This window comes from Mauremys mutica, chromosome 6, assembly GCF_020497125.1.
Source record: "Mauremys mutica isolate MM-2020 ecotype Southern chromosome 6, ASM2049712v1, whole genome shotgun sequence".
Classification (NCBI taxonomy): Eukaryota; Metazoa; Chordata; order Testudines; family Geoemydidae; genus Mauremys; species Mauremys mutica.
In genome coordinates this window covers 43652257-43896214 of record NC_059077.1, presented here as the reverse complement: position 1 = coordinate 43896214, position 243958 = coordinate 43652257, and the positions used below count along the sequence as shown (strand labels likewise).

The 243958-nt window shown below is 42.9% G+C and overlaps 2 protein-coding genes and 1 long non-coding RNA gene across 5 annotated transcripts; 1 reads left to right on the top strand and 2 right to left on the bottom strand.

The window, feature by feature from the left end:
• Nucleotides 1-34792: 34792 nt before the first annotated feature.
• On the top strand, nucleotides 34793-188120 carry PDE8B (phosphodiesterase 8B). Of its 3 annotated transcripts, none has more exons than XM_045020592.1 (22): nucleotides 34793-35086; nucleotides 113606-113665; nucleotides 124319-124509; nucleotides 127398-127457; nucleotides 129185-129242; nucleotides 133486-133574; nucleotides 141554-141632; nucleotides 143068-143208; nucleotides 146584-146672; nucleotides 147506-147566; nucleotides 156319-156370; nucleotides 166902-166979; nucleotides 169236-169312; nucleotides 170008-170172; nucleotides 171212-171257; nucleotides 171708-171843; nucleotides 174787-174985; nucleotides 176138-176355; nucleotides 177306-177441; nucleotides 183727-183894; nucleotides 186319-186448; nucleotides 187077-188120. In XM_045020592.1, exons 1-22 carry the CDS (start codon nucleotides 35036-35038, stop codon nucleotides 187190-187192), a joined length of 2400 nt encoding a protein of 799 aa, XP_044876527.1. In that variant the 5' UTR covers nucleotides 34793-35035; the 3' UTR covers nucleotides 187193-188120. The 3 variants fall into 3 exon arrangements, 2 of the variants coding, with proteins under 2 accessions (XP_044876527.1, XP_044876528.1); XR_006580312.1 differs by having other exon boundaries at nucleotides 186269-186448; nucleotides 187077-187209; XM_045020593.1 differs by lacking the exon at nucleotides 34793-35086 and adding an exon at nucleotides 89225-89330.
• On the bottom strand, nucleotides 79811-86005 carry LOC123372483. The gene is made up of 4 exons (XR_006580313.1): nucleotides 85956-86005; nucleotides 84195-84364; nucleotides 83408-83523; nucleotides 79811-80325 (listed from the first exon to the last, which is right to left on the bottom strand). It is a non-coding gene; the product is annotated as an uncharacterized LOC123372483 (long non-coding RNA).
• A 528-nt stretch (nucleotides 188121-188648) lies between the features above and the next one.
• Nucleotides 188649-225842, bottom strand: WDR41 (WD repeat domain 41). The gene is made up of 13 exons (XM_045020594.1): nucleotides 225608-225842; nucleotides 221385-221500; nucleotides 216362-216410; nucleotides 214001-214132; nucleotides 213578-213640; nucleotides 211490-211601; nucleotides 207824-207886; nucleotides 206740-206850; nucleotides 204396-204580; nucleotides 197391-197512; nucleotides 196297-196385; nucleotides 193646-193779; nucleotides 188649-190936 (listed from the first exon to the last, which is right to left on the bottom strand). Exons 1-13 carry the CDS (start codon nucleotides 225656-225658, stop codon nucleotides 190784-190786), a joined length of 1380 nt encoding a protein of 459 aa, XP_044876529.1. The 5' UTR covers nucleotides 225659-225842; the 3' UTR covers nucleotides 188649-190783.
• Between the last annotated feature and the right edge of the window lie 18116 nt (nucleotides 225843-243958).

Here is a 243958-nt window from a genome sequence, read left to right as displayed (position 1 = left end):
TTAAGTTCCTGGAGTGATGTTTGCCAGGCCCCCAACTATTGCAGGAAAATCTGAGCATCATGAGCTCAGGTCTTGGCAGAAAAGTAGAGGAGGGTTTGGTTTTTAAACATGTAAAATGTTCTAAGAAAATGGGTTGGTAGTTTTTAAGTCTACATATCCCAGACGTGTTGGGGTCTGCAGCAGTTCATGCAGCTGTTTCAGATCTGTCATTTGGAATGTTGTACCGATGAAGAAAAAGCTTGCGAACGTGCCCTAATTCATTATCTTTGGTCATTACTTTTCACAACCTATATCAACTCAAAGCTTGGCTTTATGGGGCAGATGCTGGATTGGGGCTCAAGAGAGCTGGGTTCAATACCTCATTGAAACTGAAGATAGCAGGAGCAGACACAGATGCAGCCTCAGGAACAGAGGTCCCCTGTAGGGTATGCCCCCCTGGCGGGGCATAGAGGAACATGGGGGAGGGTGTGGTTAGGGCTCAGGCCAGCCCCCATGCGGGTCAGGGATGAAGCACCACCTAGCTCTGCTCATGACCCCAGCCCCTCACCTGGGGCCCTGGCTGCTGGCCCTTCCCCCAGCCTCAACCCCCTTACTCCTCTTTGCATGTTCCCCACCCCCTGGATTCTGGGCCCCAGGAGGGAGGCTAGGGTTGCCAGGTATCTGTTTTTTTACCAGAACACCCGGTCAAAAAGGGACCCCATTGGCTCTGGTCAGCACTGCTGATAGGGCAGTTAAAAGTCTGGTCAGAGGCGCAGCAGGGCTAAGGCAAGCTCCCTGCCCGCCCTAGCTCTGTGTGTCTCCCGGAAGTGGCTAGTATGTCCCTGTGGCCCCTAGACGCAGGGGCAGCCAGGAAGGCTCAGCGGCCTGCCCCTGCCCTGAGTATAAGGTGACCATTTTTTTCAAATTTAAAACCAGGACATTTAAAATAGCTCAGCCAGCATGAGTAATAGTCGCTGTCGTAGAATATAAGTTGAAAAAATATTGCAGAGTATGCTTATCTTATTTTTTCTTTAAGTGAAAGAATACAATAAAATGTACTTCTTTTATTTATATTATATATTATGAAAGTAATTTTGCAAAAAAAACCCCAAATATTTGATATGGGTAGATTAGTACATAATTGTATACTTAGGATTTTGGGATCCAAGTAATAAAGAAACAAGTGTAGCAGTAAAACAAAATGGTTTTAATAAAAAATGGTACAAAAGTACTTAATCTACATTCCTAATTTTGCTTCTTATATTTTTGTGAAGAGTGGATTGATTTTAATAATAATTCGTTTTCCTGGATGTTTTTATAAAATTCCATGCAAGTTTGGTTAAAATTATATTTAGTAATTAGCAAACATTTCAAAGTTTCAACATGTAATTGAGTTTTATCACTGGACCAGATATTGTTCATCAAAGAAAAAAGATGTTCGGCAGGTGCATTGGTTCCTGGTAAACAGAGACAATATTCTACCAATTTGCCAATATTTTTGTAGGAAACATCATTTTCACTGAAGGCTTTGAATATTTCAATCCATCTGTTCGATATTGGTACAGAATTTTGTCTCCAGTGAGTAATTTTTTCATCTGTAATGTAGCACAGGAAAAAGCAGGTTTCATCAAACAGTTCATCTTCTACTAAATTGATTTCAGAAAAATACTGAAGAATGTAATCACTGCAAACTTGAATGTTGTCATGGGTGAGTTTAGTGTTTAACAAAACCCAGTTGAATTTTTCGGTATGCTTAATAGGTCCTTCCCATTCCTCTAGATATTGAATACATGTGTCATAAAATTCTACCACTTTTTCTTTGAAAATAGCAGGTTTTAATATGCCTTCTTCCTCAAGCTGCTTCAAATTTTGCCGCACCTGTAACGGCAAGAAAACGTTTGTTTTTCTTTCAGCTAATTTTGTTTTTAAGTCACTGTAAATATTGCTAGTTTCTATAATAGAAATCTCCTGTCCTTCTATTTTCAAAATAGCATTGTGGAACACTGATGACACGTTATGCAAAAAGTAAAGCCAAGACTCTGTCTCTGAATTATCAAAATAATTTGTGATAATTGTGGGGCTCTTCTCATTTGAGGCAAAATATGATTTTAAGGCAGGATATATTTGTACGACGCGCTCAATCGCGGGTCGTAACGCCAACCATCATGTGGCACTGTATCCCAAGACTTTCTTATATTCGATGTCCACGAATTCACAAAATTCTTTCAATTCATTAACACGCACTGTATATATATAAAAGTATGAATAAATCTTGGTGATGAAAGTTTGCACATCAATTGGTACACAGTCGGCTGCAGTTTGTATAGCATTGTTCAAAATATGAGTGGCACAACCAATTCCCACAAGCTCTCTTCCACCCAAATTTGATTTCAGCTTGGTAAAAATGTTATTTTTCCCACTTCTTCGCATTCCTCCCAAGTTAGTATTGGTGTTGTCAGCACACAATCCAAGTACCTTGGTATCTAAACGATACTTTTTTAACACTTCCAAAATATAATCAGTAACTATGTCAGATGTTTCGCCTGGCAAATCTCTTACTTCCAAAATTTTGACGTGTATTCCAGACTGGTATGAAAAATATCTTATTATTATGGGAATCAACTTTACTTCCTTGTGGTTTGATGCATCCGAATAAATAGAAATAAAATTTGCAGCATCTAAATCCTCTTCCAATAACTGTTTCGCATAAGGCACCAGCACATCGGTAACTATTGCCTCGCATTTTGTTCTAGAACATGTAAACCTGGCATCAAAACATGTTTTAATCAGTTTGCAGGTACAATCCATTGATCGGAATGAGTGATTATGCATTACTGTGTGGTACGCCCATAAACCTTCAGCTGCAGCTAGTTTTCTTTCAGCATCTTCAAATTGTTGTTTCTTAAAATATGATGTCACACTCGTACTTGCAATTGCTGCAGACACGGCCCGTTTATGTTTGACTGTTTGTATGTGGTTTTCAATGTTGGTTTTTCCACTGTTTGCAATAGAAAATATACTTCTGCATTTTACACATTCCACCTCACTATTGTCATTATTAGTACTTGCTTTGATGAATGTATATTTCGATTTTAACTCGTCATTGAAGACACACTTTCGTCATTTTGGCGCCATGGGTGTCCAAAAATAAACAATTATTACAAACTTCGTCGGATGTCGGTCTTGGTCCGAGGGGGCGAAGACGCCGGTCCTGGTCCAAAGGGGCGAAGGCGTTGATCCTGGTCCAAGGGGGCGAAGTCATCAGGTCCTGGCGAAGCAGCGAGGTGCGCCGTGAAAACGGCGGAGCGAAAAGCTCGAGTAACCGAGAGAGCGCGGAGCTCTGAGGGCCAGTGTCACAGTCCGAAGATGCCAGATCACTGGTGCCTTTCCTGTGCTGCGGAGGGCCTTTTATAGTCCGAAGCTAACACCGAATTGGTCGATTTTGGCGGGCTCTGTGTGATGACGTCATCATCGAGTTCCCACGGTCGGGCTGTATGTAATGCGCGGAAGTATTATCGAAGAGTCGCCGCGGCCACAATATAGTGAGAGTGCGTGTGCTGAATGCCGAGTATTGCCGAGATCCAACGACGAGAACCGTCGTGTAAAATAAAACTAAAACTAGGATAAATTAATAAAATTGATTTAGGCTGGTTTATCAAGGATTGATTTGATGTACTCAATCTTTTGATAAATTAATAATTTTTGATTTTGTAGTCCTAAACTGTACTGGTTACATCTCACGACTAACCAGACCAATGTCCAAAAAACCAGTACTGTACTGGTAAAACCAGTACGTATGGTCACTTTACCTGAGTACCAGCTCCGCAGCTCCCATTGGCCAGGAGCCACGGCCAGAGGGAGCTGCAGGAGTGGTGCCTGCAGGCCAGGGCAACGCGTGGAGCCCCCTGACCCTCCACCGAGGGGCCGCAGGGACATACTAGCCACTTCCTGGAACCACCTGAGGTAAGCACCACCTGGCAGGAGCCCATACCCGAACCCCCTGCCCCAGCCCTGAGTCCCCTCCCATACCCAAACTCCCTCCCAGAGCCTGCACCCCACACCCACTCCCACATTCCAAACCCTTCGGCCCCAGCCCAGAGCCCCCTCCCGCACCTCAAACCCTTCATCCCTGGCCCCACCCCAGAGCCCGCACCCCCAGCCAGAGCCCTCCTCCTGCACCCTAACCCCCTGCCCCAGCCTGGAGCCCTCCCCCACACCCTGAACCCTCATTTCTGGCCTCATCCCGGAGCCCACACCCCCTGCCCCAGCCCAGAGCCCCCTCCCACACTCTGAACCCCTCTGCCCCAGCCCAAAGCCCCCTCCTGACCCCAATCCCTTCATCCCTGGCCCCAACCCGGAGCCTGCACCCCCAGCCAGAGCCCTCACTCCCCTGCACCCTAACCACCTGCCCTAGCCCTGAGTCCCCTCTCGCACTCCAACCCCCTCATCCCTGGCCCCAGACGGAGCCCTCAGCCCCTCCCACACTCCAACCCTCTCCCCCTGCCTGGTGAAAATGAGCGAGGGTGGAGGAAAGCAAGCGACGGAGGGAGGGGTGTTGGTGTGAGTGAGGATGAGGCCTCAGGGCAGAGCAAGGGTGTTTGGTTTTCTGCAATCAGAAAGTTGGCAACCCTAGGGGAGGTGCAGACTGGAGTAAGGGGGGGTTTGACCCTGAAAAGTTTGGGGACCACTGCTCAGGTGGTACTGTAGCATTTGTGGGGGTTGGGAGAAAGGTAAGGTGAACTGTTTTCCAGCTCTCTCCAGGCCTACAACAGTGTGGGATGCCCTCCCTCGCGTCCCCTATGGGAGCACTAGGATCCAGGCAGTACCAGTGGCAATGGAACAGTTTTTATAGTGGGGGGTGCTGACAGCCATTGAACAAAATTGTAAGCCTTATATATGATGGAAACTACTTCAAGCCAGGGGGTGCTGCCACACAGCACCCCTCATTCTAGCAGCCCTGTGCAGTACTCCCTGGCACTTTGTGGACTGGGAGAAGAAAGCGGTGTTCCCAACTCACAATTTTATCACAAGTCTTGCTATATTCAATGTTTTTCTAATACCCAGCTCCTGGATGCTTGTGATTAGGCGAGCATCTCCACTTATTGAAAAAGAAAGTTTTTAGCTCTCATGATTGAAAAGCTTCGAACTGTGACCCACGTGCATCCTGAAGGCTTGGAAACCAAAAGACAAATAAAATGAGCCCCAGATTTTTTTCTTTTATCTCATGATTTTTGAGGCCTCATCCATGATTTGTGAACACTTCTTGTTGGCAATACTGAGTGAGAAAAATTCCAGGGAGGAGCCAGCCCAAAGTACAGAAGCAGCCTCACCAGGTGCTGCAGCAGGGACTGGCGATAGTGAGTGTCAGACTGCTTTCCACAGCTTTCACTCTGGATATTCTTTCCCCCTGGCTGCCTGCTCCAAACCCCTTGCAGTCTCTTCACCTCAGCCTCACTCCCCTTGCCCTCCATGCTTACGCTTGTCTCTCTCCTCTTACCAAGATATATGGTGAATTCTCTATTTCTTGATGTCTTCAGCTCAAGACAGGATGCCTTTGTGGAAGACATGTGTCAGTGATACCCAAGTTACTGGGCTCAATACAGGAGTAGCTGGGTGAAATTTAATGGCCTGTGATAATCAGGAGGTCAAATCAGATGATCTAATGGTGTGTTATGGCTTTAAAATCTATTAATCCCCTATCCTGATCTCTCATCCCCTCACTTCAACATCCCCTCTCCGTTTCTTTGTCTTTCAGTTTAACTAATCTCTTTCCCCCAAAAAAGTTTGTTTTTTAAAAAAATAAAATTGTAGCACTAACCTGACATTTGCCACTTCACATTGTTCTGCTTGTGTGTTATAAACTTTCCCCTACCCCTTGTCTGTCTTGTCTCATTAGATTGTAAATTCAACAGAACAGTTTAGCATTTGTATGATGTCTAGCACAATGGAGCCCCATTCTCGGTGAGTCTGTAGGCATTACTATAATACAAATAAAAGTAATAATAAAAGTAATAATTTTCTGCCCCAGGACCTTGGGCAAGTCACATAATCTTGCTGCCTTACAAAGATGTTTTATTTTGGCCGGGGGGCGGGGGTGTATGTTTGTTTCTGTCGAGGGCCTTGAGATCCAGGTTCTTTGCAGAGTTTCCTGATAGGATTGTTGTGTGAAAAATGGAGATTATGGTTGCATGCCCTGTTTGATTATTATGGATTTTTATTGTGGGGGCCTTTACAATGTAATAATAAATTATCTTAGGGAAGGAAATGGTATGTGCAGTGGATTTGGTTTTGGGTGTTTTTTTCCAGGGCACAGATAGTTGGGTGAGCCAGTTCCCTTCCCATCCCTTTAGGATTTAGGGTTCGAGGAATTTATTAGGGAATGGAATGTACAGTTGATAGGTAGATGTTTTCTGAGAGGGTTGTTATTTAGTCATATAAATACTTTTTTGAGATCTTTCAACTGTCTTTATATAGCAACAATTTGGTTTTGGAATTTATCATTTTTTGAGTTGTACGATATGCTTCATGAGGCAATTGTAGATTCTTTAGAATAGCTTTCGTTAGTACACTTAGGTAGTGTTACAATATTTTTCTTTATTTTATTTTTATTTTATCAAGTGTTTGGGGTCTTTTTAGCCTTTTCTAGGCAACTTGAAGTCCTTGGGGACCATGATGGGTTAATATATTCCACCGGTCATGGATTAACAAATTCCTCAATGGGGCTTTGACAGCCCTTCAGATGTATCTAAGTATTCTCTATATGGAGTACTCCTTAGGGGCTCTGCCACATCCTCAAATCCTAATTCATTTTTATCTCAGACCTCAGGCCAAATTCCCATTAGTCTTGAATTGGAATTTGGCCTAAGTACTGAGTAAAAACTGAACAAGGATTTCAGAATTTGGTTTAAGGATTGTAATCATTCTCTGCTATGGCAACTGCTTTTTTCCTCCAATATTTTAGTTGGTTTCAAAACTAAGGTTAGCCATTTTGTACCTGACAGAGATTTTGCTTTCTCCCCAGCTGTGTATATCTGCACAGGAGACTGAGGGAAGGTTCTAAAAAGATTTACACTTTAAAAATTGTGCTGAGATTTGATCTGTATGCTATTTTCTTCGGCAGTCCCATAGCTTGTGCTCAAAAAGCACTGGCTTTCCTCTAGATGCTATCTGTGGAAAATTCTAAACCCCAATAGTCACCATTTTAAATTACATTTTAGATTTGAAGCTTAGTGAAATTGTTTTCACCATCAGAAATAATGATTAGAAGGCTTGATTCAATGTCATATATTGTAAGGTTTAGAAAATGATGAAATGTGTGCATATTTAGGAAGACTATCAGTTTTAATTCTCAGCACCCTTTCAGCCTTCTGTAATTGTTGACATAGTATTATTATTAGCTGCCACAACTAATTTAGCTAAGCTGCTGTGAAGTGTGCCTTTCTTTGTAAGGATGTGTTCTCCTTGGGACTTTAACTGTTGTGTTATGTAATTTTGCTCTCTTTTTTTAGTTTTTATTTGTTTTGCTTTGGGAAGGAAAAGATTATGCCACGTGAATGTGACAAAAATGAGTCACATATATGGGATTTGAAATTCTGGAAGCTAAAACAGCTTGCAGATTGAGTGCTCCAAAAAACAGGAGCCAGCTCCTCAACTGGTATAATCAGCTCCAATGACTTCCATAAATACATGCTGATTTACACCTGTTGAAGATCTGGCCCCAAATGTTCAGAGACCAATATTAGTAAATAAATAATAAACTGAGCAGATGTTGAAATACACACACCCGCTAACTCTTCATACCACTGAAGAGATTAAAATATTTGTTCCTGGCATCAGAAGAACAACATGACCACAGACAAGAAAATCACCCCATCTCCCCACCACCCCCACCTCCTTGATTGTCCAAATCACTGTAATTAGCTAAGGAAGAACATTCTATTCTTACATGTTTAGAAGCCATGAAATGTGTGTGCACCTAAATGAAGCATTTGCCCCCTGCTTGGATTCTGAGATTTTGGAATGTCAACTTAGAGCTGTGATAATCATAATGATTTACCCAGTCACAGTCCAATTACAGAAATGTTTACAAAAGTCAGTATGGTGTCTGATTTTCAAAACACTACTAGTCTAAGATTGTGCAATTCTAATTTGAATGATTACATGTTTTAGTCTTTTAAATGCAGTTAAAAATAGTCCAGAGCTTTAAAACAGATAAAGCCGACACCTGAAGTGATTTGATTTTGATTGGCTTCATAAGAACATAAGAATGGGCACACTGGGTCAAACCAGTGTTCCACCTAGCCCCGTGCCCTGAGTTCTGAAGGTGGCTAGTGCCAGATGCTTCAAAGGTAATGAACAGAACAGGGCAATTATTGAGTGATCCATCCCCTTTCATCTAGTCCCAGGTTCTGGCAGTTGGAGATTTAGGGACACCAAGAGCATGTGGTTGTATCCCTGACCATCTTGGCTAATAGCCATTGATGGATCTATCCCCCAGGAACTTAGCTAGTTCTTTTTTGTATCCAGTCTTTTTTGGCCTTCACAACATCCCCTGGCAATGAGTTCCACAGGTTATATGTGCATTGTGTGAAGAAGTACTTCCTTATGTTTATTTTAAACCTGGTGCCTATTAATTTCATTGGGTGATCACTAGTTCTTGTGTTATGTGAAAGGGTAAATAACACTTCCTTATTCATTTTCTCCACACCAGTCATGAATGTATAGACCTCTATCATGCTCCTCTTTAGTTGCCTCTTTTCCAAGCTGAACAGTCCCAATCTTTTTAATCTCTTCTCACATGGAACCTAATCATTTTTGTTGCCCTTCTCTGTACTTTTTCCAATTCTAATATATCTATTTTTGAGATGGGGCAACCAGAACTGTATGCAGTATTCAACATGTGGGCGTACCATGGATTTATATAGTGGCGTTATGATATTTTTTGTTTTATTATTTATCCCTTTCCTAATGGTTCCTAACATTATCTTTTTTTGACTGCTGCTGCACATAGAACAGAAGTTTTCAGAGAACTATCCACAATGACTCCAAGATCCCTTTCTTGAGTTGTAACAGCTAATTAAGCCCCATCATTTTGTACGTGAAGTTAGGATTATGTTTTCCAGTGTGCATTACTTTGCATTTATCCACAGGTGCTGTAACTCTTCGCAGTCAGCTTTGGACTAAACTATCTTGAATAATTTTGCATCATGTGCAAACTTTGCCACCTCACTGTTCACACCCTTTTCCAGATCATTTCTGAACATGTTGATCAGCACTGGTCCCAGTACAGATCTTTGGAGACCCCACTATTTACTGCTCTCCACTGTGAAAACTGACCATTTATTCCGATCCTTTGTCTCCCATCTTTTAACCAGTTACTCCATGAGAGGACCTTCCCTCTTACCCCATTACTGCCTACTTTGCTTAAGAGCCTTTGAGGAGGGACCATGTCAAAGACTTTCTGAAAGTCCAAGTACACTATATCAACTGGATCACCCGTGTCCACATATTGGACAATAGATTGGTGAGGTATGATTTCCCTTTACAGAAGTCGTGATTGTTCCCCAGCATATCATGTTCATCTATGTGTCTGATAATTTTTTTCATTCCTATAGTTTCAGCGAATTTGCCATGTACTGAAGTTAGGCTTATTGCTCTGCAATTGCCAAGATCGTCTCTGGAACCTTTTTAAAAAAATTGGAGTTACATTAGCTATCTGCCAGTCATCTGGTACAGAGGCTGATTTAAGCAATAGGTTACATACTGCAGTTAGTAGTTCTCCAATTTAATATTTGAGTTCTCATATTTGAGAACTCTTGGGTGAATACAATCTGGTTCTGGTGACATTACTGTTTAACTTATCAATTTGTTCCAAAACCTCCTTTAATGACACCTCATTCTGGGATAATTCCTCAGATTTGTCACCTAAAAAGAATGGCTCAGGTGTGGGTATCTCCCTCACATCCCTGCAGTGAAGACCAATGCAAAGAATTCATTTAGCTTCTCTGCAACAGACTTGTCTTCCTTGAGTGTTCCTTTAGCACAGGGGTCTCAAACACGTGGCCCCCGGAGTTATTTCCTGCGGCCCACCATAGGCTCTGACTCTGGCGGCAGCCAAGCTCCCTCCTCTTCCCCTGCCCCCACCATCTCTTCTCACCCCAGCACGCTGCGTCCCTGCTCCTCCGCCTACTTCCCAGCATTTCCCACTGCCAAACAGCTGTTTGGCGGTGCTTAGGACTTTCCAGGGGGGAGGAGCAGGGATGCCACTTGCTCAGGGGAGGAGACGAAGAAGAGGTGGGGCAGGGGTGGGGATTTGGGAAAGGGGTTGGAATAGGGGCAGGGAGGGGGCGGAGTTGGGGCAGGGACTTTGGGGAAGGGGTTGGAATGGGTGCGGGGAAGGGGTGGGAAGAGGCGGGGCCACATATTTGAGACCCCTGTGATAGACTGTTAGGGGCACCAGGCATTATCCCCCATCGCCCAGGGGGTCTCTCTGTTAGGGGTGCTGGGCACCCAGAGGTCCCCCACATTGCCCGGGGTCTCTCCGTTGGGACACTGGACAGTGTCTGTGACGAAGTGGAAATTTTCTGTAACATTTTTATAATTCCTAGGTGAGCCTCCGTTTCTCTCTCGACTTTGGGCTGTGACGGGGTGTGTGTGTGTGTGTGTGGATGGAAAGGGTTACGCAGTGCAGGAGAGAGTCGGCACCTATGGCGGGCCACAGGAAACGGCCCGTGGGCCGCGTGTTTGAGACCCTTGGTGTAGATCATCATCAGTGTTACTGATCACATAAGAAATAGTTACAGGTGTTTATATTTTATTAAAACCCCTCTTTGCATTACAATTTAAAAAAAATTAATACATTAACTTTTAATAGCATATTATATTACTCTTCATTTTTTTCATTTTTGACTATACTTTTGTATCGTTGTATGAAAAGGTTTCAATGATACAGCCCTCGGGCCAATGTACTAGTCCTCATGTGGCCCTCGTGGTGATCTGAGTTTGAGATCCCTGCTTTAGCACCTCCATCATCCAGTGGCTCCACTGATTGTTTGGCATACTTCCTGCTTCAGATGTACTTGGAAAAAAATTGTTTTTGCTGTTAGTTTGTGTCTTTTGCTAGTTGCTCTTCAGATTGTTTTTTGGCCTCCATAATTATACTTTTACGCTTGACTTGCCAGAATTTATGCTCCTTTCTATTTTCCTCGGTAGAATTTGACTTCCAGTTTTTGAAAAGTGCCTTTTTGTCTCTAACTGTCTCTTTCACTCTGCTGTTTAGCCATGGTGGCATTTTTTTGGTCTTCTGGCTGTTTTTTTTTTTTTTTTAATTTCAGGTATACATATTGTTTGAACCTCTATTATGGTGTTTTTAAAAAGTTTCCATGCAGTGTGCAGGCATTTCACTCTTGTTCTGTCACTCATTCCTTTTAATTTCCATTTAACTAGCCACCTCATTTTTGTGTAGTTCCCCTTTTTTAAATTAAATGCTGTTGTGGTGGGCTTCTTTAGTATTTCGCCCCCCCCAAGAATGTTAAATGTAATTACATTATGCTTGCTATTACCTAGTGGTTCACCTTTCACTTATATGCACCTCTTGGACTAGATCCTGTGCTCCACTTAAGACTAAATCAAGAATTGCCTCTCTTCTTTTGGGTTCCAGGACTAGCTGCTCTATGAAGCAGCCATTAACGGTGACTAGAAATTTTCTCTCTGCATTCCATCCTGAGGTGACATGTTCCAAGTCAGTATGGGGATAGTTGAAATCCCTCATTATTATTGGGTTTTCTGTTTTTGTAGTTTCTCTAATCTCAGATCACCATTTCAATTCACCATCACCATCCTGGTCAGGTGATCAGTAGTATAGTCCCACTACCATACTCCTATTATTCAAGCATGGAATTTCTATCCATCATTCCATATTTTTCCTATATTTGATTCTATACTTTATTTCACATATAATGCCACTTCCTCACCAGCACGACTTACTCTGTCATTCCTATATTTTGTATCCTGGTATTACTATGTACCATTGATTATCATTATTCCACTAAGTTTTTATGATGCCTATTTTATCCCAGTCCTCATTTAGTATTAGGCACTCGAGTTCACCCATCTTAGTATTTAAACTTCTTGCATTTGCTTTCAAGCACTAATGAAATTTGTCAATATTTAGTCATAGGTGCTGGAACTAAGGGTGCGGGGAGTGGGGGGCTGCAGCACCCCCTGGCTTGAAGTGGTTTCCATCATATACAGGGTTTACAGTTTGGTTCAATGACTCTCAGCACCTGCACTGTAGAAATTGTTCCAGCACCCCTATATTTAGTTGTCTGCCTTCATGTAATGTAATTGAATATGATTCTTTTTCATTTGACTGTTTCTTGTCAGCTCCTTCCTGTACTTTATCAGCTTCTCCTGTTGAGTAGGAAATAGATCGTCCCCTTTAATAAATCCTCCTCTAAGGTATGTCTCTGTCTGAACACTGTGCTCCTCTGAACCTGTCAGCTTTACCCCAGCCCTTAGTTTAAAAACTCCTCTACAACCTTTTTAATTTTACATGCCAGGAATCCGGTTCTGTTTTGGTTTAGGTGGAGCCTGTCTTTTCAGCATAGGCTCCTCCTTTCCCAAAAAGTTCCCCAGTTCCTAATAAACATAAATCCCTCCTCCGAACATCACTCTCTCATCCATGCATTGAGACCCTGCTGTTCTGCCTGTCTAACTGGTCCTGCGCTTGGAACTGGAAACATTTGAAAGAATGCTACTACCCTAGAGTGACTTCAACTGGAGTGATTCAATTGTCTGACAGTTGGAATGCCTACTTTGGTATCTACAATGCTAGCTACAAGTAAAAAATAATTTTACACCATCTACTTGCTCTTTTAGGTTTCCAACAGTTATATAAATATAGTGTCAGTTTCCTCTCCTGTACACCAGTTTTTCATCAGTGTGGCTCAGTGGAGTTCCTTCTGATTTACACTAGTGTAAGAGAGGAGAAACAGAACCCTAGCTATTATATTACACACACAAAAAGTACATCAAGAGAACAGTTCAAGTGTAAAGTCAAGCACTCGAAAGATAGGAAATGTCAGAATTAAGGTTGCCTGTGCTTCCTTGCCCACCCAGCCCCAGTCTCCCACCTCTAGCTTCCAGGCAGTTTCTTCTCCCCTACAGTTCCAGTCTCACCAGAGTCCTTGTTCCAATCTACTCCTTTCCCTCCTCCTGGTCCAGCTTTTGTACTCCCCACCCCCCAAACCTCGCATTCAAATCAGGTGGCTTCCGCCTCCATGCTGCCTGGATGCCAGCAGAGGAATCATTTAGAGCACAAGATAGACAGATTCTCTCCTCTCAGTTACAGTGCTCAGCCCCCCTTGGCCTGGAGTAGCCATGACAGGGAAAGTCCCACTTTATTCCTCTAGCCCTGGGCTGGAGCATGCTCAGTAGCTCCATGGGGGCGGCACATACACAGTCTGGTCAGTATTAGCAGCTGTGAGAGACTCAAGCATGCTTTGGAGGACAGACTCTTTGGAGATTTTAGCTGTTAGACTCTAACAAGTCTCTGCTGATCATGTGCAGCCTGTGTTTCCCAAAGGCTTAAAACTTGGCTAAATTTTGGTGGATTTTCATAGGAATGGTAAAAGGCACATCCCTGACACAAAGGCCACCCCCTGCCCATTTCAAATTCCTGCTCCGAAGCATGAGTATTTAGTAGAGTATTTCAAAGAAAAGGTCTCAAGAATTTTTTCACATGGGACAAAGAATGTATTTTTCTCCAGGCTTGTTCTCAGAAATAGCTGAACCATTTTGCTGACATTTTCCCCCAAGAAATTCAGTCTGAGGTAAACATGAGGCATGGAAAATTTCAGCTCAAAGGGTTAGAGTTTTGCAAAGTTATAAGCAACTGAAAGCAGATGCTTATGATGGGAAGTGTCAGGGAACCTTAATAATACGTAGTGCTACCAGTCCCATCTATAATAAATTCTTCAGCGCTATTATTTCATTTTCTTTCTTTTAATGGATTTTGGCTTGATTACTGTATCAGCTCCAGGTTTATGCCAACAGCCATAGCAAGGACGTTGGTGTTTTGGTCCTCTTATCTGGGATTTAATAACCTACTTTAACCCTCACAAGACTCCCAGATACCAGGGTGATAGTACCTTATATGTGTTTGTTATAATAATAATGTAACTCATTGTTTTGTAAAGCACTTGAGTCTGAAAGTCACTATGAACTATGATTGCTAACTGGGTAACTATTAACTAGTAACATTAAAACACTGGAAGTATTATCTTCAGGAATCAATGGGCCTGATTCTTCCCTCACACTATTTTTACACCAGTGTAAACCCATCCATTTCAGAAAGTGGAGTAAGTTCCTGGGGGACAGCCATTTTAGACTTGATTCTGACCAACAGGGAGGAATTGGTTGTGAATCTGAAGGTGGAAGGCAATTTGGGTGAAAGGGATCATGAAATGATAGATTTCATGATTCCAAGGAAAGGAAGGAGTGAGTGCAGCAGTATAAGGATAATGGACTTTAAAAAAGCAGACATTAACAAGCTCAGAGAACTGGTAGGTAAGGTCCCTTGGCAAGAAGATCTAAGGGACACAAGCAGTTTCTAAAGCAGACAATATTAAAGGCACAACTGCAAACTATCCCAATGAAAAGGAAAGATAGGAATAATCTAAGAGGCCAATATGGCTCCATCAGGAGCTCTTTAATGACTGAAAATCAAAAAGGAACCCTACAAAAAGTGGACTTACGGACAAATTACTAAGGAGAAGTACAAAAGAACAGCATAAACTTGCCGGGACAAAATCAGAAAAGCTAGGGCACATAAAAGGCAATAAGAAGAGCTTCTTTAAATATATTAGGAGCAAGAGACAGACGAAGGACGGTTTAGGTCCTCTACTTAGTGGGGAAAGAGCGAATAACGGATGACATCAAGAATGTTGAGGTGTTTAATATCTACAGTAGAACCTCACAGTTATGAACATCTCAGAAATGGAGGTTGTTCATAACTCTGAAATATTTGTATCTCTGAACAAAACATTGCGGTTGTTCTTTCAAAAGTTTACAACTAAACATTGAATTAATACAGCTTTGAAACTTTACTATGCAGAAGAAAAATGCTGCTTTCCCTTTACTTTTTAGTAGTTTATGTTTAACACAGTACTGTACTGTATTTGTTTTTGTTTGTTTGTTTTGTTTTGTCTCTGCTGCTGCCTGATTGTCTACTTCCAGTTACATATGACGTGTGTGGTTGACTGGACAGTTTGTAACTCTGGTATTCATAACTCTGAGGTTCTACTGTATTTTGCTTCAGTCTGCACTACAAAGGCTAATGCTGACCAGATACTCAACACAATTAATATTAACAAGAAGGGGAAAGAAACACAGGCCAAAATAGGGAAAGAACAGGTTAAAATTTTTAAATAAGTAAGATATCTTCAAGTCAGCAGGACCTGACTAAGTTCATTCTGTGGTACTTAAGGAACTTGCTGAGGCAGTCTCGGAAGCATTAGCAATTATCTTTGAGAACTCCTAGAAGACAGGTGAGGTCCCAGAGGACTGAAGGAGGGAAAACATAGTACCTACCTTTAAAACAAAGAGAAACTGGGGAATTATAGACCAGTCAGCCTGACTTTGATACCTGGAACAAATCATTAAACAATCAAATTGTAAGCACCTGGAGGATAAAGGGGTTAGAAAGGAATAGCCAGCATGGTGCTGGTAATTCGATAAATGGCACTCTTCCCTGATGGCTTTAACTCTAAGTATGTGAGGAGTCCTATTGACTTCAAGTCCCATTTACTACTCACATGCTTTTAAGATAAGCTAATGATTTTGATGCTTTTCTGTACTGGAGCCAGAGCGCTCAGCCCATCATAGGATCATCACCTAAGTCAGTATTTGGACAATGTCCCGGTGCTGCTGGAAGTGCCCTCTTTCAGAGGAGATGTACAACCAAGGTCCTTGTCACTTGGTGGTGGTTAAAGATACTATGGCACTCTTTGTAAGAGTAGAATATATTGGCCAAATCCCATCTCTGAGAACTACATTTCCTCTACCCTTTCAACTGTATAGAGTGTTCTTCCCTTCCTGTCTTAGCTGTGCACTGGAAAACTGCTGCTGCATTCCATCATGGAGATGGCTGCATTTCAGAGTTCGCCATCTCTTCCTTTTCTACCTCACAGGGGTGTTGTGCAACTTAGGGCAGGTCTACACTACCGCTTAAGTTGATCAACTTGTGTCACTAAAGGGGAAGTGAGCAACGCAAGTTACAGTGACCTAAGCACTGTCCACATCAGCCCTATGTCAGTGGGAGATGCTGTTCCGCTGATGTAGCTTCTGCCTTTTGTGGAGGTGAAGTGATTTTGCTGATGGGAGAGTGCTCTCCAATCAGCATAGAGTGTCTTCTCCAGACACACTGCAGTTGCGTAGCTGCATCAGCGCAGCTGGACCGATGTAATGCTTCTAGTGTCGACCTGCCCTTGGTTAATGTTTGTTTGTAAAGCAGTTTGAAACCTTGGGATGTTGAAAAGTGCTATATACCTGCAAAGCATTATTAAGTGCTAAGTATTTCACCTTTTATTTTTAGTGCTTCTTAGCTATTTTCAGAAAAGCACTGAACACCAGTGGAAGGGGAATATGAGGAAGGAGAAAATAGGCTGCATTCACACTGCAAAGGCTCAGTACTTATCCCACAGCTAGCTTAGTCCTAGTAGCTCTCAACAAGGATAGATGTCATGATGGTAAAAATGTCTGCATCCTGTCTTCACTAGCACTTCTGTCATTGCTACCACCGGTGCTAGACCAACAGTGGGGAAAATGCTAATATAGATATAAAACCAGAAGAAGGCACTCTTCTCTGAGTCAGTATTGAACCAGAGCCCCAGGATGGTTTCAGGATGCACCTTGGCATTCTGTTCATTCATTATATCTGCTTTAGGCTAAGCTTGCAGCCCACAATTCACTCATACTGCCATTTGCTTTGCCTGTGCTTGAATAATTCTAATGCCTGCACACATGCAAATGTTAGGATTTGAACCTGCAAAACTTTCTGGGTAAAAAGTGGGTTTTGTGGGAGCAGCTTGCAGTCTGGGCCCATGTAGATGAATGTGCAACTTTGCATGCACCTAGATGGAGACCAGCTAAAAGTCTAGCTGAAAATGTAGTCCACAGTTGTCTGAAGTGCATGGAATCCATCCAAACACCCATTCCATGCTTACATTGTCAGGGTGCAAGTAATCTAGGTATCGGCATGATTGTTATAAAATCCACCCCAGTGTGTGAATGAGGAGCATGTTTCTAGAACTGCAGTGATGTGGGTCTAGAAAGCATACACTTTATGCAGCTCCAAAAGCACCAATGGGGAAGGACTTGGAGACCTACACTCTCCCTTTTCTTTTTTTTCTTTAAAATGATTGGCAAATGAGTGAAAAACATTATTTTATTAACCTTAATCACAAGTGTCAGGGAATGGAAACAAAAAATTACAGCATGTAACTGGGCCAGGTGCCACACAAGAGATTCTCTGTAGCTATTTTTGTGTTAAGCAGGAGACAAGGTGGGTGAGGTAATATTTTTTTTATTGGACTAATGTCTGTTGGTGAGAAACCTATGTCTACACCACAAATTACCCGCATTCTGCCATATATTTCATGTTATAGCAGTCTTGAATGATGACCCAGCACATGTTCGTTTTAAGAACACTTTCACAGCAGATTTGACAAAATGCAAAGAAGGTACCAATGTGAGATTTCTAAGGATAGATACAGCACTCGACCCAAGGTTTAAGAATCTGAAGTGCCTTCCAAAATCTGAGAGGGATGAGGTGTGGAGCATGCCTTCAGAAGTCTTAAAAGAGCAACACTCAGATGCAGAAACAACAGAACCCAAACCACCAAAAAAGAAAATCAACCTTCTGCTGGTGGCATCTGACTCAGATGATGAAAATGAACATGCATCGGTCCACTCTGCTTTGGATCGTTATCAAGCAGAACCTGTCATCAGCATGGACACATGTATTCTGGAATGGTGGTTGAAGCATGAAGGGACAAATGAATCTTTAGCACATCTGGCACGTAAATATCTTGCGATGCCAGCTACAACAGTGTCATGCGAACATCTGTTCTCACTTTCAGGTGACATTATAAACAAGAGGTGGGCAGCATTATCTCCTGCAAATTGTAACCAAACTTGTTTGTCTGAGCGATTGGCTGAAGTAGGACAGAGTGGAGCTGTAGGTTCTAAAGTTTTTACATTGTTCTATTTTTGAATGCAGTTATTTTTTGTACATAATTCTACATTCATAAGTTCAACTTTCATTATAAAGAGATTGCACTACAGTACTTGTATTAGGTGAATTGAAATATACTATTTCTTTTGTTTTTTACAGTGCAAATATTTGTAATAAAAATAAATATAAAATGAGCACTGTACACTTTGTATTCTGTGTTGCAATTGAAATCAATATATTTGAAAATGTAGAAAACATCCAAACATATTTAAATAAATGGTATTCATTATTGTTTAACAGTGCAATTAATCACGATTAATGTTTTTAATCACACAATTAATCGCAATTACATTTTTTAATCGCTTGAAAGGCCTAGTATTTAGCTGACACTCTGAGTACAAGATCAAACATATACTTTAGCAAGTAGTTAGCACATAGTAAGGGACCATTCAAGGTTTAGTGGCCTGTTAACACCCTTGTAGTCACAGGACAAAAAGAGGGGGTCAGTGGTTACAGACTGTTGTAATAAGCCATAAATCCAGTGTCTTAAGACCATGATTTAGTGTTTAGCAATGCTCTGAATTTAAGCTCTTAGGCTCGTCTTTTGTCTGTTAAACATCATCCTTAATACTTTGTGGTTTATTACATGTAACATACCAAGGGGCCAAATTCATCCCCAAATGTGCTCGAAGTCACATTGCCTTCCACTGGAGTTCCACATGGAGATCTGGGCAAGTTAGTGGTGCTGTTGCATTTAATACAATAAATCAATCTTTATTGGTGGGCAAGTAACTTCTGAAGCTGTAATTCACCTTTGGTGAAGGGGGCCCAGAGCCGGTCCCTCCACACCATTTAGGCCCTACATTGGGGCTGTGCAATGGGGGACTGCAATTAGAGCAATGGCACAGGGGAGGATGCATGGCACTGGAAATATCTCCGCACTGACCTGGCGTGGGCTATTGCAGACAGCCATGCTGGAGACAGCTCCAGGGAGAGTCTGCAAATCTGTTTATACAGATCCACTGGCCTCAACATCTTTTGCAACTGGCATGGGCGGCGGGAGCGGTGGGGGAAGTGCAGCCACTACTCCACTGAATGGGCTGGGCTAGCAGCCATGATGAGGGAAGAGGGAACCCTGTGCCCCTTCTGGTTGGAGGGGGGATTACACATCCCCTACTTCTCTGTTCTCTACCTGCATAGAGCCAGATCTCTTGGGCACCATGTAGGGTAGAGTGGATTCTACCTGACTGCAAAGATTCTGTCATCAAATCACTGGCAATGGAAATAGACTATGTACTTCTCTGCAGTTTCATTTAATAGCCCCATAATTCATCTTGGTCTGCTGAAATCTTCATCCCACTTCTGAACAATTCTCCCTGGACCAAAGCCAGATAGGTACATTCTATTTACTTCCATTTCTTTTGCTATCATTCTGGAATCTCTCTGATCTGGCAGTACTGCAGTCTACAAACTTCACACAGACTCCTGTGGTGTTCTCAGTAATACTTCATAGTAAATAAATTAGCACAACTTCACTGACTTCCATACTGTGTAACACTTGCATCTTTTCTTGACTGAGCCAGGCTCCCTGTTCTCTGCCTCACTTCAGTGCATTCTGCAAAACCTAAATAGGACTTACTGTGAAATTGAATTTTTTAAATTATTTTTCTAATTTAGCCTCCGTGATCATGTTTTCCAATTCTTCTCCAATTTCACATCTCTCCATGCTCTGTTTCAGTTTTTCCTGCTGAGTGCTGCCAACTGTGTGCAGCATACATTTTTCCTAGGGAAACAGAGCTAAATGGTAAATGTTTCTCCTACGTTTTTAAGGTGTGGATGGATAGACTATCTTCATATTAATCAAGGGTGAACGTGTCCCAAGCAATTCCTCTTCAATCTGAGTCCCACATGGTGGTTGATATAATAATAGTGTTAACCCACATGACTGAGTTAAGTGCTGCATTTATTACTAAGGGGAAAAAGATCCTGGAAAAAATGTACTTTTTTCAGGATCTGCTTACAACTTCAAAACAAAGAGGGTTAGATCCTCAGCTGATGTAAAACAGCATAGGTCGAATGACTACAAAGAGCTATGCTGATTTACAGCAGCTGAGGATCTGGCTCAGGCTGTCTCTTACTATGTATATTTATAGCGCCTGGCAGAATGCAGCCCTGATCTTGGCTGGAGCCTCTAGGCACTACCAGAACAACAGGTCAAAAACTCTGTACGAAGATTTTGTTTGTAAATGAATCTCTTGTACTATCTCCTACTTCAACTTTATTAAGCGTTGGCAACTAGTCCTCTAGCCTTGCTCAGGAAGAATTAGTTCACCTCTTATTAGCTGCTAGGATTATTGTTGCTGAGGTCTGGAAGAAATCTTAATGCTCCATTGCTGTTCAGATTGCTAACAAAAATTAGGGAGGTCTTTGCTATGGAAAAAAATGAGTAGGATGATTCACATGACAGGTATCTGAACCCATGGCTTCATCACTTTGGCGGAAGCTAATAGTTGGATCAAAACCCCAGTGCTCTGCCAGAATTCTTCTCTTGACTCAGGTTTGTCTACACCAGCAGTTCTCAAACTGTGGGTCAGGACCCCAAAATGTGTCGTGACCCATTTTAATGGGGTTGCCAAGGATGGTGTTAAACTTGCTGCGGCCCAGGGCCGAAGCTGAAGCCCAAGCCCTGAAGCCCTGGGCAGTGGGGCTCAGGTTACAGGCTCCCTGCCTGGAGCTGAAGCCCTTGGGCTAAGGCTTTCTCCCCCTCCCCCACACAGGGTGGTGGGGCTCGAGCTTTGCCCCCTTTGCCCCCCCATCTGGGGTGGTGGAGCTCAGGTGGGCTCCGGCTTTGGTTACCCCCCCTTCTGGGGTCATCTAGTAATTTTTGTTATCAGAAGGGAGTCGTGGTGCAATGAAGTTTGAGAACTGCTGCTCTAGTCATTCCACCCAGACAGGGAGATGACACCCATCCACCCCTCCTGTCTCCTTCACTGTTCCAAGAGCAATGTTAACCTTTGGCACCCACTGGGTAGCAATGCAATATACAGAGGGTAACTGAACCATGCCTAGGATTCATAAATATATTACAGACAATTCCTACTTTGTCACAGGACTCAAACTGGTTCTCTTTTGTATTAAGAGGAACCCCTAGATATTGAACCTGGACCTTGTACCTGCTGACCCCACTTGCAGATGGACTATCTCTTAAGCTTTATTTCTCTATTTTAACCTAAGGACTCCTGGTGCTGTGTGCCAGTTGACTAACAAACCCTACCCGTTTTTGAAAAGGGAGGAATAATACACATAGTACATACTGTCTCCGATGTTCCCCCAAGACTGGGAAGAACGTCAGGGAGGAAAAGCCAGAAATACCTATAAAAGAAATGCTATCACAACTTCCCCAGAATATGAACAATAACCACTAGTCATATTTTTAATAATAATAAAGCATCACACCTTTTTGCTCCTTTGCTCTCCTGTGCAGGGACAGGCACAATCAGGACCATAGGGAAGCCAACCACGATACATCTTTTTGAAACTGTATCTTATGTGAGGGAAATCCCACATTAACCCACTAGCATATAGAAATTGTGAGGTGCATAAAACATCACAACCCTATTATGCCTTGATCATATCCAGGTGCCAATTCTTTCCGACTGTAGGCTGCTTCCTTCCAGTTCCTGCTGCACAAAGATATTCACGACTATTCCATGAATGTCTCCTGGGCAGCTGGGTTATTCATCACTTCCCTTCCCTTCCCTAAGGCGAGATGTAGCCATGTAAAAATATGATCCTCCACACTGGTAAGGCTTTCAAACATAGCCTATGGTGAACCTAGAAATACTACTGGTGCTCTTGGAGAGCCCAGAACCCTTTCCTTTGAGAAGAGCTTACACAAAAGGACATCTGGGATGAAGGATTAAATCACATTCAGCAGCAGCAAATTTGCAATGTAAAATGGTGAATATTTGTCCTAAGACAAGCCCCACTCTTTATACTGGGGTGGCCAACCTGAGCCCGAGAAGGAGCCAGAATTTACCAATGTACATTGCCAAAGAGCCACAGTAATATGTCAGCAGCCCCCCATCAGCTCCCCACCCCAGCTCCCAGTGCCTCCCACTCATCTGCAGCTCCACTGATCAGTGCCTCCCTCCCACCTCCCTCCCTGTACCTCCCGCTCAGCTGTTTTGTGGCATGCAGGAGACTCTGGGGGGGGGGGAAGGAGGAGGAGTGAGGCATGGTAGGCTCAGGGGAGGGGGCAAATAGGGGTGGAGTGGGGGCAGGGCCTGTAGCAGAACCTGGGGTTGAGCAGTGAGCACACCCCCTCGGCACATTGGAAAGTTGGCACCTGTAGCTCCAGTCCCGGAGTTGGTGCCTATACAAGGAGATGCATATTAACCTCTGAAGAGCCGCATGTGGCTCTGGAGCCATGAGTTGGCCACCCCTGCTTTATACAAAACTGAACAGTGTAAGTCAGGCAAACTGTGGGAAAGGGCATAACATAGTATATTTTAAATACATGTGAAGTATATTGAAAATTCAGCTGCAAAATATGAATCCCTGAAGCTGAGGTCCGTAGTCATTGCAAGATTAAACCATTTTCTACTCATTTGCCAAACAAAATAGAAGAATGTCTGGGGCAGACCCTAATATAGAGTAATAAAGAGCTTGCATTATATCTGTGCCTTCAAAAATTCTCCACAGTATGTGACTGCAATTCACATAATTAGCAGTGTATAGCTTAAATCTAATTAAGGGTCAGATAAATTAATCTTCTCTCTCCGTGTTTATGGTGGCCTGTGATGTTAAGTTGACTAAAAACCAAAACCAAAAGAGAATTACTTTACAATACCATGGTAGAGTACTTCAGAACCACCAGCCTTTATCCAAAAAGCCATCATTAAAATCAAGAAAATGTTGGAAGCACAGTACCAAAACAAAAGTTTAAAAATATGTTCACTAAATGTTAATTGCTTCACTGTGCCTTTTATAATGCATAATTCACATGCAGTGATTAAATGTCTAAACAAAACCAACCAGAGATACTTATCCCACAATAATACATCTGTTGCTTATTTTTGTAGTGGCATAATGTTTTAGTCATGGAGTTGTTTGCTTTAAAATGTTACCACTAGAGGGTGCCCACATAGCAGTATTGCCAGACTCAGAAATTGCTCTTCTTATCTTGGCTAGAATTATCTGCTTTTATGCAGTTATTAGTGGCCTTAGGTTTTACGTTCCTAGTTGTTCTATTTTTCCTCCCATCTCTTTATTTAGAGCTTCTGTATGCTGAGACGGTCCTGCTGAATCAGCTACAAGTGGATCATTTACATGAAAAACATCCCAGGGCTATTTTAATGGTGTTTGTCAACCCAGTGCAAATGGCACATCCTCATTGTACCTCACTCCATGTCAGCATCACATATTGCTCACCGCTTCCGGAAATGAAATCTGCATTAAATCAAAGGATGAAAATAGTTGTGGTGCACTACTGGGAAGAAGATTATTTCCAAGGGATCCTATATGCACAAAACTGTAGTACTATCCCTTGTATGGGAAAGCAAACATGCATTCTTTCAAATAAATCAACATACATTTTCTTTGCTATGGTATATTCCAGGTCACGGAGTTGCTTCATCAGCCTAGCTAAAAGTGCTAAGCAAATATACCATCCTCACCTACATCTCATGCATGTCACAATTATTACAATAGGCACACTGCATTACACAACACTGTACAACATCCCTATGCTGTGTTAAGATACACTGATATTCATCCACCTTTTGTAGAATCTCTAAGGACCTCTCCTGCATACTGTTGTGTGCACTGATGGATGAGTAGGGGAAATCCTCCTCCTCAATCTGTGAATACATGGGCAGCAGGTGAAGCTTCCTCTTGGGGAGGCTAGCCCCCTGCCCTGCCTCTTCCAGCCATGGCCATGCCCCTGCTTGCTGCTCTCAGCCAGGGGCGGCTCTAGGAATCGCACCGCCCCAAGCAGGGCGGCACGCCGCGGGGCGCGCTCTGGTGGTTGCCGGTCCACAGCTCCGGTGGAACCTCCCGCAGGCATGACTGCGGAACGTCCGCCGGAGCCGCCTGCCGCCCTGCCGGCAAAATGCCACCCCAAGTGTGCACTTGGCGCGCTGGGATCTAGAGCCGGCCCTGCTCTCAGTGCCACCTGTGGCGCTAACTGGGGTGAAGGGGCTGAGAGCTTGGCTCCTCTCCCCCATGGCCCCAGCTGGGGAAGAGGGGGGAGCGGAGAGCTCGGTTAGGGCCACAGGAGGGGGGCTGAGAGCTTGGTCCCAACTGGGGTTGAGCACTCAACCTCAGCTGGGATCATGGTGGAGGTCTCAGCCCTTGCTGGAGCTTTGAGCCCAGAGCCCCTCCCAGTTTTGCCTCTTCCGCCTGCGGCCCCACCCATGTCCACACCCTGTTCCACACCTTCCCCCATGGCCCCGCCCCATTCCACCCCTGCTCTGCCTCTTCCACCAGAAGGCCTCACTCCCCAGTCGCTCCTCCTCTGCGCTATGTGGCTCTGAAACCAGAAAAGCTCTGTGTCCCCACCGTGGCCCCAGGGTCATGGAAGGGGGCAGATTTTTCCAGGGGCTCCAAATCCGCCACTGACCCCACCCCATCCGCCAGTGGCACAAGGTTTGGGGAGGCTTAGACTCCCCCAGCCTCCATTACGCACCACCCATGTGTGAATATAATAAAAACATCTAACAACCAGCATTTTACTGAAGCTGTCAATGAGATAAGGAGATTTCTAGAATAAATGGCTTTCAAGAAGAAATTTGAAGGAGGGGAGAAAGAATACTTGGTAGAGAAGAATTAAAACGTGATAGCATGAAAGAGGATTCACAGACAAGGGGGAGAAGATGAAAGGAAATATGAGAAGAGAGGAGTGAGACGAATGTAAGCAATGAGAGAGAGCAGGACAAGGTTATGTACGACCATGAACATGAGCATCCGGAGCTTGAAACTGACGTGGTAAAACAGGATGCCAATGAAGAGACTGAAGGAGAAGATGGAGGTTGGATCAGCAGGATGGGAAGATGACTTTAGCACCAGTATTTTCTAGGGTTTTTCTATGTATTTTTAGGCTTCATGGGATTCCCTGATTGGTTGGGAGGATGATTGAAGGATGAGATTTGTGAATAATGGTGATTGGTTATCTGAACAATGAGGTCCTGCCATCTCCTTAGCCCAGATCATTTATTTTGTGCTGATTTTCCATCCATGTCAGTAACTATGAGGGAACAGGAGCAATTCCACCTGGATCCTGAGAGTGAGATGCTCAGGGAGCAAACACAGGTACCGTGGAAAGATCTGTTTAGCAAAGTAATTAATTCTGGGGAATGGAGGGACCCAGGGGCTGGATAGGCAGTGGTGGAATAGATGTGTGTGGGACTGGGAAAAGTGAATATATAGTTTGTGCTTTGGTTACATTCCGATGCTTATCTGGTTAGTATTTAATGTCCTGACCTCAGTGGCAGTAAGAATGATATAAACAAGTGCCTGATAAAACTGGGACTGTTTGGATATCAGAACATGTCTAGACAGGCTCCTGTCCTCCCCTGCTTGGGGCTTGACTCCAGCTCTGACCACTAGGCTTGGCTGCCTGCCTTCTCTTCCGACTACAGGGCCTGGTCTCCTGCTGCTCTGAGCACTGGGCCTGACCACCTACACCCCTGTCGGTGACACTAGTAATGGACAAGAATTATTATGTACATACATATACTGATTTTTATCAGCTGCATTTGCCACTATTGGCCAGAAATAGTGTAGGTATTTCTGCGGTCACTGACAGAAATAGATAGAATCACTTTAATTTGCCAGCTTCACTCCTTTTTGTTCTGGTTCACTCTTTGTTCCTAGATGTTTGACCTTCTGTTTGGCTGGATTAGGAACATAGCATTTGATTGCACTCATTTTACCAAGCAAGCCAGAGTGCCTGATATAAGTGAGCAGTCATCATTGTTATTTACCACTCCACCAGTCTTTGGCATTTAGTTAAAACAGAGGTCTCCAAACTGTGGGGCGCGGAGGAACATTGGAGGTGTCGGGTGTGCAGCAGGGCCTGGGCCAGCTCCCCTCCCTGCCCCCAGCTTTGCTCCAGTCCCACCCCCAGCCACATCCTGGGCTCCTGGCACCACACCCGCCCCCAGCCTTGTGCCATCCCTGACCCTTGGCTACTGGCTGCAGCTCTATTCCTAGCCCAGGGCGAGGCTGGAGGTGAGGCTGGGAGCAGAGCTGCATCTGGCCATGGGCCCAGCTGTCAGCCCCCACCACAGCCTAGCTGTGGCTCCAAACCCACCCCCAGCCTCAGCCCCAGGCCATGGCCACGACTCCCAGCCCCAGCCTCACTTCCAGCTGCAGCCCCAGCCTCAGCCCCCTTACTCCCTCTATGTCCCCCTACCCGGAGCATGGCCCCACTCCCAGCCCCAGCCTTGGGGCGCAGGGGGACATGGACAGGGGTAAGGAAGATGCGACCCTCAGAAGTTTGAGGACTGCTGAGTTAGGAGGATGTCATTGGCAATCTTGATGAGCACAATTTCGATGCAGCAGAGAGGGTGGAGCCAGATTAGAGAGATCTAAATGGACAGTTGGGATGGAGGAGTAAACAGCATGCTCAAGATCTTGGAGGTGAAGGCGAGGAGAGATGAGGAAGTAATATGAGAATCAGCCTGAAGTCAGGGAAAGTTTTTCAGGACAGGAGATCCAGTAGCTTGCTTATAGGCAGACTAGTAAAGAGCCAGGATCTAGAGGAGAGAGGCTAGTAAGGGAGTTAGTTAGAAATATGGAAGTGGGGGGAAGGAGACATGAGGGGATGGAGTTGCAAGTTTGAGGCAGACAGAAGCAGAGTGACCTCAGAGTCCTGAAAGTTGCAAATACACAAATATCTTGGAAAAATTCTCTAAAAAATATGTAGATTTTTTTTTAATTAAAATTAACCATGGTCACCATAAATCCAAACTAGTGTGATTCCTCTGGGAATTTGTTTCCTTCTTTAGCTTTATATTTATTAAACATTTATTAAACATTATTATCTGAAACTTCCTGATACAGAAAATGTTAATCTCTTCCTATGCATAAGAAAAACATTGCCATTTAAAGGTCAAATTTTAAAATGGGCTCCATCCTGGCTTCTAGATTTGAGCCTGTGGACTTTGTGTGCACAATACTTTGTGCCAGCAGATAACAGAATGTAAATATCTAGCTTCCTGATGTGTGAGCAAAAATGGTTTGTATCTGTTAATAAGGTACAAATAGTAATTTGTGGCCACAAATAATATTGCACACAGAATTACAGGTGAAATTTCGAAGCCATTTTTGAATATTGGAAGCTAAATTACACTTGCTAGAGGAGTTTTCAAGAAGTCTGTAGAATGGTCCTAGTGGGCCCCACAGATTTTGCATGATCACTCCACTACCACTTAAGATGTTCCTGAAGGAGATGCATCTCTTGTTCCTTCTCTTTGTCATGCCTCCTCTTATTCCCCTTCTGTAGGTCAAAAGCCCTTAACTGGTTGGGCCATTGATTTGCTTCTGTCTCTATCATTTCCCAAATTTCCACACAGGCAGTTCTAAATGTTTTATCTTGCACAGGCTGTAAGATCAGCTAAGGAAGGTCCTAGACTAGACCTTAGCTGATCTTACAGCCTGTGCAAGATAAACGTATGATGTCGCTACTTGACATTTAGAACTGCCTGTGTGCAGTGGTATCACTGATTGGCGTTTCTCAAATTGACTCTCAGGTTAGCTTTCAAAGTGTAATGAATTGAGTAATTGTGCATTGCAACCATGCCTCTTTGTTACTATAGATCTAGTATTGTTTCTTGTCCCAGCTTCTGCCTTTTACAACCTGCCATGGTTTGTTTGGTTTGAAGGTCTACTCTGTCTGTCTGACTCATCACCATGGTATCTGAGCACCTTACAAAATTACATAACTCCACTGTGTAGTCTGATCAATGCTGATCTTTGCTTTACTCCCCTCTTCCCATAGATGGGAGGGGAGACAAATATTCTTAATTGTATTGTTGCACTAAATAGTGAAGAGTCTTAAATGTTGTCCGGAAGACAGTGAGATGCATACTCATCCCAATCTGTTGTGGAAGAGATGGATTGAAGTTGTTGGGCTTGTTTTCTTATTGTTTAGGTGGCAATGAGCAGTTCAGAAAAAATATACACCGTGCCTCTCATATATCCCCTCAGGAACTGTTATATTCCCCTATGGTTTCTATTTAAAGGATTTTGCCCCTTTCTTTTTTATTTCTGCTCCACATATTGTTTCTGTTCAGACCTTGACTTACAATTTTACATTACAATGTCATGTGATTTCCTCCCCCACCCCCGTCAAATAATGATCCAGATGGTCCTCAGCATAAGCTTTTCTAAAATTAAAGAGCTCTGGTCACTCCAAGAGCAATGGTATGTTATATTCTCATAATTGTTTGTACCTTCTTATACATAACTCATCAAATATGGGAACACAAAGAAAAGATCTGTGCTGTCTGAACTGAGGCCATCTGTGGATAGCTGGGATCTGCAGATTTGAATATCAATCCCTTGACACTGTACGTCGAGATTAGACACCGGAGCATATAAGAAAGGGATTCTCTTCGCCTCGTAGTCTCTTCATGTTAGTTTCACTCCACAGCTGTTCCTCCCTCTCCCTGCCCCACTCACCTCCCTCCCTTCCCTTTTTTCTTTCCATTTAACTGATCCCCTTCTAAGTAACACCCCTCCCCCCCCAGTCATGGAACTAACATGACATTTGCCACCATCACATTGTTCACTCTGCTTCTGGGGTCTACTCCTTGCCCCACCTTGTGTCTGTCTTGTCTATTTAGACAGTATTATCTCATTGTTTCCTTGTACTCCTTCATCTGTCTGCATCCATCCATTCTCTCTTGTCTTATTCTTAGATTATAAACTGTCTGGAGCAGGGACCATCATTTTGTTCAGTGTTTGTACAGCACCTAGCACAATCGGATCCTGGTCCATCATTGGGGCTCCTAGGTGGTATGAGTAATACAAATAATAACAATAACAACTCAGGTATGTTACATGATTACAAAAAGCTGAAAAAACTCGGATTGAGATTCTATATATTGAGGTAGAGAGCTGTGTGGTAGTTTCTCAGCTACAGCATTGAAGAGATTTCAAACACAGTTGTTAAACATGTGCATTGCAGGCAGTCTCTATTTCTTATCTCCACAAGAGTTTCAGTTATAAGCATAGTAATAACGCTGCTTTGTATTTGTATAGCACAGTTTGTCCAATGGTCCCTGTGAGCTTCACAAATATTAATGGCTTACGCACGCAGCTTTTATCAATCAAGGCTGCACTACACTGAGTCCTGTACTGTTCAGTCATGCATAGTTACGCACAGGCACAAACTACATGATGCAATCTGAATTTATTAACGTAGATTAAGCAGTGTTAAATAATTTCATTGTAGATTGTTTTACCATGTCAGTATGAATGTTTATATGTGTCCCAAACACTTGTTTAGTGCTTTGTTTGAGAGTTCATGGAGACAAAATGATTAATCTTAATTCTTCCTTTTGTACAATAGCTAAGAACCCTCGCCCTTCTAAGTACGGTAGGCCGGTGCTTCTCAATCAGGGGTAGGTGTACCCTTGGGGGTACTCAGAGGTCTTCCAGGGGGTACTCAGTTCATCTAGATCAGTGTTTCTCAGTCTGGGAGTTGCAGCCCCTAGGGACTCATGGGACAGGTTTGGAGGGTGCAAATGAAGGGCCAGCATTAGGGGGTGGCAAGCAAGTCTTCAGCCCCAGGCAGCAGGGCTCGGGCTTCAGACCAGGCTCACAAATGAAAAAGAGGCTCAAGTATCACACTGAAATATAAGTACAATATTTATATTCCAATCAGTTTATTTAAGAATTAGATGGTAAAAATGAGAAAGCAAGCAAGTTTCCAGTACTAGTGTGCTGTGACACTTTTATATTTTGATGTCTGATTTTATAAACAAGTCATTTTTAAGTGAGGTGAAACTTGGGGTACGCAAGACAAATCAGACTCCTGAAAGGGGGACAGTAGTCTGGAAAGGTTGAGAACCACTGCTATCGCCCTACCTGTACATACAATAGAGACGTTCATATCTTTCTGTTGTAACTGATACCTTTGAGCAGTGTCTAGCCTCCAAAAGAAGTAGAATTTTTGAAACGGGGTCTTCCTGCCCTCTCAATAAAGAGATGAACATTCCTGGTCATATGCTAGAGCAAAGTGTAATGTGTTCAGTGGGAGATTCTCCCAAGACATAACTTGGAATATTTTTTTAAAGAGGTAGGGGGCACTGAATTGTTGGGGATGGAGGATTTCTTATTTCATGTTGCTTTAATATCTAAGTCTACTTCAGAATGGTGAAATACATTTCATTTTTGACAGATGTCTTCTGAAGATGCAACTATATATATTTAGAGTTATTTGGGATTTCTAAGCATCACCTTTTAGCTTCAGAATGTATCCTGCCTCAAAGGGGGGCTGGGGGCTTCTGTTTTTATTAGAGGCACAGGAGTCTTCCAGGGTCAGGAGACCATATGATCCAAGAAATCTGTATGTTATGCAACAATGAGAAAGATTAGATAACATTCATCATGTTAACGTCAATGGCTGTAGGATAGGTGCTCAGATAATGTGGTAATGGATGTCCTAAAAATATCCTAGATAGATTACATTAAATTCCTTTCTTCTCCAAAAAAATGTGTACAGCATGCTCCCTTGCTGTCTCCTCTAATTGTTTTATAAAGGTCTGTCAATTGGTTCTATATTGCAACCATCCATGGTTTACAGGAATTCTGTCAGAATTGCTCATAGAGCCATCATTTCTTTAACTTCAGTCAATGAGCTCTGGTTTTGTTACTGCATACATTACTCGTCAGATGCACATTAATCTGTGCATAAGTGAGATCTCTCATTGATGTTTGTGTTAGCAATAAAATATATCATTTTTGTTAAAAAGAAGTTTTCCAGATTTTAATAGAGTATTTATACACAATTATTTTTTATTGATTTGCTTCACAAGAACATAAAGGGAACCCAATCACATTTTCAGATTAACAGAATGTAATATAAGTAAAAATAAAGTGATTGTCTAATAACTAAATGAATGATTCAAGGCAAAACAAGAAACTACTGTACATGTCATCAGATTCAATTTATATTTGAGTTAAAATAACATGGCATTGACTGCACACAAAGCTTAAACTGTCAAAGATTAACTCAAGCAAATTAAAAGTGAATTTAACAGCCGATACACTCTGAAGCCTATAGATAACAGAATTGATGCCGGATCCTTTGGTCCTTACTCATACCTGTAGTCCTAACAAAATCAATGGGCCAGATCACCTGGACTATACAAAGCTCACAGGAGGTCCTTTGAACATGGATCTCCATTTCCCATACAGATAGGAGGTCAGTTGCCTTTTTAGTACCATCCCTTTTCCTCTGCAGGGTCAGAGATCCGCAGCTGCAGAGGGGGTGAGCTGGGGCAGCCAAGAGCAGAGGTTGTGGATGACACAACCCTCTTCTGTGCACTACCAAAAAGCCAGTGCAGACATAATGCAATCTGGGGTTTCTTGAACTCTTCTTTTTCCTCTCCATGCTGAGGGAATACCTTATAAGGGGACTATGAACAACTGCAGTTGGGGAAACCCTAGCAGGGTGGCTTTTTAGACCTGTGCTGACAGCTGGGACGAGCTGCAGAGTATCCACAGAGCTAAGGGAAGGAACTGTCTATTCTCCAAGGGAAAGAGGGGAGAAATAACAAAGCTCTCCATGACAAATGGTCCTAGAAACTCTCTGCAAGGGAAGGGGTTTCCACCCTTTATGTCCCAGGATTATTTCTGTATGGGGATAGGAGGGGAAAACTGAACCAACGGCCACTGAAGTCAGTATGGCTACATACATGGATATGTGTTGCAGGATCAGGAGCCTAGACTGCATCATAGGACAAAGCTTTATCAGGCTTATGTATGTCTTTATAACTATAGCTGCACATTCGGGAGTGCCAATGTATTGTTATTATTGAAAGCCACACTCCCTTCTCTGAAGAATGGCCCTTTTTATGTGTTAATGACAACAGCAAGTATTATTTTGAGCAAATGTTTTACACAGCATGTTTTTTGCAGGACGTCTTTGTGAATAACACCCTGCTCTAGTCACCCAGCTGTATGCTACCATTAGCTGATCACATTCTCTTATGATATATTGTCATCAAATCATGATCTTATGGTTAGACAGGTGTTTCCGCTTGTCCTTGGTTAGACCTTAGATAGGAGGAAAGGTGAAACAAACATAATTTCAAACCTATAGGGTGTGCTAATAAAAAATAACAATCATAATGAATAATATGTGCATCCTCATTTATGAATATATATTATTATTATAATATATAATATATAAATCCTCACTTTGTGGTCTTCCTCAACATTCCACTTGCAAATCCTGAAAGAGCATGTTGGCCTGACTGGGAAACTACAAAAGGAAATGCATTGAAAAGCCCAGAGGGAAACTGCAAAAGATCTCAGTGTGACAATGCTTTACAATAACCAAGGGAAGCTGATTTTGAAACCTGCATATAAGGCTAGATTATGCCTGTCACTTGTGATGATGCATGAGGGATGGGGAAGGGTCTTGTGCCCCTGTGCTCAGATTAGCCACAGGCACAGTCCTTACTCTCATGAAGCTTCCTTCTAGAGCCCCAGGGATGCAGGCTATCCTAAAACCCAATCCTGCACCTCTGAAATCAATGGCAAAACTCCCATTCATTTCAGTGGTGCAGGATTAGGGACCTGAAGAGAGTGGAAATGAAGTGGGGCCCCTTTACACCAGCCATTGGAGATGGATGGCTACAAAGAGGACAACATGCTGCATCCTCCTTAAGGAGGTTGCTGGGGATGCACTCCCCGTGCATGCCAGTGAACTCTGGGAGGAACCGATTCTCCTGATTGTGTTCCTTCTGAGAGCTCTCCCTGGAGTACTGCAGCACCTCACAATCTTCAGCATGGACCGGTGTCTATCAGGGACGCCCCGTCAAGGATGACTTAAAAAGAAACATGTAAAAAAACACCCGATTCGGGGGAATTGGTGGAATAGGCCTAAAACCGGCCCTGTCAGGGACAATGTATTGATCCATATTGTTTAGCTTTTCCTATTTATAACTTAATTTTTAGCGATTTGCAATGACATGGTGGTACTGTGGGGATTTTGGTCAGGCAGCTGGTGTGCTGTGAACACTGCTTTATCTTGCTGTTCATAATCTTCTCACTGTTAAATTTGCCTTTGTTGTGTCCACCTGCTGTGTCTCATCCTGTACTCGGATTGCAGGCTTTTCAGGGCAGGGACTGTCTTTTAGTTCTGTGTTTGTACACTGCTTAGCACAATGGGGCCCTGATTCCTATTTGGAGTCCCTCATTGCTACATAAAAACAATAATAGTAATAATAATAAATACATGTGTGGCGGGAGTTCTAAACCTGTTATTAAATCAATGTGAATACTATGCTATACTTCCAATATAGTTTCAGCCTGTTTTCAGAAAAAATAACATTTGTAAGAGGTGCATGTAAAATATGAGTGAGAGAAAGAGAGCGAATTCAGTGGACTCCAATGGAATCATCCTCAGGAAATGTTATTTAAAATATCTGATGCTTGTTGCAAACTGGTATATTTCAGATTTGCTCCTGTGAGTATTTCTATGATCCCCGGGGATAAAAGTCATCTCTGGCAGTCATGATTTACCCAGGGAGTAGAATGCTCACCATCAGACACAGGGAAATCACCTCCTTCTTCCTTCATATTGATGATGGAATTTTAACATATAGGTCCTGCCAACTGTTTTCAGTGCATCACTACCATTACTATGGGTTATTTTAGACATCCCAAAGTATATTTGTGTGTGTGTGTGTGTATCATTTTCAAAAGACTACCACTTGTAATGGATTGTAACAAGACCTAGTACAGAGAATGTATTTGTTTTACTAGCATGGCGGCATTTGTAAGCCTTTTTCTTTACCTTATTTTCCCTATAATATGTTTTTCTATTCAGGGGCTACTTTAAATTGAGCAAAGGGTGGGGGAGGAGTAGAGAAGAGGATGGCACAGCAAGGGACAAGGGTGAAGAGCTTTGAGGTGAGTACAAGAAGCCTGAATTTGATGCAAGAGGCAAACGGAGAGGGAGTGGAGGGCGCTGAAGAGGGAGGCGTGAGAAGTTGTCAGTGACAGGCCAGGAAGATTCTCTAAACAGTTTTATTTTGAATGGAGTGGGGTGGGGCCCGGGGGCGTCAGGAAGTCCCTCTCCTGTCCCTGCAAAGCACGGGGGCTAAGCCCGTCCCTTCCCCAGTTATTCTGCGCGTGCACTATTGTCTGGAAGGTCTGTCCGGGCACGGCAGCGTCTTACTGCGTGTGGCTCTGCCGTGCGGTATTGGCTGGGTAGTGCAGAGCAGAGCTGCCGCACCTGTTGTAGGGGAGAGAGAATTAGGCTGCGTGCGGCGGGAGGGGGAGGAAACCAGTGATTGTATGAACGGGCAGCCATAAGTCCAGCAAGAGTAGGAGGGGCGCTGGGAGCCAGCAGTCCTGTGGGGGAGCCGGAGGCAGGGAGAGAGTGAAAGCTGAACTTGGAGACTATTTAGTCCTTCCTCACCTGGGATCAGCCGATGGGACGCCCGCTGGCTGCCTCGGGCCAGCTCCCAGATTGACCCCATGTTAGAGGAAACAGAGCCGCTCACTTCACTCTGAATTTAACAGATCCCTTCAGCCTGGGAGCTCTTCTCGGCACCCGGCCACGGGAATCCCTTTACAATGAATGGGATCAGCTGCACGGAAGCGCTGCTGAACGGACCAAAGGAGAAGGTAACAGGGCTGTGTGGGGCAGGCGAGCTACCGGAGAGTTGATAAGCAAGACAGAGGCACTGGAACATAAGTGCAGCCCTGTTGCTGAATCGGGTCACTTTAGACTTAACACAAGGCATCCAGGTGCCAGATTCAGAATTTTGCAGTGTTCATGCACTGAGATGTGTCTAGGTCTGGAATATGTTGGTGCAGTACAGAACACTTGTCCTCCATTCATGCAGGGATATGGGAGGGGTTGAAGGCCAAGAATTGGATGGATTCAAATAGGAGGATCTACTTACTAGATCCTGGGTTTTATGGTGTTGGTGCACTAGGGTCCATCAGGGTCCAGATTTTTTTGGTGCAGCTGGAACAACTAGATTTATTCTCTATTTAGATATCAGAAATGGGGGAGTCAGGACCAAAGTTTGGCTGGGTCCAGAGGCTGGCTTTAGGACACCTGTGATCCAGGATGAATCAAGATCCAGATATTTTTAATAGAATCATATAATATCAGGGTTGAAAGGAACCTCAGGAGGTCATCTAGTCCAACCCCCTGCTCAAAGCAGGACCTATCCCCAACTAAATCATCCCAGCCAGGGCTTCGTCAAGCCTGACCTTAAAAACCTCTAAGGAAGGAGATTCCACCACCTCCCTAGGTAACCCATTCCAGTGCTTCACCACCATCCTAGTGAAAAAGTTTTTCCTAATATCCAACCTAAATCTCCCCCACTGCAACTTGAGACCATTACTCCTTGTTTTCTCATCTGCTACCACTGAGAACAGTCTAGATCCATCCTCTTTGGAACCTCCTTTCAGGTAGTTGAAAGCAGCTATCAAATCCCCCCTCATCCTTCTCTTCTGCAGACTAAATAATCCAGGTTCCCTCAGCTTCTCCTCATAAGTCACGTGCACCAGGCCCCTAATCATTTTTGTTGCCCTCCGCTGGACTCTTTCCAATTTTTTCACATCCTCCTTGTAGTGTGGGGCCCAAAACTGGACACAGTACTCCAGATGAGGCCTCACCAATGTCAAATAGAGGGGAATGATCATGCCCCACTCAATCTGCTGGCAATGCCCCTACTTATACAGCCCAAAATGCCATTAGCCTTCTTGGCAACAAGGGCACACTGTTGACTCATATTCAACTTCTTGTCCACTGTAACCCCTCAGTCCTTTTCTGCAGAACTGCTGCCTAGCCACTTGGTCCCTAGTCTGTCGCAGCACATGGGATTCTTCTGTCCTAAGTGAAGGACTCCGCACTTGTCCTCGTTGAACCTCCTCAGATTTTTTTTGGCCCAATCCTCTAATTTGTCTAGATCCCTCTGTAACCTATCCCTACCTTCCAGCATATCTACCACTCTTCCCAGTTTAGTGTCATCTGCAAACTTGCTGAGGGTGCAATCTACACCATCCTCCAGATCATTAATGAAGATATTGAACAAAACTGACCCTTGGGGCACTCCGCTTGATACTGGCTGCCAACTAGACATGGAGCCATTGATCACTACCCATTGAGCCCAAAGATCTAGCCAGCTTTCTATCCACCTTATAGTCCTTTCATCCAGTTCATGCTTCTTTAACTTGCTGGCAAGAATACTGTGGGAGACCGTATCAAAAGCTTTGCTAAAGTCAAAGAATAACATGTCCACTGCTTTCCCCTCATCCACAGAGCCAGTTATCTAATTTTGGTACAATCCGAGCAGCTAGACTTGTTCTCTATTTGACTGGGAACTTGGTGGGCAAAAATCAGGCAGGATCCAAATATATCCTGCTTTTACCCTTGTCTCACTGTGAGCTTTGATTTTGGGATTTTCCACAAAATTTCTGCCTAAATCTTGCTGTCATGTAGGTCAGAGGTTCTTGACCTCTTTCTTTCTGAGCCCCCACCACATGCTCTTAAAAACTCCATGGTCCACCTCTGCTAGAACAACTGCTTTTTGCATATAAAAGTCAGGGCTGGCATTAGGGGGGTAGCAAGCAGGGCAATTGCCTGGGGCCCCATGCCACAGGGGGCCCTGGAAGCTAAGTTGCTCACTCTTCAGCTTCAGCCCTGGGTGGCAGGGCTTGGAGCCCCAGCAAGTTTAATGCCGGCCCTTCTTGGTGGACTCCAATAAAACCTGTTCATGGCTCCCCAGTGGGCCCCAGATCCCTGTTGAGAACCACTGATGTAAGTGATTCTTCCATAAAATTCCATATCTTCCTTCACAAAGTTTTAGGGTTACAAAGGGTATGTCATTCAAAGTCTTTAGACAAACATTTTGTGAAGTGCTTGCATCCAGCCAATGAGATAATTCCATTCACAGCTTCTATTCCCTGCTTACCACTGGGCAGTCACTGGGGGAGACTTTTATACTCTCATTTGCTCTGACTATGTTGCCCTGTCCTGGGAGTCCCATGTATTTCTCAGAAACACAGCACACAAGCAGACTTGCAAGTCCCATGCAATTTACACTGCAGACTCTACTTGACCTTGTTTAACCTAATAAGGTGCAGATTGCTGGCAAAAATCAACTTAGATATTTGGAGCCAAAAGTCTCCCGCCCCCCCCCTCCAATGCAGTAACCACCTAGGCAGTATTTACTGTGCAAATAGAAAGAAGTTGTTGATTTAACAATTAATCAATGGGAAACAATGTTACAAAGTGAAACAAACAAATGATAAGTTTATGAGGAAATGACCAAGCTTCTTTTTCCCCTCAAGGAGAGTTGAGAAGGAGAAGTAGCTGCTCTCCTGTGAATGCAGGGGCTGCATTTCTTCCTTGCCCTTATTGAAGGGCAGGGAGGAAAGGTGGAAGCTCCTTCCAGCCTCCCCTTCACTGCACACCCACATCAGGGCCGCCCAAAATCTGTCCAGTTCTGCCACCCTTAGCAATATTGAGTAGTATTTCCCCAAGTAAAGCAAACAGACTCACTGGGTTTAATGGAACTACTCAACCTGAGTCGCAGTGGCAGTAGTAGTACCTTACTATGCAAGTGTTCCCACTGGGAGATTATCCCGAGTTTAGAACTAGAGGATCAGGCCCCTGAGCTATATTTATTTATTGTGGCAACTTACCATTTTTGCAGTGACAAGGTGAAAGTGACCCAGGGCAGAATAAAGATATAGGTCTGGATTCTGATTTCAGTTAAATAGAGGGAGTTCACTGACCTGAATGAAGTTCCTCCAAGTTTACATTGATATAAACAGGAGCACAATCTGACTCATGGAGTGCAAAGTATGGTCCAATATTTACCTCAGGAAGATTAAAAAAAACAACCCTCTATGTTACAATATTTGGACAGGAGAAGCAAGGTGAACGCAATTTCCTTTGCATTGTGTTTGTGAGTAAGAGCATGAAATTAATGCTCAATAATTTATCATTACAGAGATTACAAAAACAAAAGCACACATAAGTAGAATACCATAAGAAGCCTTTTATCGTGGCTATTATTTCAAAATTGATATATGGAAGATTAAAAACTACAGCACTTTAATTTAATTTAAATTATCCAGACTAATTTAAGTATGTATTTTGCTTTAGTCTAGATATGCATCACATTAGTTTGCATTGTAGTTTTTAAATCTTCCTGGTTTGATATGAATTGGGCTGAGGAATTGTCAAGATGTATGGGAGCTCCCACACTAATCTAAGGAACTTTTTCCTACTCAGGATTATTTATACATTTTAAACTGGTTTTATGGCAAATTAACATAAATAGAGATAATTGTCTTCAGAAGAAATTTGTCAGAGACCAGATTTTTTAGATCCCGGTAAAATGTGACCAGTAAAGTGTAGCATATTCTCTCACTGTGATGATGTAACTTCCAATAATACTAATACACTATAAATTTTGAAATTTACCAAACTACCAATAACATAAACTCTTAATATGGAGGGCAAAGTGAAGTCTGTGACTGGCTTTGGAAGAGATCTAAAGTTTGGAGGAGTATATTTTCCTCTCGTTGTGAGGGGATTTACAGGTTTAATTCCCTTTAATATTAAAGGAAAGATGTATTTCCATTACTTTGCACTGAGAGGAGAATAGTCCTCTCCATGTTTCAGAGATCTCTTCCAGAGCCATTCATGTACTTAAGTTCATCTCACTGAAATGCACAGGAAAGCAGTTTCTTCTAAGTGGAAAGTTTGTTAGAGGGTGCACAGTTTCATGGCACCTACCCTAAAAACCTTTATCAGTGACAGCTTCTTTTTAGTGGAAAAGCAAATAAAACAAAACAGCCTTTTTATGCTCACTGTGTGTGTGTTTTCCAGAGGTGAGATATAATGGGCCAAATTCTGGAGGTGTGTAAAGTGTGTATAGGTGAGGTTAGAGTTTGGCTGACTCTACATTAAGCAAGTTCTGTCTTTGGTCCCCTGCTCTCCTGTATGTCTCTGACTGAATTCACACACTCCAATTACTACTAGTTTGCCACCTCAGTTTTGTCTTCAATTCTTCTCTCTTTCTCCTCCCATCCAAACTCTTGCCATATCCTTTCTCTTCTTCCTCTAGAACATCCTTCCTCTAAAATCCATCCTTAACTTATCACCCCAACACTCCCCACTGCTAAAACCCTTGTCCATGCCTAGATCACTTCTCATGTCAGCTGCTCCTCTCTGGCCACCTGGCATCTCATTCTGCTCCTCCAGTTTATGTTGCTGCCAAACTCATCCATCACTCTTGCTGTTCTGACCAAATCATTGCCGCCTTCTCACTTTCTGCATCAAATTCAAGACTTACCTTCGAGGACCTGCACTACTCATCTTCTGCCTACTACATCTCAGCTGACATCTTCTTCTGTTCCCCATCCTGTAGCCTACACCCTCGTCAAGCCTGTCTTAAATGCTCCAGTACCTCTCAGTCTCAGGCCCCTACAACATGACACATCTCAGGACATGTATTAATTTAATATGAATCACTTCCATTTTTTCAAGTTAATATTCTCTGCACTTAAAAATCATATGTTGAGTGGGCATTTTTAAAAGGTAAGAACCTCCTTATTATAAAGGAAATGGAAAATTAACCACAATTCAAGAAGGATGTTGATAAATTGGAGAGGGTTCAAAGAAGAACCAATAGAATGATTAAAGGTTTGAAAAACATGGCTCGTGATAAACTCAAAGAGCTCAATCTATTTAGCTTAACAAAGAGAAGGTTAAGGGGTGACAGTTTATAAGTATCTACATGGGGAACAAATATTTAATAATGGGCTCTTCAGTCTAGCACAGAAAGGAATAACATGACCCAATGGCTATAAATTGAAACTAGACACAATCAGACTGGAAAATGGTATACATTTTTAAGTAAGCATAATTAGCCATTACAACAATTTACCAAATTTGGTGGTGCATTCTCCATCACTGACAATTTTTAAATCAAGATTGGACACTTTTTTTTTTATAAAGGACCCGCTCTAGGTATTTTTGGGAGAAGTTAAATGGCCTGTGCTATACAGGAGGTCTGACTAGATGATCACAATGGTCCCTTCTGGCTTTGGAGTCTATGAATCTATGAAACTTCCTCATTAGGCACAAATCAATAGCATCCTCAGAATCATACCTAGAAAAAGGGTCAGTCCTGCAACTTTGACTCCTATGAAATACCCTGTGACATGAATTGGGAGTAATCCATACAAGTAGGGGATACTCAAGTAAGAAAATTGCAGAAGCAGATTCAAAATAAAAGTGGGTTCCTTCTTTCACTAACATCAATGGCAAAAGCTCTGATGGACTTTGATTGTAGCAGGACGGGGCCCTAAGTCTACTTCAGAATGTTGAGGAAACCTAGATACTGATTGGCTGGTGAAATAAAGATGTAATAATTTAGACTGATTTACAAAAGTTGACTGAACAGCTGAACAATATAAACACAGGTTTGATGTAACATTTTAATCAAACTGTCTGAAGATTCAAAATACTATGTTTACTTGCAAAGCATACATTAAAATTCTAAATACTGTAAAATCTTGGTTGAATATATGAGACAGTTACATTATTATGTAATAGGGATTAAATCCAAGACCTAGCCATCAAAAGGCTTTTGTAGCTAATGTTATTCTGAATGCAGCTTGCTGAAGGGGAATGATGATCTTGTGGCTAAAGCATAGGACTCCGGGTCAGGCCATTTGGGCTCTATTCCTGGCTTTGCCACAGTTTTCAAGTGTAAGCTTGGGCAAGTCACAAAAACTCCCAACTCTCCCCATTAGAAAATGTAGCCACGCTGTTTATTAGAGATGAAACTAAAGTCAAAATAGGTTTAAAAGAAATGTAGTTGTAAGGAACAAATAAAATGTGCCATTTAAAATGTCCTATGAACATTATTATTCAGTGTAATATATTATATATTGCAATTAATTTTATACTAGGTGGTTGTATGAAGGCAAGGTGTCTGCCCAGAAGAGCTTGTGTAATCAAAGGGCATGATGTTCTCTCATCTAGTGGCACTGAGACCATTTAGAGATTAACGAGTCTGCTACAGCCTTAACTAAGGGCCATGTGGCTTTTAGCTCATGCAGTAGAGCAGGGGTAGGTAAACTACAGGTCGTGTCCAACCCGTCAGACATTTTAATCCATCCCTCGAGCTCCAGTCAGGGAGCAGGGTCTGGGGCTTGCTACACTCCAGCTGAGGAGTGGGGTCAGGGGCTTGCCCCACTCTGTGCATGCCGTGGCCACTCCACGTGGCTCCTGGAAGCAGCGGCATGTCCCTCTTCTGGCTCTTACATGTAGGGGTGGCCAGGGGGCTCCACATGCTGACCCTGCCCCAAGTGCCGCCCCTGCAGTTCCCATTGGCTGGGAACCACAGCCAATGAGAGCTGCCAGGGTGGCACCTGCTGGCGGGTCAGCATGCAGAGCCACCTGGCTGTGCCCCTGCATAGGAGCTGGGGAGAGGACATGCTGCTGCAACCAGGAGCTGCAGGGGCAGTGCCTGTGGATGGGGCAGCACGTAGAGCTGCCTGGCCGCACCTCTGCACAGGAGCTGGAGGTGGGACATTCTGCTACTTCCAGGAGCTGCTTGAGGTAAGCGCTCCCTGGAAGTTGCACTTCTGAGCTCCTCCCATGCCCCAATCCCCTGCCCCAGCCCTGATCCCCCATCTGCCCTCCGAACACCTTGGTCCCACCTGGACCACCTGAGCCTGGAGCACCCTCCTGCACCCCAACCCCAATTTTGTGAGCATTCATGGCCCACCATACAACTTCCATACCCAGATGTGGCCCTTGGGCTAATAAATTTGCCCACCCCTGCAGAAAAGGCTCATCCATTTAGTTCCAGAGGTCTCAGATTCAATCCCGCCTGCCGACCACCAGGGTCTGTCATGTTACACGTACAATCTGCATACCATCCCAAAAGTGAGGATAGGAAGCAACAAAAGAAATGTGCTTTGATAGTGAAGTGTGGTCCACTTCATTAGTTCTACAGTCTAGTTTGTTCTCATGCCTTTTCCCAGAGTGAATCATCAGAATGTGGTAGCACAGTGCAAAAAACAGATATGCAGCATACATAGCATATGAGCTAAGGCCCAATTTGTGAAGTTTATGTAGGTCTATTGAAAAATCAAAACTTTTTAATGGATTTGATTGCCAAATCCAACGTAGGTCAGTAGTAACCAGAAATGGTCTAACTGCAGTTTAGTGGCCTTTGTGAAATCAGTTGGTGGTCTGTCCCATTCTTAGTGAACAAGAGTCTTCATTGCCACAGTCATCCTCACATGTTGGCAGTATCAGCAGCAACGGAGGGCTCAGACTGAGTGGATCTGCATACAGATCAACCCTGTAGGTGAAAGCATCTTGATTGGGAAGCTCCCACTGTTACTGCTCACACATGCTTCACCTGGTTGTGAATAAACAGCAGAATTTAGTCTCCAAGACTATCCATGTACACACTTTATTAATATTACATTCTATTTAAGAAATGAAATAAAAAGGGGCTTTTTTCAGTATAATCAAACCAGTTGTCTCCAGCATTCATACCACAATTCTTGCACTAATAATACTTCCTTGTTTCTAGAATTGTAACAACACTTGGAAAAAAAGTCAGATTTGGGGAAACTGTATGTTCACACTTTAGTTCTCCTTAGAATGATAGCTAAACAGAGGACTGTCAAGTCGGAGTGGAGAGGTTATATCACCTCTGTATTTGGTACTGCTGTAACCAGTGCTGGAATACTGTGTCCAATATTCAAAAGATATTGATAAATTGGAGAAGGTTAAGAAAAGAATCACAAGGATGCTTAAAGGATTGGAAAATATTTAGCTTAACAAAGAGTAGGTTAAGGGGCAATTTGATCTCAGCCTGTAAGTACCTATACAGGGAACAAAAATTTGATAATCATCTCTTCAATCTAGCAAAGATATAACAAGATCCAATGGCTGGAAGCATAGGTGGCGTGTGAGTCTTCCATTTGAGGAGGCTTAGATGTGAGTGCCAGAAGCTCCCTAGAAGTGTGGGGGGGCCACTGGTGCCTGGACCATGGCCCTGCCCCAAGGCTCCACTCCCACTTTGCCTCTTTCCCCAAGGCCCCATCCTTGCTCTGCCTGCTCCTCTCGGTTCTTTCCCCCAAGGCCCTGCCTGCCTGCCTGCCCCTCGCTCCTTTCTGGGGCTGGGAGGAGCAAGCAGCGGCAATGGGAAGAGGCCTTGGGAGAAGAGGCAGAGCAAGAGTGGGGCCTCAGGGGAAGAGACTGGGGAGGGGGGGCAGAGCCTTGGGGCAGAGTGTGGTTGGGGCCATGGTTGAGGCACTGGTGGTTTCCCCCACTTCTAGGAAGCTTCTGGTGCTCCAAAGATGGCTGGCTGGTGCGCCTCCAAAGGGAGGTGACCTGTGCCGCAATCACAGCATTTGCCCTCCTGCATGGCCAGCCTTTTTTGGGGGAAGCTTAACCTCCCCAAGCCTTTTATACACACCTCCCATGGCTGGAAGTTGAAGCTAGACAAATTCAGACTGGAAATGAGGCGTAAATTTTGAACAGTGAGGGTAATCAAACATTGACAAATGTTACCAAGGGTTATGATGCATTCTCCATCACTGGCAATTTTAAAATCAAGATTAGATGTGCGTTTTCCCCCCAAAAAGATTTGCTCTAGTTCTAACAGGAATTATTTTGAGGAAATTTTATGGTTTGTGTTATATTGGGAGGTCAGATTAGATGACCATATTAGTCCCTTCTGACCTTATCTATGAATGAAAAGGTCCTGAGAGGTCTGTCAATTTTTGATTAGCGGCAGATTAAAGCTTTATTAGGCAGTAAGCAAACCGCTAGGGTGACACTCATAAATCAGATGGGATTTAAAACTTGTCATTCAACATCAAGTGATTTAAACCTCAGTCCTACAAAGATTTACACAGGTCATTGACCTTACTTGAGGTTAAGGAAATTACTCAAAGTGCATAAGGTTAATCATTTCTACAACTCCTTCACAAGAACAGGGCCTTAATTTGGTTATTATAGCATGGATGGTGGAGGAGGTGGCAGATGCATAGGCCAAGATATCAGAGTTCATTAAAATGTCTGGAATTCATTTTTTTTTAAACAGAAAAATAGCTTTTGTTTTTTAAAAAAGAACTTATTTGCCCCAAAACCTGTTGAGTTTTTCTACATTCTTCATGTTTATGCCTTTTATGATTGAGATTTGTACGAAAATGTTAATGAAATCATTATAGGATTTTTTTTGCTTACCAAAATGATTTTTATTAATATTTTTAATGAGAAATAGGTCCATTTTGAATCCTGCAAACTACTTTAATCTTTTTATGACTATTCTGACCATACTACAAGATCTACTCTCAGAAAATCTGGACTTTCCCTTGGCCCACTTTAGAACAAATCTTTAAGTTAAGGAGACCTACAGAGGGGTGAAAAGATTTATATACATAACGTTCCTAGGAAACAAATTGCTCTCTGTCTTGATTGAGGAGCTTTTTGCCTGTATCCAGTTCAGCGAAACCATACAAACAGTGTTAATAAGATGATGCTGAAGCGGGACAGAGAGGGCTAAAGTACATTCCTGCTCCCTCCTAGCAGCTCTGAGGACAGTCTCAGCGCACTAGGACACTAGTAGCAGCAGGTGTAGTAACAGGAGGTGGGAAAAGAAAGAATACAAAAAGTGGGGAGGGAGATCTGCCAAGGAAACAACGCCTTCTTGTTTTGCATCACCACCAGGATGCAGTGGCTGGGCAGCAGCAGGGAGCTGGAGTTCAAGAGAAAGACCGAGCATTTGGGCTTATTAAAGTCCTCACGGTAGTGCGGGCTGGGGAGCAGAGCCCAGGGGGCTGTCACAGCTGCAGAGAGAGGTTTAGGAGGCGACTCCAGGGGATATTGGGGGTGGGGGTGGAAGGGAAACTGAAATCAAGGCGCCCAAGAGAGCTGAGCACGAGACGCCGCAAAGGCGGCTGTCCTGGATGGCGGTGCACCGGGCATGCTAACCTGCAGTTGGTGAGAGAGCCTGACCCGGGGCGGGAGGGGCGCGCCGCGCCGCCGAGCTAGCCAGGCACCTCCGGCCGCCGCCACAAGTGACCCCAGGCTCGCGGCGCGGCGGGAGCGGCCGCCTCGCTGCTCTGTGGCTGTGCGGAGAAGGGGGCCCGCCGCGAGCCCCGCAGGAGGGGGCCGGGAGTCAGCGAGGAGATAAATGGGAGGGAGCGGCACGGCGAGCGCCACAGGCAGCGAGCGGCGGCGGCGGGCGGTGCCCGAGGCGCAGCTGCACAGGGGCGGCGGCGGCCCCCAGCGGGCTGCGGCTGGGCTGGGAGCGGACCGAAGCGGACCGGCGGGGGGAGCGGGATGGGCTGCGCGCCCAGCATCCACGTCTCGCAGAGCGGCGTGATCTACTGCCGGGACTCGGACGAGTCCACCTCCCCCCACCAGACCGCCGCCCTCTCGCAGGGCACCGCCGCCACCCTGCACGGCCTCTTCGTCAAGACCGACGCGGCCGACTCCATCCCCTCGGTGCTCGCCTACCAGAGCCGCCAGCCGCCGCCCTGCCCCGGCCCGCGCCGCCAGGAGCGCAGGGAGCCCGCGGCCGCCGGCCGGGCCGGGGCGCGCCGCTGCTGCAGCAGCGCCGAGGCGGAGACGCAGACCAGCCACGCCAGTGTCAAGGTAAAGGCGGGGCGAGGTGGCAGGTGCGCCGCGCTCACTGGGCGGGGGCCGAGTGGGGTCTGCCCGCCCCCGCCCCGCAGGGGGCTTGGCGGGCAGAGCTGCCCCGCTCCGGGGAGCCGAGGACGCGCCGCCCGGCGCCGCGGAGAGATGCGCCGGGGAGGATGCAGCCGCAGGGAGCCGTTGCCTTGGTGCCCAGGGCATCGCTCCGGCAGCAGATGATCCCAGCCCCTCCGGCCGGGCACCGAGTCCGCGCAGAGACGGCGGCGCTGGGGACCCGGGGAGCTCGGTTTTCTCGGCACACTGAGCGCAGCGGGGAGAAGCGGAACGCGCCCCGAATGCACGTGGGCCGCGTGTGCGGACAGTAGCTTTCCAGGGGGGGATGGGTGTATGTCAGCCTTGCGCTCCCTCCAAAAGCCGCGGGATGCATGGCACTGGTGGGTGGATGGGTGTGTAGGGCGGGGGGCGAGGCTAGTCTGGTTTCCAGGCAGTCACAGCGGGGGTTCTCATTCTAAGAGCCTGTTTTCCCCATCCCTCTGCTGAATTATTTTACTAGGACTAATACTCAGTTCTAACACTCCAGGGGGTGCTGGGACAATTTTTATAGTGAGGGTGCTGAGAGCCATTGAACCAAATTGTAAACCCTCTACATAATGGAAACCACTTCAAGCCAGGGGGTGCGGCAGTACCCTTAGTTCCAGCACCTATGCACTCCACTCCAAACAAACAAACAAAAATCACCCATGTATATACAGTACATGAATGCACAAGTAAGTACATCTTGGACAGACATGACTGTAGTATGGCTAGTACAGAGGTCGGCAACCTTGCAGAAGTGATGTGCTGAGTCTTCATTTATTCACTCTGATTTAAGGTTTCACGTGCCAGTAATACATTTTAACGTTTTTAGAAGGTCTCTTTCTATAATTCTATAATATAGAAAGAAACTATTGTTGTATGTGAAGTAAATAAGGTTTTTCAAATGTTTAAGATGCTTCATTTAAAATTAAATTAAAATGCAGAGCCCCCCCCAGCCGGTGGCCAGGACCCAGGCAGTATGAGTGCCACTGAAAATCAGCTCGCGTGCCGCCTTCAGCACACATGCCATAGGTTGCCTACTCTTGGGCTAGTAGTTGGTGAAGTAGTTGAACAGATGGCTTCAGTCTGTAGGATTCATTCGCTGGAAGTCTATGGCTTGATTCCAGCCATCAGTGGTTATGGTGTGTTGCAGCAATGTGCATGTGAAGTGTTACAGGTTAGATGTAGTAGTTAGGAGGCTTATTATGTAATGTAGTTTTTGCTGTCTCTCTCCCCTTCCCCCCATTTGTATTTTGTTTGGTTTGGTTTTTAGGAATAGCCTTTGATTAATATTAAAGTGGCCTGGCATTTTCTCTTCATAGCTCTGGAGGATCTGTAGGAATTACTTGTTCATGGTGTCATCACACTCAAAAGGTTGTGATTGGAGACTGTGGAGGTTTGATTGTGATAGTTTAAATTTAGTTACCTTCTCATGCTGTAATGATGGGACAGTACACGATAACTTAGAAATTAAAAGGACACCGTCAACTTAAAAATCATACTTCTGTCTGAAATCTTTTTTCACTTGAAACACATAAGATTCGTATAAGTGAAAGAGATTACAGGGAAAATAATTTCCTGTGGCATACTTACTTGCTGTATACATTCTGTATATACTTGGTTTCATTGTTTCCATCATACAGGGGACTGATCCTGCACCCTTAAAATGAATAGGAGTTTGTTATTGACTTCAATGGGAGCAGGACTGGGGCAATAGCTAGTTAGTCAGTTTCCCCTGTTCTTTGTATGGGTGTTTCACACAGCAACATGGGAGAAAAACATTTTAAAGGACAAGAAAATGTGGTTGTAAAACCTACAAAACTTGGGGCAGATGCAATTCTCCACACTGCTTTTAACACACTCTCTCTCTCTCTCTCTCTCTCAAAAAAAAATGGTGTCTTGGTTTCAAATTGGTGTCCTTTTAAAGGGACAATATTGTTTTAAAAACATATGTTATAAACAAATACATTCCTTTACATATGTTACCAATAACTCCTTTGGCTATTACAAATAAATGTATTTTAAAAATGCAATTTAATTTCCATAATTTATGTTCTGCTTGTTTTTTACATTTCTCTCAGCGTGAACAATGAAAATCAGTGAAGTCAGTTTTTGACTTTTAAGTTCGTGGTTCTGCAATGTTTTGAGTCAGACACTGCAGATGAATGCTCATTTACTTGAAAACAACTGTTTTCATTGAAATGTTTAAAAAATTAGAATATTTCTGTTTTTAGATTTTATAAAATCTTGTTTTTACAGCATTTAAATTTTGGGCCAAATTCAAATTTCCCTTTAACTTTTGTCACTATGTTCTATAAAAGTATGCCAGAGGAATAATGCCCACACTTGTACATATTTTACATTCTGTGACTAAAGTGAGGTTGGAAATTACAGAATTATTACCCATACAAAACACTGTTCAGTTCCGACCTGGTTACAGAGAGAAATTTAAAAGCATGATACTGTAGTTCTGTGGTGGTAGATACATAAAACAAATTTAAAGAAAAAATATTCAGAATTTTGGCAAATCATCTGTTTATATTCAGCTGCCCATTGTTTAACTATCATAATTCTTGGCTCTATATATTATCAGGAATGCAGCATCTCCATTGTGGTCTGAGTTGTTATCTTTAGTGAAAGAAAATAGATTTATTCATATATAGCATTAGTAGGCATGTTAACGCTGATGTCTTCATCAAATTCAAGTTTGGATAACTATGTACTATGTAGTTCTACATACATTTCCATTGCTGTTTCCTCTCTTTACTTTCTGTCATAAACAGTTGTATAGTGCAGCTCCTGGTTAATGCATTGCTTGCCTGAGGTGGCTACACTTCAGTGGTGGATCATTTGCATATCAGTTTCTTTATAAACACTTTCAAGTTGATCAGTGTAATTGCATTATCACAATATACAACTGGCATTAAAAGAGAAGTTTACCCACAGTATGTTTTCAGCCCAAAGTAATTCAAATGAAAGGTAACAAAGACTGATCGTTGTTGTTTAAAATGTCTTGCATAAACTTGATTTACATCCAAATAATCTGTAGCTCATTATGAGTGAGACAATGATTATAAAAATACATTTCCCCACTTACTTTTTAACAAAATGTTCTAGTCTTCATCAGCCTCAAGCATTCAAGTCTGTTAGTCAACATTCAGGGTCAGTTCCTGCTCGCCTGGGTCACATGAGCAATAATGAGACTTTACGCTTATATTCTGCTCTTTTCTCTGTAGATCTCAAATGCTTAACAAGGGTGTGTAAGCATTTTACAGATAGGTTAACTGAGACTGAGTTTAACTGACTTACCCATTGTCACACAGTGAGTCTGTAGCACAGTCAGAACTAGAACCCAGAACTCCTGACTCCTAGCCTAATGTTCACTCTGGTAGGCTATAGCTGCAATGAGAATACTTCACGAAGGCCTGCTGTACACTACAAAGTTAGGTTGACATATGTTGCCTTGTGTTGTACATTCAACTTTGTCTCCTGCCAATGTAAGCACCCCATTTCAACAATGCAATAACACCACCTCTCTGAACGGTGCTGAGTCATGGTCAACACACTATGGTTGATGCAGTGCGAGTGTAGACACCATGTTACCTACATCAACCCTCATAGTCCTCCAGCAACTGTCCCACAATGCCTGACAGTGACCAATCTGGTCACAACGGTGAACTCCACTGTCCATGGGTCATAAATACTGGAAGCCACTCCCCTCCTCTTTTAAAGCCCCCAAATATTTTTGAAATGCTTGTTCCTGGTTGTCCAGCTTGAGCACACCTTGTGGCTCTCCCTGGTTTGCAGCTGCCCAACCGATCATGCAGGCTACATGCTCCAGATGTGCTTTGGCCTGTAGACAGGAGGTATTGGATATCTTGGGCCTGTAGGGAGAAGAGGCTGTGCAGGCCCAGCTATGAAGCAGTCATAGAAACATGGACATCTACGAGCAGATTGCACGGAGGATGCAGGTGAAGGGATATGACAGGGATCAGCAGTAGTGCCGCATGAAGGTGAAGGAACTGCAGCAGACACACCAGAAGGCCAGGGAGACCAACAATCAATCTGGTGTAGGTGCCGAGCCACAGACCTGCCACTTTTACAATGAGATACATGCTATACTTGGTAGAGACCCCACCAGGACCCTGCAGAGCACCATGGATACCTCTGAGAAACCCGAGTCACAGACCCCCTGCCATGAATGGCAAGGAGGAGGATGGGGATATACAACCAGGGAGTCGAGCATTGCCGCAAGCCAGAATCTGTTTTGAGACTCCTCCGCAGACTAGTCAGTCCTACCATCCAACCATGGGCGAGCCCAATGCAGGGGGAGGAATCTCAGAGAAGCGTGTGAATGCATTTCCCATTACAGTGTTTAAATGTACGGGTGGTGCATGACCCCAGTGTAGCAGGACACAGGTAATGAGCAAATTAATGAAAATTTGTACTAGAAGAAGTAGCGGTACAACAAACAGAGGTATTGTTGTTATCTGCTTTTTGTTCTCGTGTACGGTTAGGTGGGGCCATGCAGAGCAGTTTGTTTATGTACATAGGGATCTCCCTTGAATCGTCCTGAGAGATCTCAATGAAACTTTCATGGAGATACACTGCAATCCTTTCCCAAAAGTTTCTAGAGATGGCAGCCTTATTTCATCCTCTGCAGACACTTTCCCACATCAGTCTGCGATTTCTTCAGCTGGCACCATTGTGAGGATAACAAAGGCACAGAGAGTACAGCCCATGTTGGCATCCCGAAGCCACATGGGCCCATAGGCACCTGTTTACTGCAATGGTGCCAGCTGAAGAAATCGCAGACTGATGTGGGAAAGTGTCTTCTGCAGAGGAAGAAATAAGTCTGCCATCTCTAGAAACACTGCAATCCTCTCCCAAAAGTATGAGCCAAATTTACCACCGCCTGTGGAAAATAGTGCCAGTGCTCAGGGCTATTGCCCTGCACTGATGCACATGGAAATAGGGGCTGAAATTTTATTGTTTCATGCAACCCAACAATTCCCTCCTCATTCCAACCCATGATCCTGCTGGGCCGTTGTCACCATGACTGGAGCTCTGAGTGGCGGTATGCACAGGCTCTCCAAAAGCTGAAATGTCAATAAACATGCCTTAAACTTTAGGGGAGCTAGGGAAGGAAGTTCTGAAATGTTCGCTTTCTGTTCTGACTATACACTGGTGTGTTTTATCTGTAGCTGCTGCCATTGTGGCCTGGAGGGGTTCCCCCTCCACACCCACTGACCACCTTAGCCAGATAAGGAGGAAAAAAAAGAGGACTCAGGAAGAGGTTCTTTGAGATCCTGCAAGCCAGTATTGCATTGGACTGTGAACAGAAGGCCTGGAGAGTGAATATTTCAGACAGGACGAAGAAAGGCCGAGGAGTCTGAGAGGGAGATGCATCAGGACATAATGGGGCTTCTCTGATAGCAAACAAAAATGGCTGAAGAGTCTTGTTGACCTACAGGTTCAACAATCATAGGCTCGCCTCCTTTTGCAGTCCATAGAGAACTCCATTTTAGCACTTCCCTACACCCCCCAACTTTCCATGTGACACTGGGAGCCACATCCCTAATCCTCCAACTCCATCCCAGAGGACATTGAGGACAACCACAGCTTCAAATGCCTTGCCCTTGAGAGACTTGTTGCTTTATGTATAGGCAAAATTAACTGAAATGGACATTACTGTTCTTTTCCCTTGTTAGAATCTGTTCCGTTAATTTATTATGGAAGTTTTAATTGTATTTGCTTTTCAATTGCATGTTGTTATTTTTTCCACTGGTTTTGATACGCAATGAAAATCTATTTTTTGGAAAATAATTCCTCTTTATTACTTCACAACATATGCTGCAGTATGTCTAGCACTAATTAAAAAACACCCACTACTTGTTATTGTTCAGGGCAACAGAACTCATAGAGTCAGCAACAAACACAGTTTAATAATTATAAATGTACAGCAAGTACTGCAAAATTAATAGGTGCATTAACAGACAGTGTTTTGTTCATAAATGTATGCTAGGCACCACACAATTCCTACCGCACCCAAAACTTCAGTGCTAGGTAGAACACAGTCCCCCACACTGTATTACTGGGGCTGACTGTTAAAGTGCTCTTTCAAGGTCTCCCTCTCCCATATAGCTCCTAGTTGAATTCTTCTAATTGCCTTTATATTTGGTTGTTCAAACTCAGCAGACAGCGGTTCCACCTCCAGCCCAGCAGCATTCTCCCCCCCCCATTGCCTCACAGATAAGTAGGACACAACAGGCAACTCCTAAGCTTTGGGATATTTTTCTCACTGAGATCTATTCTAGTGAGTCTCTTGAGTCTACCAAAAGCACATTCAGTTGTCATGTTGCACCTGCTGAGACACTAGTTGAATCTTTCCTTGGTGTTGTCAAGGTGGCTGGTGCATGGCTTCATGATCCAGGATAGCTAAAGGTAGACTGGGTCCCCCAGGATCACTGTTGGCATTTCAGCATTGCCAGTGGTAATCCGCTGGTCAGAAAACAAAGTCCCTGCTTGCAGCTTTCTGAACAGTCCTGTGTTCTTAAAGATGTGAGCATCATGCACCTTCTCTGACCAGCCAATAGTGACATAGATGAAACTTCCCTGGTAATCCACCAGTGCTTGCATACCCAGAGAAAAGTAGCTCTTTCTGTTGATGTACTCTCTGGCAAGGTGCGCTGTTGGCAAAACAGGGACATGCTTGCCATCTGTAGTTTGGGGACCCCACTGCTTCAAATCCATCCATTACATCTGGTATGTTACCAGAACTACAGTCCTGCACAACAGAAGATTATTAATGGCCCTACACACTTGCGTGACAATGGCCCCTACTGTGGATTTCCAACTCCAAAATGATTTCCTACTCAGGGGCGGCTCTAGACATTTTGCCACCCCAAGCACGGCGGCATGCCACGGGGGGCGCTCTGCCGGTTGCTGGTCCTGCGGCTTCAGTGGACCTCCCGCTGGTGTGCCTGCAGAGGGTCCACTGGTCCCGCGGCTCCACCGAAGCCGCGGGACCAGCAGACCCTCCACAGGCACGCCTGCGGGAGGTCCACTGGAGCCGCCTGCCGCCCTTCCGGCGACCGACAGAGCGCCCCCCGCGGCATGCCGCCCCAAACACGCGCTTGGCGTGCTGGGGCCTGGAGCCGTCCCTGTTCCTACTGACTGGTAGCAATCCAGCATTGCAAGCTTCCACAGTGCGATCACTTGCTTCTCAACTGTCAGTGCAGCTCTCATTCTGGTATCCCTGTGCTGGAGATTTGGGATGAGCTTGGCACACAGATTCAGGAATGTGGCCTTTCACATCCAAAAGTTCTGCAGCCACTGGTTGTCATCCCAAACCTGTTTTACGATGCAATCCCACAAGTCAGTGCTCATTTCTTAGGCATAGAAGCACCACTCCACCATCTGCAGCTGCTCCGTGAATGCCCCCAACAATCTTGAATTGGTTTTCACTATGTCCCACAGTAGTCTGTCCTCTACAAAATTGTCATGTCCCCTGCTGCTGCGGTTCTTCCTGCAGCTGTGCAAATACTGGAGGATAATTCATCCTGTATTTGCAATGGTCATGACAGTAGTGCAAAGCTGTGCAGGCTCCATGCTTTGGTTAGAGATGGCAGACAACGAAAGGTGCCATGTGAGTTGGTGGGATTTTTTTTAAAAAGCTGTGAAAATAATGCGATTTGGATAGTATATGGGGATGTAGAAAGTTGCATAATGGGAACTTGACCCCTTGCTTCCTGTCACCCTGAATGACTCGTTTCTGCCTCACCATGCATTGCCAGAAGACAGTACACTGGATGAGGGTGAGTTGCACACCCAAGGGATACTCGCCCTTGGTGCACCACACTGTGTACCAACAAAAGCAGTCCTGTTGAGTACACACAGCATCTACACAAGGAGACAACAGTCAAGGGCATGAGTGATATACCAACTGCAGGGGCTTTATGCTGATGTAACTTTCATCAACCAAAGTTTGTAGTGTAGACATGGCCTAAGTAGACATCATACTTTCCCCTAAAGATTAGTGTTACGTTTCGAAATTCCCACGGCTTAAGTGAAGCTTCAACTTGATATAAATTCATATTGATAATACTGCACAAATCTATAGCACCTTTCATTTGAGGATATCCAAGCATTTTACAAATATTAAATAATGACACCAATATCCTGTACATCAGACGGAGAAGGGATCACTTCACCCATCACTCAGATGCAGCCACTTCTGGGTTGTGCACAGCAACATTCCACAACACTTTAATAAAGAATATCATAAAGTAAAGAATATTAGATCTGGAGGAAAGTTGGCCTTGAGTTAACAACTCAATTCTTATGCAAAGTTCTATGGAAACTTCAGTTACAAGAAGTGGTCAGGTCTTCTATTTTACACCTCATCAGAAAAAATGGCACCTCTACTAAGAGATGGCAATATTGTTTAAAAATATCTGTACAAAAGATGATAATGTGAAAAACTGCCCAGTGAAAACTCTCTTGTTCAAACATTCATTAAAACAATTCCTTAAATAAGCTGAAGAAAATAACAAAAGTAGAAGTTTAAAAATTATTTTTGTCAGAAACTCATGTCTATTAGATGTATAAGAGATTATTGCATCCGATGAAGTGGGTATTCACCCACGAAAGCTCATGCTCCAATTCGTCTGTTAGTCTATAAGGTGCCACAGGACTCTTTGCTGCTTTTAAGAGATTATTACCATACTGGTTAAATAACTGTTTATATTTGCTAATTAGGACTTAACTGTAAAGAAGTTAAAATACATTTACAAACTGCAGATGTTATAGCAATGTACTTACTTAAAATGTTAGTTTAGAAATACAGTATTTTTAAAGTATCAAGTGGTTAAATCTATTAATTTTTCAGATTTTAAATTAAGTTAATTTTAAATCTAACATTGCTGGCCTAAGGATCAACTTTAAAAGATTCTGCAGTGCATTAGTTTTCTACTGATGCCTTGGTCCTCCTTTCATTTCCATTTGATAGGGAGGAGAGCCAGTAGGATTTCCTTTTCTCCTGCCATTTGTCTTTGTTGTGAACTTTACTCCAGGTTTTTCTTTGCTTCCTTGAGGACAATCACAGCAGAAGCAGGTCTTGACGGAGTCTTCAAATTCTTTGTTAAAAACCTAGAAGATTTACTTTTATGAAAACAGCTTATTTGAAGCATGTCCCAGAAAGGGAAAGAAATACAGGAATCCTGTTTTATCAGACTAGTGACTATGTTAACTTTGCTGAGGAAATTGATTCTCACTGAGCTCCTCAGTGCCCTATGGTCTGTTCACAAAGAAAAAGGAATGAATGAAAAACGTATGAATCTGAGGAGGATAGGACTCTGGAGAGCCTTGAGAAACCTGAGCACTGAGAGAGGTGCTAGGTCCACATGGCGAGGAGCAGTTCTTCAGGCTTCCTCTTCCTTCTTGGTCCTTCCAAATGGATATGGTATTCTTTGCTTCTGAGACATTCTAACAAGGTCTAACCTGGAGCGCTGCCTAGCACCAAGAGAAAGATTCAACTCTATAAAGCAACATTTTGCCTGAGACAATTTGAACAAAGAGATTGATAGAGCTCTTAGAAAAGTCTCTTTTCTTTTTCACTATACTGCTGTTCTGATGGCTGCTACTCCACTGACTGTATGCAGCTAGAGTTCTCATAGCACAGAGAGGGCAGATACAGGGGAAAGCCTCCTTGAAGGAGAGATTAATAAGACTGGGACTTTTCAGCTTGGAAAAGAGATCGCTAAGGGGAGATATGATAGAGGCCTATAAAATCATGACTGGTATAGAGAATAGATAAGGAAGTGTTGTTTACTACTACTCATAACATAAGAACTAGGGGTCACCAAATGAAATTAATAAGCAGCAAATAAAACAAATAAAAAGCAGTATTTCTTCACACAACGCACAGTCAACCAGTGGCACTCCTTGCCAGAGGATGTTGTGAAGGCCAAGACCATAACAGGGTTAAAAAAAGAACTAGATAAATTAATGGAGGATAGGTCCATCAATGACTATTAGCCAGGCTGGGCAGGAATGGAGTTCCTAACCTCTGTTTGCCAGAAGCTGGGAATGAGCGACAGGGGATGGATCACTTGATGATTACCTGTTCTGTTCATTCTCTCTGGGGCACCTGGCACTGGCCACTGTCAGAAGATAGGATACTGGGCTAGATGGACCCTTGGTCTGACCCAGTAGGGCCATTATGTTCTTATGAAGGTGAAATCTGAGTCACTCAAGACAGCCATTCAGTAGAAGACAGTAGAAGCCATTCAGTAGAAGACATTCACCCAAGACAGTAGAAGCAACCTCCTTCTTCCATGATGTAATGCAACATGGAATCATGGTTTCACCATTAAGTATGGTCTGTAATGGCCTGACAGTCCTCTTGACGGTGCCCTTGGATAGCAAAGGTATCAGCAACATTCTTGGAATAAACTGAAAAATGATGGTAACACAAGCAGTGTTACAATCCTGAGCCTGAGAGACATAGGATAGCAATCTTCTTAGAGCTGCTCTATTATCAGGCTTGGCCTGGACAATTCTAAGCATGTAGGGGACACCAAATAGCCCAGGGAAAACAATCTTGTCATTAGCCCAGGCTTCAAATTTGTAACCATTTTCTTCTATAAATGAGTTCAATAAGAAAGGCTCTGCACAGATTTTGCTCTCGTATACCAGACTTCATGTGATATAGGTTAATTCCAAAAAATACTGTAGTTACTGTTGTCAGATGCTACCAGTGTGGTGCTCTGCTCTGTTCAATGTTGATATCAATCGGCTGTGTGTGTGTGTTCCCTCTGTGTGCTGCCCCAGCTCTGCGCAGATCGCTGACACAGCAGATCCTGAGAGAACCCCCAATGACCACAGACTCGAGTAAGGTACAAAGGCATGTCGGCCAGGTTTATTGCCTTTAGAGATACAGTCTCCAGCTCCCGGGCAAACGAAGTCCAAGGTGCTGCTAGCCAGTACATATGCGCTCCCTTGACAATGGACTCAGTTCAGTCAGTGGCGGGACTTTCCACTTCCCCCTAGGCTGGACAAAGACACCGCCCCAGGGATGCATTCTTATACACAGGTACAAACAAGTTACACATCACTTCTGACATATTGAGGTGCAACCCCACTACGTAGCAAGGTACAACCCCTCTACGTAGCACATTGTACATGTTGGTTCGAACAAAACTCTATCCATCATATTACCCTTTTGGCCTTGTCATTGGAATAGGTCAACCTGTTCCTTGTTATCTGTGTGGAATGTGCAAGTATTGGAGTGTTCTGATATGTAGTGTTCAGTACCTTTTAGGTATGTATCTTCTTGCAGCATCAGCCCTTTCCTTTCCAGCTTCTGTGAGCAGGGCCTGCCTCTGGCTCACAGCTTAACTTTGCTTTATGTTAGCAAAGTCTTGACCATTACTTTAGTTCAGACCTCAGGCCTCATACTGGGCCTCTGATAAGGGTTACTGTTTCAGGGCCTCATCTTACTACAGTTACTGTGAGAAGCAACACTAGACAGGGAAGTCTGTGGCTGGAAGCCCTGTTATGGAATGGATGAAACAGTATCTCAAGGCAATACAAACCAGACACTTAACAAGAAAACAAAACATCCTGGCAGACAGACTTAATTAGTATCCAATCCAGCACCTAAACATCTAAAAAGGGTTCAAAAGGGATGACCAGTGAAAGGGGATGACTAACTGCCATGGACTATGTTTGTTTGAAACCCAGGATAGATATTTTACTTCAGCCACTATCTACTGCATTTTAGACTGGCTTTAGTTTTTGGTACAGTCAAGGCAGAAGTGGCATCTCTCCCCAATAGCCTAGAATTTTTATGAGGGAAATTAAACAAAGATCTTTCCTCCTGATCCCTTGAAGTTCAAGTGTCAGCTCTGGGAGCCCTTAGGGGAAGAGTGCAGGGTGTACAGATTGGGTCTCAGCTGATAGATTAAATATTGCTCCACGGCAAGCAGAGTGTGCAGAGTCTCATTACACGTTCTCTCTGTAGCATGCCGTGCCGCGCAGTTCTGCTGCAGTTTGAACCTTGCATACCTGCAAAATGAAGAACCATTATTTCTCCCTATGGGAATACTAGTTGAGTTTCATCAGTCACAAAATTATGTACTAAGAATGCAGAAATAGATATTCTTATTCTTAAACCATTACTGGCTTTACTGCCTGTCAGTTGGAGATGAAAGGAGAAGCATCTCAGTAGTCACATAATGATAGATTAGGATGTTGAAGGCTTATTAACAGGTAAGCATTGTCAATTGGAATTTGGGATTGATTCTGAGCTCTAAAAATGAAATTAGCTACATGTTCAGTTTTGCATTTTCTGAATATAAAATTGTAAAAAACCTTTCTTTTAACAATGCTTTTTGGTTTACTGTACTGTACTGCATTTGATACAACAGTGTTGCTGGTGATGAAAGTGGTAAACATCTGGTTCGCTTTTCTATCTGCAAGAAAGATGCTAAGAACAATATGTGAAAGAAATGGGGAGGGAGACAATGGAAGTAACTTGTAGGAAGGGCTTTAGAGAAACGTTGTGAAAAAGCCTGATCCAAAGACCACTGGAGTCAATATCTTCACTTCAACCAGTCAAATCTAGCCCTGTTTTCTTTGTTACATTTTTCTCATAACACAGAATACTTCTGGAACATGTTAAACCTGTATGATTTTATTGGATTTCTCTTTAATATGTGTGTAATTTTTCCTAAGTCATTTTTAGTGAAGAGTAGATTAAAGGTTTTTTTACCTCTGTGTACCGGTGTGGTTGCTAAGAAATAGTATGTGAAGTGTTTCAGAGTGCAGCAGAATCAACTCTTTTTCTGAAGTGTTGTCATGGTGACTAAAAGCAATATTTTCTGGACTTTAAAAAATAAAATAAGCTAAGGATTGCAGAATTATAATTTTAAAAAGTCCTATAACAACCTTGTTGGATGTTAAAATAGATGCATTATAATTAAATGTGTGAAGATCCGAAGTACAGTTTAATGTGTATTGAAAAAACACTTTTGTGAGGAGGGGAATGACTTTGTAATGATGAAAACTAGATATTCGTTTACACTTTGAGCTGGGAGGAGTGCTTGCCATCTTGAAGCGACATACTCATACTAGCTGTTATCCAGCTAATGTGCTAAAAGTAAAATGTAGCCACAATAGTGTGCATACACACCTAGGATCTCTGGCACGCACTCAGGGCAGCTAGCTCCTCCTACCACTTGCGCTGCCATCACTATGCTGTATTTTTAGCATGCTATCTTGAAGAGAGCTAGCACGAGTATGTCTCCTTGATCTGGGAATCACACCCCGAGCTTGACATGTAGACATACCTAAGTGTTTGACTTTGTGGTATATTGTTGTCTTCCATTCAGCCAGAGTTTAGTAATCACCTTGTTACCCCAATAATTCATTGGTTTTGCAATCTAATAATAGCTTCAGTTGTCATCTGGTGGAAACATCATCTTCATGCATAGAGGTAACTAAAGTTGGGTGATTTGTTAAGGGGATTTTTAGTTTTCCATCTCAAGGTGACTAGTTCAAATGTGGCCCAGACTGATAGTGACTGCCTGTAATTAAGGCCCTGTCATGTTCAGTTTTTACCAATTTTTACTGAATAATTCCCAGGTTTTACAAAAGCTATTGTTCAGTTCTTACTGATTTTTCACCTGAACTTTGGAAGTGCTGGAACTTCCCAGACCCAACTTCCTGCTCCAAAAGGAGAGATGGTGGCTTGGTAACCTGGGCCACCTCTCCTTCCCGAGCAGGGAACTGGGTCAGAAGTACTGGAATGCCTTGATTTCTGGTGTGCATACTATTGGCAATTCCATGCTCACCATGTATATGTTACCAGCTTTGCAGAGAGCAGAAATAGATATTCGTTTTCAAAGCAAATATAAGTTAGTAAACTACCTCTCAGGCTAAAATGGGTCAGAAATGAAAAACTGTATCTGATTCTGTTTCAGAATGTTTTGTTTTGTTTTTGTTTTTTAAGTTTGAAAAAAAAAATAAACAGGAGACAAGAGTGATATTTACTGAGAAACTTGATAGATTTTTTTCCACTGATTTTTTTCACTCATTTTTAAACTTTTGTAATAAACACTGATAAATTCCTGGGAAATTTTAAACAAAATAAAAACTGAAAATGAAGGGCCTTACATGTGATTTTTACATTAGATAGTTATTTAATAGGGCTATCAGCCAGAGAAGAAGTTTCAGGCCTGAAAACAAAGTTTATCAGGCTGACAGATCTGTTATGAAGCTTTGTCTTTGGAGTAATGAAAGATTTCCCTCCCCTGTTGCCTCTCTCAAATCTACTGCAAATGCTGTTTCTCCTGAACTGCCTGCTATTACTTGCCACCAGAAGGCTATGTGTGTACAGAAGGTTATGACTGAAGTATCTTGCAGCTGAGGGAGTCCATATATTATAATGATGGGGTATGTAGGTCTTACACATCTCCAGAGATGGAGACGGGACAGTATCACCATCACATTAGGGTTATGGAAGTGAGGGGGTTTTGGTTTTGTTTACAATTCACAGGCTGCTGAAGATCCAGCCCTCTCTCCTCTTAGGACCTCTCATTGGGGTAGTGGGCTGTGCAAAATGAGGTGCTCATTTACATGAACTATCACCACACCTTAAAATATTCTGTTACTCTGGATGTGTAAAGTTTGGGTAGGTTTTTTTTTTATATTTGTGGTGGGAGGAAGGGAGCTCTGTACAGCAGGATATCATTTCTCCTGAATAGGCTGATGTGCTGCACAGCCTTTTGGAGTCTAGGTAGCCTGTAAACCCATAACTGTTTTTTGCAGGATAGAGCTATTAGTCCCTGGTGTACAAGCATTTTCTCCTTGCAGTTCAACTGTTCTCTGTCTGGCCTATTCACTGATCTAGTCTTTAGCCCTCAAATATTTATAGACCTTTTTCTCACCCACATGATCAGTTACAACAGAACACAATGTACTAGAGTTGTACTATTTCTTTAGACTCCCATCTTCATTTACATCCCTGTGAATAGGGAGTTATTTTGGAGAATCATTGAAATACATCAGTACATATCTACCCACCCACTTGCTGCCAAGTATTTTATATTCTGAATGCAGGAAAGGCAGAGCTTCAACTGTTCCCAAAAAACATTTCAGTTTAATGATGACTGTGCTCATTAATAGTGCCTCAGTGCAGAGCTCTTAAATATTAAATTACTTCACTCTTAAAACACACAGAATCCATTTTTAATGAAATTGTAATTAATTGATGCATTCCATGACTTCCCAAAACTAATTCCCTGGGTTCATGGCCACTGAGGGGCAACTGCTGCCCCCCTCCACTCTGGGCACAAAATATCCTGATGGCACTGGAACCAGCCCGATTCCACAGCATGCGGGGGGTGAGGGTGGAGGGGCTGTGGAGTACAGGATTCCAGGAGGAGCATACCATCTGCTCTGCCCAGTTCTGTGGGACTGAGTGTGTAGAGTATTTGTGTGTGCCAGGCAGGCTGGAGGAGGGAATAGCAGATCCACTACACTCCAATTGCCACCATGGAGCTCTCTACAGCTAATTTGTGGCCAGTTGGGAGCCATTATTTCCTGTCTCTGTCCTTCATGGATCTACCCAGTGCACAGCCCAAAATATGTACAGAAGCCAGCATTTGACTCCAAATACTTAGAAATTGCGGTGATTTTAGTCAGTCACTCGGCTCTGCACTTACAGAGTATTAATGTTATTTTTTCCCCCCCAGGGACAACAAAAATAGCATAGCTTACTCCTACTCATTCATGACAGGCTTATGTATTTCTTAGGACAAACTGTGCTCTCAGCCTGTGTGCACACATCAGTGTGATTCATTACTGTTCAACTACAATTTGTTTGTAACTTGTTTTTTCAGACCTGATTCTCCTCTCACACTGGTTTAAGCCTGGAGTGGCCACTGAAGTCATTGCAGTTATACCAGTGTAAAAATCATGTAAGTGAATGTAGAATCAACCCCCTGGTTTCAAAAAGATGGTTTTGAATCTCCTTCCTCTGTTGTTAGCTCAGTCAGTTGGGAATTATGTGGGAGACTTTCCCCCTCTCTCTTTGTTGATCTAGGAGCCTCTCTGTCTGGGATTGCTATACAAAGGGAAGCAATTTGAACTCAAGTGTTAATCATCTTCATTCTATTGCAACTTTATTTTATAACAATTATTGTTAAGTGCATTTCTAAAGGGCATATCACAGCACTGTCTAGGCACCAAGCAGTAGATCCACAGAGGGAGTTAGGCATTGCAGCCTCATTATTGCCATGCCTAACTTTTAGGTGCCATGTTGCCCAGAGGAATTCACAACCCTGAAATAGGAGCCCAGGCTCTCTATACCATGCGTGGTGAGAGGTAGGTGCCTAAGAATTGAATCTGCAGAAGCCAGCAGGCTGAGTGGGGAGTTGCCTAAACTAACCAATAGGAAATACTGAGGAGAGAAGTGTGGCCTAAGCCCTGCCCCTCAAAGAAATTTAGTCACTGAAGTCCAGGCAGGAAGGAGACCCCTATCTCCGTTTGGTATTTCCAGCCCTGAACCCTCTCCAGGAATTAGGCACCTGTGGTCAAATGTACCTCTGTAGTCACACTTTACACACCATTGTAATAATCTTTTGTACAGAATATGCCTTGTGAGGTACCATTTGAAGACCAGTAACTCACTGGTCAGGAATATCATGATGAAATGTGTGTAACAACATTATATGTAAAGTTATGAACATATGCTGGAATTATGACTGAAATGTGTTTGCCAGACAAGTCTGGGGAGGGAGTAAACCTGTTTCTCAAAAGACAAACTCATGCCTCTAGCCAGGTGTCAAAGTTGATTGGCAATCCCCGGTCACATGGCCATTCGTTGACAGCAAAGTGGAACAGGAACAGATAATCTGCATTTTACCAAATGATAGCATGGAACCTTTTTCACTACAAGACTCCTGCCTCATTCCTCACAGTCGGAAGGAACTTTATCTAGGGCATAGAGTTGCCAACTTTCTAATTGCACAAAACTGAACACCCTTTTCCCGCCTCCTTCTCAGCCCCTTCCCTGAGGCCCTGCCCCCTTCTCTGAGGCCCCATCCCCACTCACTCCAGCTCCTTCCCTCCATTGCTCACTCTCCCCCACCCTCACTCACTTCACTGGGCTGGGGTAGGAGGTTGGGATGTGTGAGGAGTGTGTGGGCTCTGGGGTGGGGCCAGAAATGAGGGGTTCAGGGTGTGGGAGGGGGCTTCAGGCTAGGTCAGGGGGTTGGGGTGTGGGAGAGTGTGTGGACTCTGGGAGGGTGTTTGGGTGCGGGAGGGGGTTCTGACCTGGGGCAGGGCGTGGAGTGTGGGTGTGGGTGCAGGGTCTGGGTGGAAATTAGGGTGCAGGAGGGGGTTCCAACCTGGGGCAGGCAGAGGGTTCAGGGTGGGGGCTCCCGCCAGGCAGTGCTTACCTCAGGTGGCTCCCGGTTGGTGGTGCAGTGGGGCTAAGGCAGGCTCCCTGCCTGCCCTGGCTTCGTGCTGTTCCCGGAAAGTGGCTGCCATGTCTGGCCCCTAGGCAGAGGCATGGCGAGGCAGCTCTATGTGGTGCATGCTGCCTGGGCTTGCAAGCGCTGCCCCTGCAGCTTCCATTGGCTGTGGTTCCTGGCCAATGGGAGCTGTGGAGGCAGTGCCCGGGGCGGGGGCAGCATGTGGTGTTTCCCTGATCCCACCCACATCTAGGGGCTGCAGGGACATGCCAGTCACTTGCCTGCCTTAGCCCTGCTGTGCTGTTGACTGGACTTTTAAGAGCCCAAGCAGCGGGGCTGACCGGCGCCGCCACAGTCCCTTGGCAACCCTACTAGGACAGCGTTTCTCAAATGTGGCCACAAAGGGTTTTTCTTGTGGCCACAGCCTCCTGGGCAGTCACTGGGGAGAGGGAAAAGCAGTGGCCCCTTTCCCAGGACTACCAGCAGAGGTTGGGGCCTGCCCCCCTCTGGAGCCACAAACACCAGAGGAGCAGGCAGCCACTATGAGTTCCCACCTTCCCAGAGGTGGTGGGCCTCAGGCTTCTGGCTTCAGCCCTGGGATGGCAGGCGTCAGGCTCTGTCAGGAGTCTACCCTCACTTGAAACTGGGCGGTTTCAAAGTGAGGACCCGCATGTCTTCCCCCACCCCAAAATCCTAGGGTAGGTCTCCCCTTCGGCTGCCACCACCCGGTCAATTCCGTGGGCCGGGACACCCCTGTTTCCCCCCTTGGGAACACAGATCAATTCACAGAGGAGGAACCTCCCCCCTCCTCCCTCTCTCCAGCCTGCTCTGGAGACAGAGGTGCCTGGATTCAAACGCCTTGAATCTCACACACACAGGGAAGCAGCCCACTTCCCCCTCCCCTTCCCCTGAATTTCCCCAAGGGAAGGAATTAACCAAGTCCAAAGAAAAGAAAAGAATTTATTAAGAGAACAAAAGAAAATACAGAATCTCTATGAATCCAAGCTGGACACTCATAGGGTATAACCTTATCAATCTCTGGAGAGAATCCCCTCTCCCCCTTTTCTCAGTAAAAGCAATATCAGCAAACAGGAATAAAGCATTTCCTTTAGCAAACACACAATTGCAAATATAGAAATCAAACCATAAGACTAATTCGCCTTTCTAATTAATACTCACTATTAATTAGTAGAAACTACTCCAGGAGAACTTGGAGGCATGACTGTCTTCTGTTAGATTCAAGAACAGTTCTCACCCAGACAAAGGCTTCCCTCCACAGAGATTTGAAAAAATCTTATCTCTGATTGGTCCTCTGGTCAGGTGGTCACCAGGTACTACATGTTAACCCTTTACAGGTAAAAGAGACCTTAACCCTTAACTATCTGTTTATGACAGGCTCTGGTTGTGGGGCTTTGGGCTCTGGCCCTGGGCTCACCACTCCCACCATTGCCCCAGGCCCCTGCAGCCTCCTCCAGCCCCAGGTGCTGACTATGGGGCTTTGGGCTCTGGCTGCACGATGGTGGGGTTCTGTCCCCCGGCTTCAGGGCCATGGAATCCAGCCCTGGGCTCACCCCCACACACATCAGCCCTTGCTTTCGCTGCCTCCCCTACTGCCCCCCCAATCATCCATGGCCCCTGCTGCCTCTTTACTCACCTCTCCATCTGGGGCTTAATTTGTCCCCCAGCTTGTCGGGCCTGAGTAAGTCTGCTGTGAAAAGTGATATTTGTATGTTTTTTAGTATTACTTTTCACCGCCCCCCAGCTAGCTAGTAAGTCTGCTGTGAAAAATATTAACAAACGTACAAATATCACTTTTCACAGCAGCAGATTTACTAACTAGCAAGTTGTTTAAAAAAAAAAGAAACCAAAAAAGAAACCAAAAAAGCAAAAGAAACAACAACAAAAAAGACAAGAACGTGCAAAGCACCTTATTTTGTTTCTATTCTGTTCAGGTCCAGTAAAGAATAAAGAAACCTGCACATAATATTTATTATTGTCTGCAAAAAAAACCCTACATAAATTACAATGATTTGGACATGTATATGTACATATTCATTTGTTTTTCCTAAAGCTAATTAAGTATTTTAGAAAAAATTGTCAGAACGGCGACCAGCAAGATTTGGTAGCCGCACTCTAAAGCCATCAACATTTTTCTTGTGTGAACCCCTGATCTAGGGATAACCCTCAGGAAAATGCATTTCAAAGGATAAAAGACCACCACAGGGATTCTCTTTTTCTATCTCTGTCTGTCTGTCTGTCTCACCTAACAAGACAAAGAAAACAGCCCTTTGGACTTTGAGGGCAGATTCTGACTTGAGAATTTGATTTGCCATGTTGCTGGGAATATGTAGAACAGTGGTTCCCAAACTTGTTCTACCACTTGTGCAGGGAAAGCCCCTGGTGGGCCGGGCTGGTATGTTTACCTGCGGCATCCGCAGGTTCGGCCAATCATGGCTCCCAGTGGCTGCAGTTAGCTGTTCCAGGCCAATGGCAGCATGGCCTGGAGCAGCGAACTGCGGCCACTGGGAGCTGCGATCAGCTGAACCTGTGGACGCGGCAGGTAAACAAACCAGCTCGGCACACCAGGGGCTTTGTCTGCACAAGCAGCAGAACAAGTTTGGGAACCACTGACATAGAAAGAGATCTACCTTGAACCAAGTCTAGTTTGTTAAGTTTTCGTTACTAGAATGTGTTTATTTCTCTCGAAACCATTTTGACTTTAATGCCTTGTATTTGTACTCATTTAAAATCTCTCTCTCTCTCTCTCTCTGTGTAAAGTAAACTTGTTTTATTCTTTAGTCAAAACTGTTTAATCCAGTGCTGTGTTTAAACTGAATTGCTTGGTAAATCCAGTTAAAGTAGCAAACTACTGTATGTTGACCTCTTACAGTGGCAACAGACCTCTAATATCTGAATTGCCCAGGAGAGGGCTGATCACTGCAGAACACGCGTTTTGGGAAAAATTCAGGACTGGGCATGTGTTGAGATTACCCTTCAAGTTATAGCCAGGTGGTGATATAGCCCCTCACTAATCTGGTTTGCACCCTGGAATGTGATAGCACCTAAGCCATTTTTTGAAGAAATGTAGGAGAAGGCAGAAGAGGCCCTTATAACCTTCAGTCCAGAATGTGGGAGACCCAACTTCAATTTGAACTTGGATCTTCCACCTCCCAGAAGGGTGCCTTAATCACTGGACTGTGGGATATCCAGGTTTCCCTCAATCTCTCCTCTTGAAGCTGGTCCACTGTGTATAAATAACTAAATATTCATTGGGCCAGAAAGAGAGGTGAGGATGGCTCTCTAGTTCAGTGGGAAGGGCATTCACAAAAGAAGGGGGAAGACCCAACTTCTAATCCTTCACATCAGGCAGAGGGGGGATTGAACCTGGGTCTCCAGCATCCCAGGAGAGTACCCTAATCTTTGGCCTAAAGGTTGTAAGGAAGTTGTCATCTTCCTCCCTTAGTCAATCAGGTGTGCAGAACTCACCTACCACATCAGGCCCTGTAGGCGAAATAGGCAAGAGAATGCTTAGTTTAAGGGTACTGCACAGGGGTAGGCACTGAGCTGTGAGCTGGTGGTAGGACTGAGGCAGCTGTGTGCATGTCCAGATGCTGAAATTTAGGTACCCCAGGGTCTTTAGAAACTTAAGTACCTGGGGGACTTTAGGCACCTCCAGGGTTGGGCAGCAGCTGAGCAGTGGTTTTGTGAATGTCAGTGGTGCCTAAATGTTGGACTTTGGTACTTAAAGTGGCAGTTAGGCACTAAATCCCTTTGTGAATCAAGCCTCAATTATATAACTTTATTAGAAAAGCAGCACTCTCTCTTCCCTCCCAGATTAAAGGCACTTGCCTATGAAATATAGCTGGGGCTGTATCACAGTTTGTTGGGTCAGATCAGGTCATGTTGTGACCTCGAGGAAGACATAAAAACCACATGCAGAGCAACCAACAGCTAATTTATGCTAGGCCACTTCCTGCTGTATCAGAGAATTCAGTGGGAGGAGCCAGGCTGACAGGAAAGGAGTGGTCCCCTGGATGTGGAATAACCATTCCTCCCCAAGCCCTGAAATCATATCACAGCATCATGTCTTGATCTGTGAGTGACTTGGAGAGGAAATGGGAGAGAGACTGGCTACAGTGGCTGGGCAATCCATGTGCATATCAGCAACTCTCTCATGGTGGATTCAATGTGCTGCACACACTACAAGGCTATTTTGAAGAGGACTGAGGAAGTGGGAACTGGTTAACATCTGATTGTGAAGGAGGATGCAACTAAATCAGCACCAGAGAGAGAGAGGCAAGAATGGCAACAGCAGTGTAAAAATATCAGTATGTAGTGGATGACCAGAGAAGAGAAAGCTGGAAATACAACCTAAATGGGAGTTACTATAAGGTGGGTGCATAACTGGTTGTAAAACCATTCACAGAGAGTAGTTATCAGTGGTTCGCAGTCAAGCTGGAAAAGCATATCAAGTGGGGTCCCACAGGGTCAGTTCTGGGTCTGGTTCTGTTCAATATCTTCATCAGTGATTTAAATAATGGCATAGAGAGTACACTTATAAAGTTTGTGGACAATACCAAGCCAGGAGGGATTGCAAGTGCTTTTGAGGATAGGATTAAAATTCAAAATGATCTGGACAAACTGGATAAATGGTTTGAAGTACTTTACTTAGGAAAGAACAATCAGTTGCACACATACAAAATGGGAAATGACTTCCTAGGAAGGAGTACTATGGAAAAGTATCTGGGGGTCATAGTGGATCACAAACTAAATTGTGAGTCAACTGTGTAACACTGTTGCAAAAAAAGCAAACATCATTCTGGGATGCATTAGCAGGAGTGTTGTAAGCAAGACACAAGAAGTAATTCTTCGGCTCTACTCCGTACTGATTAGACCTCAACTGGAGTGTTGTGTCCAGTTCTGGGTGTCACATTTCAAGAAAGATGTGGACAAATTGGAGAAAGTCTAGAGAAGAGCAACAAAAATAATTAAAAATCTAGAAAACATGACCTATGAGAGAAGATTGAAAAAACTGTGTTTGTTTAGTCTGGAGAAGTGAAGACTGAGGGAGGACATAACAGTTTTCAAGTACATCAAAGGTTGTTACAAGGAGGAGGGAGAAAAAATGTTCTTGTTAACCTCTGAGGATAGGACAAGAAGCAACGGGCTTAAATTGTTTAGGTTGGACATTAGGATAAACTTCCTAATTGACAAGGTAGTTAAGCACTGGGATAAATTGCCTAGGGAGATTGCGGAATCTCTGTCATTGGAGCAGGTTAGACAAACACCTGTCAGGGATGATCTAGATAATACTTAGTCCTGCCTTGAGTGCAGGGGACTGGACTATAATACTTCTCGAGGTCCCTTCCAGTCCTACGATTCTATGATTCAATGACATTAGTTAGTCTAGAGAAAAGTGCCTGGGTGGAAGGCATTGCCAAGCCAAGGGTGTTCCGAGCCCCATTTGAAGTCTCAAATCCAGGGACCCCTCCTCTCCACTGCTCTACTCCATGCTGATTAGACCTCAACTGGAGTGTTGTGTCTAGTTCTGGGTGTCACATTTCAGGAATCACCCTGGAATCACCACTAAGTACTTTTACAAAGGGGCCTTCATGGCCTTCTCTAAAGCAATCTCATTCACCTTGCTTCTGAGTTTTCTATAGAAATAACTGCCAGAGCACTTAACCTTTCCTGCCCCAGGGACATTCTTGGATAGGTCTTGATTAATTTTAGCTTGCTGAAACTCCTTTTATTAGCAGACCTGATTAAAGGAAGACAGCAAAAATATACAGTGCGGTTTCTATGTTTGGGAAACTCCCATCTAAAGACTTTTTATCAATGTAGCTAAGGAGATCAATGGGTGCCTTTGTTTCCAAGTCAGACTTAAACATTCATTTGCAAAAACTGGTGAAAAGCTCAATCTCATTCTCAAAACTGAGTTTAAATCCTCAATCCTGCTTGCTAAATTTCAATATGCCTCGACATTTCAGTTTCCTGCCTGTTACAAAAAGCAAACCTTTCTCCATGTCCATCATGCTTGCACATCCTATCATCTAATTGTATTAGTACAGGGTCTAAAATGGAGTTGAAAACCTAACATTCAAAAACTTTTTTGAGATCTGATGACTTCATCCTGTGCAAGTTTGCTTGGCATTGGTTTCCTCCTTTGAGATTGTTTCTCTTTGAACTGCATGGATATGCCTAATATTTCAGTCTGTGAAGCAGCAGCTTCCTTACATGCAACAACCTCAGAGGCCATAATTCCGAAAAAGCGACTGGAAGACCACCAAGTAAGCTGCAAGTTATTTGAATGTCAAGATCTGGATTCAGCAATTTTTTGCACACAACATTCATTTTTGATAAGCTGTTGTACCACATCTTGGCCAAAACAAGAAATGAAATCTGTGAAATATTTGTTTGCAAGCTATCAGCTTCTAACTTAAGTTCTGGCATGTGAAACCTTTATCTCATCTAAAGCATCAAAAACGCCCTGTACCTGATTTCATAGTGGATGGATTGCCCCTACTCTTGCTGATCATCTTGTGCATTAGCATTTTTATGTGACATTAATATGCTTTTTCAACACACCCCAATTACTAGTAGAAGCAGAAAACAAGGTATGCAATATTTGAACAATTCCAAAAAATAGAAATAATTGCAGCAGCTCCTCCAACAACATACCATGAGTGGGCAGCACATGGGATGAAAGACATGTATTGATTTTACCTGCTGAATCTGATTTTGAACACCTTTTTATGCTGCAGCCATGTTAGCTTTGTTGTCATAGTTTAGATACGGCAGATAGCTTTGTCCTTGGCAATCTTTTCTTCAGCTTCTCTAAAATAACCTCTGTAATATCCACCTTTATTTTGGGGTGGATATCAATGAAATTTACTAAGCTCTCAACAACCTTTGCTCTGTCTTTCGAAACCTCAACATACCTTAGCACCTGAGACATTTGTTCCATTCAGAAGATGTCTGGAGTGCAATCAAATGTAATACAGAAGTATTTAACTTTCCTAACATTGTCAAAAACAGTCTGCTGTATTTTTCTTGTGATCCTACTGATAAATACATTTTGAAATCAATTTGATAAATATGTCACTTTGCGGTACTAGCCTTAATAGCTTCCACATAATCTCAACACGCTATCATACCTTGTAAACAATTAAAGTAAACCCAAACAATTACCATTACAAAGACCGCCTAATTTCTCATCTGAACTTCTCAAGGTAAACCCCTATCACCTAAGTACAGCAAAAGATTCAAGAGATGATGCAAAATATCACACCACATGTCCTTCTGCCTCTGATCACAGATTGTATATCTTTGCCGATTGTGACTGTTTCCCAACCATTCTGCAAGTTCCATCCAGTGAGCAATTGCCTCCACATGTTCCTTTCAATGTTCATGTTGGCATACTCACTCACTAAAGTGGAAGAAGTTCATCATGAATCCAATTTACAGTTCACAAAGGAAGATGAGGAATTTGGCTGGAAAAGCAAACAAGTGAAACAGAACGAGGAGGTAAGAGTCAAACTGTATATCAACCATGATCACTAGCATAAGTCCCCATTAAGAATTTCGACAAAGAACCATGGTTTTAATACTTTTGTGTTTGCTAGGCAAAAAATCTTGTTCTAAATTAACAGCAAACAGAATCCATCACTTTTGGCCAACTAGCCAGATCTGCCAAGTCAAAGTCAAAACCCTGCCCTATGCTTTCAATAATCAAAATCTTTCCTGCATCCATATCCATAACAATTATGCTAGCAACCTATGGGCAACTCTCTTCCTGGAATCAGAGATGCTGGCACCCAACAAGCCTGACAAATCCAAATCAACATCCTCGCTCACTGAGGCAGAATCGTCCATGGATTGTTGACCAGGAACATAATTGAACTTTGCATTTTTTCAAGAAACTTCAGTAAGGTTTACACTGAGCCAGGGGTGTGATTCCCTGCTCACTTACACATACTTGTGCTAGCTCTCATCAAGCTAGCAGGAGTACAAATAGTATTGTAGCTGCCATACCACAGGCAGCAGCAGTAGAGGCACAGTTTAGCCATGCTGAGTATGTACCCACTATTTTCACGCAAGTTTGTACTTAGCCTGGCTAAGCCATGCCACCGCTGCCCATGCTACTGGATCTGCACTACTATTATACTTGTGCTAGCTCGATGAGAGAGAGTGTGAGTATGCGTAGTCAAACTGGGAATCACACGCCCACCTTGTAGTGTAGACATAGCCTATATTGACCACTTGCATGAGTACCACCCTCAGGGCAGACTGTTAAAAACTAGGACTCATTATTGATTGCGAGTTCTAAACTTAGATTTACCAACCAATTGCACCAAGTACAAATTCCTCAGTCTCAGACTGTTCCTTGGGTACTCCTGTTTGTCTTGCCGCCTGGGTGAGTGCATCTCTGTGATAGATGGCTGCTTATATCAAGAATCACAGCAATATTCAGGTTACTCCTAACCACAAAGGACCAATCATTTACCCATGTCAATTGTGCTTTAGGTCTCACACCAAAGACAACACTTGTAGCCAGTGCTATGGTAAATTTATATGAAGATTTATTAAACAGGAAAAGGAAATTAGAGGATTATTTACAAGGTTAAAGCAAGTAAACATAGATACACAAATGAGTTACAGTCTTGGTTTCAAAAGGTAATATCGGCTTCTGTGATTAGCAAGCTCTCCTGTTTACGGCTAACACAGGCTAAGCAGCTGGAGATCTCTTGTTAAACCTTTCCACCTCCTCCCCAAAGTCCAAGCAGCATAGACATACCTACTTCCTTTTTTGGGAACAGGGCAGTTATCTCCCTCCTGCCATGTGCACTGAGCTGCAAACGCAGCAGATAGGAGAAGTCCACTTACATGGCTCATCTTTGCAGGGAGGAGAGCAGAACAATTATAAAAGCCTTTAATTCTTTTGTTGACAATTCCTCAGTCCAGATGTGCCGAGTTTCCAGTTGCAAAATCCACCCTTAGCCTGTCTAATATCAATTGGTTTGCTCTTTCAGGAGGGGCATAACAATTTCTGTAGAAGAGCAGCTCTTCACACTAATTAACATTCCTCCCCTGTATGGCGATTCATAATACAACCACTCAAATATTATATTACAATGTGGAACCCAGATATTACAAGTAAGATTAATGCATGTAGCAATTCAAAGCATTCAATAGAGTCCAAACACTACCCACTTTCTTTTAGTTCTAATATCTCTTTTATCAATATTAATCCACAAGTGAGCAAGACAGATTCCAGATGTGTATCTGTTAGTATCCAGTTGAGACATGGGGACCTTGGCATGAGCTGGCACCTAGCCTGCCAGTATCACAGTTTTGACAGGTATGCCTGAGGTTAGTTTAAATAAGGTCTTTTTCACACAGTGCAACCTATTGGCTGAACTGTATAATACAGTTTAGCATTCTGTTACATCTCCATCTTGAAGTTCTACATTCCTAACATTTACAAAATATACACTATCATGCTATCTTTGAAGTTAAGTGTTTCTGAATCATACTGGTTTTCTAATGATATGACCTGAATGCATAATAACTTGGTCATCTGGTTGTCCATTATTTGCAATGACTGGCTGTGTTTGGTTTGGAATCTCTGAGTCGCCTTCTTGTTCTGCATCCACCATCTGTAGAGTTTGCTCTGCCCATTGTTCTTTCTGGAGGTAAAAACTGTAGATGCCGACAGTTTCGGTTGAACTCTCCACGGTCCGTTCCAATTAGATATGATGAGGTCTCTGAAGTCCTTTTCTTTATGACAGCTGGAGTTCGTCTTTTTTCCTCCATCCAGTTTGAGGCAAACATAGTCACCACATTCTCGACCTGGCAGTTCTCTGAGTGATATCTGTTGTAAAGTATTTGTAGGCTCTTTTTGCCTTTTTATTTGATTTGGTTACTCTCTTCATGTCTGGCCACTTTGGAGGTAGATACTTTTCCAGAGTCAGAAGAGTAGTTCTGAGTTGTCTTCCCATCATGATTTTTACTGGACTATATCCAGTAGCTGCTACTGGTATAGATCTGTAACTCAGAAAAGCAATGAATGAATCTTCCTAGTGTACGATTTTCTTGTGCTGTCTGTACAGCTCTCTCAACCACTCCATTCACACCATTACACACAATGTCATCTAGTGCCTGAACAGTAAAATACAATTTAGCACTCCATTACCTCTAGGGCCCCACGATGGAAGAAAAGAGCAAGTAGGTGTTTTTTGTTTTTTTTTTTTTTTTTTTTTAAAAAGCCCCGGACAGGCCTGAGCCCAATTCCATTTGAAATCCCTCTTTGCACGGTCTTGATGGAAGGAAAGGTCAGAGTCTAGTCTATTTTGAAGGAGCCAAAAGTTTTGTGAGATCTATGCCTGAGCTTCCTTTCATCCACCATAGCCCTGCAGAACCATGGCTGAAGATATTGCCTTGAAGTTGACTTATAACAAAATCTTTTTAAACCACTGTGTCTCTGGTGCTTATTTATAGGAGTCTGATTCAGAACTTGCTAAAACTGCTCAAGTGTATTTCTGTCTCACTATAATAAGTGAAGTGTAGGTGTTATTCTGTGCTCATGTTTTAAATTAGTAGTAGAATGCCCATTGCCATCTAAACCACCTAACATGAGTCTGTTCTCTGTACATGCACATTCTTTCTTCCAAAGACAGTGGGGAAATATATGCATGTGTGGATAGTAGAAGAGACCACTATGTATCCACAGAATTTGGAGAAGCATTAATCCATCCATTTCCCTGTGGCATACATGCCAGCGTGTACATCCGTAGGAGTAAAACATGGTCTTTCATCTTCATCCATTTTTTCTTGCTAACACAGATTATTTCTACCATCAAATAATGTTGATTAGTAATAGATATATGGTAGTACCAGGGAATCTGGGAGTGGAGTGTGGGCAGCTACAGTAGTGGCTCATTGTAGGCGGGGAAGGTTGCTGGCAAGGATGTACTACTGCTGCCAAGAAAGCTGTGGATGGGCAAAACAGGGCCACGACTGCTGCAACAATCAACAGCTGAAAGGGGAAACTCCTGGCAGCACTCCAGAATAAACCTAAATTATGAAAATCACCCCTATGCAGCAGATCCTGCACACAGCATTTATGTCCCATATAAACCCTCACCATAGGATTTGAGTGGTTACGCAGCGGTTAATTTCACCAAAGTGCAGTTTTACTCTGGAAAAGTGACTTTGTAAAATTGGTACCATTGTACTCAGCAGAGCTGTTTCTTTTGCGGATTCAGGCTTAGCCACTCACTTTAGTGACTAAAAGCAATGTTTACTACTTTTCACTTCTGTTAACTCTGCAGCACCCAACAGGTAAGACTGAAAGAACTGCAGATTCTAGTCTATCTTTTGCAACTTCAGTAGTATTGTTTATTGAAGTCCAACCAGATCTATCTGTTTTAAAACCACTGAAACAATCAGATTGTATAGCTGCTACTAAGGGCACAACTGGCAGGCAGTAGCAGTACTGTCAACTCCATGGCTTAAAATCATGAGATTTTTTTTTTAATAATAATTTTTTTTTTATGTCTTCTGGTGTTTGAGCCACTAGGGGTCACATTGTCCAGCTTTTCTCTATACACGTGAGTGCATGGCTGGCCTTACCATGAGGCAAACTGAGGCGGCCGCCTCAGGTGCCAGACTGTGTGTGGGCACCATTAGGACCCAGAGTGTAGAAAATTGTGTCTGCTGCTGGTGCATATGTATTCTCTCTGCTCTAGATGCACAGAGATGGTGGAGTGCTGTGCTGGAGGAAGGAGGGCACAAGAGACATAACAGGCAGGCAGGAGAAAAGGTGAGAGGGAATAACAGAAAGCAGCAGAAGTTGCAGGGAGCGAGAGGAGGGAGGAGCCTCTTATGTACCTCTCTAGCACCTACAGGAGCCTGGACTGATTAACACCAGCTTCTCAGGGAGCTTCCTGTTTCCTGCTGCTTCCCTGAACCCACTTGAGGAGAACAGGTAGTCAACTGAAGTAGTAGGAGCCAGTTAGGCCCTTAACATGCTGATATCTTCCCTCACTCAGGCCCTGCTACCAGCCTGCTTATTTGTCCCCTTCAATTGAGTGTTGAGAGCCACTATAGCTGGCACAGAACAGCAGTCATGAGTGAAAGAAGAAAACACCGCTCTGGGGCAGCATTCAGAAAAAGAAAGAAAGCAAAGGAAGCTTTTCTATCTAAGCAGGAAGGAGGTCTCCTGAGATACATAGACACAAATGTTCACGGTGAGCCTTCCAGTCCCAGTGAAGATGTGAGTGGTGAGGAGATGCCTGATCTTCCAGTTAGTCACAGTGCAGGTGACCTGGCAGCTACTGCAGCATCCATGTCTCCATCTCAAATGGATATAACCATGCACATTCCTGAAGAAAAGTGTAGATCAGAGAAGAGTATGGTGGAGGCGCAAGAAATAGCTGCTGCTGAATTTAGTTCCTTAAGTCTAGATGATCCAGGACTGTGGACCCACTTGAGCAGTAGCCTGAGGGACTTCCTTGTACTGCATGGGCCACAGCAAGTGAAAAACTTCTTGATCCCCAAAGACAATGAAAATAGAAGTTTCCATCCAACACGTTACTGGTGTGAAATCCCCAATGGTGACAAAGTGGAGAGGCCCTGGCTTATGTACTCAAAAACCCAGAATGCTGCATACTGTTTTTGTTGCAAACTCTTACAGTCTAATGTTCCAGCCACATTGGGTTCTACAGGAACAAAGGACTGGAAAAATCTGGCTAGAAATCTGGCATGCAAATCACCAGAGAGCATTCCATAGGTGGAAAGAGCTTGAGATGAGACTAAGATTAAAGGCCACCATAGATGATCAGCATCAAGAAAAGATTGCATCAGAGTCTCTTTACTGGCAAAATGTTCTGAAAAGGCTCATTGCCATTGTGAGAATGCTTGCTACCCAAAATCTAGCACTGCGTGGCACTTCAGATCAGCTGTATGTGCCAAACAATGGAAACTTCCTTAAAATCGTGGAGCTGATGACTGAGTTTGATGCTGTACTCCAGGAGCATCTAAGAATCACCACCCAAGAGATGTACACACCACCACCACTACCTTGGAAAAATAATTCAAAATGAGATCACACAGTTACTGGCAACAAAAGTCAAACAGAAGATTGTGGCAGATCTGCAGTCAGCAAGATATTATTCTGTTATTCTGGACTGCACACCTGACATCAGCCATATGGAACAAATTACTTTTAATGGTGTGTTTTGTAACAACAACAGAACCTAGTGAAAATGTCCCTGCAATGGTGACTGTCAGAGAGCATTTTCTAGAATTTATTGACATAGATGATACTACAGGAGCTGGTATGACAAATGTGCTTCTTAAAAAGCTGGAAGGTATGGGAATTGTGATAGCTGACATGAGAGGTCAGGACTACGATTACGGTGCCAACATGAGAGGAAAGAACAGGAGTGCAGACACGGATCTGAGAGTTAAACAAACCTCGAGCTTTTTATGTCCCATGCAGTCCTCATTCATTGAACTTGGTGGTCAGTGATGCAGCATCAGCTTCTAGTGAGGCTGCTGAATTTTTTAACATAATTCAAAGCATCTATGTATTTTTCTCTGCATCAACTCATCGATGGCAAATTTTGAAGCAACATCTGGGACCATCCCCTCTGACACTGAAACCACTGAGTGCCACACAATGGGAAAGTCGAGTGGAGGTGATAAAGCCTATCAAACACCAAATTGGGAAGATAGATGATGCCATATTTGCCATTATGGAGGATAATGCTATGACGGGAACTGTTCGTGGGAGAACAGTGGCAGAGGGAGATGGAATCACCATAAACATACACAACTTCAAATTTCTTTGTGGCTTAGTGTTGTGGCATGACATACTGTTTGAAATAAATGTTGTAAGCAAGAGACTCCAAGGTGTTGACCTTGATATATCTGGAGCAATGGAACAACTGGACAAAGCAAAGTCATAGCTACAGTCTTACCGCTCAGATGAGGGATTTCAAAATGTTCTGAAGAGTGCACAGAAGTTGGCAGAGGAACTTCACACTGAAGCTATTTTCCCACCCATTCAAGAATACAAGAGTCACCGAAGAAGACGACATTTTGATTATGAGACATGGGATAATCCCATAAGAGACCCCAAACAACAATTCAAAGTTGAATTCTTTAACCAGGTGCTAGATTGTGCAATACAGTCAGTTGAAGAACATTTCATGCAGCTCAAGGAACACAGCAGTATATTTGGGATGTTGTATGATATTCCAAAACTCCTCACTATACCTGAAGAAGACCTACACCAGCAATGCAGGGCACTAGAGACAGTGTTGACACATGATGACATGCGCAATATTGATGCGAGTGATTTAGGTGATGAACTGAAAGCCCTTTCAAGATACATTCAGCAGGATCAACTCCAAAGGCTGTTCTGGAATATATGTGCACAAATAAGATGACCACCCTCTTTCCAAATGCTTTTGTCGGTCTGTGTATACTTCTAACACTTCCTGTAACAGTTGCTAGTGGAGAACGCAGCTTCTCCAAGCTGAAGTTAATAAAAACACATCTACGCTCCACAATGACACAGGAGAGGCTGGTCGGCCTTGAAACCATCTCAGTAGAGCATGAGCTGGCCCAGACTGTGGCCCTTCAGGAAGCAGTTCAAATCTTTGCAACCAAGAGGGCATGGAAAGCACCACTTTGATTATTCAAACAGATAAAAATGCTAGTGTTTACTATGAAGACAAGAAAAGTTACATTTGCTGTTCAGGCGTTTGAAAGTTAAGTGTTACTTAAAATTTATTTTAAGTTGTTAGTTCTCCTTTATTGGGGTAGGTAGCCGAGCAGTACCATGAGAGGAGTAGAACAGGAAGAAGGCAGAATTGAGACCTTTCAAAGTTTTGGCCCAAGCGAGGGGGCGTGGGGGCGTCATTTTGAGCTCGCCGCCTGAGGTGCCAAATGTTGTGGGCCGGCCCTGCATGAGTGCTAGAAACCTACTTTTTAATGAAAACAAATTTACCAGTAATCACATGAAGCTAGGAGCTATGGGGGTATGGGTTGAGGAGCAGTGGCTGCAGAATTTTCGAATGCATAAGGCCACTTTCATGGAACTTTGCAAATTGCTTTCCACAGCCCTGAAGTGCAGAAATATTAAAAAGAGAGCTGCTCTGACAGTTGAGAAGCGAGTGATAATAGCCCTGTGGAAGCCTGCCATGCTGATTGCTACCAGTCAGTCGGGAATCGGTTTGTAGTGGGTAAATCAACCGTGGGGGTTGTTGTGATCCAAATACCCAGGGCAATCAATTCACTTCTGCTAAGAAGGACAATGACTCTGGGAAACGTGCAGGACATAGTGGATGGCTTTTCTGTGATGGGGTTCCCTAACTGTGGTGGGGTGATGGTCGGGAAAGGTACATGATGCGCGCATCTTTAGGAACTATGGTCTTTTCAGAAAGCTGCAAGAATGAATTTTCTTCCCAGATTGGAAAATTATCATTGGTGATGTTGAAATGCCAATAGTTATCCTTGGAGACCCAGCCTACCCCTTGCTCCCATGGCTCATGAAGCTGTACACAGGCAGCCTGGACAGCAGTAAGGAGCAGTTCAGCCATAGGCTGAACAAGTGCAGAATGGTGGTACAATGTGCCTTTATGTTTAAAGGGGCGCTGGTGCAGTTTACTCATTAGATTAGACCTCAGCGAAAGCAGTATTCCCATTGTTGTTGCTGCTTGCTGTGTGCTCTATAAAATCTGTGAAAGTAAGGGGGAAAAGTTTTGGCGGGGTGGGAGCTTGAGGCAGATCGCCTGGCTGCCAATTATGAGCAGCCAGACACCAGGGCAATAAGAAGAGCACATCGAAGAGCACTGCGTCTCCGAGAGGCTTTGAAAACCAGTTTCATGAATGACCCAACACTGATATGACCATTGTGTGTGGTGTTCCTTACCAAGCTGCCCCTTTTTATGCATATGCTGCCCTGTAAACTAAACATCCATCAACCACAGTGTACACAGTGAATAAAGAACCTCTTGTCCTCAATCCATGCATTTTTATTATGCTAACAAACACTGAACAGAGACAGCAATGATTAGCAAAGATCACCCTAGTCTAAGGGCCTGATAACACGGTGGGAGGGACAAGAACACACAGCTTATTACAATTGCACTGTCTAGCAATCACAGCTGTGGGAATGAGAGCCTTCTGCTCCATGAACCATCCTCTGGAGTTGAGTTCAAGGGATACCAGAGCTTCTCCCCCCGCCCCCGCATTCTAGGACATCTGGGAGAGGAGAATATGGAACTTGGTGAGGAGGGCAGCTGGTTCATCATTGGGTGCAGTGGGACTCTAAGGTCTAGCTGCCTTTCCTGCACCTCAACCATAAATCTCAACATGTCTGTTTGCTCCCACATAAGCCACAACATCTCCTCTTGCGTGTTACGCTCTTGATCCCTGCATGCTTTCCTGCCCTCTTGGTTGGTGAGCATGCTCTCCGACAGTGTAAGCCTCCATGCATTCAACTGGGCCCTGTCAGTCTCGGAGGAACACACAAAATCACAGAACATGTCTTCTCTGGTCCGCTTTTTTTCGCCTTCTAATCTGGGACAGCCTTTGTGCTGATGTGGAGGAAGCACCCACAGACAAGGTTGCAGCTGCAAGGGAAAGCCCCCACGGGGTAGCCTTAGAGAACATACATGGTTGAAAACAGAAGGTTAACTCTTGCAATGAATAAAACACTTCACAGCAGTAAATACATTCCCTGAGGAACCAGGCAGGGGTGTGCTCTGCCCCACCAGGCCTGCAGCCTTCCCTGCACCTTGCGCCTGCAGGAATCCAGTGACACCAGTGCCATGGCGGTGCAGGGAGCCCTCTGCAGCCCCGCTGTCATGGGAGGGAGTGAGTGAGTAGGGCTGTGAGAGCAGAGCTGCAGAGGGCTGCCTGGGCTGTCATGGAGCCAGAAACACCCAGTCTGCAGACACAAGCGGTGGAGAAGGCTGTGGTCCTGGCTCAGCTGACCAGAGAGCCCTGGCCAGGACTGCAAGGAAGAGGACAATCTCCTGGGTGTGGGAGAAGGCCACCTTGATGTTGAATGAGTCCATCCTTAGGCAGGAACTGTTCAGCAACAGGGCAGCCTCCCCCTTGCAGTCTTGACTGGGGGTCATTGCTCCATTGGGTCAGTAGTGCAGCCTCCCTGACACCATGCACCCCTGTGTCTTTGGCCCCTTGGTTATGCAAGGAGCCTCCTGCAGCCCCACTGTCAGTACTGGGAACCTCTTGCAACCCTGCCCCAACCTTAACCTGCCCTCCTTAATTTCCAGAAACTGTCCAAAAATAAAAAAATTAAAAAGGTTAAAAATAGACAAGTTCTTAAAAAAGAAGAAAAAAAAATCAAAAATTAAAACCCCTTAATTTATATTACTCCAGATTAGAAAAAATAAAAACTGAATTCTGCCAAGTTGAAGTATGCTTGATTATTGAGATGTTTTGCAGGATACAGACTGTATATTGGTCAATGAGCTTAATATAGTTGTCCCATTCTTCCTTTCTTGTAGTCTCAGTCTAGTGGCCACGATAGGTGTGGTAACCCCTATTTGGATGCAATTTGGGGCAATGCTGGCTGTAGGGGAAGTTTCCAAGGACCCTACAGGTGCTGGTAAAGGGCAGTCTCCAGCAAGAACAAAGCTCATCTGTCCGGGAGACAGAACTTTCTAGGGGTGGTCCAAGACTGTGGAATGAACTCCCGCAGGAACTAAGGACCATGACAAACCTCATCCGCTTCCACTCCAAGTTCAAGGCGTATTTCTTTGCCTTTTCCTTTTCCTTCTCTAACAAACAAACATGTAGCAACGGGTACATCTATTAAAAAAAATCTTAAAGCCCCTGTCAAAACAAGATACTCCACTGCACATGCTTCTCCCACTGTGGAGAGGATGAGAGAACAAACAACATGTGACAGATTTGCAGTCCTGGTGCTTAATGCACTACAGGAAGATGCTTAGATACTATGGTGATGAGCACAATATGAAAACCTGAATAGAATAGAATAAAGATATTTTCTGTAGTTTCCATGCTGAGAAACTGATATTGATTGGATACTCTAAGCTGTGTGGAATCCCTCCTAGTCCTCTTCTCTTTGGTAGTCACAGCCTGTCCTTCCTCATCTGCCTTCAGTGGTGCAGAATGCTACATGATTCTCTTTCCGCTGGCGGTTACAAATTGTCACTCCTTCTGGTTTCCACACTCAGTGGCTCCTTGATCACCAGTTCCTTTCTCTCTTGAATCTGGAATGGTGATGCTTCTCGAATCTGGTTGTTTAGGAACTCCTCTGATTTGTGGGAAATTTTGCAATTTTGTATTTTTTTTCTGTTCCAAAATGGAATGAAAACAGAAAATTTTGAAGTTTCACATGAATTTATTGCTGAGTGAATAACCAATTTTTTTGATTTGCTGGCAATTAAAGAAATTGAATTTTTAAATTTTGTTCATTGAATCGGAATAGTAAAGCATATTTGATTGAATAATTATGAATTGCTGCCGTGAATTACAATGACTTATCATTGGGACAGGGAAAGAGAGTGAGAATGACTCGCTAGTCTGATAGTTAGTAGACTCATGTATGATATAGAAGACACAAGTTCAAGTCCCTCCTCCAATGACTATTTAATTAGTTATAAAAATTGGAACGGCTTCAATAGGAGAGACTGAGGAAAAACCCATACCAGAATATTCCATAACACAGTGACTCGGGCATGCTCCTGCAATGTGGAAGACCCAAGTTCAAATCCCTTCTCCACATCAGGCAGAGTGGGGAATTAAGCCTGGGGGAGTACCCTAAGCACTGGGCTAAATATTATTAGGTAATGTCACAGAGTGCTCTACTCACAGCTGGGTGGCACCTTCTTCTGGGGATTAGCTCTGCCCAGTTCAGCACCCCCTTTCTTCTCTTTCACTGTTGCAGTTCTCCTCCCACCCCCAGAGTCACACTACAGCTGCTTCACGATGTGGCCTTCTGGTCGCACTGTGATTCCCCTTCTAGGAGAGTCTTTCCAAGTGTCTCGCCAGAAAGCAGTGTCAGGCAGTCCATAGGCCTGGAGCACCCACAGGGAAGAAATAGTGGGTGCTGAGCACCCATGAGAAGCCCCCTTATCAGCTCTCCCCATCCACACCAGCTCCTCCCACCTACTGGTGGGCACCACAGATCTGTGTCTACCCGCACCTCCCACCACAGCAAAACAGCTGTTTCATGGCATGCAGGAGGCTGCGATGGATGGGGGAGGAGCTAGGACACAGCGCACTCAAGGAGGGGGCAAAACTGGGTGGGTAGAGGCGGGGCTTTGGGGGAAGGGATGGAGTGAGGGCAGGGCCTGGGTCAGAGCAGGAGTCAAGTACACCCCAGCACTTTGGAAAGTCAGCACCTGTGAGGCAGTCCTCATACCTGCTACCCTGCAGTGACTCAGGCAGTCTTCCCATCACTGCCCAATGCAGTATCACTCAGTGATGGATGGTAGGGGAGCCCAGGCCCACCCTTTACCCTGGGTTCCAGTCCAGGGCCCTGTAGTGAACAATTAAGGACAACATCTACCTTACTGCTCTCACGCCCTGACAGTGTTGCCTGCCTCGTGGCTTTATAGAAGCCCCATGTGTTCCCTCATAGGTGAGCTTTATTCTAAGTAGCACCCTCCACACAGCCTAAATCTTTCCTGTTTGCAGCTTAATTGGCTGATTGGGGCCTACCTTGCTTAATTCAGCTCTCTTAGGGCTGGTCTGGGGAGCACACCCCATCACAGAGAGATCATCATCTTCTTCCCTAAGCATTTTGTGAGCCTATGCCTTTACATTTCTGAAAAAGCCTGGAATCGAAACAAAACATTTTCAGGTTGGGTTGAAATGAAATGTTTCATTCTGACATTATTAAAATATATTAAGTTTTTTGTTTCATAAAACTATTTGGCAAACTCAACAAGAATTTGCAAATAACTTCAGGTTGAATGAAACTGCATTTCTGGTGAATAAACTGCTGAAAAAAATTGACTCAGTTCTACACAAAATTAAATTCCTATAATAATTTGTTTTGCATTGATCAAGACATTTCATTCCAGTTTCAACCTTTTCAAATTTGCATATTATATTAGATAATATAAAATAAAAAAAATTGAAACAAAAAGTTGCTTTGACCGTATTGGAATGTTTATTCAGGTATTTTGCCTAACAAAATTTAGTCAAAATCAACACGCTTCCATTAAATGTTTCATTTTCTACCAGTTGGCATTTTCTTACGGAAAAACATTCTGTTGGAAAATTTCCAGCCAAGTCCAATATTAAACTCTTGCTGCTCAGCTTCACCTGCTCATTAACAGGTAGAGATTGACCACTCAGATTTCAAACACACAGCCTTCACCAAGACACGAACAGACCTGTCTTGTGGCCTGTTCAGGGGTCCAAATTGCCAAGCTACATGACTCTCAAAGACAATAAATAAACAAACAAACAACAAGCAGACTAGACCAAATACACAACTCACCAAGTCCCTCTATCTTCAAGCACAGGTTCTCCTGCTGCTACTCCTTCCAAAATTCCACTGTTTGCCTGTCCTGTTCACTTGCTCAGGAGTTTGCTTGGCAGCTGACTTGGTTTTAAGCTTCTGTGGAGATGTATCTTACATCTTTGATAGCTAGGCAGTATAGGACTTAGCTGTTGGATTTAAATTCAGAGCAAAGAATGAAATGCATGATTTACCCTTTTTACATTCTGCCATATCATCATTTGTGTGCTCCTTGATTTGGCTTAGACATCCAGGTATAATGGTTGCAAATATATTCAGTGAACCATCTGAGCATGAAAAATCTTCCCCTTTGAAGGCAAAGCATCAAGGTGAAGAATTTAGCAAGCCGTCTGTAAATAAATATGGTTCTTGACCGTGGTTTGGCTGGAACATAAACTATCAAAAGCAGCAAAGCAAATGTTTGATTTGGCCTCATGTAGCATGATGCCATTACCCAATTCATTGATGTTATGGTTCTAGGCATGAAGAACCCAGTCACACTAGAAAGCACATGAGTGAGATGCTCATTTGATGTTGCTGTCAGTAATGGCAATGTGAGATGACCTACAATCAATGTTATGTGTTTTACTGTACAGAAAAATTCATTGCGACTTTTGTACCACCTCATCCATACACATTTCAGTGATAAGTAATAACCTCAGAAAGAAATGTCTTTAGTGTACCTTTTGGCAGTAACAAAGACAATCATTAAACCAAGCCATCTTAAAGAAGATAGAAGTTCTTGCAGCTGTTTCATTTTCTAAGAATGAGTCTTTTCACTATGGATCATTTATATATCCCCACCTAGTATATTCATTCTGTTTCTATATACTGTCACGGCATTTTCATCAGCCTTGCAAGGATAATAAAATAATTTGTGATGGGTACCAATGGAATGATTTCACTTTCACTATAATTTAGCTGCTTGAACCTGTCTACGGTTGCATTGCAATTTATAGCAAATGTCTTATGCAGCATAGCCAACCTGAACTAAAAATAACTGGCACATGTCAAAATGCGGGAACAGTTGTCATGTTATAGCTGTAGTTATGGTTACATACAAATTTCCATTCTAACCTTTTTGTTTTGAGTCTTTCATAACTTTCTAAAGCTTTCAATATTCACAAAGCTATAGTCATCATAATGTACAGGTATAGGGTGGCATCTTTTTAAATAGTTTGTGAGTTGTGCCAAGTTTAGAGAATTGTATGCACTTTCTGCTCTAGGGTATACTTGAAAGCTTTTCAACTAAGTTTCTGAAATATTATGATACTCCTAATGTTATTATGTGGTTCCTATGGGATAGAACAGGGGTTCTCATTGAGAACAGGTGTCAGGGGTTACAACCACGTTGCCTTTCCCATATTGCTAATTGGGAGGGGGGAGCCTGACTAAATCCCAGCTAGATGGGAGGGCGGGTCCAGGTATGGAAAAGGATGAGAACCATTAAGATAAAACTGGCTAGGATCAGTGTTTAGCACTGTGCCGATGCCCATTTTTCTCCCCAACCATACATCCCTTCGTTGACTGATGACAGTGTGCTGATGCCATAGTATTTCTAACGTATACGGTTTAGAACTTTTCAGTTATTCAAAAAAAGAGCTCAGTTTGTGGAATTGACCAAGTAACATTGGGGAATGGAATTAAAGTTTTTACTTTCATGACAAAGTAGATCAGGGGATTTATTTGAAGTCTCACTTCATTACTAAAATACAAAAATATTAGTCAGTAAGGCTGTACCTGTTCTCTCACTGGAACAATCTAAGCAAGAACTATGTTTGCAAATGCATGCATCTGAGGATTGCAAACCCTGCAAGATAAAAAATTATGAGATAGATGACTTTCCCCAGGCCTCCTCCCCAAAAAAAGAGATTTATAAACAATACAGTCTCTTGTATTATTATTATAACTCTTTGGGGAAATGGCCCCTTTCTTCACCCTTTGTGTGTGCCTATTTCAGATTAAAAAAATTAACTGAACATTTATACATAATGCACTCAAAAAAACTGCAGGAAGTTCACTGCTCACAGATGAGAGAGATGCTCATGCTAGCATTCTCACCTGATCCTGAGCACGATTGACAGCTCCTTCTCTTGACTACTGGTCAGTTGCTTTGCAGGCTCTCAAAGCTATTGTTTCTGGCTGGTTAAAGATTTGCAGTGCTGCATTGAGTCCCACTTAATTTATATTTTCAAAGTTATCTTTATAACCATCTGGGCTAGAAACTAATTGTTTAAAATGAAAGGTTAGATTCTCCAGCACAATTCTACCCCAATGGGTGGATTCTGTGGAAAATTGCTTGGTCACAAATTAGGGAACAAACCCCGCCCTGGCTATATATAGTTAACCAGTATATAAAGTATTTTTTAAATTAATTTGTAAACCTAAAGAACCAGATCCTGGCTTTGATTAAGGCTCTGATTCAGCAAAGCATTTGAGCAATACTTAATTTTAAGTCTCTTGGGGAATATTGCAGTTGAGTGCAATTTAAAGCAGCCCTGAGGCTGCTATAACCTGTGTCAGGGTTTGATCCAGGCCCTGGCTGGCCCAAGGATTGGGCAGCAGAGAGAAGATATAAAGCCATCTTTGGCTCCATGCTCAGAAGAACTGAGCACTGTTCTAGTGTAGCTAAAGTTCAAACCTAAAGGTGCCTTGTGTTATCATTTGCACAGTGAGTGTGAAAAAACATAACCCCATGCAAGAGAGGATTTGCTGATTTGGATGTACTGTATTTTACACCCACTTTGCGTTCAGCCCAGGTGTAAATGGCTACACAGGCACAAATCAGTGAAGAATCAGCCACTCTGTATGTAGCTCTCTAACAAATTACAGCAATTTTACTTTGTGTGACTAAAAAACCTGTAACTTCTCACTACATTTCTTTTCAGAAGTATGTTGCAAGGCTACAAAATGAAAATTATTCCATACACTAACATTAGTGTTGCATTTATTTGTTTTATCATTAGTTGGCACTGTGTAAAATACAAATGGTCTTTTTATTCATTTTAGTATTGCTTTCTAGGGAGAAATAATGCACATATGCTAAAGATTTAAGGTCTGATTCTCCTCTAACCTACACAGGTGTAAATTTGGAGTAAATCAGGTAAAGGCAGAGAAGCTAGCCTAGTGTAACAGAGGCGCAAATCAGGCCAAGAGTACTAACTATTTGCATTGAATCATGATATACAATATTTTGTTCTTGTGAGAAAAACTATTCAGTTAGCAGCTATATGCTTCTTGAGAAAAGCATGTCATCCACAAATGCAATGTGTAAGGCTCAAGTCAATTAAAAATATTTCTCACCTTTTATGCAAACTAGTTCTGGCTCTGGCTCAGCAACAAATTATAGAAGTACTCATAAAAAACAATAATATTTTCTGTATTTTAGTGTGTGCTTTGGTGAATAAATAAAATATGAAAAAACAAAACCAAACCCCCACTGTAATCCACAAACTAGTGGAGGATAGGTGCTCCTTCACCCAGCTTGGCTGTGGGGCGTGATCGTGATACTTAAATAGTCATTGGGACAGAGAGAGAACCTGAGACAATGACTAGAGCCTTGTAGAGCACCTGCATGGAAGATGGGAGACCTAGGGTCCAGTCACCCGATTCCAATGACTATTTATCCAAAGTGGAACAGCTTTAGCAGGAGAAACTGAGGGTAACCCACATTCAAATATCCCATGGTCCAGAGGTTAGGGCACTGTCCTGAAAGGTAGGAGACAAGGTTAAATCCTTTCTCCCCACCGGGCAAAGAGGGGAATTGAACCTGGATCTCCCCCATACTGGATGAGTGGTCTAACTACTGGCATAAAAATAATAAGGGAACTACTATCTTCTCCTGTGTTTTTTCAGAGAAACAGCTTAGGTACCTGAGCTGCCTGACTCCAGGAGCAGGGTTCTCAGCTGTGGATGGCAGAGATAGGAACCTCCCTTCAGCTGGGTTAGGTGCCTAATTCTGTGGAAAGGGCAGAGCTCAGAATCCACCCCTGTCATCTGTATCTCCCATTAGCTAGTCTGGGGGGCTCTCTGCCTAGCATGTTGCCTTTTGTGGATAGCATTCTTAAGTGTTTCTGGTTGTGTCATTCCACATTTTCAGTTTTCAATGTGATACAGATTTTTATGTTGACAGTGCATAACTGTATTATAAAAGATGTAAGGAGAAGCTGGAGGCTTTGGTATCAGGGTGAGAGAAGCTGGGGTTTTTGGCATCTAAGAAGGTATGGGAGGCAGTTTGGGATTAGCACATTAACTACATGTTTCTGGTGAAATGATCAGCAGAGAAGTAGGTAACAATGTTAACACGGAAACAGCCATTTTCAGGTTTTAGAGTTAATGCTACATTGCGATGAATGGGGAAGTTCACACTTCTCAGATCTATCATTTCATGCCACCTAAAGACTCAGGAAAATAATGCTGATTGCTTTATATGCAGGTCATATTTTTCTTTGCAACTCTGAGAGCTAGAAGCATAATTTTTAAAAAAAGTTTAGATTTTGGAGCAAAGGGTGTATTCTGCAGCAAAGACCATGGCTGCTGAAGCATGGATTACTCAGGCCCTGCTAATTTGCCTCAGTTGCCTTTCTTCAGACCCAGACCATCTTAAGAGAGAACTCCCAAGAAATCACTATTCAGAAGTACTTGAGAATGGGGGAAAGCCCAGGAGAAAAACTAGGTTTTTCCCCCCCTTCTTCTGTTACAGCTTCCACTTCTAGGGCTGATCCACAAAATTGGAATCAGGATCCACAACAAGCTCATCCAGATAAATAAATGTCTAATGTATATTCCAGACTTCCTCTTTCTGTTTGTCTTTTCTCCTTGTTGTTTGTCTTCCAATACATAGAGTATAGAGTGGTGTTTGGATTGAGATAAGGTATACATGCCCTATGATTGCGGGCACAGGAAGGGGTTAATGGACTTCATTAGACTAGCATCATCCTGCAGACACTGTAGCTCCTAGGCAGAATGCCCTGCAGCTGTGGACACCTAGGAATAAGAAATAAAAGGAGGAGGCAGGGCTAAGTAAAACCTTTTTGTTGTTGCTGCTCCTGTAGGAGGGGCAGACTGAGTGGCTCTGGAAGAGGTTTCAGGCTGTTAAACCCTAAAGTTTTAAAGGTCAGTAGCCTGTAGGCCAGTAGTTCCTGGGTAAACTATCACTGGGGAAAGGGTCTACATGGATTTAAATAGCTCCTAGATAAAAAAGGAGCCTTTCTTTTTTTGCCTTGGAGTAGAGGCAGCCTCATTATTTTGGGATGTGCTTACAAACTAATTTTTTAGGTATCTGATTCTGGCCACTGTTGGCACATAACGAGGAGCAGAGCTGGGGCAGGGAGAACTCTCGAGCACTGCTCAGTCTGAATGGACTCATTTTATATGAAAAGCCTGGACCTTGGAAAGCAAGGGGCCTTAGTCACTAGGGAGCTTTGCATGCATTCTGGTGAATTGTAATGGAGCACACTAAGTGCCATGAGGACCCTGTAAAGTAAATAATTAGAATTGTTTCCCTTTTAGAGATGGGGAAATTAAGGCAGAGAGGTTACTTGGTGAGTGGCCCAAGGCCATAGAGGGAGTTATTGTCAGAGCTGGGTTTGGAGTGTTGTGGTAAAACTTTCAAAAGCACCTAAGTGACTCAGCCAGTCTTCATTGTCCAAAGTTGCTTAAATGATTTAAATGCTTAGGCTCCTGAGTCACTTAGGCACCTTTGAAAATGCTGCCTTTAGTTTCTAGTCTAGACTGTGTCTTGCAGTGCTGAACCACGCAGATTGTGGCAAGAGGCCACAAAGGTACCTTAGCAAAGGAGGTTGTGTTAATTCTAGTGCAGGGGTCGGCAACCTTTCAGCAGTGGTGTGCTGAGTCTTCATGTATACACTCTAATTTAAGGCTTCGCGTGCCGGTAATACATTTTAACGTTTTTTAGAAGGTCTCTCTATACGTCTATAGTATATAAACAAACTACTGTTATATGTCAAGTAAACAAGGTTTTCAAAATGTTTCAGAAGCTTTATTTAAAATTAAATAAAAATGCAGATCTTATTAGTTTAGTGTGATCCTTGCCCTTGCTTTTCCTTGCTGCATTTTCCAATGTCTGGTGGGATGTATTTGGATACTTTAAGCTGCACACGGGCTTCTGAGTGATCAGTTGTTAACTGGCTGGAACCCCAGATCGGCAGCTGAGGTGAGTGGAGCTGGCGGCTGGTAGGGCTGAGCAGGGCCAGAGGCCTGGACCCTGTCTGGCAGGAGGCCTGCGCTGGAACTCCAACCAGAAGCAAGGTGAGTGGGGCTGTGGTGGGGACCCCGGCTGGCAAGGACCCAGCAGCCGGAACCCCAGAGCGACGGCGGGCTGAGTGGGTCAGCCCGCCCAGCTCTGGGGTTTCGGTGGTGGGCTGAGTGTCTCCGTCCACCCGTGCTCTGGGGATTCAGCCGCCGGCTCCTGCCAGCCGGGGTCTCAGCCCACTGCCAACCTGGGGTTTCTTCCCCCAGGCCAGTAGCGGGAGCTGAGTGGGACCAGCAGCAGGACCCTGGCTGGCAAGGGGCCAGCAGTGGGAACCCCAGAGCGGCACTCAGCCCGCCGCCACTCTGGGGTTTCAGCTGCCGGCTCCTGCCAGCTGGGGTCACAGCCTGGTGCCAGCCTGGGGTTCCTTCCCCCAGGCCAGCAGCGGGTGCTGAGTGGGAGCAGCGGCAGGACCCCAGCTGGCAAGGGGCTGGCAGCAGGAACCCCAGAGCGGCGGCTCAGCTCACCCATGTGCCATCAAAAATTGGCTCACGTGCCACCTTTGGCACGTGTGCCACAGGTTGCCGACCCCTGTTCTAGTGTTATCACTGCCAGCTTAGGCAGCCCTGTGCCCCACAGTCAAGAACTGCTCTGAGTTCCTGCCAAAATGGAAAGATACGTTTTATGAGTGTTCAACACCAAACCTGGATGGCTGTAGGAAGAGTCATGAATCAGCCATGAACATCAGAAAAAATTGCACTATGGCAAACTTGCAACCCTAGCAATGAGCTTGTGTGTTCAAGGTCATGTCTGCAAGGAAGATGGCTAGAAACTTAATTTTCACTTTCAAATGAAAGCTGAGCTTTTCTTTGACATTTAGAGGGCTCCCAAACTGAGGGGGAAGGAGTCGGGCAAGAGCATGACTGACAGGCCCAAGAGGCCAGTTTGGGGGCCTGTGGTAAGGGCCTGATTATTTGTCTTTTCTATCTGACGGTAACAGTGTACACTATAACTGTGCCAGAAGTGAAGGACTCTCCTCACAACTAAGAACAACCAAGGTGGCCTCCCTGAGGCTCGGTTGTTTACTATTGTGGTAGTGGAGCTTGGGGCTATTCCAGGATGGGATGTACACAGCCAATTGGTCTTACCTGAGAAATATCCAGTAAGCAGTCATCAAATGCAGTAAAGAGAGAGGGGAAAACTGCCCTTTTCTGATTAAGGTTAGACTTGTGGAAAGCTCCTGAACAGTAGTCGTCATTACATATTTAATTGCTTCCTTTCCTAACTTCCGGGAGCAATTTCAAATATAATTCTGTCCCAGTAAACTCCTAGTGATATCATACAGCCCTGTAATTATGCCTCTCCCCACTGTAACAGCACAGAAGGGAGACTTTAAACTTCCATTACCCGCACATGTAGCATGAGACAGGGCATTGGGTGGCACCTGGTGCAAATGTTGAGCTGGCAGGCTCTAGGACACATACAATCTCCTGGTTCATTCATTCACTTTTCGGAGGAGGATGAGTTTACGTTAAAATTAGGTAACTGATTATTTTGCAGTCCAATAGTCTTTTATAAGCTGGGCACAAGTAGCCAGCTTAGGAGCTGGTGTAAGGTCATTAGAACTATTTCGTTCACTGTAACACTGGGTTTTCTTTCTTCCTGCTGCAATTACTGCTTTAGCTGTAGTTACTCACTGACATTTTATTAGATCACATTGCTCTCTCGAGGCTCTCATGCTGTCAATACTTACTTTATACCCATGTACCAATTACAAGGTGATGACAAGACCCTTTACAAAATTCTGGTGTGTCTAATCATATTTTTAGAAATTTCTCTCTCCTCTCCCTCTTCCCCCTCCCTCAGTGTCTGCATCACTGATGTGGTTCAGAGTTAGTTATAATAGCCTTTCGTAAGATTGACGTAACCAGATCTGACCTGATTCACCAGTGAGAAGTGAATCATCCTGCTACTGAAACGAGAATGGACAATAATGACAAATGGTTGTACAGAATGAAATCTCAGAGACACTGAGAAGACCCATACTAGACAGATTACGCTTACCTTTGACAGATATTGGAGGGATTTGTCTTTTTTCTAATAGTTTGGTGACACTAATAAAGCTTGTTGTGCCAATAAATATTTAACAAAGTGAACCGGTGTGCTAGGGAACTACATAATACGTCTTCAGAGAGAACTGCATTTAAAAAGACAATATTCAAAAATAAGCTCATGGCCATTCTGTATCTTGTTACAATTCCTCCACTCCCCCCCCCCCCCCGCCATACCCCCAATTTATAAAACTCACTGCTTGTGAAAAGACTTAAGCTGTATGTTTACTGCCTAACTATATATCTTGCTGGATTAAAATATAGGAATGTAAAGTCTGTGTTTACCTGTGAGTAGTTCACTCCCATTATACTTGGAGTTACAGAAGACTCCTAGTTTTGGAGAAATACTGAAGAGCCCGTTGTGCCTTTCTGTATTTGTAACACAGTCTAAACGGTAGTTAATGTATGTGTGGCATCAGGTGCAGAACTGACTCTTCAGTGTGTCACCAAATCATAATCAAACTGCTGTTGGAAACAGATGGATTCATCAGTCTATGTATGTGTTGTGATTTATTTTTCCTGTTCAGGAAAAAATATTGCCTTTTTTCAAATCAACAGGAGGGCTGTGTATAAAGGTAGCTGTGATCTTGAAATGAGATACCATTGATACATTACTTTGTCACAGCCAATCCCTTACACTTAATGATTTGCGCAACCATAGCACCATCCATTTACATTTCTCAAGTATCATGTTGCTCTGGCACTGCAATCTTCCTACCACTACTAAGTAAATGTCCCTTTAAAATGCCACTTAAGACAATAGAATAAGAAGCCTGCAGTATTTTGAAAAGCTATTGTTAAAAGCAATAAATGCTTACTTTTTCAGTAGTCTCCATCCTGAATGGATAACTGTGTATATTAATGCATGTAGTGTTGTAGCCATGTTGGTCCCAGACAAGGTGGGTGACGTAATACCTTTTATTGGACCAACTTCTGTTGGTGAGAGAGACAAACTTTTGAGTTACACAGAGCTCTTCTGAAGATATTACCTTTCCCACCTTGCCTCTATATTAATACAGTCTGTAACAGGGTGGCTTGCGGCTTAAGGGCTAGAGGCCTGCCCTAGTTACTAAAGGCAGGTCTACACTATCACTTAAGTTGATCTAACTTATATTGCTCAGGGGTATGAAAAAGACACTTCCCTGAGCAACACAAATGACAAGGACCTAAGCACTGTCCACACCAGTGATATGTCGGCGGGAGAGGTTTAGCAAAGACTGCGCCAATGTAGTGCTTCTAGTGTAGACCTGCCTTTAAATAAGCACACCTGAGCTGGGATCAGGTCATTCTCCTATAAGAGTAGCAGGAAGCTGCAGAAAGGTATGGATGTGGAGCTGGTGGTGCAGCTCTGTTCCACTTGCTTCTAGCCCCTGATGTAGGGGGGGACATAGCTGAGGACAAGGGAATGTGGCAGGAGATCACCCCTTCGATCTGGCTGTTTCAGAGTGCTAGAATGGCCCCCTTTGGGCTGTGTTCAGCTAAGCATAAACTAGAGTGGCCCCCAGGCTGCCCTAGTTTAAACAGAGGACCAAACCCTTCCCCGCTAGCCCTAGATTCCAGGGGTCACAAAATTAGCTGTACTGAGATCACGGCTCAGAATCTGGGCCTTGATGTGTATGTGTAAGAAAAAAGTGTGGGAGGGGAGATTTGTCTGCATAGTGTAGAAAGGTTTCCAGCTCCTAGAGTACAGCCTCAGTTATCCAAATGTCTGGGGGAGGCTGAATAAATCCAGATCTCCTCAGAGTTTTTGATTTACTGTGGTAGAAGTCAAGAGACTCATCCCCCGTTTGGGATAATTGTAATTTTACCGGCATAGCAAGCTGTCTGTTGCTCCAAAAATATTTTGTATTAACTAGATATTTATATGGCTAATAACATCCACAGTCAGATAGAGAATAGAAATGTATATAAGGTGAACCCTCATGGTACAAGGCAACTATTGACTTGTGAGGGCTAAGGAGACACTTCCCATAAGGGCAGGTTATTACATGATTATTCATTATGGGTGAAATCCTAGCCCTACAGAAGTCCAATATGACTCATTGACCTCAGTAGGACCAGGAATTCACTGTATGGAGATTTTTACTTTTATATTTTTATTGTGTTTTGTACCTCCCTTTGATGCTTCTGGTAAGAACCACAGTCCGAGACAAGATATTCGTCTGATCTGATCCAATATGGATAATTCCTATGTGCCTAAATTAACAACATAAATGTCATTCACATTGGTGACTTTTTTTCCTATGAGAAGTCTAATTCCTATAATGATGATGTATTTCCAAATGAGTTTCTATTTCTGTGTGAATATGATTTAAAAAAAAAACTGGTACAATGCAATATTCTTACTGGCGTCATTTTTATACCAGACCTACATCTGTTCCATTAGCACTCAAGGAACTATTCTACAAATGTTAGCTTGATTTTTCAGGAGGTTGGTCTAAAATTGCTAGCAATTTGGTGTCTGTGCCTTTTACCTTTCTGAATTGCTTTCTTCTTAAGGTAGGCCCAGATTTTTTATGTACCCTTTTTATGTTGGCTGGCCTCTGCCTTTTTTTTTTTTTTTTCTTTTTAAGCTTTACCTATGTATAGCTGGCTTACTTGTCTTTTCTTATCATTGTGATTTTACAACATATAGGGCCAGATTTTGCATCTGCAGTTATTTAGCAGTGTGATCACTGTCACTTTATTTTACAGTGCATACAATTGCACAGAAAATTAATAGGAAAACAGTTTCTGCCCCAAACTATTGTATTCTAAACTTTTAACTTGACACACAAGCAAGGATACAACATTTGCCAAGAATGGGGACAAAGAAATGAGGTTCCATGTCATAGGGCTGGCTCCTGCAATTGATTCTGTGTAGTTGAAGAGGTCTGCCTGCATTAAGACAGCTGCAGGAGCAGGGTTATAGAGTGTACAGTGACTCAGTTTAGGCATATGGTACAAAAGCCATAGTGACTCAGACCTAAATATCAGATTTGTGGCATTGTGGGCTGAAAATTTGGCCCACATTGTATAATCTTTAAGGTTTTTCTCTTCTTAATAGTGTTCTATGGGTGATTGGAAAATTATGCCTTTTCATTGTCTAAGTGATTTCTGTTCTTAACTAGTTATCAACAGAGAATATAATATGTAGCAGCTGTAAGCCCCGAGTTCATTTTGGGTCATGAATGTTGCCTATATATGTGAAAAGGAGGCCCTCTGAACTATGTGGTAAAATGTTCCATCCCTGATTTGCAGAATGACTTAGTAAACCATTGGAGCAGGAAAGTGCTTTGGTGTAAGAGAGAAAATCAGGGTGCATAGATACTGAAGATGTCTTAGCTGAGCACCAGGCTAATCCATTAGAAAAGGTCTCCTCTTTTTGAAAGCATATTTTGTAGTGACAGAGCTTGTTGAAGTTTTCCATAGTGTAGGCTGTAGAAAAGACAAGTTCTCGTGACTCACAAAAAAAGTTGTTTTAAAATAAAGTAGCCTAAAATAAAACATCATCTTAAAAACAGAAGTTATTCTAAAATCAGTCTGAATCTTTTGCAGACCAAAAATATCTTCAGGGATACTGGTAAAAATTGCAAGCAGCCAGATGATCTAATTTATGAAAATCTAGACTGAGGCAACCATGAAGAAAGGAGATAATCTTCAAATAGTTATCAATCCCCGGTTTCCTTTCTCAAAGGTGCTAGTTCTGCAAGGAATAAGGTTAATAATGAAAGAGCAAGACTGATACCTCACAATGTAGAAAATCTCATTTTTCTAAAGGCTAATCTGCCAATTTTGAACTACTTTTCCTATGCCAGTATTTTGGAAAAGGATGATGATTAACCTACAGTTCTCTCTCCTACACAATGCTGCCATTTTAATACTTATACAAAGTGTATAAGGGATTTTTCCAGAGGGAGGCAATCAAGTATGCTGAGGCACAAAAAATTGGTATAAATTCAGATAAGCTTTGTTTTAAAAATCCAAACTTTTGGTTCTTATAAAAACCAAACCACTGAAACTTGGACAAAAAATTAGTGATCTCATGTGCTAGCTGTAGGTGTGATCACTTTGCAGTATGTTCTGGCTGGTACGGGGGGGGGAAGGGGGAATGGATGCTGAAAAAATGAATAAGGAGAGGTAGGTTGTATGAATTCAGGAAGACAGAGACCACACATCCATTTTCCCCAAGCATATGATCTGTATCTACCTGGATGCTGACACCAAAGAAACCATCCATAAATATTTATTATTTGTATTCCTGTAGCATCTAGGAGCCCTACCTATGGACCAGGGCCACACTGTGCTAAAGGCTGTACAAATACAGAACAAAAAGACCATTCCTGACAATCTAAGTACAAGACAAGGTACAATAGATGGATACAGGCAGACAAATGGCGAGTACAAGGAAACAAAGAGATAGTATTACTCAGTATGCTGGGCAGTGGTATCAGTGCACGGCAGCCTGACCATTGTCTTTTTTTTTTTTTTCTTTTTTGGACACATCATGATAGAGGAGTTTTTTATGGAAGGATTTGAAGGATGGTAATGAGTTAGTTTTGTGGATGTTTATGGGGAGCGCCTCCTGAGCATAAGGGGCAGCATGGGAGGGGCTTATTTGAAAATTTTAACAAGTGGGCAATGGAGACTGGCTTCATGGAATGATCAGAGGTGGCAGCTGACACCTTGGTAATGAATGAGAGAGGATAGGTAGGAGGCAGATAGGTCATGAAGGGCCACAGAAGTGAAGACAGCTAGCTTATGTTTGATATGATACAGAAGGGGGAGCCATGGGAGCAGGGGAAGCCCTACGTTTTTTGCACGGGGCTGAGAATGTTTTTGGTTCCCTTCCCCACTGACCACCTAGCCAGCTGAGCCCCCCTCTCTTCCCCCCCCCCCCAAAAGGGGGCAACCAAGCAAACAAAACTAAAACAACCAAAACCCCCACAGCAATGCACAGCTGGGTGCAGAGCATTGTATCACTCCTAGAAGTTGGCATCCAGAGAGGCTGCCCTGCTCACCCACCCCTTAGGGCTGGCTCTGCAGTGGAGGGATTCAAAGCAATGAACTAAGAAAATTATCTTTTCAGTATCTTACTGAATATGGATATGAGCTAGCCAAAGATTGCCTTCGTCAAGACCAGAAAGAATGATGTTGCAATAATCAAGGCGCAAGATGATGAGTGCCTGGATGAGAGTTTTTGCTGTGTGTATGGATAGGAAAAGCTGTATCTTAGAAATGTTATGTAGAAAGAATCAGCAAGAGTAAGACATAATGTATATATGAGGACTGAGAGAGGTCCCAGTCAAAGAGGACACCCATGTTATGGGCCTCAGTGATAGCAAGGGTGGTGGTGGTGTCCACAGAGATCAAGAAAGGAGATAGCAGGGAGGGCTCTGTTTTAGCCATATTGAGTTGAGCTGATGGCTAGACATCCACAAGGAGATGTCAGAGAGAGAAGGTGTAGCAGACAGCATGAGTTTACATAGAATTTTGGTAGAGAAATTTTTGAATAGTCCATAAATGACAGGTAGTTCAATTCCCAATGTCTTACATGGTTGCAATATGTAACTAGGTCAGGGGTAGGCAACCTATGGCACGCGTGCCGAAGGTGGCACGCGAGCTGATTTTCAGTGGCACTCACACTGCCTGGGTCCTGGCCACCGGTCCGGGGGGCTCTGCATTTTAATTTAATTTTAAATGAAGCTTTTTAAACATTTTAAAAACATATTTACTTTACATGCAACAATAGTTTAGTTATATATTATAGACTTATAGAAAGAGACCTTCTAAAAATGTTAAAATGTATGACTGGCACGTGAAACCTTAAATTAGAGTGAATAAATGAAGACTCGGCACACCACTTCTGAAAGGTTGCCGACCCCTAAACTAGGTTCTTCTGTCCCACCCATTGTTGTACTATCTAAGCAGGGTACTACTGCTAGAGGATGTGTGTATTCAAACATAGAAGCATAACTATGGCAGGGGGTCTTATAGTTCTTCAGTAGCATGAGAAGTTTAATGAAGAGATTGCCCATCCGAGATTTTTATTAGTTTGCTTAATATTAGATACAGTCTGGTATTCAGTGTAGAAACTGTTTTGTTTGGCACTCTTTAGAGCATTCCAGATCTCTAAACTGGTTCCACAATCAAGTGCTTTAACTGTAACATATCTGCCAGACATTGCTGGAGATTAGGGTATTTTTTAAAAAAATTAAGGCGAGTAAATCGGAAGGCTGATTTTCAGTGAGTCTCAGCCCAGCCTTCTCTTCTGTGCATGTATCTTTGTGTAGCCACACCTGCATGAGTATTGCTGTGCATTATTACCTGTGCAAGAGACTCTTTTTCACATGAAAGTTGTATTATGTGATCATGCCTTTAATAGTTTGAGCCACACAAAGTAGTGGTTTTTTTACTGCAAATAGCAGTTTTCACCATAAAAAAATTGTCCTGAAAATGTAAGTTCTGCTGTTTTTGTAAAACTAATAAAGTATAAACACAGCTTGACTTTCTGAACTCTTGCAAGAATGAATAAGAATCAGAATTTGAAAGCTTAACAACAACAAAAGACTCACTTGGAAAGTTTTTAACTGTGGCCTCAATTCAATTGACTCCACATAGGCAGACACCTCAGTCTGCACAGAGCTGCTTTGATTTCATTGGGGCCTTGAATGAAAGCCAGTTCCAGGACTGGGATCTGTATTTGTAAATCATAGAAAACTGCCTTCACACAGGCAGTTGCTTGTGGTATGCTTCTCCTGAGCTACCCGTGCTGTCAGAGCTGGTATAGCAGCTCCCAGCTCCAGCATCAGCTGTGCAGAATACAACCAGAAGCATGAAAACAAAATACCTTGTATCAGGGAATTAACCCTGCTGATGAACTACTTCTGCTTTCCCAGTTTTTTATATTGTATATCACTGAGGACACCCAACCTTGTTTTGTCCAAGACACAACAATCGAATCAGAAATGTAGATCTGTGTGGTGATCAATCAGTTTGCCACTCGCATTGGTTTGTATATCAACAAAAGAACTGTTACTCAGTGACCTCTTTCTGATGCCTCTGGGCTGGCTGTATCAATAAACCCAAAGTACATGCAAACAAATAAAATAAGCCCTGTCTGTACTAGGGAAACATTTCAAAACAATCCCACAACTACTAATAGCCTGATTTACCCCAGGGGAAACTAAGAAACCTAGTATAGCTGGACTGCTAGCTACCACATGCATTATAAACTCTGAATGATCTAATCCTGCTCAGAGCAGATCTAATTCATATATAGTGCTTAAAACAGTAGTGGTTGCCTATGCTAACAGAGATGGAGCGAAACTGGTGTTAAGTGAAACTTTTTTTGACAGTGCTATGCAGTATATGGGCTTGATTTTTTAAGAGTTGTTTGAGCTGACACCCTGACCGTCTGGAGAAATTGAGATCAGTTCCCCTTCCTCTAGAAACTGCCCTATTTTTATAGACCGCATGATTAGTTATGAAGTGTAGCTGCCTTTTGTCTATCAGGTTCCAAAGGGATCTCACTGTCTTTTTAAATCTGGAATTGACAGAAGAGCTCGTTTGGCTCTTCGCTTCCCCTTTAGTCCTCTTGTTGCACTGTTGAGGCCGAAGCTGCTTGTCTTTATTAGATAAAATGATTGCCACAAGAACCATTTTGGGCAATTCCAAAGGGTCTGTGCCATCTGTCACTGGGACACTGTAGTTAGGAGGCTTTGGAAGGCTTGATCATTAGTGTGTCTCTATGGTGTGCTCTGGTTGTCACAAAACTTCATATACAATTTTTTTTTATATATATATGTAGTTAGTTTGTTCAAATGATTCTTAGGAGATTGTCTGAACAACTGTTTTGTTGCCACATAACATCGCCATTGACTTTCAGTACAAGATCTCCTTAAAAGCTATCCCTCTGTAACTAGCCTCATTATGCACTCATAATTTCACAGAACATTTAATGATTAATTTTCATTTCCATTCTGATAACCTAACACATGCAATGTTGTGACATTCTGTACTTCGGGGGAGCACCCTGTAACCCCCCATATTCCTCATCTGTATATAATTGTGATATTACCTTACAAGGCACGCTTTATATGCATCAGGGGAAAGAGATTATGACCTGCTGAAAGTCATTTCTCTATCCATATATGTATATCATTAATGCATGTGAAGTTATGAGAATTATGTTGTATGGTCACTAAAACATGCGGTAAGTTGGGGAATAAGCCAGATATTAGCACCCCCGAGGCAACAGCAAGGAAAGTAACCAATGCCTGTGTGTGGTGTCAAAAAACCCATCAACAGCCATTGTCCAGCAAGGGAACTACAATTCAATGACTCACCTGCATGAGGCCACACCAGTGGAATTGCTTAACCTTGCCTGGAGACCAGCAATGCCCCCCTAGATATGCCTGGACTTGTGTTTCCAAGCACATGGACTGAGGGTATAAAACCACACACAGGGGGGCCATGTGAGGCCTTCTCCTGCCCGCACCTATGCTGCAAGCAACTAAGGACATGTCTTCACTAGCAATGTTAGTGTTGTGGCACCAGCGCTCCCACAGCTAGTGGTTGTGGCACCAGCGCTGGTAGGGGAATAGCTGAGCTGCGCTCCCACTTGTCTAGAGTGGCACTTTACAGCGCTGAAACTTTCTGTGCTCGGGGTGCGTGTGTGTTTCACACCCCTGAGCGAGAAAGTTGCAGTGCTGTAAAGTGTCAGTGTAGACAAGCCCTAAGACACTGAGAAGACAAGACTCCAACAGAGGAGATTGGCCCAGGTTTTAGGAACAAACCTGTATATTAAGGACTGCAACATCAGGTGGGGTGAGAACCTGCTTAGTCTATCTGTTGCCCAGTCTAATAGGGTTGAGAGTTTAGACTGTGTGCTTATATGTTATTTTTTAACTAACTCTGACTTTTTGCCTATCACTAAAATCTACCTTCTATAGTCAATAAATTTAATTGTTTATCTTTACCAGTGAGCTCGTATGAAGTGTGTGGCAAATCTGCTCAGGTTTCGCAAAGGCTGGTGTATGTCCATTTTCCATTGTTGAAGTGGTGAACCAATTAATAAATCTGCACTGCCCATCTTGAGCAGTGCAAGATGGTATGTTCCTGGGGTTCAGTGCTGGGGGAGTAGGGTGATGGGACTGGGCTGATGCCTTTCTCTGTGTGATTCATGAGTAGCTCTGGGAGCATTCATGCAATATAGCTGGGTGTGTGGTTCCACATGCTGTGTGCTGAGTGATTACAGTGCCTGGAGGGGTTTGCTGCTGGTCACTAACAAGGCATTGTGAGAGACAGCCCAGGCTGAAGAGAGTTCAGGGGCACAGTGGTCCCACAGTTCCAGGCTGCACCTCAGGGGGGATCCCGTCACAAATGTAACTTCTGTTTGCACATGGCAATAGATCAAATGAGCAATGTAAGCTAGAAGCCTCTGTTAATTGGCTGAGCCTTAGTCAGTGGGCTGGGCTATCAAGAAGGCCAGGGCTTTATAAAGCAGTGAGCAAGCGACCAGGGCTGCTAACAGGGAGTTTTGCAATGGAGTTGGGAAGGGGGCAAGGTTCACTTGCCGTTCTTTAAAACCTGTAAACTAAACTATATTCAAAACTTCTTGATTTAAAAAATACCCTTTCATTAACTTAGGTAGCTGTAGGAGAGAATGCAGGCAGAAGCCCAGCAGCAGAGTGGGGGCTACCCAGTTTATTGTGCTGAGTGCAGCATGTATGATTACCTGCCCTGTGGGCGGGTGGCGTATGTGTGCATTCGGTGCAAGGAGCTCCTGGCCCTCAGAGACCGTGTACGGGCTTTGGAGGCCAGGGTGGCGGAACTGGGGGAGCTAAGGGAGGCAGAGAGGTACGTTGATGAGGCTTTCCGGGACACTGTAGAATTGTCCCACCTCTGGTCAGACAGCCCCTACGCTGTTGAGGAGGATGAAAGGTCCAGGGAAGTAGAGCAGTCAATGGGAGCAGAGGGAAACCTTCCCATAGTTGGGACCCTCCTTCCAGATGGTGTCAGGGTATCCTCTTGCACTGAGGTTACCTCTCTGGGGGAGGAAACTCCAGTCACTAGGAAAAGGCAGGTGTTAGTAATGGGAGATTCAATCATTAGAAACATAGATAGCTGGGTTTGTGATGACTGGGAGAACCGTATGGTGACTTGCCTGCCTGATGCGAAGATTGCGGATCTCTCGAGGCATCTAGATAGACTTATGTGTAGTGCTTGGGAGGAGCTGGTGGTCGTGGTACATGTAGGTACCAATGACATAGGGAAGGGTAGGAGATGTCCTGGAGGCCAAATTTAGGCTACTAGGGAAGAGACTGAAATCCAGGACCTCTATGGTGGCATTCTCAGAAATGCTTCCAGTTCCACGCACAGGGCCAGGTAGGCAGGCAGAGCTTCAGAGTCTCAATGCATGGATGAGACGATGGTGTAGAGAGGGAGGGGTTTAGATTCATTAGAAACTGGGGAAACTTTTGGAATAGGGGGAGCCTATACAGGAGAGATGGGCTCCACCTAAACCAAAGTAGAAACAGACTGCTGGCACTTAACATTAAAAAGGTTGCAGAGCAGTTTTTAAACTAAGAGATGGGAGAAAGCTGACTGCTGCAGAGGAGCACATGGATCAGACAGAGACTTCTCTTAGAGGAGAGTCTATTGATAGAGATTCTCTAGGTTTTAGTCAGGAGGAGAGGATGGAAGAGGATAATCTAGGGGCCAGATCAGACGAGAAACATTCACATAAGAAAGAATCGGACACATCAGAAAAGGGCAGACAAATAAACAGTGACAGTCTTTTAAAGTGCTTGTAAATAAATGCTAGAAGTCTAAATAATAAGATGGGTGAACTAGAGTGCCTCGCGATAAAGGAGGATATTGATATAATAGGCATCACAGAAACCTGGTGGACTGAGGATAATCAATGGGACACAATCATTCTGGGGTACAAAATATATCGGAAGGACAGAACAGGTCGTTCGCGGGGGGGCGGCGGGGAGTGGCAATATATGTAAAAGAAAATGTAGAATCAAATGAAGTAAAAATCTTAAGTGAATCCACATGTTCCATAGAATCCTCTGGATGGCAATTTCATGCTCTAATAAGAATATAACATTAGGGATCTATTATCGACCACCTGACCAGGACAGTGATAGTGACGATGAAATGCTAAGGGAAATTAGAGAGGCTATCAAAATTAAGAACTCAATAATAGTGGGGGATTTCAATTATCCCCATATTGACTGGGAACATGTCACCTCAGGACGAAATGCAGGGACAAAATTTCTTGATACTTTAAATGACTGCTTCATGGAGCAGGTGGTACGGGAACCCACAAGGAGAGAGGCAACTCTCGATTTAGTCCTGAGTGGAGCGCAGGAGCTGGTCCAAGAGGTAACTATAACTGGACCGCTTGGAAATAGTGACCATAATATAATAACATTTAACATCTCTGTGGTGGGAAGAACACCTCAACAGCCCAGCACTGTGGCATTTAATTTCAGAAAGGGGAACTATGCAAAAATGCGGGGGTTAGTTAAACAGAAATTAAAAGGTACAGTGACTAAAGTGAAATCCCTGCAAGCTGCATGGACGCTTTTCAAAGACACCATAATAAAGGCCAAACTTAAATGTATACCCCAAATTAAAAAAACACAGTAAAAGAACTAAAAAAGAGCCACTGTGGCTTAACAACCATGTAAAAGAAGCAGTGAGAGATAAAAAGGCATCTTTTTAAAAAGTGGAAGTCAAATCCTAGTGAGGTAAATAGAAAGGAACATAAACACTGCCTAATTAAGTGTAAAAATGTAATAAGAAAAGTCAGAGGAGTTTGAAGAACGGCTAGCCAAAAACTCAAAAGGTAATAACAGAATGTTTTTTTAAGTACATCAGAAGCAGGAAGCCTGCTAAACAGCCAGTGGGGCTCCTGGACGATCGAGATACAAAGGGAGCGCTTAAAGACTATAAAGTCATTGCGGAGAAACTAAATGGATTCTTTGCTTCAGTCTGAGGATGTTAGGGAGATTCCCAAACCTGAGCCGGTTTTTGTAGGTGACAAATCTGAGGAATTGTCACAGATTGAGGTGTCACTAGAGGAGATTTTGGAATTAATTGATAAACTTAATAGTAACAAGTCACCAGGACCAGATGGCATTCACCCAAGAGTTCTGAAAGAACTCAGATGTGAAGTTGTGGAACTATTAACTATGGTTTGTAACCTGTCCTTTAAATCAGCTTCTGTACTCAGTGACTAGAAGATAGCTAATGTAACGCCAATATTTAAAAAGGACTCTAGAGGTGATCCGAGCAATTACAGACCGGTAAGTCTAACATCAGTACCGGGCAAATTAGTTGAAACAATAGTAAAGAATAAAATTGTCAGACACATAGAAGAACATAAATTGTTGGGCAAAAGTCAACATGGTTTCTGTAAAGGGAAATTGTGTCTTACTAATCTATTAGAGTTCTTTGAAGGGGTCAACAAACGTGGACAAGGGGGATCCAGTGGACACAGTGTACTTAGATTTCCAGAAAGCCTTTGACAAGGTCCCTCACCAAAGTGGGGACCTTTGTAAATTAAGTTGTCATGAGATAAGAGGGAAGATCCTTTCATGGATTGAGAGCTGGTTAAAAGACAGGGAACAAAGGGTAGGAATAAATGGTAAATTCTCAGACTGGAGAGGGGTAACTGGTGGTGGTCCCCAAAGGTCAGTCCTAGGACCAATCCTATTCAACTTATTCATAAATGATCTGGAGAAAGGGGTAAAAAGTGAGGTGGCAAAGTTTGCAGATGATACTAAACTGCTCAAGATAGTTAAGACCAAAGCAGACCGTGAAGAACTTCAAAAAGATCTCACAAAACTAAGTGATTGGGCAACAAAATGGCAAATGAAATTTAATGTGGACAAATGTAAAGTAATGCACATTGGAAGAAATAACCCCAGCTATACATACAATATGATGGGGGCTAATTTAGCTACCACAAATCAGGAAAAAGATCTTGGAGTCATTGTCGATAGTTCTCTGAAGACATCTATGCAGTGTACAGGGGTGGTCAAAAAAAGCAAACAGGATGTTAGGAATCATTAAAAAGGGGATAGAAAATAAGACAGAGAGTATCTTATTGCCCTTATATAAATCCATGGTACGCCCACATCTTGAATGCTGTGTACAGATGTGGTCTCCTCATCTCAAAAAAACTATACTGGCACTAGAAAAGGTTCAGAGAAGGGCAACTAAAATTATTAGGAGTTTGGAACGGGTCCCATATGAGGAGAGATGAAAGAGGCTAGGACTTTTCAACTTGGAAAAGAGGAGACTAAGGGGGGATATGATAGAGGTATATAAAATCATGAGTGATGTTGAGAAAGTAAATAAGGAAAAGTTATTTACTTGTTCCCATAATACAAGAATTAGGGGCCACCAAATGAAATTAATGGGCAGCAGGTTTAAAATAAATAAAAGGAAGTTCTTCTTCATGCAGCGCACAGTCAACTTGGGGAACTCCTTGCCTGAGGAGGTTAAATTCATGGAGGTTAAGTCTGTTAATGGCTATTAGCCAGAATGGGTAAGGAATGGTGTCCCTAGCTTCTGTTTGTCAGAGGGTGGAGATTGATCTCTCTCCTGCCATCTCTTGATCACTGCCTGTTGGGTTCACTCCCTCTGGGGCACCTGGCATTGGCCACTGTTGGTAGACAGGATATTGGGCTGGATGGACCTTTGGTCTGACCTAGTATGGCTGTTCTTATGTTCTTATGTAGCTTTCAGTATTTTGTGTGAGAAAAGGAACTCTTAGTTACAGGGTTTGTAGCTTATATATTAGGAAATAGTGATAAGTTCTTTGGAGTTTAATGTCTTGGAGTAGTGCCTATGTGAACACCCTTTGATGTGTGTTGAACTGAGAAGAATCAAGGCTTAGTGATGCATGAAAGCCAAACATGTCAGTCATAACTACATAATTATACTGTGTCTCACGTGCAGGTAACACTATGTTAATACTTAACAGGGATCGTATTCTTTAAGGAACTAAAAACAGTACACTAAAATGATACACATTTAATGTTCAGGTATAATTCTTTGCAAGATATCAGATTTAAGAACAAAAAGACACCTGTACTGAATGCTGCAGCAATATAATACTGTGCTTCCGAGGTTCCTGGGTCACGAATAAAGGTCCTAGCACTCCTGCCTGGAATTAGGATTTCATTTTATATCTGACTCATGGAGCAATTTCTTTAGCTTACCTTTAACAGGCAGTCGGGGTAGTCACTGAACAGGAGAGTGGAGATTTACACTCTCTGAGAAGTGACAATTTTTAAGTAAAGTGCCCGTTGATTAGAAGTAGCTTGAGGGCATTCTGACTTTCCACTGCAGTTAGATATTGGCGTGGGAGGACCTGTGCATTGTTTAGTCTGTGTGACAATATTCTTCTTCGAGTGATTGCTCCTATGCATTCCATGTAGGTGTGCGCGCCGCGCGTGCACGGCTCTTCGGAACATTTTTAGCCTAGCAACACCGGCGGGCCGGCTGGGCGCCCCCTGGAGTGGCGCCGCTATAGCGCTAGTTATATACCCCAGCCGGCCCGTCCGCTCCTCAGTTCCTTCTTCCCGCCCGTGACGGCAGTTGGAACTGTGGAGTGCTTGTCGTCCTCCACTTACCTAGCTCACCTTGGTTCTAGTTTGTATTTAGTGTATATAGTTAGTTATTAAACTGAGTTAGTTGAGTAGTTAGTAGTTAGATTAGGGGGAATTAGGGGGGCTTAGCCCCTCTTTTCCCGTCCGGTGCGGGCGTATGCCCAAGACACCAGGATTCAAGCCCTGTGCGGCTTGCCAGCGGCATATGCCCGTTGGGGACCCCCACGACGCCTGCCTTCGTTGTCTCGGCGAGGGACATCGACCAGACAAGTGCCTCATTTGCAGGTCGTTCAAGCCGCGAACTAAAAAGGAGCGGGACATTAGGTTGCGGCAGCTCCTTATGGAGTCGGCGCTTACCCCTGAGGTGCCGACTCCTCCGGCTCCGGCGTCGTCCTCGGTGCGGAGTGCTCCAGCGGTCCCCGGCCGGTCCGGTACCGAGACTGTTAAGAAGCAGCCGGCACCGAAGCCCCGGCACCGTTCCCATTCACCATCTGGGAAACGGAAGCCTAAGCCCAAGGCTGTAGAGACTGCTACGCCGAGACCATCGGTCCAGCAGCCAGCAGCGGCGCCTTCAGCACCGTCCGTGACAGCGCACGGACCGTCCGCGGTACCGTCGACTCCGGCACCGGCTGGGCCGTCGAGTCCGGTACCCCCGCGCTCCCCGGTGCAAGCCGTGGTCGAGCTGCCTCTCCCGTCCACGCCCGAGACGTTCTCGACGGCGAGGGAGCTCATAGAGCTAACAGAGGCACCGAGCCTCCGGCCCCCGGCACCGCCGGTGCGGGCTGTTCCGTCAGTGGGAAAACCGGCCATGGTACGACCGGCCACCCCTGACAAACGGGATAGGAGGCGATCCAGGTCCCGCTCCCGGTCCCGATCCCGGAGACGGTCACCTTCCCGCCATTCAAGGTCACGGCACCGGTCTCCATCACGGTACCGCTCTCCTTCTCGGCGCCGGTCGCAGTCCCAGTACCGCTCCTCATCGCGGTACCGGTCGTACTCCCGGAGGCGTTCCAGGTCCCGGTCCCGCTCTCCGGACCGTCGGCACCGAGGGAGGTCCGGATCCCGGCACCGCTCCCGACGCCATTCTCGAAGCCGCTCCCGTCGACGACGATCGAGATCGCGGTCGACCTCCCGCTACTCGCGCGGTCGAAGGTCCCGCTCCCGGCACCGAGACGATCGGCACCGGTACATGGCACCGTCCACGGACAGACTGGTGGCATTGACGGCGCAGTCTCTGAGCGCCTCTGTCCCCCCGTGGCCTTCCCGCCAACCGTCGGTCGCTTCACACGATGGCAGCGGTGCAGATTACCGCGCGGACCCACAAGGACAAGACCTGGGTCCCCAGCAATGGGGTTTCTGGACCCCCTGGGCAGGTCACGAGGCTCAAGGCGCCCCCTTCCTCCCGCGACAGGGGCCTTCTGACCATGGGGTGCCGGAAGCCACCGTCAGCAGGCCCCCTCCATCGCCTCCGGTTGAGGTTCCACCACCGCCGGTGCAGACGGAACATCCCGTGGAGACGGCGACCTCACACCCCATGGACGAGCCTCAGCCTCTGCCTATTGGTCAGGCCCAGTCCTCGTCTTCCTCGCCCGACGAGGCGGTGGTGGGATCTTCGTCATCCGATCCCCCACCGATTGACTTACGTGCCCATCAGGACCTCCTTCGTCGGGTGGCACAAGCAGTTAACCTTCCAGTAGCGGAGGTCATCGAGGACGAGGACCCGATCACTAATGTGGTCGGAACGGAGGCCCCCATGCGAGTGACCCTACCGTTTGTTCGGACGATCCAGAAAAATGCCACCACACTTTGGCAGTCCCCGGCGTCCATCCCTCCCACTGCCCGTGGAGTGGAGCGGAAGTACTCGGTACCCCCGACTGGGTACGAGTACCTGTACACCCACCCGACCCCGGACTCCCTAGTGGTACAGTCGGTGAATGACAGGGAGCGAAATGGGCAACCTGCGCCGGCTCCTAAGTCTAAAGACGCGCGCAGGATGGACCTGTTGGGCCGGAAGGTATATTCGGCTGGCGGCCTCCAACTACGCATAGCAAATCAGTTGGTTCTCCTGGCCCGCTATGCTTACGATAACTTCGTAGCCCTCTCTAAATTTACGGAGTTGGTTCCAACATCCTCCAGGCAGGAGTTCTCAGCTTTGCTGGAAGAGGGCAAGAAAGCTACCAGGTCCTCCATTCAGGGCTCACTGGACTCTGCAGACTCCGGAGCCAGGACCTTGGCATCGGGAGTGACAATGAGAAGGATCTCCTGGCTGCAATCGTCCACCTTGCCGCCAGAGGTCGAGTATACTCTGCAAGACTTGCCCTTCGATACCAAGGGCTTATTCTCGGAGAAAACGGACTCCAGGATACAGACCCTTAAGGACGGGCGCATTGCCATCCGTACGCTAGGCATGCATACGCCTGTGACACAACGGAGGCCTTTCAGGCAGCAGCCCTTTCGGCCGTTCAATCAGTCCAGGTCTCGGCCGGATAATACACGCAGGGGCAGACTAAACCGCCGTAGGCCATCGAGCAATCGGCGTACCCAGTCCCAGGCGCCTTCCAAGGCCCCCCAAGGGCCGAAGCAGGCGTTTTGATGGGACGCCCGAGGACGGCCCATCAGTCTCTCCTCTGGATCCTTCCCCGTTATTTTTCAATCGTCTTTCCCACTTCCTCCCGGCGTGGTCCCAGATTACATCGGACAACTGGGTGCTACGCACGGTAGAGTCTGGTTACCATCTTCAGTTTGTTTCGCCCCCACCTTCCCACCCACCCACCCCGTCCCTCTTCAGGGACCCCTCTCACGAGCAAGTCCTCCTACAAGAGGTCGAGTCTCTGCTGAGATTGGGTGCTATAGAGGAGGTGCCGAGCGATATGCGAGGCAGGGGATTTTACTCCCGATATTTCTTAATCCCCAAGGCGAAGGGAGGCCTATGACCCATACTCGACCTCCGAGAGCTCAACAAATACCTTATCAAGCTCAAGTTTCGCATGGTAACCCTGGGGACTATCATTCCCTCCCTGGATCCGGGAGACTGGTTTGCCGCCCTCGACATGAAGGACGCGTATTTTCATGTCGCCATTTACCCTCCTCATCGGCGCTACCTGCGCTTCGTTGTCAACAATACGCACTACCAATTCACAGTGCTGCCTTTCGGCCTCTCTACAGCGCCGAGGGTATTCACCAAGTGCATGGCAGTGGTGGCCGCGGCCATCCGCCGTCGTCGGATACATGTCTACCCCTATCTCGACGACTGGCTAGTCCGAGGACCATCCCGCCAACTGGTGGCGTCCCACATGGCCACGGTCCTAGCCCTGTTTCAGCGTCTAGGGCTCATGATAAATGCCGAGAAGTCGATGTTGACCCCTTCGCAAAGAGTGGAGTTCATCGGTGCGGTCCTGGATTCCAATTTGGCCAGGGCCTGCCTGCCCCAACCTCGGCATCAGTCTCTGGTCTCTCTAGTTCGAGACCTACAAGCTTTCCCACGGACAACAGTGCGTTCCTGCCTCCGCCTTCTAGGCCACATGGCGTCGTGTACGTTCGTCACTCAGTACGCGAGGTTGCACCTTCGCCCATTTCAAATTTGGCTCGCGTCAGTGTACCGGCCCCACCGCGACTCCATCGATATGGTGGTCACGCCCACGAAGCCTGCACTCGCTTCGCTCACTTGGTGGCTGGACCCAGCAGTCGTGTGTGCCGGAGTCTCTTTCCGCCCTCTTCAACCATCAGCCACTCTGACCACGGATGCGTCAGAGCTGGGGTGGGGAGCGCACCTAGCCGACCTGCACACCCAAGGCCTCTGGTCGCCCCGAGAGCTCTCCCTCCATATCAATGTCAGAGAGCTCCGAGCGATTCGCCTCGCCTGTCAAGCCTTTTGCCCCAGTCTCCAGGGGCGTTGCATCGCGGTGTTGACAGACGACACAACGGCGATGTTTTATGTCAACGAGCAGGGTGGAGCCCGATCTTCTCCGCTGTGCACGGAGGCGATGCTATTGTGGGACTTCTGCATAGCCCACTCCATTCACCTAGTGGCGTCCTATCTTCCAGGGGTGCAGAACACGCTGGCCGACTGTCTGAGCAGGTCGTTCCTGTCCCACGAGTGGTCCCTCCGCCCAGATGTGGTTCACACGATTTTCCGGAGGTGGGGGTTTCCCCGGATAGACCTGTTCGCCTCCAGAGAGAACAGGAAGTGCCACCAGTTCTGCTCGCTCCAGGGTCGCGCCCCGGGCTCCCTGTCGGACGCATTCCTCTACCCCTGGACGGGTCACCTACTGTATGCCTTCCCTCCGTTCCCACTTGTACATCGGGTGCTTCTCAAGCTTCGGAGGGACAGAGCCCGCCTCATACTCGTCGCTCCGGCCTGGCCGAGACAGCACTGGTACACTCTGCTGCTCGAGCTATCGGTACGAGATCCCATCCCTCTGCCCTTATGGCCGGACCTGATAACGCAGGACTTCGGCAGGCTCCGCCACCCGGACCTGCAGTCCCTCCATCTGACAGCCTGGTACCTGAGTGGTTGACCCGCACGGAGCGGACCTGTTCGGCAGCGGTCCAGCGGGTCCTGCTGGAGAGCAGAAAGCCCTCCACTCGCTCGACCTACCTCTCCAAATGGAAGCGCTTCGCCATATGGTGCGACCAGAAAGATCTGAATCCATTCGTCGTCCCTATCCCAACGATACTGGACTACCTCTGGTCGCTTAAAGAACAGGGTCTGGTGGTCTCATCGTTAAAGGTGCACCTGGCAGCGATATCGGCCTTCAGGCCACCCGTCGGTCACCGATCCATCTTCTCCGGTCCTACGGTTTCCCGCTTCCTCAAGGGTCTTGAGCGTTTGTTCCCGCCAGTGCGGGCCCCGACTCCGCCCTGGGACCTGAATCTGGTCTTGGGCAGGCTCATGGGACCTCCCTTTGAGCCCATGGCTGCGTGTTCACTGCTCCACCTGTCATGGAAAACAGCTTTTCTCATCGCAATAACCTCAGCGAGGCGAGTTTCCGAGCTCCAGGCCCTGACGGCCGGTCCTCCGTACACCATCTTTCATGCGGACAAGGTCCAGCTTCGGCCTCACCCGGCCTTCCTCCCTAAGGTGGTGTCAGCCTTCCATGTAAATCAGGACATTTTCCTTCCCGTTTTTTTCCCGAAGCCTCATGCCTCGAGTCGGGATCAACAGCTGCACACCCTGGATGTCCGCAGGGCCCTTGCGTTCTACATACACCGGACAAAATCCTTCCGGCGTTCGCCACAACTGTTCATAGCGGTTGCAGAACGTATGAAAGGCAAGCCGGTCTCCTCTCAGAGGATTTCCTCATGGGTCACCGCATGCATCAGAACTTGCTATGAGCTGGCGGGGGTGCCAGCTGACCGTCTTACCGCTCACTCCACGAGAGCGCACGCCTCGTCTGCCGCCTTCCTGGCCCATGTCCCCATTCAGGACATCTGTAGAGCGGCCACCTGGTCCTCTGTCCACACCTTCGCCTCCCACTACGCGTTGGTGCAGCAATCCAGAGACGATGCAGCCTTCGGCTCTGCAGTCTTGCACTCTGCCACCTCTCACTCCGACCCCACCGCCTAGGTAAGGCTTGGGAGTCACCTACATGGAATGCATAGGAGCAATTACTCGAAGAAGAAAAGACGGTTACTCACCGTTGTAACTGTTGTTCTTCGAGATGTGTTGCTCCTATCCATTCCAGACCCGCCCTCCTTCCCCACTGTCGGAGTAGCCGGCAAGAAGGAACTGAGGAGCGGACGGGCCGGCTGGGGTATATAACTAGCGCTATAGCGGCGCCACTCCAGGGGGCGCCCAGCCGGCCCGCCGGTGTTGCTAGGCTAAAAATGTTCCGAAGAGCCGTGCACGCGCGGCGCGCACACCTACATGGAATGGATAGGAGCAACACATCTCGAAGAACAACAGTTACAACGGTGAGTAACCGTCTTTTCTATGACTCTGTGAATTTAAGAAGATCTCAAGGGAAATAAATCATTAGTATAAAGAAAAAGTATATTAAGTTGCATCAAATTGCACAAGAAACTGGTCTAAAGCAACAGTCTAACTTCTTTGTAATATAGCAACTGACCAGCCATAAATATTGTCAGTTTTATTGTGTTGGCACTTATCGTAATGAATTAATGCGGATGTTTCCTGATTGTACTCTGTCAGGCATAGCAGTGATGCATTTTCCTGGAAATTCTATAGGCCATAGTTTAAAAAAACAAAACAAAAAAAAATAAAACCACCAGCCCTAAACCCATAGCTTTCAAATAAGAGTTCTAAAAAGAAATTCATTTATTTAAGCAAACCCATAAAACAGTTTTTTAAAAGACTGTTAGTCGTGTGCTTTTCTTCCCTTCAGAATGTTTTATAGAATCACATTTTTATTATTCTGTTTGATCTTTCTTGCAAAATCCTATCTATTAATGTGATCTGAAACTGAAAACAACTTTTGCATTTCTCTCATTTAGCAGGCTTCAACTACAGAGGTACAAATTGGGCCCATGAGACTGACACAAGATCCTGTTCAGGTAGGACTTTGTTTCAATTTGATGGTACTGTAAGTTCTGTGTAAAAGTGCAAAGGAATTAAAGGCTCAATCCATGTATAACTATTAAAAAGTCATTGCCCATCCAACCACTTGTATTAGAATGCACATCAATATTGCTAAATTACACGTCTCCTTCCTGAAGCTATGTTGCAGCTCCGGGGTTACATATAGAAACATGGTGCAGGCAGTATCCAGCAGGAGTATTGTAGGACTCTGGATACCTTTGTTTTTTCCTCAATTTGGAGTGCAGCTATAAACTATGCAAGAAATTCTTCAGAAAAGAATCTCGGCCTCTTACGAGAGTGAAGAAGCTTGGTGTGGAAAGGCAGCATAAATTCTGCTGCATTTGAAGTCTTTCAAGAGCTGGAAAGTAGGGTCCTTTTGTTCTTGGAGCCAATTCCCACAAAATTTAGGGAAGGTTTGGACTTGAGCTTTTCCAATTTTGGACCATCTTTAGGAAGATTACTAAGATTCCTATTACTATGTGAATAGTAAAGTTTTTAACATGGTGGTTCTCAGCATTTTATAGAGCTGAGAAACCATTCTTTCTGGCTAGTGTCTTTGTTACTAATAATGCCACTTTTTTTAATATGAGAAAAGCATGTAATAGAATCCTGAAAACTGTTCTGCTCATGATCTTCATGAAACTTATTGTGCCCAGATGTTAAATGTAGTAGCTGAAATTTGAAGAAAGCTGTTGCATTCTGCTAATCATCCGGTAACAGCTATAAAACCATTCTTTTCTAATGTATGCAGCCAGGAAGGAATAATACATAACTTTTATGGACAGTAGCAGCAAATCAACATTCTTACTACTTGTACCTGTTACTCACTAGAACAGTTGGTTTAATGCTGCAACATTTCACAGTATCTGGCTAGATAGCTATAGAAAGTTCCTCACTAAAGAAAGTTGCTCAGGCAGGCACCAGCAGTTTAACTGAAATGGCAATTGAGCTTTGTGACTGTAATGTGCTCAGGACTGAACTACAATGCTAGAATGAATATGCATTTAAAGTAATGAACTCCTTTACCACTTTGGAGAGCACATTCCCTAAAGCACACAATTTCTTTGGTTTACCTACAAGCCTGGGAAGAAACCAATGCACAAAGCATGTGAATGTGCAGTGACAAGCAAAGCGCTCAAAGAGAGGCCACTAAAATAGAACCATTCCTGTCACTAACTTCTACCAACCAGAAACTCTTTTCTAAGTGTTCTTGAATTTTCAGTCCTGATACAGTTCTGTAAAACACTCCATTACTGAGTTAAAGGTATCATTGAGTCACTCCCTTTGCTGGAGGATGGCAGAACAGGACAAAGAGAATTGTGCTCTGATAGGTTACAAGTACAAGAAATCAAATTAGCCCCAGCAATAGTGGCTGAACTATGGCTCTGCATACCATTGCTCTTGCTCATACTTACTACAATTTCTATAGGTTTTGTCTGTTCTGGTAAATAGGATACATGCAGTGCTTAATTTGTGATGGAAGAATTAGCCCCAGCAAGCCCCAGCACAAATTAAGCACAGATGCACCCACTATCCCATACACCTGACCCTGCCTATCCCCCATCCAATCCCCCCATCCCGCACACAGTGCATGCACTCCCAACCTACACCCTATCAAGAACACCCAGCCCAAACATACGCCCATGCCCCGTACAATTGTCCCAGGGATGCTGGTGCTTTAGTTTCCAAATTGGTCAGTGGACACTGGAGAGCAGCACCGTGCCCCGCCAACCACCTCCATCTGCATTGCTCTCTCAATGCCAGGGTGTGTGTGAATTTTCGGCCCCACCCGATCCATCGCTCCCATACAAAGGGGTTGTGGTCTTCCCCAACTGAACCCAGATCGCTCCGCTCTTGGCCTGAATCGGGACATTTACCCAGCTGGAATCCCTTGTGGGGAGGAGTGCCCCATCTCTCGTGAAAGAGGGTCCAGAAATGGGCCCAGCTCCCACCTCCTGGTGCTGGTTACCTGCTGGGGGCGGGCTAGGCAGCGCCCCCCTACTGAGCACCATGGTGGGATTAGCGCCTCCCCCCGAGCCAGAGCGTAGAGCTGCCGCCCCAGTTGGTGCATCTTGCATCCCCTGCTCCGTGTGCCTGCTATGCCTCCCCCAGCAGGGTCTGCGCATGGCACTGGGGCTGCCTCTTGGAGCCTCCCTCCTGTCCTAGTGCCCTACTGCTCCTGCCCCACACCCCGGCTGCATGGTCACCTCCCCAGTCCCTGACACCTCACCTCTCCTCTCTCCTCGCTGCCAGTACTCCTCGCAGGAGCCCCCCCCCAGGAAGTCAAGGGGGCACTGGCGGATGCAGTGCTGGAGTGTGGCATCCCCGGCCCCAAAGGACTCTCAGCCTAGGATGCAGGAGCTCAGCTTGTATTGATTTAACCACAGCTGCACCCACTGGGTGTTGGACAGGCTCAGCATGGGGAACAGGGGAGGAAACTGGAGCCTGTGCGTGAAGCGGCTGCAGCCCCAGTTCAGAAAGGATGCTCTGTGGCCACCGTGAGCCTTCTGCTGCCTGTGTTGGGACCAGAAACTGACCTCCCAAACCCAGAGGTGTCAGGGCTCAACCCTGGCACAAATTAAGCACTGAATGGATGTCAAATGTTAGTTCTTGGTTTATAATTTGTGCACTTAGTGATCCCAGATGACAGAGAATGTAAGTTAAAAGTTTACAAAACAATATATATTAACTGTTGAAACACAATAACCTTTTTATTCTCATTCTGTAACACTGCTTTAACGATAGAAGGTTCAGCTTTATTTTTGTCTCATTTATCTATACATTTTACACACACAGCTATGTGGCAGAATTTTAAATTGTTTTGAGAAGCAAAGCATAAACAGTGATGCAAGAAATAAAGCTTTTGTGGAAATGATACAAGAAACAAAGCATTTCTATCCTCTATGCACGTGTAATTAAGTTTAAGTTTATAATTGCCATAAAATGTTGAAACTTTTTCTGTACCAAATACTGGTCTAAATAATGATTTGATCAAATGAAATAGTTCCTTCATGTTATCTTATGCTTGTAGAACTATAACTAGCTTCAGTAGTAGAACAGTGTCTTTGTTTTTCATGGAATTTTAACATAAATGTGTGGAACTTTTCAGGAAAAAAAAGTTCTTCGAACTTCGATAGTTTGCACTAGGATGGGCAAGAAAATATTTAACAAGTAAAACTACTCTCCACATTTATGTGAAAGTTCTCTTCAGTGTCCTTAGCAGAAATCATGTTTCTCTAAATACTGTCGTGCTAGTGTTAGCTGTTGTGATGTATTTTAAATTAACATTCATCATGTAGGAAGGGAGAGTAAAAAAAACAAATGCTTTAGGGTTGTTGTTTTTTAAACAACTTAGTTGGTGGTAGATGGTCTTTTGTCCATAGTTCTTTTAAAGAGATAAGAATCTACAGTATTGCATAAAAGCCAAAATAGGATTAAAAACATTATATATTAGTTTCCATATAAGAAAGGCATTATTATACAGTATTCTTTTTATTAGGGAGAGGGGAGAATCCGACATTGTACCTAAACACATGTGTGGAATAAATTGTGTTACTCTACACTTGGCTAATCAGGCAACATATTGCTAATAAGTCCATTAATTTAATAAATCTGCATGTTAGTCTTTTGTTCCCTCTTAACGATGTACGTGACCTATTCTTTTATACAGTATAAAATCTGCTGTCATCCAGTTTAAAATCCCCATTTGCTGCAACTTCATCCCATGTAAAATTACCAGAAATTAGTCTACATGTCTGATAAATCCAAATAGCTTTGCTAAAACAAGTTCTCGTCAGGCCTTCTGTAACAGCTAGGTCTGTTTTACTTGGTGTACTTCTTTAAGGTTTATTATCTAAAGTAATGAATATTGCTTGTTTCATTTGGAGCGAACTGACGCACAGAGCTAGGAATGCTGAGAACATCCAGACCTGCCTGGAATATTGCCTGTGTTTTTGCTTGGTATGTGACATTATTTGTAATTGTGCCCTGCCACAGGCCATTTAACAGATGGGTGAAGAGTCCAGTGGCGAATCTACAATGGGGAGGAGAAATGTCTGTTCTGGCATGTGTTTGTAGCGTAGCATGCTGGACTGTGCCTGGACAGTCTACTCCTGGCCTTATGTTCCTGACCCTGCAAATGGGTGAGGGATCCAGACTGTGCCTACCATGTGATTCTAACATGTCAGCCCCTGGTCTCTAAGTGCCCTTATGGTAGTCTCTCACAGAGCTTATATCGCTGCCAAAACCCTGTACTCTTGCCTCTTGGGACCCCAGAAGTGACACCAAGTACTGGAGGTAATGCGCATGAAAGGTGTCTCCTCACCCCCACTGGAAGCCAGTGGAGCAGTTTATCTATGTAGGGACTTGCAAGTTCTGTATACCCCGCCCCGCCCGCCCCAAAAAAACTGTACTGGCAGGCATCTCTGAAACAGAACAAAAACTTAGTTCTGCGTGCCACAGGCCCTGGATAGGGCCCTGTAGGCCTGTCACTTTGAGCCATACCACATGTGACTTAGGAGGCAGATTGGCTCTGCATCCACCTTACAATGGGGAAAGAAGCAGATAAGGGAAAAACAGGACAGACAATAAACGTAGGGAGAATCAACAGAATGGTCAGTGCACAGAGCCTCTCTGGATCTGGCCCTTGGTAGATGAACATCCCTTTCAATTAAAGGGATTGATTGGTATAAAGCAGGGGTCGGCAACCGGTGGCTCGCGGCTCGCCAGGGTAAGCACCCTGGCGGGCCGGCCCGGTTTGTTTATCTGCCGCGTCGGCAAGTTCGGCCGATCGCGGCTCCCACTGGCCGCGGTTCGCGATCCCAGGCCAATGTGGGAGGCAGGAAGCCGCGGCCAGAACATCCCTCGGCTCGCGCCGCTTCCTGCCTCCCGCATTGGCCTGGGAGCGCGAACCGCGGCCAGTGGGAGCCGCGATCGGCCGAACTTGCCGACGCGGCAGATAAACAAACTGGGCCGGCCCGCCAGGGTACTTACCCTGGCGAGCCGCGAGCCACCGGTTGCCGACCCTTGTTATAAAGCCTTACTTGTACAAATACGTACACTGATTTCAGTGGGACCGTTTGTGCAATTACTTATATGAGTAGCTTGCAGGATCAGCTCATAAGACAGAATCTCTTTTTCTGTGGAAATCTTTAGTAAAGAACACATCAGTCTGCATTTGAGGCCATTAGTAACTGTTAAAATAACATTTAGGAAGTGAGTTAAGGGTGATGGAGTAACTTTATTAAAAAATTGGATTTTTTTTAAAGAAGATGGCCAGGGGAAACATTAACAATCACTTTAATTCTAAATGATATATGGTGGCAATTTCACTAATAGCCTAGGAGTTTCATATGCAGTTGCCTGCTCAGTACCGAACATGATGATGGTCTCTCTCCAGAGAGGGTATGTGGTAGAAAGTATGCCGTTCAGTAGGAAGCCAGTCTAAGTCAACCTGATGGAGATGTAGTAATTAAAAAGATGAACTTCAAGTTTATAGTGACGGCAGAACTGTCACCTTTAGCGAACTTCAAATATTATGGTGAGTGATACTAGTTATATGCCACTCTTATGGTAGTTTATGAATACAGATGCAATGAGGAAAATGCTGTACTATCTAGTCTCTCGTCCTGGCCCTCTTCATCTCATGTATCCATTACTGCCATCTCCCCTACTCTGGCCTTGACAAATACCACGTATGTCCTTTCGAAACATTGCTGCAAAAAACTTTTTTCCTGGCTCATCACTTCAACAATATCCTCATTTGAATTCTTCCATGGCTCCCCTTTCTGCATTTCTTTAAAAAAAACAAACAAACAAAACCCTTTTTAAGGCTCTTGATCTGTCAACTCTTGTACAATGTCAAGATGATAACCTCTAATTCTGCCCCACCAATAATGCCAGCCTTCATTGCCCATCTCTCAAATTTTCTAGGAAGCATTTTTCTCCTTGCTTATGTCCCGATCCTTATGCGTGGGAAGAAGCACCATCTCAAGCTGCTCACTTCCCTGGACTCTGCAATCCCTCATTTCTAAAGAGGGGGCGGGTGCCAAGAGGGGACAAAATCAAAATCACAACACATTGCAAATTCATACCGACTACACTACTAATCTAACTAAGAACAAGATACACCTAATAATAGTAGAAGAAAGGGTGTGGCAGACCAGGGAATAGAACCAGGGTCTGCAAAGTCTCAGGTTAGCACCCAAACCCATGATGCTTCAGGGGCTGGAAGGAGATGAGGAGCAGTGCAGAGTGTTGGCTGCTAACACACACACTCAGGCCTGAATACTCAGTGCCGCAAGGTAGTATGCATGTTGTCCCAATGGCCAAAACTTGCTAGCAAGTTCCAGCAAAAGTGTGGAGTGTGCCCTCCCAAGGGCAAGGCTCTGCGTAGACAATCACCTCAGAGAACCCGAGGTACAAATGAGTAGTACTGCAAAGCAGAACACACACATCTTACTCTATTTCTAGTTAATTGTGATGAATGGGACACTTTCTAGTAAATATAAATATCTAAAGTTCTACAACATTAAAATATATAACTACTAGTATGTCACTTTCTTACCAGATTAATCCAATATTGAATTGCACTGCTTCCGCCATAGCATTAATCACTTCACATTGTTTAGAATTCAGCAATCTAGACAGCTTGAGATAAGACAAAAGTAGGGTCACCTTGGCTAGCCACTAGGCTGTGTGTGTTGAATTTCACATTGTGACACCATGGCTACACAGAGTAACACAGATAAAAGACTGTTGATTTTTCTCATAGACATTTTGGGCCAAATCTGGCTTACCTTCAGACGAGTTGTCCCAGTGAAGTCAATGGGATGACTCGTGTGGGTGAAACAAGTAGTACTTTGCTCTATATCTGATTTTCATGTCACTGCATAGTTTGAACAATTTTTGGTAAGCTTTAGAATCCTTGAGCCCTTTCTTTTTCAGTATATTTACTTTAAAGTAACTTTTTTCATCTGCAGCACAGTATGGCATAGTTAGTGACTGATTGCTATGGTAAATATGTGCAAATTGTAGAGGAGAGTGGCTAGATGACCTATGTTACTGGCTATATAATCTTTAAACTGACGATAAGCAGTATAAGGTAACACTGAAAAATTCTTTCCTTTCCTATAAATTAAAAATTAATTATTTAATGTAAGAAGTATTCATTAAGTTCCACCTATATTGACCCTTGGGTGTGTCATATCGCAAATATATACATTTCCTAGGCTATCAATTTAGTTTTTATATTACCATCTAACAAGGGCCCCAAACCTACAACTCTTTTCATGTGAGTAGTCCTAACACAGGCTATTTACCCTGTTGAAATCAGTAAATAAACTTGTATGACTTAGGATAATTCACATGAGTAAGAATTGCAGCCTGGGGCCCAAATTTTATTTCTTTTGTCATACATTATCTAATTGCTTGCCGCATATTATTGTTCTTCCCGATGAAAGAATCAGGCTTAGCTCTGTTTGGCTGTACACTTAAAGGAGAAGTGATTGAATACAAATATGCCTTTATCCTTGTGTTTGTCCCTAGTACTAATAACTTATAAAGCTACATCTTAGACAGTGTCTCCTTATTAAAAATATTTAAGTTGGGGACTGGATGACCTAAAGGGCTTTGGACTATAGTGAGTAGGACCAGAATGTTAACAGCTTACTTGTTTACAATTTCAGGCAAAAGGATTTACATATAGAGAATTAAAAAAAAAAAAAAAAGACCCAGAATCTGGGGGAAGTAAGTGGCAGTGTTAATTACAGGTTGCTGAATCACTATAGGTCTATATAGCTTCTATAAGGTGAGATTGAAGGGTGTGGTTGTGGTGGTTGTTGAAGTACCCTGCATGAGACTGTAAGATTAAGCAGACCTCATTTTATGATTTCTTTTATCCTTTCTTCCACTATGCGGCTGTTGAGAAACTGAGGGCAAAATTCTTAACTGATGTAAAGTTTTATTGTTAGTAACAGACAAGCATTGTCAGCACTTAACAAATTTAAAAAATGGGTTTTTATGATTAACATTTTCCATTTTATGACAAACAGAACAAATAATTCATATATATTTCCATTCACATTTTGAAAAATTATTAAATCTCCTGGGAAAAGTGTGGGTGGGTGAGTGGGAACTAGGAAATATTGGAACTGTATCAATAGGCTTTTAGCATTTCTCAGTTTAAATTATTCAGTGACGTGGTTTAGCAAAATAAAGAGATGACAGTGCACTAGCTAAAATACCTTTCTAACAGAATGCCCCCTATTGCATTCATATTAACTAGAGTTTCCTAATGTGAATCTATACTATGTCAGATTAGAGCTTTTATTTTAGCTGTGTTTTTTGGCTGTTTCACAGCTGTATTGACCATATCGTGTGCATTTGAAGTACAGTCTAAATTGAGTTCAGCCTCAGTGGGCAGGAGTAATGGCAGTGAACCACGATCTCCCATTCACATGCATGGGCTGGTGGATCTGAACTGGTTGGTCCACTGACAAAGCACAGAACCTGCTTCAACCATATCCCCATTACCATCTGTGCTCCAGCCAAGCTGGGCTGTCATGGAGCTTTGCTGCAAGGTATGCAGCATTCTAAGGAGTCATCTTGCATGGCCTCATTGTTTCCTGGTCTCCCCAGGCCATGGGTTCACTACATTTCTATTGCATTTTTTACTTTGCTCTGTCATAGCAGCTAGGGAAGAGAAGGGTACAGGATTTTGCCCTCTGTATTTCTGTGGCTTAGCTATAGGTTGTGTAATGTACCTGCAAGTATGATTGCATGATTAATAGTTGACAAAAGTAATCTGAACTGATTACTAATTATAATATCTAATGTAGTTGTAAATGAATTACATTCTTCTTGATCTTATGAATTGTACCTTGTGATTATAATAGGTGACAATGTTCATTATGGTCAATATGTATAACTTCTCAGCGGACCTCTTCCTGGTGACCTGTTTTCCATGAATTCTGAGCCAGATTCTCTGTTTTAACTGAGCGGTGTTCAGCAAAGGAATGGAGGAGGATGTGCACCAAAGCTGACTTTCAGATACCTTTTTGTGTCTTCCTGTATTCTCTGGATGACCAGGAGTCAGTTCAGCCCCCAGCATAAATTAGAGTAGTCTTGAGGCTGCTCTAACTCATGCTAATCTGCAACAGCCAGGAGTAGCTGAAATGCAGCACAGTCCAGCCAAACCCTTGCTTTGCCTGAACCAAGGTCTGCTATTCTGGCAGCTTTTTGTTGACTGGGGCACCTTCTTATGTGATGGGAAATCTTGTGGGATTTATGTCTATACTCGTTGTGTTGTGAGAGCAGAACAGAGAATCTGCCCTTCTACATATGAAGAATGAACAATTGTCTGCCTGCAGTAGAATTTTGTTGCCAATCATGGGAAATTAATTTTCTCTCATTTTTCTGTTCTTACATAGCAAAAATGAAATCATGCTGGACAATAAGAATCTATTTCTAATCTGTTATTCTGGGTTTGTCTCGTGTAACTGAGCACACCAATGGCAAAACTCCTATTGATTTCAGTGGGGCCAGGATGTCACCCTAAATATTTGATTCTCTATCCCATTGAGAGAGTGATGTTGAACCACTGTAAAACTGGTGTAACAGAGTGGAGAATCAGGCCTGCTATGTTGTATACAACACCAATTCTTTCTTGTAGCAACTTCAGGATAACACCAGTTGTTGGAACACCTGCTTATTGGCTATTGATGATTATGGATTGGAGCAATATTCACCTTCAATCACGGAAGCTCCATGTGGGTGCTGTTAAATTCATTCCTGCTTTTGCTGCTGATGCTCATCTAGTTTTCATGGTGGATTTCATTGAATCTTTATTTTTTTGCCATGTGCTACCTAGTGACCTGCATTCTAAGTGCATGTTATTTTTCAAAGCACTTTGACTTGTTTTTTCTTCCTGAACTTTGAATTGAAACTATGTAGAATGCACCCCCAGAAGCCTGTGCCTTTCACAAATCTCTGATTGACGAGCATTTGGAAATTAGAGTGCATATAAAATATTTTTGAAGGAGCTAGTCAGTTCACTGTCTTGTGGTAAGTAAATCCAAGTGCACATACAGGAATAAGTTTAAGATTATTTTATTCTAAGCTCCAGCAAACTCTCTGCTTCACACAGTGTTGGGTTTTTGCCTACTTTTGATCCTACTTGCAGCACTGGGATTTTTGCTGGCAATAGCTATCTGGTGGCTTAAAGCGATAAGTGTTGCATCAAGATTTTTTGTCAGGGCTGAGGTCCTGTCTTCCTGGTGCAACTTTTTGCTCCTGGTTAATGGCAGGTGCAAATCCTACTACAGATCAAATACTTAAATATTTTAGTGGTAGGATTTTTATCCAGAACTAATTGTGGACACATCTGCATTCACACAAAAAGTGTCTGGGTGGAAGCTGTATAAAAATAAGGTGCTTAATATACATTATTAAAATTATATTTAATAATAAGGCTAATGTAGTAATTAAATGGGTCTGTTTTAAATTGTAGAGTCTGATGCTGTTTTTGAAAGCAGGAAGTCTAATTTTTTAATTCTAGTAGTTTAAGTTTGTACAATGAAGAGAATTATGTTGTATATTTAATATGGGCTGATGGCTTCCCTGTTTTGCAGGTTTTGCTGATCTTTGCTAAAGAAGACAACCAAAGTGATGGGTTCTGGTGGGCTTGTGATAGAGCTGGATACAGATGCAATTTTGCCAGAACACCAGAGTCAGCGCTTGAATGTTTTCTTGATAAGCACCATGAAATAATTGTCATAGATCACAGGCACGCCAGATACTTTGATGCAGAAGCAATCTGCAGGTAACTTAATGGACGTTGTGCTTCTACTGAATGTCACAATGCATTGCAGAATACCACATTGAATGGGCATAACAAAATCAAGACACAATGACATACAGAAAACAAGTTTGGAGACTGAGGACAGGGATTGCAGTGCTCCATCACAAAAGAAAAAATAAAAGCTGCAATAGAAATAATTACATTTAGTATATGAAGACACCTATTATCATTTTTGGTTGACAGCTTCCATAGGATCTTGAACCAGAGCTACCATAAAATCCTTCCACAGTGTGTGGTCATCACTTTTAGACTTACTCCTCTGAGCAATTAATCCTGCATCAACAGTTGGAGCAGCAGGGACTAATGGAACACTGTCATTTGCCCCCTGGGTCTGCCACATTTCACTGATGGCACTTTAGTGAAGTTCATGTCATTCTTTGCATGTGTTTGGTACTCTGTGTCAAAACAGCTGCCTCTAAGTTTACAACCATTTATCATTAGGATTCTGGGGAAGGTATCTTTCCAACTGTTTCATTTATTTTACACAGCATGTCATGCTCTGCGCTTTTTCATCAGACCATAATGGGCACATTTTGGCATGCTGATCCTGAATAGTATTTTATATGCCATTCAGACCATTTTATTTATTTCAGTGGAACTACTCAGAGGAAGTGATTACCTGGTGGAAGTAAGGCATGGGTGGTATAAGGCTAGCCTCTAGCCCTGCCCCTTCCATGCCCCCCCCCAACCAGAGCCCAGTGCTTTCTACTGCAGTCACTGGCCGTACCCCAGGCTAGTGCCCCCAGCCCCTGGAGTGCCGGGACCACTGCACTGGGGGAGCCGCATTGTGTGAAGCAGGATGGAGTCTGGGGGCGGAGCGCGGGTGAGGCCACACCTGGCTGTCTATGATATCCACTGCCCATGAAGTAAAGGTTTCTGAATCTGGTCTAATGTTAATATGTTTTTTAAAAAATTAAATAAAAAGAGGACCCTTTATTACTCACATATGGAGGGAAAGCCATTCCATGTTTGACAATCAATCATATAATTCCAGTGTCTCAACAAGATGCACCTAATGGTTATTAGACCTGTAGCAAAAGGCCTATTTTTTAATGGTTCACATATGGTACAATTTATGGAAAGCAGAGCTGGTCTAACAGATTATCCTGTACCTATCCCTATAAAAACAGGCTTGTTCCCTTCAGTACCTTTTCTAGTGTTCAGTCAACTTTCTGAAGTCCTAAGCAATGAGGCTTCCACGACTTTCCTTCTGAAACTATTGCACAGTCTAACACCACAATTTTCCTAATATTCAGCCTACACTTTTTCCCCAAACCATTACTCCAAGTTTCTACCATTCCTCATTCCATTTATCATTCCTAATTGTACCTTCTTATGCCATGTTAAATAATTGCTCTCTCTGGTGTTTAACCCTTCAGGTATTTGTAAACTGTGATTGTCCACCCTTCTAGTTGTTGCTTAACCAAGCTATGTGTGTAGTTTTAGCTTTCCTCACAATTTAGTTGCCATACTATTATTTATTTTTGTGCTCTTCTCTGAACAACGTCTAATTTGTTAATGTATCCCTGATAAATTGATGTCCACATCTTCTTCTGGGAACAAATCCAACATGATAAATGGGTTTGAGAATTTGCAGAAGGGGCAGGCACTAGAGATCCCATGAATCCTTCGTCTGTGAGGGGAAAAGCATGTTCTGTCTCGAGGGATCAAGGACCGTGGCAGTTGAGGGCTGGCCACTCTTAGTGCTCTGTACTTTCCTCCCACCATGCAGAACAGCTCCTTGTAGGAGTTGTGCTGCCATTGACCATACCTTTCACACCTCTGCCCTACTCCTATCGGTGGTATAGGAGATGTAGATGTGAGTTAATGCTTCATTTTCTAATCTTCCACCAAGATCTCTTTTTTTGGCAGTCAACTAATGGAAGTGGGGAGTATGCCATATAGCAAGGGTGGGCAAACTTTTTGGCCCCAGGGCCACATGTGGGTATGGAAATTGTATGTCGGGCCATGAATGCTCTCAAAATTGGGGGTGAGGGTGCGGGGGGAGGAGGAGGGCTCCAGCTGGGGGTATGGCTCTGGGGTGGGGCTGGGGATGAGGGGTTGGAGGTGCAGGAGGGTGCTCCAGGCTGGGACCAAGGGGTTCAGAGGGAGGGAGGGAGGGAGGGGGATCAGGGCTGGGGCCTGGGAGGGGGTCAGGGGTGCAGGCTCCAGGCAGCACTTACCTCAAGCAGCAACCTGAAGCAGCGGCATGTCTCCCCTCTGGCTCCTACATGGAGGCACGGCCAGGTGGCTCTATGAGCTGCCTGTGCAGCCAATGGGAGCTGCAGGGGTGGCGCTTGGGGTGGGGGCAGTGTGTGGAGTCCCCTGACAAGCCCCAGACCCCACTCCCCGACTGGCGCACTGGAGTGGGGCAAGCCCCAGACCCCACTCCCTGACAGGAGCTTGAGACCCAGATTAAAACATCTGGGGGACCAGATGTGGCCCCTGGGTCATAGTTTGCCTACCCTTCTCATATAGACAGACTGCTCCCCCTTCAAGCCCACCATACAATCCACACATCCATGGAATCCAAACCAAATTAAATTGGGGAGAAGGGGCTTCTCCAGGTTCCCTTGATTTGGACAGATGCAGCTTCCTGCTCTCCCAAGGTTTGGGGCCTTTGGCCAAGAATTGAGGGAATGTGAACTTAGTATCCTTAAACACCCAAAAATCAAGTGGATAAAGTGCAAAAAATGTTTTTGGGTGTCCTCTACCATTTTCCAGACTTGACCTTATAGAATCTTGTCTGAGGCTTCTTTCATTTTCTGTTATATAGAAGGTGAAGAAATTCAAAGTTGTCAATAAAGCATGGTGTGATATAGTGTGACACAGGACTTGTCTCCTTTCAGGTCAATTCGTGCTACAAAGCCATCAGAACACACTGTGATACTTGCTGTTGTTCCCTGCATGTAGGTATTTCTTTATATTTTTTTTGAAAGTTTTGTTCTGTTCGAGAAAATGTTTATTACAAACAACCAGTAATAATGTTTGCATGATGATGGGCAGTCTCATAGGCCACAAGCTACTATTTGTAGCTTATGTGGAATATATTATCACTAGAAGTATTTGTTTTTACATGAAGAGGAAAAGATCAGTGATGTCTTGTTGTGGTAGGTTTATTTATTCCATCTGATTGCAGACAAAACTATAACTTATTGCATTCTCTCACTGAAGAGGGTCATAACATAATGGCCTAAATATCAGAAAAATATAGAAAGCTATGATGGAAGTTTTAGAAAGAATGTTGTAGCCAATAACATCTTGGGGTTATGTGGGGTAGGGTGGCGTAGGGAGAGACTAAGAAATATAAATATAAGAAAACTTAACAGTAGCTTGATAGAAGGCAGGTCCCACATTCACTGAAGTCTTAACTCTGCTTTTACTCTTTGCTCTGTTTTTTACACCGTTTACTCAGACAAAATTCCCATTGACTTCAGTTGAGAGTGTCGCTTTAGTAAGGACTGAGGGCTTCTTCCTGTAAGTGGTTCTCAACCAGGGAGCTGCAAGCTGGTTTCAGGGGGTCTGCTAAGCATGGCTGGCATCAGACTTTCTAGGGCCCAGGGCAGAAAGCCAAACCCTGCCGCATGGAACAGCAGCTGGGGACCCCGAGCCCCACCACAAAGGGCTGAAGCCTGAACAACTTAGTTTTGTGGTGCCCCCTGTGGTATGGGGGCCCAGGCAATTGCCCTCCTTGCTACCCCCTAATGGCGGCTGTGGCTTTTATATGCAGAAAACAGTTGTTGTGGCACAGGTGGGCAGTGAAGTTTTTACAGCATGTTGGGGGGGGGGGGCCTCAGAAAGAAAAAGATCGACAACCCCTGCTGTAAGGCATTTGATTAACTCCTGTAAGGTGCCAAACAAGCTCAGCTGTCACAGAAATCAGAATGCGCATGGGGAATTAAGGGCATACAGCACCTCACAGAATTCTTTCCGAAGAATTGGATTTAGGATTTGACTTGTTATGAGGAACACAACTAATATTAGTTATCAGCTTGAAGGGAAAAAGAGAGAGAGGAGTACTAACAAAGATAAGGAACAGAACAATAATGAAGAGCCCATGAAATCTCTAAGAGCTCAATCAAAAGTTCTAGAGATGCATACAAATTATATCACATTATTATTCCAAGGCAGTCTTGTCAAATCTAATCATGGCTCTGCATACTGTAATAGCGAGGTCATTTTTGCCACCTAGTTTTGTTTGTTTTCTAGTTGTGTGACCAGATAATCATAACAAAATAAAATATAAAAGATGTATTGTTCATTTTCACTCTTTATTGAATAAGTAACTTTAGTTTTTGTTTCCTCTGTGTATCCTCCTATCCTCTTTATATTAGCTTTCTTTGTAAAAACGCTTCTCTCGATCGGAAAAGAGCCAGCACTTCTCTTGAACATCTAGCAGGCTTGCTGCAATAGTGATTGAAAAAAATATAGTAACTGCCTCCAATATCTGTCATGATATCCTACTGTTAGTATATTGCTCTAGGTATCTAAACATACACATCGGGAAGAGCGACATCTGCAAAAGGATTACATGATATATACTGTGATTATATTTTGTGCCACGTTATTTTTCCTACAGTCTGTTTAGATAACTGTCTAGTTATCATTTTGGATGATATGTTTTGCTTTTCTGTAGATCTGCTGACCAAGAAGAGACCTCTGTTCTTCCCCTTCTCCATGCGGGCTTTGATAGGGTATGTAATTTACTAAAGAATCAGGGTAATTTCTACAAACACTTCAATTTTATATAACTAAAAATGAGTTTATGAATTATTCATGTAAAGCACAAGTTTGCTTGTATCATGTTAACTACACTGTAGCGATGAGGAAATAATTTCATCAAACACTGTTTGTGTTTAACTGGAAATGGCTAAGTATACACCATAAGAAAAACATATAGACCTGCCCAGTGCTTCCGCAAGGAGCAGTAATGGTGGCAGATGAATTCCTGTTGGCCGGGGCACAATTCCCCATGACAGGTGGCAGGATAAATATTGTGCAGACGGGTGTCCTTTGTTGCTCCTGGGGTTTGTACATGTTGCATGTCACAGCATGCACTCTAGCCATCAGGAGAGCTGTTCATCCCTCTAGCTGGCAGCCCATACCTACCTGGGGCAATCCAACTCCAACTGAAATCAAAAGGCATCTTTCCATTATTTTCAGTAGCGATTGAATCAGGTTGGTTGTGTGATATTGACACATTGGCCTGCAAACTCTCCTGGTGCTCTGGGTATTAGTCTGCCATGCTGCTTGCACAAAGGGAGGATGAAAACGGTGTCTGTGTCTTCTTGCTCTCCATGGCACCTGTGTAGCTGAGAACTGAGAAAGTAGCCCTGTAAAGAGAGAGATGATAATCCAATAGCTAGGGTGCTAGTCTATGATTCTGGAGACGCAGGTTCAATTCCCTGCTCTACCACAGACTTCTTGTGTGACTTGGGCAAGGCTCTAAGTCTTTTTGTAACTCAGTCCCCATCCGTAAAATGGGGATATAGTACTTCCCTATCTCACAGGAGTGTTGTGAGGCTAAATACATTAAACACTGAGGTGCTCACACGCTGTGGTAATGGGAGGGGTGGGGGCATATAAGTACCTAAGACAGATAGATGTCAGCCCATACATTTGCAAATTTAATTTTCTCTTTAGTTTAGTGTATTGTAAAAAAAAAGTTGTTTAATTCTTTGTCACATTCTTTACTATTAAAATTTTTTGTCTCAAGTTTTCCTTTTCTCCTAATGCCTAGTATTTTGTCCAAAGATTTCAGACCCATATGCTCTGTAGGCTAGATTGTAACTTAATGTGCAGTCCTGAGCAAGGGTGGTGCATAACCACCCTAGAAGTAGCTGCAGGAGGCACTCTGTGTGACTCTGACACACAGCTCTCAGTCATCGTTCCCTGCCTGTGCTGGCCTTATACCAGCAGCAATCTGACCCTCCCTGCACACTAGTTCAGCTGTACTGGATAGTGAAAAGGGAGGATTGATCCAAAGCCTTACCTGTTCTCTCCCACTGCCCCAGGCAGGAGAGCAAGTGTGTGCATTCACTTTCTCTTGCATGGCCAGACCAAAGGTAGGGGGGTTCAGGAAGGCTTCTTAAAACAGATGGGAAGGAGAATTTGAAATGAAGCAAGGAATCATTTCCTTTGAGTAATTTTCTGAAAGATTGTCATCATAAGTGTTTCATGATCCTCTGCTTTTTAGAAATGAATTAGATACTGCTCCATGATCATTTAATATAATCCATTAGCCTATGTCATCACCATTGAATGTTGAACATCATTTTCTCCTCATCACCCTAATTATTTGTAATGCTTTAATCAGTATGTCAGCATGATTTTATTGATTAGTTCCAACTTCCAGAATAACTTAAGACTAGATCCCACTGAATATCTTCCTGACGTAGTTTGTTGCCATTATGACCCTTCTTATCAGCATTGTTTTCAAGCTCTAGAACATGTCAGATATCAGAGTCTACTTCTGCCCATCACAAGCAGAGGGGGAGCATAGCATTTTTTCATGCTTGAATGGGTATCCACAGGCTCCACATCCATTCAAGGGAGAAAAGATCAGCATTGTGCACACACAGAGGCTAAGATTTTTATCAGCAACAGAATGAAATCAATTTTTGGAAAAATAGATTCATTTTATTCAAATTATATGTATCTCACTTTACCCTTTCCCTTTTTAATAGCTTTATTTTATCATATCACTATTCATTATGATGTTGGCGTATAGCACCTACCTTTTACCTACCCTTCCTTAATTTTTTTTCTTGGAAAAACATGACTTGACAGTTTTATGTACCTCACTGCTAGTTCTGGTGGTTTTGTCTGGATTTTTTGCACATGTGTAAATTTAAAAAAATTAACGAAGGGTTTAATCCTGCACACAGTAAAGCTATTGAAAATGATACTGAACTCCTTTGTAAAATGCTTTGAGATCTACTGATGAAAAGCTCCATATAAGAGGTAGGTGTTTGTTGTATTATTATCTACTGGAGTTTTGTTGTTGACTTCCTTGGATTCTGGACTGGGCTCAAAGGCTTATTGAAGGCTGATTTAATCTCTTCTTGGAATTGTTTTGTCAACTAATCAATAGATTTTTCTACAGTACAGTATATTAGATCTATGTCCTGTAGAGGTGAGTAATTCTGGATGTTTGCTTAAGAGTTTTTTGTATCTTTGTCGTTTAAGTGACCTTTAGATTATCTTTATTGATCCTATGAAATTCCTGAATCACTGCCTTTGGGGTTTGGTTTTGATAGATTCTGTGATCAGTTCCTTTAAGATGACTAATTTTGTTAATCATCTAGTGCATAGCTGCTACAGTGACAGAAAATCTTCTGGACTGTATGCAGGAACGGTCATGTTTTAGGAGTTATTTCTGTTCATTGTTTCATAAAGTGGGCGGGAACCTTTTTCATATGCCATAGACTGATTAAAACCAAGTCACCTAAACCTATTGATTTCCAATTCTTGCTTCTTGGGGTGAAACACTTCCAGAATATCGTCTGAAGTCTTTTTTTTTTTCCTGTATATTTTTTAAATTAAGTGGCTTTCAGTGTTCATGTTGGTGTAATAAATGTTTGTGCTGTATTGACTATATTAATGAATTAATTGCACAAATCTACTACACATCCATAAGAGAACAGAATATCTCTTTCCCCGCATGGGTGTCCCTTTCTGGATCTGTCAGTTCTTTTCATCAGTGCTGAACTGATTTTTCTTCTGCAGCATTGTATCCTCATGTGATAATACTGTACAGACTGAGTCTTACTTCTGCAAAGGGTAAATTGTTCTTTTGGGTGCACTATGTAGGTATTCAGTAGTGGTATTAAAATATTCATACAACTCTCAACATGGTGCCATTTAACGAGTTTTTAAAACATTATGAAATGAACACAGCTGTACCACTAGCAGATTTTTAAAGCCCAAAATCTGAGAGGAAACTGACTTTATTGCTGGCAGCTTGAGATGAACATTCATATGGTGACACCACTGTTTTTGTAGGAAAAAAGGGTATGTGGCATAGTACTAATGCTGTACAGCTTCCTCTAAAAAGGACCTTTGATGTTCTTCAAAGGACTGGCTGCTGGCTCTCAATCCAGCTGTCCTTCCACAAAACTAACAACGTTAGAGAGCTGTTCTTTGTGGAGAACACAATAAAATCTGTGCAGGCGTTTATAAAGTGGTTGTTTCAGAGCTTCCCCAACAGTTTTACTAGTCAGCAGTTCACTATAACTGAAGTCAAAGAGCCAGATTCTTCTCCCCTTATAGTCAATGGCAAAACTCTCTAGACTTCAGTGGGAGCAGGACTGGATGCTATATTTGCCAGAAAGTGGGAGGTGGGGGGAAGAAACCAAAACCATTCTTACTTCTGGAGTGTACAGATATTACCATTTGCTGTCCACTTTTTCTTGACCACTGTCAGTGTGCTCAGTACTTCAAGCATCCTTTTATAAGCCAGATTTTACCATCTGTACTCACACTGAGGAGTCCCTTGTACTTCAGTGAAACCAGACATAGACTAAGCTTCCTACTCCTTGTCAGGTTTGGACCATCATAGATTAATTTGGTATTAATGTGAATGTTGTACATGTTTCTCAGGAATTCCTTTTCTTTTAGAATTAAGTGATGGTCATGTAATATGAAAAGTTCTTGCAATATAGATTCTGGATCAGGTTTTTGTTTTTTATAATTATCTATTTAGCTGGCTTCCTAAAACCAAACAAGAAAATGTGCAGTTACTTAGCATATTACCTCACTTGCTTTGTACATTACTTGGCAATTAGAAAATCAATACAGTGGAAAAGATTGTTATAGCATTAGCCACAAAGGGTACAAATAAGGGTTTGAAAGATTAGTGCTTTAGCAACAGAAGTATAAATAAAGGTTTAAAAGTAATCAGACCTATTTCATGTACTGTCTCTGATTCTTTTCCAGAGATTTATGGAGAATAGCAGCATAATTGCTTGTTACAATGAATTGATTCAAATAGAACATGGGGAGGTGCGGTCACAGTTCAAACTACGGTATGTAGAAGCACAAAAAAAAATGAACAAACTTTTATTGTCCACTATTCTGCGGAATTATTTGTTTGTGCATCTGCCTCCTTGTGGGTTCCATATGCTGCATTCTGTGTTCAGAAAACCTGTCAGAGGTGATTATCTGTCATCATCAGTTCTGATGGGTTTTTGTGCCCCACTTCCCTTGATATATGGCTTATAGTGAATTTAGGCCACAGTGCAGCTCTCCTTGCTAAAGTCCCCCCTGTAGATCAGCATGAGGCCAGTTTGCATATTTATCATTCTAGTAGAAATAGTGTGAAAGAGCAAGGTACAATTCAGCTGGTGGGATGGGGTTTGATATGAAATTTGTCTGGTCCTGTATACATGATGCATACACTAGAATTTTTAAATGACATAACCTAAATTACCTTCATTAAATTTTATTATTCATCTAGTATTTACTTACTGTGTGTGACATCCTGTCATAAACTCGATCTAGAGCCAAATCCTGATGCCTTTTTACTCTGTTTTTACCCATTCTTCGTTTGGACAAAACTTGTCTTGATCTCGGTGAGAGTTTGGCCTCTGTAAGGAATAGGAGATTTTGTCCCATAGTGATGGTATTCCATTACAGGCTTTGAGTTAATTACTGGATAAAATTGTTAAACTAGTGTTTTCAGCTAGCTACAGAATGAGAAATTGTCTAATGACATTACTTATCAAGTGCATTTACTCAGTGAATAGCATTTAATTAGCGCTAGTCCAGAAAATTTAAAAAATATCGTTGGTTAAGACACTTTCTGGCCAATATCAGCTCTGATGTAAGCAGGCTCATCAGGAAAATAAAAGCACTTGTGAACTTTTTAAAGTTGCATACTATTGGATGGTGCTTGGAAGGCCACACCAGTTACTACAGTGTGAAAGTAGAGGAATGCAGAATTCAAAATAAGTATAATACAAAATTTAGCCTTTACCAAAAGATTAATATAGCCTATATACAATATCTGTAGTCTGTGATAAGGCTAATGGAATATAATCTGTAATGACAGTGTAAAAGGAAACCTTTCCAGATAATTTGATGTAATTTTCAGACTACCACCTCCAAACTCAGTATGTACTATGGTAATAGAAACCTATTGCCCAGCAATGTGCAAAGTCAGAATCCTGCCAGAAACTCTAAATACTGAAAATAACCTACTTAACTATTCCCAGATAAGAAATTAACTTAGTCTTTTTGCACCCTCTATGCTTAAAACTTCCTAGGTACTTGCATCTGTCATCTAGCACTTGTCTGGAATGTACAGGAATAAAGAAACAAAGAATTATTAAAACGGTCAATAGGCATTCATTTAATGTCAGCACATTGAACATGCCCTCATACTTCCTGTTCTGTTTTCATTTGTTTCCTTTTCCAATAATCATTACATCCTGCTTGTTTAAAGAGTACAAAAACAGGATGTTTTAATATGTAGAATTATAGCTCCCAAGGACAGAACACTAATACAGCCTGAACACCTCTGCATGAACAGTATTAATAATTAATATAAATAATTGAATTCCCAAATGCAGGGAACATGACTCATATTGATTATCACATTTTTCTGCAGCTTTATTGAAAATAAAGCCATCAGCCAAAGAAAGCTTAAAGTCCTCATTACACTTTGAAGCCAAAGTTAGTCTCTGGAGGTAATTAATCTACCAAATCTACCAATATCCTTTCACCTAGATTATTTCAAGGAACTGAGCTGTGCTCTCTCTTTCTTATTCAGTTTTCCGTAGTTTTACAAGCCACAACAACAAAAAATGAATACTAAAGCACTGCTTTTTTCGTCTGCATAACTCTAAAAAAAAAAAAAAAAAAAAAAGCCTTCAACTTAAAAAGAAATAATTTTGAAAGCAATTTGTCTTTAATCAAATAAACCTTGTTGGTATTTTCATCCACTTAATGTGAGTTGCACCTCAATATCACCTCTGAATTTGGACCACAGAGACTGCATTTATGTAGCTCTGTTTCAAACAAACTGGTACCTTTTCACATTCACAAGCAGGGTCTACACAGAACAGTTAGAGCCCAGCAAGTTAGTAAGCTTTATAAAATATGCCCTACTGTCACACTATGCTGCACCATGTAGACAAGCTCTAAGTGGATCTAAGTTGCTGTAACTAACGTTAGGAACCAGGGGCGGCTCCAGGCACCAGCACACCAAGCACATGCCTGGGGTGGCAAGCCACGGGGGACGCTCTGCCGGTCGCCGCAAGGGCGGCAGGCAGGTAGCCTTTGGCGGCATGCCTGTGGAGGGTCTGCTGGTCCCGCGGCTTCGGTGGACCTCCTGCAGGCGTGCCGCCGAATCCGCGGGACCGGGGACCTCCCGCAGGCAAGCCGCCGAAGGCAGCCTGCCTGCCGTGCTTGGGGGGCGGCAAAATACCTAGAGCCGCCCCTGTTAGGAACCAGAAGACATGGGTGTAGTAGGGAAGCACCTAACACAAGGATGTAAGAAGATGCAAGGTAAAGCAGACTAACAGCGGACTTGAATTTACACAATTTTCTTGCTTTGTAAGGCATAAATTACATAAACTTAGTCCCCCTTAAACCTATTTCCACCCACTTGAATATTACTGATGTGTATTTTACACCTTTCCCACACCTCTCACTTTGACTCTACCTGGTTTTAAATCCACAACTGTAACTGAGAATAATCTCAAAAAGGCATTTGATGCATGGCTGCAACATTTTTTGGTTTGCTACTGTCAATGCAGACATCAGCCCCCAGAGACCGCTTCAGTTAACTTAGTGATACTCAGACCTCAGTGGTTCAGGAGCCAAATTAGTGATCAACATTATCCAAGTGTGAATTCATTGTTTCATTTACTATAATATATAGTACTGTAGTCTGTGTGTGTTTAATTAATTAAAATATAGTTAGTGACAAAGTTTCTCCTTTCCCTTGGTGGATCCTGTGCTTACTGGCAGATTTGCTTACCTCAGAGATTCACCATGTGAGTCAGGAAACAGCGCAGAGACCTTCCCCTCTTGTAGAGGCCACAGTCCAGGTCAATTCCTCCTGTGTCTGATCAGAGTTGGGAGGTGTGGGGGGAACCCGGGCCCACCCTCTATTCCAGGTTCCAGCCCAGGGCCCTATGGATTGCAGCTGTCTAGTGTGCCTCCTGGTACAGCTGTGCGACAGCTACAACTCCCTGGGCTACTTCCCCATGGCCTCCTCCCAACACCTTCTTTATCCTCACCACAGGACCTGTCTCCTGGTGTCTGATACCGCTTGTACTCCTCAGTCCTCCAGCAATATGTCTTCTCACTCTCTCAGCTCCTAGTGCCTCTTGCTCCCAGCTCCTCACATGCACACTACAAACTGAAGTGAGGTCCTTTTTAAACTCAGATGCCCTGATTAGCCAGCCTGTCCTAATTGATTCTAGCAGTTTCTTCTTAATTAGCTCCAGGTGTCCTGATTAGCTTGCCTGCCTTAGTTGGTTCCAGAAAGTTCCTGCTTTTTCTGGAACTGCCCCTGTTACCTTACCCAGGGAAAAGGGATCTGCTTAATCTGGGACTAATATATCTGCCTTCTAACACTCTCCTGTAGCCATCTGGCCTGACCCTGTCACAATATATATACATACACGTATACACAATCTCACAACAAATTCCCAAGGGTACCCAGGTTTGTGGGCATCTCACTACCACCTTCCCTTAGCATGAAGAAGCTTTGTCTGTGCCTGAGGAGGGTCAGCTCCCTGCCTCCACCAGTCACAGGCAACACAAGCCCTGCCCTCTAGGCCTACACAGGCCCTGCACTCTCTTTACAGGCTAATGAAAGGAGCACCCCAGACTGCCCACACATCTCCATGGAGTGTCCAGCCCCTGTTCCACTGGACACTTGGAGTATTCACAGAATCGCTACTTCCAAAGAAGCTGTACAGCCAAGACTACGTGTTTCACCTCAGATCACCGCTCTGCTAAACACTTAGATATGTTTATAGTGAAAACAAGTAAGTTTATTTAACAAAGTAGAGAGATTCAAGTGATTGCAAGTAGAGGTATTGGAAACAGTTGATTATGTATCAAAATCATAACACACATTCTAGAACCTAGACGTGCTTAACTAGATACTTTCATGTCTTACAGAGCAATGCTCACCCAAAGCCCTTGAAGTGTTTTACAGACAGACTTGCTGTGAACTTCCATTCATGAGACAAGTCACACTGTCCGCTTGCCTCCTCAGTGAAAGATTCAGGATGTAAAATTTTCTCTTGAAGATTTTGCAATTTCTTGATTAGTATTTGGCTCAGTATGCAAACAGACATCCATTGTGAGATATGCAATGCCCAATACACAGATGACCAGACAGAGAGAGAAGTGTCTGTTACATCCTGCTTGAAAGTAATCTGTCTGAGACATGTCACCTCCTGGTTACCTGCTTCAAGAAAATAATTTTCTGTACAGACACAACTCCTTTAATATTATCTGTACATACATTTCACAGTGATTTATTATGATCAGTAGGCCATTGGCTCTTGGTAGAGACCTCACATATCATCCTTCAGGGAATTACTATGCATGTATCTGACCTAGGGGTCCCTGTAAAATTCTCTGCGCCCCTCCGTGCCCACTGCCAGTTGACACCAAGAGGTTCCTGAGTCTCATAAACCAAGACCCTTTTGTGGCAACATTTATACTGTTATGAAATACTCACACAAAAGTAAACTATCTATCTGTGTGTGCTGGCGTCATTACTGCCAGCCTCTGATTCAGAGATGTGCTTATTTCTCAGAGTGGAGGATTTTTTCCCAGTAACTTAGTGTTTCTGAAGGAATTCATCATAAAACACTGAATACCTGTCAACAGCACTCACTTTGGGTAGAAGAACAGGGTCAAGCTGTCTAGATTGGCTCAGAAAAGTGGGTGCCAACCTCAGGGCAGACTGTTACAAACCAGGGCACAAATGCCAAGCTGGTTGTGTGTTCTAGAAGTAGATTCCATCAGCCAAGTATCAAGTGTGAATTCCTCAAGCACTAGAACTGCCTTAACATGGAGTCACAGACAGTCCCCTGGAGCACTCCCATCTATCTTGCCACCCAGGCAAGCCTGCCTTTGTGATAGATGGTCCCTTACACCAAAAATCACAACAATATTTACATTGCTCCCAGTCCCAAAGGACCAGTCACTTACCCCAGGTCAGTTGTACCTTAGATCTCTCACCAAAGACACCACAGGTAGCCAATCCTATAATAAACTAAAGATTTATTAACTAGGAAAAAGAAATAAGAGTTATTTGCAAGTTTAAAGCAGGTAAACATATATACACACACATGAGTTACAGCCATAAGTTTCCAAAAGTAATAGAAACTGCTGTAATGTGTCAAGTATCAGAGGGGTAGCCGTGTTAGTCTGGATCTGTAAAAGCAGCAAAGAGTCCTGTGGCACGTTATAGACTAACAGACTTATTGGAGCATGAGCTTTCGTGGATGAATACCCACTTCATCGGATGCGCATCTGACGAAGTGAGTATTCACCCACGAAAGCTCATGCTCCAATACGTCTGTTAGTCTATAAGGTGCCACAGGACTCTTTGCTGCTTTTGCTGTAATGTGCAAACTCTGTGTCCTTTAGATCTAACCCAAGCTAACCTGCTTGGGGATCCCATGTTTGAGCTAAGAAATATTGCCTTCTCCAAATTCCAAGCAGCATAGTGATGCATATCAGGGATTGTTATTCCCTTCCCCCAGAGTTCAAACTGTGATGGGATGATGGGGAGTAGGAGCAATCAGGGCCAGCTCCAGAGCCCAGCGGGGCAAGCACCCGCCTGGGGCGGCCCTTTCCCGGGGGGGCGGCAGGCTGGGCCGGCGGACCTGCCGCAGTCATGCCTGCGGGAGGTCCACCGGAGCCCCGGGAGCAGCGGACCTGCCGCAGGCATGACTGCGGAGGGGATGCTCGGCCGGCGGCTCCAGTGGACCTCCCGCAGGCATGACTGCGGACGGTTCGCTGGTCCCGCGGCTCGGCTGGACCTCCCGCAGGCATGACTGCGGCAGCTCAACCGGAGCTGCCGGACCAGCGAACCGCCCGCAGCTGCGGGAGGTCCAGCCGAGCCAAGCGACCAGCGGACCCTCCGCAGTCATGCCCGCGGGAGGTCCGCTGCTCCCGCGGCTCGGGGGCGCCACCCGGGCATGACTGCTTGGGGCGGCCAAATTTGTAGAGCCGCCCCTGGGAGCAATCAATGAAGTCTTTTGTCCACTGATGTTCCACAAGGGTACGTCTGTTATCAAAAGGCCTTCTCATGTTGGGCAGGAGATGACACCTCTCGTGGTAAACTATTTCATACTTGGTAATGCTTCTCTCCTGACTGTAGCTTCATAGCTAATGCCTTTATAGTTACAGAGCAAACATTTAAATATTACCTTTATAACCTGGGATAGAGGTGATGTCAGTGAGATTAATTAATGCAGCAGCTCACACATTTCATAAAGTCCAAATACTAAACACATTCTTATAAACTTGACATCTGTTTTAACAATGCTAACACAGAGGTGAGCCAGACTGGTTTGCAGTTAATCATTTGTCAGTTTTCAGTGAGGGCTACGGGCCTTGGCATGAGCTGGCACCAGGTCTGCCAGCATCACAGTTTGATGGTGTTTATGTTCACTTGACTTTTCTCTTCACTCCAAATGCTTTTCATCACACTCATTTCATGGGACTGTTTGTTTCTGGTAAACAAAGAGCAATTTTTGCTTGGAATAGCAATATGTCTTGAACAAACATTTGTAGGCTTACTGGTGTTTTTTTGGAACATTGACTGCTGAAATGAAAACTGAGACATTTCAGGTGTCCTGAAATGAGCTCCTGGGACCCATGGGAGGCCATATGAAAGTCTAGGACTGGACATATGATCACTGTAAAGGAGGGAGAGCATTGTCTTCCTAGCTCGGACCCTCTCCACACAAAAGAACTTGGCAGGTTCTGCTGCCATTGAATCCTTCCAAAGGACCCAGGATTTGGCCCATTGACTTCAGCAGGAGTTACATACAAATCAAAGAAAAAAAATTAATTTCTGGTTTGAGCCCCTGTTAAAGTTACTGAAACCAAATATTTTGCTCTGAATAATAACACGGGAGCAATTAAAACATTCCAATTTGTTTTCTTGCTGGGAGACTTACTTCATATCTCCTTTAGCTACTAGTAGATCAGCAAGGGGGCCCCGCCAACACTTCAAACTAAATTAGCTGTATTATGTGATGCAAAAAAAACCCCATATATAATGAAGCTGTTTTGGTTGCCAGGGCATCCTTTATAAAGTGGTGATCAATTCGGGAGAGACTTTTGTTGAGTTCCCTTGGCAATTTATGTATTGTTCGCAAGATACGCATGCCTGAAAACTGAAATGTTGCTTTCTTAACCTTGGCCCTGACTAAACTATTATCTAAAGCACTGTGGTTTTTGATTTTGCATACCTATTGTTGTAATGAATGTAACTAATATCTGCCATATAAAAGATTGTCAGTTCAACAGAAATGCTGAGTATCTTCTGCATGTGTTAAGCCACTGAAATGGCTTCATGCTTTCAACTTGTTCTGAAACACTGAACATAAATTTGTCCATCCTTTTATTAGCAGTGCTACAGGCCTTCTGTAGAGACCCAAACTGGAAGGCAGACTTCATTATAAAATTTCATATCCACTGTTTCCCCAATAATACACCCCCCTCCATACACACTCTGGTTGTTCAGTTTAAAGTGTGTTCAGAAAAGAGAACTTGCTATTAAGAAGAGGTAGTACCCATGGTAACTTTTATATTGTGAATAACAATAAAAACACTTGAATGTCAGAAATGTTGGAAAACTGAATTTTCAATTATTATAATAGAGATGATTACATAGTTTTGTCAAAACAGATTTTGTACGTGAATCACCCACTGATAAATACAGTGTAATTGCATACTATAGTTACCAGTGACAATTGTAATATCGGTAAAACTAATGTGATTCATTTGCTAATTGCAGGGCTAGTAATTCAGTGTTTACAGCACTAGACCATTGTCATGAAGCTATAGAAATAACCAGTGAAGATCATGTTATTCAGGTATGGAAAATCTATCATTTATTAGAATATATGGTTGGTAAGGAGGAAAAACTGTCTCCTTTATTCCTTATGCTTTTCTGTATTTTCATGTTTTGATTTCATTGCCTCTTGGAAAGCTTTAATAAATGAAAGCAAATATGATGAACTACTTGTTTCTTTGCATATTACTATTTGCTGTATATGTAAGGTCTTTCCTTTATTGAACTATCAAAAATATGATTTAAAAGCTAATAAATAAAAGCTAATACATCCTAATAAAGAAATACATTTACAGTATAGTACATAACATACAGTATATAATGTATAGCTATATAATGTATAGTACATAGCAGAGTAAGATGGCCTTGACAGGCAAGTATTTATATAATTTTTATTTCATTGTTCTTTTGTCCCTCTCATCTCCCTAATTTGAGAATTTTTTTGTAATTTTTGCCACTTCTGTGATACTTGGCATCAAAAGCATGAGGATGGACACCCCACTACATGAGAGTGCAGTTATGGCTTCATACAGACTATCTCTCACTGATGTGCAGGATGAATAGCAAGGCCATTTCCTCCCACTATTTCTCTCTTTCGCTGTCTTTCTTCATGATTCCTTGATGCTTGTTATTTCTGTTAGCATGGCTAACAGTGCAAATCAAAATGGGACACTTTGTAATGTGATGTAATACAAATTCCAGAAAATGGACAATATTTACAGCAGTTGTGCAATACATAATTTGACCAGTAGCATCAGAATTCAAATTACTGTTTTCACAGGATATACTGTAGGCCTTCAGCTACCGATCCATTAACACTGAGCAAATATGGCAATAGTTGAGGATATTCTTTGGAATGAAAATCATGTCTTTGCTTTTGCAGTACAGTACTTGCAAGCCTTTTTACTTGTTTGATGCAAACTTTTGTGAATAAGTTTGATTGTTTAAGATTCTTGTGTCTTTAATACCCACAGACACTTATTTGTAGGGTTTAAAAAAAATCATTGTTAATGGATAATTGGCAGAGAAAATGACTAAATTATTTGCTATGAATAACTCACCCAGCTCTAATTCTGGCATATTGAATAATAAGATATGTTGGTTTGGTTTTGGTTTTTAATTAAAGAACTTTGGACAAATTCTGCATTAATTTGCAGTCCCTTGTCTTATTTCTGCTTCTTCACCTGTTACACATGAATTAGGGCCCATTCAAAACCTTATTGACTTCAGCAGGAGCAAGGTGAGGCCCATCAGCAAGTTCCTTGGTTTCGTAGGAGGACTAGTCTGGGCTATACTATGTGCATTCTTACAGCAAAGATGTATTAGTATAATGTAGAGTAGGGCATTTTACTTGGTATCACAGAACATTTTTATATTTAGGTTTGAGTACAGCTTTTCTCTAAGTACTTTTCTTTTTTGAATGCTGGACTAAAATTTAAGGACCTCTATTTTGACAGTATGTTAACCCAGCCTTTGAACGGATGATGGGCTATCACAAGGGAGAGCTTATGGGAAAGGAGCTTACTGAGCTACCAAAAAGTGATAAAAACCGTGCAGACCTTTTAGACACTATCAATATGTGTATCAAAAAAGGAAAGGTAGGTAAATAATGATAAAATTACACAAAATATTCTATTTCTATGCTGCCATGTTCTTCTGGACTGAAAATGTGACATGTCCCTGTTCTTATGATAAATCATGTATGTGGGGCCAGAACTTGGTCCCTGCTCTAAAAGGAACTGGCAAACCTGAGAATCTAGTCCTCTGGGGAATCCTCTGGTGGCACAGCGCCACTGCTTCAATGACATCCACCTCTGAGTCCCCTTCATAAAGGTAATCCCTGTGCTCTGATGATGCCCAGCTACCCTAATTGCCCTGTGCGCAGCCAGCACAAAGTGGAGCAGCCTAGAGGCTGCTCTACTTTATGCCAGGGGCTGGACTGCTAGTCTGCTGCCCCAAGATTGGGAGGCAAGGGGATAATAAATGTGGCTTAATGATGCCTTTTGCCCTTCTCCTCTCCCTGCTCCAAGCCGCACCAAACACAGCACAGGGACAGCCCAGGATCTGGGATTAATCTTTAGTGTACCATTTAAAGTTCTTGTCTGTCTGTCTGGCCATGAAAATGGCATTTCCTACTAGATCGTTCCCAGTGTGCCATATTCTAATAGCGAGCTCATCTACAGACGCCAAAAGTGACTTCTGTTGTCCAGTTTTGGGCTATCCAGAGGCAACCAGCAAAGCTGACAGACCCTGTGGATTTCTTATTGTGGAGACATCACTTTTGACCCAACCTGCACACATTGAAGCAGGGGGGCAGGGTGGGCGTTTTGAGTCCTTTTTTTCATTACACATTTTTTTTGCTTTTTTGCTGCTTGATTTTTATCTTCTTATGACCTTAAGTATAAAGCTGTTAGGGCATATCCATAATGTAATTTGGTCTGTAAAATATGCAGTAAAGCATGTCACTAACAAATTCTGCCCCTTCCCTGTGATGGTCTGAAAGGCCCTAGGTACATACAGTGGAAACAGGATAGAGGTGGAGCAGGATGCTGCCTGCTGGAGGTCAGTAGAGGGAAACACAGTAGGTACCTCTAGGAGAAATGGTAGGAATTATATATAACTCCTTTTCAAAAGAAATGCCTGGCTAACGTTCACACCACAATTATTTCTGTAAAATATGGGTCAAATATGGTGCTCTGAAAGGTTCTCTATTGATTATGATTTAAAAAATAATCATGGGTATATTATAGGCTGTCAAGCAATCAAAAAAATTAATCGCACTGTTAAACAATAATAGAATACCATTTATTTAAATATTTTTGGATGTTTTCTACATTTTCAAATATAATGATTTCAATTACAACACAGAATACAAAGTGTACAGTGCTCACTTTATATTTATTTTTGATTACAAGTATTTGCACTGTAAAAAAATAAGAAATAGTATTTTTCAATTCACCTAATACGAGTACTGTGGTGCAATCTCTTTATCATGAAAGTTAAACTTACAAATGTAGAATTATGTACAAAAAAAACCTGCATTCAAAAACAAAACAATGTAAAACTTGAGAGCCTGCAAGTCCACTCAGTCCTACTTCTTGTTCAGCCAATTGCTAAGACAAACAAGTTTGTTTACATTTACAAGAGATAATGCTGCCCACTTCTTATTTAAAATGTCACCTGAAAGTGAGAATAGGCGTTTGCATGGCACTGTTGTAGCTGGCGTTGCAAGATATTTACATGCCAGATGCGCTAAAGATTTATATGTCCCTTCTTGCTTCAACCACAATTCCAGGGGACATGCATCCATGCTGATGGTGGGTTCTGCTCGATAACAATCCAAAGCAGTGCAGACTGACGCATGTTCATTTTCATTATCTGAGTCAGATACCACCAGTAGAAGGTTGATTTTCTTTTTTGGTGGTTTGGGTTCTGTAGTGTCCTTGTCAGAGTGTTGCTTTTCTAAGACTTCTGAAAGCATGCTCCACACCTCATCCCTCTCAGATTTTGGAAGGCACTTCATATTCTTAAACTTTGGGTCAAGTACGGTAGCTAGTTGTAGAAATCTCACATTGGTACCTTCTTTGCATTTTGTCAAATCTGCACTTGAAGTGTTCTTAAAATGAATACATGTCCTGGATCATCATCCGAGACTGCTATAACATGAAACATACGGCAGAATGCAGATAAAAACAGAGCAGGGGACATACAATTCTCCCCCAACAAGGTCAGTCTCAAATTCAATTAATGCATTATTTTTTTAACGAGCATCATCAGCATGGAAGCACGTCCTCTGGAATGGTGGCCGAAGCATGAAGGGGCATATCTGGCACATAAATACCTTGCAATGCCGGCTACAAAAGTGCCATGCAAATGCCTGTTCTCACTTTCTAGTGACGTAAATAATAAGAAGGCAGCATTATCTCTTGTAAATGTAAACAAACTTGTTTGTCTTAGCAATTGGCTGAACAAGAAGTAGGACTGAGTGGACTTTGTTTTGTTTTTGAATGCAGGGTTTTTTTTATACATAATTCTACATTTGTAAGTTTAACTTTCATGATAAAGAGATTGCACCACAGTACTCGTATTAGGTGAATTGAAAAATACTATTTCTTGTTTTTTTACAGTCCAAATACTTGTAATCAAAAATAAATATAAAGTGAGCACTGTACACTTTGTATTCTGTGTTGTAATTGAAATCATTATATTTGAAAATGTAGAAAACATCCAAAAATATTTAAATAAATGGTATTCTAATATTGTTTAACAGTGCGATTAATTTTTTTGATTGCTTGACAGCCTATAATATACTCATGATTATTTTTTAAATCATAATCAGTAGAGAACCTTTCAGAGCACTATGTTTGACACATATTTTACAGAAATAATTGTGGTGTGAACGTTAGCCAGGCATTTCTTTTGAAAAGGAGTTATATATAATTCCTACCATTTCTCCTAGAGGTACCTACTGTGTTTCCCTCTACTGACCTCCAGCAGGCAGCATCCTGCTCCACCTCTATCCTGTAGGACTGAGTGGACTTGTAGGTTCTAAAGTTTTACATTGTTTTGTTTTCGAGTGCAGTTATGTAACAACAAAAAAATCTACATTTGTAAGCTGCGATTTCATGACAAAGATTGCAAGACAGTCCTTGTATGAGATTAATTGAAAAATACTATTTCTTTTATCATTTTTACAGTGCAAATATTTGTAATAAAAATAATATACACTTTGATTTCAATTACAACACAGAATATAATACACATGAAAATGTAGAAAAACATCCAAAATATTTAATACATTTCAATTGGTATTCTACTGTTCAACAGTGTGATTAAAACTGTGATTAATCGCGATAAATTTTGTTGAGTTAATCGCATGCGTTAGCTGTGATTAATCGACAACCCTAGTATATTATTTTAATTAAATGTGACCTGGAATATCCTTGAAAGCTGTTTTCATTACATTGATTTAGGAATGGCAAGGGGTTTACTATGCAAGAAGAAAATCAGGAGATAGTATCCAACAACATGTGAGGATAACACCTGTGATTGGTCAGGGAGGGTAAGTTACCCAAAAGGTACACTTTATTTTGTGTAGTGTGTTAACCAAACTATTTTATATCCCCAGCGAGCTTGGTATGGAAACCCCAATGTGCTCAGTAATAGAGTGACATAGATAAATGTACAGTAAGCTATTGCTTATTCTTTGTGTTCTGCCTAGGGAATTAATAACAAATTATCAAAGCTGAACAACGAAGGGTGAAATTCTGTGATGTACATCCATTGCAGCCCCACTGAAGTCCATGCAATTGCTCGTTGTGTATGTCAGCGCAGATTGTGGCCCAAAGTATTGCATGTAAAACTGAGGGGGGAGAGGGAAGAGGAGAAATAGCAATTATATTGAAGTGTAACAGCGTCACCAATACCGAAAACTGCAAAATGTGTCAAACGTGTCAAAAATCCAATGTTTAGGTCAACACTACATGAAAAGAATAAAAACAACTTTTAAAATTACCTTCTCCAAAATCCAGACTGTGAACAATTCATGGGGATCAATAGTCTGAGTAAAGGCTTCCTATTCCTCTCATCATGCGTGCACATGCTTGCATGTACTCACAATTGCAGCATATTATGCACAGGGTCAAATTCTTCCTTCAGATGTGCATATATACCTACCACAGGAGTTAATGACATGAGTATCCAAGGGCAGAACTTGGCTATGAAATATAACAAATGCTCTTCACCTGGTAATATGTTTATGCTTTTGTTTTTCATATATGGTCACTAAGGTCTCTGCTTTAGATAGCAGGGCCAATAGTGTGTTAATTGAATCATGTCATTTTGCTTCTGTCTTAACCATTCAATTGAATAACAATCAATTATTTGTGTTGTTAGGAAAATTAGACATTTTGTGTCCATCAAGAAGCTGTGTTGTACCAATGAAAACAATAAACAGGTACTGTATTTCCTTTGTAATGTGTAATATGTCTGTGTTATCAGGCCTTTTCATTAACCTTTTTGCCACTTTTCTCCTTACAACTGGTATATTAGACAACTTCTAAAACAAAAAGATAGTCAGATACTCTTAAAAAATGTTGAAGACAGTGTACCCTTATTTGAACAAGCAAGACTTGTGTTTACTTCAAGAACAGCTTTTTCTAGTCAGCCACGCTTGTTTTGTATTACATAGGGCCACACTCTGCCCTGGCTGGTACAGTGAATGGGAACAGAGCTCTGTGCTCTCCTGAAGCATGAATCTAGCCACCCAGAGCATGATTTCATGGTTCAGGCCTTGGGGATGCATTCTAGAGTTCTCCTTGCTGCCCCTTTGAACTAGAGCTGTGTGCCCCAGCTGAAGACCTCAGCGCACACAGTAACAAGCTAGGGAGCTAGATCCTTCTCTAACCTGCAGCCTGGGTGGGGAGAATGTACTGACAGGTAAACTAGGCCTTCTTCTAGGCCTAGACTATACTTGGAAAATGAACCATGTCAGAAAATATTCTAACTATAACCCATCTGAACTAGCACAGTGTTAAATATGTTTTTGCTCTTAATGTGGACAAAGACAGTAGTGCGGAAAAGCCAGTCCTGGTTAATTCTACGGGATACTATTACAATGTGCTTCACCCATATTAATACACTATTGGACAACTTCTGCCCTTGGATGAAGTAAATGAGAGAAATAAAGGCATGTTCTAGAGGGAAGACTTTGCCCTATCAGTTACAATTAAGCCCTCTGGACAAAATCCTGCCTGCTTCCATGGTGCTAAAAGGGAGGGGTGAATGATGAGATAGGTTAGAGAAGTGTAATTTTCAGTCAGGTGTGCCTGATGTTTTTCAGTATATTGCACACTGACCAATAATAAGCAGTGTGTACACCCCTGATCTTGCTAATGCAGAAATAAGCAGGAAAAAGTTGAAGCCATGTGTATCAAGTGGCAGTAAAGGACATAAATTAAAAACAAAACCGCACAGGATTTTGTTGGTGCATTTTTGTTTTTCTGTTGTCTTCAGTCTCTCTGTTCATTGACCTGATCAACACAAGTCAGTTAAAATATGCAGAAAAGTGTACATATAAAACCATCTTGTGTATAAAACCTTGGATCTAAAACTGAATTAACATTGAGCATATTCTAGGCAGAGCTGGCGGCAGCATCTATTATGAAGGTTTTGATTTCTGATATTTGAATAATTATTTGTAAACAAAGGCCACCTCAGCCTTCAAGCTAATTAGCATGGGCAGACCCTGGCACTCCTTTGCATCTCCCTTGACATGTTACTTCTGGGGGCTCTACAAGGCTGATGGGGTCTGCCTTTGAGGTTTGAGGATCAAGGCCTAACGGAAACCATGGAGGTTTAAAGGCCCTACGAAAAAAACAAGCTAAGGCCATTATGTTCAAGTGAAGTTAGATAAAGCTTGCTTTGGTCAATAGAAAATTCTTTTCTTACAAAACTGTGGTTAATGAGCTAGTCTTTTGAATTCACAACGAAGAACCTCTCTTGTTTGTACCAGGAAATTAGGCACTGTTCGATACTGAAGAAAATTTCAAAAGATGTTTTTATTTAGATTGCAGGCTCATTGAGGCTGGGAATGTGTCCTTAGGTAGGGCCACAAATTCAACCGCCCTTTATAAAAATAGACTATTTTGTAGTAAGTTGAGAGGAATGATTTTGTTCAATGGATTCAGACATTGCAGCTTTGCACCCTCTGGTGGCAAAGATAGGTTCAAATAAAGGGAAGACAAGATCCAGGGTACGCTGTTACAAGCATAACCTGAATTTTTGTGCCAACTTCTGTGTTTGTTCAGCATTAGTATGGTAGACTGGAAATTCATTTGTAGCCTCAGGAAAATTAAAATTGAATCTTTTATTGAATTAAATGGAAGTAGAAAAATAAAATTATTACAATGTCCCCTGTGTTGTTTTATTAAATTAAAATATTTTTTCTGCCCCATCACTTTTAATTTTCAATATGGTGCAGGATTTTCTATTGAAAATACATCAGTATGTTGTAAAAGTAGTCAAGAGGAAAGCTGAAGGCTGGGTGTGGAGCAGTTTGAGGGTTTGGCATCCAGGGAAGTATGAGGAGGCAATTTGGGGATTGTGGCTTTAGAATTTTAGGAGGTGTTTCTGTCAAACTGATCAGGAGTGAAATAGTTAACAAAAGGCGTGTATACTTTAGGGATTTTTGGCACCGGTCAGCAATCCCTAGGTAGATGGGCTGCACTGGTGTAAAGTGACTCTTTCCCAAAGTGTAAAGTGGGTGTATCCTTAATGTTGACAAGCCTAATGCTGACATTTAAATTGTTTGGTTTTGGAACTAACACCCCATTGAGATACATGGGGCCATACATACTTCCCAGAGCTAGTTTTCACACTATTGTGCAGATTCAGGAAGACAACACGGCTCGTTTATTTCATTCGCTGTTTGAGAGCTTCTTTGATGTGTGATTAATACAGTATTCAAGTTCACAAAATAAGATACCGCTCACTGTGCAGATATTCCCTGTCTGCTCATGTGTTGCCTGGTTCTCCAGAAGCTTCACTATATCCATGGTCTCTGCTAAGCTCCTTGGGCTTGGCTCCTTTTTGATTGGGATCCAAACACTGGTCACAATTGGCATCAAAACAAGGCCTCACTCACAGAAAATTGTGCAGACCTGTGACCCACCCTCTCCTTTTTCACATGAGGAATGAAACAGTTAACAGTGTTGACATTTAAATTATCAGTGGGCACATGAATAAATGCTAAGATTGATAGATTTTAAAGCTAGACAGTACATTGTGATCATCTGGTCTGACCTCCTGTATAACAGAGGGCATAAAACTTCCCTGAATTAATTCCTGTTTGAACTAGAGCACATCTTTTAGAAAAACATCCACTCTTGACTTAAATATTTCCAATGATGGAAAATCTACCCCGACCCTTGGTAAGTAGTTCTAATAGTGAACTACCCTCTCTGAATGGGGCAGTTCATTTTTCTTAGCGCTATTTTCTCGGTTCTTAAGTCAGACTCATTTCTGCAGTGGTTACTCTAGGTGCGCATTTTTTAGATTTCTTCATAACCGTAACAGCTAGAGACTTATATTTGTTAAAATGAAAGCCGAGATTATGGAAAACAAAATATCAGCACTTCTCTAAAGCTAGCTAAGGCTTATGGTCACATACTGGTTGTTTCCAAATCCTGGATATACTGCACCTAGTACAACTGGTGGCAAGGGGGCATGTTCAGTTAGCTTGCGGGCATGAGAGCAAGTACTTGGAGAAAGCTCATGCTGCTACCTTTTGAAACAGCAGTAACATGCACGGTGTAGTGTGGTGCCTCCAAGCTTCACTGAGCTGTCTTGTCCTATGCAGACATCATGGCTCTGCAGATCTCCACTTATCTTTTAGTGCTGTGCTCCCCACCAGCGTGCCTCATTTGGTAGGTTTTTGTCTGATGATGAGGTACCTAGATTAACCTGCATTCTTCTTTCTTGCTGAGCTGTACAATAGCACACGGAATGACAGACTGGGGGATTATGGATATGTTAATAAAATTTGGGCCAGAACAGTGACCCAACATCACAAATAAATTGCTGGACTTCAGGGGCATTTGTTCAATTCCTGTAATCCAATTATGGTCATAAAGGGCAATTTGTTCCTAAAAGCAAGATCAGCAATTGACTGGGCTGGATTTTGCTGTCAGTTCGAGTCTGCAGTAACTCCACTGAAGTTGTCATAAGTCTATAATGTATGAATCCATCTACAGTTCAAGCATAGTTCATGGTCTTGATGTCAAATGGTTTTTATTGCTGAGAGAGTCACAGATGAAACAAAGGCCTTTAATTATGGAATATATGAGTCATGGCATTTAGTCACATTATTACAAGGATGGTGTTCTGTGTAGTAGCTTGGATGGGTACCTACTTGGGGTGGCTAGCCCCACTCACAGCTTGCACCACTATTTATGCTCTGTTTTGTGCACACTAGCTCCAATCAGAGCTAGAGCAGGTATGTCTCCTCGTGCTGGAACTTACACCTTGTGACATGTCTGGGGTACCCATGTTGTGAGGTACCTCACTACCACCTGCCCTTGGTGTGAAGCTATCTTGTCTGTGCCTACTGTGGTTCAACTCCCTGAAACCACCAGCCTCTGGCAGCACAAGCACTGACTTCCATGTCTCCGCAGACCTCGCCCTCTCTGTGCAGGCTAGTGATAGGCACACACCAGACTCCGAGTCCTTGGAGTGGTCCCTGCTGTATGCAGCCCCTGTCACTGGACATGCAGAAATTACCAGGTAAGCTGTCCCTGAAGGAATAGTGCACACACAGCTTGACTGGTACCACCCAGAATCAGGTCATTTATAACATCATAACTCAAATATATTTATAGTGAAACAATCATAAGTTTATTATCAAGCATTAAGTTTTAAGAGATAGTGAGTAAGGATAATGAGTGGAAACAAAAATGGTTACTGATATAACGTAAAATGCAATCCTAGGTCTACACTTATCAGTGCTTATCTTTCCTATTTAATAAAGTAGATGATTTCCCCCTAAGGGTTAAACATTTGCTTGATAAAGCTGCAGTTTGTCAATCTTGAAAACAGGACACCAGGCAACCCCAGCCCATTGTGAAATAATACAATGCTTAATTTATATGTCAGTTGCTAGATGAACAAACACTCCTGGTCTGAGTGAAAACCTGTCTCTGCTGGTGACTCATACCTTGATACAGACACTCAGGATGTATTTTCAGTACATATACACAGCCCCTTAAATATCATCCCTATATACATCACACAATATTATTAACCAGCATGATCCTGGCTTTCGTTTAAGATCTTACACAAAACTCTCTATGGATAAATACTATGAAAGCAATATGTTAGCTGTAGTTACTTTGTCAGGCCTGCTAGGAGTTGCTGTTACATGACAGTGAATCCCTTGCCAGCTGGGATTCAGGAGTTCTGAGGGTCACACGCCTCCAGCTCCAAGTGAAAATATATCCTAAAACTGCTTGCATTTAACACTTCAGACTTTACACACAAACACACACAGCTCCTTACATTCTCACGCATTGTCCGCTTTTTTTTTAAATGTGAAAATAAATGAAATTTGTTTTTGCCATTTGTTACACTTCATCAGGGATGTCATTGTAGATAGGTTTCTACATGGTCGTCTCTAAGGTATGTATTGGTATACCAGACTTGTCACATAGAAAAAATATATGAAGGATTTGGGCATAGAAAACTTTATTTCTGGGTACAAGATTATAGTAAAGACTATAACATAGTAAAGATTTGTGAATGGGAATTCATTACTGGTGCTTAAAAAGAAGCACAGGCTTAATACATGCTTTGTTGGATTGGGGCCTTGTAGTATCCAGCCTGAGGTTTGCACACCTGCAAATTCCCACCTGCCTCTCCCTTAGCAACCAACTGGCTCAACATTAAATGTGTAATCTCCCTTTTTCTTTCAGGGCAGCTGGGGGGATTCTTGCCTGCAGGGGGATGAATGGCTGAGGGAAGGGGGAGTGTATTCAGTACTAGTATGTATCTTTTACTTGGGCACTGACAGGAATAGTGGGTGGAGACTTTCTATTAAACTGGATGACCACTGAGGTGTCCCCCGCAGTTGTGCATTAAAGACAGAAGAGATGGTTAAGGGGTGACTTGATCACTATGTATACATTTTTGTATGGGGAAACAAATTTTATAATTGAAGAGTCTTCTCCTTTGCAGACAAAGGTATAACATAATCCACTGGCTGGAAGTTGAAACTGGACAAATTCAAACTAGAAATAAGGTGCATGTTTTTAACAGTGAGGGTAATTAATCAGTGGAACAAGTAACCAAGGGTTGTGGTGGAGTCTTCATCACTAGACACTTTAAAATCAAGATTGGATGTTTTTGTGAACTCTAGTTCAAATAGGAATGAATTCATCCAAGTCCTCTGGCCTGTGTTATGCAGGTGATCAGATTAGATTATCACAATGCTCACCTTTGTCCATATAGTCTAGGAATTTGATTCCCTAAGGGTTCAAACTATTCCCCAGAGAACTTTCAGTTTGAGCCCACAGCAGCTGTTTTTGCACACACTATAGCAGTGGGATGTGTGCAGTAAACATCACCTCGACATTGCCGTGAAGCTTGTTGAAACGCCTTGAATTATTTTTAGCGTCTCCCCCCCCAAAGCCTCCCCACCCCAGCAGAAATTTTTGTGAAAAACATTTGATAGTTAAATATCTCACATGCTTTCACTGATACAACATTTGACGTGGCATCATTTCACACCATACTTTGCCATGGCATATTGCTTTAGGCCATAACAAAGATCTAACCCAGCAAAACTGTCTTTGATCAAAGGATATCCTGTTTAGGCTATTGTAACCCTTTCTGGCATTATTCATGCTGAATAACCACTGTGAAATAGTTGGCTCCTTGTAGCTGTTTCTGCCACTTCTTTCCCGCCCCTTCTTTTCAGCATGGTGGATGTGAACGATTAAGCAGGCTCTATCCCTCATTTTGGGCCCAGTGCTGCCACCTGCACCCACAGAGAGCCATACCTTACTACATAAGTAGTCCTTTTGATGGCACTGCTCGCAGAGGGCTATGAGGCAAACCCTATGGCGCACAGGTGACTGTGCAGGCTACTCCTATAATGGTGTAAGCGATGCCATGCCCTTGCAGTACATTTTGTGGGCATAAGGCATGGGAATGGCTTCTGCTGCACCCCCCTGGGGATGTAAAAGGGACAGGTTTGACATTACAACTCAGAGGCGCCTACAGCGATCCTAGAAGTTCTTGGAAAAGTCTGCCTTCACTTGCATTGTGAAGCCTTGAGCGGCCCTGTCTCCTCAGAGTGACTGGGGATGCTCTAGCACTGTCCTGGGGCTCACCTCTCTTGTCCCAAAAGGATACTGAGGGTTAGCTGACCATTTGTGTCCTGTGTGAGCTGCCACATTCCTTGACTGAATGCAGCTGGCAGGGCAAACTGCTGCAGCTGTGCGTGTGGATGACACAGGTTTAAAACACTTGGGATGTACATGCTACTAGCCTCTGCTGACCTAGGGGATGTGGACAGTGTCCATTTGCATATGCCATTGCTTTCTTTGGTGACTCCTCCTTCATTTGTATATTGCAGCGTGCTGTGTCAGACAGACAGTATGCAGGCTGCTCAGGGCTAGGTGCAGCCCCACATGATTCCCTGTAACTCAGAGGTAGCAAGGCAGGTGACTTACCAACTCACTACCATAAACTTCATGCTCCTGCAGAACCTAAAGCATGGGCATAGGGTGGATGAGGAGTGTGATCAGAGTAGGGTACTAATCACCATGAGCAAGGGTGGCAAAACTGAGCTCCTAGTTAGAGCTCTGTGAATAACTGATTTTATTAGTAATATTTATTTATTTTCTTTGGTTTGCTGGCTGAACCAAAAAAGTGGTGTTGGGTGAATTTGTTTTGGGTCAAACAAGATGTTTTGGTTTTGAGTTTAATCTTTTAAAAATGACAGTAAAATTCAAAATTAATAGTAGTTTCTACTCGAAACATCAAAATGTTTCATTTTGAAAACATTGAAATGTTTTGATTCTTTAAAAAAAAAATTGGAGGGGGGTTTGGGTGGGTTGCCAAAAATGTTGGTGAATTCACACAATGTTTCAGTTACCTTGAATCTGTATTTTTGGGCAAAAAATGTTTTGGACGGACTACTTCACCCAGCTCTACTACTAGTGTGACTAGAGTAAAATACAATGTCCACTATTATTTTAGCAAGGGGCTTCAGCCAACTTTCCCCTTTAGTGTTTGGTTAGCGACATATAAATAAGAGTGTGCATGCCTGTAGAGAGGAGGGTTGTGGGACTGAGCAATCTGTTCACTTGTTATCCCACTTCAACAAAAATACTTTCTAAAAACCATAACTAGAGAATGAGGCAGCATGATGTGGCAATTAAATTCTGTTAAGTCTATCCTGCCTGAGAAGTGTATACTTTATTCCTGGAAACATACAGAGCATATTGATAATATAGAGTAGTGTTCAATTTGTGTAATTTGAAATCTGGTGTTTATGTGAAAACTTAGTAAGGGAGTGATGATATCTTGCCCGAGAGAAATATTTTAAATACAGAGTGGAGCAATCTGGTGCACTCCAGTAGCAAAAAAAGACCTTAGTAATCTTAGGATCAACGAGGATGATTAAACATTATCCAGGAACATGCAGCAAATTTCATCAGAATCAGGTAATTTCCCCACCCAAGGGCTTTTTCACAAGGCCAGTGCATCACTGGTCCTTGAAAATGGACTTGCAAAATTGGTTTATACAGTACCAGGAAAGCAGTTTTTAAATTACAGTAGAGTAGTCAAAAAGTACCTGATATTTTTTTTTATTTTTTTTACTTTTTATTGAGGGAAGTCACTATTTCAGGGTGACTGACTTAGGAAAACACAATTAAAAATGAATATCTGTTCCCTTACAGTCACAGACATCAAACAGAAAAGCACTCATAATGCATAAAAGCACAACAGTATCTGTAATTTCCTATGCCGTGTGCTTGTTGCTTCTGACATTGTTGCTCTTTCTTCTTAGAATGCAATTATATCTATAGAATCTTTTTAAAAGAATTTTTGCAAATAATTGAACAGACAATGCTTGTTGAGGATCATATTGAATGTAACCCTTTTAAATGTTTTCTTTTTTACATATTTTACTTTTGATACCACTTCAGCTCTACAAGATTCATCGTGATGAGAAGTATGCAGGAGACAATTCACAGGCAGGTTAGAATATGATCATTTATCTATATATGCTTCTTCATTTTAAAAACAAAATGAGGCCAGATTCTTTGCTTGTATAAATCAGTGTAGCTCCATTCTGTTCAGTCCAGTGGTGTTACCCCATCAGAGGGGCTGGCCCATGACTGACTGACAGGCCAACTGGCAATGTACTGCTAAACAATGTGTATCACTTATAAACAAGTTTTGAGTAATAGTCCCCACTTTTATATTACCTTTATTTTATGGCATAGAGCACTTAGTCAGTGCTCAGCGTTAAAATACAACAGTTGTAGTTGTATTTAATAGTGGGTCAGATCCTTAGCTGGTATAAATTGGCATAGATCCACTGCCTGAACTGAAGGGTGCTATACTGATTTATGCCAATGGAGGATTTGGCCTAATGCCTTCCAAGTAGGGTGACCAGATGTCCCGATTTTATAGGGACAGTCCTGATTATGGGGTCTTTTTCTTATATAGACTCCTATTATCCCTCACCCCCGTCCCGATTTTTCACATTTGCTGTCTGGTCACCCTACTTCCAAGTTAGGACCATTAAAGGGCTGTAAGAAAAGCAAATGGGTCACTAAAACTTGTCTATGTATGGCTGACTCTCCTCTAAAGAGCCAGTTCTGGTGTGTTCTTGGTGTTGAGAATGAGATGTTGAATACAGGACTGAAAGTTGGGAATTCCTGCTTTCTAATTCCTAATCTGACATTGGTTCCTTTTGCTTGCGTTTCTTAGGTTTACTACCCTATGTCATGTTGTTTGGTTACAAGACAAATTGTATTAATTTTAACTGTTTTTCAACTTTCCTTTACATCATTTAAGGACAGTTAAAATTTAATAGTGAATGAAATGTAAAATGCATTCATTATGTAGTTACTTGTAATTTCCATGTAAGTAAGTTACATACATAAAAGGTTGTTACAAGGAAGAGGGAGAAGAATCGTTCTTGTTAACCTCTGAGGATAGGGCAAGAAGCAATGGGCTTAAATTGCAGCAAGGGTGGTTTCGGGTGGACGTTAGGAAAAACTTCCTGTCAGGGTGGTAAGCACTAGAATAAATTGCCTAGGGAGGTTGTGGAATCTCTATTGTTGGAGATTTTCAAGAGCAGGTAAGATAGGGATGTTCTAGATAATATTTAGTTCTGCCTTGAGTGATGGGGACTGGACTAGAAGACCTCGTGAGGTCTCTTCCAGTCCTAAGATTCTGATTCTGTACATATAGTCTCCTTGCAGAAAGTTATCATGTTCAAGTTCTCAGCCAAAAGTTTGTCCCAGAAGTTATTTAATGTATCCTAGTATCCAGGGGAAGCTAAGACATTCACTTTTTCAGAAAACATGCACTGTTAGGTAATAAAAGTATTTTATCTGAGGAGGAAGGGGCACAAGATCAGTTTTTAGGGTTGTAAACATCTTTTATTGATCTAAATGATCTGCTGTTTTAAACAGATACAGCTTCCTTCCTTTTTCTATTTGACTCTCTTAGGTTCTTATACTTCCCGCATCATCAGAGTTTTTGGGTGTAGTATCTAAACCTTTCCTGCCCCAAATCATGGTGGTGTGCTGCTGTGCACTGTTAAATAGCTCCTGTATTTCATTTAGAGGGTCACTGTTTTCCAGTAGTGGTTGAAGTGATCCCTTACCTACCTTTTAAGGATGCTTATTAATATTTGTAAAACACTGAGCTATTTATGGTGTAAGATAGTAATAGTAGTAGTAAAACTGTGTGCAATTTCCTGTTCCTATTACAATCACTGCAATAAAAAATGATTCATGTTGTGTTATGCTATTTGCCATTTATTGTTCTTATAATAAATGGCATCCTTCTTTTCCACCTTTCCTTTACTGGCTATAGAATCTGGGAATGAGGGAAGATGGGGATGCCTGTGATTCAAATTGCAGAATGCTGAAATGGTCACGATGTTACTGTTTACTAGTATATTTTACAGCTTCTATACTACATTTTGATTCCACCCTCTCAATGTGACACAAAGTCAGTAAGAACAGGAAGGCACACTGAATGAAGTCATGTCGGTGATTATGGAGTGCAATGAAAATAGAAAATCTTGAAGTTGTCATGATTCATTGAAAATGTATCTACAGTAGGAGACCTTCTGATCACCAAGTCATAAATAAATCTTCATCTCAATGTTCAACAGAAGTTTTCTATTAAAGTTGTTGCCTTTGTATAAAATCTTCTTTATGTACTGTATCTGCTCATGCAAACAAGACATTGATGGTTCGCTAAAGGCCAATGCTGGGCAGTCTTCCTCCACCAAAATTGTCATTGCATCTCAATCTTGACCTTAACATCATTACTTATTCCACCCCAGGACTTCACCACACAGCAATCTCTGCTGAGGTTCTTGTGACCTCGACAAGGGTCATCTTGCTCTCTTCATGAGAACACCTACTTCATTCTTCTAGAAAGCAAGACTAGTGCTTCAAACTCACCCCCACCTCCTTGCAGTGACTTTATTTTAAGTTGCCTGTTATTTCTTGCTTTGGGATGTTTATGGTTATGTGCCAACAAATCACACTTTTGCCACATAACTGTACCTTAATGATATTCCATCTCAGTATTTAGCAAACTTTTTAAATATGGTATTAACCTATTAGCAAAGACTTCAGTTCAGTGAGGGTAAGCATAGAGTGCCTGGTTTCGCTCTTTGTTTTTTAAAGAGTGTGGGGATTTTGTAGCCCTTCTCAGAATCCCCCCTCCCCTCCGCCTCCCCATGATGGTTGTTGGGTTATATGCATTTGGTCAGAATACAACATAGGACCAAATACATCACTAGCTAAGCAATCTTACCTCCACTGAGTTTGCTAGTTGCTCCTGCTAACACCAGTGATGAATTTGACCATTATTTGATTATAATAGTTCGGTCAAAAAAGCAAACAGGATGTTAGGAATCATTAAAAAGGGGATAGAGAATAAGACTGAGAATATATTATTGCCCTTATATAAATCCATGGTACGTCCACATCTCGAATACTGTGTACAGATGTGGTCTCCTCACCTCAAAAAAGATATCCTAGCACTAGAAAAGGTTCAGAAAAGGGCAACTAAAATGATTAGGGGTTTGGAGAGGGTCCCATACGAGGAAAGAATAAAGAGGCTAGGACTCTTCAGCTTGGAAAAGAGAAGACTAAGGGGGGACATGATAGAGGTATATAAAATCATGAGTGATGTTGAGAAAGTGGATAAGGAAAAGTTATTTACTTATTCCCATAATACAAGAACTAGGGGTCACCAAATGAAATTAATAGGCAGCAGGTTTAAAACAAATAAAAGGAAGTTCTTCATCACGCAGCGCACAGTCAACTTGTGGAACTCCTTACCTGAGGAGGTTGTGAAGGCTAGGACTATAACAATGTTTAAAAGGGGACTGGATAAATTCATGGTGGCTAAGTCCATAAATAGCTATTAGCTAGGATGGGTAGGAATGGTGTCCCTAGCCTCTGTTCGTCAGAGGATGGAGATGGATGGCAGGAGAGAGATCACTTGATCATTGCCTGTTAGGTTCACTCCCTCTGGGGCACCTGGCATTGGCCACTGTCGGTAGACAGATACTGGGCTAGATGGACCTTTGGTCTGACCCGGTACGGCCGTTCTTATGTTCTTATTTATTATATTTTGTTAGAACCTGAAGGCCTCAGCCAGGCCAGGACCCCATTGTACTAGGCATTGTACAAACATATAGTAAATGGCGGTCCCTGCCTCAGTTGACTTTACAACCTAAGGCCCCAGTCCTGCACAGGGTTGTTGTATAATGCTTGAGCTGAAGCATGTGTGTAGTCCTGCTGAAGTCAATAGGATTACTCAGATGTTTAAAGATAAGCACTTGCATAAGTGCATGCAGGATTGGGACCTAAAGACAAGACTTAGCAGGTGGGTGAACAAACAGGTGGGGAGAAGGGATGATGGTATAACTGCATGCATAATTTGTAGGTGTAATAATCCAATCAGTAGCAGTAATCACAACCAGTAGCAAGAATGTAACAGAGGAGCTGGGATCTTGATCCCTTAATGCAACTCAGTAAATTCAGGAAAGTGGCTTTCAAACTTTTACCACTGTGTGGAATAAGATAAAATCCTTGTCACCTTCTTGTACAGGAAACTTGGGGATTTTAAAGTAACCTTGGGCCTCTAATGGGAAAAAGCTACTCTCAGGGCTTGTCTACACTTGATATGCTACAGTAGCAGAGCTGACATAGTGAAGATACTACCTACACCAACGGGAGAGGTTCTCCTGTTGGCATAGGTAATCCACCTCCCGAGATGCAGTGGCTAGGTCAATGAAAGAATACTTTCATCAACCTAGTGCTGTTTACATCGGGGTGAAGTCATCTTAACTGTGTCACTTAGGAATGTAGATTTTTCACACCTCTGAGGGATGTAGTTGGGTTGACCTAACTTTTTAGTGTCACTGAATCACAGCATTTAAAGAGCATTCTTAAAACAAACTTTTGATCAATTTTAGTCCCTTTACAATATTTATTATATTTATAGTTTACATTACTTTAAATTCTAAGACATTTTAGTAAAATCATATACCATTAAGCTTCCAACCAATAGTACTGTGTACATTATAATATTATATCTTTATACTATTGTATGTTCACATTAGATGCATACCTCCAGCATCACATGAAGTTAATAAATATCAATTTAATGATAGTCCTAATCCTTTAAATTATGATTATCCTTTAGTTCTCTGTGATCTGTGACTGACTGGCACTTCCGATACTGCAATGATGGGCATTTTAGAAATATGTGTAGATAGATAGGTGGAAATTATTTTACAATGTAAGGTAAACTGTGGTCATGTGTCTGGAAAAAAAATCTAGAATTTTACCAGATTATCCTTTTAAGATTATCATGAGGCATGTAAAGTGCATCTGTTTTATGACTATTTCTGATAGATGGGAATTTTCTCTCTTGTCAATGTCAGGAATGGTGGTTTGGTTTGTAACTAATTGCTTGGCAGCAATTGACTTGATTGTTTTTAATCACTGTAATTCTCTTTTTTTTTTTTAAATATAAATACTCAATGCAATAAAAAAATGTCCAGCTCAGTTCCATGTGGAGAGGCAGGATAGTCTTCTGGTTAAAGAACAGGATTGGGAGTCAGGAGACCAAGGGTATGTCTACACTACGAAATTAGGTCAAATTTATAGAAGTCGATTTTTTAGAAATTGATTTTATACAGTCGATTGTGTGTCCTCACTTAAGACCATTAAGACTATTAAGTCAGCGGAGTGTGTCCACAGTACCGAGGCTAGTGTCAACTTTTGGAGCATTACACTGTGGGTAGCTATCCCACAGTTCCCACAGTCTCTGCCGCCCATTGGAATTCTGGGTTGAGCTCCCAATGCCTGATGAGGCAAAAACATTGTCGTGGTTCTGGGTAAATGTCGACCGCCCCCACTCCCTGTGAAAGCAATGGCAATAAATGGTTTCTTGCCTTTTTTCCTGGGTTACCCATGCAGATGACATAACACGGCAAGCATGGAGCCTGCTCAGCTCACTGTCACCATACGTCTCCTGGGTGCTGCTGGCAGACACGGTACTGCAGTGCTACACAGCAGCAGCTCATTGCCTTTTGGCAGCAGATGGTGCATTACAACTGGTAGCCGTTGTCGTCATCTCCTGGGTGCTCTTTTAGCTGACCTCGGTGAGGTCGGTCGGGGGTGCATGGACATAAATGGGAGATGACAATGGCCAGCAGTCGTACTGCACCATCTTCTAGCGAGCAGTTGGAGACGACGATGACCAGCAGTCGTACTGCACCGTCTGCTGCCAGTCTAAGATGTATAAGAGAGATGGAGTGGATCAAAAAATAGAGACCAGATTTGTTTTGTATTCATTTGCTTCCCCTCTCCCTCCATGAATAGTGTGGGGAGGGATAGCTCAGTGGTTTGAGCATTGGCCTGCTAAACCCAGGGCTTTGAGTTCAATCCTTGAGGGGGCCATTCTGGGTGACAACCCTGTAAGCCGTGTCATCAGTCGCCCCTCCCTCCATCAGAGCAACGACAGACAATCGTTTCGTGCCTTTTTTCAGCACAGACGCCATAGCCTGGCAAGCATGGAGCCCGCTCAGATAACCGCTGAAATTATGAGCACTGTAAATACCACACGCATTATCCTGCAGTATATGCAGAACCAGAACCTGAAAAAGCAAAACCAGGCGAGGAGGCGATGGCAGCACAATGACAAGAGTGATGAGGACATGGACACAGACTTCTCTCAAAGTACAGGCCCTAGCAATGTGGACATCGTGGTGTTAATGGGGCAGGTTCATGCCGTGGAACACCGATTCTGGGCCCAGGAAACAAACACAGACTGGTGGGACCGAATAGTGTTGCATGTCTGGGACGATTCCCAGTGGCTGCGAAACTTTCGCATGCGTAAGGGCACTTTCATGGAACTTTGTGACTTGCTTTCCCCTGCCCTGAAGCATAAGAATACCAAGATGAGAGCAGCCCTTAGAGTTCACAAGCGAGTGGCAATAGCCCTGTGGAAGCTTGCAATGCCAGACAGCTACCGGTCAGTCGGGAATCAATTCGGAGTGGGCAAATCTACTGTGGGGGCTGCTGTGATCCAAGTAGCCAATGCAATCAAATTGCTGCTGATTTCAAGGGTAGTGACTCTGGGAAATGTGCAGGTCATTGTGGATGGCTTTACTGCAATGGGATTCCCTAACTGTGGTGGGGCAATAGACGGAACCCATATCCCTGTCTTGGCACCGGAGCACCAAAACAGCAAGTACGTAAACCGAAAGGAGTACTTTTCAATGGTGCTGCAAGCACTAGTGGATCACAAGGGACGTTTCACCAACATCAATGTGGGATGGCTGGGAAAGGTACATGACACTCGCATCTTCGGGAACTCTGGTCTGTTTCAAAAGCTGCAGCAAGGGACTTTCTTCCCAGACCAGAAAATAACCGTTGAGGATGTTGAAATGCCTATAGTTATCCTTGGGGACCCAGCCTGCCCCTTAATGCCGTGGATCATGAAGGTGTACACAGGCAGCCTGGACAGTAGTCAGGAGCTGTTCAACTATAGGCTGAGCAAGTGCAGAATGGTGGTAGAATGTGCATTTGGACGTTTAAAAGCACGCTGGTGCAGTTTACTGACTCGGATAGACCTCAGCGAAACCAATATTCCCATTGTTATTACCGCTTGCTGTGCGCTCCACAATATCTGTGAGAGTAAGGGGGAGACGTTTATGGCGGGGTGGGAGGTTGAGGCAAATCGCGGGGCCGCTGATTACGTGCAGCCAGACACCAGGGCAGTTAGCAGAGTACAGGAGGGCGCGGTGCACATCAGAGAAGCTTTGAAAACCAGTTTCATGACTGGCCAGGCTACGGTGTGAAAGTTCTGTTTGTTTCTCCTTGATGACCTGCACCCCCCCTTGGTTCACTCTACTTCCCTGTAAGCTAACCACCCTCCCCTCCCCCCTTCAATCACCGCTTGCAGAGGCAATAAAGTCATTGTTGCTTCACATTCATACATTCTTTATTAATTCATCACACAAATGGGGGATAACTGCCAAGGTAGCCCTGGAGGGGGGGAAGGAGAGAAGCACCGGGTGGGGTGGGGGAGGAGGGAAGGACAAGGCCACATTGCACTTTAAAACTTATTGAATGCCAGCTTTCTGTTGCTTGGGCAATCCTCTGGGGTGGAATGGTTGGGTGCCTGGAGGCCCCCCCGCACCGCGTTCTTGGGCATCTGGGTGAGGAGGCTATGGAACTTGGGGAGTAGGGTGGTTGGTTACACAGGGGCTATAGCGGCGGTCTGTGCTCAAGCTGCCTTTCCTGAACCTCAACCATACGCCAGAGCATATCAGTTTGTTCCTCCAGTAGCCTCAGCATTGCCTCTTGCCTTCTGTCACCAAGCTGATGTCACCTATAATCTTCAGCCTGCCACTTATTATCTTCAGCCCACCACCTGTCCTTGCGTTCATATTGTGCTTTCCTGGAGTCTGACATTGTCTGCCTCCATGCATTCTGCTGGGCTCTTTCAGTGTGGGAGGGACTGCATGAGCTCAGAGAACATTTCATTGTGAGAGTGTTGTTTTTTGTTTTTGCCTTCTAATATTCGCTAGCCTCTGGGAAGCAGAAGACAGTGTGAGCGTTGAAACACTTGCAACTGGTGGAATAAAAAAAAGCGAGAGTGGTAGTTAAAAAGACACATTTTAGAGAACAATGGGCAGACTCTTTCACAGTAAACCTTGCTGTTAACATTACATAGTACATGTGCTTTCGGTACAAGGTCGCATTTTGCCTCTTATTGAGGGTATGTCAGTTTGGTGTGAGACACCTTTCGTGCAGGGCCGGGCAACAGAATTTGGCTTGCAGGCAGCCATGGTAAGACACAGTCTTTTGGCTTCTTTAACCTTCATAACATGTGGGAATGGTTTCAAACAGCAGTGGCCTCATTTCCCATGCCAAGCAGCCATTGGGTTAGCCATTTAAAAGGAAGAGGGGCTGCGGTTTTTTGGGTTAATGTGCAGCACAAACCCAACTCTCTCTCTCTCTCACACACACACACACACACACACACACACACACACACACACACACACACACACAAAATTCTCTGGGATGATCGCTTCACCCCTCCTCCCACCACATGGCTAACAGCGGGGAACTTTTCTGTTCAGCCACAGGCAAACAGCCCAGCAGGAACAGGCACCTCTGAATGTCCCCTTAATAAAATCACCCTACTTCAACCAGATGATCAGGAATGATATCACTCTCCTGAGGATAACAGAGAGATAAAGAACGGATGTTGTTTGAATGCCAGCAAACACTGGGACCATATGCTGCCATGCTTTGTTATGCAATGATTCCAGACTACGTGCTACTGGCCTGGCGTGGTAAAGTGTCCTACCGTGGAGGACAGAATAAGGCTGCCCTCCCCAGAAACAAAGGCTTTGGGAGTACATCCAGGAGAGCTTTATGGAAATGTCCCTGGAGGATTTCTGCTCCATCCCCAGACACGTTAGCAGACTTTTCCAGTAGCTGTACTGGCTGCGAATGCCAGGGCAAATTAATCATTAAACACGCTTGCTTTTAAACCATGTATAATATTTACAAAGGTACACTCACTAGGTCCTTTCTCCACCTAATGGGTCCGGGAGGCAGCCTTGAGTGGATTCAGGGGGTACTGACTCCAAGTCCCGGGTGAGAAACAGTTCCTGGCTGTCGGGGAAAACGGTTTCTTCGCTTCCTTGCTGTGAGCTATCATCAACCTCCTCCTCATCATCTTCCTTGTCCCCAAAACCCATATCCCTGTTGCATGCTACTCCATTGATGGAGTCAAAGCACAGGGGTGGGGTAGTTCTGGCTGCACCACCTAGAATGGCATGTAGCTCATCATAGAAGCGGCATGTCTGGGGCTCTGACCCAGAGTAGCCATTTGCCTCTGTTTTTTTGGTAGGCTTGCCTCAGCTCCTTAAGTTTCACGTGGCACTGCTGCGGGTCCCTGTTATAGCCTCTGTCCTTCATGCCCTTTGAGATTTTTTTCAAATGTTTGAGCATTTCATCTTTTTGAACGGAGTTCTGATGGCATGGATTCATCTCCCTATACAGCGATCAGATCCCATACCTCCCATTTGGTCCATGCTGGGGCTCTTTTGTGATTCTGGGACTCCATCATGGTCACCTCTGCTGATGAGATCTGCACTCACCTGCAGATCGCCACGCTGGCCAAACAGGAAATGAGATTCAAAAGTTTGTGGGCCTTTTCCTGTCTACCTGGCCAGTGCATCTGAGTTGAGAGTGCTGTCCAGAGCAGTCACAATGGAGCACTCTGGGATAGCTCCAGGAGGCCAATACCGTCGAATTGCGTTCACACTACCCCAAATTCGACCCGGCAAGGTCAATTTCAGTGCTAATCCCCTTGTCGGGGGAGGAGTACAGAAAGTGATTTTAACAGCCCTTTAAGTCGAAAATAACAACTTTGTCGTGTGGACGGGTGCAGGGTTAAATTGATCTAACGCTGCTAAATTCTTCCTAAACCCGTAGTGTAGACCAGGGCTAAGTAGCTTGTCTTTTGTGTGCAGCAACTTTCTGGGTGATCTTGGGCAAGTTACTAAGGGCCAGATTTCAAAGGTATTTAGGCTCCTAAAGAAGCAGATCAACACCTAGTGGGATTTTCAAAACTGCATAAGAAACTAACTCCAATTGATTTCAGTGGGTATTAGTTGCCCTGGGCAAGATTTTAAAAGTATTTAAACCGAACTCCCATTGATTTCAATTATTTAAAAAACCTAGCCCCTGGGCAATTTTGAAAATCCCACTAGGCGCCTCTCTGCATCTTTAGGTGCCTAAATATCTTTTAAAAATCTGGCCATAATCTGTCTCTGCCTCCATTTATCTGTATAATGGAGCTAGCAATATCTCCCTACCTCACAGGGGGCTGTAAAGATAATGAGCTTTGGGATTTTAAGATGGAAGGGGCAGTAGAAGAGCAGTGTATGTATTATTGTTGTCATTTTAAAGTTTTCATTTTATATTTCTAGAATCCCACTCCTTCAGATGCAAGAACAGGAGGAAAGAATCAATTGATGTCAAATCAATAACATCTCGAAGCAGCGATGGTAAGAAAATAGAAATCCAAAAATAATAGAGTTAGAAATACAGAAAGCAAGTGACCTGAGCAATCAAAATACAGAGTTAAACAGGACAGATGCACTAAACAGCAATAGCATTCTCCTGAGCTACTGATTGAGAGACACAAGTGACCTTTTACATTTCTTCCAACGTTTTTGTTATCCATTTATGTTGAATTTTGAGGTACTTCCCAAAACAGCAGTAGACACTAACTTTGCAGTATGATGCATGGTCATGTACAGCCTGCATGAAGGTGAGGCATGGCTGTGCTGCAGCAGGGGTAGGAGGGTTCTGGAAGAATGCATGATGGAGTGCCCCTTTGAAAGGATGCAGCTTGTGCTCCTCCTATGCTTGTTCAGCTTCACTGGCCAATGCGGGGGCCTGGGTGGCAGGGGCGGCTCTACGAATTCCGCTGCCCCAAGCAGGGCGGCGCGCCGCGCCGCTCGCGCTGCTGGGCGCCGGTCCTGCACCTCCGCGGGACCTCCCGCAGACGTGCCGCTGGTCCCGCGCCTACAGTGGAGCTTCCGCAGGCACGCTGCAGGAGGTCCACACGAGCCGCGGGACCAGCGCACCCGCCGCAGTCATGCCTGCAGGAGGTCCGGTCGTCCCGCGGCTCCGTTGGACCTCCCGCAGGCATGACTGCGGAAGGTCCGCTGGACCTGCCTGCCGCCCTCCAGTTAAAATGCCGCCCCACGCGCGCGCTTGGCACGCTGGGGTCTGGAGCCGGCCCTGCTGGGTGGGGGTCTTCAGCCCGCAGGGGGCCTGTATTGCTACTGGTTAAGACTCGCTCCTTATCCCATTTGTGGATGGTCGCTGTGATGGGATGTGAGGATGGTGATGCTAGAGGCTTCTTTCACCATTTCGGCTCATTTGCACACACTCCCAAGCAATCATAGTTTGCAGAGATCTAAGAGCCTGGTTGTGGCCAGGCAGAGTCTGAGGGTTCAGGGTGTGAAACAAACGAAGGGAGAGTTGAAAGAAAAGCTAAACTGAATTAAGGCTATTTTAATTCTGAAGGAGAGTGTCCACACAGGGATTTAATGTGGCTTTAACTAATCCATTAAAATTTACAGCTTCAGTTAACTCAGATTAAGTTTCCTGAGTATTCCCAGGTAGACAAGCCCCTCATAATAGGCACCAATATACCGTATATACCCGATCATAAGCCAGTTCATTTATAAGCCGATCCCCACAAGATGGATAAGTAAAAATGGAAAATGTTTATGACCCGTTCATAAGCCGACCCTATAATTCAGGGGTCGGCAAACTTTGGCTCCCAGCCCATCAGGATAAGCCGCTGGTGGGCCGAGATGATTTGTTTTTACCTCGAGCGTCCGCAGGCACAGAGGTAAACCTAAGTAAACAAAAGTGTCCCGGCGCACCAGCTGCTTACCCTGACGGGTCGGGACAGCAACTGGTGGGGAAATGTTTTTTGGGGGAGAGAAGCTAGGGCTTAGGGGAGTAACCCCTCTGATCACCCCCCAATAGGTCCCACCCCTAGCCCAGGACCCCCACATTCTCCCCATCCCATCCCTTCCCACCTTATCTGGGGAGGGCCAGGGGAGGATGTCTCTGGCTGGGCTGGAGCTGCTCCAGCAGGCTGGGCAGCGTGGCTGCAGCCTGCTCCGGTGAGCCAGACCGGGCGTTGCGGCCACAGCGTGCTCCAGCGGGCTTGGCCGGGCGGCACGGCCGCAGCGTGCTCTGGCAGGCCAGGTGGTGCAGCCACAGCCTACTCTGGGGGGAGGGGCAAACAGCACGGCTGCAGCCTGCCAGCCCCGGAGCTGCAGCTGCTTCGGAGGCTGGGGGGAGAGCAGCATGGCCAGAAGCAGAGAGACTCTGGCCCCGCCTCTTCCCTTCTGGCTCTGCTGCTTCTCCTTGCTCCCTCTGTTGGGGGGAGGGGCTGTGTCCCACCTCTCCCTCTCTATTCCTGTTCATAAGCTGATCCCCTTCTTTGGTGCTTCCCTTTTTTACTAAAAAATTTGGCTTATGAATGAATATATACAGTACTCAACTGAATCAGCTGCAGTGGTGGTGCTAGTGACTGCTGATAGCTTCCTGCTGGACCCTCGTGGGCAGGGCATTAAGCAACTACGAACCCCTGGGCTAGCTAAGGGCATATTTTGTTAGGTCGATCCCAATGACAGTCTCTATGTGCCAGTGACTCATAGGGCTGTCTCATTTAAATGTGTTCTGTGTTACGTGCAGTGTCAGAATCTCAATCTGTATATTTTATGCAAATTCAGCGCCAAGCTTACAGAATCGTCGGTATTCATCGATGGCGAGAATCCACTCAATGACAATAGAAGCACCCATCACAAAGGTAAAAAAAATGTATCACTGACTGCTACTGTATGTCAAACTCAGGGTTTGGTACTATCTTTGCAGAAAAATATGTGGGTGTTTTTATAACAGAGACTGTAGAAATTGTGTGTCTCAATTTTATTTACTTTGTTACAAATATCCTCTTTGGGGGGTCTCCTTCTAAATCATAGCCATGAGATAGAATATCTGTGTGGCCTGTTTTCTCTTCCTTTTATATTGAGAGCCATTTAGAAAATCATAGCTTTGCCTCCACAATCACCTTGTTTGCATTCTGGCCTGGATTCTTTATCTGGAGACCTGTATAGTCCCATAGTTTATTGGGTCTCAGTAGTCTGGTGGCATTACCTTGGGCCCAGACACACAACTTCTAATAAGGATGCCTAGGCTAGGCATTCACGCCTCTCTTCACTCAGGCTCCTGGTCCCCTTAGTTCCTCAGTAGGTTTCTCTTCACCTATCTGCTGTTTAAAGCAGCAAAACAATGGAATGTAAGGCGGGGGAATTCAAATTCAGAAAATCTAGACTCTGGTTGTTTATATAATATACTTAGTATTTGGGGTGACCATAGGACCTCTACAAAGTGTGAAATAACAAAGTATACTGAATGCTGTCACTGTAAATGTTGTGGGGATTAAGATTTTGTAATAATATGAAGGGAACAATCTGGTTTCACTCTTCCCTCCCACCCCCTCAGGTTATTAACATTATCAATACTGCCCAGGAGAACAGCCCCGTCACAGTAGCAGAGGCTTTGGACAGAGTTTTGGAAATCTTACGGACAACAGAACTTTACTCCCCTCAGCTAGGTACCAAAGATGAAGATCCTCATACAAGCGATCTTGTTGGAGGTCTGATGACTGTGAGTAGGAAAAGAACATTTAAACACACATCAACTAACTGATCTGACATCATGGGTATCTTTCTTCCACCACGGGGGCAAGGGAATCCCTGCTTCCATCTGACTGACTGACTGAGGATTCATCAGCTATAGTGCCTTTACCTTCAGGGGGAACAGGGACTACGATTCAGCTTTCCCTACTTGCCTTGCATTTAGGCCACACCAGTGAAGTTGACCTGAGAGGCACCAGTAAGCATGAAGATTGAAAAACAGCAATAGCAACAGTCAGTTGGCTTGGAAACACTGCTACTCTTATGTGACTAACTCTTTAGTTCCATTGGAAACTACATATATTGATAACCTAATCAGTAGTATCCCAAGTTCCTGAAAATTTTTAAGGAAGTGTTACCCAATCACTGCACTGCAATTAAACTGAAGAATTATTATACACCTGCCTCAGTTAGTGACTACACAAGAGTTGTAAAACTGAACTTTGACCTGCTAAGGAGCCCTTGTTTCAATCCTTTTATCATGCCCAGACTGCCCTATGCACCAAACCTGCACTGGATTTTCATAGTGGAATATCTCAAACCCTCTTCCTACAAATGCTGGTCTGGAGCCCCAGAATGGGTCGCTTGTGGAAATAGCATAACTGACATGCAAAACAAGTGAAATGTGAATTCGATTAAAAAAAAATCATGCAACCATCAGTGAAAGGGGATGAGAGGAGGCCATTACATTGTTGATCAAATAATACCCTTTCTAGAGACCTCCTGCCAGTGGTATTCAATAGTTTGAGTGCCCCTGCTTTTAGACCTGTGTCATTAAAAAGGAAATCTTGCAGTAGCCGTTACCACGTTTATCAAACTTTTCAACTCCAAGAAAGTGAAGTTGGAGCTTCTAAGTCCCTTGGTAGTTACTTGTACCTCTATATGCTGCTTGAGGCACTCACCAAAACATGACCAATACCCAGGGCTAGTTCCTATGGGGAAACGGTGTAAAGCATTCTTTATACTTGATAATGGTTTCCTACAACTTATAGAATCTTTCTTTATTTCAGGATGGCTTGAGAAGATTGTCAGGAAATGAGTATGTATTTTCTAAGAGTAAGTTTCCACGTTAAACTTTTTTTGCCTGTGTTGTGTTTCATTGTCTGCAAACATTGATTTAGAATTCCAAGCTAGTTTGCAATTTGATTATTTGTCTTTGGAAGTGGTTTTCCCAGTAATCTGAGAGCAAGTGTTAGAATGACTCTAGTCTGGAACTGAAGCAGGTTCAAGTAATCAACATGTATCTGAGAAATGTAGAAACCAGACTGGAAAAGAATTAAAAAGAAAAATATTAATTATTTAATAATTATTAATTAACCGTAAAAAGTTATCGATTTGTTTGCTTTTCTTGATATATGTCTAAACTTATGTAAAAACTACAGTACCTGAAATTATTTCTAAACTTGGTGCCTTCAGAAGGAATTAATTTCTAATAAGGATCCTGCAAATAAAATAAAAGTTGTAAAAATCCATAATTAATTTCATTCCCAAATTCTCTTTTGACAGACATGAACCAAAGCTATAGTCACCTTTCAGTGCCAATTACCGTCAACGATGTACCACCTTGTATCGCACAGTTACTTGATAACGAAGAAAGCTGGGACTTTAATATTTTTGAACTGGAGGCTGTTACAAATAAAAGGTACAGAAAGCTGCCACATCCATACCCATAAATGAAGCTGTCAAGTGAGCTATGGCACAAAGGAACCCTGTGTGTTTCACTATGTATTTTGCTGTAGGTCTTTCAGAGAGACCCTCCCTTGTGTGTGTTGTCACTGTACTCCTTTGCAAACAGGTCAATATGCTGTTTTCAGAAATCAAGTACAGCTGGCCAGAAAGAGTCCATGTCCATGCTAAGGGTACAGACACCTCACCCTGTCAGTCTCTTCTTCATCTCAACACCAACAGGCCTACAGGATTCTTTCCTCATCAATTGATCTTGTCCCCTACCTGCTCCAATTCCCTCTCCAACATTCTGTTCAGAATACTCTGCTGCCTTTACCTTCTAAATGCCCCCACTGAATCCTTTTTTACCAACTCTTCCACAAAGGATTTTGAGGTGTATTTTGTATCTGAAGGCTGCTCATGGTGCTGCAGGTAACAGCAAACCCCCATTAGAGGAGGCTCTGAGACAGGTCTGTGTCAGGGGTTTAAAAAAATAGGTGGAGGGAAGCAAATGGTACTGGGCCCAATAGATTAATAGATTTTAAGGCCAGAGGGGACTATTGGATCATCTAGTCTGTATAACACAGACCATACACTTTTACCGAGCTAGCCCTCTATTGAGCCGAATAATTTGTGCTTCACTAAAGGACGCCTTCCAGAAAGGCATGTTGTATTAACTTTGATGGAATAAATGGGCCCAGAGAGTCAAAGGTGTTAACGTGACCCTGACACTGTACAACAATAAACAGTTAAACATAGCTCAGGGTTTTAAGGTCAGAGCCTTGGCCTGCTTAGTCCCATGTGAAAACACACCATTAAAGAGCTTTTTAATCTTTCATTACAGAAAAAGAAGGAAAAAACTGTTAAAGCATTTCAAATGTAAATTATTATGCAGGTCTTTCATTTGAACACATCCCTGATTCCATTCCCTGAGCTGTGCGGAGTTTTTAGAAGGAAACACATCCCCTGTCTGACAGTGTCTTAGGTGGTGTTAGAGATGGTAAAAACTGTCCTTTTTTTGGGAGAAGAGGAGAAAGTTAGTGGAGATGAGCTGCTGTTGCTGTTGAAGTCTGATCCTGTTTCCTAGAAGATAAAACAAGACAAATACACACAAGAGATAAAAGAACAGCACAGAAAGAAAATGTAGCTTCTATCTCTGGTGCTGACTATCACTTGCAGCATTGCTGCTGGAGAAACGCAGTCAAAGCACATGGTCTTATTAGCCACTTGATGACCTGGCAAACTGGTAGTGGTGTTGGGCTGTTTAGAACATTGCTTTTAGCTGCCTCTCTGGTCACAGGCTTACAGAAATGCTGCAAAATATACAGTCTTGGCCAGTTAAGCCAGACTCTTTTATTAAGCAGAAGGCAAAAGGAGAGGGATAGGAAAAAGAAGAAAAAAGGTGCGGAAGGAAAAGGACACAGTGAGGGAGGGGGCAGGAATCAAAGTCTCACACTCCAAATAGTGTTCAGGATCTAGCCACTGGGTAGTTAGATCCTGAGCAGCATGTCCCTCGCTCCTTCTTTCTGGCTGATGAGGTCATTTCTCAAGATCAGGATGACAAAGGCCCTATGGTGTCACAGTGGATCTCAGGAGATAGTGAGGGTGCCAGCTATGATGGTTGAGCTCCTTCCTTCCTGTACTTCTGCCTCCCAGCCAGCCAGCTACTTTTATTTTAAGGACCCCAAAAGGGAGTGAGGGGTGAAATAGCCCTTGTCCATCAGTTCGGCCTGATTTCCAACACCAAGTTTGGTCCATTGGTTTCTGGTCCCACACTTCTCTTGTTCACGAGACTTAATTCAGCACAGTCCTTGAGTTAGATCAGTAAGCCTCTTTGTTTGGATTAATTTAGAGTGTCTCCTTTTCATTCCTTTTCCCATCAACGTTTGTTATAAACTATTATGACATTCTATAAAATTTTATCCACATTCTCACAGTTAAGCTCATGCTTTGGGTAGGTAGGTCAGGCCCCAATTATTACAATAGGCATACAGTCTTCATTTGAAGACATCAAGAGATGAAGAATCCACCACTTCCCTCGGTAGTTTGTTCCAGTGGTTAATCACTCTCACTGTTAACAGTGTGTGCCTTATTTCTAATTTGTGTTTGCCAGGCTTTAACATCTTATAATTGGTTCCTGCTATGCCTTTATCCACTAGATTAAAGAGCCTTATAGTTGGTCCTGCATCAATACAGTAATTCAGAAGCTGAGCAGTGTATGGGGCTCCCATGCTCCTCTCCCCAAAAGTGGTCCTGTCCTCCCGAAGCAGGCACAATTTATGCATTCGATATCTCATCAGTGTGGTCCATCATCTCTATAGGGAAGGAATGGCTTTAGGCTCCAAGCTATTCAGAGCAGTGTTGATAAACAGTATTGCCAACCTCAGGCATTTAAAAACCATGAGTCAGCTCCCCAAAATAATGAGATTTAAAAAAAAACAATAGCAGGGTTCTTTTCATTTGCCACTGGGTTTTGAACTGTTAGGATACACTTGGGTCATGTTTTCAAGTTTTTTCTCAAAGACCATAAGGATTACATTTTTTTTTTAATGAAAGCTGAGATTGTCACATAATCAGAGGACATCAGGGGCTGGGGTTTTAAGAAAAACACCAAGCACCATAAGACTCCCAATAAAATCATAAGAGTTGGCAACACTGTTTGCTCTGTGATGCTTTTCATAGCAGATTAAAGAGTGACAGAATGGGTAATAAACTACCTGCTGGTTGACCAGAGCCTTAAAGAAGAATCATCATGTGATAAACTAAATGGTGTCTATTTACACTTGTTTTTAAAAAATGGGAAGGTGCCGAACAGGAGACATGATGCACAATAGAAATTGTTAATTTGTTTGCACGCATGTGTATGTTTTTTCTACTTTGCTACATTTCCATGATACTTGTCTCCTTACTTGTTTTCCAGGCCATTAGTTTATTTGGGTTTAAAAGTTTTTGCCCGGTTTGGGGTCTGTGAATTTTTAAACTGTTCAGAAGCAACACTACGAGCCTGGTTCCAGGTGATTGAAGCCAACTACCACTCCACCAACTCGTACCACAACTCCACACATGCAGCAGATGTTTTACACGCTACTGCATTCTTTCTTGGAAAGGAGAGAGTTAAGGTACAACTTCCATTGTGAATTCTTTACTTTGACCCTTGAATAATAAACATATTTTAGGACTAATCAGATTATTTGTTCATTAACAGATGTGTCCATGACAGCCTCGTGTTACAAATAACATATTTGTACTTGACAGTCACACAGTTGAGCTGGGCATCTTTGCAACCACCACATAATGCTCCTAGCTTCCCATATCTGCTCTAGCCTTTAACCTGCAGTCTTTGCTGATGCAAGTAATTTCTCTGAAGTCCATAGGACTATTAATGTGAATAAGGAAATTAAACAAATAGGTATTGCAGGATCACACCCTTCATTAGCAACAGCTGTAATCTCTTGAAAATTTTGCTTGGGGAGGGTGTCAAGAAATATACGCGAAGATATGTGATAAACCTAGGTTCATACAGAGAGAATACTGATCAGGAGTGGTAATGGCATTATTTTTTCTCCAGGGTTATTTTAGGAAATTGAATGCTATAAGGCTTCTAGATAGAATGACCTTGCCAATCCCTTGCTTCTAGAAACATTTCTTTATTCACAGAAATGTAGCTGAAGCAATTATGAAACAATCTCTGTTTACCCTTTGAAAAATGGCCTCTTCAGCCATTTTTCTAGCAAAAGGAAAAAGTTAGTATTTGGTTATCTGGTTTCCTTACCCCAAAATATTTTGTAGTTATATGGTCAAAATCAACTGAAAGACAGATGCAGAAATTAAATTTTTTAATGGGATTGCTACATCTCAGTTTACTTAAGTCAATGGCAGAAATATGATATTTAATTCTTCGATGGAAATTGTAGAACGTGAGTATTTTGGTCTGTACGTGGTGCTTTGCAAAACACAAAATAGAAATCCTGCCACAAGATGCTTACCATCGCAGACAGACATGCTACATGGCACAACAGCTCCAACAGAAGAAGGTGCATAGAGATCACTGGGATGAAGACACAATAAAAAAGCTGCATGGAAGAAGTGGTTTTGAGATGGGGAGAAGGTACTCTTAGCACTCAGTGAGTGGGAAGCTCACGCATGGAGAGAAGGCCTCTGTTCTGAAGAGCTTACATTTGAACTCCGATATTTACCTAGTGATGTTCTAAAGATTTTATTGTGATTACTTACTACGTGATGAATCATGGTAGTTTTACTCTTTCTTGCAGGGAAACCTTGACCATTTAGATGAGGTGGCTGCATTAATAGCTGCCACAGTTCATGACGTGGATCACCCAGGACGGACCAACTCTTTCCTGTGCAATGCAGGAAGTGAATTAGCTGTACTTTATAATGACACTGCTGTATTGGAAAGTCACCATACAGCATTGGCGTTCCAGCTCACAGCTAAAGACAACAAATGCAACATTTTCAAGAATATTGATAGGTTAGCTTGCTGTGTTTATTTTATTCCTTTTGCATACACTGAAGATGCCACTTTTGTTTAATATAGAAAATTCGCACAAAAGCCTTGATCACTTCTAGAACTATACAATAGACAATTTTAAAAAAAAGTCTTTCTTCTCCATGTCAGCATTCCAAATGATATGTTTGGAAATGTAAAGATGTTTCATATTATTTTGTGGAATATGGTATTACTTAAAAAAACAACCGACTAGAACTCCAAGTTAATAGGAGGGGTTGTGGAAATATATTGTTACTATCCCTGGAATACTGAATTCTGTGTATTGATTACTCTGGCATATGTATGGAATGAACCTAACTTTCATTATTTAAAAAGATTTCTCTGAGTGCCCTGGTGACTTCCTGTTCCTGCTTATTTCAGACAGATCCTTTACCACATCCATTTTGAGGTTATGGCATCTTATGAATGACTTGTAATTTTATTGATTTAGTTTTAAGTTACGTAAAGGCCACTAAAACCCCTGCTAACATGAATGCAACTACAGTCACTGTTCTGAGGCCTGATCTACACTGGGGGGAAGGGTTCAATCTAAGTTACACAACATCAGCTACATGAATAAGATCTACTCACTGCGGTGTCTTCACTGCATTGAGTCGACTGCTGACACTCCCCCATCGACTCCGCCTGCACCTCTCGCCATGGTGGAGTACCAGAGTCGACAGGAGAGCGTTCAGGGGTCGATTTATCGTGTCTAGGCCAGACATGATAAAATCAACCCCTGCTGGATCAATCGCTGCCCGCTGATCCAGCAGGTAGTATAGACATACCCAGAGTTGCTTTCCAGTTAGTCCATTTTATGTTTGATTTCTGTCTCAAAATGCTTTTTGTGAATGTTGTGAGGAGATCAGGAGAAAGACTGTTAACTCTGGCAATGGCCCAAATGAATAAATTATTTCATTTTTCTCTTTCAGGAACCATTATCGGACATTACGCCAGGCTATTATTGACATGGTTTTGGCAACAGAAATGACAAAGCACTTTGAGCATGTGAACAAGTTTGTGAACAGCATTAACAAGCCTATGGCATCTGAGGAAACCAACTCAAATGTAAGATAAGCCAGCTTGCTGTTCTGAAGGACTTTGATCTGTTTAAGCATCAAGCAAACATTTAAATGTTGTTTTCATTGACTTATATTTATTTGCACTGTGGCAGTGCCCAAATGCCACAATCAAGATCCTGACACTATGGTGCTAGACGAAGTACAAACACAGGAAAACATAGTGCCAGGCCCTGTCCCAAAGAGCTTAAATCATCTGATGTTGTAGACCATACTTTCATAGAATATTAGGGTTGGAAGGGACCTCAGGAGGTCATCTAGTCCAAACCCCTGCTCAGAGCAGGACCAACCCCAACTAAATCATCCCAGACAGGGCTTTGTCAAGCTGGGCCTTAGAAACCATTAAGGATGGAGATTCCACTACCTCCCTAGGTAACTCATTCCAGTGCTTTACCACCCTCCTAGTGAAATAGTTTTTCCTAATATCCAACCTAGACCTCCCCCACTGCAACTTGAGACCATTGCTCCTTGTTTGGTAATCTGCCACTCTGAGAAAAGCTGAGCTCCATCCTCTGTGGAACCCCCCTTCAGGTAGTTGAAGGCTGCTATCAAATCCCTCCTCACTCTTCTCTTCTGCAGACTAAATAAGCCCAGTTCCCTCAGCCTCTCCTCATAAGTCATGTGCCCCTTATAAGTCATTTTCATTGCCCTCCGCTGGACTCTCTCCAATTTGTCCACATCCTTTCTGTAGTGGGGGGGCTCAAAACTGGACACAATATTCCCAATGTGGCCTCACCAGTGCCGAATAGAGGGGAATAATTACTTCCCTCAATCTGCTGGCAATGCTCCTACTAATGCAGCCCAATATGCCATTAGCCTTCTTGACAACTGTTGACTCATATCCAGCTTCTCATCCACTGTAATCCCGAGGTCCTTTTCTGCAGAACTGCTGCTTAGCCTGTCGGTCCCCAGCCTGTAGCGGTGCATGGGATTCTTCCGTCCTAAGTGCAGGACTCTGCACTTGTCCTTGTTGAACCTCATCAGATTTCTTTTAGCCCAATCCTCCAATTTGTCTGTCAGTCTGGACCATATCCCTACCCTCCAGCATATCTACCTCTCCCCCCAAGGTTAGTGTCATCCGTGAACTTCCTGAGGGTGCCATCCATCCCATCATCCAGATCATTAATGAAGATGTTGAACAAAACTGACCCCGGGGCACTCCACTTGATACCAGCTGCCAACTAGACATCGAGCCATTGATCGTTACCCATTGAGCCCAACGATCTAGCCAGCTTTCTATCCACCTTATAGCCCATTCATCCAATCCATACTTTTTTAACTTGCTGGCAAGAATACCGTGGGAGACTGTAGAAAAAGCTTTGCTAAAGTCAAGATATATCATGTCCACCGCTTTCCCCATCTCTACAGAGCCAGTTATCTCATCATAAAAGGCAATCAGGTTAGTCAGGCATGACTTGCCCTTGGTGAATCCATGCTGACTGTTCCTGATCACTTTCCCCTCCTCAAAGTGCTTCAAAATTGATTCCTTGAGGACCTGCTCCATAATTTTTCCAGGGACTGAGGTGAGGCTGACTGGTCTGTAGTTCTCCAGATTCTCCTTCTTTCCCTTTTTAAAGATGAGCACTATATTTTCCCTTTTCCAGTCATCCAGGATCTCCCCCGATTACCATGAGTTTTTAAAGATAATGGCCAATGTCTCTGCAATCACATCAGCCAACTCCCTCAGATGCCTTAGACCTGGCCCCATGGACTTGTGCATGTCCAGCTTTCTAAATGGTCCTTAACCTGTTCTTTCACCACTGAGGGCTGTTCACCTACTCCCCATACTGTGCTGCCCAGCAATATTTTTATACCCCTAGTCATCTGTCCAAGCTTCCACTTCTTGTAAGCTTCCTTTCTGAGTTTAAGCTCACCGAAGATTTCTCTGTTAAGCCAAGCTCGTCACCTGCCATATTTGCTATTCTTTCTGCACATCGAGATGGTTTGTTCCTGTGCCCTCAATAAGGCTTCTTTAAAATACAGACAGTTTTCCTGGATTCCTTTCCCCCTCATATTAGCCTCCCAGGGGATCCTGCCCATCAGTTCCCTGAGGGAGTCAAAGTCTGCTTCTCTGAAGTCCAGGGTTCAAAGTTCAAAGCCTTCCTAACTGTACCAACAACATTTGGGAATATATCTATATGTGCATGCAAAATTCTACATGCTGAGCAGAATCAGCATTTGTGTGTAGTTATCAGGTCAGTTTGTGTCCCAAATGTGGATTTTTATATGCATTAATAAAGGCATCTTCAGACTTTACATGTGCAATTAGAAAAGCTTTTGACAATTTGGCCTTAACTATTTTAAAATGAAACCCGTTTCTGGAACCTTTAAGAAAGATTGAATAATTCTCACTTTTTCTTTTTATCATTCTGCCAGAGCCTGCACCCCAACCCCCCTCCCTTTTATCATTCTGTCGTTGTTCCCCTCTTTTTTTGTCGCTCCTAATGGTCACCCCGTGCTCCTTAAGCAGCTGCCGTCAGTTTCTTGACAACATCTCTTGGGATCGGTCTTATGCCCTGTGCTTTTTGACTGAGTGCTCCAGGTCTGGTGCCTCTTATCCCTGTTTGTCTCTCCTCAAAGTCCAAATGTTTGGTTTGTGTCCCAATAATCAACTACCACAAAGTTCCTCAAAATCTACTTAAGCCTCTGCTTAAAGAAAATAAGTGTATTAGGATTTTCTGTTTTTCTATCAAATCAAAGGTAAATGACACAAAAAATACATACCTAGATCTAAGACTCCCCTCACCTTACCTAGGTCAACACCAAATGCTCAGGAAATAAATGCTCACATCTTTAGGCTTCTGTGCTTCAAACAAGCTCATATCAAGATTTTTCTGTGTTCACATACGGATATGTGAATTTACTCTGGTATTAAGTGGCCCCTTTGTCTGCCAGTTATATTCTTTATACCCTTTGAAGGGGCAATTGTGAGAATGCATTAACACATTCGCTATGAGGTCATGGGATTTTGGACAATGATTTAATCTCTCTCTCCCCTGAAAATGTAGTATTTTCCAAGTTTATTAAACTTTGTCTCTTTTGTTCAGGGAGGCAGTTGTCCTTCTCCCGTCTCTTCTTATTAATTTCAAAGTTCCTTTACTCTTGCAAATAAAATTACCACCAGCCTTTCCCACACACACTGGCTTTTCCCCACGAAGGCATGATCAGATATATGTAGAAAGATCTAGTTTAATTGTTAGACAATAGGCAAATCTCTCTTTCAGAGTCTTAAAAATCCCCAGCTGCTCAATAACATGAGTAGATAGCAGATACGACTTTTCCATAGATAGTATTCCATCTGCAGTAAAGACCCTTCTCTAACTGCAGGAGTGTAGCTGACAGAACTGGGGGAGGAGGTTTGTGGACCACCATTTTATTGCTGTTTAACACTAATCCTTCCCACTGTACTTTGCCATGTTTATAGGAAGAACAGAAGTGCTTTGTTTCTGTAAACTCAAGAGGAGAGAGGAGATTACACCTAACCTAGTGTTTCTGGAAGGATAGCACCCACCACTATACCTGGGCAGATATGATAACCGTAATCCTTACACTCTTACCTAGCTACACCTCTTATCTAGCTACACCTCTACCCCGATATAACGCTGTCCTCGGGAGCCAAAACATCTTATCGTGTTATAGGTGAAACCACGTTATATTGAACTTGCTTTGATCCGCCTAAGTGCGCAGCCCTGCCCCCACCCTCCCAGAGCACTGCTTTACCAAGTTATATCCAAATTCATGTTATATCAGGTAGTGTTATATCGGGGTAGAGGTGTATTTCATATCTTTAAACAAGGAACATCTGCTTCCTCCATTATTTCATGGAGGTGTGGTGAATAGCTTGGAATGGATTTTTTTCAGTTGAGGAGTGTAATTTTGTAGTAGAATTTGGATGACTGAGTGCAATTTGAAAAATTAAGACCATTATTACATTTCATGTTTAGGAATAAACCTCTTTGCTTGCCATCTTCAGAGTTGCTGCATAGATTGCTAGGCATGGTATGCTGGGGCATGGGCTTTGGCTAGCTTCCCACTTGTAGAAACATGGAAGAGGTTGCCCAGCCTGCATAACTTCCTTAGAGAGGAACCATAGTCCTGAATGCAAATCTTGAAGCTGTAGCTCTCTGTGCTGGCTATTCATTTAAGCTGGAATCATTCTGAAGTCTTTCAGGCGTAGATCCATTTTCATATATTTTTTCCCCATTTTTAAAGCTTTAATGTTTTCCAAAAATTGAGTGCCCCATGAATTTGGGTGCACAAGTCCCACTGAATGTCACTGTACTCCTGAATCCCTGAGGTGTTTTTGAAAGTCTCACATTCCTGTACTAAAGGGATTTAGCACTTACTGATGTGCCACTGAATGTTTTTCATACGTTCTTCTTCAATCAACATTTTTAAGCTATAAAAAGCATTTCCTCTGATTGATTGACTCTCCTTTATTTCACCAGTTTATAGAAGAGAATATTGTAAAATATACAAAGATTTGGGGAGTAATAAAACTGCAACACAGAAAAGAGTGATATTATAGGCTTTTTTTCCCCACAGCAGTAGTTTGTTGTAGGTTGTAGGTATTGTTAATGGTGCCTCTTCCTATTTTTGATCTTTAACAACAGTTAGGAGGAAACATTAATTTGGCAGCTCTTTGTTGGGAAACCTATGCTGAATAAAATTAACTGTTAAATATTGAGAGAAGAGTAATGCCCCTATTGGTAACCGTCACTGCAAAATATTTCCTCATAAACCACACAGACATTAATTTCAGCACTAGTGATAAAAAGTATTTATCTTCAGTTTTTGACTCAGTTGAGAATGTAGTGGGAGAAGGGAGGACATAATTACACAAATATATTACTTTTGTGAGCAGCATTAAAACCATGGTGAGCTCAGTTTTATTGCTCAGTAAGGAGCCAATCCACAATAACATGCCTGTGCCCAGAGGTGGATTAGGGGTTTGTGGGGCCCTGGGCCAGAGCAAGTGGGGGCTCCTCCCCACCCCTTCCACCTGCAGACCCCCTCCGGCGGTCCTGCTGGGGCAATGGGGTCAGGCACAGGGGCTTAACCTGCTCCACCCCTTCCCCCTGCCCAGGGGCTTCCCACACTCCCCAGCAGGAGTGCCAGGTGGGTGGAGCAGGGCAAGCCTGTGACCTTTCCATGACTTTTACTAAAAATATCCGTGATAAAATGGAGAGCTCCAGGGTCCCCCGCAGCTCGGAGCTGCAAGGCCCCAATGTCCCCAACAGCTGGGAGCCTGGAGCCGCCCCTGGTGACTGGGCAAAGAAAATAGCAGATGACATTCAATGTTAATAAATGCAAAGTAATGCACCTTTACTCCCAACTATATGTACAAAATGTTGGGCCTAAATTAGCTGTTACCACTCAAGAAAGAGATCTTGGAGTCATTGTGGCTAGTCCTCTGACAACATCTTCAGGGACAGTAATAAGGCAGAAAATATCATAATGCCACACTATAAATCCATGGTACACCCACACATTGAATATTGCATGCAGTTCTGGTCGCCTCATCTCAAAAAAGACCATTAGAATTGTAAAAGTACAGAGAAGGGCAACAAAAATGATTAGGGGTATGGAACAGCTTCCATATGAAGAGAGATTAAAAAGACTGGGACTGTTCAGCTTGGAAAAGAGACTCTTGAGGGGGGATATGATAGAGGTCTATAAAATCATGACTGGTTTGGAGACAGTGACTAAGGAAATGTTATTTACCCCTTCACATAACACAAGAACCAAGGGCCACCCAATGAAATTAATAAACAGCAGGTTTAAAACAAACATAAGGAAGTACTTCAACGCACAGTCAACCTGTGGGTCTCATTTGCAGGGATGTTGTGAAGGCCAAAAGTATAACTGGCTTCAAAAAAGAATTAGATAAGTTCATGGAGCATAAGTCCATGAATGGCTATTAGCCAAGATGGTCAGTGATGCAACCCCATGCACTGGGTGTCCCTACACCTCTGACAGCTAGAAGCTGGGACTGGATGACAGGGGATGGATCTTGGGATAAATTGCCCTGTTCTTTTAACTCCCTCTGAAGCATCTGGCTTTGGCCACTGTTAGAAGACAAGATACTGGGCTAGATAGACAATTGGCCTGACCCAGTAGGGCCGTTCTTCAGAATCTAGAGTACCATGTATCTAATTGGAGACGGTGCGCATTTATTAGAAGTGTTTCAGAGAGGAGAGAAACAATGATGTGTTTATACTTCTTGTTAATACTGATGTTGCCACCAAACTGTGACGGACTCCCTCTGTTACAGAGTGAGGGCAGTGACTGTGAATGTGCACCCAACGTAAAGAATTTTCCAGAGAACCAGACGCTGATCAAGCGCATGATGATAAAATGTGCAGATGTAGCAAATCCTTGTCGCCCTTTAGAACTGTGTATTGAATGGGCCGGGAGGATTTCAGAGGAATATTTTGCACAGGTATGTTTTTTTTATTATTATTTGAATACATCTTATTAGCTCACACATGAATGTACACATACCATCCTCTCTGTGCTAGTCACTTTAGAGACCATCTAATATTCTATAGATTCAAAATAGAAATGTTTTTAATCTCCTTTTCTTCCACTATTAGGATCTCACTGTTTCATACGAGAAAAGCATGCTCACATCTAAACCTTCAACTATTCATGACTAAGGCTGCGTGTTTGTCACGGAAATCACAGATTCTGTGACTTCAGCAGCTCTGTGTGGCTGGCCCAGGAGCCGCCTGAGGAGCTCAGGCAGCCCCCAGGTCAGTCGCACTGGCTGCTACGGGGCAGTCTTGGGGCCCCCCAACCCCCAGCAGCAGAAATTTTGGGGGAGGTGGCTCAGAGCTCGGGGTTGGGGTTGCTGCTCACCTGGTGGCAGCTCCTCTCCCTCAGCTCCCCTAGCTCCACATGCAGCCTCTGCCGGCAGCCAGGCACTGCCCCCGCAGCTTCCACTGGCCGCAGTTCCCAGTCAATGGGAGTTGCAGAACTGGGGCTTGGGGCAGCACGTGGAGCTACGGAGCTGGGGCCGCCACTTCCCAGTAGCTGGGTAAAGAGCCTCTCCCAGCACCCATGCCACCCACACCCACCCCTGGACCGTGACTCCCCTTCCCGGCACCCGCGGAGCCGCAACTCGTCCCCGAGCACCTGCGCCTCCTTCCCCAGCACCCCCAGTACCCCCCTGGGCTGTGCCCCCATCCCCAGCACTCGCAGTACATCCCTGGGCTGCACCCCCTCCCCAGCATCTGTGGCACCCCCTGAGTCTCTCCCCCTCCCCCATTTAGTCAGGGGGTATTTTTAGTAAAAGTCATGAACAGGTCATGGGCTGTGAATTTTTGTTTACTGCCCGTGACCTGTCCATGACTTTTACTAAAAATACCCGTGACTAAACATAGCCTTATTCATGACCTGCTGCCTGTAGCACCAGTCTGAGTTTAGTATTAGGTTTGCAATGTGAAACTATTTGGAGAGCACTTTTATACTTCAATTGTTCTACTTTCTGTTACCTCTCAGTCCAAGAGATAATTACTCATCATGTTACAATCACCAATCGCGTTTCTACAGTCCAACCACTCTCCCAGATGAAGGTGGTAGAGAATTATTCTGTGTCTGCAGGGACACCTTGGTGTTCAGTAGAGGATACTTTTCCCTCTGTCATACTTGAACTAATATCTCAGCATGGGGTTATGCAGCACTATGTGATTGGAAGTGTTATTTTTCAGATATGATGCAAGACCAACCACATGTGATCACTAAAGTTTCCATGGTAACCTTCATAAGAAAAGGGATTGGAGCCCTGCTTTCCTTCCTAACTTTCAATGCCATTATGCTTCTTCCAGACATTTCTTGCAGTTTCCTAAAAATGAAATACTCTTCAGTTCCTCCTCCAAAAGAACTGTGGACTATTAAAAAGCTGTTGGGTTCCACTCCACTAGTGGCAACATTTCAGCGGTGAGAGAAGTGATCTCATCCCAATCTCAGTGTTGGCTTTAGCGTAAAGCACTTTAATGACCGCTGTCGCAATACAAAATATTATTCCAGATAGGGTGCTCTAGGAAACTAAGAGCTGCACGGGAGACAGATGGTTGATACATTTCAGCTGTCAAAATCCAAATTGGAGATATGGCAGTTATTAATGGAAACCACAGTGACAGTTCTCAGAATGTTTTGGTGTTCTGCTTTATTCCACTGAGTGAAGCCTCTGGATACTTTCTAACCCTAACTCTTAACATAGACTTGTGTTGATTTAAAATATTATTTAAAAGTACCACGAAATAAAGATGTTGTTACAATTTAATTACTACTTACTATCATTATGAGGTAGCACCTGACTCTAGCTCTAGGCACTTGTCTGATTTGTCTTATTTTTATAATTATAAAAATGTATACTATTAAGTATAATTACACTTAAGGAAAAGGGCAAAAGATTTTCCTATTTGTATCTCTTCTGTGCACCCTGGACAGAGCTCTGTAGTGGGTCTCTAGCTAGGACTATGGAATAGGGCATCATGGATAGGTCAATGCAGCAATGACAGTGGGACCACACAATGAAAGTGGCAGGGTTAGTAACTTTATAATAAGTAGATTTTTTTGTTTGTTTGTTTCCCTCCCCCCCAAAAAATAAACATGATCCTCGAACTAGTAGATTTTAATCCATTTTAACCAAGGACATGGTAATTCTTCCCCCTCCCAACCCCCCAAAAAAGGAATTAGTCACATTAAACTACTAGTTAGCAATTTTTGTGTTCTGGTGATTGGCTAAAGAACCACTTATTGTTCTGGTCTACTTGCAAATTCACCTAATCCTCCGCTTGTCTTCATCCTAGGACGGCAAAGGCAAAGCTTTAAAGGCTAATATTAGCTTTGTTTTCTACAGACAGATGAAGAGAAAAGACAGGGTCTACCAGTTGTAATGCCAGTATTTGATCGAAAGACCTGTAGCATCCCCAAGTCTCAGATATCCTTCATCGATTATTTTATAACAGACATGTTTGACGCCTGGGATGGTAAGAAGTTCTACATTTTCTTCTTTCTCTGTTGAAGAGCAAATCCCTGTTACAAACTCGATATTATTCTCTCGTGAATTATCTCAAGCCCTGTTCCTTCTACTGTTTTCCATTTCAGTAACTGTGTCAATACTGAGTATGCAGGAGGATCTAAATATTAGTTGTGTAAATTGCATTATTTATACTGAAATTGAACTTTATTGTAGATAATTTCAGAGAATCAAGTACTTTTAAAAATAAAACATTTTATTCACCTTGTTTAATGATTTAAGATGAAAATAGGGTTGTTGTTTTTTACCAACTTTCTCCTTTAGCAGAATATTTCTTCTCAGCAAATGAAAATTAAGATAGATCTTCCTGTTCATGTACCAGAATTATTGATAAATCAGTCCAGTCATAAAAATAGGATTTGCTTATTTGTGATGTTGTTGTGAAAACAGCGCAGAGTCTTGCCCCTAATAACACTACTTAGTAGTAGTGCAACAAGTAAAAGGATGGCAAGGTTACACTCAATCACCTGCCAGATTATAACAGTGTAAACATTAGGCCAAGTAAGGCTGGTGCTATCCTTCTGAACACTATGCTGTACAAAGCTGTGATATGCTATTGTTTCTTCTGTCCATTGCAGCATTTGCACATCTACCTGTTTTGATGGAACACTTGGCTGTTAACTACAAACACTGGAAAACATTAGATGAGTTAAAATGCAAGAGTCTCAGGCTTCCAGCAGAGAACAACAACTGAAGCAAAGAGAAGAAAACCTCTTGATCTACCAGTCACACTGTGAATCATTTACTAAATTAGATAGAAGAGGCACTGTGTCTCCTTTAATATGAACTTACAAACTCTGCAGCAAGGAGAAAATATTTTACTCCTCACTTTTAAAATGCTCTAAATTCTACAAAAATGTTTTTCATCAAGGTATGTAACTGGAGATAAATAAATGGTCTTTGGAACTACCCTTTTGTGGCAGAACAGGTATTTCTAAAGCTAATTTGTAAAGTTTGTTTTAGTGCATTTGTCCAATCTTGTAACTGGTGCAATTTTATTTAGTGACTAAAATATACTATGTACCAATGGTTCTCATAAAAAAGTGTAATCTAGTCACCTGTGAAATGCAAATAGGTTAATCAAACACAAAATAGAGTAAAAACCACCATAATTCGGCATAAATTTGCCCCCGTTACCGTAAGTAAAACTTTTTAAGAACTTTATTTCTAAAGAAAAGTTCTAGAGTAGAACAAGTGAGGCTTCATAGTTTCAAAACGTACTGTTTTTAGAGAGGAACACAGTCTAGCCTGCCTACAAACTTTAACCGTTTGTTATTAATCAAACATAGAATATAATTTTACCTCTGTCATATTGCACAGATCAACCTGTTTCTCTTTCCCATATAAACTCTTGATTGTTGTAATTAAATTAGACTGATTTAATTATATTTGTTACATAGAGGGGACTTATCATGGTTCATATAATTGGTGCGATTCACTCTTTTCTCTGCCATCATACAGAGGTTACCAGGAGACATTTTGTCATATTTTACATGTAAGCCAATACAGCATGGGATTGATCAACAAACTTTTTAATAAAATGTTGTTTGTACACATGGTCACTAAGATTTTATTAAATCTAAATTTTATGGACACAAGGCCATATGTTGTGAGATATATATATATATATATATATATATATATATATATATATATATCTAAGTATGGACCTGTAGCTTTTTAAGAGTTTTCAGGTTATAAATTATAACAGCATTATAACTTATGCTTTTTTCCCCCTCTAATAGAATATGCTGTTTTATTAGATGATGTAAAAAGTATTTCAAAAGATGTAAATAAGTTAGAAACTGAACATAGTATTTTCATTAGTTTTAAAATAAGAAATTTATGGTAACGCTTCCAAAGCACAAATGCATATTTTTATACATCTCATTTTAATCACTACTTTGTGCAAACCCTGAGTTCAGATTTTAGACTTTGTTTGTTTAATACTAGCAAAACAGCTAACAGCAATTACTGATTTTTAACACTGTGCACTCCAAGCTGCAGTCAAGAGTTGCAAGCTGTGACTTTATATAAAGAGGTATAAAGCGCATTGCTCATAGAAAATAAAGGACTTTGGACAAGCTCTATACCTCTGTTTTGTGCTGTATCAAGTAGTAAACCAGGTAAAAAGAAAACAGACATACTGCTATGGAGGAAAAATGATGATGATTGTAGTTTACTGCAGGAAGCTTACATAATGTGCCAACACTTTTTCTATGTTTTGTACCAAGTTATGTAAACAAATGGAAACAGCGTACAATTTCCATGCAGAGAAATGTGTATATAAGCTATATTTTTGTTAGAATTGTAATAGAACCTTACTTTTGTCATAGCTGAGGCAGTTTGCTGTGTATTATAATGCTGCATTGTGTATATTTGAAGAATGGTGTTTTTGGTGAACTGTCTATAGTCATTATTCCCATGATGTACAACTACACAAAGTTTTAGCTCTGATTACATTTTTTTCCAATGGATTTTTATTCAAATATGTTGACTTCTAGGTTTTATACTGTAAAATGTTTGCTCTTCTCATTCTTTCATTTACGAGCAAGTGTTCTGGTAATGGTTATATCTTGAACCAATTATATGCTAAAAGACTTGACTCTTGTTGCAGTTTCTGTTGGAGAGGGGGAAGGATCTCCCATGAAACTTCAAAGTGTGTCACTTGAACTCAGTTTGTTAAATACAATATCAGTTTTCCGACTACAAATGTTCTGTATAAAGTTTTACTTCCTATTGTCAAATTTTATACCAATTTCAAACTCTTACACTACTGTAGGAAATGTTAACTGTTGAAGAAATAAAGCCCAACTAGTTTTGTTCATCTGAAACTTTAATCTGCAGTCACTATTACTTGTAAAACTCTATACTCTTTCCCCAACACATGAATAAACAAAAATTGGGGTGAGGCAAGGTAACTAGTAGTGGAATGATGACCTTGTGCAATAAAAGCTTTAGGCCATGTCTACACTACCACTTATGTCGGCAAAACCAGTCACTCACCCTTGGTTTTTTTTGTTTTGTTTTTTTTATTTCTTCTGTCAGCGCTTCCCCCTGCTGGTTTTCCCCTAGGAACGAGGGGCCTGGCCCTTATGTTTTAATTGCACTTATTGCAGCCTCAACTCAGCTAAATCCAGAATTACAAACTTTAAACCTCTCTCTTGGCTATCATGCTCTGAAAATAGCTGCCCCTGATTCAAAAGGAAGAGCTGATAATCGAAAAGCTATGGCTCTGCTACTGCTGAAAGATGCATGACCATCATGCCCTAAAAACCTGTTTTTAAAGCTTCTGGGTTTTCCTCTGTGCTTGCTTCTACTCAAGGGCACTCAGAGTGTAATGGATTTAAAACCAACTAAAAAAAACTCTCCCAGATTTCTCTCTACTGCTGAACAAGTCTTTTCCAGTCTCAGCTGAATATGGAGGTTCTCACATTCTAAAGAGCCCAGAGGGATTGCCAGTGTTTTTATTCAAGTCAAATGAACTGAGATGAAGAAATGATTAAAAGACTAATCTAACTTGTAACTATACTTCATATTAAACACACTAATGTTACATAAGCCATCTCAGGTGCCTTAATCTCCACTAAGGTCACAACTACTGTGAGCTACCAGCATCCTTGTACTACCCAGTTGGCAAAACAGAAAAAGTCACTGGCCATTTCTTCTCATCCCCTACTTTTGTGCACATAAAAATTTAAAATACTAAAAATCATCCTACTGAATAGCATTTGTGTTTATCATTTTCTGCACACATTTAAACCCAGACCACCAGTCAGAAAAGCCATCTACTTCTGCCTTTAAATAAGGGATTATATAAATGAAACCTCTAATTATTCTTCCTTAGCCCTGCAGTGAGGTTGGCTCTGTTCAAAAGTGAAAATCCCAATGACAAACTGCTTCAGTTATGATTCAACCAAGAATTTTAGCGCCTCTCATGCTGATCTCCATCCATGTTTCTTTAAAAAAAATTATGGATGCTAACAATCGATTCTAATTAATACAATTATTTTCAATGGCTTAAAGACCAAACATGGCATTTCTGCTGAAGCAGCAGGCCCCTGTTTCAAACATGCAACATTCTCTTTTGGTTGTATAGAGTAATAGCAACTAATAATTCAAAGAAAGGGGAAAAGACACCACCTTTATTGTATGGCATTTAAAAGGGAAGGCATAACGATACATGTTATTTTCAATATTTAAACTTTTCAAATAGCTCAATTTCCTTTACACACATACCTAACATACACACAGCTCATGCACATCTACCGCTTATTCAACCAAGTTAGAACCTAAGCTGCAAATCATCATTTTGCTCTAATTTCTGAAATAATGTTAAACTGCGCAGTCTAGATTCTCTTTCTCCATCTTTCCACAAAATAATAAGGTGGTCAGCAGAGCATGTCACCAGGCCAAGTTCACTAAAGTACAGGAACATCTGCAATGAAAACCATTAACATGATCATGCTGCACATGTAGATTTAGGCAAGTGGCTTATTTTCAGCTTTGTGTGAGATGGGTCATCAGGGATCCCACAATATTTCTGTTTAAATGCGGAATAATGTTTTCCACATGTGAGATTTCATACAAAGTTTTCCATATCATATGTAAACTCTTTGATACTAAAACGTAAGGCAGAGATAGCAGAAAAACAAGCTGTGTCACAATAATCATCTCTGGTTCTTATATAGCATTTTTCATCAGTAAATTTCAAAGCATTTTAACAAAGGTCATCCCCATTTTACAGATAGGGAAACTGAGGCCCAGCAATCAAGTGACTTGCCCAAGATCACCCAGCAGGCCAGTGGCAGAACCAGGAAAAGAACCTAGGTCTCTGGACAGTGCTCTAACCACTAGGCAACACTGTCTCCCGCATCACATCAGGGCCTATGCCAATGGGCTGGGGGACCTACACATCACTAGAGGTCATACAATAAGTGATAAGATGGCAACTTCTTCAGGCAGCAAAGTGTGCCTAGCCAAGGCAAACACAGACTGACACAGGAAAGTGGCCCAGCCAGAAATGCTAAAGAATGGCAGAAAGGGAGTTTACAAGATAATTAGGACTGACAAATGGTGCTAATGGCAAGTATACAGCGTGAAGAAAGGCTTCTCTTTATGGACTATCAACAATCTGCCAACAGTCAAGAAGCAACAAACAGTAAAAGGAACCAGGAATGGCAAAGCAGCAGATGTCAAACTGTCAAAATATGAAAACAATTCAGTTCAGCAGTCAGAGGAACATGTCATGAGGCACAACTATCTCACAGTTGTAACATCCTGATTCCTCAACTGATTAGGAAGATTCTGTCCTGCGGAAGCATTCAGCCAAAGGAGTCTGTCACAGCCTGCCTCCTCCAGGAACAGCCGTAGCAAAGTTACCAGCAATGGGGACTCTCCCAGGTAGAAATATGTCAAACCCACGGCTTTGGATATCATGTTCCACTGGCAACTTTCATCATGCAGGCTACTTTTCTATCTTAAAGAACTCTAGTCTGCTTGGAGTTAAACATTTCCCCCATGCAAAATGCTGCAGAAGACAGATCCAGCAATCTGGATAAAGTCTATTGAAGAACAAACAGGTGCATAGTGGCATGGGGTATTTCAGTGACTGATTCACATGCACTCTCCACAGGAAATGGCTGTGGCTTGCTGTGAATTGGATGTGGCTGGAGTTTTTAAGCAAATATGAATTTTTGCATGAAGATCAAATACAATCATGGGAAAATACTGTTTAGAGCAAGGGATACCTTTTATCCTTGGCTTTGTTTTGTTACACAGATCCAAGTGGGACAGCAGCTCCTGGATTTGCATGTTATGCCAGGAAAAAACCCTCACTTCCAGAATCAAAGGGTTAATAATATATTAATTGCCGTTAAGTGTGGTTACACTAGACCTTCTCAACTATGGGGTAATAGTGACTCCAAAAAGAATGGTCTTCTAGCCAATGACTGCCCCTTCTTTATTCTCTACCTTCTTTCCTGTTTGTAAAGATAGCAGGGAACATAAGAACGGCCATACTGGGTCAGACCAAAGGTCCATCTAGCCCAGTATCCTGTCTACCGACAGTGGTCAATGCCAAGTGCCCCAGAGGGAATGAACAGAACAGGTAATCATCAGGTGCTCCATCCCCTGTCATCCACTGCCAGACTCTCTCTCTTCTGGTTATAGAAAAGTCCATCCCATCAACTAGCAGGAAATTCCCCATCCCTAGTGCTGACAACTATATATTTTATTTGTTTTATATTAAATCAGTGTTGGTGATAGATGTGGGATGGAATAGGCCCTTTAACTAGGTTTTCTGCCTCCCCAACCAACTCTTTCTTCCCCAGATACAAAATGTTTCTTTCTTATGCTGAAATTCTCTAACAAGAAATAGATACCCTTGTTGGTGTTCGTCAGACTGCAGAACCATGAAGACACAGGGAGGTGCAGCTATTTAAAATTAAAATAAATCACTAACATTTTACTGGGCAGATAGCATGGAGTGATACCTGATTTAAAAAGGCAGATATAAAACATCACACTGTATACATGAGGGACATGTAACATTGCTTTCAATCAATAGCCAAAAGAAACATTTCTGTAAATGTTTATGATTGATGAATGAAAAAAGGATTTTCATAAATCTTACAGCACAGCAGGCTGCTTAACAGGTTTTATGTATTACAGCCCCCTGGGTTGGAGTTGGAGCCTGGAACCTGCATATCCAGGTTCCCAATGCCAGTTTCTGAGATCTTCTGAGGACTCAAGTAAGGGTTGCTTAAGAAATCTGATAATGCAGAAGGTGCTATTTTCTATGGCTTCTATTTCTACACCTCTCCACATGGAGCTGTAATTGTTCTAATTCTTATCTAGATTTTGCACCAGTGGATTTGACTTCTCTCACATTGCACAACAAATCTAGACATTATTTTGCCCCAGACATCTTTGCAATGTTCTTCGGGGTTTCTCTTTTTTTGAGAAACTTGCTGTGAACCAAGCAAGGCCAAAGCACAGGCCTCATGCAGCTCTGCAGCGTGACAATCAGATTCCCAGAGTCCTGAGCCATCTAGTCATAAATTACAGATGTTTAAGAAGAAACATTACCAAAATTACAGCATTAAATAAGATTCACATTTTGTTTCTCTTACTAAATTCCACATACCTGCACGGCTGACGAATGCCCAATCAAATCGCCAATAAGCTCCAAGGAATATGATGATGTGCTTTCTTGCATCTTTTTAGCAGTTTGGCTTGCTTGTTTGTTGGCCCTTCCAAAGCCCCACATGTTGAGAAACCCTGGGACACACATAAAGGAGAAAATCCTTCTTTCCATTTTGGCAAAGGCTTGTATTAATATTTGACTAATTACTATATTTACTTAGAGGACTATGGGATAGTCACTTAACTCAAAAAAGACAACAGATGATGTGTAATAAAACATTTCGGCACCTGCATTAAGACCACACACTTCTTAAATCAGTGGGTAACAGAAACTTTAGATACTGTCCCCTTAGCAGGCCTGTCATGGCAGACAAGTTAAATTACCCGCTTGGATTGTAACTGGGATGAGACAGTGAAGAAGGTTTAGCAGAGGGAAGCTGCCCAAATGAGACAAAGGTGTATAGTGCAGTGCTATGAGGCTTACCTCTACTCTGTCCTGCCTAAATTGATTGGTTGTCCTTAAATGGAACGGAAAGGGAGGAATGAGGCACTGATCTCTCTTCTCAGTGACTTGCACAAACACATTCGTGTTTATCAACAGGTAACAAGCTCAAGTTTCTGTTCCCGCACTATCCACCTATATATTCTCCTTCCTACAGAAAACTATCACCCAGAGGGACTTGAGGACCAAAAAGCTCTTGTCAACTGCTCCTCCAGGACCGCTTTCACCAGCTGCTGCTGTTCCCAGATATCCAGAAGCAGCTGCAAATTCAATTTCCCTAGGTTATGAACTTAAGCAAGAACGGGCAGGTAATTCCATAATTCACAACATGGACATAATCTCTAGCCCTGCTGCTGCTGTTTTCCCACATCCTATATGCACACTCTCTCTTATCCAGGCTGATTCTCTGTAGGCTAGTACTCATTTATGCCCCAGTCTCCAAGACGCTGGGTAAATTGTGTAACTGTATTGACAGAATTGAAAAGATTGGGTGGCATCTATCTATAGAATGAAGACAGGGCTGGATTTAGGGGAAGGCAACCAGGTAACCGCTGGGGTGCCAGGCGTGGGGGACGCCAGGCTCAGGGTGCTGGTTTTGTTGTTAGCGACAAAAGGGAAAATAGAATGTTTGAAGTCAAATGTTTCAGATATTCCAATGTGGATTCATTTTTCACTAACTTCCTAAAATTCCTTTGTAGAATCTTGTGGAACCTTCCAGACTTTGTGAGAACTACATTTTCCTTGAATCTCCTAGAATGTTGTCAGCCATGCCCTCACGGGAAAATAAAGGGCAGGACACCACCGGTCCGTCATTGAAATATAAGAACAAAGTGAAGTGAGAGCCCAGGTGTGACACTGTGAACCTTGTTTTATTGTGTAATTGTGGGGGGAGGGTGCCAAAGACGCTCCTCATGTGGGGTGCCGTATGGTCTAGGGCTGACTGAAGATGGCACAACCCATACTTTCTCACTAACCCTTTGATCAGCCCAACAAACACACTGAACAAGAAGGGTGACAAATTGGAATCCTGTATGAGAGAGATGACACGACAAATGAACAGTTACTCTCTGGGATCACTCCAAGAAAAGAATAGAGCAGGGATCAGCAACCTTTGGCACACAGCCCATCAGGGAAAGCCCCTGGCAGGCTGGGTCGGTTTGTTTACCTGCCACATCCACAGGTTCAGCTGATCGCAGCTCCCACTGGCCTCGGTTCACCGCTCCAGGCCATTGGGGGCTGCGGGAAGCGGCACAGGCCGAGGGATGTGCTGGCCGCCCTTCCCGCAGCCCGCACTGGCCTGGGACGGCGACCCGCACCCAGTGGGAGCTACGATCGGCCAAAACTGTGGATGCGTCAGGTACACAAACTGGTTCAGCCCGCCAGGGGCTTTCCCTGGCGGGCCATGTGCTAAAGGTTGCCGATCCCTGGAACAGAACAACTCCATCTATCCCCCTACCATGTAGCATCTTCACCTGCTCCTGATTATAAAAATTATGTACCTCCTATATGAGAACATAAACATTCTTACCTCATATAATACATCATGTATTGCATCACAACTGAGCAACAGCTCAGATTTTGAATACTGAGTATAGAATATTCATAGTGAATGAACTGTTTCTAATCAATACAGAGAGTAAAAAAAGTCTTCAAAAATTAAAAAGTTAGAATGACTCTCTGAGGAAGCTGTCATCTGCTGGTGAATATTCTATGAACAGAGAAACAGGCTTAAATATATTCACTCAGTTTCAGCAAAGACCCTAAGGAAGAACAAAAACTCGAAGGGGAGTCTGTGTGGTGGATCTCTGCAACCAGATGGAACCCCAGTGACTTCAACAGGACTCCTCACTGTTCAGGGGGCTACCTAGCCAGAGCTCAATGCAGGAACTTTGTAGGTGAGGCTATGCATACCAGCTGACTGAAAGTCTTGATATCTTTGCTTATAAATTCCAGGAGAGAGAGAATAAAGGAAAAACAACATTTTCTGTGAAAGCTGCCCCTACTGCAAGCATGTCAGAGTTTCATTTTTTATGCTCTGCTCTGGAGCTTCTACTTTTGTATGGTCAACTTTGGGGTCCATAGGTGAGTGGGTATTTGTTTGTTGAACACCATTTTTATATAACCAATTCTCTCTGGAGCTATAGACAAACCTGTTGGAACAGGCTCAGCTGGAAGCTGCTGCTTTTCACGTAGCTCCCAAATGCGAACACTGCCATCTTCTGAGCATGATACCAGCTGCCTGTCCAACCAAATGAGGAATTATATTGAAACAGAACCAGCATGGATACATATTAGCACAAATCGACTTATAAAATTTCACTGCAGGTACAATAAATCCCCCAAGATTCTACCCAATTTTATTACCAGTAACTCTTACGAATTATTATTTAACAGGATGCTGAGAGATCTCTTGCAAAAGGACAAATTATAGTGAACTCAGGAAAATTAGTATAAAACTATACAAATTTGCAAACCCATCTAATGCTTTTAAAAACGTACTGCTTTATAAAAACAAATGCAAGCTTTGATCTGCAAAGACTAATGCATGTGTGTAGTCTTAACAACTTTAACCGTGCAAGTAATCCAATGGAGTGAGTCTACTCACTGCTTAAAGTTAAGCACAGTGCAAGTGTTTGCAGGATCAGGGCCTTATTTTACCTTCTGATAGACATCTCCATAAAACGATAGTGGAGAACGGCAACATAGCTTTTAGATAGAGATATCTACAGCAACCAGCTGTCTTGTCTTAGCTCTATTTTGATGGATTTGTAACTCATCTGTAAATATTAAGCTCCTGCTAGACACTTGGCACTAAATGACAAAGACGGGGAGTGATTATTTTCTGTTCAATATTTGTTCATTAAATTAATTAGGCTGTTTTTGAGCAACAGAAATGTTTAAATGAGTTTGGCATGTGGCTTTGTTTTGCTTTATTAAAAGCAAATGTGAAAAGATATTTCCATAATGGAGACTAATTATTTTGCTAGATTTGAATTTAAAAAAGCAAAAGGTATTTAATTTGGAAGCTGTGTACTAAGCATGCTGAATTCTATTATTCCACATCAAATTATAATGGTGTATTTTCAAAACAGAAAACAATGCTATTTCTTATGGCAGATCAAGCCAAAGATCAGGTACCCTATGCTGCCTTGGGAAGTTAAATGTAGCTTTGCAGGTTGTCCCTAGCCACCTTTCTGAGCCTTGCATTTCTTTACTGCATTACAAAATTTACCATGACTTGTACCTGTTTGGAAGTTTTGCAATGTGCAATACAATGGAGTCATGAGCAGTTCTCTGGCAGGCAATCACACGCTTCATTTGAAGGTTATAGACATATATGCCCTTCCCAACAGCAGCAAACACACACTGGAAAGAAAATTCAATAGAACATCATACAGATACAGACATAAAACTATTACTTTGTGTAATAGATTTCCAGTGGTACTATGACATCATAAAGCTACTGCTACCGGGCTCAACCTACCCTTTTAACCTGCATTAATGCACTGCCTTCTGAAGAATAAAAATATCAAACGATTGAGAAAGCTTTGACACTTCCTGGATGAGAGAGGAAGATTGGGTAGGAGACCTTACATATCATTGCAACAAAATTAGTACAGCATAAAAATGTACTTGTAATTATATTTGAACTCCTCTGTATGCTGAATTCCAAGTTGTCTACAGTGATATAAAAAATTCACAAAGTGCAGCAACTGCTTCTTTTAGGGAATATTTTTATTCAAAAACGTGTTAACCTATTGCCCACACAGGTCCTGCAGGGAAAGCTGCAAAGATGACTTACTCCCTGGGAGTAGGGAGTGATGAGACTGGCAAACCTGGAGGAGTGGGGAAAGCTAGGAGGTATGGAAACGGCTCAGAGAAAGGCAGCAGTCCAAGGAATGGACCTTGGCTGCTGTGTAGAGGGTCCCTGAGCCAGAACCTGGAGTATAGGTTGAGCCCGGTGGCACTGTGAGACACTGAAAAAGAAGACTGCCTGAGACTGCTGGAAAGCAGGAACCTTGATGCACTCCTCCTGGAAGAGGAAACTACAATAATGACCTGGCCAGAGGGCTCAGTCACGCAGAGGACGCTGCGGTTCCTGGAGCAAGAGAGAGGTTCTGGAGGAGAAACGGATGGGGTATAACCACTGGAAGGAGCATTGACCTACCTGAGTTAATCCCCAGAACCACCAGGAGGCAGCACAGTCCACCAGTGAGTAGAGCAACCCATCACAAATTGATGGAGAACGTGGGCAGGATGGTCACCTCTGACACAAGGGATCGGGAATGGACTGTGCCTCACAAGATCCCCAGGTGAGGGGCAGAGAGACACTATAATGCGGTTGAACCTTGCAGCAAGGGTACATAACAGGGAGAGAACCACTAAAGGAAGACAAAAATGAAATGCTCACAGTACAGACTTCCTTTGCTGCGGGAAGATGTCCCCTACTAGGGTGCATGCCGAAATTTCTGTTTCCACAGTGGGGAGATAAGAAGCAACAGCGATGGGTCCCTGTTATGTGGGGATAGATATTAGAGAACCAGCAGAGACTGAGTGAAACCCAAGTGTATTTACAAGACTGTATGGTGCAGGTAGCTTGTCAACAGCAGCAGCTGTACAGAATCCTTCAGGAAAGCAGGAGGAGTTTTAAGGGCCACGAATGGGAAAGATGCTCCAGGACTAGGAGGCCAGAGGCCCAACCCTGAAGTGTTATGGCTGTGGGAGCAGGGGGCACCTGAAGAGGGCATGCCCCTATTTGGAGAGAAGCAAAGAGCCTTACCAGGAGACAAAAGGAGCGCTTAAAGACGATAAAGTCATTGCAGAGAAACTAAATGGATTCTTTGCTTCAGTCTTCACGGCTGAGGATGTTAGGGAGATTCCCAAACCTGAGCTGGCTTTTGTAGGTGACAAATCTGAGGAACTGTCACAGATTGAAGTGTCACTAGAGGAGGTTTTGGAATTAATTGATAAACTCAACATTAACAAGTCACTGGGACCAGATGGCATCCACCCAAGAGTTCTGAAAGAACTCAAATGTGAAGTTGCGGAACTATTAACTAAGGTTTGTAACCTGTCCTTTAAATCGGCTTCGGTACCCAATGACCGGAAGTTAGCTAATGTAACGCCAATATTTAAAAAGGGCTCTAGGAGTGATCCCGGCAATTACAGACCGGTAAGTCTAACGTCAGTACCAGGCAAATTAGTTGAAACAATAGTAAAGAATAAAATTGTCAGACACATAGAAAAACATAAACTCTTGAGCAATAGTCAACATGGTTTCTGTAAAGGGAAATCGTGTCTTACTAATCTATTAGAGTTCTTTGAAGGGGTCAACAAACATGTGGACAAGGGGGATCCGGTGGACATAGTGTACTTGGATTTCCAGAAAGCCTTTGACAAGGTCCCTCACCAAAGGCTCTTACGTAAATTAAGCTGTCATGGGATAAAAGGGAAGGTCCTTTCATGGATTGAGAACTGGTTAAAGGACAGGGAACAAAGGGTAGGAATTAATGGTAAATTCTCAGAATGGAGAGGGGTAACTAGTGGTGTTCCCCAAGGGTCAGTCCTCGGACCAATCCTATTCAATTTATTCATAAATGATCTGGAGAAAGGGGTAAGCAGTGAGGTGGCCAAGTTTGCAGATGATACTAAACTTCTCAAGATAGTTAAGACCAAAGCAGATTGTGAAGAACTTCAAAAAGATCTCACAAAACTAAGTGATTGGGCAACAAAATGGCAAATGAAATTTAATGTGGATAAATGTAAAGTAATGCACATTGGAAAAAATAACCCCAACTATACATATAACATGATGGGGGCTAATTTAGCTACAACAAGTCAGGAAAAAGATCTTGGCGTCATCGTGGATAGTTCTCTGAAGATGTCCACACAGTGTGCAGAGGCGGTCAAAAAAGCAAACAGGATGTTAGGAATCATTAAAAAGGGGATAGAGAATAAGACTGAGAATATATTATTGCCCTTATATAAATCCATGGTACGCCCACATCTCGAATACTGTGTACAGATGTGGTCTCCTCACCTCAAAAAAGATATTCTAGCACTAGAAAAGGTTCAGAAAAGGACAACTAAAATGATTAGGGGTTTAGAGAGGGTCCCATATGAGGAAAGATTAAAGAGGCTAGGACTCTTCAGCTTGGAAAAGAGAAGACTAAGGGGGGACATGATAGAGGTATATAAAATCATGAGTGATGTTGAGAAAGTGGATAAGGAAAAGTTATTTACTTATTCCCATAATACAAGAACTAGGGGTCACCAAATGAAATTAATAGGCAGCAGGTTTAAAACAAATAAAAGGAAGTTCTTCTTCACGCAGCGCAGTGTCAACTTGTGGAACTCCTTACCTGAGGAGGTTGTGAAGGCTAGGACTATAACAATGTTTAAAAGGGGACTGGATAAATTCATGGTGGCTAAGTCCATAAATGGCTATTAGCCAGGATGGGTAAGAATGGTGTCCCTAGCCTCTGTTCGTCAGAGGATGGAGATGGATGGCAGGAGAGAGATCACTTGATCATTGCCTGTTAGGTTCACTCCCTCTGGGGCACCTGGCATTGGCCACTGTCGGTAGACAGATACTGGGCTAGATGGACCTTTGGTCTGACCCGGTACGGCCTCTCTTATGTTCTTATGAGACAACGACTAAGGAGATGGCCCAGAGAACACCACCCAATAAGTGTTTGGATTGAAGGAGGACCTGCTTTTGGTGTGGGAGAAAGGGCTATATAAAGAGGCATTGACCCTCACAGGGGAAAGAGAGCCCAGAAAAGGGCAAGGGACTGAGGCAAGAGAGAAAAGAGCCAGAGGCCCGTAAGGAGCTCATAAGAATAGTGGAGAAGCCCAAGAGGCAGGTAAAGACATGTGATGGGAAGAAAGAGCCTCTGCATTAATTACTGTCCTCCCTGGAGGCCTAACACTGAGGCGAACCACAAAACAGTGGGAACTCAGAGCCTGGGAGCAAGGAGGACTCGGGGGGGGGGGGGGGGCAGGTGAGAGAGAAGCTGTTAATTGCAGAGCAGGCCTGGGTGGAGGTTGCACAGGACCTGCAGTTCTGGCAGGAGAAACTCAGAGATGCTATGGAGGAAGGAGATAGGTCTCTGACCATGAGCTACGGCCTAAGACAAGAAAGGGATGACCTGAGAGCCCAGCTGCAGCAGGTACAGGTAGGTGATTTAGAGTAGAAGAATACCTGCCCACCCCTGGTTGCAGCTTTGAGGGAGAGAGTGTGTGATGAGGTGCACTCCCCACACTCGCCTTGCAAAAGCTGAATTGGGCCAGGTGGACCCAATCATCTAATTAGGCTGCATGGGTGGGAGGGGAGGAGAGCTTTAGATGGGATGCAGCTACTTACAGAGAACCTCACGTGTGAGGGACAGGTGGAGCTTTTATCCAAGACAGGAAATTGGAAGCAGAGGGGGCTGCAAGGAGAAATGGGGAGGCTGTAGAGATGAGTTACCTAGAATTATTCCCTAGGCGGGGGAAGTAAAGAGACTGGCAAACCCAGAGGAGGGGGGAAAACTAAGAGATATGGAAGTGGCTCAGGGAAAGGCAGCAAGGTCCAGGGAACAGACCTTAGCTACTGTGTAGAGGGTCCCTGAGCTGGAACCTGGAGTAGAGGGTAATTCCTAGCTTCTCCTGCCTGGTGCTGTGGGAGTGGTACTGAGGCAGTGAAGCAGAAGACTACCTGAGACTGCTAGAGAGCAAGAATTTTGATCCACTCCTGCAGAAGGGGAAACCACAATAGTGACCTGGCTGGAGGACTGAGTCATGAAGGGGACCGGGGTGTACCGGCTTACTTTCACCTCTGACCAGCGGTGAGTAGAGCAACCCATCACACCTGCTTAGGCCAATTCTAGTTTAAAACTACATGTAGAAATAAGAAACTGTAATAAGTAAGTTTAATATCTCAAAGAGCAAGAAGAACTTGTACACAGAACCAATTTGTATAAACTACAAACACTAGCAACAGCTCTGGAGTTGTCATGGCACAAAAGAGATTATTTATGTAAGTTCACTGCTGGCTTTATCACAAATGATTTGCAAACTTTTCTTTCCTCAATAAAGTATCTGAATGAGTTTGCAGGAAAACAATATGTTCTGAGGTATCTTAATACCACTTTACCTGAACTATGGGGTTTGGGCCAGTTTATTTCAACAATTTTTTTTCTCACTATTATTCTTTATTTATGTTGTAGTAGCATCAAGAAGTCTCATTAAGGAAGATGAGGCCCAGAGAGCTGAGCTCCTAAAATGAAAGATAGTCCCTGCCCCACAGAGCTTCCATATATTGCAAAGGCTGGAAGCACTATTGTTACAGCAGTTATTATCTTAGCAGAGTGTAGGGATGCTGTACAATTACTAAAACAAAACTGTACAGTTCCCCCTCATTATGTAATGATGTCTGGTTTGCATAATCACTGTATTCCACTTGGATGGCAGCCATTATTAGCTATAGGACAGTATTCTGCAGAATCACTTTACAATTATTCTCAAGAAATGTACCGTGAATAGACAGATCTGTCTGGGAACTTTTCCCCAGCATTCCCAACTGTGCTTGGTTCTGCCAAATTTACAAGACATCAGACCTAAAGTGGCCATTTTGTACCTGTTTTACCTTCCTCTCTCCCAGCTGATGAGTACTGAGATCCTCTTATGTTTCCCCTCCAGCTTTCCCACTCTTGTACCTCATAAGACAGCACATTCTCACAAACTACTATAGTCCCTCTAAGCCCCATACCCAGAAACAGTTGCCCATATAGAGATGCTTCCTCACTCAATCCAAATAAAGCAGAGATGATAAAGAATTAAAAAAAAAAAAAAATCAGGCTGCATAACAGGGAAATATTTTTGTTGAAAGTATTTAAAAACCCTTTTGACTATTTCTTTCAGGCCAAATCCTACTCTCTCTGGAGTCCATGTGAACTGTGCAATTGATTTCAGTGAGGACTAGCTCTGATCCTTCCTCTAATCCATTTCCTCCTGTCTACAGGCCAGCAAGGTTCTCCTCATTTCCACAATAACTATGCTAGATTTGAATTTATACTGGGTTATCTCAGCCCCTCCCTCCTAATTTAATTTTGAAATTCAAATATATTGTCATTATTCTGAGATGAGCCTCATCAACCAGTAGGGAGGGGAGGAGATGAAGAGAGTAAGGGGAAGAGCCAACAGGGTTTTTTGGGAACAATTTTTGTTGTTGTTTTTTTGTTAAACAATTTCCCTTTCAGCAGTTTGCAAGCCTATCTGGGGGATTTTCTCCTTTCACTTAAAACTTGATTTAACTAAACATGCCCTAACAATAACAACTTGAGGATGCTTTATTGCATACAAGGTAATAATCATGTTCTGAGCTGAGTTTCTTGGAAAGAACGCACACCCGTGTGTTATCACTGATACATTATAATAAACTCTGCAGTTCTTTGCAACCTTTTCAATCAACCTCATCGGCCAAGTCTCTTGGAACAAAGGCAGGAACATTTTTTACTACCATGTATAGACGTGTTCACAGTCAGGAACAGACTGTAAATATGCCCTTTGTTTAATTTAGTTTATTAAAGTGCCTACAGCTAGAACTGTCTGAGAGGCAAATTTTGAGTTGCTGCTCCAAACAGTTGGAATAACTTCATTTCACTGAAACAGGCACCTACCTTGTTTGGTTTTTAAAACCAACTTTAAACACTTATTAAATCAGCCTTTGACAACTGAAAACAAATTAAATTGTAATTATCAGAAGGGTAGCCGTGTTAGTCTGGATCTGTAAAAGCAGCAGAGAGTCCTGTGGCACCTTATAGACTAACAGACGTACTGGAGCATGAGCTTTCGTGGGTGTCACATGCATCCAACGAAGTGGGTATTCACCCACGAAAGCTCATGCTCCAATACGTCTGTTAGTCTATAAGGTGCCACAGGACTCTTTGCTAAATTGTAATTGTTCACTGTTGCTGTCTGCTGGTTCTCAGGCTGAGTCTATTGACTCTCTGTACTGAACTACTTAGAAATAGCATTTGGTAACTGCTGTAACCTTGTTAGTCCAATGAGCAAAATATGAATACTACTGACTGCATTAATAAATAATAAAACCCAGTTCTTAAGATTGTTTAAAGTTTACTCAGCTAACATCACTTATTGCTTGCTAGAGTAGACTGAAAAGGTTAACGTAAAACACTCTGCTTTCTATTATTAAGGTGAACTTCATTTTTTTTTTGGTTGGTTTATTTTGTTTACAATTTTTTACCTCCGCATCAGATGTTAAATGCTGAATTGAAACTTCATGTTGGTTTTGTGATAATTTAATTTCCTTTTGTGTGACTGTGTGGAAAGAGGGGTCCCATGTGCTGCAGTCGCAGACTTGACTTATCCAATCCAATGCATCCCAGACAATCAGCTCACCCACATGGGAGCCGGTCACAAAAGTCAAATCTAGGCAAAAGCACAAAGCCACATTTTATAAATAATCCATTTCAAACTAGGAAGCTCCTCTACAAAAGCAACAGCTAAAAAGCTGCTAGATAAAACCTGTTTCTAAGGGAGTGATTGGCATTTGTAGTATGTATTTGGTTAAGTAAAATCTTCTGTCCTTTCAAAGAGGTTGGTAATCTGATTTCCTTTTATTGATTATAAAATTTAAATACTTGTTTTGCAAAACAAATCAGAAACGAAAACATTTCAACTTCTGTGATGTCCACCATGACAAAGAAAGGCCCCACCAGCAGAAGCATGTGCAAATGCTAAGGGTTTTTGTCTTCACCCTGCATGAACAGACACTTATACTTTATTGGTGATTCACTGGATCCTCCTCTCTCCGGCAGAATATACAAGTGATTTCTTGGTGTGGAGACGGGACTATGATAACCTAGAATGTATGACAGGTGGTGGTGTAAGATGGGCATTGTTAAGCACAGTTGTAAATTGGGTATGTTGTGAGACAAAATTCATACACTGTTGGGTACAAGGACAGAGAAATCTAGGCTGGAAGCACCACCCAGAATGCTCACTTGGACCTTTGTGTAGGTTGAGTTTGAAGGGTCATTGGTTGGCTGCTGACTAGAGAGGGCTAGAGAACTAGACTATGATCAGGAAGGGAAGCATTGCTGGGCCTCTTAAAGGATTAGGCTTTCCCTCCTGGAGTAAGAGAGAGAGGTTAACAAAAGCTATTGTGTTTAATCTGGTTGAATAAAAAGCTTAACAGTTTCTCAAACCCAGAAATGGGAGGTGTAGTCAGTCAGTAGATTCTGAAGAGATCTGCAGAGCCCTCAGAGTTAGGGAAAGCAACCAGGATTGCCCAATATTTACAGTTCAGTGTCCTGAGAGGGGAAAAAAAAGATTACACAAGGGGGAAAAGGCTGTACTAGCAACCCAGACACATCAGTGTTGAACAATGTGTCCATGGAGGGTTGGGTTGTGGCAGCTGGTTTCCCCCATTTGTAGTTTTAGTGGGTGGGGCTGAGTTGTCTACCATTATCATGACATCATACAGATGAGGCACTTCCTGCAGCAACACTTAGAGCACTTAGTGGTTTGCCTTTTAAAACCCAGCATTGTTCAACTCCTGGGATCAGAACCAATGGAATACTGTGGGAACACAAATCCCATAGATCTTGCTATTCTAGAATCTAAGCTTTCATTTTCCTAATTCTTCACAACACTGCACCATGGCCTCTGGCGCTATAACCCCGATGCAAGAAGCCACTATACCAAATCCATAGGAATCCTGGGCACAGGTAGAGTTGTGGGGAAGGGCCAAAGGAGCGTGGGAGAAGCAGGAGAGGATGTACCAAGGCCAACATAGGGGCTACTACAGCAGGGGCGAAGATACGGCAACTATCAGGCCTACCCTATCTGTCAGCAGGGGCTCTATCAGCTCCTGCAGCCTCTGTACAGGGAAGGCACGTTAACTCAGCTTGGTCCCTGTGCCGGCGCAGGGATGAATCTGGCTCAGACTCCCGAGTTTTTAGTTTGTTCAGATGGGTTTGCGATAGTATTGAACATTAAGCCAATTTAAAGCAATACTAAAATCACAACTTGATTTTTTTGTAAGATTTGAGTGTCCGTGATGTGCTGCAAACTTTTTTTTTTTTAAAAAGCAACGTAACATTTCCTTCAAACTTTGTAACGTCTATTATAACAACTTACCATAGTCCTCTAAGTTAAGCAATTGTAGGAGGTCGTGGAAGGGAATGACAGAATGGTGTTTTTAAACTTCCAATACAGCAACAAGATAGCAAAAAAACAAAATACAAACCAAATTCTATTCCTGTCACTGACATTGGCTCCTCAAGTCACAACCTATCTGGCTTAGCTTGTCCATCCATGTAATAGCGATAATGGTACTTACTTCATGGGGATGTTGTGAGGATGAGTTAGTGCTTGTGAAGTCCTTTGACGATGTAAGGATTTCATAAGTATCACTACATATAGTTTCAAAATTTGACTATCTTCACACCTCCATTTGAGAGTTCCTCTAGTGGTTAGAAAGCTTTGTTCCAGTTATGTGTCTGGCCATAACCAAAACTAAACTTCATAGCTGAAAATATTCCACTAATAACTAGAAATACTAACTAATAAAGCATCAGTCTTACCATTGACACTGACCAACGAGAGGATATTATCTTTATGGTCAGCCAGGCGTTTTACTTCAAGGACATCCCAACCTTCAGATCCCTCTGTGGAAACTACCAACCTAAAAATTACTTAAGATAGATGGACAAATTTTCTAAATAAGCATTATCATTTGTACAGAGTAAAATGCAGCTCTGTTTAAATGAGAAACTCAACTATGAATTAAGTACGCTTTAGATGACACAATGCAGTATATACTATACAGTTTAGGACAGTCTCTTTTGTGAGTTTCCCAACCCAAAAGCAGCTTTATTACAAAATTTTAAAAATAAAAATCTGAAAAAATTCTTGTCTTTTAAAATAAAATATGCACCTTTGAATTTATTTTCCAGTTTGTTTTTGTGAACACAGCAGTTTTTCTTTGGTCCATTCACATCCGCCCCATTTCCTCCCCCAATCTCTCCTCCCCCCACTCCACCCCCACCCCGATCTGACCGCTTACACTCAAAATAAAATTCAAATTAAAAAGTTCAAATAAAAATACTTTTATCAGAAATGGTAAAATTCCACCTGATTCCTAATTTTGAAACAAATAGTAAGCCAGAGAATCTCACCCCAGCACAGAAGTGCCGCTTAGAGTGGCTGAGACATAACTTTGTAGAAAACAAGCAAAAGAAGTTGTTGGGGGTTTTTTGTTTTTGTTTTTAATAAAGTGTAGTGGCTGTCCAGTACTGCAGCACCAATTGCATTTTACTACTTCACTTGCAAGGGGATCGGACATTGAGTGTTACTCTCTACCAAAAAGTTGAATCAGATGCATTTTTAAAACACCAGTTTTATCAGTTGTAATATGAAGTTTAAAAAAAAATTAAACATAGCCACCAAGGCAGACCAGACTGGGGAAACGTGCAGGTAAATATATATTGGAAAAAACAAGAAGGGAGGCAGCTGGGTAGAGTGGCACCTGGCTCCAATTTTCCTACATGGTTTTGATAAAATGCTTCAATCCATGTGTTTTTGCAAACTACTGCATATAAGAAAAAATCTAAACCTCATGAATATATAGAGGGTTATAGAGATTAAGTTGAAATGTAATATACTCACTCAACTCTTTGCCAACAGCTGCTGCAACACAGTTTTTAGGCAATTCAACCAAAGCACTGATATCTTTAAAAACATCGGTAAAGAAAGGAAAAAAGGTTATTCTCCATACAAATATAATGCAATTAAATAAGGGCTATTTCTTTATAACTCTAAAAATTATGGATTTTAATATAAGAAAGGTCAGTTCCACATTCTCAACACACAACTGAGGCAAACTGATATCACTTATGTACTGGCAACACAAATGCACTGTTAAATCATAGAACATTTATTTATCAATTCATATATATTTCAAAACACTTTAACAGTACTTGTTTACAAACAATGTTCATCTTTAGTAAAGACAATGGGCTAGATCCTCACCTGGTGTAAATTAGCAAGGTTCCATTGGCTTTGATGGAGTTATGCCAATTTACACCTGCTGGCTGTCTAACCCAGTATGTTTTACTTCCTAACTTTTTTTTTTTTTTTAAAGTTAGAAACAAAAACCAGGAGCCTTCTGCCACACTACACCATTCGAATTATTTTAAACACTGTTGGCCTGATCTCCAGAGATGCTGAGTCCCACTGAAATTAAAGGGAGCTGCAGGTACACAGCACCTTTGGGGGGGAAAAAAAATCAGACAATATGACAAATCTCTTGTAACGAGGGATTTTGTCACTGTTACAACTGTTAAATGACCTAAGTGCTTGCAGTCTTGTGGAAAGTGTTTAGAACATGAGAGTTGAGGGCATTCAGCACCTCACAGCATCAAACCCTTCCTCAGGAAACTGTCCCATAAACTAAGAACAGCAGTGGTTTGTAACTGTGTCCACCAGACAACACTATATACACTTTAACAGGTTTATAACCGTTTTTTTATTAGCCAATTACAAACTGTTGGCATTGTTTGTAGTGCTATACTACAAATATGATTGTGTGATTTGGGTGCATTTTAATTAGCATTTCCCTTTTTTATTATATGCACTGTATGTAAAATATAGCATGACTGATTTTTGTCGGTAGTACTGAGTCCACAAATAATGCAAGTCAATATAGTTAGATTTGTATCCCTTTACTCCAAATTTCTATTCCACATCGCGCGCGCATGTGTGTGTGTATACACAGAGAGACAGATAAAGCATATTTGTATAGTTGTATCTATTCTAATTTTGAAGATCTAGGATTACACACACTTATGTAGAATAGCAACATACAGAGAGTACTCCTACGGCAATTAAATTAGAATAGGTAAATTCATACAAATGCAGTGATTACATATACAGGACATTTTACATGCATATCTGCTCTCGCTCCAGATAAAATGGAGATTAGTGAGACTCTACTCTAATCTTCAAAACAACCTTATGAAGTAACTAGTATTTCTCTCTCTCACATGGGGAAACTGAGACACAGAATAACAGATTTGTCTGAGGCCACAGAAGGCGTCCGTGTCAGACCTGGAACTAGAATTCCAGAGTTTCTCGCTTCCAGTCCCACGCATAAACTGCTACACTATGCCCAGCTCATAGCTTTTGAATTTTGTGTGATAAAACAAAGGCAGACCAGCTCAAGCATTAGGATAGGTGATGTTTCTCGTATGAAACTAAGCCTATCTTTGTAATCAGGCCACTGAGGCAATGTTTAATGATGTAACTGTTATAGTTGCAATGTATTTCATAGATACGTTGGGGGAAATGAGTTCTTACTGTATTTACAGATATTGCTGCGCCAGACCATAGCTCTCAAGGTCCCAAATGTGTGACCCTTCTCCTCTTCCTCCCTGTATACCATCTCCTTGGGTGTTGTCACACCTTGTATGGTTTCAGCTACCATCTTTATAATGACTCTCAAATCTGCGTTCTCCCTCCTCAGCTGTCTCTCTCCCCCTCCATCACATCTTAGCCTGTCCCTCAGACATGTTCTCCTGGCTATCTTACTATGAACTTAAATTTAACATGGCTAAAATTACATCTAATCCTTCTTCCCACTCCCTGCTTTTTCTGTCCCCATCAACAGTATCACCATCCTCCCACTCAGGTCCATAACCTGGGAGTCATTGTCTAAGCCTTGCTTTCCCTTGGTTCACATAGCCAAGGCTGTATCCAAATATTGCATTTCTTCCTCCACAGTATTTCTAAAAATCAGATATTTTGTTTCTATCTAAAACCCGTATGCAAGTCCTCCTCTCCTATCAATTACTACCACCACCTCCTCTCTGGCTTCCCTATTTCCCTGTCCCCTCACACCTGCTATGATCATCTTCCTGGCCATAGCTCTCCCTCTCTGAATCCCTTCACTGGCTTCCTCTACCCCACCACATCAAGTTCAAAATCTTTGCCCTCACTTTCAGACCCTCTGCTACGGTCTGCCACTGATGCCAGCCTTGACCATTTACTTATCTCCCACTGCTTCTCATCTTCTTCCACTTTGCCACTTATGCGTAAATGCCCATCCCAAACTGATCTCTCAGGCCACTGCTTCCTCCTCCTTCAAACACCTCCACAAACAGCACTACTTTTGTGCCATCTACATAAAAGAGGTCAAGGGAAAACTGGGTACAGGCATAAATTTTTATATACTTTTTTTCATAAGAAATGTAAGTAATAAACATTAAAATTGTACAGAGTTAATTGCTTCCCCTTTGCCACATATCCTCCTTGTCCTCTAAGACTGTAAGGGTGAAATCACTGACATTAATGGGGCCAGGATTTCACACAAGCTTTTTTGGGGTAGCTTCTATGTCTTCCTAGCCATTTGAATTGTAGGTAGGACAATGAGTTCCTTGTATGAAGGGAGTTCTCTTAGGTGCTAGTGCAATATAAATAAGAACAACTAGCTTTATGCTGAGTGAAAGACACAAAATGAGGTTCAGAGCAAACTGTTTGAAATGCTGTACAGTTATCTTAAACATGCCCAAAGTTCTCCAGCATCTCCACTCCAGGAATAAATAGTAAAATACAAGCAGATTGTGAGGGCTGGAAGTAATACTAGGTCTGAAATGAGTGGCTTGCCTCAAAACTTTGAGGTAGGAGGTTAAATTGTGTATCTGTGTAATCCTCCTGTGTATATAGGGCTAAAATATTTCTGTTCTATTTTATGACAGGTATATGTGGCTATTTTGGCTCCAGCTGTGTACCAAAAAAATCCAGTATACTAGCTGCCTTAGGAACATTGCTGCATTTTAAGCTTTTACAAACATATTTAGATGATTTAACAATACATTGATTTACTAATAGTTCAGAGCAGTATGAGTTTAATTATATTATATTTAGTAATCCTATTCAAAAATTTTCCTTTTTGTTTATACAAAGGATTGAATCTTGTAATTAAAACCCTTGAACCTATATACTTACAAAAAGTCTAGTTCCCTCACAGAGGTATAAATCACTAGTCTGTGGATCTGGCCCTCTGCAAGGGCAATGTGGAGGATCTAGTCCAGCAAGTCAAAGTTAATGTACAATTATTGATACTTGACATTCTAAAATTCATATAGCACAGGAGGTTTTAAGGAGCCTTAATTCTGAAATGATTAAGTTGACATTTTTAAAACTAGACAGAGGGCAGCTTTAATATACAATGTTATCTTTAGAATTAAAGAGAATTTGCCAGGTTTCATTTTGCATCATTATACAAATCCATTTTACTTACTTTATCTGCTATAATGAGCCATTTCCATTTTTTACCTGCATCAGTGAGATGACTGGTCTTACACAAGAGATCTAATTTTCTGTTCCAAACACATAGATCACTCCCTCCAGATAACCATACATCCAGCCTTTGAAGAACTGTCAAACACTGCAGAACAAAATCAGATATATGGCCCTTACAAAAGTTCTTTGGGGAATTTTTCAGCGAAATGATTATCAGCTTTAGTTAGGTAAAACTGCAGGTACTATGAAATACATTAAACTCTTTCCTGCAGAATTCAGAAATCACTTGTGAAACATCACTATTTTTACTAACAAGACTGTAGGGCCTGATTTCAGAGGTGTTCATCATCCAAAGGTCCCCCTGAAGGTGCTGAAAGCCAGACAAAAGGGTGAAATCCTGGCCGCCTGAAGCCAATTTCAGATGTTTACATCGGAAATTTCACAAGGTTGTAACCCTGAGGCTCCTGACCCAAAAGGGGGTTGTTGGGGCAGGGGTTTACAAGGCAATTATAGAGGAGTCATAGAATGCCACCCTTACTTCTGTGCTGCTCCTGGCAGGGGTGCTGCCTTCAGAGCCGGGCAGCCAGAGAGCAGCAGCTGCTGGCCGGGCACCAAATTCTAAAGCCAGCACCACAGAGTGAGGGTTACAGGGTGTGGGGGGTGTTGCTGTACATGTGTTTTTTCCCAGCAGCCTCCACCCAGGTCAGGGACTGACAGCCACCCTCACTTCTGCGCTGCCTTCAGAGCTGGACTCCCAGCCAGCAGCCATGGAGCTTCCTGCAGCTGTAGGAGGTTCTTGAAGGTGGGTCTGACCCAGCTCTGGGAGCAGCCCTTACAGGGGAAGAGGAAATACTGGGCTGTCCACAGAAGCTGGAGCCCAGTCCACAGTAGGAGCCTCCCGCCCCTCCCCTACAATAGCCATATTTCACAGGGGAGATCAGACTTGGCAGTCCATGGCACATGTTTCACAGCTATGAATTTGGTAGGACCCTAAATATAACTACTAACGCAGCTTGCCACTCCACATGGCTGAGAAGATTTTTCTAGGGCTGTCATTTTTGGCCCTGCCTCTCCCCGGCTACCAACTGCAATACATCTATAATCACATGGTTGGCTGAAGCACCTGATTTGGATCCTGACTTAGATCCCAAGTCTATCATGGAGCAGTGGAAGCATCCACTCCTGGTGGCTATGGAGCAGCATGATCTCCTGGGGACAAAGTGATCTTTACACTCTACCCTCAGGAATCTCTTAAAGCATGTAATGTGAGAGAGTTTTCACTTGTTTATTAATAAGTCACTGATTTTGGTTTCTATACAGTATTTGGGGCTTATAGGTACCTTTCTGTGCTTCAGATTACTAGTAAAACCAAAGTGATTTCTCTCCTTATAAATGAAATTTGCTCTAAGAAGTGATTATTGGTGCATAGCGTCATACTGGAAATCTATTGATCATTTTCTTTATCGGTTTTGTTTTCTTTGTTCTTTACCAGATTTGCATCTGCAGGAGATGATGGAATTGTATTTCTGTGGAATGCTCATAGTTTAGTTTTCGAATGGGCTATGTTCTGTAATAAGGATGTGGATGGGAGTGGGAATGTGGGAAGCGGATTTTGCTCTTGAACTGATCTAAATCAAGAATCAGTCCACTGAAGTTTAGTTGAGCTGCATCTAGCATAATGACCACGCCAAACAACTGAACATGAACAAAATTTTCCTGAGGAACACAAGTTGGAGAAGGGAAATAGTAATTGTAAACCATTTATAACTGAACCAAATTTGAACAGAATTTCAAAGGACAAGCAAAAGGCATTACTCCATCCCCAAAGCTTTATCTCTGTCCAATTTGAAAGATCTGGTTCTAACACCACCATTGTTTGCAAGACTCAAAGTGACAATCTTTTATAATGGAAATGGTTGCTCCCAGCTCCTTCCTTTTATTAAAACCTTTGTCAGTGGCTAGATCTCAGTCATTCCACTACCTTTGAAGTAAATGGTCTTAGCTAACTAAAATAGGTTATTATTCATTTTAAAATATTCTGTCTTCACACATGTCACACTAGCTTTCACTACGGGTGTATTTATATAGACAAGCCTAAAATACACTTGGACTTTTCTTTACCTTTACAGTGGAATGAAAGCATGACACTTTCTGAACTTCCCTGCCACTATTGCAATCCCAAACCTGAATTCATTTATTAAGGAAACATAAAAGGTCATAACATGTTTCTCTGTTTAGTTTATAATTGGATGACAGAGTTTGAGAAATAAAAATGTAGCGACACAGGGGTTTTCTAAATACTAACCTACTCTTCAAACTTCAGACATTCTGCAGTGACACTTACACTTGTTTGTTACATATTCATTATTTCTGTGATAGAGACCATGTCTACTTCTGTATTTGAACAGAGGCTAGCACAACGGAGCCCCAGTCTTGACAAGGGCCTTTGGGTCCTACTATAATATAAACAATTGCCACCCACTCTGCTGCCTGGCTCATTGTTCCCTTTAAAATCAGTTAAATCTTAGGAAGATATAAGGATACAATAACTGTCCTATCAGCAGATGCCGTTAAGATCAAATGATTTTTTTCTTCACAAGCACCAGATGAAGGAAATGCTGCAATAGCTGTAATTTTGTGCATGTGTCCATGTAGCTCAAATAACTTTTCTCCAGTCTGAAAAAACAAATACAACATATTAAAGGTAAAATTTTCAAAATCTACTAAATTTCAGTGAGACGTAGCTGCCTAAGTGACTTCTGAAAATGGGGACTTTAGGAGTCTGTCACTCAGGTGCTACTGAAAATGTTACCAAGATGTATTATACCTAAATAAACCTGTTACTATGAATGTAGGGGAATACTATGAAAGACCTATACATTTAATAACTGGAAACACTTGAATACCTGTTAAGATGAATATTTCAGAATTTAACTTATGTATTTTAATGGTTTCATTTTTAGCTTAAATGTTAGCCAATTTACTTCATTATACTCTATTGACATCACGGTATTTCTCATTTGCTGGCAAAACAAAATCTGAAGGCTTTTTTTTTTAAATCATTTGACCTACTTGAAACTATCTTTATTAATCAGAGTATCTGACTGTTACAATACTGAGTTTCATACAGTAAATGGTATCTATTGTTTACACCCATAACATGAGACCATTTTAGCTTAACTATCTAGAATGAAAGTTAGTTAGGGATGCATAGACAGTTGAAATGGCACACTTGCAATTAATAATGTCATATTTGTGTTTATTAGATACAAGAGTCATTTCAAGCATGTAAGTGTGCAGAAGTAGAAAAATAAAACTCCAAAGTTGGACACCCATCCATAAATGCTTTTGTGCATTTTCACATACATTTCTTGAATATTAATTCTCACACATCATTTTCTGTTTCATATTAGAGGGTTATGAAATGTCTTCCATAAGAAATGTTATGCTTAACTGAAACTCTTCAGAAAAGGAAGGAAAGTTACAAGTTCCCCATTTCTATTTTAAGTTACACTGTTGTAAATGTTATACATAACTTTTTTCAAGAGATCTTCATAAAAAGTTTAGTCTCTGAGATTTCTCTCTCTCACTTGAAGCTTAACATTCAGATTTTAAACAGTTCACTGATCTGCCTTTCAGTCTATTAAATATCTAAGCTACTTAGAATTGCTTCAGAGGATGCCTTGTAACAGGTAACCTGCAAGATACTTACCTTCACATTTTTTTTATGAGTTTGTATAGGGAGAAAACAGCATATTATTATTATTATTATTTATTTTATTGGAAGTATCACCTCTCAAATGCAGTATTCCTGTGACAAGTGTTACTGTTCAACAAAATACTTTTAAAAGCTGGAGTGAGACCTGTACCATGGCAAGCAACTAAGAGCTCTTTCTCTCATTAACTCCATGAAGGTGACACTGAAGTCAGTTCTTGTATTAGGCCCCAATTCTGCAAAGATTTGCACATGTGCTTAACTTTACACTCTGAGGCCTGGGCTACACTAGCAGGGGGGTTTGAACTAAGATACGCAACTGTTGAAGTATCTTAGTTTGACTTACCGGGCTGTCCTCACGGCAGCGAGTCGACTCCGTTTACTCCTCCTGCCGAAGTGGAGTATGGGCGTCGATTAGCGGATCAATTTATCGTGTCCAGACGAGACACGATAAATTGATCCCCGATACATCGAACACTACCCGCCAATCCGGCAGGTAGTATAGACATACCCTGAGTAGCCCCATTTTAATTAATGGGAGTAGGCAGACTGCAAAAAGTTATGCTCATGCATAAGCGGTGATTAACTTGTGCCAAGGCTTCCAGGACTGAACCAGGGCACCTCTAGGCTTGGTAGTTCATAATAACCTGGCACCTCTGGGCTTGCAGTGTCAGTTATGAAAGTAAAAAACATTGCTTGAGCCCCAGTACCTCTTTCATTACAAATTAAGTACAGTGCATAAGTCTTTGCAGGACTGGGACCTCACCATGATGTCTGATATTGAGAGGTTCAGCAATCAACATCTTAACAGCTACTGAAAACATTTTAACTTGTGCTTCCAATATTTCATCTTGCTCTGAATATTTTCAGACACATCTTTACTTCTCTTTTCAGACTCTCAGTTTCACATCCTGCTTTTCTGAAGCAGAACAAAAATAAAAAAATCAATTCAAGGATGTTTCAATCAGACATGTCTATAAAATTCAACTTATTTGTACTGTGCTAAGACTCTCTCTTGGACTGATTCTGCCCTTGCACCAATTTTACATTATGCTAGACACAGCTCAACTAAATTTCAGGTAGACTGATGCTTGATTTAGATCAGTTCAAGAGCAAAATTAGCTCCACACACTTCCACTCCCATCCACATCCTTATTACAGAATATAACCTATTCAAAAACTAAACTAACCTGAGCATTCCACAGAAATACAATTCCATCATCTCCTGCAGATGCAAATCTGGTAAAGAACAAAGAAAACAAAACCTATAAAGAAAATGATAGATAAATTTCCAGTATGATGCTATGCACCAATAATCACTACTTAAACAGAGCAAATTATTTCATTTATAAGGAGAGAAATCACTTTGGTTTTTCTAGTAATCTGAAGCACAGAAAGGTATCTTTTAAGCCCCAAATACTGTATAGAAACAAAATCATTGACTTAATTAATAAACACAAGTGAAAACTCTCCCATTACATGCTTTAATATTCTTATTGTTGAAAATATTCTTTAATGTGTTCTAAGCATTTTTTTCACTATTCTAAATAGTAGCCTGTACTACAGAATCCAGTCTTCTTACTGATCAGGTTTAATATTGGTGATTTTGGGGAGAGGGCAGGGTGTCATATCCAATAAAGCCAAATCATAGTCTATTAGTCTTCTTATTTAGCCAAGTAATTTAGAGAGCACTATATATAACAAGTTACACAGCATGAGGGTTAAAGTCAGGCCAGGCATACATGAATCTTACAACATCACTTTTTTTAACTAACTGTACAAAAGAACTTGCAAGAGGATTGTATGTATGCTGATATGCATAACACCTGCTGAAATCCAGCTAAAGATCTTACCCTGCATCTACACTAGGAAAAGCAGTTGAGTTTTGGTTCTGTTTTACCTAAACCCAACTAAATTTGACCTGTTCCTTACCTAGAGAGCACCTCAGTAAACGTGCATAAGCCCTGTCTACACTAGCAGTTTACAGTCAGTGCAGCTGCACTATTGCTAGATTGCAAGTTTTCCTAGTATTGATGCACCCTGTTTAAGGAAAGTGGCCCACCTCCGGCGACTGAAAACAGAAATGATATGATCTGAAGACCTCTGTGTCCTCTTGACTGGGGATACAGCTACATTTGAATTTTTAGTTGTTCTAGATCACAGCCCCGGATTAAACACAACAAAGCAACAAATATGTATGCTCACACAAATGTTTGTGTAGGGTTTTTACACTAGAACTTGAAGTCCTCTCAAAAAGACTTTTTAAAAAAAAAAACCTAAAAGGTGATAGTGGTGAGAGATTGGGGGGGGAGAGTAAACCACACTAAAACCATAGTCATTTTGGGTGTATTGAGCCACCATTAATTAAAAGCAGACCACCACGTAGCTAGGAATAATTGTCAGGGTTTTCATAGGCAAGGCCAAATGTCTGCAGTTGCAGCTTTGCTAATCAAAATTTAAAAAATTAACAAACCAAAAAAAAATGTGGGGTATTTAGAACCAAGGTTGATACTTTTTTTTATTATGACTACAAATATTAAAAATCCTTTAGGTAATAAAAATGTCATTTGTTAAAATTTAAAAAATTGGTAACCAAGTGTTACTATGGTAACCCAGTAAGGGTTACCATAAATTGTGTTTTATAAAAGTTAGCTATAAAAAAGTAAAAATAAACACATCTGAGCACTCTGAGGGAGCTTTTCTTCAGGCAAGGAGGTGCCAATTCCAGAAGAAAATTCACCATCTAGTCTTGTGTCCTGTATCTGGTACAGGCAATTATCAGAGGTTTCAGAGGAAAGTACAAGGAACTCCATAATGGACAAATAAGGAATCATCTGCCTATAGAGGAAGTTTCTTTCTAATCTTAGGCACTAGTGGTTGATTTATATTTTAAATAAGGGTTCTATCCCTTCTAAACTTTTACCCAGTAATATGAATGTTCTAATTACCCATAAACTATCACCCTTTTTAATCCTAGTCCATTTTTAGCCATTATATCCTGCCATAAGGTAAGTCTGTTGCCTTTCAAACTTAAATATTTCTTGCTCTTGTATTAGACAGTCAATAGGTAGGCCTAATGTAGCTTCTCCTTACCATCATTGTTTGATATACCTCTATCAAGTCCCCTCTTCATCTCCTGTCTTAAGTGAACAAACAATATTTTCAATCTCCCCTTATTTGGAAGTCTTTCCATGCCTCTACTAATGTTGGTTTCCCACCTTTGGGTACCTTCTATTTCTGCTATATCTTGTTTGAGATGTGGTGGCCAGAACCAAAACTAGTCAGCCACTCACATTTTGGACATGAGCACTTTAAATATGGAAACCCATCCTTCAATTAATGATGGGACACTGACATTTGAGCAAAGATCTGAAAAGAAACCTGACCCTTGAAGGAGAAGGCATGGGTAATTCATCAAGTATAGGATGTACAGGGTGGATTTTTCCTTTTGTTTTAAAAGGATTTCTTTTTAAATATAAAGATATCTGTAGGATGGCTGGTTCTACAGTATACATTTTGTTCACCAAGCTGGAGTTTCATGGGTCACCTGATTCTTTTCCAGTCATGATCACCATCCTCTATAACCTTGTCTGCTTCCTGGAGGAGCAAGGAATGGTCAAATGAGCAACAAAGAAAGCTATTCTTAAAATGTGTTATGAACTCGGTTTAGTTTAATATGTCAAATGCTAGGGTATTACATGCAATTTTATATCAATCCATTTTTTTGGAAGACCCTTGCTGAGGCTTACCCTTCTTTAGTGATCTTCCAATCAATATGACCCTCACTTCATGTTCAAAAAATAAGAAAGAAACAAAGAAAAAAGCAGCTGTCTGTTAGGCTGATACAGGATTTATTTAGTACCTTCAAAAACCAATCTGAGAAAATTTTCCACTCACTGGTTTTAGCCAAGCCACTGAGAAAACAAGAAAATCCTCCTGCAAAATTCTCAATAAGATGATATTATCTAAAGACCTGAAGCGTGAAGCCTGGCTTACAACAGTTAACAAAACCACAATGGGATAGCTTCAAAAATGAAATAAAAACATTTCAGTTTCTGGAAAAAATACTAATTTTATTGGGGGGCGGGGGAAGCAGGTGAAAAGTCATCAGCTGTTTAACTCTTATATTCATGCTAAACAAAAAAAAATGAAATTACTATCAATGAAGCAAACTATTCTAAACAGTTCAAACTCTCAGAATATTAAACACCTATAGGACATTAATGTAACCTATTTCTTATCCATATCTGACTTGTTATCCTATCCTCCAACTTACTCTTCCATCTGTTTTTTACATTGATTATTTTGTTTAGTACCACAATGTGTTTGATATAGTGCAACGAAGACAGTCCTCTCCTGAAGTAATAGAGGATTTGTTAGTATCAGCAGGTGCCTCTACTCTGCCTCAGGATGCTCCAGCATTTCTACTATAAAGCCAGATTTTCAAAGATTGAGATCTATTCAGTGTACATATTCTGAAAATATGTACTGTGAAGAAATATTAAAATAACTAGTCTGAAATTGCTCTGACTATCCAAATCACCAGAATAGAACCTTACAATTTTATTTGAATCTTTATGGCCTATTTTAATGCTACTTAGAAAAATCAATCATAAGCTGCATGTATTTCCTTATCTATAATAGTTCTAACACATGCTTAATTTAAAACATGTATCCTGCGGGCCTAAAGAAGTTTGTCCCTTTTTTGTAAATATTTTCAAAATTGTCAATTCTGTGAAACTTTGGCAAGCATAAGATGCTGTGGGAATTCCACATTTGGATGAATGCAGCTGCCTGATCAGCAGACACTAGAAGGGAGAGAGTCTTCCCCCAACAAAGTGCTTGTACCCTTGAGAAAAGTGTTTGCTATTTTAGATTTCTAGGCATTTTGCAACCCTTATTATTGAGCAAAGCTCTACCCTAGAAGGCAGCCAAGTATTATTTCCCTTACTCCATAAATAATTTAACTGAGAGATGGTACAAGATCACTTCAGGCAAAGGTGGGAATAAAAGCCAGGTCTCCAAAAAAATCAGTGCCAAATCTTTCACTCACCCACACTGCTTTCAGAATGACCACACCAAGTCTGTGTGCTTGCGTCTCTGGTCTGTAACCACTGGTCTAACCATGAGACGACACACCCTTCCTAGAACCCAAATTTCACCCCAAACAGTTAGACAAGGTAAATTAGAACTGGGCTGATAATGAAAGCATTAAGGAGTACACGAATGAAGGCAAGAAGCTGAGAGTGAGAAGAGGAAAAAGGATTGGGAGATGCAGAGAGAGTTGAGAACAGAGGCAGGAAGAAATCAGAGGAAACAAGGGATGAGGAGGTTATGTAGGACTTTGAAAGGGGCTTCTAGCTCCTTGTGGAGCTAGAATGAGGTGCTGAAAAAGAAAACCAGTGACTGCTTGCTGGGTAAAAGATGACAATGATCAGAGCAGTGGGAGAGGAAGACTATTTTGGCAGCAGCATTTTGAATAGACTGATGGGGTGAAAAGGTCAGAAGCTAGAAAGGAAGTAATCCTTGCAGTAACCAAGATTAAATAACGATGCACCAAAGTTTCAACAGTGGGTATAGTGAGAAAAAGATGGATTTAGGCGATATGAAAGACTTCCCAAGAGACCAATATAGTTGGAGAAGGAAAGAGGTTGTAGGCCTAGGAGATAAGGAGGGTATGATAAAGGAAAGGCAAGTAATTCATTTGCAGATAAATCCATTCTGAATGGACATTGGGACATCTTAGACATGTCAAAGTACTGTGTACCGTTTGGGGTATTTGATTACAAAGAGGATATGGAAGAATTGGAAAAGGTACAGAAAGGGGCAGCAATAATGTGAAAGGCAACCCCAGGATCTGTGTGCTTTACAAATCACACAACGCCCTCTAAAATAAGGAAGCATTAGCCCCATTTTACAGATAGTTCCTCTTTGAGCTTGTTCAAGCCACATAGTCGATGTGGCAGTTATAGGAGCAGATCCAGAGACCTGAATATTCAAGAAGCAAAAGTTGCAGGGGAATGTTTACATTCAAAGCAAAAAGTTATTTCACTGAAATTTAATGTTTTACTGAACATATATGCATTGATTTAGATCTACATTACCTGATATTTAATTTCTGGCAGAAAAATGATTAAAATATTTCTTAATTTTCATAGACTTCCACTTATATATTCCTTAGGATGGAATACAATAATTAACACAACCTCTTACCTGCAATCATCTATTTGTACTAGAAATCTCACTATATCATGATGACCTTTCAGTACAAGGAGCTCAGTGTAGGGATTCTGTATTTGTTCTTCACCTAAGCTCTGCACGGACGATTTCTAAAAATCCATCAAGAGACATCAATCATGAATACTTCACTTTGTATGTATATAATTCATTTTTAATTAAGTCTTCAGCTACATCTACCATAGTGTGTGTGTATAAAATACATTCACAAATAGTTCATTCATATAAGTAAAACTTAGCCCCAAACATGAATTTAACATAACTATCTGTTCCCTTAATGGAAATTATAACAAAGGATTGCCTCCTGTTTATTTAAATTAGGTAGATATTTTATGGAATGTACTTTGAGTTATAGTACAACATTTAAACTGATTTAAAAAACCTAATAAGCAACAGTCCCTTGTTGTTTTTAGTCATGGTGTTAACTAAAGAAAGCAACTGGTTATTTAACAGCTATTTTCTGGAATCCTCTTCCTCTCTCAATAAACTGTCTTTAAATGTCTCATTAAACTGCATTTTTTCTGTGAGGTCTCTAAACCCTATACGATGTCCCCTCTTACCAACAGTTTCATTTTAAAAACTGATAGACAAGTTTAAAACAAGTAGAAATGCTTTGACATGCAATACATGTTATCCCTTGGGACCTTATCAGGCCAATAATTAAGGCCAATAGCTTAGTAAGATTCAAAAAATGGCCCAATTTCTATAAGAATAGCATCTGCAGTTACACCATCTGGGCTAATTACAAGGGCTATCACTCATGCTTATGAAATAAGCTGATCACCAGCCAGGATCAGCAAGACACTTTCTCCATAGCATACTATTGCATTACTAGATGCATGATGTTGATTGCAGTCCGCTAACTTTTCCTTATTTAGTATAAGCTATAGGGGGGAAGGATAACTCAGTGGTTTGCTAAACCCAGGGTTGTAAGTTCAATCTTTGAGGGGGCCATTTAGGGATCAGGGCAAAAATCTCTCTGGGGATTGCTCCTGTCTTGAGCAGGGGGTTGGACTAGATGACCTCCTGAGGTCCCTTCCAACCCTGATATTCTATGAGCCATTGGCTTGCTTCAGTATGGCAATTCTTGTGCTTCAAGCTTCTATCATTTTTTTGGAACTCAGTAGGGTGCAATTCTTGTTTTATCAGGTGTCATTGCTAGATACCTTGAAACCTGGTGGCAACTCAGTGACAGACAGTTACAGCTTAATTTTACTAGAAAATGTCAACATCTTCATACCTTCAGGACTGCCTCAATATTCTTTTGAGACTCAAAGGATCTATTATTTTACAGCAGCACTAAAACATCTACTGGACAGACTAATGTGTAGCTTCCCTTGATAGCTATCTTTGTCACAGACCAATCACATGACTCACCCAAGGTCACTTGGCAGAGCCAGAAATAGAGCCCAGGTCTCCCAGTTCAGTGCTCTATCCATTGGACCACAGATTTAAGATTTCTACAGACCTGAGACTCAAGAAGCTCAGTCTCACCCTTCCTTATGGCCATTGTGCTGCAGTTTTAATACTGTCACTGAATAACATCCAATCAGGGCTCAGATTGGGGTGGAGGGATATGGAGCAATACAGCATACTAAAATGTCTTAAGCTGCCATTTTGCAATCCCCAAGCTTTCATTTTTTTAATCAAGTCTCTGCCTTTTGAAGGTTTTCTGTGCAAGTATTAGAGCTCTTCCAAGCTCCATCCATAAAATCTCATTCTGAGGTGTCAAAAATAAGACATCACCAGCAGTAGATTGTTTTCTGAACAATCAAATGTGCTTTACTGGACTTCTTGGGTTTGATACCTGCTTTGGTGAGGTTTGACTATACCAGGGGTTCTCAAACTGGGGGGCAGGACCCCTCAGGGGGTTGCAATCTGGGAGCCCCCCCAACCTCTGCTTTGCCGCCTGCATTTATAATGGTGCTAAATGTATTCAAAAGTTTTTAATTTATAAGGGGGGGTTGCACTCGGAGGCTTGCTATGTGAAAGGGGTCACCAGTACAAAAGTTTGAGAGCTGAGCTATATCCATAGGCTCTGCTGGGTTTCTTGATTGGAGAAAAACACTAAGAGGTAGTTCTCTTCCAATTGCTACCCACTCATGGCACCATAAGGTACCACAGTTAATTAACAGTGTTGTCCTTTAAATTGTCATTATTGAGAATCTGAATCAACACCCCCACTGGGAGCACTTGAGACCTTTGAACTATTGTTTCAGTCTGTGTGCACACAGGCATGTATCACTGTACTGGTTTTGTACACAGGCAGGAAATGGAGTTATTGATGCGGGGAGAAAGGGAAGGGTAGAATAATGAAAACAGTAAGGCCCCAACCCACAAAGGTGCTTAGACACCTAAGTCTCAGGTTGAGGTGACTCTAGTTCTAGGCTCCACTGTGAACCACAACTCTTACCAAATTCTGTAGGTACCTAACCTCTCTCAGTGCCTAATTGTTCAGCATAAAAGTTCCTCTGCACCTAAATTTCTGCCTTGCGGCATGCACACTGCTGTCTCAGTATACAGAATACCAAGGTTAGAAGGGACCTCAGGAGGTCATCTAGTCCAATCTGCTGCTCAACGCAGGACCGACCCCTAGACAGATTTTTGCCCCAAATGGCCTCCTCAAGGGCTGAACTCATAACCCTACGTTAAGCAGGCCAATTCTCAAACCACTGAGCTATACCTCCCCTAGGAGATAGCTGTCCATCTATTGCCTACCTAAGCCCCAGAGCAATTCATGAACTGGGAGAAAATAGGTGTTTGTCCACCTAAATCATGTGTGGGGCCCAAGCCAACATGCATTTGCATGCTATGTTTCCACCTGCTGAATCAGGTCCCATTCAAAATCTGGACATAGGCACCACTTATTCCTATCTTATAACTTTTAGGCTAGGGGTTAGAGCACTAGTCTGGGATGGGGAGGGACCAAGGTTCAATTCCCTCATCTCTGCCAAAGGAGAAGAAATGATTTGAAGAGAGGTCTCCCACCTTTCAGGAGAGAGCTCTACCCACTAAGCTACAGGATAGTCTGATATTGGCTCCTTCTGTCTCTCCTGTTGAATCTTGTCCACTATGGACAAATAAGGAAAGAATTACTGGAGTGGGAGATGGGACGCTGGGTCTCACACCTCCCAAGAAGGTGCCCTAACCACTGGACTAGAGTCATTCTCTCTCTCTCTCTCCTGTCCAATGACTGTTTCATTCTGGATAAATACTTAGAGTCAAGAGTCATTTACGGTAAATTGTTCAAGCCCCAAATACCCTTTTTAGGTGTACAAGTCCAATGATGGTTTACATTGTCTCATGTAGTGTAGAACCATTTTATTTCAAATCCCTCTTATGTGAAAACCCTCTGTTCAAATTTCAGTTCTGCCCCCAGATAGCATGACTTGCAAAAAAAAAAAGCTCCCCATCCCATCCAACACCCTCTCCATTATCCAAATTAATGCCATGTTCCTCACTCCCATATTATTATTGAATATTTCTATTACAACACAACCATTGGCCTCATCAGGATTAGGGTCCTCTTGCATTAGGTTTAGGTTAGGCACCTCCACTTCTATTAATTTCTAGGGGAGTTGGTGCCTAAATACCTTTAGGGAGCTGAGCCACAGTGCTGGTTCCAAAGACCTTACAGTGTCAAACGAGTCAGGCTTTCCTTTAATAGGGACTCAGAGTTGTGCCCTAAGAACTTGGTAAGAAGGCATGTGTTACACACACTAGCGTTTTGGGTGCCTTTCAGCGTCCCTTAGATCTGAAATCCTGGCACGTTTTCAGGCGTGGGCTCTGCCAGGGCTGGGTGGGGGCTGCTTTTTTCTTTTTGAGTATGGGGAAGCTGTGTCAGAGCCACATCCTTGAGAACCTCTGCAAAGAGAAAACTGATCTGACGGGATCCTGCCCTCCTCACCCAGCCTGCCCCTGCCCCAATTTGCTCCCAGAGTGAGCCTGCCCCCATCCATTGCTCCTTGCACAGCCTGCCTCCTCCCCATTAGCCCCTCCCTGCACAGCCTGCCCCCTCCCCATTAGCCCCTCTCCCTGCACAGCCTGCCCATTAGCCCCTCTCCCTGCACAGCCTGCCCCCTCCCCATTAGCCCCTCCCTGCACAGCCTGCCCCTCCCCCCACCCTACCCGTCTTCAGTTCACTCGCACGCTCTGCTTTCTCCCCAGCAGCCCCGACAGGGGCGGGGCTGCTGCTTTACCTCGGAGAGTCCCTGCGGCTCCCGGCCGCCTCCCATCAGCCATCGCAGCATCGGGAGTCCAGCCAGGCCGGAATAAAATCAACGCGTGGGGAGGGGCACCTCGCCCGAACAGCCCCTGAAGCTTGAATTTTGTCCCTCCCTGCCTCCCGTACACGGGACTGGCAGCGCCTAGGAGCAAAGCGGCTTCCGCGCGCGCCGCCCTGCGGCACTAGCTCGAGCTTGGGAAAAGTCCTTATTAATCGAAATCGCACCGCGACCGGGAGGCCGAAGCTCTGTGGCTTCCGGTGGCGTCTGCCGCGCTTAGCTCCAGAGCCAGGCAAAGGGCTAAGAGTGCCGAGCAACTGATCAGCCCATTGCTCCTTTGTTCCCCCTTAGTCAGCTCCTTTCCAAGCTAACTAATCAATATCTTTTCAGTCTTTTCATACAAGACTTTTTCCAGACCCTTGATCATTCTCATCACCTTTTCTGAACCCTTTACGTCCGCAATATCCTCGGGGTGAATTATATTGCACACACTCTTCCAAACGAGGCCACACCATTGATTTATGTAAAGGCACATTTTTTGTATTCTTCACCATCCCTTTCCTTATGCATCCTAACATCTTGACTGCAGGTGTACACTGAGCAGAGGTTTTAACTGAGCTGTCTACAGTGACATAACAAATCCCTTTTGTTGCCGGCCCAAAGGGCCCGAGGAGGAGCAACAGTGGGGTTCGTTGCCCGGTGTGTGTCGCACTAATTAACACACCAGGGTGGAGAAGCAAACCAAGTTTATTTGAGCCCAAATAAGGTGCCAGGGAGAAAAAGCATTCTCAAATCCTGCACACCCGCACGCAGGCAGGGTCCCAGCATTTATACCCCCCTTGTTTTTCCCCCTACCTCCCTCCCCCTTGCAACAGTTACACGTAACACTATAATGTAGCTTGTTAGAACTGTTCTCATTCGCATGTTTATCTATGGCCTTCACAGCACAGACGCATGCAGACTTTCCTCCCCCTTTTCCCTCGTCTTACTGCCGCTTTTGCTGTTTCGAGCTATACTGTAAAAGTAAAGTTAACAAGTATTGGTGAAACCTGAAGGAGTTCAAAATGAAGGATGGCACCTGATCTTTAAATGTTACGTAACTGTATTTTATTCTCATAATTACGTATGTGCCAGTTGGTAGAGTGTCAACTTTAACTATAGTTCCATAACTTTGGTGAGTTTTTACCAATCTTAAACCATTGACCTCAACCATAATGTGAACTCAGTATTTAAAGAAAAATGGCTTGTTATGCCAAATTGATGCTCCAATTTCAGTGAGTCATCCCACAAACTAATGATTGGCACTAATTACATAAATTAAGTATGTGAGTGTTTGCATAGGCTCAGATCCTAAAGGTGTCTTGATACATGGTTGTTGATAAATTGTATAGTCAATTGCTTGACCACACTTTGGTTCATTATTTCATTATGAAATATACTCATCGTCAGTCAGGTTTATTAATATGGTACAGGAAAAAGGTTCTCTATGATACCAGTGTCCTAAGAACAGTCCCGAGCCGCAATGTTACATTCATCTTATGCAGAAGGTATGCTCCCCAAGTTACACATTACAGCTGATATTATTTATATAATTTTACAAGTTACGTATTGTTTACACATCACTAAAATCCAACCCATCAGTTTTCCACGGTTCCCTAACTTTCTGTTCTGTTCCTTCCTTATGTTTGTTTTGGATACTAGCATTCCAGGTACTGGTTTGTGAAGGTACTTCCTTAGCTTGTACTAAGATATAAAGCAAATGTATCTTGATTTTGACAAATTTCCTACCTTCTTGTGCCATTGCTAACTTCAGCAAATGCAATGTGTTATGGAATACTTAACAAAAGTGAACAGGATTATGATATACACTAGGTTAGACTATATCACTGTTACAATATTTATGCTTAATATTATTGGTTCTTAATGCAATATGGTGCATATAATACATATTATTAATATGATATATATGTATACACTAGCCAGCATATATTGGTCAATGTGGTAGATTGGTAATGCCCACACATTACTAGTCTCCAGCAGCTACTTGGTGTCTTCTGTGAAACGGCAAGGGAAGAGCAGTCTCAGCCCAGCTCCTCTTGGGGAGGCATGCACTTCACAAAAATATCACAGGTGGCACTAACAGCAGCCTTTATTGGCAGTCTCAGCAGACAATATAAGATAGACATAGAAATTAAACTGTTTTACCCATATTGGCATCCCCTCCAGAGATTGCAATAGGAAGGGGTGCTCTCACTGCACTAGCCAACGAGGTGGTGAGCTCTGCTTAACCAAGCCAGATAGAGGAGGGGGACCTCCCTTCTTTCTTTTAACAGAGGAGAGGTATGCTTCCCTCTCGCCCCCTCCCCCCACCATCCCCTGTCCTCACTTTAACCTCCACCTCTTGATCTATAATGGACACATATTGAGGAGGCAGGGTGGGGAAATTTTCCTTCCTGATGGCCATGTTGTACAGTACCTGCTATGAGTAGATACAAAGCTTCAGCCTTTATGGCTGTCAATCTGGTGCATTTCATGAGCATTACATTATTTTTTTAAAGACCATTTAATAAAAAATTCTTTAAAGCAAGCACTGGAAATTTGTCATGCACCTAAATGCAGATGTAAATTGAGCTAAGACCTTGTATGTCAGGCTGTGAATGTGTTGGATCCGATAGAACGGTGCCTTTTGCCTTATAGCTTTCCTGACTTCATTTTTGCCAGATTCATAATCCAAATTCTAATTTTGGGCAGCTTTTTAATTTTCTCCTTAAACTAATACACACTCTGTTGCCCAATCTCTGAATTCATTTTCTCCATTACACTAATGTTGAATAGGCTGTGAAATTCTGTGCTTCTTTTCTAAAAGGCTTCTTGCACCAGTTTTTGTATTCCAAACAGTGAATTTGTAGTACACACCAGGAAGCACCAACATAGGAGAATATTAAATTGAACTTCCTGTATGTATCCCTAATGGGGATGGGATAGTTCAGTGGTTTGAGCATTGGCCTGCTAAACCCAGGGTTGTGAGTTCAATCCTTGAGGAGGCCACTTAGGGATCTGGGGCAAAAATTGGTCCTGCCTAGTGAAGGCAGGGGGCTGGACTCAATGACCTTTCAAGGTCCCTTCCAGTTCTAGGAGATTGGTACATCTCCAATTTTTTTTTGTGGCTTTTCCTTCATAATTACAATATTTGTAATGAGTGTACTAGTGATGACAGATATCCACCAGAACATATTCCATTGCCTGATTTAGATGCAGATTTTTGATTTAATGACTTATTAGCATCTACCACAGTCAGTCAACAGTGGATCATATTAAGGGTCTATACAATATGAGCATGGCATTTTTATTTTCTCACCATGTTATCCATGAAACAATCATTAGTAATATGAAGCTATTCAAACAGTCATCTGCAATTCTATTAATAAAGTTCAACTCAGGTTAGTTTACTGTCAGCATCTAGAAATTTACACAAATGAGTTTAACTGGTACACAAATGTACATGAACATATATAAACAACATGCACATGCATATGTATGCATAACTATATCTAAGGCTTTGTCTACACTCGCACTTTTGTCAGTAAAACTTTTGTCGGTCGGGGTGTGAAAAAACACATCTCTGACCGACAAAAGTTTCACCAACAAAAGCACCGGCGTGGACAGCGCAATGTCGGCGGGAGACAATCTCCCACTGACAGAGCTATCACTGCTTGTTAGGGTGGTTTAATTATGCCAGCGGGAAAGTTCTCTCCTGCCAGCATAGAGCAGTTACAGGGGAGACTTTACAGTGGCATAGCTGCAGTAGTACAGCTGTGCTGCTGTAAGATCTGTAGTGTAGACATGACCTAATATATACGCACAGGAGTATATATAATATGAGAACTGAGACAATTATTGAACAAATTATGCTGCTTTTTCAATTTGTGAATTGTCTGCAATTTTTTCATATTTATGTAGTTGAAATTGTTCTCTAAATTCTATAAATAATTTTTGTCTTGTAGATTGTGTGTGAGCAGTTTGAAGCAGGTACATAGAAACATTTGGAATCATGCTTATTTTTGAAGAGCTTAGGGGGAATTTTTGGTGAGCAGCAACTAGAAATATATTTGAGATTTAATCTGTTGTGTTTGAGCTTCAAAATCGGTGTCTAATCCTAATTTCTAAATAAAAATATGAGGTGGAAAGTATCTGCAAAAATGTCACACTCCGCTAGTATCAAATACAATCCAAAACATTTTACATGTTAACGAAACCAAGGTAGACACAGACCAGTTCAGCCACACAAATAGGATATTTTAACGGGAAGAATAATGGTTACATCTCAGTCTGGCCAATAGATTTCTTAATTCTCCACAAATTCCACTGTATGCACAACCAGTGTTGTCTGCCCAAGAGGGCCCCCTTTTTATTGTTTTATGTATTCAATTTCTGTCATTTTGCACTTGGCATCAATTTCTAGGTGCAATTACAATAACAAGTTTAAAAACGTACAAAAATCAATTATTCAAAACAACTACATTAATACATGATGCTGACGAAAAAGAACTCTCCCACATCTGTAAAAAGAAAATAATTATCTCTGCTTAATCCACCTACCCAGGAAGAGCTTAAATATTCTATTCTACATAGGTTCTTATGCTGCACTCCTCACTGTAGTATCAGAGCACCTTCTGGTTGTGGATTAGGCAATATTACTAACATCTGCCCTGTGTTTGTTCTCTCATCCTCTCTCCAGAGGGAGCAGTGTGTGCAGTGGAGTGTATTGTTTTGGTAGGGTGTTCATTCATTTATTTTTTTATATATATGTTGCTATGTATTTATATTAGAGGAGGCAAGGTCAAAGAAATGTGCCTGGCACTTGGAGTGGAAAGCAATGAGGTTTATCATGGCCCTTAGTTCTTGTGGGAGTTCATTCCACAGTTTCAGACGAGCTCTTAAGAAAGTTCTGTTTCCTGTACAGATGAGCTTTCCGTTGTGCTAGAGGAGCAAAGTTGTCAAGCAGAGTCTTCAGATATCCTGGGCCCAGGTCATGGAGCACCTTTAAGATGAGGATCAAGACCTTGAATTTGATTAAAAATTCTATGGGAAGCCAGCGTAGAGAGTGGAAGACAAATTTGATGTTCAAGTGGTAGCTTGTGTTACTGGGGAGACAGGCTGCAGCATTCTGTACTAGTTGGACTTTCCTAAATGCTGAAAGTTTCATGCCCAGGTATATCACATTGCTGTAGTCTAGCTGAGAGGTAATGAAGGCTTGAAAAACTGAGGCTAGGTCATTATCCACCAGGATGGGTCAGAGTCTTCTAGGCAACTTGAGATGGTAGACAGTATTACTTGCGGATGCTGCTATGTGAGAACTCAGCATCAGTTAGGAACCCTAGAGTACTCCTAAACTACAGACTGAATTGACAAATTGTGGGTGTGAATCTTCAGTCAAAAGAGATGTTACTGTGGCTGCAAACTCTTCAAAATACAGTAAAAGCTGTTTTTTCTGGCATGTGGAGGAACGGGGGGCACTGGTAAATGAAAAATGCCGGTTAACTAAGAGGGAGGGAGTTTGGGTGCAGGGTTGGGGCATAGGATGGGATGTGGGCCTGGGCTCTGGGAGGGAGTTTGGGTGCAGGAGAGGGCTTGGAGCAGCGGGTTGGGGCACAGAATGGGGTGTGGGGTGCCATATCTGGGCGGCACTCACCTTAGGTGACTTCCTGCAAGTGGTGACCTGTCCCGGGTGCTCCTAGGCAGAGGTGTGGCAGACGGCTCCACGCACTTCCCCCACCCCACCCCGACCACTAGTTCCGCAGCTCCCATTGGCTGGGAACCGTGGCCAATGGGAGCTGCGGGGGCAGTGCCTAGGAGCAGCCTCTGCCTAGGAGCAGCCCTGACTGGTTGCCACTTGCGAGGAGCCGCCCAAGGTGAGTGTCCCCCGGATCTGGCACCCCACACCCCCTCCTGCACCCAAACTCCCTCCTAGAGCCTGCGCTCCACACCCCCTCCCACGCCCCAACCCCCTGCCTGCCCTGCGGCAGCCAGACTATAAATTGGAATTTCAATGAAGATCAGAAATGCCAGTTTATCGAGCTTTCTGGTTAGTGAAGTGCCAGATAAAACAGCTTTTTACTGTACTTTCCTCTGCCCACCAGCATCAATTCTGTCTTGCTCAGGTTCAGATTCAACCAGCTGTTCTTCATCCATGAGCTGGTCTGGTCCAAGCACTGGGCCATCTTGGTGGTAGTGGTATGGTTGTATGTGGTGAATGATAGGTAGAACTGTGTGTCATCTGCATATAGTTGGCATTTGAGAGCATGTTGCCTGACCAAATCGTCTAGTAGATGCTTATAGATGTTGAAAAAGACCAGCAAGAGAATTGAACCTCATGGGACTCCACTAGTGAGGGGTCTGGTGGTGGAGGTACAGTTTCCCATCACTACTTGTTGGGTGCATTCCTCCAGGAAGAACGCACACCATTTTAGTGCATTCCCCTACACCTTTGCCACCTCTCTCAAGTGGGGCATCAGCAGTATTTCATGGTTGCCAATGTTGAATGCTGTAGAGGGGCCCAGGAGGATGAGAATGGATGTCTGCCCTGTATCCATTGACAGCAGGAGATTAATCATCACTGTCAGTAAAGCAGTTTCAGTTTCATGTCCTGGCCTGAATCCAGATTTTTCCAGGTATAGAACATGAGCTTCAGCTAGATTAACTTGTTGTTGGCCTTTGACTATCTTCTCTATGACCTTGCTTAAGAATGGGAGGTTTGATTCTGGGGAGTAGTTGGTTAGAACTGATGTATCTGTGAGGGTTTTCTTCAGTGTTGGTTGGAGCATTGCATGTTTGAAGGAGGAAGGGAAGATTCCTTCTCTGAAAGAAGTGTTGACCATTTTGGTCAGGAGTGGCACGAGGTGCTCATGACTTTTTTCACAAACCAGGAAGGGAATAGGTTGATTTCACAAATAATAAATATTATTGGGCCTTACGATGTATCCTGAAGATCTATATACTTGGGGGAAGCAAGTTCACAGCCTAGGGGCCCTCCTTATAATACCCAGGCTCAAGGGGTGAAATCCTGGTCCCATGGGCCAAGGCAGGGGTAGGCAACCTATGGCATGTGTGCCGAAGGCGGCACGCGAGCTGATTTTCAGTGGCATTCACACTGCCTGGGTCCTGGCCACCTGTCCAGGGGGCTCTGTATTTTAATTTAATTTTAAATGAAGTTTCTTAAACATTTTAAAAACCCTTTTTATTTTACATACAACTGTATGTATATTACAGACTTATAGAAAGAGACCTTCTAAAAACGTTAAAATGTATTACTGGCAAGCGAAACCTTAAATTAGGGTGAATAAATGAAGACTTGGCACACCACTTCTGAAAGGTTGCCGACTCCTGGGCTAAGATTTCAACCTAGATGTATATATCTTGGGACTGTAATCTTAAATATTTCAGTCGATCTTACCTGTCAAGCGATAGTACAAGAAATGAGGTGGCCTCTGGGGTAGCCCAGTACAAACCTTTAAATAGCTTTATAGGGAAAACATCAACTCCTTGAATTGCACTGATAAGTAAAACAAAAGTCAGTGCAGTCTTTGGGGAACCAGAGAAATATGTTCCATGTGTGTCAGGTAAGAAGAGAAATGATTACAGGGGCAGAATCGAGGCCAGATTGTAATGCTTTTTAAAATTTGGCCAAAGTTTACACATTTCAGAGAAAGTGCTCTCTGATTCATACCAAAGGCCAAGGGGGAGAGGGAAGCTGTTTGTGAATGGGAATAGAGGGATAGGAGAGAGAGCAAGACTCAGCAGAGAGAGAAGTGTGCAGTCAGCTCCAGGCTGGGAAGGAGGGCCTCAACGGTTCCTACCCTGTGCACTGTGGTAAATCAGCCACAACGAGGTTCCCACATTGTTCCCTTAGTGCAACGGAATCATATTTGTAGTTAGAAGGGGGGAAATAACCAAAAATGTATTATAATTATGATTATAGAGTTCAAATGAAGTATGTTTCCTATTTTGCACCTAATGCTGCATAGCATGCAAAACTGCATACAAATTAGACTTAATTTACTGAATAGTTTTGCTTTTTCCATTAAAAATGAGATGTAGAAAATGAAGAACAAGAGTTTTCTGACATTTTATCTATAATTTTCTCTGTAAAACGGACACAGCATAATTGTAAGTATGTAATGGTAGGCTGATTGGGTCTAATAAAAAACACAAACAGAAACAAGATTCAATGTGTGCTATTGCCAGAGGCTGAGGTGGAGTGGCAGGAGGTTTCTATGGAGGGAGAGGTTAACTTGTCTTTAAAAACAGACCAAATCCTTTAACTCCACAAAAAGCCTTAATAAATGGACCCTGAGCATAGAAATTCTGCAGTAGACCTGAGGGATTGGAATCCTCCACCAGGTCAGAGAACACCTGGTCTTTCCAGGAGCTGCAGCAGTAGCTGCACAACTCTCACATAAATGTTTGGCCTGTGGACCTGAATTGTCATGGACTCATTGGCTACACTCTACCTCACCAAATCCCTATGTGGTGGTGTGGATTGAGGCCCTGCGGATTCTATTCTGTATAGATTCTCATACTACACTTATCATCATAGTGTCTAATCACTGCTCTGCAGCCCACTGGTATGGAATCTCCATTGCATGGGTTCTCCATAGCTTCCTCCACTCCGTTCAATGGACATGGGATTTTTCTACCATTTTTGTGTCCTTTGCGATTAGGTCTGATACATAACTATTTGGAGATGAGCCCTGACCAATTTGATTTTCATAATTCCTTGCTTTGCGTTTGCTTGACTCTTTAAAGGGGTAAACCTCAAAAGGTTCAAAGGTTCAGATTAGTACAGATAAGCAATCAAACATACAGATGATTTTCCAAAATATTAAAGCTTCACAAATAGAAAAAAAATGAGCTATAACTCTCCTGGTGATAATGGGCTCTCTCATTTCATATCTATTAGGGCCCCTTTCCATTTGGGCCAAAAATACCAAAAGCGATTGCCCTTTTTATAGTAATTTATATTACAGGTGTGCTTCAGTCACAATCAGGGCCCAATGTGCTAAGTGCTATATAAACATAGTAAAAGACAGTTCCTGCCACAGACAATGCAATCTAATAGAAGAAAAGATGCCACGAACAGTGGGAGTGAGGGTAAGATCAATAGAAAGAGATGGTTACATAGATTCCATTTGTGTGCACAATCGGCCTCTTTCAAGATTTTTTTTTTATTTGTTTTAACTAGACCTGGTTGGAAAAATTCCAGCAAAACATAGTTTCATTAGAATTTGCCAACTGGATGAAATTAAAACATTTTTTGTAGAGATCGTTTCAGTCCACTGAAGTTCCAACCAAACCCAGGTAGGAGTCTAGCAGAAATCTACTTGGTTTCTTGCCAGATTTTCAGCATGCTGTCTGGCAGGCTGCTGGGAACCCTAGGGCTCCCAAGTTCTGGAGCCTCTGGGCAGCTCACTGTGCAGACCGCCCCAAGGTCAGAGATTCCAGGTCTCCCAAGGTCTGTGGCCATGGGGATCTGCCTTGGGGCAGATGATTACGTGGACTGCTTCAGAGCTGAGGGCCCCAGGTTTCCACATTCCCTTTCAGAGAGAATTTTGAATTTCTGGTTTTGTTCCTAATCCACAATAAAATCAGATTTTGAAACACTAAAATCCTCCACGAAACAGAATTACCTTTCTCCACCCAGCTATAGTTTTAACATTTAAATATGCAAAATATATTATTGATTTCCCCATCTGGTTTGAGTCATAACCAAGAAGTATGGAAGTGCATACACATGGAAAAATAATGATGATGATGGGGGGAAGTTATGCACATTTTTTCTAACTACAAAAATGTTCAAGTTTGGTTATAATTTATGGCAAAGTTTCAGGTCAATTCTTATTTTAGCTGGACCATTTCACACATCCCTAAATTAAAACCAGACAAAGGCCTACTTTTGTAGCTATTTAATGAATTAGAAATATGGTTGATCTGTTTCCATTTTTAATGCTTCAATTTGCTGAATTATCTGGTTTATTTGTGCTTGAATGACCATTTTTCTACCTCCAAGAACCCAGCAGACTTTTCTGTATTGGACCTGTGGTGTAATCTACGGAGTTTTTGTGCATTTTATGAATATATGTGCATATTTTTGTGCCTCTTTTATTTGTGTTTTTCCAGTCACATTTTGCCATGTGAAGGGAAGCAGCATAATGATATATATTGTCGTACTGTTATGTTTGCTTTTATATTGCATGCTTTTTGAGTTCCTACTTCTGCTCTATAGCAAATATGTTTGTACTGAAAATTAGAAAAAAGCAGTGCTGTAGCTATGCTAGAGATTCTGAAAGTGCTTACTGTATTTTGTGTAGAAGTGTAGAGAATAATTCTTTAGAACAATTGACAGGCTATTGTAAATTGCCAAATACTCTGATCTTGATTGGATTGTGATGTCAACATAAACCCCCAGATGGCATTATAACCTTGTTTTTCTAAGTGATTTGTTTTCATAATACATGGATCTGATTCTGTTGTTTAAAAAGAAATTCTCCTCACTCTCATGGTAGATTTGAATAAAAAAATACCGCAGTACTCTGTTTTATTTAGTTGTAAAGTTTCCAATTTGTATACGTTTTGGTAATTCAAATGCAGTAGCCTTGAACCCAGCCTTCAAACCTGATGGATGTTTAATGGAATCATGGAAATTATATTATGCTCCAAATATTAAAGTCCATAAGCTAATGATGTCCTGCGACAGCTATTCAATAAAAGATACCATTCAATTTTTAAAGATCATGATTACAGTAAAATTAGTTACATTTCAACAACTTTATGAGAAAAGTGTAAATCCAATTATGACCAACACTTTACAATAGATGGATATTAACTGATGCTGTGTTACAAGGGAGTCTATATAGTATCACATATTACAGCTACATGAATACCAAAAGAGTTCGCTAGGGTTCATTTTACCTTGAAGAATACTTCCCCCCAAAAATACAAATGGTTAGCCCCTTAATGTAATGTGTTGTCTATCTCTGTGCCATCAAGCAGTTAAAACTAATTCAAATTACTGTTCAAAATGCATTGATATGTAATAAAATTACAGTTCAAAACAAACAAAATGGTGTTTTGCAAGTCTGTCAAACTGTACTTGGGGAACAAACAGAAGGATATACTATCATCATAATCAGTCACACTCCTCCATACAACAACAAAAACAACTAATGCCACATTAAGATTGTCACTAGGCAGGAAATGCAGAGTTAAGGTTTAAAGCTCAACCTTACATCTTCCCAATTGTATTTGAGCCTTAATGTGATCAGCACAGTTGACAGGGCATTTCGCTATGCACTTTGGGCCTGATCCAAAGCCCATAATAGTCAATGGGAGTGTTTCTATTGACTTCAGTGGGCTTTGGATCAGATCCAAGCATGTAGTCCACTGAAAGATCACCATTGATGTTCATGGATTTTGGAGCAAGTCCTTGTATAATTCTGCACAAACAAGTATAACCAGTGGCAGATTCAGAGTTAGTGGGGCCCCGAGCGCAGCTTCATTTTCAGGCCCCCCCGCCCTCGGGACCCAGCCAAGAAAGAGAACATTCTTTTTTATCTCACCTACCCTCTGCCATTTTTCATTCTTTTTTTCTTCATCCTCCTCCTATATTATAAGTAATGGGAAGTAAATGAAAATAAAGTGAGGTACCTTGATTGGGGCAGAGGGTTAGGGTGCGGGGAGGCAGGCTCTGGGAGGAAGTTTGGGTGCTGTGTACAGGCTCTGGGCTGGGGCAGAGGGTGGAGGTGTGGGAGGGGGTGAGGGGTGCGGGTTCTGGGAGGAAGTTTGGGTGTGGGATGCAGGCTCTGGGCTGGGGCAAGGGATTGGGGTGTGGGAGGAGGACAGGGGGGCAGCGTTTACCTTGGGCGGCGTGGCACATGTAGTCCACTAAAAGATTACCATTGATGGCACACACACCCCTCCGGCAGCAGATCCTAGGCGGGGGAGGGCCAGGGGGTCTCCATGTGCCACTGCCCACAAGCACCACCCCTGCAGCTTCCATTGGTCGCAGTTCCCAGCCAATGGGAGCTGTAGAGTCGGTGCTTGGGGAGGGAGCAGCGCGTGAAGACACCCCCACCCCCCAGGGGCTGCAAGGACATGCCAGCCACTTCTGGGAGTGAAGCAGCAGGGAGGGAGGCAGAGTGGGCAGGGAGCCACCTTAGCCCTGCTGCTGGCATGTCTCTGTGCGCCCCTTTGGTGGGAGGGGGACAGCGGGTCTCCATGCGCTGCCCGGGGTAGATGCAGCTTGTGGAGCCACCTCCTCCCCCTCCTCCTCCTGCCCCCCCCCCCCGCCAGAGGCACGCAGAGACATGCCAGCCAGCCGTTTCTGGGAGCAGCATGGGGCCACCAGCCATAGCATGCAGGCAGCCTGCCTGCCTGAGCCTTGCTGCACCACCGGCCAGGACTCAGGGGCAGGTTGTCAGATATTTGTCCTGTATCACTGGGGGGCTCCGTGCCACTGCATGGTTTGTTTCATGGTAAATCCGCTCCTGAGTATAAGATTTAAGATTGCCACTTAAAAGTTCATGTTTAAAGAACTCAAGTAATGGATAATCCACCACATTCCTTGATAAGTTGTTCCAATAAGTTAATTAATTGCCCTCACTCTTAAAAATTTGCACCTTATTTCTTGTTTGAATTTGTCTAGTCTCAGCTTCCATCCACTGGATCTTTATGCCTTGTTCTGTTAAAGAATCATCTATTATCAAAAAAGTTACATGTTTCAATCATGTGAAATCTTAGCTTCAGCTAGGCCTTCTACATAGATCTCTACCCTATTGGAGTGAGGTGGAATATAGAAGAGGCCAAATTCAGCTCTGTCACATTGGCGCACACTCATGTCATCAAGATTTCAACTGGTTTAAATGAGAGGATAATTTGGTCCTTTGGTGCCATGTCTGTTTCTGTGCTGCTTTTGTCAGATTTTTCTGCCTGCTTTAACTTTCCGCAGAATATAATAGTAGTAGTAGTTATAGTAATGACTGATAGAGCTCCTTTCATCTCAAAGCATTCCAAAATGACTCATGAACTATATACATACAGTACCATCAAAAAGCAGCCACCAGCAGAGTCGGGATCAAGCAGCCAAGCACACAGCTAACTCAGCAAGAGGATCGGGAGGGAAACATGCCAATGGATCTTTGTCCACACAGAGTAGATAGGACTTGTTTTTAAGGTCTCAACTTAAAACCATGGAGTTGTGTCCCCGTATTCTGTCAGCCCTTTTTTCCAGTGTGTTAAATTACTTTTGTTCCTCCTCAGCTTCATTCTTGTTCAGTGATTCCAGCATCTGGATTCTCCCTCACTGCCTCTTCACCCTACTAACTCCAACTAATGCTTTGAGCTTAAATCCATGTCTAGTCTCCCCTTCTCTTTGCCAACAAATCCTTGAAGGTACAAATGTAAAGCCTGTCTCATTACTATCTAGTCCCTTGATTCTGCCTAAAACTGCACTATTGATGCCCAGATCTCACTGTCACCCTGGAAAAATGAACTATAATGTGCAGGGCCTATTGTAAATGATTTTGAGACATACTGAGCAGTACTGGAAAAATATCTTCAGGTAAATAAGTAAGCAGAAGTCTGTATTTATTGAAAACCATCCACATGTTTTGGAGAGGACTGTAATTTAGATAATGGAAAAAGATCCATAGACAGAAGTTTGTTATTCTTCATCTTTGGATAAATGAAAATAAATGGGCTGAGGACACTCATAACCGTTTTCTAGAGATCAAACAGGATACAACTCATTCGTTAAATATCAGCTTATAGATGCCAAATAGAATAATATTAATCAGTAAAGACTTCAATTGCCAGAACTCACGAAGCACCTACTTTCCTTCAACCTAAATTTCTATCATGGGAAGTAGAAAGGCTCTTTTTAGGACTAGACATTTTGATTGCTGACCACTAACTTCAGTGTCAGTAGATAATGGGTCAAATTCTGCTCTTGGTTACACTGCAGTGGTGTATACAGGCCCTTTTAGGTGATGAGAGGAACTCTTGTGGGCCACTACCACCCCATTCCAGGTTTGCTTCTAAGAATGCTGGTGGGACAGGGAAGATTGAAGCTGTCATGAGCAGGAGGAAGTGGCCTCAGAGCAGCAGCAGGAGGATTATAAAGAGCCAATTTACTAACCCTGGCTTTAGGGTTCAAGGCTGGTGTTCCACGTGAAAGTAGTCTAGAACTCCATTTTCTCCTCACTAGAAAGGAACAAAGTTAGCTCTTCTTGCTAGTGTCCAGCCAGCTTCTCTCTTAGACCTTGGGGAGCCGGGCAGTCTGGATTATGTAGTTAGTCATGACAGCCATGTTTGTAGTTCTAGGTTCTTTCAAGGCCTTCTGGGAAATAGGAGTGTTGTATCTAAACAGCACCCTTCACAAAAGCAAGGACTACAGCTTCCTGGCCAGCCACACATGAATAAAAGAACTCTCCACCAGTGCTAAAATCTAGACATCCAGAAGAAGCCAGGGATCCAACAAGATCCTCACATTGTGAACCTGAAAAACAAAAGATAGACACATGAGCTCCCTCAGAGAGGCAATGCCACTTTCACCATATCTTCTAGAAGCTTCCTCCATCTTATCACCATAGTATTAGACTGAGCCACCTAAGCCCCAGATGAAATACAGCAGAAATTATGGCTTTACCAGAAAAATTAGATGTAGCATACAGCAGAATATGTGAAAACCCATCTATAATTTTCCACACAGACATTGGCTACCTGTATAGGAAGAGTCATTCTGCATATCTAGCGATAGAGCCTAAGTTGTGGCTGAGGAGTGCTGGGCACACCTGAGCCTGTGCCTCACCTCCTTATGATCTTGGGGCTGCTCTGTGCTCGACAAGCTGCCAACAGTCTTAAGGGACCATTACAGCAGCTGGAGATAGCCAAGATACAAAGGATCCCTAGCCAACCCTCTTATTGTTTGTCAGAAGGGATGTCATAGGAGTGTTTACCTTGCCTCTGTGTCACCAGAGGCTCTCCGAGCCATGGGAAATCCTCCTGGGGGGTGAATGCACTGGGTTTAGGGTTGCTTTGTGCCAATGGAGTGCCACAAAGTGCAGGCCAGGATTAGGATTTAGATCCAGCATTTCTGGGACCCATGAAACTAATCACACCCTACCTCCTCCTCTGTAAGAAAATCAGTGGTTGTTGGCGCACGCCTGATTCCCTATTGATTCTAGGAATTCTGGATGGACAACGTCAAGGACAGTTTCTTTTTATGCTATTTACACTACTGCTGCATCAGGCTGGACTACTTACTCTTCAGCTTGCACAATAAGGACCAGACTACCACTGGCCCCTGCATGGATGCACAAGGGGGAAAGGGCATGAGGAACTTTGTCTTCCCTTTGCATTCCTACTCGCCAGTCAGCCACAGTGCAGATGGAAGATCAAGTCTTGCTCCCTCCTAATGAACCTGGCACTTCCTGCCTGAAAAGGAGCGGGGAAGGTCAGGGAGATGTCAGGCCCATGACCCTGCTTCCCTTCCCTTCCTGTCTGGTGGTGGCGAAGCTGCCCTGATGGCATGTGCTGATCAGGAGCTCCCAGGGAAATTCTGGGTGCAACTAGTGCACCTGAGGGCTCTAGGATTATGTATTTTTATAGCGACCTTTTCTAAAACTGCCTGCATTGTAAATCATCTAGTGAGGAGGTGGAGAATGGGGAATAAGATGCCTCTGGAAGGAGTGGCACAGACTCATTCAATTGTGAATTTAAAAAAATCATTTGCTAACTTATTTTCCTCTCTTTTGGGCATTTTCTGCCTCCTGCACAATTTAGACGTGTTTCCCACACGAGAATTCCCAATTACATTAATGACCAACAGATTTAAACTAGCAAAATTCCCTGGCTTCAATGTGCACATGAACCCACTCATTTTGAGAGCCCACTCTGAGACAGTTGGGCCTGATTTTCAGAGGTGCCTAGCACCCTCCAATCCATTTTAAGTCATGGGGAGCTGCAGGTGCTCATCACCTCTGAAAATCCAGAGCTAATGTCTCAAGTTAGGTATTCAAAATCAGTGGTCACTTTTGGAAGCTATGGCCTGTGTTCTTTGTTGGACCTGCTTGCTGGGCTGGCGGCAGGGGCGGCTTTAGCTTTTTAGCTGCCCCAAGCATGGCAGGCAGGCTGCCTTCGGTGGCTTGCCTGCGGGAGGTCCCCAGTCCCGCGGATTTGGTGGCATACCTGTGGGACTTCTGCCGGGCCCGCGCCTTTGGCATACCCACCGCTGAATTGCCGCTGAAGCCAAGCGACTGGCGGACCTCCCGCAGGCAAGGTGCCGAAGGCTGCCTGACTGCTGCCCTCGCAGGGACCGGCAGGGCACCCCCCGTGGCTTGCCGCCCCAGGCACGCGCTTGGAGAGCTGGTGCCTGGAGCCGTCGCTGGCTGGCAGCTTCCTCCTCCCCAACAGAACTTGTTTATGCTCTATTTGATTTTTGAGCTGCTTTGTTTATTGCCATTTCCATGATTTATGCTTTGTGAGTATGAGGGGAGGAGAGATCATCTCCTCTTCTCTCTGGATATAGTGGACGGTTATTGGTACTCATTGCCTTAGCTGTTCATTCCCTTCATACTTGTCCCTCAGTAGCCAGAATCCCACTGCTTACACTCCATTGGCCAGATTCCATCCACGCCTGGGGTGAACTGAACTCACTGTGAGTCTAGCCATTGACTTCACTGGGGCTAGGATTTCACCTAGGCAGTTTTCACTGAAGTCAATGAGAGTTGTGTGAGTGTATCTGAGAACAGAAACTGGCCGCTTGAGTGCAAGGCATGAAGGACTTAGTAATACCATTGGCTGTGCACAACCTAAAAGAGGCCTTGCTGGGCAGAGAGGGTGGGCTGGCCTGGCTCCCACTTGCTCACTAGTGCTGTTTGGAAGTGGGGGAAGGGGAGACGATGGGACAGGGAGGCATATGCTGTGCAAAGAGCTGCTGCTAAGTGTGTTCGCTGGCTGTCCAGACATCCTGCCTGACTCCAAATTCTGCCGTATGAGAATATGCACTGCTTCCATTGGCACATCGAAATACACACACACACTCACTCTCTCTTTCTCCCTCTCTGCCAGACTTTGTCGTGGTTTGGGTGCAAAAGCCACAATATGGCCCTTAGGATTTTATGTTTTACCAGCCCTGATCAAGAGACAGCTTTTGGGAAGATGACACCTGAAAAACACAACAGATTATTACTCTATTATTATTTGGTATCTAAAACTCTTTTCATGTCAGAATCTTTCCTAGTGCTCCTCACTCTTTCCCTTTGCTTCACCTATGGGCGAGTGGTCTCCCTGGTGTCAGAGACCTAAGAGGTATCCCCGGCTAACTGAAATGCAAAGTTTAAAAAATAAGCAAATAAACCTTGCGGAGGCCCTAGCCCAGCAGACGTCCCACCTCTGCCAGCCACCCTGGCACCTCTGTCTTCTTGTGAGTCAGACAAAGAGCCTGTCAGAGCCAGGCAGATTGGTGCATTCAACAGAAGACCCTCACTGACCTGTTCTATTCTCCCAAAAGGTTCCCTGCCCCCATTTGCTCTTACATCATTAGCACTCTTGGGGCAGACAGGACCTGGGTCATTCCCAATCTGTGAATGCCCTTGGACCACATGCTGGGATTTTTAATTTGTTTACCTTGCGTATTAACCAGTACTTTCAACGGTCTGGTTAATAAAATCTCTGGGATTTTCCTTCCGAACACAGCTCTTACTTTAACTTTTCTGATGATCAGTTTACTTGGCGTGATGATATAAAAAGTTATTGGCTGGCTGTGTACAAAGGTCTAATCAAACAACCCTGGGAAATTCAATGTAAACCTCAGAGATCTTGATATAAGAAAACACCGCTTTGCAAGGTAAGGGTCTGATTAAGGCCCGTAGAGTTGGAGCTGCCATCATGGAGACAGGAGAAGGCATAATACTTCCAGGCATGCTAGAGGGGGGGGTGTTCTTGGGGGCCCTTGCTATGCCATGAGCATCTCCCAGGCTCTATCCAGTAAGCTGCAACACCATGGTGATGCCCCCACCTTGGTCAGGGCTCCCCACTGGGGTGTTTATGCTGCCTGCAATGCTACTGGCCCACCACCACTCTGTACTCAGAGATCATCAACAGGCAAATTATGACAATTTCTTTGACTCAACTGCCTCTCAAAAATTACATTGTGCCAATGTATGCAAAAAAAACAATAAACCAGCTCTTTCTCCTACAGGATTGGAAGGAAGAAGGGAAGGGAGAGAAAGAATTGTTAGTTTTGAAAACCTGAGAGGTGCTCGGATACAA

Bases quoted from the DNA above. Each gene is read 5' to 3' on its own strand.
- PDE8B (XM_045020592.1), top strand. From the start codon at position 35,036: ATGAATGGGATCAGCTGCACGGAAGCGCTGCTGAACGGACCAAAGGAG. The intron at 171,258-171,707 runs GTAAGTTTCCAC...CTCTTTTGACAG, and splicing joins TGAGTATGTATTTTCTAAGA to ACATGAACCAAAGCTATAGT. The intron at 186,449-187,076 runs GTAAGAAGTTCT...TGTCCATTGCAG, and splicing joins CATGTTTGACGCCTGGGATG to CATTTGCACATCTACCTGTT.
- WDR41 (XM_045020594.1), bottom strand. From the start codon at position 225,658: ATGCTGCGATGGCTGATGGGAGGCGGCCGGGAGCCGCAGGGACTCTCC. The intron at 207,887-211,489 runs GTAAAAAATGGA...ATGTTTTTAAAG, and splicing joins CAGTCATCTCACTGATGCAG to ATATCAGTGCTTTGGTTGAA. The intron at 197,513-204,395 runs GTAAAAAATTGT...TTTTCTTTCCAG, and splicing joins ATTTAACATCTGATGCGGAG to TGTGTGTTTGCTGCTGTTGG.